This window comes from Salvelinus fontinalis, chromosome 2 (assembly GCF_029448725.1).
Source record: "Salvelinus fontinalis isolate EN_2023a chromosome 2, ASM2944872v1, whole genome shotgun sequence".
NCBI lineage: Eukaryota > Metazoa > Chordata > Actinopteri > Salmoniformes > Salmonidae > Salvelinus > Salvelinus fontinalis.
This window is the reverse complement of record NC_074666.1, coordinates 14,849,082-15,109,332: the sequence shown is the minus strand read 5'-3', so window position 1 is coordinate 15,109,332 and position 260,251 is coordinate 14,849,082. Positions and strand designations below refer to the sequence as shown.

At 43.4% G+C, this 260,251-nt stretch overlaps 7 protein-coding genes and 1 long non-coding RNA gene across 12 annotated transcripts in view; 5 read left to right on the top strand and 3 right to left on the bottom strand.

Annotated features, from left to right (window-relative positions):
• The window catches only part of stbd1 (starch binding domain 1), a 9,754-nt gene extending 1,398 nt beyond the window's left edge, over window positions 1-8,356 (bottom strand). Inside the window, exons 1-2 of the mRNA XM_055898329.1 lie at window positions 7,944-8,356; window positions 5-916 (exon numbers count right to left, since the gene is read on the bottom strand). Of these exons, the coding sequence (XP_055754304.1) occupies window positions 5-916; window positions 7,944-8,190 (1,159 nt within the window). The 5' untranslated portion in view covers window positions 8,191-8,356. The remainder of the gene's footprint in view (window positions 1-4; window positions 917-7,943) is intronic.
• Window positions 8,357-21,728: 13,372 nt separating this feature from the next.
• Window positions 21,729-65,015, top strand: scarb2c (scavenger receptor class B, member 2c). The gene is made up of 13 exons (XM_055864741.1): window positions 21,729-21,948; window positions 23,997-24,154; window positions 24,772-24,916; window positions 31,128-31,319; window positions 32,609-32,700; window positions 36,962-37,081; window positions 39,987-40,156; window positions 40,422-40,540; window positions 47,284-47,357; window positions 55,207-55,258; window positions 60,748-60,900; window positions 61,992-64,335; window positions 64,552-65,015. Exons 1-12 carry the CDS (start codon window positions 21,826-21,828, stop codon window positions 62,028-62,030), a joined length of 1,437 nt encoding a protein of 478 aa, XP_055720716.1. The 5' UTR covers window positions 21,729-21,825; the 3' UTR covers window positions 62,031-64,335; window positions 64,552-65,015.
• LOC129812847 (uncharacterized) lies at window positions 47,367-51,553 on the top strand. The gene is made up of 2 exons (XR_008753082.1): window positions 47,367-50,990; window positions 51,070-51,553. It is a non-coding gene; the product is annotated as an uncharacterized LOC129812847 (long non-coding RNA).
• LOC129812835 (liver-expressed antimicrobial peptide 2) lies at window positions 64,786-81,455 on the bottom strand. 2 transcript variants are annotated; one of them, XM_055864753.1, is made up of 4 exons: window positions 81,346-81,455; window positions 70,641-71,306; window positions 65,585-65,724; window positions 64,786-65,427 (listed from the first exon to the last, which is right to left on the bottom strand). In XM_055864753.1, exons 2-4 carry the CDS (start codon window positions 70,659-70,661, stop codon window positions 65,391-65,393), a joined length of 198 nt encoding a protein of 65 aa, XP_055720728.1. In that variant the 5' UTR covers window positions 70,662-71,306; window positions 81,346-81,455; the 3' UTR covers window positions 64,786-65,390. The 2 variants fall into 2 exon arrangements, with proteins under 2 accessions (XP_055720728.1, XP_055720736.1); XM_055864761.1 differs by lacking the exons at window positions 70,641-71,306; window positions 81,346-81,455 and adding an exon at window positions 66,142-66,335.
• A 122-nt stretch (window positions 81,456-81,577) lies between these two features.
• Window positions 81,578-140,221, top strand: LOC129812821 (lysosome membrane protein 2-like). Of its 3 annotated transcripts, none has more exons than XR_008753078.1 (13): window positions 81,578-82,114; window positions 102,044-102,201; window positions 108,744-108,891; window positions 108,992-109,183; window positions 109,597-109,688; window positions 115,879-115,998; window positions 119,772-119,950; window positions 131,403-131,521; window positions 132,070-132,143; window positions 132,877-132,928; window positions 133,049-133,201; window positions 135,452-136,340; window positions 136,419-140,221. XR_008753078.1 is itself a non-coding variant. In XM_055864719.1 (12 exons), exons 1-12 carry the CDS (start codon window positions 81,992-81,994, stop codon window positions 135,557-135,559), a joined length of 1,518 nt encoding a protein of 505 aa, XP_055720694.1. In that variant the 5' UTR covers window positions 81,578-81,991; the 3' UTR covers window positions 135,560-140,221. The 3 variants fall into 3 exon arrangements, 1 of the variants encoding a protein (XP_055720694.1); XR_008753079.1 differs by having other exon boundaries at window positions 135,452-136,691; window positions 136,852-140,221; XM_055864719.1 differs by having other exon boundaries at window positions 135,452-140,221.
• A 6,560-nt stretch (window positions 140,222-146,781) lies between these two features.
• Window positions 146,782-148,912, bottom strand: LOC129812813 (tubulin alpha chain-like). The gene is made up of 4 exons (XM_055864708.1): window positions 148,771-148,912; window positions 148,457-148,679; window positions 148,028-148,176; window positions 146,782-147,817 (listed from the first exon to the last, which is right to left on the bottom strand). The coding sequence occupies exons 1-4, from the start codon at window positions 148,771-148,773 to the stop codon at window positions 146,852-146,854; spliced, it is 1,341 nt and encodes a 446-aa protein (XP_055720683.1). The 5' UTR covers window positions 148,774-148,912; the 3' UTR covers window positions 146,782-146,851.
• Window positions 148,913-187,621: 38,709 nt separating this feature from the next.
• Window positions 187,622-204,496, top strand: sdad1 (SDA1 domain containing 1). Its single transcript, XM_055864695.1, has 19 exons — window positions 187,622-187,826; window positions 189,957-190,061; window positions 190,370-190,468; window positions 190,577-190,687; window positions 190,801-190,973; window positions 191,065-191,197; window positions 191,307-191,408; window positions 191,504-191,573; window positions 191,686-191,789; window positions 191,875-191,932; window positions 193,198-193,333; window positions 193,687-193,784; window positions 194,036-194,112; window positions 194,983-195,112; window positions 195,302-195,402; window positions 195,723-195,907; window positions 203,824-203,908; window positions 203,998-204,162; window positions 204,256-204,496. The coding sequence occupies exons 1-19, from the start codon at window positions 187,725-187,727 to the stop codon at window positions 204,301-204,303; spliced, it is 2,082 nt and encodes a 693-aa protein (XP_055720670.1). The 5' UTR covers window positions 187,622-187,724; the 3' UTR covers window positions 204,304-204,496.
• Window positions 204,497-235,243: 30,747 nt separating this feature from the next.
• On the top strand, window positions 235,244-259,572 carry LOC129812794 (kelch-like protein 8). Of its 2 annotated transcripts, XM_055864673.1 has the most exons (10): window positions 235,246-235,376; window positions 246,544-246,781; window positions 248,010-248,558; window positions 249,658-249,844; window positions 250,087-250,230; window positions 254,134-254,245; window positions 254,395-254,563; window positions 255,786-255,945; window positions 256,811-257,012; window positions 257,184-259,572. In XM_055864673.1, the coding sequence occupies exons 2-10, from the start codon at window positions 246,566-246,568 to the stop codon at window positions 257,305-257,307; spliced, it is 1,863 nt and encodes a 620-aa protein (XP_055720648.1). In that variant the 5' UTR covers window positions 235,246-235,376; window positions 246,544-246,565; the 3' UTR covers window positions 257,308-259,572. The 2 variants fall into 2 exon arrangements, with proteins under 2 accessions (XP_055720657.1, XP_055720648.1); XM_055864682.1 differs by lacking the exon at window positions 250,087-250,230 and having other exon boundaries at window positions 235,244-235,376.
• Window positions 259,573-260,251: the final 679 nt, after the last annotated feature.

The following is a 260,251-nucleotide window of genomic DNA, read 5'->3' as shown; positions in this document are numbered from 1 at the left end:
AAACCTGCTGAACGATCATCCACTTGCGGGAAGTGACTGTAGAGATCCTCAACCATCACTTCCATGTCATCCTCCATGGTTCTAGTCTTCTCATAGACCACCTCCACATGGCTGGTCATCATGACAGCACCTGGGCATTTTACTTCCTGGATCTCCGTAACAGACAGCTGGTCAGGTTCTTGAAGGTCTGTGTCGCGCAATGTCACATTTTCTGGGCTTAACTGGGTGTTGGCAAAAGCAACGTGGCTGTCTCCATCATCTGGACAACCTACTGCCTCCTCGCGCACACAGCCAGCCAGAGATTTGTTAACGTCAGAGTCAGTCAATATCATGTCAAGCCCCGTATAACACACATGGTCAGGTTCTTGTAGACCAGAGTCAGTCAAGGTATCAGGGAGAATTTCATTGACTTCTGGAGCTTCCTGAGGCTTGTTGGCAACGGTAAGTGGATGGCTAGCCACAGACTCCTCAGTACGCTGACAATAACTCAGTTCAACTTCCTTCAAACCCTCCTCTTCCGGGTTATACACGTCTGTAGCCTTCGTCTCACCAGATCGAATGTTTATGTCACCGAGGGACTGGTGACTGGTAGCCTGTTCCTCCTGATCCAGGGTATTGTCAGTCCGAGACCGTGTGTCATCCTGACACAAGCCTCCACAGACCTGACATAGGCCTTCATAATGATGACATAAGCCTCTGTGCTCTTCAGGTGGAGAGCAGAGGTGAAAGTCAGCATAAGGCCCGTCATTCTTCTTGGTCGTTCTTCGCCGTCTAATGGTTAGTAGATCCTCATTGGTTGTGATACCCACAATGGGTTCTAAATCCTCATCGATTGTCGGAATCCGTACCATGGGCTCCCTCGTCCATCCCTCTCCATCCCAGCTCTCCAGTGCCTCTGGAACCACCTCAGTATCCTCTAGAATAGAAGCAGATGTAGACTGATCACTCATTTTGCATCCTCACATTCTAAAAAAACAACCATCGAATTAGGAATAGTATAATGACATGAACCTTCAGAACAGTTTAAATGTTTCATTTATTTTTTAAGTCAACCATTTTGGTAAGGGAGTTGGTCAACCATGGTCAGCCAGTGATGTGATAAGATCACGCCGAACAACGAGTTGAAGATTATGTGCACCGTGTAAGCTAACCAACCAGTGAGGAATGATCATTTAAAAAAGTAACATTCCATTCCAAACAAAGCAGTCAAGCCAGTCACAGTGGTTGAAAATCAGTTGGATAAGACTTAGACAAGTTGTAAACGCAACAAGTACTGATATTGTATCTATACTGAACAAATAAACAATTTAAGATTCGAATTAGTTAGTTCATAAGGAAATCAAGTCAAATAAATGCATTAGGCCCTAATCTACAAAGTTCACATGCCTGGGAATACAGATATGCAGCCGTTGGTCAGATGCCTTTTTTTTTTTTTTTTTTTTTTTCCCCAAGGTAGGGGCGTGGATCAGAAAACTAGTCATTATCTGGTATAACCCGCATGCAGGGAGACATCCTTCAGAGTGGATCAGGCTGTTGATTGTGGCATGTGGAATGTTGTCCCACTCCTCAATGGCTGTGCAAAGTTGTGGGATATTAGCGGTAATTGGAACACGCGGTTGTCAATGTTCATCCAGAGCATCCCAAACATGCTCGATGAGTATGCAGGCCATGGAAGAACTAGGATATTGTTAGCTTCCAGGAATTGTGTATAGATCCTTGCGACCGTGCGTTATCATGCTGAAACATGACAGCAGTGGATGAATGGCATGACAACGGGCCTCTGGCTCTCGTCACAGTATCTCTGCATTCAAAATTGCATTCGAAAAAATTGAATTGTGTTGGTTGTCCATAACTTATGCCTCCCCATACCATAACCCCAGCATGGGGCACTGTTCACAACGTTGTCAAACCACACGACGCCAGTTGAACGTACTGCCAAATTCTCTAAAATGACGTTGGAGGCTTAAGGTAGAGAAATTAACATTAAGTTCTAGCAACAGCCCTGGTGGACATTCCTGCAGTTAGCATGCCAACCGCACACTCACTCAAATCTTGAGACGTGTGGCATTTCAGAGTGGCCTTTTGTCCCCAACACAAGGTGAATGTGTGTAATGACTTGTTGATATGCCACACCTGTCAGCTGGATGGATTATCTTGGCAAAGGAGAAATGATCACTAACATGGATGTGAACAAATGTGCGCAAAATTGAATTCAGCTCTGTGCATACGGAAAATCATATATACACACACACACATTTCAACTCATGAAACATGGGACCAACACTTTACATGTTGAATTTATACTTCAGTGTAAGAACTCAGCTTCCAAGAGACGTTTACGTTCTGAGAGATTGCCTCCAATATATTATACTGCAGAAGTGGAATAAAACAAACTTTATTATAAAAATACAATATTTCAGGCTGACAATTCTATTACACTTCTGATATATAACATGCCTTATTTTGTTTCTTATAGCACCTGTCCAGGGGTATTCAAAAATCAAAGTCTGGAGGGACATAGTCCCGCTTGGTTTTCTATTCTAACTGGTGTCCCAGGTCTGAATTAGTACCCCATTATAATGCTATTAAGAAAGCCAGCAATGAAACTGGCTACACGGGCCAGATTTCAATAGCCCTGACTACACCTCAACAGCCATTCCTTCCAATTAGACTGGTTTGGAGCATGCTGGGACCTAAAATAGGATGTATTCTAGTAGAACGGGAAAATCCTCAAATCAGCAAGAAACACCCCTTTTCAGGACCCTGTCTTGTAAAGACAATTCGTAAAAATACAAATCTCATTGTAAAGAGTTTAAACACTGTTTCCCATGCTTGTTCAATGAACCATAAACAATTAATGAACATGCACCTGTGGAACGGTCGTCAAGACACTAACAGCTTACAGACGGTAGGCAATTAAAGTCACAGTTATGAAAACGTAGGACACTAAAGAGGCCTTTCTACTGACTCGGAAAAACACTAAAAGATCCACAGGGTCCCTGCTCATCTGCGTGAACGTGCCTTAGACAAGCTGCAAGGAGGCATGAGGACGGCAGATGTGGCCAGGGCAATCAATTGCAATGTCCGTACTGAGAGACGCCTAAGACAGTGCTACAGGGAGACAGGACAGACAGCTGATCGTCCTCACAGTGGCAGACCACGTGTAACACCTGCACAGGATCGGTACATCCTAACATCACACCTGCAGGACAGGTACAGGATGGCAACAACTGCCCGAGTTACACCAGGAACACACAATCCCTCCATCAGTGCTCAGACTGTACGCGGTAGGCTGAGAGAGACTGGACTGAGGGCTTGTAGGCCTGTTGTAAGGCAGGTCCTCACCAGACATCACCGGCAACAACTTCACCTATGGGCACAAACCCACTGTTGCTGGACCACACAGGACTGACAAAAAGTGCTCTTCACTGACGAGTCGCAGTTGTCTCAACAGGGTGATGATCGGATTCGCGTTTATCGTCGAAGGAATGAGCATTACACCGAGGCCTGTACTCTGGAGTGGGATTGATTTGGAGGTGGATGGTCCGTCATGGTCTGGGGCGGTGTATCACAACATATCGGACTGAGCTTGTCATTACAGGTAATTTCAACGCTGTGCGTTACAGGGAAGACACCCTCCTCCCTCATGTGGTACCCTTCCTGCAGGCTCATCCTGGCATGACCCTCCAGCATGACAATGCCACCAGCCATACTGCTCGTTCTGTGCGTGATTTCCTGCAAGACAGGAATGTCAGTGTTCTGCCATGGCCAGCGAAGAGCACGGATCTCAATCCCATTGAGCACGTCTCAGACCTGTTGGAGCGGAGGGTGAGAACTTGCAGGTGCCTTGGTGGAAGAGTGGGGTACCATCTCACAACAATAACTGACAAATATGGTGTAGTCTATGAGGAGATGCACTACATTAGTTAATGCAGCTGGTGGCCACACCAGATACTGATTAAGTTTTGAATTTGACCCCCCTTTGTTCAGGGACACATTATTCAATTTCTGTTAGTCACATGTCTGTGGAACTTGTTCAGTTTGTGTCTCAGTTGTTGAATCTTCTTATGTTCATACCAATATTTACACATGTTAAGTTTCCTGAAAATAAAACGCAGTTGACAGGAAGAGGATGTTTTTTTGTCGCCGAGTTTAGTTGCGGGTCATTCTGGTGGCTGAACAGAAGCCTACACCGTAGTTTCCACTTCAAACAAAAAGTCAACAAATGCAAGTTTATATATAATCTCTAGGAACACTACTTGCCAGTCGTCAGGTAAAACGTGTCCATCGCTGTCAAATAAACGTTGGAATCCAACTTGTCCAAACCACAATCCTGCTGTTTCAGGCAGTGGAATGACATTAGGAAGTCTCTCCTGCGGTGCGTGGTCTACAACGTAATCTAGCACCAGCGACACAGCAAAAGGGGAAATCTATTTTAATTCAAATCACTGTTAGACAGCACCCCTTTTGACTTAACAAAACCTTCTATACATATTTGCCCATTTTAGAAGTGCTCAGGAAGTGACTTTGGACCTGAACGCCCAAACAGTCACGGGATAAAAAAAACGGCTCAAAGTTGACCTAACGTTTCGCATACTCCATACCACGAGTCACTGACCACTTCCACATACGGAAAGTTGTTTAAATCAAAAGGGAGTCACAGTGATTGAATTCATATGAATTTACCCAGGAATGCAATGTGGTTCAGAGAAAAAGTTTGAGTCAGACTTGTCCCTTTGCTTTCAAATAAACATTTGACAACCGATAGTGTTGAGATTATAGATATGCATTTGTTGGCAGGAAAAACTATTTACAGTTTAGGCAGACACTAATTCAGGGTTGTTTCATTCGCCAGCCACCAGAACCACCCGCAGCACTCAGCCGATTAGGTTTCCCATTGATGAAGACATGTCTCATCTCCATGTTGCATACCCAACCACACAGGTGCTCAAAGATCTAACGTTTTGGCATTCAGGTCCAATAAGTACGCAGTGATTTTTATTAATATGGATGGATGGTTTTGTTCAAATCTAGAAAGGGGTGCTGTAAAGTGCGAATGATTTCAAATATTTTTATTCCCCCAATTGAATGATCAAATTGATTTGAATTGGACTGTAGTCTATAATGTATTCATCTTCATCCAGTCATATTGGTTTTTAATTTGAAGCATATTTTTAACAATTGCAGACACTGGCAACTTTTTATTTGTAGTTAACTTCAGAACAAAGTTATCTGCAGTCAGAGACAGAAACATCTTGACTGTTTAGCTGGTGTATGTAAAGTGACGCAGAAGGCCAAAAAAAGGAACTACTCAATTAGCTGTTCACAAGTGGTCCGAGAAACTTTATTAACGATGGTTTGGGGAAACAGCGTGGAGATTTAACGATGCGCCTACAAACAGTCTAACGATGAACTTTCCCTTAAAGATGCTGTCGGGAATCCGTGCCCTGGTCAGTTTGCCAAATATTTAAAATAAAGTACAGGCTACATTTTATTTAACTAGGCAAGTAGGTTAAGAACAAATTCTCATTTTCAATGATGGCCTTGTTCAGGGGCAGAAGGACAGATATTTACCTTGTCAGCTCGGGGATTCGATCTTGCAACTTTTCGGTTACTAGTGCAACACTCTAACCACTAGGCTACCTGCCGCCCACATAAAATATCTAACCTCATTAGCGGTGCATAGGAAGGGTATATTACTGGTTACTTTTGAAGTTAACAGTAAATTTCCAGAATTTGTTCTCACGTTTTGTATTTTATCACAACATAGTTAACTGTGAACTTCAGATTATCAGTTGTCTTCATTCACTGGACCACTGGTTAAAACATGTAGAATGTGATTATTTTATATAAGATGATTTAGTAATATAAAATTCAATGACAAATCTGGAAAACATTCTCAAATGAATCAACTTAGTGAATACCATGTGTTAGATGTCAGGGTTTCAGCATGAAACACGTTTGTATACACACTAAACAAAAATTAAAACACAACATTTAAAGTGTTGTTCACATGTGCAGGAAATAAAATCCCAGAATTTTCACATATGCACATAAAGCAAACTCAAATGTCCACAAATGTTTTTACATCCATGTTAGTGGGCATTTCTCATTTGCCAAGATAAATCCATCCACCTGACAGGTGGCATAAAGACGCTGATTAAACAGCATCATTACAGGTGCACCTTGTGCTGGGGGACAATAAAAAGCCACTAAAATGTGCAGTTGTGTCACGCCACAGCCATCTTAAGTTGAGGGAGCGTGCAATTGGCATGCCGATTGCTGGAATGTCAACCAGAGCTGTTGGAGAATTTAATGTACACTTCCCCATCATAATCTGCCTCCAATATTTTTGAGAATTTGGCATTAGGTCCAACCGGCCTCAACCACATGAAACAACCTCCACATTCAGCGGGATTGCCTGAGACCACCTGGACAGCTGATGAAACAGAAGTATTTATGTTCGTAATAAAGCTTTTGTGGGGGACAACTCATTCTGATTGGCTGGGCCTGGCTCCACATTGGGTGGGCTAATGCCCTCCCAGGCCGACCCATGGCTGCCAGTCATGTGAAATTCATAGATTAAGGCCTAATGAATTCAATTATATGGAATCATTATATTAACTCACTATTTTTTTTACTTTACCATGTCTTTGTTGCAAATGTTTTACCAAACTAGTGGCAGTTGTGAAAACTTTGTTCAGCTTCCACCTCCGAAGAATGAAGCAGGCTACTAATACATAGTCAACAATTGGGGTGTGAAAGAACATCTTGGTGATTTCCATGTGGGTTGGAAAAACGTCAACAAACATGGCACCAGAGAGCTGTCAGTGTAGATAGCTAATGTTCTGTCGCAGTTGTATTTGTGGCAGCCGCAAATACACGATAGAAATAGTTAAGAATAAAAATAATTTCCGCTAATACGGATAACTATTGAAAAGTTTGGTAGAGATGCGTTTATACATTTTAATGGACATGGTACAACCTTTGGTAGGTAGGCTGCTGGCAGGCTTCGACACAGCGAAGTTAATCTTTTTTTTATTCTGATGGGGTACAAGATTTGATATGTTTAACTCCAAAAAGGTAAAGTTCACCCAGATTACACATTGGTTTACTTACCCTGTAAACGGTCAATGGACAGGGTATGACATTACTAAACGCTTTGGTTTAGTTTCCCGGACACCGTTTCCACATGCTAACATTGTAGTATTTGTAGAGAATTTTATTAGCACACATACACCTAACAATCACATGTGGCACAAAGACCATTCAAGTTATGACCATTAGCATTTTTCCCCACATGTCCAGTCCATCATACAAAAGTATCTGAAATTGATTGAAGCTCAAAGTCACTTATAGATGATTAGTAAATGATGCGAAAAATACTAGTAACCAACACAACATGAATGGGATTTATGCCACAAATGCTAAAAGTGCCAGGGACACTGAACCAAAGCATGGATCGCTATCACATCGTGTCCATGGACTCCTTACAAGGTAGCCTATTGGTTAAATCGTTGGCCTAGTAACCGAAAGGTTGCTAGATCAAATCCTCCCAGTTGACAAGGTAAAAATCTGTCGTTCTGCCCCTGAACAAGGCAATTTAACCCACTGTTCCTGGGCCGTCATTGTGAATAAGGATTTGTTTAACTGACTTGCCTGGTTAAATAAAATAAGACTAAAAATTAACCCATATGTAATTTGGGTGAACCAACCCTTTATTGCAGTCTCATGCGCACTCAGTTCAAGGAGACGTGCGCACACGTGTGTTTGTAGGCATGGCTGTAGCAGGAATCTAGCATCATGGAGGGTCTTTCAAAGAACCTACCGCAAAACATAACGAGCAAGATAATAATCTTACTACACGAATGGTTGCTTATTTGTCTTAATTCAACTCATAACCGATCAGTGACAATGGGGACATAAATAAAACGCTGATTTACCTGTTGACGCGACACAAGAGAGGGCTGCTTCTTCGTTTGTAGTCTCCTTTCCAGTTTCATCTTCAACCTTTCTTCTCGGACCTTTCAGTGTCTGTATAGATCTATATATGATCAGTGCAGCCCATACAGACATCATGGCAATCATAGCGAGAACCACTGCAATCATCCAATCACTCATACAATACAACGCAGTTAAATCTCCAGCACGGCTTTCAAACTCGACGGTTTTACTTTTCTTGATGGTCATTTCTGCAGCTTCGGTCAACGATAGGAGAGAGCCAGGTAAAAGCAACGTGATCGGATATAAACACGCGAATACCAACACGCGTGTGTGTTCTTCTCCAGGCGCGTTCCAAATGACCTCTTATTGCGGCACAACACGTCTCAGATCTGCAATCAGGTGAGCCCGCTGACAATTGGCTGATTCGAATCATGGGCTGCGTTTACACAGGCGGCCCAATTCTGATATTTTTTTGTTGAGTAATTTGACTTTTGACCAATAAGATCAGATCTGAAAATATCTGACGTGAAAATATCTAATGTGATTTGTCAAAAGACCAATTAGTGGAATTAAAAAAAAAATCTGAATTAGGCTGACAGCCTAGGGCACAGGTGTCAAACTCATTCCACGGAGGGCCGAGTGTCTGCGGGTTTTCGCTCCACCCTTGTACTTGATTGATGAATTAACATCACTAATTAGTTAGGAACTCCCCACACCTGGTTGTCTAGGGCTTTATTGAAAGGAAAGACCAAAAACCTGCAGACACAAGGCCCTCCGTGGAATGAGTTTGACACCCCTGGCCTAGGGCAAGGTTTCCCAAACTGGGTCCTGGGCGTTGATCAAGGGGAGGCAATCCAATCAAAATATTGTACATTTCTCTCACTCAAACACCTCCTCAATTAGCCTGTATTTTCAACCAAAATGATACAACATGAATCAACCAAACAACAATACAATTAATTGCAGACAGACACACCTTGAAAATAGTTAAAACAATATTTTTAATGATTGTGTGCTGCATTGGTCATGTTGTATGGAAATGTATGCTTTGTGGGACAAATGTATGCCTTTTTTTGTATTATAGTGGACTGGCTCACACTTAGGCCTCGGGCCCTAGGCTATGTAAATGTGCATTATTACATAATCCAGTATAATTGGGATCTTATTATTTGACATGGCAATTTATTTCAACACTCACAATTGAGAACTCGTTCCTTTGCAGCATGTGAACATTACTCATACTGTCAATTAAATGTACGAATCTTCTGCCATCTAGTGGAATAAAGGGGTAGGTCCCACTTTTCATGTATTTGGCCTTAATAGGTAACTGAACTGTAAAACAAATATATAAAAACTGTATCAAGGATAAATCATTGACCAGAAAAAGTGTCCACATTCATACGTGAATACGTAATTTGTTTAACTGTATTGCGTCAGTATCATCATGTGATTAAAAGCCCATCGTTTTTCTGTTTACCAGTAGCTTTGTGTTTGATATCGCTCTGGCATAATCCAAATTCATCTCGATGGGTCATTATTGACGTTTAGCGTCGGCAGGGACAGAGTCCTCTGTTTAAAAAAAAAACCCAGACTGTTGTTGTAATCGATATTCTCTTCAAATTAGGACACTTTGTTATTACTCTTGAGTAAATTAGCTAGTTTAAATCTAATCTTATTTTCCAGTCAATCGATGGTGGAGTCTGGGCATGCGTTACAGTTGTACATCTCGTTCAGAGAAGTATTATTTGCACCTGTGTCAAGCCAGCCACGATAGTTCAAACTGGGGGCCGACACCCATTAACATCAGTGATGTGGACACCAAGGAACTTGGAAGTTCTTGACCCTCTCCACCGCAGCCCCGTCGACGTGGATGGGGGCGTTCCCCCTCTCTTTTCCTGTACTCCACGGTCAGCTCCTTAGTCTTGCTGACGTTGAGGGAGAGGTTGTTGTCCTGACACCACACTGCAAGTTCTCTGAGCTCCTTGTAGGCTGTCTCACCGCCGTTGGTGATCCGTCCTACTACTGTCCTATCGCCAGCTAATTTGATGATGGATTGGAGTCGTGGGTGGCCTCACAGTGGTGGGTAAACAGGGTCCCACATTAAAACGGATCTAAAAGATACAAATATTGGAATAATGCCATATTTGGACTACATAAAGTTAAACAATGTTGGAATGATGTTACATCATTTATAAATACAATAATGTATTAATTTGATGATAAACAGTAAAATCCCAGGTCAGAGAGATAATATCAACATAATTATCAGTGCTGTCTACTTTCAGTATAATGAATCCTGTTTCTCTGTGATGTTTTCTGTCCTCATGGAAAGCTGTGAAAGTCTGTTTGCAGATGAAGATTGACATCCTAATGAATGTCCCAAGAGACTAAGGGGCAGATTCGCGGACACAGATTAAGCCTAATCCTAGACTAAATTGCACTTTTAAACTGGACTAATTGAAATTGCATTACTCAGACATGGTTTAAAATAGACTCTCAGATTTTCCCTTAGTCTAGATTTAAAAAGTCAGATTTCAGGACGAGTGCATTTACATCTTAGTGAAGGAGTAAATTAAACCTGTCCTGAGTCAGGTTTAACTTCAGATTAATAGATATAGGTCCCCAGGTTGACCTTGACAATGGAGGAAAATGGTTGACCTGAACTATTTCAATGACGATCAAAGAGCACCACCAAGGTCAGGCAGAAGGGCGGTTATAGACAGGCGCAACCCACTGAAAGATTTTGCTGAAATCAATTTCCGTGACCATTTCCATATGTACAAAGAAAATGCAGCTGATATTTGTTTGCTTGAGCCAAGGCTTTCATCTGACATCTTCGGGGAAGGCCCTTCCCTACTGATCACCTTGAGGTTTTTGGCATCTGGAACTTTCCATCGTGAAACAGATTTGTGTGGTGTAAGTGAACTGACTGTATGCAGAATAGTCCACAAGGTCTGCAATGCTATATGTATATATATACATATACTGTTGACTGGTACTGTCTGGTACTCATTCCAGGGTTTTTCTTTTTTACAATTTTCTACATTGTAGAATATTAGTGAAGACATCAGAACTATGAAATAACACAAATGGAATCATGTCATAACCAACAAAGTGTCTGTAACGGTCGTCATAGTCGTTCTCAGACGAGGAGGAGCATGGATCGGACCAACACGCAGAGTGGGTAGTGCTCATGATCATTTATTAAAACGAAACAAAATAACAAAAATGAGTACAACCGACAACAGTCTCGTGTGGCACGAATACAAACACGGAAACACACACCCACGCGAACCCCGGCTGCCTTAGTATGATTCTCAATCAGGGACAACGATTGACAGCTGCCTCTGATTGAGAATCATACCAGGCCGAACACAAAATCCCAACATAGAAAATCACACATAGACAAACCCACCCAACTCACGCCCTGACCAACTAAATAAATACAAGACAAAAGAAAACAGGTCAGGAACGTGACAGTGTTAAACAAATCAAAATATATTTTAGATTCTTCAAAGTAGCTACCCCTCTGCCTTGATGACATCTTTGCTGTTTTTTCACTGAAAAGTCACTGAAATTCTTTGAATGTTTTCTTTGACCTCCGTCCATTGTTTGGTTTAGGTGACTTGCTCCAATTCCACACAATGCTTATGTATTAGTGTCCCATCCCTGGTTTTGGGAGCATCCTCAGGTCAGCACCAAGTGCACAGTGTTAATATGAACTGGTTAGTCCTTATTTACCTTAGTCTGGGACTCCCTAGTCTAGAACTAATTCATCTGAAGTTAAGGAACGGCCTCAGAAAGTCATTTAAAATAAAAAAAATAAAAAATCTGGATTAATTGAAGTAGAATTAGACTCCCCCTCGTCCTGACTTGAATTAAACTCTGTCCGCGAAACCGCCCTGAAGGGTATACGTCATGGGTTATATGTGTAGGCCTACCTATGTTAGCAAATGTATACAAAAATACAGTTAAACGTCACGCACAATGTATAAACCTATTACAATTGGAGCGGGATAACCCTGCTGCAGGTCTTCTGGGTGTGCAGGGTTCTGTTTCAGCCCAGCATTAACACACCTGATTCAACTTATCAAATCTAATGAGTTAATAATCAAGTGTGCTATTGCTGGTCTGGAATAGAAGTCTCTTCGCCCAGTAGATCAGGGATCAGTGGAGTAACGTTGTCCACCGCTGTTATGGACTTTAATTTTGTTCACCTGAAATGTATGCTTTTGTAATAATAGCCTACTTTGTTACTACTCAAATTATCTATTGTTGTTTACACAAAGATGTCGCATCTTTACATACCAGTTAGCTTATTTGTAAAAAATAAAAAAAAATAAAAAAAATAATTGATGAAGTGTTAATTCATTGAAGTGAAGTGTTTAAACTGTTTTAATTGTTAAACTATTTTTAGAAATGAACTAGTGTGAATGTTGATTACATATCACAATCCTGCAATAAAGACGGGAAGGGGTTATTCTGTCTGTAATGTGTCTGTGTTTCTGTGTTGTATTCTCAAATCAATATTTCCTTTTTGTCTAGTTGTAAGATATTTTATTTGCTTGTCTCTCTCAGTATATCAGCTATGTGAATCCATTTTGCAGTTTATCATATGGCATACACTGCCAATGCAGCCATAGACCTACAGTATGATGGCATTACTGGCCTTGTGGGCATCTGTTACCTGAAGGGGAGAATAGCTAAGCTCACGCATTGTTTGTATGTTGAGATATACACTGAGTGTACAAAACCTTAAGAACACCTGCTCTTTACATGACAGACTGACCAGGTGAATCCAGGTGAAAGATATGATCCCTTATTGATGTCACTTGTTAAATCCACTTCAATCAGTGTAGATGAAGGGGAGGAGACAGGTTAAATAAGGATTTTAAAGGCTTGAGACAATTAAGACATGGATTGTGTATGTGTGCCATTCAGAGGGTGAATGGGCAAGACAAAAAAATCAAAGTGCCCTTGAACGGAGTATGGTAGTAGGTGCCAGGCGCACCGGTTTGAAATGCAACGCTGCTGGGTTTTTCACGGCCAACAGTTTCCCATGTGTATCAAGCATGGTCCAGCACCCAAAGGACATCCAGCCAACTTGACACAACTGTGGGAAGCATTGGAGTCAACATGGGCTAACATCCCTGTGGAACGCTTTTCGACACCTTGTAGAGTCCATGCACCGACAAATTGAGGCTGTTCCGAGGGCAAAAGTGGGTGCAACTCAATATTAGGGAGGTGTTCCTAATGTTTTGTACACTCCGTCTATGTTCTCTATTTAAAATGATACCAGTAAACAATGTATATGAGGCAATCCATTTACCAGATCTTGTACATGCCTGTTAAGTGTTGACATATCAAATTGTTTAATGCAAATCCAGCCCTTGTAATTTAGATACTGTATTTTATAAAACATTTTATTTCACCTTTATTTAACCAGGTGAGCTAGTTAAGAACAAGTTCTCATTTACAACTGCGACCTGGCCAAGATAAAGCAAAGCAGTGCGACACAAACAACAACACTATTACACATGGAATAAACAAGCGTACAGTCAATAACACAATAGAAAAAAAAGAATGTCTTTATACAGTGTGTGCAAATGGCATGAGGAGGTAAGGCAATAAATAGGCCATAGTAGCAAATTAATTACAATTTAGCAAATTAACACGGGAGTGATAGATGAGCAGATGGTGATGTGCAAGTAGAAATACTGGTGTGCAAAAGAGCGGAAAAGTAAATAAAAACAATATGGGGATGAGGTAGGTAGATTGGGTGGGCTATTGATAGATGGGCTATGAAAATAAGGAGATGACAATTAAGCTACAGGAGATGATCATTACATGTAACATTTTGAGGTTCATTTAATTTAATTCATTTTAGCAATGTTGCCTGCAAAATGATTTCAGTTTTTCCCATAGATAGACAGTACATGGTTGCTCTATGTACAGTATCACTGACCCTGGATAAGTTAGCGACTGAGCTAACACAGCTAACCTTTTTAGGTCAATAATATTCTGTTTTTATTTGTAAAAAATTGTTGGCTTTATAATCGTGAGAGAAAGTAAACTAGTTAGTATCTAGCTAATTTGTTATACCTAGGTAGCTTACAATGTTAGCTGACTTTTCTCAAAACAAACCTCATTGTGGCTAGCTACTTCTTGTCCCTCATGCTAGCCTTTACAGCCAAATATCACTTCAGAAACATCATCATTTAAAATATTGATATAGTCAGCATTGTAGACCATTTTCCCCCTCTTGCTGCAGCTTTACCTCATTTAGAAACAACAAAGAAATGGTTTGAAAACCAGCGTGTTGCAAACATTCTAAAATGGTTTGAAAACCAGCGTGCTGCAAACGTTCTAAAATGGTTTGAAAACCAGCGTGTTGGAAACGTTCTAAAATTGTGAAAACCAGCGTGTTGGAAACGTTCTAAAATGGTTTGAAAACCAGCGTGTTGCAAACGTTCTAAAAATGGTGTGAAAACCAGCGTGCTGCAAACGTTCTAAAATGGTTTGAAAACCAGCGTGTTGGAAACGTTCTAAAATGGTGTGAAAACCAGCGTGCTGCAAACGTTCTAAAAATGGTGTGAAAACCAGCGTGCTGCAAACGTTCTAAAATGGTTTGAAAACCAGCGTGTTGGAAACGTTCTAAAATGGTTTGAAAACCAGCGTGCTGCAAACGTTCCAAAATGGTTTGTCACCCGTGGTAGTTTTGTTTAGTCCTCTGTTGCTCCTATGGCACAAATCTGCTGAGCAATTTTGGAGCTCCGCCTAAGCAAGGCATTTCATTGGTTTGACGTGTTGCGAAGCGTCACTGATTTACACCAGGTTCCGACCCGTCTTTAGCTGATTTCTGCCATGGAACTTGTTCTTCTATGATATGCCACAACCTACTGTGCTGGAGTGTGTGATCAATTATGGTCTGCCTAATTCTGTACTACTAAGAAAATGGAATTTTAAAAAACTGGATAAATCCCTAACAGGACCAGCAGATGCACTACTAAACAAGACAGTTAACCCACTGGAGGCTGACAGTTAACCCACTGTTCCCCTGGAGGCTGACAGTTAACCCACTGTTCCCCAGTAGGCTGACAGTTAACCCACTGTTCCCCTGGAGGCTGACAGTTAACCCTCTGTTCCCCTGGAGACTGACAGTTAACCCACTGTTCCCCTGGAGGCTGACAGTTAACCCACTGTTCCCCTGGAGGCTGACAGTTAACCCACTGTTCCCCGGTAGGCTGACAGTTAACCCACTGTTCCCCGGTAGACTGACAGTTAACCCACTGTTCCCCGGTAGGCTGACAGTTAACCCACTGTTCCCCGGTAGGCTGACAGTTAACCCACTGTTCCCCGGTAAGACTGACAGTTAACCCACTGTTCCCCGGTAGGCTGACAGTTAACCCACTGTTCCCCGATAAGACTGACAGTTAACCCACTGTTCCCCTGGAGGCTGACAGTTAACCCACTGTTCCCCTGGAGGCTGACAGTTAACCCACTGTTTCCCTGGAGGCTGACAGTTAACCCACTGCCCACTGTTCCCCGGTAAGACTGACAGTTAACCCACTGTTCCCCGGTAGGCTGACAGTTAACCCACTGTTCCCCGGTAGACTGACAGTTAACCCACTGTTCCCCGGTAAGACTGACAGTTAACCCACTGTTCCCCTGGAGGCTGACAGTTAACCCACTGCCCACTGTTCCCCGGTAGGCTGACAGTTAACCCACTGTTCCTCGGTAGACTGACAGTTAACCCCCTGTTCCCTGGTAGACTGACAGTTAACCCACTGTTCCCCGGTAGGCCGACAGTTAACCCACTGTTCCCCGGTAAGACTGACAGTTAACCCACTGTTCCCCGGTAGACTGACAGTTAACCCACTGTTCCCCGGTAAGACTGACAGTTAACCCACTGTTCCCTGGTAGGCCGACAGTTAACCCACTGTTCCCTGGTAGACTGACAGTTAACCCACTGTTCCCTGGTAGACTGACAGTTAACCCACTGTTCCCTGGTAGGCTGACAGTTAGCCCAATGTTCACCGGTAGACTGACAGTTAACCCACTGTTCCCCGGTAGGCTGACAGTTAACCCACTGTTCCCCGGTAGGCTGGCAGTTAACCCACTGTTCCCCTGGAAGCTGACAGTTAACCCACTGTTCCCCGGTAGGCTGACAGTTAACCCACTGTTCCCCTGGAGGCTGACAGTTAACCCACTGTTCCCCAGTAGACTGACAGTTAACCCACTGTTCCCCGGTAAGACTGACAGTTAACCCACTGTTCCCTGGTAGGCTGACAGTTAACCCACTGTTCCCCGATAAGACTGACAGTTAACCCACTGTTCCCCAGTAGACTGACAGTTAACCCCCTGTTCCCCAGTAGACTGACAATTAACCCACTGTTCCCCTGGAGGCTGACAGTTAACCCACTGTTCCCCGGTAAGACTGACAGTTAACCCACTGTTCCCCGGTAGGCTGACAGTTAACCCACTGTTCCCCGGTAGGCTGACAGTTAACCCACTGTTCCCCTGGAGGCTGACAGTTAACCCACTGTTCCCCTGGAGGCTGACAGTTAACCCACTGTTCCCCAGTAGACTGACAGTTAACCCACTGTTCCCCGGTAGGCTGACAGTTAACCCACTGTTCCCCGGTAAGACTGACAGTTAACCCACTGTTCCCCTGGAGGCTGACAGTTAACCCACTGTTCCTCGGTAGACTGACAGTTAACCCCCTGTTCCCTGGTAGACTGACAGTTAACCCACTGTTCCCCGGTAGGCCGACAGTTAACCCACTGTTCCCCGGTAGGCTGACAGTTAACCCACTGTTCCCTGGTAGACTGACAGTTAACCCACTGTTCCCCGGTAGGCTGGCAGTTAACCCACTGTTCCCCTGGAAGCTGACAGTTAACCCACTGTTCCCCGGTAGGCTGACAGTTAACCCACTGTTCCCCGGTAGGCTGACAGTTAACCCACTGTTCCCCGGTAGCCTGGCAGTTAACCCACTGTTCCCCGGGAGGCTGACAGTTAACCCACTGTTCCCCTGGAGGCTGACAGTTAACCCACTGTTCCCCAGTAGACTGACAGTTAACCCACTGTTCCCCGGTAGGCTGACAGTTAACCCACTGTTTCCTGGTAGACTGACAGTTAACCCACTGTTCCCCGGTAGGCTGACAGTTAACCCACTGTTCCCCGGGAGGCTGGCAGTTAACCCACTGTTCCCCGGTAGACTGACAGTTAACCCACTGTTCCCCGGTAGCCTGGCAGTTAACCCACTGTTCCCCGATAGGCTGACAGTTAACCCACTGTTCCCTGATAGGCTGGCAGTTAACCCACTGTTCCCCGGTAGACTGACAGTTAACCCACTGTTCCCCGGTAGACTGACAGTTAACCCACTGTTCCCCAGTAGGCCATTATTGAAAATAAGAATTTGTTCTTAACTGACTTGCCTAGTTAAATAAAGGTGAAAAAGAAATAAAAATTAGTACAGGAGTAGCCATGGAAGCTCCATCAGTCTGCAAAGTAGTTTCCCCAATCAGTCTTACAGCCTCTACATATGATACATCATGACTGATCCTATATCCCTGAGCCTCTCTAGCCTCTCTTTGCACCTGGCATCTACCTAAATGTTGCACTATGTTCCCCCCGCCCCCACCCCCACCCACAATTACAAAACGTAACCTTCACAATGCACCAACATTCACCATAATGTTCCCCTCCACACTTGGCACATATTTTCTTTAATTTACATTGAACATGTCCTATTCTTTGGAATTTAAAACACCGCAATGGGGATTGGACAAATTCTCTGACATAGAAACTAAGGAATCCTATCTGTACTTTTTCAGACAAAACCTTCCCAAACTTCAGCAGCACTGATATGGCATTATTCCACTATTTGGATCCGTTTTAATGGGGGACTTTTATTTTGAAGGTGAACCGCAAATTCCACTGTTGTCGCTAATCCTTATTGTGGCTAACTTCACACAGGTATTCCTTAGAAGGAGTACTCAAAACAAAAAGTGACTGGCAGTGGTTAGCAAGTGCACCATCGTGTAGGAAGAAGATTCCTAGATGTGAGAAGTGTGCAGGATGGCACGAGACAAAGGAATGTGTAGAATCGGTGGGGAAGGTTGTGTTAAAGGCAATGAAGACAGTAGTAGAGGAAGATGGGTCCAGGGTGAGGGATCCTAAGAGGCTCCCTGTGACTAGGCTGAGGCCAATAGAGAGTGATAATGTGCTTCAGTAAGGTTGGTTTCGCAGCCATGGTTATCAACTGTATCGCACAAATGGAATGTAAATCACAGAAAATACATGTTGTGGTGGCAGCTGCAGAGAAGTACTTGGGTGTACAAGATTTTACTGCAGAAGAGTTACAAGGTGTGTTGAACAATAGTGTCCCGTCATCCCAGGATCAGATAGGGCCAAGTAGTGCAATAGTGGTGGGGTTTTAATTAATGGGTGTAGGGTTAGTTGGTATAGTGGTGAGTTTTTAATGGGTGTAGGGTTAGTTGGTATAGTGGGGAGGTTTTAATGGGTGTAGGGTTAGTTGGTATAGTGCTGAGGTTTTAATGGGTGTAGGGTTAGTTGGTATAGTGCTGAGGTTTTAATGGGTGTAGAGTTAGTTGGTGTAGTGGTGAGTTTTAATGGGTGTAGGGTTAGTTGGTATAGTGGGGAGGTTTTAATGGGTGTAGGGTTAGTTGGTATAGTGCTGAGGTTTTAATGGGTGTAGGGTTAGTTGGTATAGTGGTGAGTTTTTAATGGGTGTAGGATTAGTTGGTATAGTGCTGAGGTTTTAATGGGTGTAGGGTTAGTTGGTATAGTGCTGAGGTTTTAATGGGTGTAGGGTTAGTTGGTATAGTGCTGAGGTTTTAATGGGTGTAGGGTTAGATAGTATAGTGGTGTGGTTTTAATGGGTGTAGGGTTAGTTGGTATAGTGGTGAGGTTTTAATGGGTGTAGGGTTAGTTGGTATAGTGCTGAGGTTTTAATGGGTGTCGGGTTAGTTGGTATAGTGCTGAGGTTTTAATGGGTGTAGGGTTAGTTAGTATAGTGCTGAGGTTTTAATGGGTCAGGGTTAGTTGGTATAGTGCTGAGGTTTTAATGGGTGCAGGGTTAGTTGGTATAGAGGTTTTAATGGGTGTAGGGTTAGTTGGTATAGTGCTGAGGTTTTAATGGGTGTAGGGTTAGTTGGTATAGTGCTGAGGTTTTAATGGGTGTAGGGTTAGTTGGTATAGTGCTGAGGTTTTAATGGGTGTAGAGTTAGTTGGTGTAGTGGTGAGTTTTAATGGGTGTAGGGTTAGTTGGTATAGTGGGGAGGTTTTAATGGGTGTAGGGTTAGTTGGTATAGTGCTGAGGTTTTAATGGGTGTAGGGTTAGTTGGTATAGTGGTGAGTTTTTAATGGGTGTAGGATTAGTTGGTATAGTGCTGAGATTTTAATGGGTGTAGGGTTAGTTGGTATAGTGCTGAGGTTTTAATGGGTGTAGGGTTAGTTGGTATAGTGCTGAGGTTTTAATGGGTGTAGGGTTAGATAGTATAGTGGTGTGGTTTTAATGGGTGTAGGGTTAGTTGGTATAGTGGTGAGGTTTTAATGGGTGTAGGGTTAGTTGGTATAGTGCTGAGGTTTTAATGGGTGTAGGGTTAGTTGGTATAGTGCTGAGGTTTTAATGGGTCAGGGTTAGTTGGTATAGTGCTGAGGTTTTAATGGGTGCAGGGTTAGTTGGTATAGAGGTTTTAATGGGTGTAGGGTTAGTTGGTATAGTGCTGAGGTTTTAATGGGTGTAGGGTTAGATAGTATAGTGGTGTGGTTTTAATGGGTGTAGGGTTAGTTGGTATAGTGGTGAGGTTTTAATGGGTGTAGGGTTAGTTGGTATAGTGCTGAGGTTTTAATGGGTGTAGGGTTAGTTGGTATAGTGCTGAGGTTTTAATGGGTCAGGGTTAGTTGGTATAGTGCTGAGGTTTTAATGGGTGCAGGGTTAGTTGGTATAGAGGTTTTAATGGGTGTAGGGTTAGTTGGTATAGTGCTGAGGTTTTAATGGGTGTAGGGTTAGTTGGTATAGAGTTGAGGTTTTAATGGGTGTAGGGTTAGTTGGTATAGTGGTGAGTTTTAATGGGTACAGGGTTAGTTGGTATAGTGGTGAGGTTAATGGGTGCAGGGTTAGTTGGTATAGTGCTGAGGTTTTAATGGGTGTAGGGTTAGTTGGTATAGTGGTGAGTTTTAATGGGTGTAGGGTTAGTTGGTATAGTGGTGAGGTTTTAATGGGTGTAGGGTTAGTTGGTATAGTGCTGAGGTTTTAATGGGTGTAGGGTTAGTTGGTATAGTGCTGAGGTTTTAATGGGTACAGGGTTAGTTGGTATAGTGGTGAGGTTAATGGGTGCAGTGCTAGTTGGTATAGTGCTGAGGTTTTAATGGGTGTAGGGTTAGTTGGTATAGTGGTGAGTTTTAATGGGTGTAGGGTTAGTTGGGAGAGAAATGTTTCTTCCCTTTCCCTTTCCCCGTCCTCTGTCCCTTTCCTTTTTGTGTCAGTGTAATTTCGATTTTTAGATTTATTAGGATCCCCATGGCGACAGCTACTCTTTCCTGGGGTCCGACACATAACAAAAAAGAGTACATACACACAACAAGTAGGTCACATAGGGGAGAGGCGGTGTGCCACGAGATGTTGCTTTATTTGTTTTTTGATAGCAGGTTTGCGGTTCACTTGTGCTATATAAGATGGAAGGGAGTTCCATGCACTCATGACTCTGTATAATACTGTACATTTCCTGGAATTTGTTCTGGACCTGGGGACTGGGAAAAGAGTTGACTATGCAAAAAATGTTGAATTTCTAACACATTAATGTTTTTAAAAATAAAAAGAAGAAGTGACTCAGTCAGTCTCTCCTCAACTCTTAGCCAAGAGAGACTGGCATGCGTAGTATTAATGTCAGCCTTCTGATTACAACGAAGAGCAAGATGTGTCTCTCTCTTCTGGGCCAGGTGCAGCTTAACTAAGGCTTTCTTTGCAGCACTTCACCACATGACTGGACAATAATCAAGATAAGATCAAACTAGAGCCTGCAGGACTTGCTTTGTGGTGTGTGGTGTCAAAGAAGCAGAACATCTCTTTATTACAGACAGACCTCTCCTCATCTTTACAAACACTCAATCTACAGTACATAGCAACACCTCCCCCATAAACATTCCTGTCTCTTCTATAGATGTTATATCCTTGTATTGCTACTGATGTATCATCAAATGAATTATCTAAGTGAGTCTCAGAAATGGCTAGTATATGAATGTTATCTGATGTTAGCAAGTTGTAGATTTCATTAACCTTATTTCTAAGGCTACATATATTAATATGGGCTATTTTTAGCCATTTCCTGGGTAGCTTCTCAGAGATAGACATAATATAGAAAAGAGCAAACAAAGCAAGATAAAAAAAAAAATGTATGAGTTCAGCAGTCCTTTAATCAGCTGGTGTGTGTGTGATGTGGTGGTTAAAGCTACGAACCCATAGGCAGTGGTTCCAAGCATTTTTCGGTTACTTTACCACCAACTGAAGTTTTCTCTGCCTGGAGTACATGTGCATTTTACCAGTAGGCTTATGGACTCGTGTCTTCTCAAGTACCCCTGTTGATATGCCCGGCAACCCCAGTGGTCTGCGTACCCCTGGTTGGGAACTACTGGTGTAATGAATTCACACTCCAGAACGGTAGGCGGAAACACTGGACTAGATAAGAGAAATAGATGAAATGGGGGGCCTCACACTCCAGTACAGTAGGTGGTGGTGTAACCACCTTTCAGTTGGTTGCAATCCGCCATTACACAGTTAAAGAAGAAGAAGTGGTTAGTAAGGGAAAGATATCTGGCTAGCTTTGGACATATCGTAACACTTGAAGTTGATCAATCATGTCAGTGAAATCGTGTTGTATTTACAGTACGGGAGTGATTTCTATTCTAACTTTGATAGCAGGCATAGTGCTGGTGCTTTCGCAGGTGTTTCAAAATATCCTCAACGCGAAGATAAAAAAGGTAACGTTAATGCTAGCCAGCGGCAAGCTAGTTAGCAGGCCAACTTGGTTGTCCAACCAACTAGCTAAACAGAGGCGAATTGTATTTTTATTTTAACGTCCAGTAATCTAATCTAATCTAAATAGCGATCGCGTTAGAATGCAGCTAACTGTAACGTAGTTTGGCAGTTTAAGCTTGCTTGCTAGCTAACCCGTTGTAGCCTACTAACGTTAAAGTACTTTGTTTACAGTAAGCTTAGCCCGGTTGTTTTTTTGTTTTTTTAATCACTGTGAACTTGACAAGCTATTTTTGTCTGAATTGAATGCATTGACATACATAGCCAATCAAAATATGAATGTTGTTTCAATATACAGTACCAGTCAAAAGTTTGGACACACCTTTTCATTCCAGGGTTTTTCCTTTATTTGTATTATTTTCTACATTGTAGAATAATAGTGAAGACATCAAAACTATGAAATTACATATTGAATCATGTAGTAACCAACAGTGTTAAATAAATCAAAATATATTTTATATCTGAGATTCTTCACAGTAGCCACCCTTTGTCTTGACAGCTTTGCACACCCATGGCATTCTCTCAACCAGCTTCATGAGTCAGTCACTTGGAATGCATTTCAATTAACAGGTGTGCCATGTTAATTTGTGTAAATTCTTTACTCCTTAATACGTTTGAGCCAATCAGTTGTGTTGTGACAAGGTAGGGGTGGTATACAGAAGGTAGGGCTATTTGGTAAAATACCAAGTCGATATTATGTCAAGAACAGCTCAAATAAGCAAAGAAAAACGACAGTCCATCATTACTTTAAGACATGAAGGTCAGGCAATCCGGAAAATTTCGAGAACTTTGAAAGTGTCTTCAATTGCAGTCGCAAAACCCATCAGGCGCTATGATGAAACTGTCTCATGAGGATCGCTACAGAAATGGAAGACCCGGAGTTACCTCTGCTGCAGAGGATAAGTTCATTAGAGTTACCAGACTCAGAAATTACAGCCCAAATAAATGCTTCACAGAGTTCAAGTAACAGACACATCTCAACATCAACTGTTCAGGGGAGACTGTGTGAATCAGGCCTTCATGGTCGAATTGCTGCAAAGAAACCACTACTAAAAGGACACCAATAAGGAGAGACTTGCTTGGGCCAAGAAACACGAGCAACAGACATTAGATTGGTGGAAATTTGTCCTTTGCTCTGGAGTCCAAATTGGAGATTTTTGGTTCCAACTGCCGTGTCTTTGTGAGACACAGAGTAGGTGAATGGATGATGTGGTTCCTGCCGTGAAGCATGGAGGAGGAGGTGTGATGGTGACACTGTCTGATTTGTTTAGAATTCAATTCACACAGCATTCTGCAGTGATACGCCATCCTATCTGGTTTGCGCTTAGTGGGACTATCATTTGTTTTTCAACCGGACAATGACCCAACACACCTCCAGGCTGTGTATGGGCTATTTGACCAAGAAGGAGAGTGGTGGAGTTCTGCATCAGATGACCTGGCCTCCACAGTCACCCAACCTTAGCCGAAGTAAGATGGTTTGGGATGAGTTGGACCGCAGAGTGAAGGAAAAGCAGCCAACAAGTGGTCAGCATATGTGGCAACTCCTTTAAGACTGTTGTAAAAGTGTTTCAGGTGATGCTGGTTGAGAAAATACCAAAGAATGTGCAAAGCTGTCATCAAGGCAAAGGGTGGCAACTTTGAAGAATCTGACATTTAAAATATATTTTTGATTTAACTCTTAAAAATAAAAAATGTTTGGTTACTGCATTATTCCATATGTGTTATTTCATTATCTTCAATATTATACTGCAATGTAGAAAATAGTAAAAAATAAAGAAAAACCCTTGAATGAGTCCAAGCTTTTGACTGGTAATGTATGCTATGTTGTAGTTAGGCGGACAAACAAGTGTTTTAAGTTGGCTACTACTACTGTTCACGTTAGCTACCTGGTTCAATCATCTGTCATGGGATTCAAGCTTTCATATTGGCTTTTGTGGTCACAAGTTCTTGATCTAGCTATGCGTTTACTAACCAGTGCACGTTGAACCCTTAGGAGATTGTGCTTAGGAATGGCACACATGCGTTTGATGTGTGGGAGAACCCACCTCCTCCAGTCTACATGCAGTTCTACTTCTTTAATGTGACCAACCCGGCAGAGGTACTGAAGGGAGAGCGGCCTGCCGTTCTAGAGGTCGGACCTTACACATACAGGTGAGCTGTGGAGCAATTCATTGACAACGAGTAAAACTGTCACAGGTTATTAGATGAGATGCAGTCGGAGGAAAAGATGACCACATCCTAAGCCATTTCAAAATTTAAAAAAATCTGTTCCGACAGTTGTCATGTGATAGTCTTTGTCAATAAGTAGGAAGGAACTCAGCTGATGTCGCTGTAACTGGTGACATCATGTCCTAACTTAACAGGATCAGGAGATTTTGTGCTAAATGTGTTCCTCTATGAATGAACCCAGCTTAGGATAGGAGGCTTGTTGGCCTCTCTCTTGGCAGCATGAACCCTAGCCCCGATAAGACGGTTATCACTGAGGCGATCGAGTCAGGACTAGGCCTTGGTCTCTATGGCTGCGTTTACACAGGCAGCCCAATTCTGATCTATTACCCTATTATTTGTCTTTTTGACCAGTTAGATTAGATCTTTTGGCTACAACTGGCATGATAACACAAACAGATTTAGGACCAGGCTAAAGTTTCCTTACACTTTTATCATAACATCTTATCTGGCTTGCCCTCATCAGACATATTTTTGTCTTCAGCACATTCTTCATTGCTCTTGCCATCACTCACTGTGTTTTGTAATGTTTCCTTGCTCAGGGAGTTTCGTCCAATGGAGCAAGTGAATTTCCTGGAGAATGGAACCAAAGTGTCAGCTGTCAACACTAAGACCTATGTGTTTCAGTCTGACATGTCCAAAGGTCCAGAGAGTGACTTGATCAGAACAATCAACATCCCAGCTATGGTAGGGTACAACACAAACACACTTCCCTAATCAGAAAAGTTAAGGCCCTGGCGGTGGTAAGGTTAGCTACAATAAATCAAACTGCCTCTTTTGTGTATGAAACTTAGAGTGTTCTGATTTGAAGAGAGTTGTAGCAGAGGCACCACGACGAGATTTACATAGTACAGTATATACATCAACGTTTCAATTTACATTAGCAACGGAATGTCATGTGCTGAGAGAGGGTTCGTGGGTTTAGCTCAAATTTACTGTAAAGATTCCATTGTAGCCAGTAAAGCGCTCTGCAATGTCCACACAAACGGATCCACAACGGCTCGGACGGCGCTTCGTTTGCGTAGCTCTTTACGTACTTCTACATACTTTTGTGCGGCTTAATTTGTTTGGAACATGATACAAAGAGAGTTCCATTTGCGACGACTGTGAAATCACTATGGAGAGCCCTTAAACATGCTTTTAACAAACTATTCAACTATGCAGCAAATATTCATCCTAACCATATTATACTTTTGAATAATGCAACAATTCACAGGCATCTGCACACAATTAAAGGGTTTATTTTCTCCTCCGTACATTTCGGCGTAAATATAAAAGCACAAAGCTAGCTAAAACTAACTTGCTTCATCAAGTAACGTTAGCCTATCAAAAATTGACTATTACCCCTCTCACTTTTCCATAAGTGGTCAGCAGCCAGCCAGTTCCAGGCTAGGGGAGTCTGGGGAGTCTGGCTACCAGCCAGCCAGTTCCAGGCTAGGGGAGTCTGGGGCGTCTGGCTACCAGCCAGCCATTTCCAGGCTAGGGGAGTCTGGGGCGTCCAGCCACCAGCCAGCCAGTTCCAGGCTAGGGGAGTCTGGGGCGTCTGGCTACCAGCCAGCCATTTCCAGGCTAGGGGAGTCTGGGGCGTCCAGCCACCAGCCAGCCAGTTCCAGGCTAGGGGAGTCTGGGGCGTCTGGCTACCAGCCAGCCAGTTCCAGGCTAGGGCAGTCTGGGGCGTCTGGCTACCAGCCAGCCAGTTCCAGGCTAGGGGAGTCTGGGGCGTCTGGCTACCAGCCAGCCAGTTCCAGGCTAGGGGAGTCTGTGGCGTCTGGCTACCAGCCAGCCAGTTCCAGGCTAGGGGAGTCTGGGGCGTCTGGCTACCAGCCAGCCAGTTCCAGGCTAGGGGAGTCTGGGGCGTCTGGCTACCAGCCAGCCATTTCCAGGCTAGGGGAGTCTGGGGCGTCCAGCCACCAGCCAGCCAGTTCCAGGCTAGGGGAGTCTGGGGCGTCTGGCTACCAGCCAGCCATTTCCAGGCTAGGGGAGTCTGGGGCGTCCTGCCACCAGCCAGCCAGTTCCAGGCTAGGGGAGTCTGGGGCGTCTGGCTACCAGCCAGCCAGTTCCAGGCTAGGGCAGTCTGGGGCGTCTGGCTACCAGCCAGCCAGTTCCAGGCTAGGGGAGTCTGGGGCGTCTGGCTACCAGCCAGCCAGTTCCAGGCTAGGGGAGTCTGTGGCGTCTGGCTACCAGCCAGCCAGTTCCAGGCTAGGGGAGTCTGGGGCGTCTGGCTACCAGCCAGCCAGTTCCAGGCTAGGGGAGTCTGGGGCGTCCGGCCACCAGCCAGCCAGTTCCAGGCTAGGGGAGTCTGGGGCGTCTGGCCACCAGCCAGCCAGTTCTAGGCTAGGGGAGTCTGGGGCGTCTGGCTACCAGCCAGCCAGTTCCAGGCTAGGGGAGTCTGGGGCGTCTGGCCACCAGCCAGCCAGTTCCAGGCTAGGGGAGTCTGGGGCGTCTGGCTACCAGCCAGCTAGTTCCAGGCTAGGGGAGTCTGGGGCGTCCGGCCACCAGCCAGCCAGTTCCAGGCTAGGGGAGTCTGGGGCGTCCGGCTACCAGCCAGCCAGTTCCAGGCTAGGGGAGTCCTTTGGGGTCATGCCACCAGCCAGCCTGTTCCAGGCTAGGGGAGTCCTTTGGGGTCATGGTACTAATCAGAACGAGCTCTGTTTTGGTGGCCTCTGGTAAAGTCGACTGTCTTGATTTCATCTGAAATACACAGCTAAATGATTCAATACTTTACCTCCCAGATTGGTAAAATGAGTTGTGGTATTGAGTAGGAAGACATGACTTTACAAATACATTGACTGAAAATGTATGAATTCAGTGTGTTGTTTTGGATGTTATCTAGGCTTACACGGTCTGGACTATTTTCTAAGTAAGAACTGTTTTAAACATTAAACCAGGCTTCTTTTTAAAATGTGTATTATTTTTATTTAACCAGGTAGGCCAGTTGAGAACAAATTCTCATTTACAACTGCGACCTGGCCGAGATAAAGCAAAGCAGTGAGACACATACAACAACAGAGTTACACATAAACAAATGTACAGTCAATAACACAATGGAAAAATCTATATACAGTGTGTGCAAATGAAGTAAGGAGGTAAGGCAATAAATAGGCCAATAGTGGCGAAGTAATTACAATTTAGCAATTAACACTGGAGTGATATATGTGCAGATGAGGATGTGCATGTAGAAATACTGGTTTGCAAAAGAGCAGAAAAACAAAAACAGATATGGGGATGAGGTAGGTAGTTGGTTGGATGGGCTATTTACAGATGGGCTGTGTACAGCTACAGTGATCGGTAAGCTGCTCTGACAGCTGATGCTTAAAGTTAGTGAGGGAGATATGTCTCCAACTTCAGTGAATTAAAAAAATATTTACTTTTTATTTTTTGGCAGTTCATTCCAGTCATTGGCAGCAGAGAACTGGAAGGAAAGGCAGCTAAAGGAGGTGTTGGCTTTGTGGATGGCCAGTGAAATATACCTGCTTTAGCGTGTACTACGGGTTGGTGTCGCTATGGTGACCAGTGAGCTAGGATAAGGTGGAGCTTTACCTAGCAAAGACTTATAGATGACCTGGAGCCAGTGGGTTTGGCGAGGAATATGTAGCGAGGACCAGCCAACGAGAGCATACAGGTCGCAGTGGTGGGTAGTATATGGGGCTTTCGTGACAAAACAGATGGCACTGTGATAGACTACATCCAATTTGCTGAGTAGAGTGTTGGAGGCTATTTTGTAAATGACATCGCCGAAGTCAAGGATAGGTAGGATAGTCAGTTTTACGAGGGTATGTTTGGCAGCATGAGTGAAGGATGCTTTGTTGCGAAATAGGAAGCCAATTCTAGATTACGTTTTTGGATTGGAGATGCTTAATATGAGTCTGGAAAGAGAGTTTACAGTCTAGCCAGACACCTAGGTATTTATAGTTGTCCACATATTCTAGGTCGGAACCATCCAGGATGGTGATGCTAGTCGGGCGGGTGCGGGCAGCGATCGGTTGAAAAGCATGCATTTGGTTTTACTTGCATTTAAGAGCAGTTGGAGGCCACGGAAGGAGTGTTGTATGGCATTGAAGCTTGTTTGGAGGTTTGTTAACACAGTGTCCAAAGAAGGGCCAGATGTATACAGAATGGCGTCGTCTTTGTAGAGGTGGATCAAAGAATCACCCGCAGCAAGAGCGACATCATTGATATACAGAGAAAAGAGTTGGCCTGAGGTCCGGACAACAGGCCCTCCGATTTGACACACTGAACTCTATCTGAGAAGTAGTTGGTAAACCAGGCGAGGCAGTCATTAGAGAAGCCAAGGCTGTTGAGTCTGCCAATAAGAATACGGTGATTGACAGTCGAAAGCCTTGGCCAAGTCGATGAAGACGGCTCCACAGTACTGTCTTTTATCGATGGCGGTTATGATATCGTTTAGGACCTTGAGTGTGGCTGAGGTGCACCCGTGACCAGCTCGGAAACCAGATTGCATAGCGGAGAAGGTACGGTGGGATTCGAAATGGTCGGTGATCTGTTTGTTCACTTGGCTTTCAAAGATTTCAGAAAGGCAGGGCAGGATGGTTATAGGTCTGTAACAGTTTGGGTCTAGAATGTCTGGGGGATGACCGCGGCCGCTTTCCAATCTTTAGGAATATCAGACGATACGAAAGAGAGGTTGAACAGACTAGTAATATGGGTTGCGAAAATGGCGGCGGATAGTTTTAGGAAGAGAGGGTCCAGATTGTCTAGCCCAGCTGATTTGTAGGGATCCAGTTTTTGCAGCTCTATCAGAACATTAGCTGTCTGGATTTGGGTGAAGGAGAAGCTGGGGGGACTTGGGCCAGTTTCTGCGGGAGGTGCAGAGCTGTTGGCCGGGGATGGGGTAGCCAGGTGGAAAGCATGGCCAGCCGTAGAGAAATGATTATTGTGATTATCGTGGATTTATCGGGGGTGACAGTGTTTCCTAGCCTCAGTGCAGTGGGCAGCTGGGAGGAGGTGCTCTTATTCTCCATGGACTTTAGTCTCTCAACATTTTGGAATTAGTGCTACAGGAAGCAAATTTCTGTTTGAAAAAGCTAGCCTTTGCTTTCCTAACTGACTGTGTATATTGGTTCCTGACTTCCCTGAATAGTTGCATATCGCGGGGACTATTCGAAACTAGTGCAGTACGCCATAGGATGTTTTTGTGCTGGTCAAGGGGAGTAAAGTCTGGAGTGAACCTTGGGCTATATCTGTTCTTAGTTTAAATTTTTTTTTGTTTGTGCTTATTTAAGATGGTGAGGTAAGCACTTAAAGAATAACCAGGCATCCTCTATTGACGGGATGAGGTCAATATCCTTCCAGGATACCCGGGCCAGGTCGATTAGAAAGGCCTGCTCGCAGAAGTATTTTAGGGAGCGTTTGACAGTGATGAGGGGTGGTTGTTTGACTGTGGACCCATAACGGACGCAGGCAGTGATCGCTGAGATCCTGGTTGAAAACAGCAGGGGTGTATTCTCTTGAGATTAGTCATTTCCTGTTTTACTGCAAGATATTAAATGTTTTCAAATTATGTATTTTATTGGCCCTGCTGCTGTGGACACTTAGGGTTAGGAAGCCAATGTGTCATTATTTTATTTTATTTTTTTACTATCTCTTTAAGAGTTTGACCCGTCAATTAATCACTGTGGGTTGGATTGTCAGGGGAGGGGGCAGGATGTTTGAGTCACAGAGTTGGTAGGGTTTCAGACCTGTCAATCAATCACTGTCGGTGGGATTGTCAGGGGAGGGGGCAGGATGTTTGAGTCACAGAGTTGGTAGGGTTTCAGACCTGTCAATCTATCACTGTGGGTGGGATTGTCAGGGGAGGGGGCAGGATGTTTGAGTCACAGAGTTGGTAGGGTTTCAGACCTGTCAATCAATCACTGTCGGTGGGATTGTCAGGGGAGGGGGCAGGATGTTTGAGTCACAGAGTTGGTAGGGTTTCAGACCTGTCAATCTATCACTGTGGGTGGGATTGTCAGGGGAGGGGGCAGGATGTTTGAGTCACGGAGTTGGTAGGGTTTTAGACCTGTCAATCAATCACTGTGGGTGGGATTGTCAGGGGAGGGGGCAGGATGTTTGAGTCATGGAGTTGGTAGGGTTTCAGACCTGTCAATCAATCACTGTGGGTGGGATTGTCAGGGGAGGGGGCAGGATGTTTGAGTCACAGAGTTGGTAGTGTTTTCAGACCTGTCAATCAATCACTGTGGGTGGGATTGTCAGGGGAGGGGGCAGGATGTTTGAGTCACAGAGTTGGTAGCGTTTTCAGACTTCAAGTTGAAGTTTTGTCACATGCAGAAGTACAGTGAAATGCTTAACTTGCATGCGCTACCCAGTAGTCAATATAAACACCGTATAACCAGGGCTCTCAAGAGAGACAAAATATTTCACTGTGTGACCTGGAGTTTAATTTTGGGAGCACTGGGCGATTTATGAAAAATATCTTCTAGATAATAATTGTTGTAATGATAAGGCTGTACCATTGTTTTAGAGTGCCCTAGAGAAACAAGTGTGTGCAGATTAGTTATCGTCATGGTTGCACCATTACTACAGCGAAAACGTCTTCCATCCTTCATTCATGCATTTATCTGCCGAAGAAGCTATCCGTTTTAAATTGGTAGCACATGACATTTTTTTAATTTAGAGCCTAATGAAGTATAATGAAATTATTTAAAAAAATATATATACATACATACAGGGCTCCCGAGTGGCGCAGGGGTCTAAGGCACTGCATCTCAGTGCAAGAGGCGTCACTACAGTCCCTGGTTCGATTCCAGGCTGTATCACATCCGGCCGTGATTGGGAGTCCCATAGGGCGGTGCACAATTGGCCCAGCGCCGTCCGGGTTAGCTTGTGAATGACGAATCCTTCAGTTCTGAGTATTCTCTTTCTCTCTCTCTGTTCCCAGACGGTGATGGAAAAATTCAAGGATACGACAGTTATTGCCAATATCATCTCATCTTACATGAAGTCGGTCAATGAAGACCTATTCACTACACACAGTGTGGGAGAACTGCTTTGGGGCTATCAGGATGGCCTTCTCAAAGCTCTGAAAGTAGTGGAGCCTACATTAGATGATGTGTTTGGACTCTTCTACAAGGTTTGATACTCACTACACACTGTATGATTGGTTGTAATATGTTGATTGGAATTAGATATTAGTATTTGTGTGTTTTAAAAGTGGTTGGTTATTTAAGTGCTATGGTAATAATGTTTTGTAACTAGTCACTTCCATGAAGCAAGTACAGAATTAGATCTATGAAATCCTTGTCATGTAAATGTATATAGAGAACATTGTTTCAGATTCAACACACTGTTTTACAGGTCTAGAGGACAACATTGTTTCAGATTCAACACACTGTTTTACAGGTCTAGAGGACATTGTTTCAGATTCAACACACTGTTTTACAGGTCTAGAGGACATTGTTTCAGATTCAACACACTGTTTTACAGGTCTAGAGGACATTGTTTCAGATTCAACACACTGTTTTACAGGTCTAGAGGACATTGTTTCAGATTCAACACACTGTTTTACAGGTCTAGAGGACATTGTTTCAGATTCAACACACTGTTTTACAGGTCTAGGGGACATTGTTTCAGATTCAACACACTGTTTTACAGGTCTAGAGGACATTGTTTCAGATTCAACACACTGTTTTACAGGTCTAGAGGACATTGTTTCAGATTCAACACACTGTTTTACAGGTCTAGAGGACATTGTTTCAGATTCAACACACTGTTTTACAGGTCTAGAGGACATTGTTTCAGATTCAACACACTGTTTTACAGGTCTAGAGGACATTGTTTCAGATTCAACACACTGTTTTACAGGTCTAGAGGACATTGTTTCAGATTCAACACACTGTTTTACAGGTCTAGGGGACATTGTTTCAGATTCAACACACTGTTTTACAGGTCTAGAGGACATTGTTTCAGATTCAACACACTGTTTTACAGGTCTAGAGGACATTGTTTCAGATTCAACACACTGTTTTACAGGTCTAGAGGACATTGTTTCAGATTCAACACACTGTTTTACAGGTCTAGAGGACATTGTTTCAGATTCAACACACTGTTTTACAGGTCTAGAGGACAACATTGTTTCAGATTCAACACACTGTTTTACAGGTCTAGAGGACATTGTTTCAGATTCAACACACTGTTTTACAGGTCTAGAGGACATTGTTTCAGATTCAACACACTGTTTTACAGGTCTAGAGGACATTGTTTCAGATTCAACACACTGTTTTACAGGTCTAGAGGACATTGTTTCAGATTCAACACACTGTTTTCCAGGTCAATGATTTTGTTTCTCTCGGTCAGTGTTCTGTTTTGAGGAACTCGTGAAGGAGAGCGAGTTTCATGGTGGTCATGTTTTTTGTATTTCAGCAAAACGCTACAGATGATGGAGAGTATGTGTTTCTGACCGGTCAACAGAGTTATAAGGACTTTGCCGTTATAGATCAGTGGAAGGGCCAAAGGTAAGCCTTCTATAGAACATTCCACCACATACTATGTTATTAACATATCAATACGAAGGTATTAGGCCTCCTATTGTCAAGGAGGACCATAAACGCAAACTAATTTAATCTGTAATCTAATTGTTCAGTTTGTGTAACTGATATACAGTGCCTTCGGAAAGTGTACAGACCCCTTGACTACTTCCACATTTTGTTACGTTACAGCCTTATTCTAAAATGGATTAAATATGATTTTTTCCCCCTCAGCAATCTACACACAATACTCCATAATGACAGCACAAATAGGTTTTTGGATTTTTAAAAACAATTGATAAAAAAGAAAAATGATACCTTATTAAATAGCCACCTGTTAAATAGCCATCACTAGCACAGAGGGGCTGCTGCCTAAATATACACTACTGGTAAAACATTTTAGAACACCTACTCATTCAAGGGGTTTTCTTTTTGACTATTTTCTACATTGTAGAATAATAGTGAAGACATCAAAACTATGAAATAACACATGGAATCATGCATTAACCAAAAAAGTGTTAATCAAATCAAAATATTTTTGAGATTCTTCAAATAGCCACCCTTTGCCTTGATGACAGCTTTGCACACTCTTGGCATTCTCTCAACCAGCTTGACCTGGAATGCTTTTCACACACCTGCTGTGCACTTGTTGGCTGCTTTTCCTTCACTCTGCGGTCCAACTCATCCCAAACCATCTCAATTGAGTTGAGGTCGGGGGATTGTGGAGGCCAGGTCATCTGATGCAGCACTCCATCACTCTCCTTCTTGGTCAAATAGCCCTTAAACAGCCTGGAGGTGTTTTGGGTCATTGTCCTGTTGAACAACAAATGATAGTCCACTAAGCCCAAACCAGATGGGATGGCGTATCACTGCAGATTGCTGTGGTAGTCATGTTGGTTAAGTGTGCCATGAATTGTAAATATATCACAGACAGCGTCACCAGCAAACCACCCACACACCATAACACCACCACTTCCATGCTTCACGGTGGGAAATACACATGCGGAGATCCTCCGTTCACCCACACCGCGTCTCACAAATACATATCATAAGATCATAAGGTGAATGCACCAATTTGTAAGTCGCTCTGGATAAGAGCGTCTGCTAAATGACTTAAATGTAAATGGCGGTTGGGACCAAAAATATCAAATTTGGACTCCAGAGCAAAGGACAGATTTCCACTGGTCTAATGTCCATTGCTCGTGTTTCTTGGCCCAAGCAAGTCTCTTCTTATTGGTGTCCTTTTAGTAGTGGTTTCTTTTCAGCAATTCGACCATGAAGGCCTGATTCACACAGTCTCCTCTGAACAGTTGATGTTGAGATGTGTCTGTTACTTGAACTCTGTGAAGCATTTATTTGGGCTGAAATTTCTGAGTCTGGTAACTCTAATGAACTTATCCTCTGCAGCAGAGGTAACTCTGGGTCTTCCATTCCTCTGGTGGTCCTCATGAGAGACAGTTTCATCATAGCGCCTGATGGGTTTTTGCGACTGCAATTGAAGAAACTTTCAAAGTTCTCAAAATTTTCCGGATTGCCTGACCGTCATGTCTTAAAGTAATGATGGACTGTCGTTTCTCTTTGCTTATTTGAGCTGTTCTTGACTTAATATGGACTTGGTCTTTTACCAGATAGGGCGATCTTCTGTATTACCCCCCACCCCCCCACCCCACCTTGTCACAACACAACTGATTGGCTCAAACACCATTTAAGGAAAGAAATTCCACAAATATTTTTTTTAGAAGCATTCCAGGTGACTACCTCATGAAGCTAGCTGAGAGAATGCCAAAGAGTGTGCAAAGCTGTCATCAAGAAAAAGGGTGGCTATTTGAAGAATCTCAAATATAACAATTAGATTTAACATTTTTGGGGGGTTACTACATGATTCCATATGTGTTATTTCATTGTTTTGATGTTGATATGAGAATTATGTTCTCGATGTTCATAAACCAATTCAATTAAACTACTCAGTCTGCTAATCAGGATTTTTAAGATACTGGTTGAAATGAATCAGACGGAGGCCCAGCTACGATATAAAGTTTATTTACGAGAGCGCTCCTTAGTTCTTGCACACAATCAGAATTCATACGCACATACATTTGCACACAAACAGTAGGTATCCTCCTCCTCCTCCTGTATCCTCCTACTGATTAGGGAACCGTGAGAATCACTCCCTGTGCTTTCCCCAATCTCTGTGGTCCCTAGCCAAGGTCGGGACCGAGTCCTGCTCAGTGCTTAAGACACTTTAGAGACATATTGTACAGTTTTATATTGTTTTACCCTAATTCTGACTAAAACTACACACCTCATTTAATTATACTTTTACTGACTAAACCTAAATAACCCCATCAGATAATAAATTTATGATTTTAATCAATTTCATACCGTTTATAAGGTTTCAGAGTGGGAATTATTTCATCATTATCTTTCAACATTTAAATTACTTTAACAGATGTCTTCACTATTATTCCACAATGTGGAAAATAGTCAAAAAAAAAAAAAAAACCTTGAATGAGTAGGTGTTCTAAAACTATTGTCTGTGTATTTTATATATTCTTATTCCATTCTTTTACTTAGATTTGTGTGTATTAGGTATTTCTTGTGAAATTGTTAGATATTTCTGCGCTGTCGGAACTGGAAGCACAAGCATTTCACTACATCTGCTAAACACGTAAACACGTATGTAACCAATAACATTTGATTTGGGTGGCCAGACGGAAGCCACTCTTCAGTAAAAGGCACATGACAGCCCGCTTGGAGTTTGTCAAAAGGCTTCTAAAGGACTCTCAGACCATGAGAAACAAGATTCTCTGGTCTGATGAAACCAAGATTGAAGCCTTTGGCCTGAATGCCAAGCATCACATCTGTAGGAAACCTGGCACCATCCCTACGGTGAAGCATGGTGGTGGTAGCATCATGCTGTGGGGATGTTGTTCAGCGGCAGGGACTGGGAGACTAGTCAGGATCGAGGGGAAAGATGAATGGAGCAAAGAGAGAGGGATCCTTGATGAAAAGCTGCTCAGAACCTCAGACTGGGGCTAAGATTCACCTTCCAACAGGACAATGTGACCCTAAGCACACAGCCAAGACAACGCAGGAGTGGCTTCGGAACAAGTCTCTGAATGTCCTTGAGTGGCTCAGCCAGAGCCCAGACTTGAACCTATTCGAACATCTCTGAGAGACCTGAAAATAGCTGTGTAGCGACGCTCCCCATCAAATCTGTCGCTCTGGATAAGAGCGTCTGCTAAATGACTAAAATGTAAATGTAAATGTAAATCTGACAGAGCTTGAGAATCTGCAGAGAAGAATGGGAGAAGCTCCCCAAATACAGGTGTGCCAAGCTTGCAGCGTCATACCCAAGAAGACTCGAGGCTGTAATCGCTGTCAAATGTGCTTCAACAAAGTACTCAGTAAAGGGTCTGAATAGTTAAGTAAATGTGTTATATATATATTTTTTTTTTGCTTTGTCTTCATGGGGTGTTGTGTGTAGATTGAGTTAGGGAAAAAACGATGTAATCCATTTTGTTACGTAACAACATGTGGAATAAGTCAAGGGGTCTGAATTAGGAGTTACTCAATCAATCAATCAAGTTTATTTTATATAGCCCTTCGTACATCAGCTAATATCTCGAAGTGCTGTACAGAAACCCAGCCTAAAACCCCAAACAGCTAGTAATGCAGGTGTAGAAGCACGGTGGCTAGGAAAAACTCCCTAGAAAGGCCAAAACCTAGGAAGAAACCTAGAGAGGAACCAGGCTATGAGGGGTGGCCAGTCCTCTTCTGGCTGTGCCGGGTGGAGATTATAACAGAACTATGCCAAGATGTTCAAAAATGTTCATAAGTGACAAGCATGGTCAAATAATAATCATGAATAATTTTCAGTTGGCTTTTCATACGGCGCATCTCATTATGAATGAAGACAGGGTGCAGAACGTAAATCAAAAGGAATATTTAGTCTCTAGTCTATTGTACTGCACCTGTTATCCACAGCTTCTGGGGTTGCAGTAGAGATTGTCTGAGTGCACTGTAATTAACTAATAACTGTAATTTAGATGGGTGTTTGTTTTCTTAGCCTCGTTAAACCTGATCTCACAATCTCACGTTTTAGTTCTGGTGACACCAAATGTGAGTGTTCTGGTCAGTGTGGTTTCGCAAGGCTAAATATGATGTAGAGTTCACAGAAAGCGAATACAGTCAGAACCCATTTTGAAGTGATAACCGTGATAACAATGAGCGTTCTCTCTGCGTGCAGCTCTCTGAATTGGTGGACCACAGATGAGTGTAACATGATCAATGGGACCAATGGGGCCTCCTTTCATCCAATCATCACCAAGAACGAGACCCTCTACATGTTTTCCTCTGATCTCTGCAGGTTGGTTTGGGTCTGAACTCGCATGTCTCTGTCATGGGTGTAGGCCTGTTACGGGGTTTGTATTACCGCCACACCGGCGGTCATGAGTCATGGCCGCAGTCAAATTCCACGTGACCGTTTAGTAACTAGGCTTCTCCAAGCTCTGATGCTGCTGATGGTCATTAGTAGCCTACCAAACTAGCTAACTGCCTGGTAATCAGCACTCTATTGTCCCTCTTATCACTCGGACATCAATGCAAATGTAATCAGAAATCTAATCGAATACTTCATTAGCTCATGTTGCGCAACATTTCTATAGGCTATGCAATTGATTGAGAATCCAGTTTTGATGGCCTCTATTAAAAAGAAGAGGATTTTGTCAGCTTTCTACAGGCTAGGCCTACTACTTTTATTTCTCAACTTTCCTAATATTTAGCACATTGCTTCTCTTTACAACAGGAGTATAGCCTACCTGGCTGGCATTACGGGCTATTGAAGTGCATATTTGACATGTATTTTTTTGCCCCTGTTTTGAGAAAGGTACATGAAAATGGTCCATTCTAAATAAATACAAAGCCACACATATATTATTTAGTATATGTAAAGACAAGATGAAATCAAGAATCGTATGGTCGGTGACTATCACTTGTGAATGATATATTATCACTTTTGAACGATGCCCAGCTTGTGTGCAGTAAGGCAAGAAACAGCGCATGCCTGTTCCTCTAACATCTTCAATATGCGCCGCCGGAATTCAATAGGGACGCGCACAGTTGCGTCTCGGACATGTGTGTCTTCACTTGTAGCCTGTGAGAAAGACCTGATCACCTGAAGGGTATTGGCTAATATGAATTTCTGAGAGAGCCATGTGAGGTGAGCGGTCCGCCGGAGCATGCGGTCCCGTGTGTCTCAGTTGGTAGAGCATGGCACTTGCAACGCCAGTGTTGTGGGTTCAATTCCCACGGGGGACCAGTACGAAAACATATATGAATATGTATGCACGCACTACTGTAAGTTGCTCTGGATAAGACCGTCGGCTAAATGACTAAAATGTAAATGTGAAGGGAATTATAATTATATTCAGCCTAAGGCCACAACGACCACTGGCCGCAAAAGGAATTAATTGTTTTAGGGGGCATTACAGCCCCACACAAAGAGCATGCCGCCGGGAAATTCGAGGCATTATCAAGTGCTTGTCAAATTGTGAATGAGAGACTGAAGTGTGTACTTCATGCAACTTTTAAAAAATCATCATTAGTCGCATCATACAGCCTTAGAATGTATTATGGGTCTCCCGAGTGGCGCAGCGGTCTAAGGCACTGCAACGCAGTGCTAGAGGTGTCACTACAGACCTGGGTTCGATCCCGGGCTGTATCACAACCGGCCGTCATCGGGAATCCCATAGGGCGGCGCACAATTGGCCCAGCGTTGTCCGGGTTAGGGGAGGGTTTGGCCGGGGGGCTTTACTTAGCTCATCGCTCTCTAGCGATTCCTTGTGGTGGGCCGGGCGCCAGCAGGCCGAACTCGGTCGTCAGTTGAATGCGGTTTCCTCTGACACATTGGTGTGGCTGGCATCCAGGTTAAGTGGGCGGGTGTTAAGAAGTGCGGTTTGGGAGGACGCATGACTCGACCTTTCCCTCCCGAGCCTGTTGGGGAAGTGGCAGCGATGAGACAAGATCGAAATTGGGAGAAAAAATATTATCAAAACATAATAGCCCAACGTTTGTATCATAACTAAAGTTGCATAAATAACTCTAAATTAAGCATATAGGAGGACCTATTTCTTTGTTAACCGCTCAATACAGAATAGCCACATGTGCCCACTCCCTCAAATCATTTGGAGAAAATATCCTTTCTATCTTATTCAGTTTTGTTTATACTATAAAATAATATCACGGAATTCTAAGCAAGTCTTGTCTGTTAAATGAACTAGTGTGTCCCACATGAAAAAAAAGGAGAGCCGCAAACTCTAAGAGGTCAGATGCAGTAATAACCTAATAACCAACGTTTCAACAGACAAGCTGTCTTCATCAGGGTATAATGTAGCCCACAGCCATATGGCAGAGCCAGATCCGGGCCTAACATAAGGACAACTCAGAGTTTTCTGTTCTTCGGAAATAGACTAGATTTTCTTCATATCATGTTCCTTTAGACCTGTCTAAAATAAATAATGGATTTATTGTGATGGTGTAGGCTATATTACATGGATTTATTAGACTTTTTAAAATGTAGATGTTCTAAAGGTCTGCGTCAGTGGCATGTAAGCCAGGAGATGTTAAATGTGTTTTGTGTTATCGGTCAATTACCTTGAGACCGGCAGTTATTTGCTTGACAATCACCGGCTGACAACACAGCCCTAATTTGAGTATTCACAAGGATAAAAGTCATTGCAGAAATACAGAACAGTAGTTTAGAATATACAGGTTAATGGGGTGTGATGAAGTCAAACTGAATGCATGAGGCGGCAAGTAGCCTAGTGGTTAGAACGTTGGACTAGTAACCGAAAGGTTGCAAGATCGAATCCCCGAGCTGACAAGGTAAAAATCTGTCATTCTGCCCCTGAACAAGGCAGTTAACCCACTGTTCCCCGGTAGGCCATCATTGAAAATAAGAATTTGTTCTTAACTGACTTGCCTAGTTAAATAAAGGTTTATTTTCTATTTTTTTTACATGAAGTTACGGTTTTACACGACAGTCTGTACAGAGTTGTCCCAACAAAGTTACTTCTCTCAATAGCTTTCATGTTTCAGAATGCTTTTAAAGATGTTTACATTCCAAGATCCACTAAAACTCCTGTAATTACTGAACCCAGAAGGAGATCTTGCATGAGTTGGCTAGCTTGCTACTCCATGTGTTTGTAAACATTTATGTATCTCCTCTTTCACAGTAGATGAATCTATGCTCTGTTCATTGTCCTCTTTGTCAGATCTATCTATGCCATCTATGAGGAGGAGAGCAGTGTGATGGGTGTCCCAGGCTACAGGTTCTCTCCACCCAGCAAGGTGTTTGCCAACACAACAGACAACGCTGGTTTCTGTTCCCCACCAGGGAACTGTCTGGGCTCTGGCGTGCTCCAAGTCAGTGCCTGCAAACAAGGTAATAATATAGAATGTATTTTCTGTGCCACTTGGCACTCAATTTTATACAAACATTGAGTACATAAGTTTTTATGTGATCCCTACGGGGGTTGAACCCACAACCTTGTCGGTACTAGTCAATGCCACCCTCTTATCAACTGAGCCACTCCTAGTCAGGACTGTAACCATATGAATTCAAAACATCATCTGTCTGAGGTCCATTTATTAACTCAATGAGGTTGGAAAAACGTCATCTCAATGTTGTATCATATTTCACATCCTAGATGCTCCGATCGTCATGTCTTCTCCACACTTCTACCAGGCAGATGAGAAGTTTGTCAAAGACATCTTCGGGATGAAACCAGACAAGAAGCAACACGAGACCATCATAGATATCAACCCGGTATGTAAACTGAACAAAAATATAAATGCAACATGTAACAATTTCAAAGATTTTACTGGGTTACAGTTCATATAAGGAAATCAGTCAATTGAAATAAATAAATTAGTCCCTAATCTATGGATTTCACATGACTGGGATTACAGATATGCATCTGTTGGTCACAGATACCTTTAAAAAAAATAATAGGGTCGTGGATCAGAAAACCAGTCAGTATCTGGTGTGACCACCATTTGCTTCTTGCAGCGCGACACATCTCCTTCACATAGAGTTGATCAGGTTGTTGATTGCTGTGTGTGGAATGTTGTCTCACTCCTCTTCAATGGCTGTAAGAAGTTGCTGGACTTTGGCTGGAACTGGAACATGCTGTCGATCCAGAGCATCCCAAACATGCTCAATGGGTGACATGTGTGGTGAGTATGCAGGCCATGGACGAACTGGGACATTTTCAGCTTACAGGAATTGTGTACAGATCCTTACAACAGGGCTGTACATTATCAGGCTGAAACATGAGGTGGCGGATGAATGGCACGACAATCTCGTCACGATCAGGATCTCGTCACGGTATCTCTGTGCATTGAAATTGCCATCGTGTTCGTTGTCCGTAGCGTATGCCTGCCCATACCATAACCTCACCGCCAACATGGGGCACTCTGTTCACAACGTTGACATCAGCAAACCGCTCGCCCACACGTCTGTCATCTACCCGTACAGTTGAAACCTGGATTAATCCGTGAAGAGCACAGTTCTCCAGCGTGCCAGTGGCCAAGGGAATGTGAGCATTTGACGACTGAAGTCGGTTAAGACTCCATACTGCAGTCAGGTCAAGACCCTGGTGATGTCGACAAGCACACAGATGAGCTTCCCTGAGACGTTTTCTGTGCAGAAATTCTTTGCTTGTGCAAACCCACAGTTTCATCAGATGTCCGGATGGCTGGACTCAGACAATCCCGTGGGAGAAGAAGCCGGGTTGTGGAAGACCTGGGCTGACGTAGTTACACGTGATCTGTGTGTGAGGCCAGTTGGATGTGCTGCCAAATTGTCTAAAATAATGTTGGAGGCGGCTTATGGTAGAGAAATTAACGTTCTCTGGCAACAGCTCTGGTGGACATTCCTGCAGTCTGCATGCCAATTGCATGCTCCCTCAAAACTTGAGACATCAGTGGCATTGTGTTGTGACAAAACTGCACATTTTGGTGGCCTTTTATTGTCCCCAGCGCAAGGTGCACCTGTGTAATGATCATGCTGTTTAATCAGCTTCTTCATATGCCACACCTGTCAGGTGGATGGATTATCTTGGCAAAGGACAAATACTCACTAAAAGGGATGTAAACAAATTTGTGCACAGAATTTGAGAAAAATAAGCCTTTTGTGCGAATGGAACATTTCTGGGATCTTTTATTTCAGCTCACGTAACATGGGACCAACACTTTACCTATTGCGTTTTATGTTTTTGTTTTGTGTATAACCTTTTGCCAAGAGTACCTTACCTCTGGCGTCAGCATGTTTTCAGTTTGACCACTAGAGGGAACACTATTACCACTTTTTAGTAGAACGTCATGACTTTCACAGCATTTAATTCTGGGTGATACAAGGATCCTTTTTTTTTACTATAGAAGGATAATATCACTAATTCACACAAAGTGGACACACACACACATACTATGATGCTCAGTAGACAAATTACACTAACTACCTAAATCTAGCCAGTAAGAGGAGAGCGGTTTTCCATTGCAAAACATTCTTCAACGGTGTGCACTAAGGAACACGACCCAGTGCTGTTCCTGAGCCAAGGCCAGTCAGAAGCAGTGTGTATAAAGTCCTTACTGTTGATAAGCTGTTATTTATAAAGCTTTTTGTGGCGCAGTTGGAGTGGCTCAGTACCAGGCGTAGAGACACTAAAGATAAGAAACTAGGGATGTATCCCAAATGGCATCATATTCCCTATATAGTGCACTACTTTTAACCAGAGTCCTATGGAACACTATTCCCTATATAGTGCACTACTTTAGACCAGAGCCCTATGGAACCCTATTAACTATATACAGTGCACTACTTTAGACCAGAGCCCTATGGAACCCTATTACCTATATATAGTGCACTACTTTAGACCAGAGCCATATGGGCCCTATATAAGGAATGGGGTGCAATTTGAGATGCTGACTAACCTACCTGCAGGGCAGACTACAGTTAGAGATGCTGACTAACCTACCTGCAGGGCAGACTACAGTTAGAGATGCTGACTAACCTACCTGCAGGGCAGACTACAGTTAGAGATGCTGACTAACCTACCTGCAGGGCAGACTACAGTTAGAGATGCTGACTAACCTACCTGCAGGGCAGACTACAGTTAGAGATGCTGACTAACCTACCTGCAGGGCAGACTACAGTTAGAGATGCTGACTAACCTACCTGCAGGGCAGACTACAGTTAGAGATGCTGACTAACCTACCTGCAGGGCAGACTACAGTTAGAGATGCTGACTAACCTACCTGCAGGGCAGACTACAGTTTGAGATGCTGACTAACCTACCTGCAGGGCAGACTACAGTTAGAGATGCTGACTAACCTACCTGCAGGGCAGACTACAGTTAGAGATGCTGACTAACCTACCTGCAGGGCAGACTACAGTTTGAGATGCTGACTGACCTACCTGCAGGGCAGACTACAGTTAGAGATGCTGACTGACCTACCTGCAGGGCAGACTACAGTTAGAGATGCTGACTAACCTACCTGCAGGGCAGACTACATTTAGAGCTGCTGACTAACCTACCTGCAGGGCAGACTACAGTTAGAGCTGCTGACTAACCTACCTGCAGGGCAGACTACAGTTAGAGATGCTGACTAACCTACCTGCAGGGCAGACTACAGTTAGAGATGCTGACTAACCTACCTGCAGGGCAGACTACAGTTAGAGATGCTGACTAACCTACCTGCAGGGCAGACTACAGTTTGAGATGCTGACTGACCTACCTGCAGGGCAGACTACAGTTTGAGATGCTGACTGACCTACCTGCAGGGCAGACTACAGTTAGAGATGCTGACTAACCTACCTGCAGGGCAGACTACAGTTAGAGCTGCTGACTAACCTACCTGCAGGGCAGACTACAGTTAGAGCTGCTGACTAACCTACCTGCAGGGCAGACTACAGTTAGAGATGCTGACTAACCTACCTGCAGGGCAGACTACAGTTAGAGATGCTGACTAACCTACCTGCAGGGCAGACTACAGTTAGAGATGCTGACTAACCTACCTGCAGGGCAGACTACAGTTAGAGATGCTGACTAACCTACCTGCAGGGCAGACTACAGTTAGAGATGCTGACTAACCTACCTGCAGGGCAGACTACAGTTAGAGCTGCTGACTAACCTACCTGCAGGGCAGACTACAGTTAGAGCTGCTGACTAACCTACCTGCAGGGCAGACTACAGTTAGAGATGCTGACTAACCTACCTGCAGGGCAGACTACAGTTAGAGATGCTGACTAACCTACCTGCAGGGCAGACTACAGTTAGAGATGCTGACTAACCTACCTGCAGGGCAGACTACAGTTAGAGATGCTGACTAACCTACCTGCAGGGCAGACTACAGTTAGAGCTGCTGACTAACCTACCTGCAGGGCAGACTACAGTTAGAGATGCTGACTAACCTACCTGCAGGGCAGACTACAGTTAGAGATGCTGACTAACCTACCTGCAGGGCAGACTACAGTTAGAGATGCTGACTAACCTACCTGCAGGGCAGACTACAGTTAGAGATGCTGACTAACCTACCTGCAGGGCAGACTACAGTTTGAGCTGCTGACTAACCTACCTGCAGGGCAGACTACAGTTTGAGCTGCTGACTAACCTACCTGCAGGGCAGACTACAGTTAGAGATGCTGACTAACCTACCTGCAGGGCAGACTACAGTTTGAGCTGCTGACTAACCTACCTGCAGGGCAGACTACAGTTTGAGCTGCTGACTAACCTACCTGCAGGGCAGACTACAGTTAGAGATGCTGACTAACCTACCTGCAGGGCAGACTACAGTTAGAGCTGCTGACTAACCTACCTGCAGGGCAGACTACAGTTTGAGCTGCTGACTAACCTACCTGCAGGGCAGACTACAGTTAGAGATGCTGACTAACCTACCTGCAGGGCAGACTACAGTTTGAGCTGCTGACTAACCTACCTGCAGGGCAGACTACAGTTTGAGATGCTGACTAACCTACCTGCAGGGCAGACTACAGTTTGAGCTTGGTGGGTGTTTTTGGTTTCTTGTAATGTTCTGCTTGTGTCAGAAATGACAACCTGTCATTAGTTAAATAGTAAACAAACTGCCTTACTGTGTTTTGTGAACTGTACTAAAAGAAGAGCCTCTTGTTACGCTATGCCTTCTAGAACCCTCCTGTACTGTACATACACAAATACACTCACTATGTTAACACGAGGAGGAGTTGAGAGCTTTCTTGGTTTCCTGACGAGATGTCGACAAGACAATTTCCTTGCCTCTTCACAATCTATGAACACTCTGAATTGATCTTTAGGCCCTGTTTTCTTTATTAGGCCTATAAAATGTCAACGTGTGTGTGTACTACCTTTAACCAGAGCCCTATGTTTCTGGGAAACAGGCCCATAATGTATAAACACATTTTTGCCTAATATATCTTGATTTAAATAAAAAATATATTTTAACTAGGCAATCCAGTTAAGAACTTTCTTATTTACGATGACGGCCTACACCGGGACAAACCCGGACGACATTGGGCCAATTGTACGCCGCCCTATGGGACTCCCAATCACGGTCGGTTGTGATACAGTCTGGAATTGAACCAGGGTCTGTAGTGACACTGTGCCACTCGGGAGCCTAAGTTTTGATGCTTTGTTTTTAATGTAGGTTTTTTATTAGGCTGCTTCTATGGCAACCACTACAGGAACAAATATGTATTTTTCACGATGTCGCCTCGGTTACTGTCCCAACACTCTAACTGCTAGGCAACCAGCCACCCACATCATAAAAATATATAAAACAATACATCAATACATTGAATAAGGTACTAGCACTGACCTGTATATACTTGCCTTCTCCTGTTTCTTTAACTCTCATCGTAGTTCTTGTGATGGTTTTAATTCTTCATTTTATTTGTTATTCTATTATCATTATTATCATCATCACCGTATTGTTGGGAAAGAGCTCTCAAGGTAATAATTTCACTGATGTTTTACACCTGTTGTATCCTGTGTACGTGGCAAATAAACTTTGACACACACACACACACACACACACACAAATATTGTACATGTTATAGTGTACATGTGTAATGGAGCAGTGTACATTTGTATAGTACACAATGTGTTGTACTAAAGTGGTCGATGTGGGTTTATACATATAAAGTGATTGGTAGTAGGAATTTATAAATACTTATGGTAACATGTAACAGAAGTAATAGTGACCAGTAGCATTTTTTTTTTCAAATTGTATTTTACCTTTATTTTACTAGGTAAGTCAATTAAGAATAAATTCTTATTTACAATGACGACCTACACCGACCAAACCCCGACGACGCTGGGCCAATTGTGTGCCGTCCTATGGGACTCCCAATCACAAGCGGTTGTGATACGGCCTGGTATCGAACCAGGGTCTATAGTGACTCATCTAGCACTGAGATACAGTGCCTTAGACCGCTGCGCCACTCAGGAGCCCAGATTAATGGTAATGGTAATCAATAATCAATGGACAGCTGCGTGATGGAGTAATCAATGGATTATCAATGGATAATCAATCATTATTGTCTGAACAAGTTCCACAGTCATGTGACTAACAGAAATGGAATAATGTGTCCCTGAACAAAGGGGGGGTCAAAATCAAAAGTAACAGTCAGTATCTGGTGTGGCCACCAGCTGCATTAAGTACTGCAGTGCATCTCCTCCTCATGGACTGCACCAGATTTGGCAGTTATATCTGTGAGATGTTACCACACTCTTCCACCAAGGCACCTGCAAGTTCCTGGACATTTCTGGCGGTAATGGCCCTAGCCCTCACCCTCCGATCAAACAGGTCCCAGACGTGCTCAATGGGATTGAGATCCGGGCTCTTCGCTGGCTATGGCAGAACACTGACATTCCTGTCTTGCAGGAAATCACGCACAGAACGAGCAGTATGGCTGGTGGCATCGTCATGCTGGAGGGTCATGTCAGGATGAAGGGTACCACATGAGGGTGGAGGATGGTCCTCCCTGTAACGCACAGCGTTGAGATTGCCTGCAATGACAACAAGCTCAGTCCGATGATGCTGTGACACACCGCCCCAGACCATGATGGACCCTCCACCTCCAAATGAATCCCGCTCCAGAGTACAGGCCGGCTTTGGATCTTTGGTTTTCCTTCATATTGCTTCCATGTTATGATCACTAGATCTGATGGGTGTGGACACTGCTTTAGAGGAAATTCCTGCAGCATTAGTAAAGATGTGATCAATACATGTTGATGATTTCATTCATGTGTTGTTTGTAAATCCCATGGTAGGTTGACTGATAACCTGAACCAGATTGCAGGCACTGCTTACAGTTTGAAACTTTTTCTTGAGTGGGCAGCTTGATGAAAGCCAGTCAATATTTAGGTCACCCAGAAAATATACCTCTGTCGATATGACATACATTATCAAGCATTTCACACACATTATTTAGGTACTGTTAGCATTCAGTGGTCTATAGAATAGGCAACCTGAGAAGTAGTAATAATTCCTAACTCTGATTTGTTTCCACAGCTTACAGGCATCGTACTTCAGGCTGCTAAGAGACTTCAAGTGAATGTGTTTGTTGAGAAGATTCCTGTGTTTAGGTAAGCAAAGACTATCTCAAACCAAACCATTCCCTAACTGTTATATCTTCACATTTTACTCACACAGTTTTATTTGAACAAGTACAATCTACACCAAAATCATAAGTCTCACTTGGTAAAATATCTTTGTACCATATTTAGCCAACGGCTAATTTCCCTCTGCAGTCCCCAGGCAGCTGAACATATACAGTGCATTTGGAAAGTTTTCAGACCCTTTTACTTTTTCCACATTTTGTTACGTTGCAGCCTTATTCTAAAATAGATTTTTCCCCCCTAATCAATCTACACACAATAACCCATGATGACAAAGCAAAAACAGATTTGTATAAATGTTTGCAAATGTAAAAAAAACTGACATCACATTTACATAAGTATTCAGACCCTTTACTCAGTACCTTTTGGCAGCAATTACAGCCTCGAGTCTTCTGGGGTATGACGCTACAGCTTGCCGCACCTGTATTTGTGGAGTTTCCCCTCCCATTCTTCTCTGCAGATCATCTCAAGCTCTGTCCGGTTGGATGGGGAGTGTTGCTGCACAGCTATTTTCAGGTCTTTCCAGAGATGTTTGATCAGGTTCAAGTCCAGGCTCTGGCTGGGCCACTCAAGGACATTCAGAGACTTGTCCCGAAGCCAGTCCTGCGTTGTCTTGGCTGTGTGTTTAGGGTCTTTGTTCTGTTGGAAGGTGAACCTTCACCCCAGTTTTTTGGTCCTGAGCGCTCTGGAGCAGGTTTTCATCAAGGATCTCTCAGTGCTTTGCTCCGTTCCTCTTTCCCTCAATCCTGACTAGTCTCCCAGTTCCTGCCACTGAAAAATATACCCACAGCATGATACTGCCACCACCACCATGCTTCACCGTAGGGATGGTGCCAGGTTTCCTCCAGACGTGACACTAGGCATTCAGGCCTAAGAGTTCAATCTTGGTTTCATCAGACCAGAGAATCTTGTTTTTCATGGTCTGAGAGTCCTATAGGTGCCTTTTGGCAACACTTCAAGTGGGCTGTCATGTGCCTTTTTACTGAGGAGTGGCTTCCGTCTGGCCACTCTACCATAAAGGCCTGATTTGATGGAGTGCTACAGAGATGGTTGTCCTGGAAGATTCTCCCATCTCCACAGAGGAACTCTGGAGCTCTGTCAGAGTGAGCATTGGGTTCTTGGTCACCTCCCTGACCAAGGCCCTTCTTCCCCGATTGCTCAGTTTGGTCTGGTGGCCAGCTCTGGGAGTTTTGGTGGTTCCAAACTATTTCAATTTATGAATGATGGAGGCCACTGTGTTCTTGGGGACCTTCAATGCTGCAGACATTTTTTGGTACCCTTCCCCAGATCTGTGCCTCGAAACAATCCTGTCTCGGATCTCTACGTAAATTCCTTCGACCTCATGTCTAGGGTTTTGCTCTGATCTGCACAGTCAAATGTGGGACCTCATATAGACAGGTGTGTGCCTTTCCAAATAATGTCTAATAAGTAGAATTTACCACAGGTGGACTCAAAGATGTAGAAACATCTCAAGGATGATCAATGGAAAAAGGATGCACCTGAGCTCAATTTCATGTCTCATAGCAAAGGCTCTGAATACATTACATTTACATTTAAGTCATTTAAATACACAGGGGATAATGGGGAAGATGGGCGACACCTGGAGTGGGGGTGGAGACCGTCACAAAGACAGGTGAAACAGATCAGGGTGTGACAAATGCCACGGATATGCATTTTCAATGCTCTCATTGAAGAAGCTCAGTCAGAAGCGTTTTCCTGAGCTGGATAAGAAGAATGAGGCATCTCCACATCTCCTCTGTGCATCCCCAAATGGAACCCTATTCCCTATATAGTGCACTACTTTAGACCAGAGCCCTAGGCCCATTATCAGCAACCATCACTCCTGTGTTCCAATGGCACGTTGTGTTAGCTAATCCAAGATTGTAATTTTAAAAGGCTAATTGATCATTAGAAAACCCTTTTGCAATTATGTTAGCACAGCTGAAAACTGTCCTGATTTAAAGAAGCAATAAAACTGGCCTCCTTTAGACTAGTTGAGTATCTGGAGCATCAGCATTCGTGGGTTCGATTTACAAGCTCAAAACAGCCAGAAACAAAACCTTTCTTCTGAAACTCGTCAGTCTATTCTTGTTCTGAGAAATGAAGGCTATTCCACGCGAAAAATTGCCAAGAAACTGAAGGTCTCGTATAACGCTGTGTACTATTCCCTTCAAAGCGCAAATTGACTTGAACCAGAATAGAAAGAGGAGTGGGAGGCCCCCGTTGCACAACTGAGCAAGTGGACAAGTACATTAGTGTCTAGTTTGAGAATCAGACGCCTGAAGTGTTGCCACCACAAGTCCTCAACTGGCAGCTTCATTAAATAGTACCCACAAAACACCAGTCTCAACGTCAGCAGTGAAGAGGCGACTCCGGGATGCTGGCCTTCTAGGCAGAGTTGCAAAGAAAAGGCCATATCTCAGACTGGCCAATAAAAAGAAAATATGGGCAAAAGATCACAGACAGTGGACCGAGGAACTCTGCCTAGAAGGCCAGCATCCCGGAGTCGCCTCTTCACTGTTGACGTTGAGACTGGTGTTTTGTGGGTACTATTTAATGAAGCTGCCATCTCCCCTCTGCTTGAATGCAGAGGGGAGATTATGTTGTGTTGTTTCTTTGCATTTCTGTCTTCCTCTGGTAAACTGAGATGTTGGTGTAAATAAATTTGAGGTGTTGGCAGCTTCATAGGCTATTCTCGTTGACTTTGGCGACATACTGCTCACGTCTTATCCACAACTCTCTGTCCATCGCCGTTGTAATCCACTGGGGAGCCAACATTTCCCCAAACTGGATATTTTAAACGATGATGGAGAATCCTCCAATGTTTATCTGGTTTATCGACCCCACCACTTCCCATCTTACAGAACAGGGGGGGCCTGAACATAATTACAAATTTGTAGACAGCAAATTTACCGCAAGAAGCCCAAACAGATATATTTTACTAAAACATCATGTCAAACCTTGCTTACCTTTTTGTATACGATCACATACAGTATATCTCTCTCTCTCATGTGTGGGATTACTTTGGAACAGATTTGCAAAATGTAAAATCACTTGGAGCTGATTTGCTGGTGTTTTTACAGTCTTTTATATCCAACAATTTTTTGAATATATATATATATTTTTTTAATCACACACAGTCCGCCAGTTGGGGAATCCAGATGTAGTTGCTTTAACAGAATAGCTTAGAATGTGTTTTGAGCTCAGATTTACTCAAAAGGGAATAGGCACTCAATGCAGTGTAGGCATAGGGCTAGAGTTTTTATATTTTGTTCAACTTTTTTTTAATGTATTCAATGGGGTTCACAGTGAGGACGGAACAGAGGCCTCGTACCGAAACACCCCTGGAAGCCTGCTATCTCCCTAGAAGCCTGCTATCTCCTATCTCATTGTTCTGAACAGAGGCCTCGTACCGAACACCCCTGGAAGCCTGCTATCTCCTATCTCATTGTTCTGAACAGAGGTCTCGTACCGAACACCCCTGGAAGCCTGCTATCTCCCTAGAAGCCTGCTATCTCCTATCTCATTGTTCTGAACAGAGGCCTCGTACCGAACACCCCTGGAAGCCTGCTATCTCCTATCTCATTGTTCTGAACAGAGGTCTCGTACCGAAGCACCTCTAGAAGCCTGCTATCTCCCTAGAAGCCTGCTATCTCCTATCTCATTGTTCTGAACAGAGGCCTCGTACCGAACACCGCTAGAAGCCTGCTATCTCCCTGGAAGCCTGCTATCTCCTATCTCATTGTTCTGAACAGAGGCCTCATACCGAACACCCCTAGAAGCCTGCTATCTCCCTAGAAGCCTGCTATCTCCCTAGAATCCCGCTATCTCCCTAGAATCCCGCTATCTCCCTAGAAGCCCACTATCTCCCTAGAAGCCCGCTATCTCCCTAGAAGCCCGCTATCTCCCTGGAAGCCTGCTATCTCCCTAGAAGCCTGCTATCTCCCTAGAAGCCTGCTATCTCCCTAGAAGCCTGCTATCTCCCTGGAAGCCTGCTATCTCCCTAGAAGCCTGCTATCTCCTATCTCATTGTTCTGAACCAGCGTTTTGTGATCCCTCCTGTTTATCAGATATAATCGCCTGTAAGATAAACAGTTTGATGACAATGTCCGGTACTTTTGCGGAGTTTTATTGTTATTTTTTTTAAACATTTTTTAAACCTCCTGCTTTTGTCTGTATGTGTCTGTGTGTTTCATACGTGCATAATCTATGAGCAGAATTACTGGCTTTCCTTGATTAGCCACAAAATCCCTATTTTGAAAGCGCCTGTTTTCTTGAAGCTGTGCTGTATCATTTTCTCTACACGCCCACCCCACCCCGCCTCAACGTGGCCCAGCCCCCTAGCAAATTTGAGTTCTAGCCAATGAACTTCAGCCCCTTTAATTTGAGTGACAGCTAGCAAGAGGCCTGGCCAGCGTTATCCAATGAGGTTACAGGGCAGGCCCAACGGAGGGGGAGAGAGACACGTGACGTAGTAGGCAATTTTTCGGGGACCACTTTTGGCTACTTTCAGAAATAATGACTGAGAAGAATACAAAAGTAGCAGGGAATCTCTTTAATTATAAAGTATTTCTCAGCTTTTTTTCTTTTCTTTGTAGAGACAGAAGTGAAACTTGTCTGTCAGAGGTCCTCATCTGCTGTGGCCAAATTTAGTGATAAGTTACACTGTTTAAACACACACTAGTTACAGCAGATTCTGTATGTGAACAAGCATTGTGTGTATGTGTGCGAGCAGTGTGGTGTAGTGTGTGTTCTTGCCAAGTGCAGTTGCTGCAACAGATGGACTTTTGACAGAGGAGATGGGGGAGGAAGTAAATATATCCCACTAAATATATCCCAGATTACGGAACAGTGTTGGAAACTAATGACTCCAGCCCCCCAATTTACAAGAAACAACATGTAGGATATTATAAATTCCATATTAGTAGAGGAACAAAATGACCCCAATTTGACCCCAGAAAGACCTCAAAGGAACCTGCAAGTAAGCATTTCATTGGACGATGTATACCATGTGTATCCTGTACTTACTTGAATTTAACCATGAGTATTACTGGAAGATCTATGATTGAGATTGCACTAAGGGAATGTGAGTAAACCAGCAGTGAAACCGCCAAAGGACTAAAAAGGCAATTTTTGTTTACTCACATTCCCTTAGTGCAATCTCAATGAATAGTAGACCCTGGCTGAGGGGTAGTTTTATTCAAGCCTTTGAGATGTAGCATAAAATATTTCACACAAGTACAATATTTATATACATGTGTGAATTGGAAATGTTTATTTTATATATACCAAGTCCCCGTGAAACACCCTCGGAGAGTGGGGTCACGGCCAGGGTCAGTCAGTCATCAACGGCGACCTTGGAGCAGTTCCTTGCTTAAGGGCACATTGACAGATTTCTCATCTTACCGGCTCTGGGATTTGAAATCACGACCTTTCAGTTTACTGGCTCAACGCTCTAATCGCTAGGCCTCCCGGCATTACACGCCCGGCATGCTTACACAAGCTTCCTGTAGGTAGTCTCTTCCGACAAGTCTGACCTGTTTTTTGAAAAACTAAATTACTAATCAAAGTGATTTTTCTCCAACCACATAACATGCCGACAGTCATCAGGCTACAATGTATAGCCTTTAGTAGAGTCTGACTGTGCTGAGTCTTTCTGAAGAATTGTTAATTACGCTGTTATCATAACTCCATTGGTGACCTTCGGTCAGTCAAAACTCATCAACATCTGACATGGTCCCCAGGGTGTGAGCAACAGTATTTGTAAGTCTGAAGTGCACTCTGACTCTGCCCTGTACACCCTTACAGGTGCCCTTTCCTCACATCATTTATTGTGATGAGGATTTGATATGCACGTACTGGTTGTATCATCGTGTGGATCCTTGTTAGCGCCGATGTCCATCAGACCTGGGTTCAATTACATTTAAAAAAAAATCATATTTTAAATACATTTAGCTTTTGTTTTAGTCTGCCTGGAGTGCCAGGTGGGCATGGTTTGCGAACTATTCTATTGGTTTCATTGCACCAGACAAGCTCAATCAAGCCAAGCTAATAAAAGTATGTGAAAGGATTTCAAATAGTATTTGAACCAAGGACTGGTGTCCACCATGCACTCATCTGACCTCATCGTAACCCCTACTTTTATTTTTCTAATTTGTTCGTCACTAAATTAAGTAATTAGCTATAAAAAATAAAAATAAAATTTCCATGATGTTTTCTTATAAAACAAAACATCAGTTTGTTGTCTCCAGTTAGTCCTGCTGGTCTGACTACCACCAGATTTACAGGCTAGTTCAGCTTAAATTCATTTAGATGCATGAGAGAGAGTGTGTGTGTCCAGTACCATGGTACGACTTGGATCAGTTTCATTGGTGTAACATACATACATGCTACTTAACTACTGGTCGGCACATGAAAAATGGGAAAACAGGGTATGGAATGGCTTGCTGATGATTGTGATGTTGGCAGGCTTCATCTTGTTCAGAGCACTGACAAACACACCGTACTATAGTAGTGTATTAAGTGAGCGATTTTTAAAAATGTAAATGGCTAACAAGCAGGTTTGGGCAGTATTCAGATTTTCATATAGTCATACCGTCCATCTCTCATCCAGGGATTTACGATATTACCGGCATAGTACACAAGGGGGTGCTAAAAACACAAGAGAAGCCCACTGGGCCTCTATTACCAAAATTAGCACAAACGAATAATAGCGAAATCACATAGACACTGTTAGCTAAATGCTAACGAGTGAAAACGAACAAACTAATTGCAAAGACTGGTAAATCCAGCTCATAATGTTATACAAGCATAGCCAGTGGCTTCCAGATGTTATTTTCAGTGATATCTGTCAGAAGTCAAAGAGCTCTGGTTGAGTTATCTGTACAGCTGCCATTTGTTTGTCCCTACTAGTGTTCTTTTTCTTCCCTTTTTCTTCTCCACGTACACATGCTGCTCTTCCTTCAGAAAAGCATGCATCACTCCTTTGTTCATTTGCACAATTTACCTCGTTCACTTTCACTTGTCCACGGCCAAACATTTAGTAGTGAATTGCATATGTGTAACTTCCTCACCTCGTGTGCTGCACCACAGAGACTCTCCAATAGATATAGAACTCTATGGACTCACCAGCTCCCTCTTTCTACCGTTGTGCTATTTACTAACTAACACGTGACTGGCTCAACTTTTCTGGGGGAACTATGGTAAGCTTCATAATGTGACCTGGTGAAATGAGGAACGCAATCTGCTTTTTTTCCTAAGGTATTACACAAGTTGACTGCAGGTATTAACTTAAGTTGCTACAAATATTAAAATGTTTTGAGGGTATTGAAAAACCATCCTGTGGCTTTTCTCAAATACCACGGTATATACCGCCCAAACCTAGTAACAAGCAGGTTCTAATATTACAACACAGTAAATTCATTCTGAAAATAAATTTACATAGTGCGGAATACAAGTTAATTCTTAAGTGATTTCATGCAATGATCATACAGGGGAAAACTAAGGGGGCGTGACTGACTGGCAAACGAATGTTGAATTTCTCAATTGCTTAAAATTAGGTCAATGTTAGGGGTTAAAGGTCAGGTTGGGGTTAAGGTCAGGGTCAGTTTCAAATCAAATCCAATTTTATTGATCACTTACACATGTTTAGCAGATGTTATTGCGGGTGTAGCGAAATGCTTGTGTTCCAACAGTGCAGTTTAAGGTTTTGATGTCGGAATGTCTGTAAGTCACGTCCCTTTAGTCTCACCATGATCAAAACAATGGCTTTAGATTCTATAGTTGTTCTAACATTTGTCCTCCCTTCTCTTTGCAGCCAAACGGGTGATATCAGGACTCTGGTGTTTCCTGTACTCTATCTCAATGAGGTAAGCTGGGCGTGGTCATTATTTCACGCAATGTATCTGCTATTTACATGCATCTTCATTGTGCCTACTGGCAGATTGATAACACTTCTGATGGCCCAGCATATAGCTTCATTTAGTTCAGTTCCCCTTCTGCTGTTGTTTTCGAAGATGTTTTGGGGTGTCCACGTTCGTATAATTTATTGATGTTGTTGTTATTTTGGCATGGGATTTAACTAATTATCTGAATGAGCGATTGTTCCCCACTAGGTCAAAGTTAATAAAATCCTGATCCAAAAACATAAATAGAATGACACATGGCTCACAACAATGCTGAACATTTTCTAAGATGAGAAAACATGATACATGCTCAGCCAGGAATGTCCTTAAGTCTTATGCCAGTTATCTGGAGCAAAGGTAACTGAATAGCAGACCACTCCTGCGTCAGGCTTCATAACATTTGTTATGACCACCTTATGTAGGCCTTAGACACTCTATGTCACTTTAGGGACTAAGAAGGTTCACCATTAGTGCTGTCTCATCAATGCTAGTATGAACTGTAGAAGAAACATATTTGAACAGAGGTTTTTTTTTAGGAGGAAGCTTTGAATAGGTCAGTAGCCTACAGAGTAATATGAGAAGAGTGCAGTTGCTGAACTTATGTAGATACGCTAGATTACCAAAAGTATGCTCGTCGAACATCTCATTCTAAAATAATGGGCTCTAATATGGAGTTGGTTACCCCCTTTGCTGCTATAACAGCTTCTACTTTTCTGGGGAGGCTTTCAACTAGATGTTGGAACTTTTCTGCAGGGACTTGTGGGTGATTAAACCTGTCTCGCAGTTGGCGGTCCAATTCATCCCAAAGGTGTTCGATGGGGTTGAGATCAGGGCTCTGTTTGGCCAGTCAAGTTCTTCCACAACGATCTCGACAAACCATTTCTGCATGGACCTCGCTTGGTGCATTGTCATGCTGAAACAGGAAATGGCCTTCCCCAAACTGTTGCCACAAAGTTGGAAGCACAGAGTCGTCTAGAATGTCTTTGTATGCTGTAGTGTTAAGATTTCCCTTCACTGGAACACTTATGTTAGCACAGCTAAAAACTGTTGTTCTGGTTAAATAAGCAATAAAGCTGGCCTTCTTTAGACTAGTTGAGTATCTGGAACATCAGCATTTGTGGGTTCGATTTACAGGCTCAAAATGGCCAGAAACAAATAACTTTCTTCTGAAACTAGTCAGTCTATTCTTGTTCTGAGAAATGAAGGCAATTCCTTTCGAGAAATTGCCAAGAAACTGAAGATCTCGTACAACGCTGTGTACAACTCCCTTCACAGAACAGCGGAAACTTGCTCTAACCAGAATAGAAAGAGGAGTGGGAGGTGCACAACTGACCAGGAGGACAAGTACATTTGTTTCTCAAACTAGACACTGACGCCTCACAAGTCCTCAACTGGCAGCTTCATTAAATAGTACCCACAAACACCAGTCTCAACGTCAACAGTGAAGAGGTGACTCCGGGATGCTGACCTTCTAGGTAGAGTTGCAAAGAAAAAGCCATATCTCAGACTGGCCAATAAAATTAAAATATTAAGATGGGCAAAAGGACACAGACACTGGACAGAGGAACTCTGCCTAGAAGGCGAGCATTCCGGAGTCGCCTCTTCACTAGTTTTTTGCATAGTTACAATGTGTAATCATTGATGTCCCAGGAGCAGTGACTAAGTGTATAATTGTAATACATACATGCAGACATAGCATCATTCAAATAATGGAGTTTGATACTCCTGGTATTGAATAATGACTGAAAAAGAATGTCTCACAGAGATTCATACCTGAACCACACCTTTATTTGCCAAGGAAGAGTACATGATCAGTGAATATATTCAATGTTCAGGCTACAATGTGGGGATCTCATGCGTGGTAATAACTACAGTACATGTATATAGGACTTGTATCCTTAGCACAATTAAAGTTATTATATTCTACTCTATCCATAGGCTTCATTAATGCCATTAAGACTTGCAGTTGATACAAGAACTATGATAGCTGAAGTTTATAGATGGGGTCTGAACTAATATTCATACCAAACGTTTTTGGGTCCATACACAGATCGGCTACATACTGTAGCTAGCTACACATCCATAGGCATACAGTTATTTCTATCTTCCACTACACAATAAGCAAGTAAAAAAAAAAAAAAAAACGTAGGGTCTGGATTTTAGGCCGGTAGCAACCACCACAGGGTGTCCGTTCAGAGCACGAGGAAAACCAAAACATTTATGGGGTATTGGAAAGGAGATGAGCTGGCCGTTTTTACAGAGAGTGAGAGTCGGAAACCGCAGGACAAGGTAGCATGTCCGGTGAACAGGTCAGGGTTCCATAGCCGCAGGCAGAACAGTTGAAACTGGAGCAGCAGCACGACCAGGTGGACTGGGGACAGCAAGGAGCCATCAGGCCAGGTAGTCCTGAGGCATGGTCCTAGGGCTCAGATCCTCCAGGAGGGGAGTGAGAGAGAGAGAGAATTAAGGGAGCATACTTAAATTCACACAGGACACCAGATAAAACAGTGGAATTACACCAGATATAACAGACTGGGCATGATATAACACCACCCACTTTGCCAATGCACAGCCCCCACACCACTAGAGGGGATATCAACAGACCACCAACTTACTACCCTGAGACAATGCCGAGTATAGCCCACAACGATCTACTTCACCGCACAAGCCCGTGGGGGCACAAAACCGGACAGGAAGATCAAGTCAGTGACTCAACCCACTCAAATGACGCACCCCTCCTAGGGACACCATGGACGACCACTAGTAAGCCAGTGACTCAGCCGCCGTAATAGGGTCAAAGGCAGAGAATCTCAGTGGAGAGAGGGGAACAGGCTGGGAATAGACAGCAAGGGCGGTTTTTCGCTCCAGTGCCTTGCTGTTCACCATCGCACGCTTGGGCCAGACAACAATCAATCATAGGACCCACTGAAGAGATGAGTCTTAAATAAAGACTTAAAGCATCTCTGTTTAATTATTTTTTTTAAATACATTTTCAGGGTCAAGGAAAATGTTAAATATGTCAAGGTTTGGCTTTTTCAAGAGGCTTTATTACTGCCACTTTTAGTGAGTTTGGTACACATCCGGTGGATAGGGAGCCGTTTATTATGTTCAACATAGGAGGACCAAGCACAGGAAGCAGCTCTTTCAGTAGTTTAGTTGGAATAGGGTCTAGTAGGCAGCTTGACGGTTTAGAGGCCATGACTATTTTCATCAATGTGTCAATAAATACAGGATTATAAAACTTGAGTGTCTCCATTGATCCTAAGTGCTGGCAGTGTTGTGCAGACTCAGGACAACTGAGCTTTGGAGATATATGCAGATTCAAAGAAGAGTCGGTAATTTGCTTTATAATTATATTTTCGTCAAAGAAGTTCATGAATTCACTGCTGAAGTGAGTCATCCTCTCTTGGGGAATGCAGCTTTTTAGTTAGCTTTGTGACAGTATCAAAAAAACATTTTGGATTGTTCTTATTCTCCTTAATTAGGTTGGAAAAATACGATGATCGAGCATCAGTGAGGGCTCTTCGATATTACACGGTACTGTCTTTCCAATTTTCTGGAAGCTTGCTTCATGGCTCGTGCATTTTCTATATACCAGGGAGCTAATTTCTTGTGAAAAATGTGTTTTATTTTTAGGGGTGCGACTGCATCTAGGGTACTACGCAAGGTTAAATTTGGATCCTAGGTCGGATCAGATTATTTGTTGTGATTGCAAAAGTAATAAGATGGTGGTCCGATAGTCCAGGATTATGATGAGAAACACATAGATCCACAATATTTATTCAATGGGTTAAAACTAAATCCAGGGTATGACTGTGGCAATGACTTGGTCCGGAGACATGTTGGACAAAACCCACTGAGTCGATGATGGGTCTGTGGACTTTTCCATGTGAATATTGAAATCATCAAAAATTTGAATGATCTGCCATGACTACAAGGTCCGATAGGAATTCAGGGAACTCTGTGAGGAACGCTGTATATGGCCCAGGAGGCCTGTAAACTGTAGCTATAAAAAGTGATTGAGTAGGCTGCATAGATTTCATGACTAGAAGCTCAAAATATGAAAACGCAGTCATTTTGGAGGGGTGAAAATATAAATTTGCTATCGTAAATGTTAGCAGCACCGCAGCTTTTGCGGAATGCACGGGGGATATGGTAACTAGTGTAAACAGGAGGAGAGGCCTCATTTAACACAGTAAATTCATCAGGCTTGAGCCATGTTTCAGTCAGGCCAATCACATCAAGATTATGATCAGTGATTAGTTCATTGACTATAACTGCCTTTGAAGTGAGGGATCTAACATTAAGGGGCCCTTTTTTTGAGATGTGAGATCACAATCTCTTTCAATAATGACAGGAATGGAGGAGGTCTTTATTCCAGTGAGATTGCGAAGGCGAACAGTGCCATGTTTAGTTTTGCCCAACCTAGATTGAGGCACAGACACAGTCTCAATGGGGATAGCTGAGCTGACTACACTGACTGTGCTAGTGGCAGAATTCACTGGCTGTCTCATTGTGGCGCTAGAGGAATTTGAGCCCTGTCTATGTTGATAAGATGAGAGCACCACTCCAGCTAGGACGGAGTCTGTCACTCCTCAGCAGGCCAGGCTTGGTCTTGTTTGTGAGTGAGTCCCAGAAAGAGGGACAATTATCTGCAAGTGCTATATTGAGGGAGGGGCAGAAAAGCGACCAGCGATTGAGTTGTGAGACTGCTGTAGAGCTCATCACTCTCCTTAACTGGGGGGGGGAGGCAGAGACATTTACTCGATGTCGATACATCTTTCTAGCTGATTTACACACTGAAACTATGTTGCGCTTGGTGACCTCTGACTGTTTCATCCGAACAGCGTTGGTGCCGACGTGGATAACAATATCCCTATACTCTGTACACTCGCCAGTTTTATCTTTAGCCAGCACCCTCTTCAGATTAGCCTTAACGTCAGGTAGCTCTGCCCCCTGGTAAACAGTGTATGATAGATTTTTAAAAATGATCATCAGGCTAACACTGCGGGTAATAGAGTTGCCAATGACTAGGGTTTTCAATTTGTCAGAGCTAATAGTGGGAGACCCCGTAACGGGTGGAGGAAAGACCAGAGAAGGCTCGGCCTCCGACTCCGACTCGTTGCTTAATGAGGAGAACCGGTTGAAAGTTTCTGTCGGCTGAATGAACGTTACCGGTTGAGCATGCCGACAGCATTTGGTTCCAGAAGCCTTGAGAAAATTGTTATCTTGCACTTGATCATGTTGTTGTTAGCAAATCGCCTGACCAGTTATAACTCAACTCTGCCTCAATATAAGAGAACAGAGTTGAGCGTTCCTCAGCTATTTACCTCTTACCTCTTACGTGTTACATTTTAGCCTGCAGATATAATGCATTATGATCCAGTTATAATGCATGGTATGACTTGACATAAGCATGTATGACCCCCTTATGTCTTCTCTTCTCCCCACAGAGTGTTGTGATCGATGAGGTATCGGCCAAACAGCTGCAGGTGATCGTGGCGGAGGGCAACGTAGTGGTCAACATACCCTTTATGTTGATTGGCTTAGGCATCCTCCTGGGCGTTGTCTTTATGGTGGTCCAGTGTCGTCAACGGATCCCAGAGGTGAGAGGTCATAGCAGTAGGTCATTGGTCATTCATGTGTCGTAGGGCTCAGGTCCAAAGTAGTGCACTATTTTTTATTTATTTAACTAGGCAAGTCAGTTAAGAACAAATTCTTATTTATAATGACGGCCTACCGGGGAACAGTGTGTTAACTGCCCTGTTCAGGGGCAGAATGACAGATTTCACCTTGTCAGCTCGGGGATTTGATCTAGAAAACTTTCAGTTAGTAGTCCAACGCTCTAACCACTAGACTACATGCCACCCCTATATAGGGCAGGGTCTTCCAAACTCGGTCCTGGGCACCCCCCCGGGTGCATGTTTTGGTTTTGCCCTAGCACTACACAGCTGATTCCAGTAACCAACTCCTTATCAAGGTTCATTATTTGAATCAGCTGTGTAGTGCTATGGCAAAAACCAGAACGTGCACCCAGGAGGGGGGTCCCAGGACAGAGTTTGGGAAACCTAACGTAGCCTGTGACTTCATGAAGATGTCATCTGTTCCATTTGGAAGTTGCTATGTAAGTCATAAACAACTCCACCCTGTAGCTACATGTTAGTGTAATAATACCAGGAAACTGGGGGAAGAGAAGGTTCCCGACACATTATCAGGGGCTGTTCCCATAAAAACTGCATTCAGCCAATCAGAATCGAGTATTCAATAATGTTTTGGTATAAAAAAAAAAAAAGTAACCGTGGCAGCATCCTGAAAAGTCACACACAGCTTTCTATGATGGATACATGTTCCCCACTCAGGATGTTATCAAAACAATATGTGCTTAAAGAGAGTCCTGACTAGGTATAGTTGGCTGTTGGTCTGTTTTCTTATGTAACGATGTAGAGGGGCGAAATCAACCATCAAGAACACATGTAGGTCTCGTCAGGCAAACTTCTAAGTCAGAGTTGAGTCCCTAGACCCTTGTGTAAAACTCAGCCCTTCATACTCAAGTTCTTTTTTCTCAAGCCAAGTCCTTTTATGCTTTATGCTTGAGTTCTGGGATACACAACATGTAAAGGCTCGTTATCTGAAAACAACAGATCTGAAATCAGATCGGACTAAATATTGATATTTTTTCTTAAAATGTTCTCCTCAGAGCTCTTCTGCCGAACGCCAGCCCCTTCTGAAGTCCTAGTCCCACAAGAAGTAGAATTCGCTCCACAGGAAGTGGTATCCTGGGAGGACAGGATTAGGATTGCCATCCATGTTTTGTTAACAATATCAAGGGTTCTGACTGTGTACTATCTCCACTTTACCAGATTTAATCAGCTTCTACCCTGTAACCATAACCTCACTATTGACTCTACTGTAAGGCTAGATCAGGAACCGGATTGAGAATATTTAAAAATCTTTAAAAATGAATAGTTAAAATACTTTGTAAAGTCTGACATTTTAATCCGTTATTATTTTTGTTTTTATCCATAATTGTTTTTTGTTTTTTTAAAACATGAGTTACAAGGAGGCTGACTGTACTTTTTTATTTCATATTTTTTGTTGCTTTTAAATGTTGTGTTTTAGGGTCACACAGAGAGATTGAACACTGATAGTAGGGATTGAGAGAGGATAGAAGCTCGGGCAGATTGCCAAGATCATGTCAGATATTGAGAGGCTGTTGAAAAGAATTGCAATATTATTATCATCTATCGCTATCATCATTAGTATTCGGGAATGTTGTAAAACTTCAATTAATAGCCTGGGTGTTTATTTGCTGAAATCACTTAACACAGCTGATGTATATTAGAGACAGGCTTATATTTCCTTAATGCACACAGCTTTTGTTAATTTCCATAGTTAATTGTTTAATTCCAGCATTCACTTCCAGCATTCTAATCATTTACATACGGTCAAGTTTATTTTCTGTTAGTATGCCTCTATTTAGAAAAAAAAAAAAAGTTTCCTTGACAGAATAATGATTCTCTTCTTTGACTGTGCATTTTTGTAAGTTCTTATTTTCACCACTAACTAGAGGGCGATCTGACGGGGGTCTGTACTCCCGAAGTTGTTGACTGTTTTTGTGCTTGCCAGTTAGTTAGCAGTTCTCAGCTGTTAGCAGCCAATGGCTAGAGGTTTCTTAATGGTGATTAAAAATGGATGATTGCTATAATTTGAGTCATTACTGAATTGTTTAATGTAACAAGTCAAAACTCGTAAATAATTAATTTAGAGCCCAGGCGTTTATTTGAAATGGCCGTTTATTTGCTGAAATATGTGCCGTCGCCTGACTATTAAAAGGGACAGGTGGCTATTTGAGACATTTTAACTGACGTTTTACAGTGTATCAAAACATCCCCCATTTGGACTGCTGATGTTAGCGCAGGGAAGTTATTCTTATATTACACACCCCAGTGACATTGTTACTTTTATATATGTTTTTATACTGCTTGTCAGCCTTTGAGGAATGATCTGTCTGGTCGGCCTATGAGGAATGATCTGTCTGGTCGGCCTATGAGGAATGATCTGTCTGGTCGGCCTATGAGGAATGATCTGTCTGGTCGGCCTATGAGGAATGCTCTGTCTGGTCGGCCTATGAGGAATGATCTGTCTGGTTTGTGTGAAATAATAGGGGCTACAGAGTAGGGGTCAGTTCCATTTAAATTCAGGTGGTTAACTGAAATTTAAAAAAAATCCTGGATTGACTAAATTTAAATGGAATTGAACCAAACACCGGATGAGGTCATACTACTTTAATTTAAAAAGTTTTTCACCACTTCTGATTATAACTACGTACCTACATACATATAGGGGAAGTTATCAACATTTTATCAAACAGATCAGTGTATTTAGTCAGCAGGCATTGGAATCCACTGTTAAATATATCATTGCTAATTGATTCCTTGTCAAAACAGTACTAAGTAAGAGAAAATACTGGATATTTGCACGACAACAATTTTCTGCTGCTGGGCTTGTGATCACTGAGAGAAGTGGCAAATCATATGCTGCGTGATTTTCCTGCTTCCAGAATCTGCATTTTAAAACGTTGTTTCCAATTTCTTTATTTTTGTGATGAACCAGTTTCACAACAACAGACAGGCGTGTGTATTCTTGTCTATTTTAGAGTTATTTTTTATTTTTTTTACCTTTATTTTACCAGGTAAGTTGACTGAGAACACGTTCTCATTTGCAGCAACGACCTGGGGAATAGTTACAGGGGAGAGGTGGGGGATGAATGAGCCAATTGTAAACTGTGATAAGTGATAAGTGTATCAGTAACATTTCAACTAGCTATCTACTAACCCTAAACGTAACCCTTACCCTAAACGTAACCCTTACCCTAAACGTAACCCGTACCCTAAACGTAACCCTTACCCTAAACGTAACCCGTACCCTAAACGTAACCCTTACCCTAAACGTAACCCGTACCCTAACCCGTACCCTAAACGTAACCCTTACCCTAAACTCTTATTCTATACCTTAACACTAACGTTAACCTTAGCAAGCAGGTCTCACCTCACTTGCTCATATTGTATATAGACTTATTTTCACTGTATTATTGACTGTATGTTTGTTTTACTCCATGTGTAACTATGTGTTGTTGTATGTGTCGAACTGCTTTGCTTTATCTTGGCCAGGTCGCAATTGTAAATGAGAACGTGTTCTCAATTTGCCTACCTGGTTAAATAAAGGTGAAATTAAAAAAATATATATATTAAAAGCAGGTGCTGATCAACAGATGGTATATCAACAGGTAGTTTGTTGATAGTACGACCATCTGTAGAGCATCCAAGTAATGTTCACAACTCTGATATGCTCCGATCACTGATATGCATAGTTGCAGACTACTTTTTTCTTAATCGTTTTTCTGTCTGGCATCTGAACTAGAATGAATTATAATTGTTATTGGATATGTGTATTATTATTTTACTCTATGAGAGAGAGAACCTGCATGGCTTTTGTTGTTGTTGTTGTAAGAAACAATAAAATACTTTCACTACCATGTCACAAAAAAATACAATAATATATTTTAACATTATTTACATTGTGTGCGTGTGTGTGTACAATCTTGACAATATATACAAATAAATAATTTACAAATAAATAACGGCTCAATGGCATCGTCACAGTTTTAAACGTATCTTCCACAGACATTTGTTTTTTCTTGTCAATAAACTGCTTCATGTTGGTTGAGTGCATTGTCTGTATTTTGTTTTTGAAACATTTTGTTGATTGGATAAATGAAGTATCTCCAATGGGAAAGCTATTATCTGATTGTACATACTGAGACCGGGTTCACATAACTTTACAACATTTACAGCTTACTGTTAGACTGTACCTGGCACATTTTGTATCAGTTCGGAAGGGGTTATTGAGCTGTTCAAATTAGTTGGTTAGCTGTTTTTACCAAATATTTGGTGAGCCAAATGAAGTCCTGTGACATCACTTGGTACAGTTAGGCACTCCATTGACAGGCTCCATTGACAGGCTCCATTGATTGTTGCTTTTCCATTGATTGTTGTTCTGGCTGTGTCCAGAGTTCTAGAAGAGCTCACATTTCAGTTCAAGATGTAAAAACCTGGAATGAACACATCTTTTTCCTGCGAGAAATGGGACAAAAATATCCAAAGATTAAAAAAAAAAAAAATGTGTTACAAATAGAAAGAAATTGTTTTGAATAGGAGCATAGCACTGGAAATTAGTATAAGCTAGTGTTATGGTTTTGGATTTATAGCTCTCCCTTTTCAAATCCAGTACCTGCAGTATTTGGTCCCACACTCGTCGTGCTCTCTGCAGCTTGCGCCAACAGGCTTCAGAGTATTCCATCGCCAAAGGAGAGAGCGCTTGGCTCGGGTGATCAGGCCCGTCCAATCCTCAGGCACAGGAGCGGTCTGCACCTAAGGAAGGTGGAGGAAGGCGTAACGTCATTCTCCTTTATAAACAAATGCAGTGTGCAGGATTTTCTTTTAAGTCTCATTGAAACACGGCTCGTTGACTGAAACAGCATGACGGAAGTTCTTCTGTAGATAGTCTGTTACAACACAGACAGATCCTGAAGCTACAACCTGCAGCAATGCTAGCAAATTTCCCAATATAATTTTAGATATTGATCCAAAAAGGCAAAATCCCCCCCAACATTTCAGGGAGAGTGAATGAGGACTAAATAAACTTGATGTTAATGCCAAACTGATTTAGCATCAGATCAGATATAGGCTAACCTCTCCACCCCCCCCCCACCCCCCTCCCCCAGGCTCCATTGTATATTGCATAGAGTGAACTGGCTGGTGGACAAGATCAAAGACCTAGCATCCTACCTGTATTGGGCAGAGCAGAGCCAGGAACATGAAGAGGGCAATGTACTGTGCTGTCCTCATGTTGAAGAGAGCAGAGACTAGACTCCTGAATTCCGTGTAAATGAGACTAGAGGAGCCTCGACCGGCCACTTATATTAGAGGTGCTAATCTATATGATAAGGATTGCCAAGGGCAACGATCATCATGGTGGAAGGGGGGGGGGGGGGGGGCGTGTTCTAAGAACACATTACCCGGGGTCAAAATGAGGGCAACTCCACGTCTGCAGGGTAGGTCGCTGACACCTTTTTACCATGCTATGGCTCCTATCCTCTCAGAGCTGGGTGGGTCAGACTTGGGTTCAAATAGTATTTGAAGTTCTTGTTTTTCATCGAATTTGTTGCTTTATTGAGTCTGCCTGGAGTTCCAGATGGATGGTGTTTGTACTTTTGGGACTAAACTATTCCATTGCACCAGACAAACTCCGTCAATAGTAGCTAAATTATTTGTAACAAATCAATTACTCTTTGAAACCAGAACTGGTGTGGACCGAGAAGCACTCTCACGTATGCAGAGTTCAGGAGCACATTGGTCTCACGTATGCAGGGTTCAGGAGCACAGTGGTCTCACGTATGCAGAGTTCAGGAGCACATTGGCCTCACGTATGCAGGATTCAGGAGCACAGTGGTCTCACGTATGCAGAGTTCAGGAGCACATTGGTCTCACGTATGCAGAGTTCAGGAACACATTGATCTCACGTATGCAGAGTTCAGGAGCACATTGGTCTCACGTATGCAGGATTCAGGAGCACATTGGTCTCACGTATGCAGGATTCAGGAGCACATTGGTCTCACGTATGCAGAGTTCAGGAACACATTGATCTCACGTATGCAGAGTTCAGGAGCACATTGGTCTCACGTATGCAGGATTCAGGAGCACATTGGTCTCACGTATGCAAAGTTCAGGAGCACATTGGTCTCACGTATGCAGAGTTCAGGAGCACTTTGATCTCACGTATGCAGGGTTCAGGAGCACAGTGGTCTCACGTATGCAGAGTTCAGGAGCACATTGGTCTCACGTATGCAGGATTCAGGAGCACAGTGGTCTCACATATGCAGGGTTCAGGGTGTGTTAGTGGCCAAACCTGGGCCAATTGTGCGCCGCCTTATTGGACTCCCAATCACGTCCGGATTTGATACAGCCTGGAGTTGAAGAATTTAGAGGTTTCATTGTAACACAGAGAAAGGAAAAGTCCCTGAATCAACAAGCCCGTAAACACCTTCTGTTGCAGTATAATAGATAAGGGGTCAAGACAGGGGTCATGGTCTGGTGCAACAGCTCTAGTCCTCTCTCATCATCCCCATCCTGCTATTCACATACAGTACAGTAAACAACCATTTGCAGTCATCTAGCCTGGTCTTAAGCCTGATTGTGCTCTTTCCAACTCCTTCGCTGTCATTTGTCAAGCCAAACATGGCAGCCTGGTTAGTAGTTACCCTTGCCAGCCACAGAAGGTGAGCAAAGACTTAGAGCTTGGGGTCTGACTAACAATATGAACTAGTGAATGGAGCCTTCTCCAAGCTGCGGGAAAGCTACCCCCCCCCCCCCCCCCCCCCCCCCCCCCCCAACCTCATCTTTCGTTAATCACACCGTTTGTGACTTACAGTGCATTCGGAAAGTATTCAGTTCCCTAGACCTTTTTCACATTTTGTTATATTACAGCCTTATTCTAAAATTGATTAAATTGTCCCCCCCCCCAATCAATCTACACAATACCCCATAATGACAATGCAAAAACAGGTATTTAGACATTTTGCAAATTTATTAAAAAGATCACATTTACATAAGTATTCAGACCCTTTACTCAGTACTTTGTTGAAGCACCTTTGGCAGCGATTACAGTATCGAGTCTTCTTGGGTATGATGCTACAAGCTTGGCACTGCTGTATTTGGATAGTTTCTTCGTCAGAATGATGGGGAGCGTCGCTGCACAGCTATTATCAGGTCTATCTAGAGATGTTAAATCAGGTTCAAGTCTGGGCTCTGGCTGGGCCACTCGAGGACATTCAGAGACTTGTCCTAAAGCAACTCCTGTGTTGTCTTGGCTGTGTGCTTATAGTTGTTGATCTGTTGGAAGGTGAACCTTCGCCCCAGTCTGAGTTCCTGAGCGCTCTGGAGCAGGTTGTCATCAATCTCTCTGTACTTTGCTCTGTTCATCTTTGCCTCGATCCTGACTAGTCTCCCAGTCCCTTCCGCTGAAAAACCTCTCCACAGCATGATGCTGCCACCACCAAGCTTCCCTGTAGGGATGGTGCCAGGTTTCCTCTAGAAGTGACACTTGGCATTCAGGCCAAAGAGTTCAATCTTGGTTTCATCAGACCAGAGAATCTTGTTGCTCATGGTCTGAGAGTCTTTAGGTGACTTTTGGTAAACTCTAAATGGCCTGTCAAAAAATAAAATAAATGGTACCCTTCGCCAGATCTGTGCCTCGACACAATCCTGTCTCGGAGCTCCGCGGGCAAATTCCTTCGACCTCATGACTTGGTTTTTGCTCTGACATGCACTGTCAACTGTGGGACCTTATATAGACAGGTGTGTGCCTTTCCAAATCATGTCCATTCAATTGAATTTACATTTTACATTACATTTTAGTCATTTAGCAGACGCTCTTATCCAGAGCGACTTACAGTAGAGTGCATACATTTTTATTACATTTTACATACTGAGACAAGGATATCCCTACCGGCCAAACCCTCCCTAACCCGGACGACGCTATGCCAATTGTGCGTCGCCCCACGAACCTCCCGGTTGCGGCTGGCTGCGACAGAGCCTGGGCGCGAACCCAGAGACTCTGGTGGCGCAGCTAGCACTGCGATGCAGTGCCCTAGACCACTGCGCCACCCGGGAGGGTACCACAGGTGGACTCCAATCAAGTTGAAGAAATATCTCTAGGATGGTCAATGGAAACAGGATGCACCTGAGCTCAATTTCGAGTCTCATAGCAAATGGTCTGAATACTTATGTAAATAAGGTATTTCTGTTTTTTTATTCATTTTCAGACATTTCTAAAAATCTGTTTTCACTTTGTCGTTATGGGGTATTGTGTATAAATTGCTGAGGATAAAAAAAATTTTTTTTTTTAGAATAAGGCTGTGATGTAATAAAGTGTGTGACAGTCAAGGTGTCTGAAATACACTGTACAGTATGTGTGTTTGGAGTTCCATCGTTGTCGGGGGAGATAGGACAGTGGCTCTGTTCCAAATGACAACCTATTCCCCATGTGTTCCAAATGACAACCTATTCCCTATGTAGTGCACTACTTTCACTAGGGCCCACAGGGCTCTGGTCAAAAGTAGTGCACTATATAGGGAATAGGGTGCCATTTAGGATACTGTGAGTGGTTGTTGACAGAGATAGCAGGGTGGTGAGTGACCTGTAATAACAACAGCTCCAGACTTCTATAGGCCATGTTCCAAAAACCACATGAGGATGCATAAGTAGTCTACACGCCAATTAAAACAAAGGGTTTGGTCTTGACCTAGTGATTGTCCTTTTCATATTTTAGGTGTAAATGCTCTCTTTAGTCAAAATGTGCATGGAATTTGATGTCAATTGAGTACATTTAAAGAAATTATAATATTTTAACCAGGAAAGTCAGTTAAGAACAAATTCTTATTTACAATGACAGCCTACTGGGGAACAGTGGGTTAAACTGCCTTGTTCAGGGGCAGAACGACAGATTTTTACCTTGTCAGCTCTGGGATTCAATCCAGCAACCTTTTGGTTACTGGCCCAACGATCTAACCACTAGGCTTCCTGCCACCCCTACATACTTTGGTTGATTTGGTTATTGTCAGGATACAAATCAATCAATTTAAGAAATTGTGCAAAAATCTAAATCCGGAAAGAAAAGTCTGCAGCAGATATGTGGTGACACCAGGAGTTTCACACCTGCCCTGTTTTGATATACAGTAGGTATCACTGGCTACTGTCGTGTGTAACATGTACCTCTTTTTTTAGTCAGAAGACTGTCATGTGTTGTACAGTCCACTAGATGGCGATGACCTTGATACTGTCGTCTCACTGACCAGACGTGTTGCTCCGCACAGCAGCGGTGTGAAGAACGTATGTTATACTATTGGCCAGGACAGATCAGAGGCTCCTGTTAGCCGTGTTACGGGATGGGGTCCACATTGATTAACCCTTTGTGCTGATACTCTCACTAACCACTAGGCTAATATGACATTTATAAGAGTTCCCAGTTACAACCTTAAATTGCACCCATAGTTTGATCGTTAACAGTTCATTTTAAGACCTCCTTATTACAGTGTAATAATTTAGTGGAAACTTGCCCGTTGGTGACGAGCATGGTAACAAGCACATGTCGTCCAATTTAGTGTTTAGTTTCTTCTCAGCTGCATCCGATTTTGTAAGAACTGTCACAAGGTTGTAATCTCTTGTGGACAGATTTGCTGGGTGTCCGAGATTAAAGTTTGGAGGCTCAAAAGGGTCTAATTACTTACCCGTGAATGCCCACTCTTCATAATCTCCACTCAATGTTGTTGCTAGCACTTGTGCCCAAAAAGTCTTCCATCTGGGTTAACTTGGTTGAGTTTACAAAAACAGATCAGATATAGGTTAATAACCTCACCGACAGGGGTCTACCATACAGATGTCATCCTAGATTTATAATATATATTTTTAAACATAGGATTAATGTGTACGTTACCCATTAGGACAACCTGAACCTCCTTGCCATCCAAGTAAGAGGCTAAACCCACTAGTACATCACAGAGTACATGTAATGTCTATCAGCATAAGTATGTAGCGGGTTTCTTATGTACCACAGGAGAACCAAGAAATGAAGAGCGACACCACGGCTGCCTTTTAGGCTTTTATGTTGATCTGCAATAGTATGGTGAAAAGACAGGACAGGAACACATCAGTCTCCAATGCACCATCTGACAAGTTGTTCTTTCTCTCTCAGTGTTTTCTCGGACTCACACAAATCACATTCATATATAAAGCCATAATGTATACTATAAAATAATAACCAGTCCTTAATACAAAGAATGTATAATCTTAATTCTTAGACAATAGAACCATACCTGCAATAGTATTGTGAAAAGAAAGGACAGGAACACATCAGTCTCCAATGCACCATCTGACAAGTTGTTCTACACAGGAGCCTGAAGAAAGGCAAAACACATTTCCTGTCTCACATCCCCAATACATTGCTAGGTGCTTTCAGTCTTGACAGTACCAAAATACAACAACTCATGTACAAAAACACTGCAACATAAACAAGTTACACTGTGACATCGCCTATATTCCATTCAGACCGTAGAGGACCAAACTACATCTCCCATAATGCAACACCAGCACCAGTCGGAAGCTTAGCTAACTGTTTGCATCACAGAAAGGCATGCTAGCTAGCAACAGCAGCACTTTTAGCACTCTGTAAACTATATTAATAACAACAATTAAACTCTGAAAGTTACAGCATGACAATGATCCCCAACACACCGCCCGGGCAACGAAGGAGTGGCTTCGTAAGAAGCATTTCAAGGTCCTGGAGTGGCCTAGCCAGTCTCCAGATCTCAACCCCATAGAAAATCTTTGGAGGGAGTTGAAAGTCCGTGTTGCCCAGCAACAGCCTCAAAACATCACTGCTCTAGAGGAGATCTGCATGGAATAATGGGCCAAAATACCAGCAACAGTGTGAAAACCTTGTGAAGACTTACAGAAAACGTTTGACATCTGTCATTGCCAACAAAGGGTATATAACAAAGTATTGAGATAAACTTTTGTTATTGACCAAATACTTATTTTCCACCATAATTTGCCAATAAATTCATTAAAAATCCTACAATGTGATTTTCTGGATTTTTTTCCCTAATTTTGTCTGTCATAGTTGAAGTGTACCTATGATGAAAATTACAGGCCTCTCTCATCTTTTTAAGTGGGAGAACTTGCACAATTGGTGGCTGACTAAATACTTTTTTGCCCCACTGTACATGTTTCAATAGTCTCACACCCCCTTATAACAATATCTACAGCATTAACCTTGGGATGCTTTATTTATTTCACGTTATGGACTTCTACAAAGGACTAATCTGCAACACATACCTTTCTCTCAGACTGAGGAGAACGGGAGCTACGGGTAGTACCAGGGTGTTAGTAGGTGACACAAGCACCCGGATGAAATACAATACATTTAATGAAACAAAACCCGAAGATGTTAACATCATTCAGCTACTGTAGCTGCCTACCTAACATCAACAGGCAGCACCAGTAGCGCAACAATTAAAAATAGACACCAAAAGTAAAGTTCCTGGCGATCATAGCGATCTGACTCCCCCCCTCTGTCTGAACTTGGACTATTCCTGTTCGCGGGCTTTGGCCACTGACCCTCAACCTGGTTGTTCTGTTCTGCGTTGTGTACTATTCTAATCATTTGAAGTTTGATGGAATAACCATTTTAACTCTACTACAAGTACAATGTACTCACTTGGTGTTACACCAGTTAGAATGAAGTGTATCTTCAGGGCTACTTGTATTTAATTGTGTATTTAATGTGTATTTATATAGTACTGTAACGACCCGGTATTGTGTTCTGTGTTTGTGGGTGTGTTATGGTTCTCATGGCTACTAGCAGGGGTTGAATATGTCAGGACAGATGGAAAGGTTGGGGGGGTATGATGGGTAATACCGCGGGATTTGGAAATGCATAAATAGGGATTACTGTCTCATTGTTCTCTCTCTTTTGTTCGTGCCTTGATCTGTTCCTATGAGAGTGACTCTTGACCCGACAGGGTAACATTGTGTACGTTCGGCATTTAGCGGCGTGGGTTGTGGCCGGAACAATAGCCCAGTTTATGAATAAACCTGTGTTCTGACCTGCACACCTAGAGTCCGTCTCTTTTCCCATTATGACCCAGCCGGGTCATTACATTGGTGTCAGAAGTGCTTTCGAACTACGGGATCGTGACTAGGCGAGTTAGCTGTTCAGTATAGGCCGGGTTGGCTTTAGCGTGACTCGCATCTACGGTCATGTCGCTTGGGGCGAGGCGGAAAATTAAGGAAGAGTCGGACAAAGTGTCCGTTGTGGGCTCGGGGGTACCCGGTCGGGAGGGTCAGGCGGCGACTGCCGTAGGGAAGCTGGAGAGCCACATGGCGGGAGTTAAATTGTCAGTCAGCAAGATGGCAGAACTGGCGGGTTTTCCTTCGCATCGCTCGAGAGCTGACGTCACGGCGACGGGGATATCGACGTCACCGGGTGCGGAAATGGCTGGGCCTGCTAAGGTAAACAGAGATGGCGGCGACCTATTGCCATTAGCCACGGTAGCGGCTAAACTACCAAAGTTCAATGGACAAGGTAAATGGGAAGTTTTTTTCACTCAATTCGAGTTGTTGGCTAGAGCCGGGAGGTGGTCTGACGAGACGAAAGCGTTACAGCTTGCCCTGAGCCTGGCGGAGGAGGCGTCGGAATGCCTGCTAACGCTAGCCCCGGGCGATAGGGGCGACTACGGTGCGCTAGTGGAGGCATTGGGGGGCCGTTTCGGCAGCGACGCGCAGCCCAACATGCTGCGTATTGAACTGTGTAACAAAAAGAGACTTCAGGGGGAATCATTAAAGGCGTTGGCAAGTGGTATTCTGAGCCTGACCAGGCGGGCTTATGCAACTATGCCGATTGGGGTGCAAGACGAGCTGGCACGGGACAGTTTTATTAGAGCGCTCTCTTCCACCGAACTGGGTAAGCATGTTCAGATGGCGGACCCACCATCTCTGCAGGCTGCAGTGGAGATAGCCAGGAAGAGGGAGCTGATCTGGGGTGAGGGAGTGAGAGTGGAAGTCACCAGTCAACCAGAGGTGAGAGCAGCGGTGGCTGGGGTGCCAGGGGTCACAAAGCCAGAGTGGGTTGACGAGTTGGGCGGGCTGGTCAAGACTGCTTCGCTTGTCATGGAGAGGGGCTCCAGGCAACGTCGCAGTGTCAGCTCAACTCCTATTGTCTGCTGGGGTTGTGGCCAACCTGGCCACATTCAGCGGGAGTGTGGCAGATTCCCCCGTCACCAGGGAAACGACAACGGGTTCTCGCGCAGGGGGCAGCGCGGGCCCACCCCCCCGCCCCCGAACCCACTGTAAGCAAAGGAGGTACCCAGCAGCGCAGACAAGAGGGTGGGGTCCTGCTCCCCCAGGGTGTAGCTGCCGCCGTGTTTCCTAGTCCGGTAGTTGTGGTGGGACGTACCACCGTTGGGGACTTCTGCAATGTCGTCGTCAAGGTAGAGGGGGTGGAATGTTTGGCCCTGGTCGACACGGGCTCTACAGTAACCCTGGTGAGACCAGACATACTACCTGTTGGGGTGCGGGTGGAGCCGACCCATGTCCAGCTACGGACTGTCACGGGGGAGCTAGCCCCCATGTTAGGGAAGTGTCAGCTATCTGTGACTGTGGGGGGGAGAACTGTGGGGTGTCCGGTGTGGGTAGCAGCGGTGCAGGACCCCTGTATACTGGGAATGGACTTTTTGAAAAACTGTGGGGCTCAGTTGGACTTAGCGTCAGGTACTTTGAGGCTGTCGGGGGGGCCCACAGTGGGAATGTCGCCTTCGGGAGGGCCAGCAGGGGGCAGGGCTGTTCCTCCGTCTTCCTCCAAGCTTGCAGAAACTCCACCGGTCATCCCGGCTGCTCCCTTGGTCGTTGTGCCATCCCAGCAGCTGTCTCCGGCGGCGACGGCCTTCACTCCCCATCATGGTGCAAGCACAGGCAGCCCAGTAGCCCAAAACACACTGGCCCCTTCAACCCATCAGCCCGACGGGGGGAAGGAGGAAGCTATCGACGCCGTCGAGGCTGTGTGGCTGAAGAACTGTCAGGGTCTGGATGAGGGACAACAGAGACAGTTAAAGCAGCTGCTGTTGGACTTTAAAGATAGCTTCGCTTGGGGGGAAGATGAGGTAGGACAAACGCACCTAGTTCAGCACGAAATAGACACTGGGGACGCCCGACCCATTAAAATTCGGCCCCGTCGTATTCCCCTTGCCAGGAGGGAAGCAGCAGACACAGCTATTGTTGACATGTTGCGGGCTGATTTCATTGAGCCATCAGATAGCCCATGGTCCGCGCCGGTCGTCATGGTGCCTAAGAAAGGGGGTAAACTTAGGTTTTGTGTTGACTACAGGGGCCTAAATTCTGTCACCACTAAAGACTCTTATCCCCTACCGAGGATTGATGAGTCGCTAGACCACGTGAGAGGGTCCTCGTGGTTCTCCTCCCTTGATCTGCGCAGTGGCTACTGGCAGGTGCCCCTCTCGCCAGGGGCACGTGAAAAAACGGCCTTCTCCACAGATAGGGGCCATTGGCAGTTCAAGGTGCTGTGCTTCGGGCTCTGTAATGCTCCTGCCACCTTTGAGAGGCTCATGGACAGAGTGCTGGCGGGGGTTCCGAGAGACGAGTGTGTTGTGTACCTAGACGACATATTGGTGCACGGCACATCGTTTGAGGGGGCACTGGGGGCAATTAGGCGAGTGTTGGAGAGAATCTCGGGGGCGGGGCTAAAATTACATCCGGGAAAGTGCCATTTCATGCAAAGGGAGGTGGCGTTCCTGGGGCATCAGCTGGGTGGTGAGGGCATCAGCACGATGCCAGACAAAGTAGAGGCTGTGAGGGGGTGGCCAGTTCCAGGGGGAAAAAAAGAGGTTAAGAGCTTCCTGGGACTGGCATCCTACTATCGTAGGTTTGTGAAGGGGTTTGCGGGGGTAGCGGCTCCTTTGAACCAGCTACTCAAGGAGGACACTGTTTTTCAGTGGACCGAAGAGCACCAGCGGGCGTTTGAGGCCCTCAAACGGGCCCTGATGGAGGCCCCTGTCCTGGCCTCACCAGACCCGAACCGTCCGTTCATCCTGGACACCGACGCAAGCAATGAGGGGTTGGGGGCTGTGCTGGCTCAGCGGGGTCCTGATGGGGAACACGTAGTAGCTTATTACAGCAGGACTTTTGATAAGGCTGAAAAACGCTACTGCGTGACAAGGAGAGAGCTTTTGGCTGTCGTGGCAGCAGTACGCCATTTCAAGTACTACCTGGGGGGCCTGCCGTTTGTGGTCCGGACGGATCACTCCGCCCTGCAGTGGCTTCTCTCCTTCAAGGAGCCAGAGGGTCAGATTGCCCGCTGGCTGGAGGAGCTACAACCCTACGACTTCCAGGTGGAGCACAGAGCCGGCCTTCGCCACAGCAATGCAGACGCCTTGTCCCGCCGCCCGTGTGCTGAGGATGGCTGTGGGTACTGCGCCAAACGGGTGGAGCGAGAGAGAGAACTGTGCAGGGAGGAGGGAGTCACCGCCACGGTGAGTCAGCTGAGTGTGTCAGAGTGCCGGGAGCTTGAGGCTGTGGACGTTGGGGAGTGGAGGCGTCGCCAGGAGGAGGACGCGGAGCTGCGTCCTGTGCTGCGGTGGGTGGAAGAGAGAAGACGACCGCCGTGGGGGGAAGTAGCCCCTCTATCACCAGTCACCAAAGGACTGTGGGCTAAATTCACAGTCCTTAGAGTGGCTGAGGGAGTGCTCCAGAGGGGGTGGAAAAAGCCAGCGACTGGAGAAATTACGTGGCAGGTAGTGGTGCCCAAAAGGCTGCAGGGGAGCGTGTTACAGCAGCTTCATGGGGGAGTAGGCGCAGGGCATTTTGGGGTCTCCAAAACGTTAAAGCGCATGCGTAAAGGCTTCTATTGGGCAAGGCACAGGAGGGATGTTGAGGACTTTTGTAGGCAGTGCGACGAGTGTGCTGCTAAAAAAGGACCTCCAGGTCAGTCACACGCCCTCCTACAACAATTCCCAGTAGGGGAGCCCATGGAGAGACTGGGGGTAGACATAGTAGGGCCGTTTCCAACCACAGACAGCGGTAACAGGTGGATTCTAACCGCCATGGACTACTTCACCAAGTGGCCGGAGGCTTACGCTCTCCCAGACCAGGAGGCGGGGACAATAGCTGATGCGTTGGTGGGGGGAATAATCAGTCGGTTTGGGGTGCCACAGTCTATTCACAGCGACCAGGGAAGAAACTTCGAGTCACGGGTGTTCTCAGAGTTGTGTAGACGGTTAGGCGCGGAGAAGACGCGCACTACTCCGCTTCACCCGCAGAGCGATGGGCTGGTGGAAAGATTTAACAGAACATTAGCACAGCAGCTGGCCATCGTTACCTCAAAACACCAGAGAGATTGGGACACCCACTTACCGTTTATTCTTATGGCGTGTAGGTCGGCTGTTCAAGAATCGACTGCGTGCTCCCCAGCACTACTAATGTTAGGTCGTGAGTTGCGCACCCCAGCCGAACTGACGTTTGGCCACCCTCCTGATAATGACGACGGGGTTTTGCCTGGCCCGAACTATGTGTGTCGTCTGCAGAACCGGTTAGAAGCGGCTCACACCTTCGCAAGAGAGCAACTCGAAAACGCAGGGGTGCGCCAAAAGCGCCACTACGACTCGCGCGCTAGGGGGAGGCACTTTGGAGCGGGAGAATGTGTGTGGCTTCACAACCCCACGCACAAGAAGGGGCGGTGCCCAAAGCTGGACAGTGCATGGGTGGGGCCGTGTCTGGTGATAGAGAGAGTGGGGGAGGTGACGTACCGGGTGGAGGTTCCCCCACGGAGCAGGAAGGTGGTGGTCCACCGGGATCGATTGGCACCCTACAGAGGGAGGAAAACGGTAGGGAATGGGAGTGAGGGCTCTGATGTGAGCCCACGGGAACAGTCTAACGAGGAGACTCTAGCACAACCTGAGCCTGGGGAGGGGGCTGCTTCTTCGGAGGGCGCTGGAAATGACATTGGGGCAGAGGAGCGTTCTGGGGGGCCACCGCTGAGAGTCACGGGGAGGCCCAAGAGACTGATGCGACCTCCGGGTCGTTTTAAGGATTTTGTTGTGTAACCCTAGGGGCTAGGGTTTAGAAAGGGGGGGGCTATGTAACGACCCGGTATTGTGTTCTGTGTTTGTGGGTGTGTTATGGTTCTCATGGCTACTAGCAGGGGTTGAATATGTCAGGACAGATGGAAAGGTTGGGGGGGTATGATGGGTAATACCGCGGGATTTGGAAATGCATAAATAGGGATTACTGTCTCATTGTTCTCTCTCTTTTGTTCGTGCCTTGATCTGTTCCTATGAGAGTGACTCTTGACCCGACAGGGTAACATTGTGTACGTTCGGCATTTAGCGGCGTGGGTTGTGGCCGGAACAATAGCCCAGTTTATGAATAAACCTGTGTTCTGACCTGCACACCTAGAGTCCGTCTCTTTTCCCATTATGACCCAGCCGGGTCATTACAGTACATTACCCATCCTGACATCTTGGCCCTTTATTTATGGCTTCTGGAAGCGCCATCCAAGTGACAAAATACATCAGATTAGTACATCACAGAGTACATGTAATATCTGCATAAGTACAATGTAATTACTAGGTGTTACACAGGATTTAGCTAGTTAAAATTAAATGTATCTTGAGGTGTACTTACTTGTAATTATTGTGTACCTACAAAGTACGTTACCCATTCTGACAATCTAATCATCTGTTTTTAAAGGGGAAGTGGAAAGCCTAGTCTGTTGTACAACTGAATGCCTTGAAATGAAATGTGTCTTCCACATTTAACCCAACCCCTCTGAATCAGAGAGGTGGGGGGGGGGGGGGGGGGGCTGCCTTAATTGACATCCATGTCTTCAGTGCATGGGGAACAGTGGGTTAACTGCCTTGATCAGGGGCAGAACGACAGATTTTTTACCTTGTCAACTTTCGGTTACTGGCCCAACGCTCTAACCACTAGGCTACCTGCCGCCAAAAACAGAGCCATAAAGACAGTAATACACCACAGAGTACATATTTATAATATCTGCATAAGTACAAAGTTGTCACTACTTGTTACACAGGATTTATCTATTTAATATGAAGTGTAACTTTATAGTTTCCTGTGAGCAATTTCTATGCAACTACTTATTACTCATTATCAAGGGAAAATACCTACAAACAAAAGATGAGCTTCTACTCTAGTTAACTTTATTGCAACATGTAAAAAGACAAAATATATTAATAATTTGATTAAACAAAGACATAAAATAATCAATAACATAAAATAATAGTTACGTTTATTGAGTTGTTGAGTAAGGCTATATCTTTGTTTAAAATCAAATTATTAATATATTTTGTCTTTTTACATTGCAATAAAGTTGACTAGAGTAGAAGCTCATCTTTTGTTTATACCATCACTTTTATATGTTTCAAATTTTTAATTGATGGTTAAAGTAATTGACCCATTGTTAAATGCATCGTAAATGTATTTAACAATTTAAAGTATATTTTTTCATGTGAACAGTTTGTGAACACGTTCTTGCCATTGGGCATGGGCATCAAAATCCAGAGCTCTAGCTCTTTATTGCAAGGTCAGTGCTATCCGGAATCCTTGGGATGACCCTACCAGAAACCCTAACCTTAACCACAACCCTTACCTTAACCATTTTAAATTTCAACTTCAATGGGGTATGGACGTACGAATGATTCCGGATAGCACTGATCTTTATTGCAGAGCTGTGTCGCAGAGTTTCTAAACCCAGAGGTGCAACGTCGTGAGACTTCCGGGGAATGTTTGCGAAACAGACCAAACAGACCAGGCCGGGTTTTGGGGTTTGAAAAGTTATTGAGAGAAGTGAAAAATCGAAAGGCACAACCTAGATTGGAGCCAATGTCTTAAGTAGTTGAACATGTTATTTCTCCAACCTCGTGAAAGTGACAAGCTGACACATTTTAATTTTAGTCAAAAACAACCTTATATCAAAAGTAGTGCGTTTGTTTTGACGGCCTGCACATGAGCAATTCGGCGCTAGATGACAGTTAGACCCAATGACATGTTTCTACACATGAGCTTATCTAGCCAACGTCGCCATGACATCGCCTACAAGTGTCATCTGGGATTTCTATAGAGCTCACTAGCTTGTAGTCTGGTTCGTCCAGCCATCGATTTGCAAAACATTAATGGGGAAAGAATAAGGTTGTGGAATAAACGCAGAAAATAAGGTCTGGGGTTAACACAGGCTTAGGAGATCTTATAAGTTTTGTTCTATGAAATAATAGCACTCAGTTAACACAACCTTTATTTACATTTTACATTTGAGTCATTTAGCAGACGCTCTTATCCAGAGCGAGTGAGTTGATACATTCTCATTATGAAGTCTTTCTGTTTTTTATGTGATTTTATGACTCAAATTCTTCAAAATTCACAAAAGTTGATGAAAATTAACTCATAGAACAACCCAAAGTTTGTGAGTTTGAATCTCATCACTGACAATTTTAGCCAATTCGTTTTAAAAAACTTTATACTACTTTGTTTTAGCTACTTTGAGAATAGCTACTTAGCATGTTAGCTAAACCATGCCCTAACCCTAACATTAACCCTTTTAGCTAAACAATTTCCCTAACTTTAACCCTTTAACCTAACTCTTAAACTTAACCCTAACCCCTAGCCTAGCTAACATTAGCCACCTAAACACCTAGCTAGAATTCGTAACATATAGAATGTTTAGCAAATTTTTTACATATTGTAATGAAACAGGCAGGGAGCAGGTCTCGAACCCTCGACCTCCTAGCCCGAGGTCCGGCGCGCTATCGACTGTGCCGCAAAAGCATGCTCAAGCGGCAGAGTCGATTTCCGCGCTTATAAACCCAGGGTCGTTACACTACTCCCTCCTTTCAAAGAGCGCGTCCTCGCGCTAGCTTGCGATTTTACGTCTTACAGGAACGCGCTCACCGTCCAAGCACACGCACTGTCGTGGATGCGAGGTCCGATCATCCCACTTCTGACACCAGTGTAATGAAACAGGCAGGGAGCAGGTCTCGAACCCTCGACCTTCTAGCCCGAGGTCCGGCGCGCTATCGACTGTGCAGCAAAAGCATGCTCAAGCGGCAGAGTCGATTTCCGCGCTTATAAACCCAGGGTCGTTACACTTTTGTATGTTCTCTAATTCGTAACATATTATACGAAATGGGTGATGGACATCCACAAATTAATACATTCCATACAAAACGTAACATATACTAAATGGAGTGTCTTGGATTGACGTAGCCTACAGAATAATACGACCACGGCCTCAGTTTAGCAAATTCATGAAATATAATTAGGCTACCATTTGTATTATATATTACGTATTGCAGCCAAATTTGTAACATATTATATGAAATGGGTGATGGACATCCACAAAGTAATACATACCATAGTAAACGTAACATCATACTAAATGGAGTGTCTCGGATGTATGTACAGAATAATACGACATGCTCTGAGACCACAGCTTCAGTCTGTAACAGCAGTGACACACGTGTTGAGGGGGGACAACAGCCGTGAAGTTGTGACCAATCAACATTCGCTAACACACGGAGGGCACAAGTGTGACCTTGTAGGACGCTACAAATATCCACTGGCATGTTTTATACAGCTTACTACACCTTCACCACCCCGGACTGCAGCCGACCTCCTTTTGCTGTGAAATATCTTTTTCATTATTAACCAGAAAGCGGATAGCTAAAGTTAGCTTAATTCCCCTTTCTTGGACCGCCTATAAACTAAGAAGAATAAAGAAACGATTACCGTTATTATTCATTTGTCGACTAAAAAACGGTCGCTCCTGCAGAATAGAAGTTCTGATACATTTTGCAGAAACCATCGGAAAAACGGACCACAAAGATCAGTCAACAAGGTCAACTTTGAATAAGTTTCTTTGTTACTGTTTGCACAGTGAAGGGAACTTGCAGATAAAAACACAGCAGGCTCAGTAGCCACGTTTCAACGGCATCATCCTCCGCTTCTTCTACGCAGTGGTCGAACTTTTACACACTGTTGTCTCGGTGTCACCTTTATCATGACGCGAAGATCTTGTGCGATATATGGAGTCGGGATTGCCTGCGCCAGTCTACTGATCATCGGGATTGGCTTGATTGTGGCTCAAGTATTTCAAACTTTAATCCATAACCGGTTAAAAAAGGTAAATTATTTATTATACAAAAGTTAAGTAATTTGTATTTTATATTTTCAGTGTTATAACAAAATTGTAAGTCATGAGATGTTTTCATTCATAGGCCTACAGCTTCAGTGGAAATAATATTTTTAAAGACTGAAAATCCTCTGGTCAGAGTAAAAACATTGATGAAAGTGTTGCTGTTCACACAGCTTCTGCATGAACTAGGGTCTGCCTCTCTCTCATATATCAGCCCAGGCTAGCTATGGTATATCAGCTCCGTACTGAAGAGCGAAAATAGGCGTCAACATTTATCTCTGCAGGGAAGGAGCAGTAACCTATACTATTATTTACACAGATGATGTTGAAATTATACTGTATGTTGACAAATACTATGATTTTGGATATCGTGGAGGGCACCTTGTTGTTGAACAAGAGGGTAGCTAGGTGCATGCATGTGAATATGAATTATATACCCTTTATCATCATTACATTGTCCCAGTTGTCAGTCAATCTTGTCACAAAGGGTGTATAATTGGACACTCTAAACTATCCAGGAAGCTTAACAAGCAAAACATTGACTTGTCTAATTAAACTATCCAGGAAGCTTAACAAGCAAAACGTTGACTTGTCTAATTAAACTATCCAGGAAGCTTAACAAGCAAAACATTGACTTGTCTAATTAAACTATCCAGGAAGCTTAACAAGCAAAACATTGACTTGTCTAATTAAACTATCCAGGAAGCTTAACAAGCAAAACATTGACTTATCTAATTCAATAATACAGATTTGTGTCCTTTGTTTACAATAGCATTCAGTCCCTATTGATATGATAAACATTGTAAACCACTATAAGATTACATGATATATTATCACTTTGTTGTTATTGTTGTTGTTGTGATTGGTGCTACTGTTCAATGCTATCACGTTTCAAGACCCAGATGCAGACAATGTCAAAGTATTAACAGTTTATTAGTCCAACAGGGGCAAAAGACAGGTCAAGGGCAGGCAGGGGTCAGTAATGCAGATAGGTGGGGCAAAGGTACAGGACGGCAGGCAGGCTCAGGGTCAGAGCAGAAACGGTCAACACCGGGAAAACAGGAACAATCGAGAGACAGGAACAGAGGGAAAAACGCTGGTAGTCTTGACGAAACAAATCTAACTGGCAACAGACAAACAGAGAACACATGAATAAATACACAGGGGATAATGGGGAAGATGGGCGACACCTAGAGTGGGGGTGGAGACCGTCACAAAGACAGGTGAAACAGATCAGGGTGTGACAAATGCCACGGATATGCATTTTCAATGCTCTCATTGAAGAACCTCAGTCAGAAGCGTTTTCCTGAGCTGGATAAGAAAGATGCGGCATCTCCACATCTCCTCTGTGCATCCCCAAATGGAACCCTATTCCCTATATAGTGCACTACTTTAGACCAGAGCCCTATGGGGTCCTGTTTAAAAGTAGTACACTATGTAGGGAATTCAAACTCTTGTAGTTGAAGAACTATACAATGACAGCATTTCATATAACTTAGAATACGGTTACAGTAAGGCCTTTGATTAAAACCATTGTACAGTTTTTAGTACGGGATGTAGAGAATGAGAGTGGACAGTGCTGTGTTCCAAATATTTATGATTCTAAGGTGATTTTGTTTAAATCTGTTCATACAACTTTCCCCATGTGTCAGAGGAGGTTCCTTGCAGTTGTTTGCAGAGGATGGATTCCACAGCTAAGAATAACTAACCGTGCCTTAGCCCATGCAGACAACCCTCTGGTGCTCCAACCCAAAGCCAGGCCACCGCCCAAACAAATTACTTTTAGGCAGAGGAAGGCAGTGGGAGGCAGAGGGAGGCAGTGGGAGGCAGTGGGAGGTAGAGGGAGGCAGAGGGAGGCAGAGGGAGGCAGTGGGAGGCAGTGGGAGGCAGAGGGAGGCAGTGGGTGATTTTTCCACAAATAGACAGGTATTTTCCTTTCCATGGTAGCAAGATCTTATCTATTTTTGCTAACTTTATATAAAAGTTTATTGGAGTGAGATCATTTCTTTCTTTTGGGATTTATATACCGAGTATGTCCACATCTCCGTCAGACCATTTCATTGGTAAACTACATGGCAATGTAAAATGTGAATGTTTTATGGATCCAATACGTAATATGGTACATTTATCATCATTTGGTTTTAATCCAGAGAGGATAGCAAAGGTATCTAGATCCTCTATGAGGCCGTGGAGAGACTCTAATTGTGGGTTTTAAAAGAAAACATGAATCATCAGCGTACAATGATACCTTAGTTTAAGCTAAGCTGTTGATTTAATCAAGATGCTACACAGCCTTAGAGTTCAATGGCAGGAAGGACAGGATGCACAGTGTTACTGAAGCTAGGTTCATGGAAGTATGGGTGCATCTCAAATGGAAGCCTATTTCCTATATACTATAGTGCACTACTTTTGACCAGAGCCCAGCTGTGGTCAAAAGTAGTGCACTATATAGGGAATATGGCTCCATTTGGGACAGAACCTAGAGCATGCATAGTGTGACTGATGTTTTCAAATCCTCTCCATTTGGCTTCAGATGCCTTGTTTTGCATTTGGGGAATGGGGTGTGGGGGTTGGCAACTAGATTCAGCCACGGGCCGTGTTTTTTGCTGGAACAAATAGTCCGGGGGGCTGGAAAATAATTGTAATAATTTGTACACTGCAAATTGACCACAATTTAGATTGTATTTGAAAAAACCAATCATTTCAGACCTTGATTACATTGAGACACGATCGCAGCTCTTTTTTTATTTGTGGGAATAGTTTTTATTTCATTTGTATTTATTTAACTGGACATGTCAGTTAAAAGCAAATTCTTATTTACAATGACAGCCAAACCCGGACAATTGGTTTCCTAATTTTTTTAGATTTTTTTTGCTGAATCCCTAGTGATTTTATACTTTTTTGACCAAAAACTCGAATAAAAAAATAAAAAATAGATTACAAACTTTGGGGTAGGGGGCAAAAACAATCACTCGCGGGGCAGTTTTGGCCCACGCGCCCACATACTGCCAACCCCTGGTGTAGAGGATTTCTTGGCCTGGTTACAGTTAAGTCAGTCACAGATGTAAAACAGTGGATGTACAAGGTCAAATATAGCATTTAACTCTACATAAATACATATGAGTATAACCGTATGTGCTTTACTCACATACACAATGTCCTTCTCACTCCTTTAAGTGCCAAACCATCTGGATGTGACAAGTGATTTGTAACGGTTAGTAAGCAAGTGAGGAAAGATTCCTGGAAAATCTTTGGGTGAAAACTGGAGTGTAGGACGGGTTTAATAAATAATGGAATTCAGAGGTTAAATTGTAACATATTCCACTAATCTCTGCACACCTAATCTATTGAAATATACTGTACTGTATATATGGTACAGAAAGGTTTAGCATAAACCATTTAGTTGTTTACTGTACAGAGTACCTTCATAAACAACTGTCATCATCACAGTAAGATAAACACGGTAACCTTCTATCTTCAGGGCATCTCTGTTTGTTGGTGTTAGAAGCCCATGAAATTCTGTTTCCAGTAACGTTCTATCTTCAGGGCATCTCTGTTTGTTGGTGTTAGAAGCCCATGAAATTCTGTTTCCAGTAACGTTCTATCTTCAGGGCATCTCTGTTTGTTGGTGTTAGAAGCCCATGAAATTCTGTTTCCAGTGACGTTCTATCTTCAGGGCATCTCTGTTTGTTGGTGTTAGAAGCCCATGAAATTCTGTTTCCAGTAACGTTCTATCTTCAGGGCATCTCTGTTTGTTGGTGTTAGAAGCCCATGAAATTCTGTTTCCAGTAACGTTCTATCTTCAGGGCATCTCTGTTCACTGTAAAATATATCTAGTTGATTCAACTAATAATTATTTAGTAACTGGTTCCACAGCCTTTTTTAGTTTACTCAACTTTTTGGTCAGTGTTACCTGAACTTAACATTTTTAGGAGAACGCTACCTGCCCCAATCCATAGTGGCAACTGTAAAGTTTGGTGGAGGAGGAATAATGGTCTGGGGCTGTTTTTCGTGGTTCGGGCTAGGCCCCTTAGTTCCAGTGAAGGGAAATCTTAACGCTACAGCATGACAATTACATTCTAGATGATTCCAACTTTGTGGCAACATTTTGGGGAAGGCCCTTTCCTGTTTCAGCATGACAATTCCCTCGTGCACAAAGCGAGGTCCATACAGAAATGGTTTGTCGAGATCGATGTGGAAGAACTTGACTGGCCTGCACAGAGCCCTGACCTCAACCCCATTGAACACCTTTAGGATGAATTGGAACACCGACTGCGAGCCAGGCCTAATCGCCCAACATCAGTGCCCGACCTCACTTTATGCTCGTGGCTGAATGTAAGCAAGTTCCCGCAGCAATGTTCCAACATCTAGTGGAAAGCCTTCCCAGAAGAGTTGAGGCTGTTATAGCAGCAGAGGGGGGACCAACTCCATATTAATGCCCATGATTTTGGAATGAGATGTTCGACGAGCAGGTATCCACACACTTTTGGTTATCTTGTGTATGTAGTTTTAAAATATTGTATGTTAAAAGCAGTGTGTGGGTGCTACTCACAACATTTTTAACTACATTTTCTCAAGTTGGAGCTAAATTTGTACCAACTAAACATTTAAAACAAAAAAAATGCCTGTGGCACCCATTACTAAATAATACTTAGTTGAATCAACCAGATAATCTTTGACAGTGTTTGTTGGTGTGAGAATCCCGTGAGATTCCGTTTACAGTGGTGTTCTATCTTCATGGCACGGTTCTAACCTGCATCATAACATTACTACTTTGTTGCCTTTCTCACATTGAGATCACACTCAAGGTTGTGGTTCTGGTCACATGCAGTGTATAACAATTCACATTGTCACAGTTCCCACCGAATGGAATTTCATCCCATGCAAACTGTCTAGTACTGTGCCTTCCATATATCGAGAAAAAGTGAGAAAGAAAGGCAGAGAGGGGGAGAGATCCTGATAATTTAACACAATATGAATAGAATATACTGTATTAAAGGATTAAATACCGTTAGCTGTCCAGTAGGACTAAGTTCTTAGCTGTACAGTATGACTAAACTGTTAGCTGTCCAGAGGGACTAAGCTGTTAGCTGTCCAGTATGACTAAGCTGTTAGCTGTCCAGTATGACTAAACTGTTAGCTGTCCAGTATGACTAAACTGTTAGCTGTCCAGAGGGACTAAGCTGTTAGCTGTCCAGAGGGACTAAACTGTTAGCTGTCCAGAGGGACTAAACTGTTAGCTGTCCAGTATGACTAAACTGTTAGCTGTCCAGTAGGACTAAGCTGTTAGCTGTCCAGCAGGACTAAACTGTTAGCTGTCCAGTATGACTAAACTGTTGGCTGTCCAGAGGGACTAAGCTGTTAGCTGTCCAGAGGGACTAAGCTGTTAGCTGTCCAGTATGACTAAACTGCTAGCTGTCCAGCAGGACTAAGCTGTTAGCTGTCCAGAGGGACTAAGCTGTTAGCTGTCCAGTATGACTAAACTGTTAGCTGTCCAGAGGGACTAAGCTGTTAGCTGTCCAGCAGGACTAAACTGTTAGCTGTCCAGAGGGACTAAACTGTTAGCTGTCCGGCAGGACTAAACTGTTAGCTGTCCAGTATGACTAAACTGTTAGCTGTCCAGAGGGACTAAACTGTTAGCTGTCCAGCAGGACTAAACTGTTAGCTGTCCAGTATGACTAAGCTGTTAGCTGTCCAGAGGGACTAAACTGTTAGCTGTCCAGCAGGACTAAACTGTTAGCTGTCCAGTATGACTAAACTGTTAGCTGTCCAGAGGGACTAAACTGTTAGCTGTCCAGCAGGACTAAACTGTTAGCTGTCCAGTATGACTAAACTGTTAGCTGTCCAGCAGGACTAAGCTGTTAGCTGTCCAGAGGGACTAAGCTGTTAGCTGTCCAGAGGGACTAAGCTGTTAGCTGTCCAGTATGACTAAACTGTTAGCTGTCCAGTATGACTAAGCTGTTAGCTGTCCAGTATGACTAAACTGTTAGCTGTCCAGTATGACTAAACTGTTAGCTGTCCAGAGGGACTAAACTGTTAGCTGTCCAGAGGGACTAAACTGTTAGCTGTCCAGTATGACTAAGCTGTTAGCTGTCCAGTATGACTAAACTGTTAGCTGTCCAGTATGACTAAACTGTTAGCTGTCCAGTATGACTAAACTGTTAGCTGTCCAGAGGGACTAAGCTGTTAGCTGTCCAGAGGGACTAAACTGTTAGCTGTCCAGTATGACTAAACTGTTAGCTGTCCAGTATGACTAAACTGTTAGCTGTCCAGTATGACTAAACTGTTAGCTGTCCAGAGGGACTAGGCTGTTAGCTGTCCAGTATGACTAAACTGTTAGCTGTCCAGAGGGACTAAGCTGTTAGCTGTCCAGAGGGACTAAGCTGTTAGCTGTCCAGAGGGACTAAGCTGTTAGCTGTCCAGTATGACTAAACTGTTAGCTGTCCAGTATGACTAAACTGTTAGCTGTCCAGAGGGACTAAGCTGTTAGCTGTCCAGAGGGACTAAGCTGTTAGCTCTCCAGAGGGACTAAGCTGTTAGCTGTCCAGTATGACTAAACTGTTAGCTGTCCAGTATGACTAAACTGTTAGCTGTCCAGAGGGACTAAACTGTTAGCTGTCCAGAGGGACTAAACTGTTAGCTGTCCAGTATGACTAAACTGTTAGCTGTCCAGTATGACTAAACTGTTAGCTGTCCAGAGGGACTAAGCTGTTAGCTGTCCAGTATGACTAAGCTGTTAGCTGTCCAGTATGACTAAGCTGTTAGCTGTCCAGAGGGACTAAACTGTTAGCTGTCCAGTATGACTAAACTGTTAGCTGTCCAGAGGGACTAAGCTGTTAGCTGTCCAGAGGGACTAAGCTGTTAGCTGTCCAGTATGACTAAACTGTTAGCTGTCTAGTATGACTAAACTGTTAGCTGTCTAGTATGACTAAACTGTTAGCTGTCTAGTATGACTAAACTGTTAGCTGTCTAGTATGACTAAGCTGTTAGCTGTCAAGAGGGACTAAGCTTTTAGCTGTCTAGTATGACTAAACTGTTAGCTGTCTAGTATGACTAAACTGTTAGCTGTCTAGTATGACTAAGCTATTAGCTGTCCAGAGGGACTAAGCTGTTAGCTGTCTAGTATGACTAAACTGTTAGCTGTCTAGTATGACTAAACTGTTAGCTGTCTAGTATGACTAAACTGTTAGCTGTCCAGAGGGACTAAGCTGTTAGCTGTCTAGTATGACTAAACTGTTAGCTGTCTAGTATGACTAAGCTGTTAGCTGTCTAGTATGACTAAACTGTTAGCTGTCCAGAGGGACTAAGCTGTTAGCTGTCCAGAGGGACTAAACTGTTAGCTGTCCAGTATGACTAAGCTGTTAGCTGTCCAGAGGGACTAAGCTGTTAGCTGTCCAGAGGGACTAAGCTGTTAGCTGTCCAGCATGACTAAACTGTTAGCTGTCCAGTATGACTAAACTGTTAGCTGTCCAGAGGGACTAAGCTGTTAGCTGTCCAGAGGGACTAAGCTGTTAGCTGTCCAGAGGGACTAAGCTGTTAGCTGTCCAGTATGACTAAGCTGTTAGCTGTCCAGAGGGACTAAGCTGTTAGCTGTCCAGTATGACTAAACTGTTAGCTGTCCAGTATGACTAAACTGTTAGCTGTCCAGTATGACTAAACTGTTAGCTGTCCAGAGGGACTAGGCTGTTAGCTGTCCAGTATGACTAAACTGTTAGCTGTCCAGAGGGACTAAGCTGTTAGCTGTCCAGAGGGACTAAGCTGTTAGCTGTCCAGAGGGACTAAGCTGTTAGCTGTCCAGTATGACTAAACTGTTAGCTGTCCAGTATGACTAAACTGTTAGCTGTCCAGAGGGACTAAGCTGTTAGCTGTCCAGAGGGACTAAGCTGTTAGCTCTCCAGAGGGACTAAGCTGTTAGCTGTCCAGTATGACTAAACTGTTAGCTGTCCAGTATGACTAAACTGTTAGCTGTCCAGAGGGACTAAACTGTTAGCTGTCCAGAGGGACTAAACTGTTAGCTGTCCAGTATGACTAAACTGTTAGCTGTCCAGTATGACTAAACTGTTAGCTGTCCAGAGGGACTAAGCTGTTAGCTGTCCAGTATGACTAAGCTGTTAGCTGTCCAGTATGACTAAGCTGTTAGCTGTCCAGAGGGACTAAACTGTTAGCTGTCCAGTATGACTAAACTGTTAGCTGTCCAGAGGGACTAAGCTGTTAGCTGTCCAGAGGGACTAAGCTGTTAGCTGTCCAGTATGACTAAACTGTTAGCTGTCTAGTATGACTAAACTGTTAGCTGTCTAGTATGACTAAACTGTTAGCTGTCTAGTATGACTAAACTGTTAGCTGTCTAGTATGACTAAGCTGTTAGCTGTCCAGAGGGACTAAGCTTTTAGCTGTCTAGTATGACTAAACTGTTAGCTGTCTAGTATGACTAAACTGTTAGCTGTCTAGTATGACTAAGCTATTAGCTGTCCAGAGGGACTAAGCTGTTAGCTGTCTAGTATGACTAAACTGTTAGCTGTCTAGTATGACTAAACTGTTAGCTGTCTAGTATGACTAAACTGTTAGCTGTCCAGAGGGACTAAGCTGTTAGCTGTCTAGTATGACTAAACTGTTAGCTGTCTAGTATGACTAAGCTGTTAGCTGTCTAGTATGACTAAACTGTTAGCTGTCCAGAGGGACTAAGCTGTTAGCTGTCCAGAGGGACTAAACTGTTAGCTGTCCAGTATGACTAAGCTGTTAGCTGTCCAGAGGGACTAAGCTGTTAGCTGTCCAGAGGGACTAAGCTGTTAGCTGTCCAGCATGACTAAACTGTTAGCTGTCCAGTATGACTAAACTGTTAGCTGTCCAGAGGGACTAAGCTGTTAGCTGTCCAGAGGGACTAAGCTGTTAGCTGTCCAGAGGGACTAAGCTGTTAGCTGTCCAGTATGACTAAGCTGTTAGCTGTCCAGAGGGACTAAGCTGTTAGCTGTCCAGTATGACTAAACTGTTAGCTGTCCAGTATGACTAAACTGTTAGCTGTCCAGTATGACTAAACTGTTAGCTGTCCAGAGGGACTAAACTGTTAGCTGTCCAGTATGACTAAACTGTTAGCTGTCCAGAGGGACTAAGCTGTTAGCTGTCCAGAGGGACTAAGCTGTTAGCTGTCCAGAGGGACTAAGCTGTTAGCCGTCCAGAGGGACTAAGCTGTTAGCTGTCCAGCATGACTAAGCTGTTAGCTGTCCAGCAGGACTAAGCTGTTAGCTGTCCAGCAGGACTAAGCTGTTAGCTGTCCAGCAGGACTAAGCTGTTAGCTGTCCAGAGGGACTAAGCTGTTAGCTGTCCAGAGGGACTAAGCTGTTAGCTGTCCAGCAGGACTAAGCTGTTAGCTGTCCAGCAGGACTAAGCTGTTAGCTGTCCAGTAGGACTAAGCTGTTAGCTGTCCAGCAGGACTAAGCTGTTAGCTGTCCAGCAGGACTAAGCTGTTAGCTGTCCAGCAGGACTAATTTGTTAGCTGTCCAGGAGGACTAAGCTGTTAGCTGTCCAGCAGGACTAAGCTGTTAGCTGTCCAGTAGGACTAAGTTGTTAGCTGTCCAGCAGGAAGGACTAAGCTGTTAGCTGTCCAACAGGAGTAATTTGTTAGCTGTCCAGGAGGACTAATCTGTTAGCTATCCAGCAGTACTAAGCTGTTAGCTGTCTAAGAGGACTAATCTGTTAACTCCACCACCTCGACCTTGTTTATCAGCTCTGAATACATTATAACCCTCAATATCAGAGTGCAGAATGTCCAGATTCCTCTGCATAGCCTAGCTCTTGTAGTCCAGTTTAGGAAGTACGCTCCTAATATTCAGATACATCAACCCAAGTCCTTTACGATTTTTTAAGTCACATGGAGTGTCCATCTCAAACAATCTACGTTCAATATGCAGATGCTGGCCCTGTCTGATGGTTGATATTGATATACAGTTGAAGGCAGAAGTTTACATACACCTTAGCCAAATACATTTAAACTCAGTTTTTCACAATTCCTGACATTTAATCCTAGTAAAAAATTCATTGTCTTAGGTCAGTTAGGATCACCACTTTATTTTAAGAACGTGAAATGTCAGAATAATAGTAGAGATAATTATGTATTTCAGCTTTTATTTCTTACATCGCATTCCCAGTGGGTCAGAAGTTTACATACACTCAATTAGGATTTGGTAGCATTGCCTTTAAATTGTTTAACCTGGGTCAAACGTTTTGGGTAGCCTTCCACAAGCTTCCCACAATAAGTTGGGTGAATTTTGGCCTATTCCTCCTGACAGAGCTGGTGTAACTTGAGTCAGGTTTGTAGGCCTCCTTGCTTGCACACGCTTTTTCAGTTTTGCCCACACATTTTCTATAGGATTGAGGTCAGGGCTTTGGGATGGCCACTCCAATACATTGACTTTATTGTCCTTAAGCCATTTTGCCACAACTTTGGAAGTATGCTTTGGGTCAAAGTCCATTTGGAAGACCCATTTGCGACCAAGCTTTAACTTCCTGACTGATGTCTTGAGATGTTTCTTTAATATATCCACATAATATTCCGTCCTCATGATGCCATCTATTTTGTGAAGTGCACCAGTACCTCCTGCAGCAAAGCACCCCCACAACATGATGCTGCTACCCCAGTGCTTCACAGTTGGGATGGGGTTCTTTGGCTTGCAAGCCTCCCCCGTTTTCCTCTAAACATAACGATGGTCATTATGGCCAAACAGTTCTATTTTTGTTTCATCAGACCAGAGGACATTTCTCCAAAAAGTACGATCTTTGTCCCCATGTGCAGTTGCAAACCGTAGTCTGGCTTTTTTATGGCGGTTTTGGAGCAGTGGCTTCTTCCTTGTTGAGCGGCCTTTCGGGTTATGTTGATATAGGACTTGTTTTACTGTGGATATAGATACTTTTGTATATGTTTCCTCCAGCATCTTTACAAGGTCCTTTCATGTTCTGGGATTGATTTGCACTTTTCGCACCAAAGTAAGTTAATCTCTAGGAGACAGAACGCGTTTCCTTCCTGAGCGGTATGACGGCTGCGTGGTTCCATGGTGTTTATACTATACTATTGTTTGTACAGATGAACGTGATACCTTCAGGCGTTTGGAAAATGCTCCCAGGGATGAACCAGACTTGTGGAGGTTTACAAAAAAAAAATCTGAGGTCTTGGCTTATTTCTTTTGATTCTCCCATGATGTCAAGCAAAGAGGCACTGAGTTTGAAGGTAGGCCTTGAAATACATCCACAGGTACACCTCCAATTGACTCAAACGATGTCAATTAGCCTATCAGAAGCTTCTAAAGCCATGACATCATTTTCTGGAATAATCTAAGCTATTTAGAGGCACAGTCAACTTAGTGTATGTAAACTTCTGACACTGACTACAACTGATAACACTCCATGGCAGTATAGACAACAGTACGGCGATAAAGCTTAGAACGGATGGGAGGTATTACCTGAGCGGTGCTTGGTCTATCTTTGAGTGCATAATGGGTAATCTGTGTTTGGTATACTCCCACTGGACATGTGATTAAATGGTTTGTGGTTGCAAAGATCTCAGAAACAACAACTTTCTCTTGCTGTTTCCCTAACGGGTAATTAGTCCTTCTGTAATTAACCCTTATCAGCTTGTGCTTTCTGTCAAAATATTTGAAAATCTCCTCAACTATAAACCTATAGTGTGGGGAAAAACATTTTCCTAAGCTAGCATTGCGAGACCTTGGTGTTACTAGTGCCGAACTTGGTGTTGCTAGTGCCGAACTTGGTGTTCCTAGTGCCGACCTTGGTGTTGCAAGTGCCGACCTTGATGTTCCTAGTGCCGACCTTGGTGTTGCAAGTGCCGACCTTGGTGTTGCTAGTGCCGACCTTGGTGTTGCTAGTGCCGACCTTGGTGTTCCTAGTGCCGACCTTGGTGTTGCTAGTGCCGACCTTGGTGTTGCTAGTGCCGACCTTGGTGTTCCTAGTGCCGACCTTGGTGTTGCTAGTGCCGACCTTGGTGTTGCTAGTGCCGAACTTGGTGTTGCAAGTGCCGACCTTGGTGTTGCATGTGCCGACCTTGGTGTTCCTAGTGCCGACCTTGGTGTTGCTAGTGCCGACCTTGGTGTTGCTAGTGCCGTGTCAAGAAATATGTCACACGAGTCTGGCATGAGACATTGACCTTAAGAATGTCAAAGGTCACCTTTGAGATTGACCTTTTAGATTGACCATAAGGATTGCCTCATGCCAACTGAGCAGAGCCACATTGTGACATAATCAGCTAATACAGTCCAGAATACAGTCAGCTAATACAGTCCAGAATACAGTCCAGAATACAGTCAGATAATACAGTCCAGAATACAGTCAGCTAATACAGTCCAGAATACAATCAGCTAATACAGTCCAGAATACAGTCAGATAATACAGTCCAGAATACAGTCAGCTAATACAGTCCAGAATACAGTCAGCTAATACAGTCCAGAATACAGTCCAGAATACAGTCAGCTAATACAGTCCAGAATACAGTCAGTTAATACAGTCCAGAATACAGTCAGATAATACAGTCCAGAATACAGTCAGATAATACAGTCCAGAATACAATCAGCTAATACAGTCCAGAATACAGTCAGCTAATACAGTCCAGAATACAGTCAGATAATACAGTCCAGAATACAGTCAGATAATACAGTCCAGAATACAGTCAGCTAATACAGTCCAGAATACAGTCCAGAATACAGTCAGCTAATACAGTCCAGAATACAGTCAGATAATACAGTCCAGAATACAGTCCGGTGGCCTGACATGCTTCCACTCAAAGTAACCTGACCTCTCACCCCTTGTTCCACAAGCTCTTTCAACGACCTAGGCCAAGTTGCTCAAACAAACCGACCCATAACCCACATTATCTGGAGTGGTGATGAAGTAGTGCTCCCCAGGGTTCTGGATCTCAGGAGTCAGCCAATGAGGCCACAGACAAAGGTTCTAGAACTTAGGAGTCAGCCAATGGCGAGACAAGCATGAAATAAGCCAGATGTGACTTACTGGTAACGGTTGTGCCACCCTGACATCATGACATGCCATCCTAGGTGCATCTGTCTTTCCATAAACACACTAGTAGAACAGACTTGGGATCAGTGGTGTAAAGTACTTAAGTGAAAATACTTGAAAGTACTACTTAAGTAATTTTTTGAGGTATCTGTACTTTACTTTACTATTTATATTTTTTTTACTACTTTTACTTCACTACATTCCTAAAGAAAATATTGTACTTTTTACTCCATACATTTTCCTTGACACCCAAAAGTATTCGTTACATTTTGAATGCTTAGCAGGACAGAAAATAGTCAAATTCACGCACTTAATATAAGGAATTTGAAATGATTTATACTTTTACTTTTGATACTTAAGTAAATTTTAAACCAAATACTTTTACACTTTTACTCAAGTAGAATTTTACTGGGTGACTTTCACTTGAGTCATTTTCTATTAAAGTATCTTTACTTTTACTTAAGTATGAGTAAAAACTTTTTCCACCACTGCTTGGGATATTTCCCAAATGACACCCTATTCCCTATGGAGCCCTGGTCAAAAGTAGTGAACTATGTAGGGAATAGGGTGCCATAGGACCCTGGTCAAAAGTAGTGCACTATGTAGGGAATAGCGTGCCATTTGGGATGAACCCCCTTTAATAAGTAACCTAATTAAACAAATACTAAAACTAGGCTAAATAAAGATCAGTTGTTTCAACATCTATATTTTGTAAGATACTGTCATGAAATATAAGTCCTGATTTGTGTGTTCTATTTTTGGACCGGGTCAGTCACATCAGGATTGTGTGTGTGTGTGTGTGTGTTTGTCTGTGTGTGTCTCTGTGTATGTGTGTGTGTGCGCTTGTGTGTCTCACAGCAGGATAGTGAGTGAAGGACCTTTGTTTGCCTGCCTGGCAATTATTCTAGGTATCAATATTTATATAGTTACGAGCTAAAGCGTTTGTATAGGGAGCCATGAGAGAACATGTAACCCTGAGAAGACTAAACACTACTGTCTCGGTCTGCTCAGAAGACAGTATGGCAATACTGTTTCTCAAATGGCACCCTATTCCCTACATAGTTCACTACTTTTGACCAGGGCCCTATGGCACCCTATTCCCTACATAGTTTACTACTTTTGACCAGAGCCCTATGGCACCCTATTCCCTATATAGTACACTACTTTTGACCAGAGCCCTGTTAATGCACTATAGTGCACTATAAAGGGAATATGGTGCCATTTGGAATGCAAGCAGTGTATCTTGTAACTGTGTGGCCCCCTTGTCCCATTTGTTGGATATGTATTACCTAACATGGGTTTGAACTGATGAAAGACCATGAGTCAACTTGATTTGAATGAGTTGTCTGTCATTAAAGTGACATTCCTCGCATCAGGGTTAATGTGGCCATAAAGTGAAGCGGGCAATTCCATGGTAACAGAATGACAATGACTCATATCTCTCACTTTCAAATGTCTGTCAAACCAAAAAACAATTATCGCCAAAGTTAAACAAACCGTACAACTCTATGCACAATGACTAGTTTTAACTAGTTACACCGAAAATGTTATAAAGACACATTGACTTGAAGAAGAGTGGACATGCAAAGTTTAGTAAGAAAATGACGGCACAAACAGTTATTCTGTTACTAGACTTTGTTCTTCAAGTCAATGTGTTTTTGTTGCCATGGATTTGTCCAAGGAGTGCATCGTTCCCATTCACAACCTTATGTCAACGTACAATAAGTTAGCACTGAGTGATTAATCATTCTCTTGTTAGATATTGTCACGTTCCTGACCTGTTTTATGTTATTTTTGTTTGTCTTTAGTTTAGTTTTGTTGGGTTGGGCATTCTATGTTTTGTGTTTCTATGTTTAGGTCACTTGTAATTAGCCTTATATGGTTCTCAATCAGGGACAGGTGTTTGACGTTTTCCTCTGATTGAGAACCATATATAGGTTGGCTGTTCACACTGTTTGTTTGTGGGTGATTGTCTTCCGTGTCTGTGTCTATGCACCACACGGGACTGTTTCGGTTTGTTCATTCGTTAGTTGTAGTCTGTACGTTCTTCATGTTATATGTAAGTTCTCATGTTTTAGGTCAGTCTACGTCGTTTTGTTGTTTTGTAATTTTCCAAGTGTTTTTCGTGTTCGTCTTCGTCTTTCAATAAATTCATTATGTATTCACAACCCGCTGCATTTTGGTCCTCCGATCCTTCTTTCCTCGTCCGAGGAGGAAGAACTAGACGCCCGTTACAGATATCTTTTTTTTACCTTTGTATTTAAATAGGCAAGTCAGTTAAGAACAAATTATTATTTTCAAAGACAGCCTAGGAACAGCGGGTTAACTTCTTCGTTCAGGGGCAGAACGACAGATTTTTACCTTGTCAGCTCGGGGATTCGATCTTACAACCTTTCGGTTACTAGTTCAGACGGTCTAACCACTGGGCTACCTGCCACCCATTATATAGAGATTGAGATATAGATAGAGATATAGATATATATACACTACCGTTCAAAAGTTTGGGGTCACTTAGAAATGTCCTTGTTTTTGAAAGAAAAGCACATTTTTTGTCCATTAAAATAACATCAAATTGATCAGAAATACAGTGTAGACATTGTTAATGTTGTAAATGACTGTAGCTGGAAACGGCAGATTTTTTATGGAATATCTACATAGGCGTACAGAGGCCCATTATCAGCAACCATCACTCCTGTGCTCCAATGGCACGTTGTGTTAGTTAATTCAAGTTTATCATTTTAAAAGGCTAATTGATCATTAGAAACCCTTATGCAATTATGTTAGCACTGCTGAAAACTGTTGTCCTGATTAAAGAAGCAATAAAACTGGCCTTTTTTAGACTAGTTGAGTATCTGGAGCATCAGCATTTGTGGGTTTGATTACAGGCTCAAAATGGCCAGAAACAAATAACTTTCTTCTGAAACTCATCAGTCTATTCTTGTTCTGAGAAATGAAGGCTATTCCATGTGAGAAATTGCCAAGAAACTGAAGATCTGGTACAACGCTGTGTACTACTGCCTTCACAGAACAGAGCAAACTGGGAGTAGTACACAGTGTACACAGATAGATATATAGATACCGTAGATAGTTAGATATCGATACTGTAGATTTAAATATATAGATATAGATAGATATATAGACATATATATATATATATATATATATACACAGTTTAAGTCAGATGTTTACATACACTTAGGTTGGAGTCATTAAAACTCGTTTTTCAACCACTCTACACATTTCTTGAAACTATAGTTTTGGCAAGTCGGTTAGGACATCTACTTTGTGCATGACACAAGTAATTTTTCCAACAATTGTTTACAGACAGATTATTTCACTTATAATTCACGGTATCACAATTCCAGTGGGTCAGAAGTTTACATACACTAAGTTGACTGTGTTATTAAACACCTTGGAAAATTCCACAAAATAATTTAGAAGCTTCTGATAGGCTAATTGACATCATTTGATTCAATTGGAGGTGTACCTGTGGATGTATTTCAAGGCCTACCTTCAAACTCAGTGCCTCTTTGCTTGACATTATGGGAAAACCAAAAGAAATCAGCCAAGACCTCAGAAAAAAGTGGTAGACCTCTACAAGTCTGGTTCATCATTTTGAGCAATTTCCAAACCCCTGAAGGTACCACATTCATCTGTACAAACAATAGTACGCAAGTATAAACACCATGGGACCACGCAGCCGTCATACTGCTCAGGAAGGAGACGCGTTCTGTCTCCTAGAGATGAGCGTACTTTGGTGCGAAAAGTGCAAATCAATCCCAGAACAGCAAAGGACCTTGTAAAGATGCTGGAGGAAACATATACAAAAGTATCTATATCCACAGTAAAACGAGTCCTATATCGACATAACCTGAAAGGCCGCTCAGCAAGGAAGAAGCCACTGCTCCAAAACCGTCATAAAAAAAGCCAGACTACGGTTTGCAACTTCACATGGGGACAAAGATCGTACTTTTTGGAGAAATGTCCTCTGGTCTGATGAAACAAAAATATAACTATTTGGCCATAATGACCATCGTTGTGTTTGGAGGAAAACGGGGGAGGCTTGCAAGCCGAAGAACACCATCCCAACCGTGAAGCACAGGGGTGGCAGCATCATGTTGTGGGGGTGCTTTGCTGCAGGAGGTGCTGGTGCACTTCACAAAATAGATGGCATCATGAGGACGGAAAATTATGTGGATGGAAAATTATGTGGATATATTGAAGCAACATTTCAAGACATCAGTCAGGAAGTTAAGCTTGGTCGCAAATGGGTCTTCCAAATGGACATTGACCCCAAGCATACTTCCAAAGTTGTGGCAAAATGGCTTAAGGACAACAAAGTAAAGATATTGGAGTGGCCATCACAAAGCCCTGACCTCAATCCTATAGAAAATGTGTGGGCAGAACTGAAAAAGCGTGTGCGAGCATGGAGGCCTACAATCTGACTCAGTTACACCAGCTCTGTCAGGAGGAATGGGCCAAAATTCACCCAACTTATTGTGGGAAGTTTGTGGAAGGCTACCCGAAACGTTTGATCCAAATTCAACAATTTAAAGGCAATGTTACCAAATCCTAATTGAGTGTATGTAAACTTCTGACCCACTGGGAATGTGATGAAAGAAATAAAAGCTGAAATAAATCATTCTCTCTACTATTATTCTGACATTTCACATTCTGAAAATAAAGTGGTGATCCTAACTGACCTAAGACTGGTTAAATAAAGGTTAAATAAATGTAAAAAATGTACAAATAAGACAGGGAATTGTTACTAGGATTAAATGCCAGGAATTGTGAAAAACTGAGTTTAAATGTAACCAGTAGTAACCAGTAGTAACCAAGTAGTAACCAGGTAGTAACCAGCAAAAACCAGTAGTAACCAGAGAGTAACCAGGAAGGAACCAGTAGTAACCAGGTAGTAACCAGGTAGTAACCAGGTAGTAACCAGGTAGTAACCAGTAATAACCAGGTAGTAACCAGGTAGTAACCAGTAGTAGCCAGTAGTAACCAGGTAGTAACCAGGAAGTAACCAGGAAGTAACTTGGTTGTAATTCCGATGACGCCATCTCATCCTCTTTATCTGTGGGTGAAGATAATGGTGAGTAAGAGCCATGACAACATGCTGGAAAACATTCAACAGGTGCACAGACACACACACACGCACACATGTACACACACACACACACACACACACACACACACACACACACACACACACACACACTTTTGTTATTGTCTCTGACCTCTCGGCATAGCGGAGTCAGACCATTCCTCACATGACCTCATGGCAGGACAGAGGGTTGTCTCTCAAATGGCATCCTATCCCCTATACTGTATAGTGTACTACATTTGACCAGAGCCCACTGTGAAGGAAAAAGGTTGCCATTTGGGATAGATTCAAGCTCATTACTGAAACCACAGAACTCAGCAGCAGGCCCTCTTTGTGTGGTAAGCCTCAGAGCATGGCAGGCAGGCTTATTGGGTAACAGTGAGAGCTGGCCTGCATTCCAAATGGAACCCTATTCCCTATGTAGTACATTACTTTTGACCGGCGCTCATAGGGACCAGTGGCCCATAGGGCATCTGGTCAAAAGTAGTGTACTATATAGAGAATAGGGTTCCATTTGGAACACAGGCCTGAAGTGTTTTGCAACTCCACAGCTTCTATCTGGGTCACTGTAGTAAAGGGTCACCAGAGGTGACCTTAGCCAGACCAGAACAATGCCTTCCAACACTTTAGAGACGACTGTGTAGCAGCAGGACTGGCGTATGGTAGGAACAACTTTGGTTTCAACCTCTAGCAACATGCCTGTGTAGAATAAGTATGTCCTCACTAATGAAAACATCAAAGCCTAAATGTTTCCTCTGTCCCAGCAAATACTGTGTCTTTGTCGTAGTGGAAAGTGGCTTAGAAAGAGCAACACTGTAAGCATACTGGTATGCTATAGGTGGATAGTTAACTTCTCATCTTCCATGCTGGAAGACTCCATTCTTTGTTCTCCTTCTATTTAAGATGACAGGCACATTGTCCCGAGCTACTCAGCTGGACATTTTGTTGTTGGAGAGGCTGAGAGACTGATCTCTTAACCCCTCACATACCACCCCTTCCTCAGGTCCCCTGGTGGCTTGGGTCTTTGTCCCTCTTTCTCCCTCTCCCCCTCTCGCTCTCTTGCTTTCTCTCTCTCTCTCTCTCTCTCTCTCTCTCTCTCTCTCCCCCTCTCTCTCTCTCCCTCTCCCCCTCTCTCTCTCTCTCGCTCTCTCTATGTGCTCAGACCTGAGGAATGTGTTCTGATCATGAAGATCCGTGCCATGAATAACGGGTGGCCAATAAACTCACTAATCAATCACATGATCAGTCTCCACGCACACACACACACGCACGCACGCACGCACGCACGCACGCACGCACACACACACACACACACACACACACACACACACACACAGTTATTGTCTCAACAGGGTTGGAGAGCCCTGCCATAGACAAAGAGAGGGTCTTTCCTATTCATCTACGCCTTGTGGTAGCGCCCCCCCCCCCGTTCTTCCCTCTCCCTCTATCCACCCCCCCCCCTCCATCCCACATCCCCAACTCCCCAGGCAGGCATGTTGTTGTTCTCCTGTGAGAATTAATTGCATGCAATCCTAAACCCTCATTCACTATTTTCAATAGTATTCTTTTTTGAGTGAATGTCTCGTGACAGATTTTTTTTTTTTTTAAATGCAGAGTGGAATTTAGAAATGGAATTTAGAACAGAAACCTGATCAACCAAACAGTTCTAATCAATCTGAATGATGTCATAAAGAATACTAATGTCGTCCACCAGCCGGCTCTGTCCAGCATCTGTCTATAGATTGGGGGGGACAAGGTGAAGAGAATACTAACTGATGTGGTTCTGTTTCTAGGAGATAACTTTGACAGAGGGTAGTCGTGTGTTTGAGACATGGAAAAACCCTCCTCCTCCCGTCTTCATGCAATACTTCTTCTTCAACGTCACCAACCCAGATGCGTTCCTGGATGGAGCCAAGCCTATCGTCTCTCAGGTCGGCCCTTACACATACAGGTAGGACTACGCACCTAACAGGTACTTCCTGGATGGAGCCAAGCCTGTCCTCTCAGGTCAAAGTTTACATAAACTTGGAAATTACTTATAAATGGACAAACAATGATAATAAAACCAGAACAAAAAAGAAACATGATTAACATTCACAATGAGGTTTACAAACTCAGAGACTTATGTCCTCTGTTCTATAATCACACCCAATGCACACTCTTATTCCCATTTATCATAGATCACTGATAATAACGTGTCCCCTGGAGCCGTCGACTTCTTCCGTTTCAACTTTCTCTTTTCTGGTTCCTAGGAGAGTGATAGCACAAGACTTGAAAAGCAAAGAGAAACACAAAACATAGCAATACTGTGTTAATAAGCTATGCATAATTATATATGCAAAGAACAACCAAAGTTTGATAACATGACAATTCCTACTATCTCTCTTCACCTGACTATGCTTTCAGGATAGTTTCCTGCTGGATTCCACAAAAATGAAGTCCCTAAAAAAAACTCATGCTTTCACCCAGTCTTCTCCTTTTCGGCCATAGGCTCCGAGAGGTGTTCGCAAGCCATGTCATTGTCACTTTGCGCCCCTTCTCCTTCATAGCCACTAGATATACATTTATGTTGCCCTATAGCAACTTTACCTCATTTTGAGGTAACTCAATACGTTTCAACATCAATGCCCTCATAAAATGATATCCCAATAATGCTACTAAAGGAACCCCTGCTACTACTGACACTGCCCATGAGGCATACCTCAAAATCCCTCATTTGCGCCGTAGTCCAATTCCATGCTGTTACTATAGCCTCTTTCAGTTACTGTCCCTACAGCGACTACCGTGATAATAACTACTGCCTGAAATCTTGTTTCCTGCTCTTCTACTGTTCGTGGTTCACTGATAGATCTAGGAATGACCCTTTCAGATACTCTCTACCTGTCTCCCAACTCATACCCGGTCCCCTAGCCACCAACATCTCCAATGACCTCCTGTGTTCTGCTACAGTCGGTACCTGTGGATAATACTCTCTTGTGTGCTCAGGTTAGAAATGGGGGAGAGATTAGTGCCGCTGGAAGAGTATCCAATCTAACAGTCACAGGTTTCTTGAAAGTTAACAATAGTGTCTGCTATGCCAACCCTAATCTCTGCTACTCTCACCATGATCTGGTTCTGTGTAACGTTCAGCGTAACTTCATAATAGTCTCTATATTGTGCACAGTTAGCTGTCCTCCCTCCCCTACGAGCTATCTCCTGTAACAATATACATAGAGGAATGATATCATCAAATCAAATGGTATTGGTCACTTACACGTGGTTAGCAGATGTTATTGGTCACTTACACATGGTTAGCAGATGTTATTGGTCACTTACACATGGTTAGCAGATGTTATTGGTCACTTACACATGGTTAGCAGATGTTATTGGTCACTTACACATGGTTAGCAGATGTTATTGGTCACTTACACATGGTTAGCAGATGTTATTGGTCACTTACACATGGTTAGCTGTAACGGTAGCCTTCCTACGAAGAGGAGGTGTAGCAGGGATCGGACCAAGACGCAGCGTAGCTCGTGTTCAACATGTTTTAATAAACAAGACGAAAACGTGAACACTTACAAAATACAAAAATAACAAACGTGGCAAACCGAAACAGTCCTCTCTGGTGAAACGAACACAAAGACAGGAAACAACCACCCACAAAATCCCAACACAAAACAAGCCAACTAAATATGATTCCCAATCAGAGACAACACAAAACACCTGCCTCTGATTGAGAACCATATTAGGCCAAACCTAGAAACAGACAAACTAGACACACAACATAGAATGCCCACCCAGCTCACGTCCTGACCAACACTAAAACAAGTAAAACAGACAAGAATTATGGTCAGAACGTGACATTAGCAGATGTTATTGGTCACATACACATGGTTAGCAGATGTTATTGTGAGTGTAGTGAAATGCTTCTAGTTCCAACAATGCAGCAATATCTAACAAGTAATGTCTAACAAATCTACAACAAAACCTAATACACACAATCTAGTGAAGGAATGCGATAAGAATATATAAATATAAAAATATATGGATGAGCAGGGACAGAGCGGCTAAGATGCAATAGATAGTATAGAATAGATAGTGTAGGATGCAGTATACAGTATATACATATGAGATGAGTAATGTGAGATATGTAAACATACTTAAAGTGGCGTTATTAAAGTGACTAGTGTTCCATTTATTAAAGTGGCCGATGATTTCAAGTCTGTAGGTAGGCAGCCGCCTCTCTGTGCTAGTGATGGCTGTTTAACAATCTGATGGCCTTGAGAGAGAAGCTGTTTTGCAATCTCTCTGTCCCAGCTTTGATGCACCTGTACTGACCTTGCCTTCTGGATGAAAGAGGGGTGAACAGGTAGTGGCTCGGGTGGTTATTTATCTTTTTGCCTACCTGTGACATCGGGTGTTGTAGGTGTCCCCCAGAGAGGTCCCCCAGAGGTATCATCCCCCAGAGACTATCACCCCAACCTTAATTTATGAACCTTATGTAAACATTCTGTCTCAAACACAGGCCTCGTATATACCTCGCCTCCTGCTACAAATACATTTGCACATGTAGCATTCCATCTAACCCATAACACAATAGTCACTATTTAGTCCATTTTTTAAAAGTAGATCGTCATTTCATCGTCAATGATGAGAGAAGTGGGTTATCGCTGTTAATGCACCAAAGGACGCTCTCTAAAACAAATATCAACGTCCATAGCTAGAGCAACAAACATAAGTTTTACAGCAGGCACACTTGATGTCAGAATAATCTGGTTTCTTGACCTAACCTAATTACCTAGTCTGGATAATCTGGTTTCTTGACCTAACCTAAGTACCTAGTCAGGATAATCTGGGTTCTTAACCTAACCTTATTACCTAGTCAGGATATTCTGGGTTCTTAACCTAACCTAATTACCTAGTCAGGATAATCTGGGTTCTTATCCTAACCTAATTACCTAGTCAGGATAATCTAGTTTCTTAACCTAACCTAATTACCTGGTCAGGATAATCTGGCTTCTTAACCTAACCTAATTACCTAGTCAGGATAATCTGGGTTCTTATCCTAACCTAATTACCTAGTCAGGATAATCTGGCTGCTTAACCTAACCTAATTACCTAGTCAGGATAATCTGGTTTCTTAACCTAACCTAATTACATAGTCAGGATAATCTGGGTTCTTAACCTAACCTAATTACCTAGTCAGGATAATCTAGTTTCTTAACCTAACCTAATTACCTGGTCAGGATTAGCTGTCTTCTTAACCTAACCTAATTACCTAGTCAGGATAATCTAGTTTCTTAACCGAACCTTATTACCTGGTCAGGATTATCTGTCTTCTTAACCTAACCTTATTACCTAGTCAGGATAATCTGGGTTCTTAATCTAACCTAATTACATTTACATTTAAGTCATTTAGCAGACGCTCTTATCCAGAGCGATTTACAAATTACCTAGTCAGTATAATCTGTGTTCTTACCCGAACCTAATTACCTAGTCAAGATAATCTGGCTTCTTAACCTAACCTAATTACCTAGTCAGGATAATCTAGTTTCTTAACCTAACCTAATTACCTAGTCAGGATAATCTGGGTTCTTAACCTAACCTAATTACCTAGTCAGGATAATCTAGTTTCTTAACCTAACCTAAGTACCTAGTCAGGATAATCTGGGTTCTTAACCTAACCTAATTACCTAGTCAGGATAATCTAGTTTCTTAACCTAACCTAATTACCTGGTCAGGATTATCTGTCTTCTTAACCTAACCGTATTACCTAGTCAGGATAATCTGGGTTCTTAACCTAACCTAATTACCTAGTCAGGATAATCTGGCTTCTTAACCGAACTTTATTACCTAGTCAGGATAATCTGGTTTCTTAACCTAACCGAATTACCTAGTCAGGATAATCTGGCTTCTTAACCTAACCTAATTACATAGTCAGGATAATCTGGGTTCTTAACCTAACCTAATTACCTAGTCAGGATAATCTGGGTTCTTAACCTAACCTAATTACATAGTCAGGATAATCTGGGTTCTTAACCTAACCTAATTACCTAGTCAGGATAATCTGGGTTCTTAACCTAACCTAATTACCTAGTCAGGATAATCTGGCTTCTTAACCAAACTTTATTACCTAGTCAGGATAATCTGGTTTCTTAACCTAACCGAATTACCTAGTCAGGATAATCTGGCTTCTTAACCTAACCTAATTACCTAGTCAGGATAATCTAGTTTCTTAACCTAACCTAATTACCTAGTCAGGATAATCTGGCTGCTTAACCTAACCTAATTACCTAGTCAGGATAATCTGGTTTCTTAACATAACCTAATTACATAGTCAGGATAATCTGGGTTCTTAACCTAACCTAATTACCTAGTCAGGATAATCTAGTTTCTTAACCTAACCTAATTACCTGGTCAGGATTAGCTGTCTTCTTAACCTAACCTAATTACCTAGTCAGGATAATCTAGTTTCTTAACCGAACCTTATTACCTGGTCAGGATTATCTGTCTTCTTAACCTAACCTTATTACCTAGTCAGGATAATCTGGGTTCTTAATCTAACCTAATTACATTTACATTTAAGTCATTTAGCAGACGCTCTTATCCAGAGCGATTTACAAATTACCTAGTCAGTATAATCTGTGTTCTTACCCGAACCTAATTACCTAGTCAAGATAATCTGGCTTCTTAACCTAACCTAATTACCTAGTCAGGATAATCTAGTTTCTTAACCTAACCTAATTACCTAGTCAGGATAATCTGGGTTCTTAACCTAACCTAATTACCTAGTCAGGATAATCTAGTTTCTTAACCTAACCTAAGTACCTAGTCAGGATAATCTGGGTTCTTAACCTAACCTAATTACCTAGTCAGGATAATCTAGTTTCTTAACCTAACCTAATTACCTGGTCAGGATTATCTGTCTTCTTAACCTAACCGTATTACCTAGTCAGGATAATCTGGGTTCTTAACCTAACCTAATTACCTAGTCAGGATAATCTGGTTTCTTAACCTAACCGAATTACCTAGTCAGGATAATCTGGCTTCTTAACCTAACCTAATTACATAGTCAGGATAATCTGGGTTCTTAACCTAACCTAATTACCTAGTCAGGATAATCTGGGTTCTTAACCTAACCTAATTACCTAGTCAGGATAATCTGGCTTCTTAACCAAACTTTATTACCTAGTCAGGATAATCTGGTTTCTTAACCTAACCGAATTACCTAGTCAGGATAATCTGGCTTCTTAACCTAACCTAATTACCTAGTCAGGATAATCTAGTTTCTTAACCTAACCTAATTACCTAGTCAGGATAATCTAGTTTCTTAACCTAACCTAATTACCTGGTCAGGATTATCTGTCTTCTTAACCTAACCTTATTACCTAGTCAGGATAATCTGGGTTCTTAACCTAACCTAATTGCCTAGTCAGTATAATCTGGGTTCTTAACCAAACCTTATTACCTAGTCAAGATAATCTGTCTTCTTAACCTAACCTAATTGCCTAGTCAGTATAATCTGGCTTCTTAACCTAACCTAGTTACATAGTCAGGATAATCTGGGTTCTTAACCTAACCTAATTACCTAGTCAGGATAATCTAGTTTCTTAACCTAACCTAATTACCTAGTCAGGATAATCTGGGTTCTTAACCTAACCTAATTACCTAGTCAGGATAATCTAGTTTCTTAACCTAACCTAATTACCTGGTCAGGATTATCTGTCTTCTTAACCTAACCTTATTACCTAGTCAGGATAATCTGGGTTCTTAACCTAACCTAATTGCCTAGTCAGTATAATCTGGGTTCTTAACCGAACCTAATTACCTGGTCAAGATAATCTGTCTTCTTAACCTAACCTAATTACCTAGTCAGGATAATTTAGTTTCTTAACCTAACCTTATTACCTAGTCAGGATAATCTGGGTTCTTAACCTAACCTAATTACCTAGTCAGGATAATCTAGTTTCTTAACCTAACCTAATTACCTAGTCAGGATAATCTGGCTTCTTAACCTAACCTAATTACCTAGTCAGGATAATCTGGCTTCTTAACCGAACTTTATTATCTAATCAGGATAATCTGGTTTCTTAACCTAACCTAATTACCTAGTCAGGATAATCTGGCTTCTTAACCTAACCTAATTACATAGTCAGGATAATCTGGGTTCTTAACCTAACCTAATTACCTAGTCAGGATAATCTAGTTTCTTAACCTAACCTAATTACCTGGTCAGGATTATCTGTCTTCTTAACCTAACCTAATTACCTAGTCAGGATAATCTGGGTTCTTAACCTAACCTAATTGCCTAGTCAGGATAATCTGGGTTCTTAACCTAATTACCTAGTCTGTTTTTTTCGATTTGTAATGGAATATGTTGAAATAGTTATGCATTATATTGCAAAAAGTGTATGTTGGGTAAGTTTGGCAGTTGCTTTGTCAAGTTGTACAGGCCCAAGGAAAATGTGATGTTTGCCGAGACTGACTTTCCCCTTGTCTGCTCTGTTCCAGGGAGTACAGGCCCAAGGATAATGTGACTTTTGTAGACAATGGGACCAGAGTGTCTGCCTACCAACCCAAGACATTTGTGTTCCTGCCAGAGCGCTCTGTAGGTGATCCTGATTATGACATGATCACAACCATCAATATCCCAGCTGTGGTGAGTAACCGGGTTTTCAGTGTTTTCAGGTTGTGCTGAGTAAACAGGTTTTTCAGGTTCAAATCCCCCCCCCCCCCCCCCTCCCCTCCCCCTTCCTCAGGCGGTGATGAACAAGGTGAAGGATAGTTTCTGGAAGAGTTCGATGGTATCCGTCTGGATGAACTCCCTGCGTGTGGGCATTTTCATGACGCGCTCTGTCAACGAGCTGCTGTGGGGCTTCAAGGACCCTCTGTTGTCCCGCATCCATCCCATTAACCCAGAGATCGATGAGTACTTTGGCCTAATGTACAAGGTAGGTGTCCACGGAGTCAATACAAAATGAAGAATTTGACCTACTCAGTTCCTCGCTAAGTTCTGTAAATAACTATTTGGGTACTGTAGCCTAGGACATTTACATTTAAGTCATTTAGCAGACGCTCTTATCCAGAGCGACTTACAAATTGGAAAGTTCATACATATTCACCCTGGTCCCCCCGTGGGAATTGAACCCTGGGCCCCCCGTGGGAATTGAACCCACAACCCTGGCGTTGCAAGCTGGCGTTGCAAGTTGGACTTGACATGATATATTGTCAATGGTCGCTGCCACCTGTTGTGTCTGCTGGGGGTTGCCATGGCCACCTAAAGTCCTGTGTGGTGCTCAAATAATAAGAAAAGAAAAGAAAATATGCACTTTAAAATGATTTTCATTCTTTTCCCACTCTGTAGAAAAATGGAAGCAATGATGGTGAATTTGTTTATCATACCGGGGAGGCGGACTTCATGGACTACGGCAGGGTAGCCACGTTTAAAGGAGAAAGGTACCAAAACATATAAACATATATACATCATCTAACTGTCTGCTACATTACATACTGTACCTGCACATCCTCTGTCTGCTACATTACATACTGTACCTGCACATCCTCTGTCTGCTACATTACATACTGTACCTGCACATCCTCTAACTGTCTGCTACATTACATACTGTACCTGCACGTCCTCTGTCTGCTACATTACATACTGTACCTGCACATCCTCTGTCTGCTACATTACATACTGTACCTGCACATCCTCTGTCTGCTACATTACATACTGTACCTGCACGTCCTCTGTCTGCTACATTACATACTGTACCTGCACATCCTCTGTCTGCTACATTACATACTGTACCTGCCCATCCTCTGTCTGCTACATTACATACTGTACCTGCACATCCTCTAACTGTCTGCTACATTACATACTGTACCTGCACGCCATCTAACTGTCTGCTACATTACATACTGTACCTGCACATCCTCTGTCTGTGTCACGATCGTGTGGCGGATTGATGGACCAAAACGCAGCTTTTGGAAAGTAAGCCATCTTCTTTTATTTTAAAAGATGACGAAAAATAAACACGACACGAAACACTTTAACAAAACGAACAAAACAACAAACGACCGTGAAGCTAAATAACGTTGTGCACTTACACACACAGGCTACAAACGTTCTGACATAGACAATTACTCACAACCAATGAGAGCCTATGGCTACCCTAAATAAGGCTCCCAATCAGAGACAACCGAAATCAGCTGTCTCTAATTGGGAACTCATTCAGGTAACCATAGACTCTCCTAGACAACTAAACATACATAGACAACACTAGACACATGTACTCCACACAAACCCATATCCTATACCCAACAACCCCTTTACCATAAAAACACCCAAAACCAACAAAACACAAACATTCCCCATGTCACACCCTGACCTAACTAAAATAATAAAGAAAACAAAGAATACTAAGGCCAGGGCGTGACAGTCTGCTACATTACATACTGTACCTGCACATCCTCTGTCTGCTACATTACATACTGTACCTGCACGTCATCAAACTGTCTGCTACATTACATACTGTACCTGCACGTCATCAAACTGTCTGCTACATTACATACTGTACCTGCACATCCTCTGTCTGCTACATTACATACTGTACCTGCACGCCATCTAACTATCTGCTACATTACATACTGTACCTGCACATCATCTAACTGTCTGCTACATTACATACTGTACCTGCACATCCTCTGTCTGCTACATTACATACTGTACCTGCACATCCTCTGTCTGCTACATTACATACTGTACCTGCACATCCTCTGTCTGCTACATTACATACTGTACCTGCACGTCATCTAACTGTCTGCTACATTACATACTGTACCTGCACATCCTCTGTCTGCTACATTACATACTGTACCTGCACATCCTCTGTCTGCTACATTACATACTGTACCTGCACATCCTCTGTCTGCTACATTACATACTGTACCTGCACGTCCTCTGTCTGCTACATTACATACTGTACCTGCACGCCATCTAACTGTCTGCTACATTACATACTGTACCTGCACATCCTCTGTCTGCTACATTACATACTGTACCTGCACGCCATCTAACTGTCTGCTACATTACATACTGTACCTGCACATCCTCTGTCTGCTACATTACATACTGTACCTGCACGCCATCTAACTGTCTGCTACATTACATACTGTACCTGCACATCCTCTGTCTGCTACATTACATACTGTACCTGCACGTCCTCTGTCTGCTACATTACATACTGTACCTGCACATCCTCTAACTGTCTGCTACATTACATACTGTACCTGCACATCCTCTGTCTGCTACATTACATACTGTACCTGCACGTCCTCTGTCTGCTACATTACATACTGTACCTGCACGCCATCTAACTGTCTGCTACATTACATACTGTACCTGCACGTCCTCTGTCTGCTACATTACATACTGTACCTGCACGCCATCTAACTGTCTGCTACATTACATACTGTACCTGCACATCCTCTGTCTGCTACATTACATACTGTACCTGCACGTCCTCTGTCTGCTACATTACATACTGTACCTGCACATCCTCTGTCTGCTACATTACATACTCTACCTGCACATCCTCTGTCTGCTACATTACATACTGTACCTGCACATCCTCTGTCTGCTACATTACATACTGTACCTGCACATCCTCTGTCTGTTACATTACATACTGTACCTGCACGCCATCTAACTGTCTGCTACATTACATACTGTACCTGCACGTCCTCTGTCTGCTACATTACATACTGTACCTGCACGCCATCTAACTGTCTGCTACATTACATACTGTACCTGCACATCCTCTGTCTGCTACATTACATACTGTACCTGCACGCCATCTAACTGTCTGCTACATTACATACTGTACCTGCACGTCATCTAACTGTCTGCTACATTACATACTGTACCTGCACGTCCTCTGTCTGCTACATTACATACTGTACCTGCACGTCATCTAACTGTCTGCTACATTACATACTGTACCTGCACGTCATCTAACTGTCTGCTACATTACATACTGTACCTGCACATCATCTAACTGTCTGCTACATTACATACTTTACCTGCACGTCCTCTGTCTGCTACATTACATACTGTACCTGCACGTCATCTAACTGTCTGCTACATTACATACTGTACCTGCACATCCTCTGTCTGCTACATTACATACTGTACCTGCACGCCATTTAACTGTCTGCTACATTACATACTGTACCTGCACATCCTCTGTCTGCTACATTACATACTGTACCTGCACGCCATCTCCTCAGAACACACCCTAGATCAACACTTGTATTTGATGATGAGAAACCCATCATTGAGTAACTCTCTTGTGTAAACGACTGGAACGAAACAGCCGGTTTCCTAAGACCTTCTACATACTGCGAGAGAGTAACAGAGGACAGGGCTTGCATCCCAAATTGCTCACTATTATCTATGTAGTGCACTACTTTTGACCAGAGCCCCTATTGGCGGCCCTGGTCCAAAGTAGTGCTCTGTATTAGGAAATAGGGTTCCATTTGGAATGTGGATCAGGGGTCTGCAGCACCAGAGAGATAGAGAATCTCCCCAGAGGCCCCTAGCCTAGCCAGAACACAGAGCTGTGTGATTGTCACATTCTGGTATTTGGCCCTGTTAGAAAAGACTCAATGAGAACTTCCCGTTAGCTATCTTCTCACGTCCTGCTAGAGTGTCCGTATGTACGCAGGCAGCATCTTTTCCTTCTTCGCCTTTGATTAGATTGATGGCTTCAGACTTCTAAACTTGAAATTGAGAAATATCCTTGTTGATGGTACTGAGGGAGAGAGGGGAATGCAGAACTTTTACGTTCTGTCAGAACATGTTATTGTTAGATATCAGGTATCCTATGGAAAGGAGAAGGACCACAGTCTGGTTTCTACACCAGAAGTTAATGGTTATCTGTAGGAGGTTTGTATATCGTGAGGTCAATTCAGGTTGGATATGAACCAGGGGAATGTTACTGAGTAAAGGAAAGGCCATCACATGGGTGTGGTTACTGATAAGGGTGGAGAGATGTGCAGTAGTGAGGAATGGGGCCCGAGGTTAGGTCAGGTCACAAACCCGGATCCGGGATCCCCCCCAATCAAAAAAGCTGACTAGCCTAGCCTAAAGCCACAGGGATATCATATAATAAAATGTTCATGAAATCACAAGTCCAAGACACCAAATGAAAGATACACATCTTGTGAATCCAGCCATGATTTCGGATTTTTAAAATGTTTTACAGGGAAGACACAATATGTATTTCTATTAGCTAACCACCATAGCAAAAGACACAACTTTTTTTTCCCACCATTTTTTTCCTGCATAGGTAGCTATCACAAATTCGACCAAATAAAGATATAAATAGTCACTAACCAAGAAACAACTTAATCAGATGACAGTCTGATAACATATTTATTGTATAGCATATGTGTTGTTCGAAAAATGTGCCTATTTCAGGTATAAATCATAGTTTTACATTGCAGCCACCATCACAACTCTCACCAAAGCAACTAGAATAACTACAGAGAGCAACGTGAATTACCTAAATACTCATCATAAAACATTTATGATAAATACACAGCGTACAGCAAATGAAAGACAAAGATCTTGTGAATCCAGACAATATTTCAGATTCTTTAAGTGTTTTACAGCGAAAACACAATTTAGCATTATATTAGCTTACTACAATAGCCAACCACACAGCAGCATTGATTCATGCACGTTAGCGATAGCGAATAAACCAGCAAAAGATATTACATTTTTCACTAACCTTCTCAAAACTTCATCAGATGACAGTCCTATAACATCATATTACACAATACATATATTGTTTGTTCGAAAATGTGCATATTTAGCGGCACAAATCGTGGTTATACAATGAGAATAGTAGCCAAGCTGCAAAGAAAATGTCGGGAGAAATCTTGGGAGAGGCACCTAATCTAATCAATAACTAATCATTAACTTGACTAAAAAATACAGGTTGGACAGCAAATGAAAGATACATTAGTTCTTAATGCAACCGCTGTGTTAGATTTTTTAAATTAACGTTACTACGACATACAGCGTGCGTTAAAGCGAGACCGCACCGAAATTAATGGCGAAATAGTAGTTTTACATTTTTCAACAGAACAACGAATTAACATCATAAATAGTTCTTACTTTTTGATGAGCTTCCATCAGAATCTTGGGCAAGTTGTCCTTTGTCCAGAAGAATCGTTGCTCGGTTGTAGATTGTCGCCTTCAACTTTGGAATTAGCAGTAAACATTAGCCATGTGGCGAAGACGTGTCCAACTCACTATAACGCAGCACTAAGAAAATTCAGAAAATCGCAAAATACTGATATAAACTGATATAACTCGGTTTAAAATAACTACATTGTGACGTTTTTAACACCTATATCGAATAAAATCAGAGCCGGATATATCTAAGGCCTATAACGAGAGCTTTCCAGAATGCCATCCTGAGGTCTGTCTCGCGTCATGGCGAACGTTGAAAAGAGTGCCCCCCGGTTCCAAGAGCCCTTATATGGCCTCAGATCTGCCTAGCAACTCCATTCCAATTCTCACTGCTTGCTGACATCTAGGGGAAGGCGTATGAAGTGCATGTCGACCAATAGAATACATGCAAATTAATAAACTGACCCTAGAACAGAGTGCCCGATTTCAGATTTCTCACTTCCTGACAGGAAGTTTGCTCCAACTTGAGTTCTGTTTTACTCACAGATATAATTCAAACGGTTTTAGAAACTAGAGAGTGTTTCTAAAACACTATCCAATAGTAATAATAATATGCATATTGTACGAGCAAGAATTGAGTATGAGGCAGTTTAATTTGGGAACACATTTTTACAAAGTGAAAACAGCGCCCCATATTGACAAGAAGATTAAGGGAGAAGGAACAGTTCACATCACTTAACTTCCTGCCCCACCTAAAGTGGGGTGTGCTGGTAGAAACATGTCTTTGTCTGTTCAGCTGTCAGCTGTCTGACCCATTGGGTGAATAAACTTGGTTCGAGCTTTTCCCCTAGTCGTCCGTTAGTTTTTTTTACTCTGTTCTAGAACCTGACAAGATAAAGCACAAACGTGTGTTAACATTCTATCTCAAGGCCATCAGACTGTTCAATAGTCATCACTAGCCGACTACCACCCAGCTACTCAGAGGCTGCTGCCTTATATAGACATGGAATTACTGGTCACTTTAATAATGAAACACTAGTCACTTTAATAATGTGTATATACTGCTTTACTCATCTCATATGTATATGCTGTATTATCTACTACTGTATTTTAGTCAACGCCACTCCAACATTGCTCGTCTTAATATTTATATATTTATTATATTTCATTCTTTTACTTTTAGATTTGTGTGTATTGTTGTGATTTGTTAGATACTATTGTGCTGTTGGAGCTAGAAACACAAGCATTTCGCTACACCCGTAATAACATCTGCTAAACATGTGTACGTGACCAATTGATTTGATTTGATTTGATGTAATACAGTATTTGATGAGTCATATAAACCTAAACAATCAAACATTGGGCTAGACGGTGCTTTTTGTATTTCATAGGTATTAGATTCTTCCTTTAATTGAGTTACATTTAGAAATAAATATTGTGTTTCAGTAAACTGAGCCTGTGGACGTCTGAACAGAGTAATATGATCAACGGTACGGACGGCAGTGCCTTCCACCCCCTGCTGTCCAAGACGGAGAGACTGTACATCTTCAGTCCTGACCTGTGCAGGTAGGCTACAGCGCAGAAAACTGAGTACGCGTCATGTCACAACGAAACAGATGAAACAGTATGTGAAAGGTCACTAAAAACGCACCATTTTTAAAACAGGAGGTTTGGGAGTCGATTCCATTTCAATTCAAGTCAATACAGGAAGTATTGCTTTTATATAAGGAAATAGAATTGCCCCCCCCCCCCCCCAACCCTGCTAAATAATATCATAGGTCACTGGAACTTCCACGACACACAGTCTCCCTGTGGTAGAAGGATCCCACGAGAATGTTGTCTCTCAGTCTCTCACCAATGGCCTGATAGAGCTCTCCTCATTGTTGACTTTTCAGCTGGTTAGGATGTGAGTGCTGATGAGGTAGTGGGACATCAGCCTTCCATCTCCTGCTGTTCAAGAAGGAACGAGTCTTCACCACTTACCTGTGCAGGAACAGTACAAAGTACAGAATTCAGATTATGCCTGAACAGAACAGATCATTTAATAAATGGTAGGATTTGGATCAATTAAATTTCCCGATTTAATAAAAACAATCAAAAGCTTAGACATACTTCATTCATTGAAATGTTATTGACCCCAAAACAACCTTGCTAAACTGTATATCAAAGTTCCACTGAAAACAAATGTACCCCTTTTAAGTTTACTGTTCAATACAGTTTCCCTGTGTTAAAAGGATCTCACTAGAACAGCGATGTTTCATATTGAGCAATGGCCTGTGTTCTTCTGACCTTTCACACGGTTAGGATGTGAGTGCTGATGAGGTAGTGGGTTATTCTGGGCCCTACAACCTCGCCTCAGCAGAAGGGGAAGTAATATTTTATTAGTGTCAGGGGAATAATGTGTTCACATGACAGGGATCTTGTGAGATGGTTATCATCATAACATCCTGGTAATTTACACACTGCTACAGCTAGCTTTACCTCCCTACGGCCCTCGTCCAGCTAGCTTTACCTCCCTATGGCCCTCGTCCAGCTAGCTTTACCTCCCTGAGCCCTCGTCAAGCTAGCTTTACCTCCCTATGGCCCTCGTCCAGCTAGCTGTACCTCCCTATGGCCCTCGTCCAGCTAGCTTTACCTCCCTATGGCCCTCGTCCAGCTAGCTTTACCTTCCTACGGCCCTCGTTCAGCTAGCTTTACCTCCCTATGGCCCTCGTCCAGCTAGCTTTACCTCCCTATGGCCCTCGTCCAGCTAGCTTTACCTCCCTATGGCCCTCGTCCAGCTAGCTGTACCTCCCTATGGCCCTCGTCCAGCTAGCTTTACCTCCCTATGGCCCTCGTCCAGCTAGCTGTACCTCCCTACGGCCCTCGGCCCTCGTCCAGCTAGCTGTACCTCCCTATGGCCCTCGTCCAGCTAGCTGTACCTCCCTCTGGCCCTCGTCCAGCTAGCTTTACCTCCCTACGGCCCTCGTCCAGCTAGCTTTACCTCCCTACGGCCCTCGTCCAGCTAGCTTTACCTTCCTACGGGCCTCGTCCAGCTAGCTTTACCTCCCTATGGCCCTCGTCCAGCTAGCTTTACCTCCCTACGGACCTCGTCCAGCTAGCTTTACCTCCCTACGGACCTCGTCGAGCTAGCTTTACCTTCCTATGGCCCTCGTCCAGCTAGCTTTACCTCCCTATGGCCCTCGTCCAGCTAGCTGTACCTCCCTATGGCCCTCGTCCAGCTAGCTTTACCTCCCTATGGCCCTCGTCCAGCTAGCTGTACCTCCCTACGGCCCTCGGCCCTCGTCCAGCTAGCTGTACCTCCCTATGGCCCTCGTCCAGCTAGCTGTACCTCCCTCTGGCCCTCGTCCAGCTAGCTTTACCTCCCTACGGCCCTCATCCAGCTAGCTTTACCTCCCTACGGCCCTCGTCCAGCTAGCTTTACCTTCCTATGGGCCTCGTCCAGCTAGCTTTACCTCCCTATGGCCCTCGTCCAGCTAGCTGTACCTCCCTACGGACCTCGTCCAGCTAGCTTTACCTCCCTACGGACCTCGTCGAGCTAGCTTTACCTCCCTACGGCCCTCGTCCAGCTAGCTTTACCTCCCTACGGCCCTCGTCCAGTTAGCTGTACCTCCCTACGGACCTCGTCGAGCTAGCTTTACCTCCCTATGGTCTAATATAAATGTGTAGGATGAGTATTATTCTAGTGAGCTCCGCCCCGAACCAATACCCAGTGTTCTTTGCAGTTAATTTGTCATGTTCCATTTCACATCTACATTTTGGCCATTTAGTAGACATTCTTATCCAAAGTGACTTGCTCAACTAAGGTATTAAACAACAACATATCACAGTCATAGCAAGTAAAATGTTTTTGTAACTGTTACTGAGAATGCTGTTGGTGTTTGGGCCAGCTACTTACAAATGTATTTGTATTTGTAAATGTATTTTTACAAAATACGTGTATTTTAAAATACAAAATACGTGTATTTTAATTAAATACATTTCAAAATACAAGTATTTTGTGGTTTATTGAAGTATTTTGTGGTTTATTTCATTGTTCTTTATGGTATTTTTTAATCTGTATTTAGTCATTTTTACCCATCCCTGCGTGTATTTTGACACGCCCAATTAACCTCTTTGTATATCTACATGACTTTTCACCTAAATATATGAGACTCCCCCCTTGTTGTTGATTGGTGGAGTGTGTGGGTGGGGGGTCGGTCTATTTTAGTTGGGAACCTTGACCTAAAAAACAGGGACACGTCGACTACTGCGAACTTCCTCCCCCCTTTGTTCAGGACGGGCGGAAATGATCTGCTGGATTGGCGTGTGCATCTGCCATTTTCATCAGGAGCACATTTTTAACTCGTCACACCCTCCAATGGATGTTTGGAAAAACCCTATCACCTTCTTACACACATAAGTAGCAGCGACTGGTCATCTGTGTTATTGTGGCTGAAGGGGACATCCCACCTTCCACTGGTAACATCCCAAATGCCATCCTATTTCCTACATAGTGCACTATTTGACATTTGGGAAGCAGCCAGTGGCTCCCAGCCCACTTCCTGTTCTTTGTATCATATTTATAAAAGGAAGTTGTTGTTCCAGTCATTATTCATGTCCAACAACCTTTATATACACATTGTTTATACACACATTGTTTTGAGTATTACAGAAGAGCTGATGCACACCAGCAGATAGACTATTTGGCAATGATCCAAGGGGCAAGTCAACTGGAGGTACCAGTTTTGGGGTTAATTCCTGTTGCAATTTCACTTAACTTCCAAAGTTTATGCACTATGTTACACTGGGAGAATGTTACTCTCATGAAAAAAAGGTGTAAACATATGTCAATTTAGTTAAATAGCTAGCTAGTGCACAATTTGAGATGGTGGGTGGTGAGATTAGGGGATTCTGGGTTGTGAGATTAGGGGATTCTGGGTTGTGAGAAGTGGGGATTCTGGGTTGTGAGAATAGGGGATTCTGGGTTGTGAGATTAGGGGATTCTGGGTTGTGAGAATAGGGGATTCTGGGTTGTGAGATTAGGGGATTCTGGGTTGTGAGAATAGGGCATTCTGGGTTGTGAGATTAGGGGATTCTGGGTTGTGAGATTAGGGGAATGACATAATGATCAACTGGAGTTACCAGCAGGGTTTGGGTCAGTTCGATTCAGAATTTCAGTTTCCTTCCTGAATTGAAATGCAACGTAGTAGGAACTGTATAAAGTATGAACTGTGAAATATGAATCAAAAAACGGTAATATTTCTCAGTTCTCAGTTTCTTTTCAGACAGTAACGTCATGGTTTGGTTATTTGGTTGGTTGGTGGATTATTTAATTGATTGTTTGTTGTGATCCTCAGGTCCATCTTCATGGAGTTTGAGAAAGATGTGAAGGTGAAGGGGCTCCCAGCGTATCGTTTCACCCCTCCTCGTGATGTCCTGGCAAGCAAGGAAGAGAACCCAGCCAACGAAGGATTCTGTGTCTCCCCCAAAGAGTGCCTGGGCACCGGCTTGCTCAAAGTCAGCGTATGCCGAAAAGGTAGGTGCACCTCCACCCTACCTGTCTACCTGTCTACCTGTCTACCTGTCTACCTCCAGGTGTAGTAGGATCTACCTCCTGCTCTCTCCTCTCCTCTCCTCCAGGCGTAGTAGGGTCTACCTCCTCCTCTCTCCTCTCCTCTCCTCCAGGTGTAGTAGGGTCTACCTCCTCCTCTCTCCTCTCCTCTCCTCCAGGTGTAGTAGGGTCTACCTCCTCCTCTCCTCTCCTCCAGGTGTAGTAGGGTCTACCTCCTCCTCTCTCCTCTCCTCTCCTCCAGGTGTAGTAGGGTCTACCTCCTCCTCTCCTCTCCTCCAGGTGTAGTAGGGTCTACCTCATCCCCTCTCCTCTCCTCCAGGTGTAGTAGGGTCTACCTCCTCTCCTCTCCTCTCGGTGTAGTAGGGTCTACCTCCTCCCCTCTCCTCTCCTCCAGGTGTAGTAGGGTCTACCTCCTCTCCTCTCCTCCAGGTGTAGTAGGGTCTACCTCCTCTCCTCTCAGTGTAGTAGGGTCTACCTCCTCCCCTCTCCTCTCCTCCAGGTGTAGTAGGGTCTACCTCCTCTCCTCTCCTCCAGGTGTAGTAGGGTCTACCTCCTCTCCTCTCGGTGTAGTAGGGTCTACCTCCTCCCCTCTCCTCTCCTCCAGGTGTAGTAGGGTCTACCTCCTCTCCTCTCCTCCAGGTGTAGTAGGGTCTACCTCCTCTCCTCTCAGTGTAGTAGGGTCTACCTCCTCCCCTCTCCTCTCCTCCAGGTGTAGTAGGGTCTACCTCCTCTCCTCTCCTCCAGGTGTAGTAGGGTCTACCTCCTCTCCTCCAGGTGTAGTAGGGTCTACCTCCTCTCCTCTCCTCCAGGTGTAGTAGGGTCTACCTCCTCTCCTCCAGGTGTAGTAGGGTCTACCTCCTCTCCTCTCCTACAGGTGTAGTAGGGTCTACCTCCTCTCCTCTCGGTGTAGTAGGGTCTACCTCCTTCTCTCTTCTCTCCTCTCCTCCAGGTGTAGTAGGGTCTACCTCCTCTCCTCTCCTCCAGGTGTAGTAGGGTCCTGCTCCTCCTCTCTCCTCTCCTCCAGGTGTAGTAGGGTCTACCTCCTCTCCTCTCCTCTCCTCCAGGTGTAGTAAGGTCTACCTCCTCTCTCCTCTCCTCCAGGTGTATTTGTATTTATTATGGATCCCCATTAGATGCTGTCAAAGCAGCAGCTATTCTTCCTGGCGTCCATCAAAATTAAGGCCGTTTATACAATTTAAAAAATATTACAATACATTCACAGATTTCACAATACACTGTTTGCCCTCAGGCCCTTACTCCACCACTACAACATATCCACAGTACTAAATCCATGTGAATGTATAGTGCGTATGTTATCGTGTGTGTGTGTGTGTGTGTGTGTGTGTGTGCCAATGTTTGTGTTGCTTCACAGTCCCCACTTTTCCATAAGGTTTTTTTAAATCTGTTTTTTAAATGTAATTTTACTGCTTGCCTCAGTCACTTAATGTGGATTAGAATTCCATTTAGTCATGGCTCTATGAAGTACTGTGTGCATCCCATAGTCTGTTCTGGACTTGGGGACTGTGAAGAGACCTCTTGCGGCATGTCTTGTGGGGTATGCATGGGTGTCCGAGCTGTGTGCCAGTAGTTTAGACAGACTGCTCGGTACATTCAACATGTCAATACCTCTCACAAATAAAAGTACAGATGAAGTCAATCTCTCCTTCACTTTGAGCCAGGAGACATTGCCATAAATATTATTAATATTAGCTCTCTGTGTACTTCCAAGGGCTAGCCATGCTGCCCTGTTCTGAGCCAATTACAATTTTCCTAAGTCCTTTTCTGTGGCACCTGACCACACAACTGAACAGTAGTCAAGGTGCGACAAAACTAAGGCCTGTAGGACCTGCCTTGTTGTTAGTGTTGTTAAGAAGGCAGAGCATCGCTTTATTATAGACAGACTTCTCCCCATCTTAGCTACTGTTGCATCAATATGTTTTGACCATGACAGTTTACAATCTAGGGTTACTCCAAGCAGTTTAGTCATATCAACTTGCTCAATTTCCACATTATTTTTTACAAAATTTAGTTGAGGTTTAAGGTTTAGTGAGTGTTTTGTTGCAAGTACAATGCTTTTAGTTTTAGAAATATTTAGGGCTAACTTATTCCTTGCCACCCACTCTGAAACTAACTTGCAGCTCTTTGTTATGTGTTGCAGTCATTTCAGTCGCTGTAGTAGCTGACATGTATAGTGTTGAGTCATCCGCATACATAGAAACTCTGGCTTTACTCAAAGTCAGTGGCATGACCTTAGTAAAAATTGAATAAGCAAGGGGCCTAAACAGCTACCCTGGGGAATTCCTGATTCTAACTGGATTATATGTGTAACTCTGTGTTGTTGTCTGTTCACACTGCTATGCTTTATCTTGGCCAGGTCGCAGTTGCAAATGAGAACTTGTTCTCAACTAGCCTACCTGGTTAAATAAAGGTGAAATAAAAAAAAAATAAAAAAAATATTTGAGAGGCTTCCATTAAAGAACACCCTCTGTGTTCTGTTAGGCAGGTAACTCTTTATCAACATTTTAGCAGGGGGTGTAAAGCCATAACACATACGTTTTTCCAGCAGCAGACTATGATCAATAATGTCAAAAGCTGCACTGAAGTCTAACAAGACAGCCACCACAATCATTTTATCATCAATTTCTCTCAGCCAATAGGGTCTACCTCCTCCTCTCTCCTCTCCTCTCCTCCAAGTGTAGTAAGGTCTACCTCCTCTCCTCTCCACCAGGTGTGGTAGGGCCTTTTCATTTTACTCCAGGTCAGTTCAGGAGACAAATTGAAATATGATCAATATATGGATTGGTTCAATATTTCATACGTATAAATATGATGTAACATTAAAATCTCACTCATATCTCCCCCAATGTCTTCTGTTGTCCTCCCAAACCCCAGAATACACACACACACATGTGATTCAGCTCCCCTCTGACTCTACCTCCCCAAAACCACCTGACCAGGCCTGACCCACTAACTGAGTAGGCTGGTTGCCGGGCGGGACGGCGGTAAGCCCTGTCACCTGACTGTGGTCCGGGGAGGAGCAGTTAGTTCTTCTAATCTCCTAGGGTGCACTACTTTAGACCAGAGCCCTATGGAACACTATTCCCTATGTAGTGCACTACTTTAGACCAGAGCCCTATGGCACCCTTATCCCTATATAGTACACTACTTTAGACCAGAGCCCTATGGAACCCTATTCCCTATATAGTACACTACTTTAGACCAGGGCCCATAGTAGTGCACTATGTAGGGAATAGGATGCCATTTCAGACGCAACCCTCGTGTCCACGGTTGTGTCTGCCCAGTAAGTGTCTCACAGGTGATTGACTGGATGCATTAGTGGGTTTGCCAAGGTTAACATGCCAAAGGAAACAAACACACTCACTCACTCACTCATTCACTCACTCACTCACTCACTCACTCACCCACGTTTAGAAGAGAGCAAACCCTTTAATTGACCCGTGTGTGGATCGGCGTCGTTCACCATCAGGCCTGGTTTCAAATAATTCCAAATACTTTATCTGAGCTTGATTGAGCTTGCCTGGCTTAAAGGGATACCTCAGATTTGATCTACTTCCCCAGAGTCAGATGAACTCATGGATACAATTTTTATGTCACTGCATGCAATATGAAGGAAGTTAAAAGGTAGTTTCGCGAGCCAATGCTAACTAGCGTTAGCGCACTGACTGGAAGTCTATGGAATTTGCTAGCAACTTCCTTCAAACTGCACACAGAGACATGAAAAGGGTATCTACAATGTCATCTGACTCTGGGGAAGTAGATAATGGGCCTCGTTGGCAAAATCCCAAAGTATCCCTTTAAATTGGACCAATAGAATAGTCTCAATGGCTGATCAGGCAAGCTAGAGCGAACGGTCAGGTTTTTGAACCCAGGTCTGTCCATCGTCTTTTTTATTTATTTTTTTATTTCACCTTTATTTAACCAGGTAGGCCAGTTGAGAACAAGTTCTCATTTGCAACTGCGACCTGGTCTGTCAGCCTTCCCCCTACTTCTGTTTAGTTCACATCATGATGACCGGGCAAGGACAGGGGAAGTGAGAGGGACATAGGTATTTGACCTTGTCTGCGTCCCATATGGCACCCTATTCTGTATGTAGTGCACTACTTTTGACCACTGCCATAGGGCTCTGGTACAATGTAGTGCACTATAATAGAGAATAGGGTGTGATTTGGGTCGCAGTTGGTATTATGAAGTTGAATGTGTGTTGCTATGCTAACGCCATCTCCATCAGGTGACTGTTGCCACAGCTTACCAAAACATGACCTCTGTTCTACTTACCCCACACGTACTGTAACGTAATAGGGAATAGGGTGCCATTTGGGAGGCAGTCCTATAGTACCACACAGTGGACTCATTGGAGGGAAAGTAGACTAGAGGGACTAGCTGTCCCCTGAGGGGAGAGGGACTAGCTGTCTTCTGAGGGGAGAGGGACTAGCTGTCTTCTGAGCGTGGGAGGGATTAGCTGTCCTCTGAGGAGAGAGGGACTAGCTGTCCTCTGAGGGGAGAGGGACTAGCTGTCCTCTGAGGGGAGAGGGACTAGCTGTCTTCTGAGCGTGGGAGGGACTAGCTGTCTTCTGAGCGTGGGAGGGACTAGCTGTCTTCTGAGCGTGGGAGGGACTAGCTGTCTTCTGAGCGTGGGAGGGACTAGCTGTCTTCTGAGGTGAGAGGGACTAGCTGTCCTCTGAGGGGAGAGGGACTAGCTGTCCTCTGAGGGGAGAGGGACTAGCTGTCCTCTGAGGGGAGAGGGACTGGCTGTCCTCTGAGGGGAGAGGGACTAGCTGTCTTCTGAGTGGAGAGGGACTAGCTGTCTTCTGAGGGGAGAGGGACTAGCTGTCCTCTGAGGGGAGAGGGACTGGCTGTCCTCTGAGGGGAGAGGGACTAGCTGTCTTCTGAGTGGAGAGGGACTAGCTGTCTTCTGAGGGGAGAGGGACTAGCTGTCCTCTGAGGGGAGAGGGACTAGCTGTCTTCTGAGGGGAGAGGGACTAGCTGTCTTCTGAGGGGAGAGGGACTAGCTGTATTCTGAGGTGAGAGGGACTAGCTGTATTCTGAGGTGAGAGGGACTAGCTGTCCTCTGAGGGGAGACGGACTAGCTGTCCTTTGAGGGGAGAGGGACTAGCTGTCTTCTGAGGGGAGAGGGACTAGCTGTCCTCTGAGGGGAGAGGGACTAGCTGTCTTCTGAGGGGAGAGGGACTAGCTGTCCTCTGAGGGGATAGGGACTAGCTGTCTTCTGAGGGGAGAGGGACTAGCTGTCTTCTGAGCGTGGGAGGGATTAGCTGTCCTCTGAGGAGAGAGGGACTAGCTGTCCTCTGAGGGGAGAGGGACTAGCTGTCCTCTGAGGGGAGAGGGACTAGCTGTCTTCTGAGCGTGGGAGGGACTAGCTGTCTTCTGAGCGTGGGAGGGACTAGCTGTCTTCTGAGCGTGGGAGGGACTAGCTGTCTTCTGAGGTGAGAGGGACTAGCTGTCCTCTGAGGGGAGAGGGACTAGCTGTCCTCTGAGGGGAGAGGGACTAGCTGTCCTCTGAGGGGAGAGGGACTAGCTGTCCTCTGAGGGGAGAGGGACTAGCTGTCTTCTGAGTGGAGAGGGACTAGCTGTCTTCTGAGGGGAGAGGGACTAGCTGTCTTCTGAGGGGAGAGGGACTAGTTGTCTTCCGAGGGGAGAGGGACTAGCTGTCCTCCGAGGGGAGAGGGACTAGCTGTCTTCTGAGGGGAGAGGGACTAGCTGTCTTCTGAGGGGAGAGGGACTAGCTGTATTCTGAGGTGAGAGGGACTAGCTGTATTCTAAGGTGAGAGGGACTAGCTGTCCTCTGAGGGGAGAGGGACTAGCTGTCTTCTGAGGGGAGACGGACTAGCTGTCCTCTGAGGGGAGAGGGACTAGCTGTCTTCTGAGGGGAGAGGGACTAGCTGTCTTCTGAGGGGAGAGGGACTAGCTGTCCTCTGAGGGGAGACGGACTAGCTGTCCTCTGAGGGGAGAGGGACTAGCTGTCTTCTGAGGGGAGAGGGACTAGCTGTCCTCTGAGGGGAGAGGGACTAGCTGTCTTCTGAGGGGAGAGGGACTAGCTGTCCTCTGAGGGGAGAGGGACTAGCTGTCCTCTGAGGGGAGAGGGACTAGCTGTCCTCTGAGGGGAGAGGGACTAGCTGTCCTCTGAGGGGAGAGGGACTAGCTGTCTTCTGAGGGGAGAGGGACTAGCTGTCCTCTGAGGGGAGAGGGACTAGCTGTCCTCTGAGGGGAGAGGGACTAGCTGTCCTCTGAGGGGAGAGGGACTAGCTGTCCTCTGAGGGGAGAGGGACTAGCTGTCTTCTGAGGGGAGAGGGACTAGCTGTCTTCTGAGGGGAGAGGGACTAGCTGTCTTCTGAGGGGAGAGGGACTAGCTGTCTTCTGAGGGGAGAGGGACTAGCTGTCCTCTGAGGGGAGAGGGACTAGCTGTCTTCTGAGGGGAGAGCGACTAGCTGTCCTCTGAGGGGAGAGGGACTAGCTGTCCTCTGAGGGGAGAGGGACTAGCTGTCCTCTGAGGGGAGAGGGACTAGCTGTCCTCTGAGGGGAGAGGGACTAGCTGTCCTCTGAGAGGAGAGGGACTAGCTGTCTTCTGAGGGGAGAGGGACTAGCTGTCCTCTGAGGGGAGAGGTACTAGCTGTCCTCTGAGGGGAGAGGGACTAGCTGTCCTCTGAGGGGAGAGGGACTAGCTGTCTTCTGAGGGGCGAGGGACTAGCTCTCTTCTGAGGGGAGAGGGACTAGCTGTCCTCTGAGGGGAGAGGGACTAGCTGTCCTCTGAGGGGATAGGGACTAGCTGTCTTCTGAGGGGAGAGGGACTAGCTGTCCTATGAGGGGAGAGGGACTAGCTGTCTTCTGAGGGGAGAGGGACTAGCTGTCCTCTGAGGGGAGAGGGACTAGCTGTCTTCTGAGGGGAGAGCGACTAGCTGTCCTCTGAGGGGAGAGGGACTAGCTGTCCTCTGAGGGGAGAGGGACTAGCTGTCCTCTGAGGGGAGAGGGACTAGCTGTCCTCTGAGGGGAGAGGGACTAGCTGTCCTCTGAGAGGAGAGGGACTAGCTGTCTTCTGAGGGGAGAGGGACTAGCTGTCCTCTGAGGGGAGAGGTACTAGCTGTCCTCTGAGGGGAGAGGTACTAGCTGTCCTCTGAGGGGAGAGGGACTAGCTGTCCTCTGAGGGGAGAGGGACTAGCTGTCTTCTGAGGGGCGAGGGACTAGCTGTCTTCTGAGGGGAGAGGGACTAGCTGTCCTCTGAGGGGAGAGGGACTAGCTGTCCTCTGAGGGGAGAGGGACTAGCTGTCTTCTGAGGGGAGAGGGACTAGCTGTCCTATGAGGGGAGAGGGACTAGCTGTCTTCTGAGGGGAGAGGGACTAGCTGTCTTCTGAGGGGAGAGGGACTAGCTGTCTTCTGAGGGGAGAGGGACTAGCTGTCCTCTGAGGGGCGAGGTACTAGCTGTCCTCTGAGGGGAGAGGGACTAGCTGTCTTCTGAGGTGAGAGGGACTAGCTGTCCTCTGAGGGGCGAGGGACTAGCTGTCCTCTGAGGGGAGAGGGACTAGCTGTCCTCTGAGGGGAGAGGGACTAGCTGTCTTCTGAGGGGAGAGGGACTAGCTGTCCTCTGAGGGGCGAGGGACTAGCTGTCCTCTGAGGGGAGAGGGACTAGCTGTCTTCTGAGGGGCGAGGGACTAGCTGTCTTCTGAGGAGAGGGACTAGCTGTCCTCTGAGGGGCGAGGGACTAGCTGTCCTCTGAGGGGTGAAGGACAGATCCTATCACAACACCAGGAAACAGGTATCTTCTTAGTAGGAGAGGGAAGTTAGAGAAACAGGTCTCTTAGTAGGGGAGGGAAGTTAGAGAAACAGGTCTCTTAGTAGTGGAGGGAAGTTAGAGAAACAGGTATCTTCTTAGTAGGGGAGGGAAGTTAGAGAAGCAGGTCTCTTAGTAGGGGAGGGAAGTTAGAGAAACAGGTATCTTCTTAGTAGGGGAGGGAAGTTAGAGGAACAGGTATCTTAGTAGTGGAGGGAAGTTAGAGAAACAGGTCTCTTAGTAGGGGAGGGAAGTTAGATAAACAGGTCTCTTAGTAGTGGAGGGAAGTTAGAGAAACAGGTCTCTTCTAGTAGGGGAGGGAAGTTAGAGAAGCAGGTCTCTTAGTAGGGGAGGGAAGTTAGAGAAACAGGTCTCTTCTAGTAGGGGAGGGAAGTTAGAGAAACAGGTCTCTTAGTAGGGGAGGGAAGTTAGAGAAACAGGTCTCTTCTAGTAGGGGAGGGAAGTTAGAGAAACAGGTCTCTTAGTAGGGGAGGGAAGTTAGAGAAACAGGTATCTTAGTAGGGAAGGGAAGTTAGAGAAACAGGTCTCTTCTAGTAGGGGAGGGAAGTTAGAGAAACAGGTCTCTTGGTAGGGGAGGGAAGTTAGAGAAACAGGTCTCTTCTAGTAGGAGAGGGAAGTTAGAGAAACAGGTCTCTTCTAGTAGGGGAGGGAAGTTAGAGAAACAGGTCTCTTGGTAGGGGAGGGAAGTTAGAGAAACAGGTCTCTTCTAGTAGGGGAGGGAAGTTAGAGGAACAGGTCTCTTAGTAGGGGAGGGAAGTTAGAGAAACAGGTCTCTTAGTAGTGGAGGGAAGTTAGAGAAACAGGTCTCTTAGTAGGGGAGGGAAGTTAGAGAAACAGGTATCTTCTTAGTAGTGGAGGGAAGTTAGAGGCCTACAGATGTTTTATATTAAACCTTTTGTTGCTCTGAGTAATGTACCTTTAGTGAATCAACATGGCTGTGAGTACCTCTAGTGAAACAACATGGCTGTGTGTACCTCTAGTGAATCAACACTGCTGTGAGTACCTCTAGTGAATCAACACTGCTGCGAGTACCTCTAGTGAATCAACACTGCTGTGAGTACCTCTAGTGAATCAACACTGCTGTGAGTACCTCTAGTGAATCAACACTGCTGTGAGTACCTCTAGTGAATCAACACTGCTGTGAGTACCTCTAGTGAAACAACATGGCTGTGTGTACCTCTAGTGAATCAACACTGCTGTGAGTACCTCTAGTGAATCAACACTGCTGTGAGTACCTCTAGTGAATCAACACTGCTGTGAGTACCTCTAGTGAATCAACACTGCTGTGGGTACCTCTAATGAATCAACACTGCTGTGGGTACCTCTAGTGAATCAACACTGCTGTGGGTACCTCTAGTGAATCAACATGGCTGTGAGTACCTCTAGTGAATCAACACTGCTGTGGGTACCTCTAGTGAATCAACACTGCTGTGAGTACCTCTAGTGAAACAACATGGCTGTGTGTACCTCTAGTGAATCAACACTGCTGTGAGTACCTCTTGTGAATCAACACTGCTGTGAGTACCTCTAGTGAAACAACATGGCTGTGTGTACCTCTAGTGAATCAACACTGCTGTGAGTACCTCTAGTGAATCAACACTGCTGTGTGTACCTCTAGTGAATCAACACTGCTGTGAGTACCTCTAGTGAATCAACACTGCTGTGAGTACCTCTAGTGAATCAACACTGCTGTGAGTACCTCTAGTGAATCAACACTGCTGTGAGTACCTCTAGTGAATCAACACTGCTGTGAGTACCTCTAGTGAATCAACATTGCTGTGGGTACCTCTAGTGAATCAACATGGCTGTGGGTACCTCTAGTGAATCAACATGGCTGTGGGTACCTCTAGTGAATCAACACTGCTGTGAGTACCTCTAGTGAATCAACACTGTTGTGGGTACCTCTAGTGAATCAACACTGTTGTGGGTACCTCTAGTGAATCAACACTGCTGTGGGTACCTCTAGTGAATCAACATGGCTGTGAGTACCTCTAGTGAATCAACACTGCTGTGAGTACCTCTAGTGAATCAACACTGCTGTGAGTACCTCTAGTGAATCAACACTGCTGTGAGTACCTCTAGTGAAACAACATGGCTGTGTGTACCTCTAGTGAATCAACACTGCTGTGAGTACCTCTAGTGAATCAACACTGCTGTGAGTACCTCTAGTGAATCAACACTGCTGTGAGTACCTCTAGTGAATCAACACTGCTGTGGGTACCTCTAATGAATCAACACTGCTGTGGGTACCTCTAGTGAATCAACACTGCTGTGGGTACCTCTAGTGAATCAACATGGCTGTGAGTACCTCTAGTGAATCAACACTGCTGTGGGTACCTCTAGTGAATCAACACTGCTGTGGGTACCTCTAGTGAATCAACACTGCTGTGAGTACCTCTAGTGAAACAACATGGCTGTGTGTACCTCTAGTGAATCAACACTGCTGTGAGTACCTCTTGTGAATCAACACTGCTGTGAGTACCTCTAGTGAAACAACATGGCTGTGTGTACCTCTAGTGAATCAACACTGCTGTGAGTACCTCTAGTGAATCAACACTGCTGTGTGTACCTCTAGTGAATCAACACTGCTGTGAGTACCTCTAGTGAATCAACACTGCTGTGTGTACCTCTAGTGAATCAACACTGCTGTGAGTACCTCTAGTGAATCAACACTGCTGTGAGTACTTCTAGTGAATCAACACTGCTGTGAGTACCTCTAGTGAATCAACACTGCTGTGAGTACCTCTAGTGAATCAACACTGCTGTGAGTACCTCTAGTGAATCAACACTGCTGTGAGTACCTCTAGTGAATCAACACTGCTGTGAGTACCTCTAGTGAATCAACATTGCTGTGGGTACCTCTAGTGAATCAACATGGCTGTGGGTACCTCTAGTGAATCAACATGGCTGTGGGTACCTCTAGTGAATCAACACTGCTGTGAGTACCTCTAGTGAATCAACACTGTTGTGGGTACCTCTAGTGAATCAACACTGCTGTGGGTACCTCTAGTGAATCAACATGGCTGTGAGTACCTCTAGTGAATCAACACTGCTGTGAGTACCTCTAGTGAATCAACACTGCTGTGAATACTTCTAGTGAATCAACATTGCTGTGAGTACCTCTAGTGAATCAACACTGCTGTGAGTACCTCTAGTGAATCAACACTGCTGTGTGTACCTCTTGTGAAGACTTACAGAAAACGTTTGACATTTGTCATTGCCATCAAAGGCTATATAACAAAGTATGAGATAAACTTTTGTTATTGACCAAATACTTATTTTCCACCATAATTTGCAAATAAATTCATTAAAAATCCTACAATGTGATTTTCAGGATTTCTTTTTCTCATTTTGTCTGTCATAGTTGAAGTGTACCTATGATGAAAATTACAGGCCTCTCATCTTTTTAAGTGGGAGAACTTGCACAATTGGTGGCTGACTAAATACTTTTTTGCCCACTGTACATTGCAAACAAGATGATCCTATCACATTCTATTTCTTCCTCTCTTAGCTTGAACAGAGTTCAAAGGCTCTCGTCTTTCCCCGTCTTCACAGAGTTCCAAGTCACTTAACTTCTCCTCCCTGTCTCTCCAGGTGCTCCAGTCGTGACGTCCTTTCCTCATTTCTACCTGGGAGATGAGAAGTACTCTAACGCCATTGAAGGACTGGATCCTGTCAGAGAGCATCACCAGACCTACCTGGACCTGAACCCGGTACACAATCCTGTAGTGTTCACTTCTCCGGCGGTCCAATATATCATCCACTTTAATATTCCAATAGTGTTACATTTGTGTTATAATTATTCATGTTTAACCTAGATGTTAAAAGGTTATAATTATTGATGTTTAACCTAGATATTACCAGGTTATAATTATTAATGTTTAACCTAGATATACCATGTTATAATTATTAATGTTTAACCTAGATGTTAAAAGGTTATAATTATTAATGTTTAACCTAGATGTTAAAAGGTTATAATTATTGATGTTTAACCTAGATATACCATGTTATAATTATTCATGTTTAACCTAGATATTACCAGGTTATAATTATTCATGTTTAACCTAGATATTACCAGGTTATAATTATTCATGTTTAACCTAGATGTTAAAAGGTTATAATTATTAATGTTTAACCTAGATATACCATGTTATAATTATTAATGTTTAACCTAGACATTAATCAAGTATCCAGTACATTGAGCGTTACACCTGCAGTTCACATGGCTCATCAATACTGCGTCTGTGTTCTCCACTTCCAGACCACTGGTGTTCCTATCCGTGCCAGTAAGAGAGCTCAGATCAACATCCTCATCAACAGAATCTCTGGCTTCCCGTGAGTACATATAGTCTCTTGTTTCTGAGTGATTTCCACCTCACAACCACCACACAGGTTCAGCTAGCTAAAGACACATAGTTTCTGAATGATTTCCTTCTTTTGTTTAAGGATTTCCATCTCACAACCACCACCCAAGTTCAAGAAGCAATAATAAAGCTCATAATCTTTATGATATCTATATGATTTCCTTCCATTTGTAACGGGCTTCCTCCTTCTCCTCATCCGAAGAGGAGTAGCAGGGATTTGACCAAAATGCAGCGGGTTGTGAATACATAATGATTTAATAAACAAAAACAGAAGAACACGACGAACACTTGAATAATTACAAAACAAATAAACGAATGTAGACAGACCTGGACACGAACTTACATACAACGTGAAGAATGCATGAACCAGGAAAACAGACTACATAAAACCAACAAACTAACAAAAACCGGAACAGTCCCGTGTGGCGTAACATACAGACACTGACACAGGAGACAATCACCCACAAACAAACAGTGAGAACAACCTACCTTAATATGACTCTCAATTAGAGGAAAACGCAAAACACCTGCCTCTAATTAAGAGCCATACCAGGCAACCCAAAACCAACATAGAAACAGAAAACATAGACTGCCCACCCAAAACTCACGCCCTGACCAATAAACACAACCAAACAACAGAAAACAGGTCAGGAACGTGACACCATTGTTCAATGATTTTTTTTACAATCTATTTTCCATCACAGGAAAACCAAATCCCTGAACGAGACTATCTTCCCTGTCATGTTTATCAATGAGGTGAGATAATCACATTTCATTGACTCCACAAAAATATACAACTTTTGTAGAATATGACATTTAAATTCAGAAAATGTTCATTTTAATCCGAGCGTTAATCGCATTGAGTGTTTTCTTCAGACGGTAGTGATCGACGACGTGTCGGCGGCGAAGCTCCACAAGCTGTTGCTGACGGTGACGCTGGTGTCCAACTTCCCTCTCGTCCTGGTTGGTCTGGGGGCCATCCTGCTGCTGGTGTTCATCGGCCTCATCGTCTGCGAATTCAAACAGAAGGTATGACACAACCATGTTACTTCCCTTTTTTATCTTACCTTTATTTAACTAGGCAAGTCAGTTAAGAACAAATTCTTATTTACAATTACAGCCTAGGAACAGTGGGTTAACTGCCTTGTTCAGGGGCAGAACGACAGATTTTTACCTTGTCAGCTCGGGGATTCAATCCAGTAACCTTTCGACGCCCTAACCTTAGTTCCCCTTGCTTTTGTATATATATATATATATTTTTTTTATATAGAACAGTGGGAAAGTTCGGCGGGGAGGGGAGCGGGTGTGTTAGAATAACAGTGGGACTGAATCAAACCCACGCTCATACAGGCAGATATATTCTGTTGGCAGCGGATTAGACCACCCCAGGATACTGACCTGTGTTTCTCTGGGAAGGTAGAGTGTTGAGGGCCTGTGTCAGGGAGGAGCAAGACAACAGTGTTCTTCTCTAATCAATAAACTATAGTTAGAGGCCAGAGCTGTTCCCGGTTGAAGTCACGTAGTCAAGAATAAGTCCTGGCCCTCAACTATAAAGTACTTTAAAAAGGCAGCAGGAAATGCCACAGAGGGGAACGTGAAAGTCATATTGTAGACAGAATAGGTACGCCGACTAAATGTATAGAGATCCTATTAAAAGAAGAAGAAGGTAGGTCGTGAACCCTAAAAGATGGCTGTTACTAGGTAACCCGATGTCCATTCCACTGTTCCTATATCTGATTCCTATGAGGAGACACAGAAGAATAGACAATACTGTAGAACTTAAGGCCGTGGTTTGGTTGGTCACAAGACACTTCTTCTCTCAACGTGATGTGGCTACTTTGTACTTTACTGTAATATTTCGAACCAGTTGTTAACATCTGTCTTTCACACACACGTTTTTGTAAAAGGTCTTAATGTAGTCTGCATCATAACATTAAACTCAAATCTAATATTTGAAAATAAAATAGGTCTCAAATTGACTTCAAGGTACTAACATGTTTGTGTAACTTAACTCTTTTCTTAACTATGATACCACCATGATTTAGTGACTGTATTAACCAGTGCATTTTAACCCATTCTAACAGTACGGTATGCACGGCTTCCTTTATGTTTCTGTTCAGAATTAAGTTTAACGTATTCTTTAAGCCTAGTCCTGAAGAAAAAAAAACATGCTCAATGGAAATTCTCCAGGACTAAACTTAATCTGTGTCCAACTGTTCCTTTATACAGTCCAACATGTCCCTGCTGATAGGACATTCATGGCTATACAACAAACACTGCATCTGAAAGATTATGATCCTGACAAGCTATTTTGTTCAATGTTTTGTTCGCTAGATTGGTACTATAACTAACCACTCTCTACCTCTCTCCCATCTGTCTCCCTCCCCTGTCTCCATCCCTCTCTCCGTCCACTCTCTACCTCCCTCCACTCTCTCCCTCACTCTCTACCTCCCTCCATTGTCTCCATCCCTCTCTCACTCCACTGTCTCCCTCCACTCTCTTCCTCTCTCTACTATCCCCTATCTCTCTCTCTACTATCTCCCTCCACTCCATCATATCTCTCTCTCACTCCACCATCTCTCCCCTCTCTCTTTCTCTACTCTCTCCCTCCACTACCTCTCCCCTCTCTCTACTCTCTCCCTTCACTCCCTCCCTCTACTCTCTCCACTGTCTCCCTCCCGCTACTCTCTCTCCACTCTCTCTGTCCCTCCACTCTCTCCCTCCACTCTCTCTCTCCTCTCTTTCCCTCAATTCTATCTCTCCTCTCTCTCTTTCTCCCTCTACTCTCTCCATCCCTCCACTGTCTCCATCCCTCTACTCTCTCTCTCTCCACTCTCTCTGTCCCTCCACTCTCTCTGTCCCTCCATTCTTTCTCCCTCCCTCCACTATCTCTCTCCTCTCTCTCTCCACTCTCTCTTTCTCCCTCCACTCTCTCTCTCCCTCCACTCTCTCTCTCTCTCTCCACTCTCTCCCTCCAATATCGCTCTTCCTTTCTCTCTCCACTCTCTCTCTTTTGCCATTATCTCTCTTTCTCTCCCTCCACTCTCTCTCACTCCACCCTCTCTCTCTCTCCACTCTCTCTCTTTCTCACTCCATTCTCTCCTCTCTCTCGCTCTCTCACTCCACCTTCTCTCTCTCTCCACTCTCTCTCTCACTCTACTCTCTCTCTCCACTCTCTCTCTCACTCTACTCTCTCTCTCTCACTACTCTCTCTCACTCCACTCTTGCTCTCTACTCCATCCTCCATTCTCTCCATCTCTCCGCTATCTTCATCTATAGAAGTCAACAAAGGAAGACACATCTTATTCCCCCGTGAGCAACAAGGAGGCTGACGAAAAAAATGGCAGCAGCTACGTTGCCTTGACTCCCGTTACTGACAAGTCTTGAGGAGGGAATGGGAAGGGTTTATGGAGAGACAGATGTAGGATCTTAATATGAACCAGTTTGCTACAGCAGCAAAATAATCCTGCTGCAACAGGAAATGTGAATTATGTGGATTATAATTAATGGACATTTTTGTAGGGGTTTTAAAAGTCAAAAACACTGCAAGTTTGCAATTCTCAGAAACAAAAGCGTGATCAAATTACGATCCTACATCTGTATATCATATATATCAGTGTGAGTTGCTGTTCAGGGTTGGATCGTTGTAAATCATTGTGGCACTAGTTAGACTACTGTGATATGTCTCCGTTTTTTTGTTTTGTTACTTTGTTTATTTGGATCTGGTTCAACCCACAAAATGGGGCTAATCTTCCCAAAGTCCCTGGTAACCCACAAGGTGAGGCTAATCTTCCCAAAGTCCCTGTTAACCCACAAGGTGAGGCTAATCTTCCCAAAGTCCCTGTTAACTCACAAGGTGAGGCTAATCTTCCCAAAGTCCCTGTTAACTCACAAGGTGAGGCTAATCTTCCCAAAGTCCCTGTTAACCCACAAGGTGAGGCTAATCTTCCCAAAGTCCCTGTTAACTCACAAGGTGAGGCTAATCTTCCCAAAGTCCCTGTTAACTCACAAGGTGAGGCTAATCTTCCCAAAGTCCCTGTTAACTCACAAGGTGAGGCTAATCTTCCCAAAGTCCCTGTTAACTCACAAGGTGAGGCTAATCTTCCCAAAGTCCCTGTTAACTCACAAGGTGAGGCTAATCTTCCCAAAGTCCCTGTTAACTCACAAGGTGGGGCTAATCTTCCGAAAATCCCTGTTAACCCACAAGGTGGGGCTAATCTTCCCAAAGTCCCTGTTAACCCACAAGGTGGGGCTAATCTTCCCAAAGTCCCTGTTAACTCACAAGGTGGGGCTAATCTTCCCAAAATCCCTGTTATCTCACAAGGTGGGGATAATCTTCCCAAAGTCCCTGTTAACTCACAAGGTGGGGCTAATCTTCCCAAAGTCCCTGTTAACCCACAAGGTGGGGCTAATCTTCCCAAAGTCCCTGTTAACTCACAAGGTGGGGCTAATCTTCCCAAAATCCCTGTTAACTCACAAGGTGGGGCTAATCTTCCCAAAGTCCCTGTTAACTCACAAGGTGGGGCTAATCTTCCCGAAGTCCCTGTTAACATTTACATTTTACATTTAAGTCATTTAGCAGACGCTCTTATCCAGAGCGACTTACAAATTGGTGCATTCACCTTATGACTTCCAGTGGAACAGCCACTTTACAACACTTTACAATGTTAACTCACAAGGTGGGGCTAATCTTCCCAAAATCCCTGTTAACTCACAAGGTGGGGCTAATCTTCCCAAAATCCCTGTTAACTCACAAGGTGGGGCTAATCTTCCCAAAATCCCTGTTAACCCACAAGGTGGGGCTAATCTTCCCAAAGTCCCTGTTAACTCACAAGGTGGGGCTAATCTTCCCAAAGTCCCTGTTAACCCACAAGGTGGGGCTAACCAGCCCTAGGTGTGTGTCCTAAAGATGTGCTCTAAAGATGTGCCCTAATATGTGTCCTAAAGATGTGTCCTAAAGATATGTCCTTAAGATGTGTCCTAAAGATGTGCTCTAAAGATGTGCCCTAATATGTGTCCTAAAGATATGTCCTAAAGATGTGTCCTAAAGATGTGTCCTTAAGATGTGTCCTAAAGATGTTCCCCAAAGATGTGTGTACATTATTCAGGTATCATTCCATTCTCAGGGGCACTATGCTAGAAACTATGCACCTTGTGCATCATGAGATGGCTTCAAAAGTGATTATTATTATAAAACCGTAAAGTGTCAAAGAAGGTCAAGGAAGTGGTGAGATGCTCTACTGAGCAACGAAGGCTAAATATTTAATGTAATGAGTGTGTCTTCTTAATGAATTTGAATTCATATTAAAACTAACAAAAAATATATATTTGTAACGTTAGCTATAATTGTTAAATTTCTACGTATTTTATTTGTTCATGCACTGTTTAAATTTAGTTTCAAACTTGGTTGGTTGAATATGTTCAAATCAGTGAACAAAAAAGCCATCTGACTATGTTTATGTTATTGAACATATCCACAATACCATCCATACCTAATTCATGGATCACCTTCACTTTCAACTTGCATGTGGTGATATTTTGCACGTGAGCATTTTTAAGTGTTACTTATCTGATATTCCAAATGTGACATCTGCCTACATTCCTTAGGTGAGACACCTGTGCCCAGTTGGTACATTCATTAGGTGAGACACCTGTGCCCAGTTGGTACATTCATTAGGTGAGACACCTGTGCCCAGTTGGTACATTCATTAGGTGAGACACCTGTGCCTAGTTGGTACATTCATTAGGTGAGACACCTGTGCCCAGTTGGTACATTCATTAGGTGAGACACCTGTGCCCAGTTGGTACATTCATTAGGTGAGACACCTGTGCCCAGTTGGTACATTCATTAGGTGAGACACCTGTGCCCAGTTGGTACATTCCTTAGGTGAGACACCTGTGCCCAGTTGGTACATTCATTAGGTGAGACACCTGTGCCCAGTTGGTACATTCATTAGGTGAGACACCTGTGCCCAGTTGGTACATTCATTAGGTGAGTGTTGATCTGTATCGGGCAGATCTATTATAAAAAATACCACATCATTGGCTTATTGCTGCCATTGTGAACAAGCCAACAAACCTATGGCACTCCGTATACTGCGTAAAACAAGGACAGGATTTTTTTGACTGAATTGTTACTGAGGCTTTTTGACACGTCAGACAATTCTCCTGTGCCCTGTAGTGCGGGGGGGCCTTCTTGTCTGAAACAAAAGAATGAAGGCAATGAAAATGTGTAATTTGAAGATCAGATCCCTTTAGAATGTATTTACGGAATAGTGTTTTTGTTTTTACTAATAGAATAGAGTGCGTACTAATGTGCATTTCTGTTATACAGGGAAGTCCATACGTCGTAGTTTTTTTTTGGGTTGATATTTTTTGACAGAAAAATGGACTGAAACTTTTAACTCACGTATCAGGTTCTGGATTATCTAAATGTATTATCATCACTACATTCTCTCTACATTATCTCTGCATTACCATAGCTGCTGATGAAACCATAACTTTACGTTTTGATGCAAGGTTGTCATCCTAATGGCAAACATGTTTTTGGGATCAAAGATAAACATTTATATCATATACCAAACTACTGGAATTGTAGACATTTTGTAGTGATGTTAAAAAGCCAAATTGTGTGTTGCTTTCTATTGTGAACCATTAACAGGAGCACATTAGCAGACTGTCTCTCGAGAAAATGTATTGAGAGAAAGGGCTCCGTGGATATCTACATATGTTTATTTACTATGGCATCTCCTATTGACATTATATTCATTTTTGTCATGACTATAATAGCATTTGTACAACTGCTTAACTGCTATAGTCCTACGACGTAGTAATGCTTTGTTAAATTGTTGAAATTGGAAAATTCTACAGGATTTGCGTGAATGATTATTGTACCGTAATGACTGTCTGAACATAGCCTCCTGAGTGCCTGAGTGTGTTTGTGTTCTTGCACTGACAAGCATGATAGTACAAACAAACATGGCAATCGGGCTAGCATGACACCTCAATGTTGAAATCAACGCATCAGATCACAAATCAGTGCTCTGAGCTTAATAACTATCGATGCGTTATTTTGTAACCCAGCTGACTTGTATTAATACTACTCTCTTTTGTTTATGATATGCCAAACAAAAGTAGGGGAACTTTTGCTTTCTTAAGATTACTTGTTGTGAATTTATTAGATACTGTTTGACTCGTCGCTCACTTGTTTATGAGATGCCATGCACTTACGTACTCAGTATTAGTTATTCTTGTTGAAAAATAGAAAAGCAGCAATAGAAATGTATAATTTGAAAAATGAGTAAATGTTAGCGTTTTCTTCTCTATTATAAGTCTAATCAGTCATTTCATATTTTGATATTAATTTGTCTTTGGACTCTGTATTTACTCTGTAGCAACCATGTGCCTTGGTCTGTAATGGAATTACAGGACATTGAAGGAAGAGGGCCTCGTTCACAGGAGGTTGGTGGCATCTTAATTGGGGAGAACGAGCTCGTGTTAAAGGCTGGAGCGGAATCAGTGGAATGATATCAAATACGTCAAACACATGGTTTCCATGGTTTCCATGGTGTTTGATGTCATTCCATTTGCTCCGTTCCGGCCGTTATTACGAGCCGTTGTCCCCTCAGCAGCCTCCGCTGGTTTAATTTCACCCTCAGACCCCATTGTGCATTTTGTAAAACAGTCATTAGAAACAGGACAAAATTGGAATACAACAACTATGAGAAGAATTGTATATTGTAAATTATGCACCATAAAATCAAAAGCATTTTACATGTACAGCCATAGACATCAGTGTACACACACAGCACTACTTGTTTTGTGCTTGAGCACCATAGTATTTTAAACCACTTTCCTCAGTCCCAAAGTCCTGTTTTCTGTAAAACGGCTAAATGCTTTTCATTGCAGCAGTCAAACATAATCCTTGCATTTATCATAGTTATCTTTATTTTTGGAATATAGACTGCAAAAAAAGTTACTACAATATTTGTTTGTAAAAAATAACAATGTTAAACTTATTTACAATTAAATAAAAGCAACCATTTTTGATTGATTTGTCATTCTTCGGTTTTCTATTGTTATCAGTCAGCATGCTTTAAAATGGCAAATAAATCATCTTCAACTATAGCCTACACATTTATATTTTGGCAACACTGGAGGGAGAAGAACAACTTGAAGAGGGTCAAAACTGTTGCAATTAACAAGATTTTGCTTAAAGAGTAAATGCTGCTGAAAAGCAACTAATCCCTTTGATGTGGTATCGATATGAGTCAGAAACATGCATTCTAGGGTCAAAATTCACTACAAAGCGTAAATAGGACAATTTTAGTCTCGTCTAAAACAAAGTTTGGAACCTCAGTGCATTACAATGAGTAAATTAAAGTAAGGCTTGGAATACAATTATGTTAACAAATCATATTGCCAAACTCCATCTTCAAATCGCCCCTCCGCCCACTTTGCTTCCCTTCATTGAATGGGGCTCTGTTGTGTCATTCCCCCCAATGCATTCAAAGGAAGGCAGACCTATATTGATTGACCAAATCGAATCAAATCTAATTTTATTGGTCACATACACATGGTTAGCAGATGTTAATGCGAGTGTAGCGAAATGCTTGTGCTTCTAGTTCCGACCATGCAGTAATATCTAACAAGTAATCTAACAATTTCACAACAACAAAGGAATGAATAAGAATATGTACATATAAATATATGGATGAGTGATGGCCGAACGGCATAGGCAAGATGCAGTAGATGGTATAGAGTACAGTATATACACATATGAGATGAGTAATGTAGGGTATGTAAACATTATATAAAGTGGCATTGTTTAAAGTGACTAGTGATACATTTATTACATCCAATTTTTAATTATTAAAGTGGCTAGAGATTTGAGTCAGTATGTTGGCAGCAGCCACTCAATGTTAGTGATGGCTGTTTAACAGTCTGATGGCCTTGAGATAGAAGCTGTTTTTCAGTCTCTCGGTCCCTGCTTTGATGCACCTGTACTGACCTCGCCTTCTGGATGATAGCGGGGTGAACAGGCAGTGGCTCGGGTGGTTGTTGTCTTTGATTATCTTTTTGGCCTTCCTGTGACATCGGGTGGTGTAGGTGTCCTGGAGGGCAGGTAGTTTGCCCCCGGTGATGCGTTGTGCAGACCTCACTACCCTCTGGAGAGCCTTACGGTTGTGGGCGGAGCAGTTGCCATACCAGGCGGTGTTATAGCCCGACAGGATGCTCTCGATTGTGCATCTGTAAAAGTTTGTGACTGTTTTTGGTGAAAAGCCAAATTTCTTCAGCCTCCTGAGGTTGAAGAGGCGCTGTTGCGACCATGTCGCCACAACCAAAGTTATATGGTTTGAATGTCCTGCTGAAACCTTAGTTTGTGGAATACGTGGTTGGAGTTTGTTGGTCCCAAAGTCTGCACCAGTAATGCTAGCTTGGTGTGCAATGGCTGGTGGTGGGTAGAACCAGAGATACTGGAATATAATGACCTCTCTTGTGTAATTTAGCTAACGACACTAGATAACATTTTGCTGGTTATGTGGGTAGCTATCTTTTGGTAAAGCAAGGCAGGTTAGCTAATTTTAGCTAGCGAGGCAGGCTAGATAACATTTTTAGCAAAGACAGTACAGCTTAGCTAGCCTGCCTCGCTAGCTAACGTTAGCTAGCCTGCTTCGCTAGCCAGTAGTGTAAAGTACTTAAGTATATTTTAGCGATTACATTTACTTTTGATACTTAAGTATATTTAAAACCAAATACTTTCAGACTTTAACTCAAGTAACGTTAGCATTTTACTGGGTGACTTTCACTTTTATTTTATATTAAGTTATCTTTACTTTTACTAAATTATGACAATTGGGTACTTTTCCGACCACTGTCGTTAGCTAAGTCTAGCTAGCTACCTCATTACAACTTAGTTAAGTCATAGCTTATACAAGTTTATTGTGTATTGTCTAGATACCTCTGGTTATGTAATGTTGTCATTTGAAAATGCTAGTGAGGCAAGCTAGCTAGCTGCAGGCTAGCTAACCGTAGCTAGGTATCTAACGTTACTAGCCAAAGTTACAACTCGGATTTGCTAATTATAATTATTTTTTTTATTTTTTTCACCTTTATTTAACTAGGTAGGCAAGTTGAGAAGAAGTTCTCATTTACAATTGCGCCCTGGCCAAGATAAAGCAAAGCAGTTCGACACATACAACAACACAGAGTTACACATGGAGTAAAACAAACATACACTCAATAATACAGTAGAAAAATAAGTCTATATACAATGTGAGCAAATGAGGTGAGATAAGGGAGGTAAAGGCAAAAAAAAGGCCATGGTGGCGAAGTAAATACAATATAGCAAGTAAAACACTGGAATGGTAGATTTGCAGTGGAAGAATGTGCAAAGTAGAGATAGAAATAATGGGGTGCAAAGGAGCAAAATAAATAAATACAGTAGTGGGAGAGGTAGTTGTTTGGGCTAAATTATAGATGGGCTATGTAGAGGTGCAGTAATCTGTGAGCTGCTCTGACAGCTGGTGCTTAAAGCTAGTGAGGGAGATAAGTGTTTCCACTTGTATGAAGTGTAATGTGTATTGTCTAAGACAGGGGTATTCAACTCTTACCCTATGAGGTCCGGAGCCTGCTGTTTCTTTGTTCTACCTGATAATTAATTGCACTCACCTCGTGTCCCAGGTCTAAACCAGTCAATGATAACACCGTCACCAGTCCACACCTGTAAAGCATTGAATTAGGGGTTTCACTAGTTACCACAGCCACAAAGTCTAAATGGCTTTACTGTAAAAATGTATAAAAACACATTTTTTATTTTGGTTTAATTTAAGGTTAGGAATAAGGTTAGCAGTGTGGTTAGGGTTAGGTTTTAAATCACATTTTAAGAATAGAAATTGTAGAAATAGGCAGGGTTTTGAGACTTTGAGGCTGTGGTAACTAGTGACGACCTAAAATTAGCTTGATGCGAGTTACTGCCCTGACGGCTTCATCAACGGTAATGTCTTATGTTTAAAGCTGTATTCAAAAATATCCGGTTTGATAAAGTAGTAGGTTAAGTACCCAGCTAAGCAAAACAAATGAATACAAATGTTATATGTCACAAGGCAGTTAACCCACTGTTTAAAGGCCGTCCTTGAAAATAAGAATTTGTTCTTAAAACTTCTTGTCAATAGGGAAGCGCTGTTTTCACTTTGGAAAAAATCGTGCCCAAATGAAACGGCCTCGTACTCTGTTCTAGATCATACTATATGCATATTATTATTACTATTGGATAGAAAACACTCTCAAGTTTCTAAAACTGTTTGAATTATATCTGTGAGTAAAACAGAACTCATTTGGCAGCAAACTTCCATACAGGAAGTGAAAAATCTGAAAACGAGGTTCTGTTTCAGGGCCTGCCTATTCAACTGGCTTTTATTTATCGATATGCATGCACTTCATACGCCTTCCACTAGATGTCAACAGGCAGTGGAAGGTGGAATGGGGTGTCTAGCTTGATCTGAGGCCGAACAAGAGCTTTTGGAGTGACAGGTCCGGTATTTTCTTTGTCTTCGACGGCGCGCGAGGGACCTCGACGTTGTCTTCTGAAAAGCGTTCGGTATACACGACGAATATCTCCGGCTCTGATTTTATTTGATACATATGATAATAACATCATAAAGTAGTTTTTTTCAACCGAGTTTTATCAGTTTATTCAATGTTTATTGGGACTTTTGGAGTTTTCCGTTCTTTGCGCCAAGAGAGGATGGGAATGTTAGCAATCTTGGCTAGCATTGTGGCGCGAATTCGACAGAAGAAATGGACATTCTAAAACCAAACAACGATTTATTCTGGAAATAGGACTCCTTGTACAACATTCTGATGGAAGCTCAGCAAAAGTAAGACAACATTTATGATGTTATTTCGTATTTCTGTGTAATATGTTGATGTCTATTCTCCGCCGTGTTGGTGAGCACTGTCTCACATCAACCCAAGCTGTATGTTGTGGTAAAGTTATTTTAAAAAATCTAACACAGCAGTTGCATTAAGAACCAGTGTATCTTTCATTTGCCATACAACAAGTATTTTTATGTAAAGTTTATGATGAGTTCTTTGGTCAGATTAGGTGAGTGTCCAAAATATCTCAGAACATTCTGGGGAAATGTTGCTACGTATTCACAATGTATAACCACGATTTGCAGCTCTAAATATGCACATTTTCGAACAAAACATAAATGTATTGTATAACATTGTTATAAGACTGTCATCTGATGAAGTTGTCCAAATGTTAGTGATTCATTTTATATCTATTGCTGTTTTTTGCGAAAGCTACCTTTGCGGTGAATAAATGCGTTTGTGTGTTTGGCTATTGTGGTAAGCTAATATAATTCTATATTGTGTTTTCGCTGTAAAACACTTAAAAAATCGGAAATATTGGCTGGATTCACAAGATGTTTATCTTTAATTTGCTGTACACCATGTATTTTTCATAAATGTTTTATGATGAGTATTTATGTATTTCACCTTGCTCTCTGTAATTATTCTGGCTGCTTTGGTGCTATTTTTGATGGTGGCTGCAATGTAAAACTATGATTTATACCTCAAATATGCCCATTTTCGAACAAAACATAAATGTATTGTATAACATGTTATAAGACTGTCATCTGATGAAGTTGTTTCTTGGTTAGTGACTAATTTTATCTCTATTTGGTCGGTTTTGTGAAAGCTACCTATGTGGTGGAAACATGGTGAAAATATGCGGTTGTGTGTTTGGCTATTGTGGTTAGCTAATAGAAAAACATATTGTTTTCGCTGAAAAACATTTAAAAAATTCCTTAATGATGGCTGAATTCACAAGATCTTTATCTTTCATTTGCTGTATTGGACTTGTGATTTTATGAAAATTATATTATATGATATCCCTGTCCCGTTAGGCTAGGCTATGCTAGTCAGCTTTTTTGATGAGGAGGATCCCGGATCCGGGAGGGTGATGAAGTAGAGGTTTTAACTGACTTTCCTAGTTAAATAAAGGTAAAATAAAATCAAAAAATGTGCCGAATACAACAGGTAGACCTTACAGTGAAATGCTTACTTACAAGCCCTTAACCAACAATGCAGTTTAAGAAATAGAGTTAAGAAAATATTTACTAAATAAACTAAAGTAAAAATAAAAAGTAACACAATATAATTACATACAATAATGAAGCTATATACAGGGGGTACCAGTACCGAGTCAATGTTAGTCGAGGTAGTTTGTACAGTAGGGGTGAAGTGACTATGCATAGATAAACCGCAAGTAACAGCAGTGTAAAAAAAAGGGGGGGGGGGGAGGGGGGTGTCAATGTAAATAGTCTAGGTGGCCATTTGATTAATTGTTCAGCAGTCTTATAGCTTGGGGTAGAATCTGTTAAGGAGCCTTTTGGACCTAGACTTGGCACTCCGGTACCGCTTGACTGGAGTCTTTGACAATTTTTGTGCCTTGCTCTGACACTGCCTAGTATAGAGGTCCTGGATGTTAGGAAGCTTGGCTCAAGCGATGTACTGGGCCATACGCACTACCCTCTGGAGCGCCTTACGGTCAGATGCCGAGCAGTTGCCATACCAGGCAGTGATGCAACCGGTCAGGATGCTCTCGATGGTGCAGCTGTAGAACCTTTTCAAGGATCTGGGGACCCTTGCCAAGTCTTTTCAGTCTCCCGAGGGGGAAAAGGTGTTGTCGTGCCCTTTTCACAACTGTCTTGGTGTGTTTGTACCATGATAGTTTGTACCATGATAGTTTGTTAGTGATGTGGACACCAAGGAACTTGAAACTCTCGGGCCGCTCCACTACAGCCCCGTCGATGTTAAAGGAGGCCTGTTCGGCCCTCCTTTTCCTGTAGTCTACGATCAACTCCTTTGTCTTGCTCACATTGAGGGAGAGGTTGTCCTGGCAACATACTGCCAGGTCTCTGTCCTTGCCCGCAGCACTTTAAGACAGATTTGAAATTAGCTAAAACTCAAACTAGCGAAGAATTTCAACATGTGCACAGGTGGCTACATGCAGCTCTTGATCTGATACCAAGCATATCTACACAACCGCTTATGCTGTAAAAACAGTCCAGTGCAAAGTGAATGGTACAGAGCCATATGGCAATTTGCATATAGGCCTACTGCAGCTTAGCTTATGGTGCACTGGGCTGTAGAGTACTGCAATAGAATCCGTCGCCAATGCCTTGAAGCTAGGAAGACTTAGTGTACAATGTTCATTTTGTGTCTGTATGTTACATTGACAATGGTTAATATGGATTTGAGCACAATTCCCACAGCAGAGAAAAACATTGATAGTTTTAAGGGGGAAACTAGAAAGTTGAGTGAAGTGCTGTCTCGTGCGTGCTGATATTTATCAGTGCGGCAGTCTGGGGAGCAGCATGCCTGCTCACAGCTTGGAGGGAGCATTGGTAATGGTCAGCAAGGGAAAACAAAATGAGGACCAAGCAGCAGGTGAAGTTTCCCCCCTTTAAATAATTTGCTCTAGAACACCATCTCCCACAAAGCTTAGCTAAACCATCATGTGACCCTTCAACCTGGTTACAACCACATGCCAACCAGCCATCTTTAAAAAAACTTAATAAATGACACAGCAATCTGTGAATAGTACATCTCAAAACAATTGTTTTTATTAGGTGTTACTGTAGACCAAAAAGGACTGTCAAACATTTATTATTCATCCTCACAGGCATCCCCAGAGTCTGCCCCCACCTCCTCATAGTCCTTCTCCAGAGCAGCCATATCCTCTCTGGCCTCAGAGAACTCCCCCTCCTCCATGCCCTCACCTACATACCAGTGCACGAAGGCTCTCTTGGCATACATCAGGTCAAACTTGTGGTCCAGACGACTCCAAGCCTCAGCGATGGCTGTGGTATTACTCAGCATACACACAGCCCTCTGGACCTTGGCCTGGTCTCCTCCAGGAACCACCGTAGGGGGCTGGTAGTTGATCCCCACCTTGAACCCAGTGGGACACCAATCCACAAACTCGATGTTGCGCCGGGTCTTGATGCTGGCAATGGCTGCGTTGACGTCTTTGGGAACCACGTCGCCACGGTACAGCAAGCAGCAGGCCATGTACTTGCCGCGTCTGGGATCACACTTCACCATCTGGTTAGCCGGCTCAAAGCAGGCGTTGGTGATCTCAGGGACAGAGAGCTGCTCGTGGTAGGCCTTTTCTGCTGAGATGATGGGAGCGTAGGTGACCAGGGGAAAGTGGATACGGGGGTAAGGCACAAGGTTAGTCTGGAACTCTGTCAGGTCTACGTTGAGAGCTCCATCGAAGCGCAGGGAGGCTGTGATGGAGGAGACAATCTGGGCGATGAGGCGGTTCAGGTTGGTGTAAGATGGCCGCTCCACTCCCAGGTTACGCTTGCAGATGTCAAAGATGGCCTCGTTGTCCACCATGAAAGAGCAGTCAGAGTGCTCCAGGGTGGTGTGGGTGGTCAGGATGGAGTTGTAGGGCTCCACCACTGCTGTGGACACCTGGGGAGCAGGGTAGACTGAGAACTCTAGTTTAGACTTCTTGCCGTAATCCACAGACAGGCATTCCATCAACAGGGCCCCAAAGCCAGAGCCGGTCCCACCTCCAAAACTATGGAAGATGAGGAACCCTTGTAGTCCAGTGCATTGGTCAGCCTGAAGACAGAAGACATGGGATCATTAGTAATTCACCCAATGTTGGAACTTGAGAGATTTTAAACAAAACATTAAGCAGTAAAACAATCTTGTTTTTTGGGGTTATGATAAAGTTGAGCCAAGCTAACCAGTCAATGGGTATATCAATATAAATGATCTAAAATGGATGGTAAACAGCAGTGGCCCTTTAAACGTTCAGCAGCAGCTCACCATTTTGCGCATCCTGTCCATGACAGAGTCCACAATCTCCTTGCCGATGGTGTAATGGCCCCGAGCGTAGTTATTGGCAGCGTCTTCCTTGCCACTGATGAGTTGTTCAGGGTGATACAGCTGACGGTAGTGGCCGTTCCTAATCTCATCTACAACAAAATCAATGACATACATATGAACACAATATAAAGGCAATGTTCTACCACAGAACAGCATCAAATGCTACAAACACTGAATCATTACAAAATGCATACCATGAATTGTTTGCCATTTGGGGCAGACAGAGCCTGCTCCCAGATCTGTTTGTGCAGTCTTAACTCTTTAAGGTCATTCAATGACAATGAACATAGGAGTAAGCAAAACCACAAAACAGATCTGAGACCAGGTTAAGGCAGACCACCACTATACATGCAGCTTGCACTTCCTCACCAATGACCGTAGGCTCCAAATCTAAGAAGATGGCCCTGGGAACATATTTCCCAGCCCCAGTCTCACTGAAGAAAGTGCCAAACGATGAGTCAGTCAATTGAGGAGCAGTGTTCTCGTGAATGGTTCCATCTGGCTGGAAACCATGCTCCAAACAATACAACTCCCAGCATGCATTGCCCATCTGGACTCCTGCTTGGCCAATGTGGACAGAAATGCACTCCCTCTGTCAAGAAAAAAAACACTCCTTAGGCTACTCCTTAGGCCACAGTACAATGCCGAAGAAAAACCCAATCAACTAATGAAAAAGTACTTACCATTTTTTTTGCAGTCGTGGAATAGGTGTCTTTTTTGAGGAGTTAATTAAAGCTGTTAAACAGTTTCACACATCGTTAATGTAAGTCACAAGAGGGTTTACCTGCATTTCCCACATCAACTTAACCTACACACTCACCTTTGAACACATTCAATGGCAAGTGCTCTCATGTGCTCAGTTTATATAGCATCAGGTATAATAGGTGTGGCTTTCAATTGACCTTTGAAAGGGGAAGTGTCTCTTTTATAACGGTCTCGGCCTAGTAGTTTTCAAATCATTCTAAAATGTAGAAATTACAATGTTGTGTTGCGTTGCTGTCAGAGTTTTTACATGAAGCCCATAAATACACTTTGTCGTCATGTTAACAGAACGTGACGACACTATAGAATCAATCAAACATTTTTTCTCCACGGACCCAATTTACCTTGAACAGGAGCGATGATCCGCTTTGGCAAATATTACCTATAATATTGACAAGATAGCCGAGTTGTCACTCTAACAATGGAAATACAAGTCCTCGATGAGTGAAGGCATGTGAGATCATGTGGGACCATTCTAGCCAATGAGAGGGCAGATAGCTGTGTGAACAACAATGTTTACGGAATGCCACGTGCATCCACTTATATCAGTACATTTGTAACCGCCTAAATATTACAAAACTTCTATTGGATCAAATAAGCCTCACGTAATTCGACAGTCTCTCAAAGACCTCCGTACAAAAAGGTCTTATCTCACACGGACAGATTTTGGACGAGTAAAACCTCTCGCTTCCCCTCTTCCTCTCTGACTTTGGTCGTTGCTATCAGTTGTGACCAATGATTTATATATACACTAAATGACTGCTCTTGACACTCCCCCACCATTGTAACAAATATTCTGGAAGCTAATAGAAATCAATTTATTGATTTTTACATTCGTTTTTGCCACGTGTATTATATTACAGACACATTAATGGATGTGTATTGTTGTCTCTACCTTCTTGCCCTTTGTGCTGTTGTCTGTGCCCAATAATGTTTGTACCATGTTTTGTGCTGCTACCATGTTGTGTTGCTACCGTGCTGTGTTGTCATGTGTTGCTGCCTTTGCTATGTTGTTGTCTTAGGTGTCTCTTTATGTAGTGTTGTGTTGTGTCTCTCTTGTTGTGATGTGTGTTTTTTACTATATTTATATTGTATTTATTTAACTTTTTTAGTCCCAAGCCCCCGTCCCCGCAGGAGGCCTTTTGCCTTTTGGTAGGCCGTTATTGTTAATAACAATTTGTTCTTAACTGACTTGCTTAGTTAAATAAAGGTTAAATAAATACAAATGGAGACTTTTAAATTATATTATGTGAGCTAAACATAAAAATGAAAATGTAAAAATATAAAAACATTTTCCTTAAAGTATATATTTTTTGGATTACTAATGTCAATGTCCCCACTTTAATAAAAAGTACTTAAACACATGCAATTTTGTCCTTGAATAATTTTATTGAAATTCTGTAGAATTCCATTAATTCCTATGGAGGACTGTTCCTATTGGGGAGTGCCAATATGGCCAACCGGTGGCTTCAAAGCCTCTCAATGGCCATTACATGGCATCAGCAATCCAGTATTTTTATAAATCATTGGTTGTGACCTGTGTGACGCACAGTATATTGACGCATTCAAAACAACTGGGAACTCGGAATTCTCCGACTTTAGTGCGTTCAAGACAACTGGGAACTCGGAAAAAGATGAGCTCTGACTGGGAAAAATAGTTTTGAACTGTCATCCAACTCGCAATACCAACTCGGGAACACGGGCCTTTTTTCTAGAGCACCGACTCTCCGATCTGAAGATCACTGAGAGTCATGATTTGTTCTCGTATTTTTCGGAGTTCCCAGTTGTCTTGAACGCACCAAAAAAACAAAAAAAGATTGTGGTTGAGACCAGTGATGTATATAAACCCTGGATTGCTGATGCAATGTATTGCCAATCAGAGTATGTGAACATAGTTGAGTGGTGTGAAATCTCGGTAATCACCACTCCAGCCGCTCCACATCCTTTACAACCGCTCTGCTCCAAGCTCGCAGGAAGAAAAAAAAATTGCTCCATTCATTAAAATCACAATCTCTTGTCACAACACCCATCTATTTTTGTGACTACATGGACCTACTATTTGGTTATGAAGTATTGAAACCAAACCAAACCACCACATGAAATGGTGAATGTAAGAAGCGCTCATCATTTCAAGTAGGCTACATTTCATATTAAACAGCATATCAACACTCTAAATAGGTCAGGAGCCAGACAGGGAGACTAAGGAACGGAAATGAATTATTCAGGCTATATTATTCCAATTATTTCAAGGCTAGAGCCTACAAAGAAATACATTGTGAAGCATTTGCGAGTCCGGGAAAATGGCTGGTAGGGACATAAAGTGCTCAGCATTTAAACAACATTTTGTTGTATTAAATCATTATAGTCTATAAATTGTTCATATAAGCTGTGACTTACTTAGAATTAAATACAAATTAAAAGAAAAATACCATATAAGCCTCAGTCTACAATGCCTTTGCATTCCTTTTTAGAAGCACGAGTTTGGCCAGAGTCTGTGGCTTCAGGCTCATGCGATGGTGCTTGGTTAGCAGGCCAGCAGTGGAGAATATCCTCTCCGCCTTGCAGAGCCACTGGGGATGCTAAACACACTTTGGGGCCACTCTTGCCAGAACGGGCAGAGATGCAGAGTTGTTTTTGAATTTTTCTATAGGTAGGCCTAAAGATTTTTAGGCAAAGTCTCCTAACCTGCTATGTTAAGTATCCTAACCCGCTGAGTAAATTCTCCTAACCTACTACAAAAAAGTAACTTCCAGTCGTAGCTGTACTCCTCTAATCAGAACCCTTGCTATCTGGGATCCTATCTGGGATCCCCATTGAAGTAGAAATGTAAAATGGTAAAGGTAAGGGTTATAGGTAAGGGAAGGGGAAGAGTTAAGGTTAGGGTTTTGGGTAAGGATGTCCCAAGGATACCGGCTAGCACTAACCGATTAACCTTTGGGGTAGTCATTAGTTACCAGAGCCACAAAGTTAAAATGGTCTATATTGTAAAAATGTATGGGGGGAAAAAAGTGCTTTTTGGTCTTAATTTAAGGTTAGGGTTAGCATAAGGTTAGCAGTGTGGCTAGGGTTAAGGTTAGGGTTAGGTTTATAATCAGATATCAAGAAGAGAAATTGTAGAGCCATAATTATGACTTTGTGGCTATGGTAACTACTGACAACCCAACTTAGGCAGTCTAATTGTGCTTTCAAGACAACTCTGAACTCTGAACTCTGAAGAAAAAAAACTAGGTAAAATCATGACGTCAGCGATTTCAGGTCAGAAAGTCGGAGCTCTACGACCATTCCCGAGTTTCCGACTTGGAATTCCGAGTTGGATGACAGTTCAAAGCGAGTTTCAGAGTCTGAGTTTTTTTTAACTTCAGTCATGGGTAGGAGATTTCTGAGTTCTGAGCTGTTTTGAACACGGTATAACCTTAATCAAAGATGGTGGATAAATGAAGATAGTTCACTCAGGCCGTTTACTACTGAAAAAAAATAGGTCAGTTCTGGTCTACTTAACAAGACACCAATGCAATAGTTGCTGGTTCTGGCCTACTTAGTTAATTGGGAGACTCTCAATTGCATACTCCTTGCATTCTCTCTCCTCGCCTCCTTCTGAAAACCCATTGGAGGAGAAGGTCAGAGGGGAGGGACCTCTGGTTTAGAGAAGAAGGTGAGGAGAGAGGACACAAGGATTATGCAATTGAAATTCTCACATTGACTTTCATTGATCCCCCCCCCAAAAAATGTAAAACATGAGTGAGTGGGGCGTCTCGCTTCCTCTTCTGTCTCTGCCTTATGTCACGTTCACATCATGTTGGAAACTCTGAAATGTCCAACTTGCTAACCTAGGCGGAAGAGTCAGATTCCAAATTTTCCACTTGGGAGGTACCAGAATCAACCAATAGGAAGCTCTAGGTCAATAACTTAGATTAATTTTAATTCAGAGGTCTCGAGACATGGCATTAACCCTTTTTTTCAAACCGTTTTTAAATCTCACTTCAATGGGGTGATGTCAGATTTGGGACGTCCCAAGGTTGCTGTTTAGACTTTTCCCTGCTGATTTTGTGCTCAGATAGAACAATGAGCCAAATGTTTCCTCGGATGCAGAAGCGCAATTTTCACGGGGGGGGTGGGGGGGGGGGGGGGGGGGGGGGGCATGTCCCTCCACATTCTGAAATTGTCTCCACGTGATAAAACACGTCAACGGTGTGCTTTAGAACCATGTGGATGCCCCCAAGCGGTCGGGTTGGCTGTTTGGAGGGTTTATCCAACTGAATTTAAAGAATTTCAAACAAAAAAATACAAAACTATATGTCCCCCCTACTTTGAAAACCAAAGTTGTGCCTGTGACCGTATGTACAAATCTGAAGCATCCAGTTGCCATTTCCACTCTCCACCAAATATAGACTAGTGGTTAGAGCGTTGGACTGGTAACCGAAAGGGTGCAAGATTGAATCCCTGAGCTGACAAGGTAAAAATCTGTTGTTCTGCCCCTGAACAAGGCAGTTAACCCACTGTTCCTAGGCTGTCATTGTAAATAAGAATTAGTTCTTAACTGACCTGCCTAGTTAAATGAAGGTAAAAAAATATATATTAAAAAAGAATATGGTGATGAGAGGTAGTCCAGTGGCCCGAAGTGGAAGAAGACAGAGCGAGATGGATTTTGGCCGACATTCTGCACATTTTCTCATCAATGAAACATTTGATCTCAAAACAGTGTTCTGTTCCCAAAACTAAAATCTGTTACGAACAGAGTGGACAAAATTTTGTAGACTTCACCCTTTGCCAAAATTTTAGAAAATGTCATTGTTTAGAAGAAGTGCAAGTGCGAATTGAGTTATTCCACACGCGCTTCACAGAGTTGGCGTTCCCTAACAAAAATATGCTAGAATGCGCCAATAGGATCTTGCTAGCTTGTGCTTGGCTCTTCTCCCATTGGAAACAACAGGCTGTGGGGAGGATGTCCAACAATTGAGAATGAAGATAGAAGTCAGCTGTTTGTTTATTGTGTGGATGCATGTTGGCTATTTTACCTTTATTTAACTAAGCAAGTTAGTTAAGAACAAATTCTTATTTACAATGACGGCCTACACCGGCCGATCTCGGACAACGCTGTGCCAATTGTGCACCGCCCTATGGGACTCCCAATCACGGCTGGCTGTAATACAGTCTGGATTTGAACCAGGTTGTCTGTAGTGACATCTCTAGCACTGAGATGCAGTGTCTTAAACCACTGCGCCACTTGGGAGCCCGGAGAAGGAGTGGGCTACCGTGGCAAAGAAGAAGAGAAACAAGAGAAGTCAAGTTGTGGTGGGAACTTGGAAACCCCGAGACTCTTTTTTTTGTGTCAGAATGAGGGTTTTGAACCAATGCTACCTGGGAAATTTGTTTAATGTCTCGAGGAAAATCTATGGAAATGGTGGAGTCGGTGAGAGTTACAAGAAGTGGTCTTATTTAGATTTTGTGTGCGTGTCTGCGGAGCAGAAGAAGTGTGTTTTAAGCCTCGAAAAGATGTCAAAGCAGAATGTTTCCTGTATGGATTTTCAAAGCAAAAGGGGGTTATTTCTGGGGTGGCACAAGAAGTAAAGGCAGATGATATAGCTGAAGACATAGATGGAGTGGTTGGCTCACGTCGACTGACCTGTATGGTGGATGGAGGAAAAATAACATTCACATCATCCATACTATTGTTCTTTGATAAAGAGTCTCTCCCTGCTCACATCAAGTTAGGATTCATGAGTTACCCTGTAAGAGCTTATGTGCACAAACCCCTGCAGTGTCATAAATGCAAAAGCTTTGTACATGTGTCCCAGTGTGTGCAGGCGGGAAGAGTATCATATGCCAGATGAAGTGAAAATGCTGCAGTTGTGTAAGTGAACACGCGCCTGATTTCCTGGAGTACCGTGTTAGGGTGAAGGATGGAGTGCCGTGTTAGGGTGAAGGACAGGAGTGCCGTGTTAGGGTGAAGGATGGAGTGCCGTGTTAAGGTGAAGGATGGAGTACCGTGTTAGGGTGAAGGACTGGAGTGCCGTGTTAGGGTGAAGGACTGGAGTGCCGTGTTAGGGTGAAGAACTGGAGTGCCGTGTTAGGGTGAAGGACTGGAGTGCCGTGTTAGGGTGAAGGACTGGAGTGCCGTGTTAGGGTGAAGGACTGGAGTGCCGTGTTAGGGTGAAGGACTGGAGTGCCGTGTTAGGGTGAAGGACTGGAGTGCCGTGTTAGGGTGAAGGACTGGAGTGCCGTGTTAGGGTGAAGGACTGGAGTGCCGTGTTAGGGTGAAGGACTGGAGTGCCGTGTTAGGGTGAAGGGATGGAGTGCCGTGTTAGGGTGAAGGGATGGAGTGCCGTGTTAGGGTGAAGGACTGGAGTGCCGTGTTAGGGTGAAGGACTGGAGTGCCGTGTTAGGGTGAAGGACTGGAGTGCCGTGTTAGGGTGAAGGACTGGAGTGCCGTGTTAGGGTGAAGGACTGGAGTGCCGTGTTAGGGTGAAGGACTGGAGTGCCGTGTTAGGGTGAAGGACTGGAGTGCCGTGTTAGGGTGAAGGACTGGAGTGCCGTGTTAGGGTGAAGGACGGAGTGCCGTGTTAGGGTGAAGAACTGGAGTGCCGTGTTAGGGTGAAGGATGGCCAGTGTGTCTCCTATCTGGAGACGATGAGAAGAGTGGCAGAGTAGTAGAGCAGTGAAGGTTTCTCAGCAATCGAGGAGTTGATGAAATGTTACATGTTAAAAAATGTGAACTTTTGTATTATTTATTGCAATGGTCATAAATTGTACAACACAAGCGGAGAAGAGGTCTGAGAAACTTGGAATCATGTGAATGCAGCTGAAAGTTTTGGGGGTTTCGTCATTTCACAGCTGTGGCCTTGAAAGGAATTGTGGCAGTAAATGTTCCGCCCTCACAGTCCCTTGAGCCTGTGTAGGGATGTATTTTAGAATGGCCTGTGATTAAGGCAATGGAATGGGTTTTGTTTGTTGACATGTCTATTTTGTATATTGTTTTATGTTGTTTCCCCCCCCCCTTTCCCGCAATTTATTTTATTTCTTCTCCCGTACAATACCCCGTCCAGTTGGTGGTGGCAATGCAACCATTAACATTGGACGCAAACCGCCATTAAACCCCATCGAAGAAGAAGACAGGCTGTGGTCTATCTTGGGTTAGTTATAAATAAATCTTTGGTACTGTCTTTTCTGCTACCATTGGTGCACCCGATTGGACTACAATCATCCCATTTAAAAAAAAAGATGGAAATAACTTACCAATCACAACATTCATATGGTAATATGTGGCGCGGGTTTCAAAAAAGGCAAACAATCAAAGTTGACTTGGTTCGGCATTGGCATGCTGCGACTGGGTCAGCGATGGTAGGAGATAGAGATAGCGATGGTAGGAGATAGAGATAGCGATGGTAGGAGATAGAGATAGCGATGGTAGGAGATAGAGATAGCGATGGTAGGAGATAGAGATAGCGATGGTAGGAGATAGAGATAGCGATGGTAGGAGATAGAGATAGCGATGGTAGGAGATAGAGATAGCGATGGTAGGAGATAGAGATAGCGATGGTAGGAGATAGAGATAGCGATGGTAGGAGATAGAGATAGCGATGGTAGGAGATAGAGATAGCGATGGTAGGAGATAGAGATAGCGATGGTAGGAGATAGAGATAGCGATGGTAGGAGATAGAGATAGCGATGGTAGGAGAAAGTGAGAAGCGGTACAAATAAAGAAGGGGGAAAGCGGGAGACAAAAGGGAGCAGGGGTTTGAAGAGGACGGAGAGGTTTATGGAGGTAGAGAAGAAGAAAATACAGCTTGAGGAGAGCAACGTAGTTTCCATCGCCAGCTCAGAGCTAGGAGGAGGAAGGAGGAGGAAGGAGGAGGAAGGAGGAGGAAGGAGGAGGAAGGAGGAGGAAGGCCGGTGGTGTAAAGTACTCAAGTAAAAATACTTTAAAGTACTACTTTGGTAGTTTTTTGGGGGGGGGGGGGGGGGTTACTATCTATTTTGTCAACTTTTACTTTGCTTTACATTCCTAAAGAAAATGATGTACTTTTTAATCCTTACATTTCCCCTGAAAGAAAAAAATGTACACGTCACATTTTGAATGCGTAGCAGGTCAGGAAAAGTGTTGAAGTGGCTATCAATACATTTTAAAAACAAGAAAATGGCGCCATCTGGTTTGCATAATATATGGCATTTCAAAGGATTATACTTATACTTTTAATTGTTAAATATATTTTAGCAATTACATTTACTTTTGATAATTAAGTATATTTAAAGCCAAATACTTTTTTAGAAGATGTCAATTCTAAAGTGTTAAGATATGGGAGCTTGACTAAGATACAGTAGAAGAGAATACAGTATATAGACACCAAATACAATTAAACTCAGTTTCACAATTCCTGATATTTAATCCTTGTAAAAATGCCCTGTCTTAGATCAGTTAAGATCACCACTTTACTTTAAGAATGTGAAATGTCAGAATAATAGTAGAGAGAATGATTTATTTCATATTTTATTTCTTTCATCACATTCCCAGTGGGTCAGAAGTTTACATACACTCAATTAGGATTTGGTAGCATTGCCTTTAAATTGTTTAACTTGGGTCAAACGTTTCAGGTGGCCTTCCACAAGCTTCCCACAATAAGTTGAGTGAATTTTGTCCCATTCCTCCTGACAGAGCTGGTGTAACTGAGTCAGGTTTGTAGGCCTCCTTGCTCGCACACGCTTTTTCAGTTCTGACCACACATTTTCTATAGGATTGAGGTCAGGGCTTTGTGATGGCCACTCCAATACCTTGACTTTGTTGTCCTTAAGCCATTTTGCCACAACTTTGGAAGTATGCTTGGGGTCATTGTCCATTTGGAAGACCCATTTGCGACCAAGTTTTACCTTCCTGACTCATGTCTTGAGATGTTGCTTCAATATATCCACATAATATTCCGCCCTCATGATGCCGTCTATTTTGTGAAGTGCACCAGTCCCTCCTGCAGCAAAGCACCCCCACAACATGATGCTGCCACCCCCGTGCTTCACGGTTGGGATGGTGTTCTTCGGCTTGCAAGCATCCCCCTTTTTCCTCCAAACATAACGATGGTCATTACGGCCAAACAGTTCTATTTTTGTATTTTCTCCAAAAAGTACGATCTTTGTCCCAATGTGCAGTTGCAAACCGTAGTCTGGCTTTTGTATGGCGGTTTTGGAGCAGTGGCTTCTTCCTTGCGGATCGGCCTTTCAGGTTATGTTGATATAGGACTTGTTTAACGTGGATATAGATACTTTTGTATGGCGGTTTTGGAGCAGTGGCTTCTTCCTTGCGGATCGGCCTTTCAGGTTATGTCGATATAGGACTTGTTTAACGTGGATATAGATACTTTTGTATCTGTTTCCTCCAACATCTTCACAAGGTCCTTTGCTGTTGTTCTTGGATTGATTTGCACTTTTCGCACCAAAGTGCGTTCATCTCTAGGAGACAGAGAGCGTCTCCTTCCTGAGCTGTGTGACAGCTGCGTGGTCCCATGGTGTTTATACTTGCGTACTATTGTTTGTACAGATGAAAGTGTTACCTTCAGGCGTTTGGAAATTGCTCCCAAGGATGAACCAGATTTGTGGAGGTCTACAATTATCTTTCTGAGGTCTTTGCTGATTTCTTTTGATTTTCCCATAATGTCAAGCAAAGAGGCACTGAGTTTGCAGTTAGGCCTTGAAATACATCCACAGGTACACCTCCAATTGACTCAAATGATGTCAATTAGCCTATCAGAAGCTTCTAAATCCATGACATAATTTTCTGGAATTTTCCAAGCTGTTTAAAGGCACAGTCAACTTAGTGTATGTAAACTTCTGACCCACTGGAATTGTGATACAGTGAATCATAAGTGAAATAATCTGTCTGTAAACAATAGTTGGAAAAATTACTTGTGTCATGCACAAAGTAGATGTCCTAACCGACTTGCCAAAACTACAGTTTGTTAACAAGAAATTTGTGGAGTGGTTGAAAAACAAGTTTTAATGACCCCAACCTAAGTGTATGTAAACTTCCGACTTCAACTGTATGCGATGAGTAATGCAAAAAATGTAAACATTAGAGGACATTATTCTGTATTCTGCCAAATGAACAACAGGATGTATAAGTTATTATCTGAGGGCTTATGTACCAAAGCCTTTAAGATGTTATAACTGCCAGAGGTTTGGGAATGTGACAACAGCCTGTAAAGACTTAAAGAGGTAACGGAGTGCTTGAAGCCTGTTGGCCAATTGGCAGTAGTTCAAGCAGTTGATTGTGGATATGCCAGCAACATGGCTCAAACCGACCTTGGCGTTTATCATACAGGGATGTGTAGGGGTTCATAGGGACAGAGATGTAGCGGGCGGTGAAGGGTGGTGACACTTTCATAAAGAAAGGACTTCGTTACAGGGTGCTAGGCAAAGGTGTTGAACAGGAATATGTGCTAGTGGAGCAGTGGGTGAGAGGGGAGGTGGAAGTGAACTACTATTATCCCTGTCAGAGACTGGAGTTGGATGTACTGGAGAGGCTGTGGGGGTGAGGTGGGGTGCACAGTAGGCCGGAGGGAGGAGGGGGAGTCAGTGGATGGAGTAAGCGGGTGGGTGTTTGGAAGGGCAAAGTGGGATCAGTTCCAGGAGCTGAGTGATCAGGTGATGGCTTAGGTGGATATGAGAGGGGATGTGCATAGTGTGAATAACTGCGTGAGAACAATGTCAGTGTTAAGGGAGGTGAAGAGCAGTCCCATATTGGACGGAGGAGTGTGGCGTATCGGTGAGCAGTAGGAACGGGGCAATCAGAGTACTGGATATGTACAGTACATGGCAGTAACAGATGATAGCCAAAACATTTGTCCAAGTTCCTTCGTCCTCTGTTCTGTCTCCCTCTCCGGTGGCTTCTACCTCAGGTTCAGATCTTCAGAGCTGCCCCCCTCATCGGACCGTGAGGGTATCTAAGACGCCAGCCCCTTTCATCAGCCATAATGGATTCTACAGGCTGGCTCTCGTCCATCGGGCCCCACCTCTCATCGGTTCCTCGAAGGGGTCTTCTAAACCACCCGAGGTGAAAGAACGGCCGGACCTCCTCAGCCGTTTCATCAGCTGTTGTCATCGGCAGCTCTATGGTGAGAAACGTCTATGTTCTATGACAGATGACGGGGGCTGGTTGTCATCGGTAGCTCTATGGTGAGAAACGTCTATGTTCTATGACAGATGACGGGGGCTGGTTGTCATCGGTAGCTCTATGGTGAGAAACGTCTATGTTCTATGACAGATGACGGGGGCTGGTTGTCATCGGTAGCTCTATGGTGAGAAACGTCTATGTTCTATGACAGATGACGAGGGCTGGTTGTCATCGGTAGCTCTATGGTGAGAAACGTCTATGTTCTATGACAGATGACGAGGGCTGGTTGTCATCGGTAGCTCTATGGTGAGAAACGTCTATGTTCTATGACAGATGACGGGGGCTGGTTGTCATCGGTAGCTCTATGGTGAGAAACGTCTATGTTCTATGACAGATGACGGGGGCTGGTTGTCATCGGTAGCTCTATGGTGAGAAACGTCTATGTTCTATGACAGATGACGGGGGCTGGTTGTCATCGGCAGCTCTATGGTGAGAAACGTCTATGTTCTATGACAGATGACGGGGGCTGGTTGTCATCGGCAGCTCTATGGTGAGAAACGTCTATGTTCTATGACAGATGACGGGGGCTGGTTGTCATCGGTAGCTCTATGGTGAGAAACGTCTATGTTCTATGACAGATGACGGGGGCTGGTTGTCATCGGTAGCTCTATGGTGAGAAACGTCTATGTTCTATGACAGATGACGAGGGCTGACGCTGTCGTAGTCCATGTGGGGTCAAACGACATTGTGAGGGCTAGCTCGGAACGGCTGAAAGTTGATTTTAAAGAACTGATTCTAGCTCTGAAAGATTCCAAAAAGCGGACGAATATTTCAGGCCCGATAGCATCGTTGGGCTGCGGCTGTCAGAGATTCAGCAGGCTACTGGCATTACAAACTTGGATAAAAGATTACTGTAGCTCTGTTGGAATCACTTTTATAGATAACTTTGATACCTTCTGGAAACAGAAGATGCTCTACAGGAATGACAGAGACCATCCAAATCATCTTGTTTCCTGGACTCCACGCATTTCAAGGCTGCGTTGAGACAGTGACTTCTCAATGACACAAGCACTGCTCAGATAATCCCTATTATTGTGTTGCTGAGTTGTCGTAGCGCTGCTGCAAATGTACATTGTCCCAGGGGCGTTGGCAGTCATCATCAGGGGCGTTGGCAGTCATCATCAGGGGCATTGGCAGTCATCATCAGGGGCGTTGGCAGTCATCATCAGGGGCGTTGGCAGTCATCATCAGGGGCGTTGGCAGTCATCATCAGGGGCGTTGTCAGTCATCATCAGGGGCGTTGGCAGTCATCATCAGGGGCGTTGACAGTCATCATCAGGGGCGTTGGCAGTCATCATCAGGGGCGTTGGCAGTCATCATCAGGGGCGTTGGCAGTCATCATCAGAGGTGTTGTCAGTCATCATCAGGGGTGTTGTCAGTCATCATCAGGTGCGTTGTCAGTCATCATCAGGGGTGTTGGCAGTCATCATCAGGGGCGTTGGCAGTCATCATCAGGGGTGTTGGCAGTCATCATCAGTTGCGTTGTCAGTCATCATCAGGGGTGTTGGCAGTCATCATCAGGTGCGTTGGCAGTCATCATCAGGGGTGTTGTCAGTCATCATCAGGGGTGTTGTCAGTCATCATCAGGGGCGTTGGCAGTCATCATCAGGGGCGTTGGCAGTCATCATCAGGGGCGTTGGCAGTCATCATCAGGGGCGTTGACAGTCATCATCAGGGGCGTTGGCAGTCATCATCAGGGGCGTTGGCAGTCATCATCAGGGGTGTTGTCAGTCATCATCAGGGGCGTTGGCAGTCATCACCAGGGGCGTTGGCAGTCATCACCAGGGGCGTTGGCAGTCATCATCAGGGGCGTTGACAGTCATCATCAGGGGCGTTGGCAGTCATCATCAGGGGCGTTGGCAGTCATCATCAGGGGCGTTGGCAGTCATCATCAGGGGCGTTGGCAGTCATCATCAGGGGTGTTGTCAGTCATCATCAGGTGCGTTGGCAGTCATCACCAGGGGCGTTGGCAGTCATCACCAGGGGCGTTGGCAGTCATCATCAGGGGCGTTGGCAGTCATCATCAGGGGCGTTGGCAGTCATAATCAGGGGCGCAACTTTGGTTTTAGAAGTGGGGGGGGGGTTAGATCAGATTTAATATTGAAGATTGATTGAGGCCTCCGTCAATGTAATTCTCTGCATCATTTCCAGTCCCCAAAATAATTTTCGGTAAATATATACACTGCTCAAAAAAATAATGAATGAATGAAATATTCTTATTAAATACTTTTTTCTTTACATAGTTGAATGTGCTGACAACAAAGTCACACAAAAATTATCAATGGAAATCAAATTTATCAACCCATGGAGGTCTGGATTTGGAGTCACACTCAAAATTAAAGTGGAAAACCACACTACAAGCTGATCCAACTTTGATGTAATGTCCTTAAAACAAGTCAAAATGAGGCCACGTGCCTGTATGACCTCCCTACAACGCCTGGGAATGCTCCTGATGAGGTGGCGGATGGTCTCCTGAGGGATCTCCTCCCAGACCTGGACTAAAGCATCCGCCAACTCCTGGACAGTCTGTGGTGCAACGTGGCGTTGGTGGATGGGGCGAGACATGATGTCCCAGATGTGCTCAATTGGATTCAGGTCTGGGGAACGGGCGGGCCAGTCCATAGCGTCAATGCCTTCCTCTTGCAGGAACTGCTGACACACTCCAGCCACATGAGGTCTAGCATTGTCTTGCATTAGGAGGAACCCAGGGCCAACCGCACCAGCATATGGTCTCACAAGGGGTCTGAGGATCTCATCTCGGTACCTAATGGCAGTCAGGCTACCTCTGGCGAGCACATGGAGGTCTGTGCGGCCCCCCAAAGAAATGCCACCCCACACCATGACTGACCCACCGCCAAACCGGTCATGCTGGAGGATGTTGCAGGCAGCAGAACGTTCTCCACGCCGTCTCCAGACTCTGTCACGTCTGTCACATGTGCTCATGTGCTCAGTGTGAACCTGCTTTCATCTGTGAAGAGCACAGGGCGCCAGTGGCGAATTTGCCAATCTTGGTGTTCTCTGGCAAATGCCAAACGTCCTGCACGGTGTTGGGCTGTAAGCACAACCCCCACCTGTGCACGTCGGGCCCTCATACCACCCTCATGGAGTCTGTTTCTGACCGTTTGAGCAGACACATGCACATTTGTGGCCTGCTAGAGGTCATTTTGCAGGGCTCTGGCAGTGCTCCTCCTTGCACAAAGGCGGAGGTAGTGGTCCTGCTGCTGGGTTGTTGCCCTCCTACGGCCTCCTCCACGTCTCCTGATGTACTGGCCTGTCTCCTGGTAGCGCCTCCATGCTCTGGACACTACGCTGACAGACACAGCAAACCTTCTTGCCACAGCTCGCATTGATGTGCCATCCTGGATGAGCTGCACTACCTGAGCCACTTGTGTGGGTTGTAGACTCCGTCTCATGCTACCACTAGAGTGAAAGCACCGCCAGCATTCAAAAGTAACCAAAACATCAGCCAGGAAGCATAGGAACTGAGAAGTGGTCTGTGGTCACCACCTGCAGAACCACTCCTTTATTGGGGGTGTCTTGCTAATTGCCTATAATTTCCACCTGTTGTCTATTCCATTTGCACAACAGCATGTGAAATGTATTGTCAATCAGTGTTGCTTCCTAAGTGGACAGTTTGGTTTCACAGAAGTGTGATTGACTTGGAGTTACATTGTGTTGTTTAAGTGTTCCCTTTATTTTTTGAGCAGTGTATATTTACCCTAACCCTACCATCCCTCCCCTAATTGGAGTAAACTAATGGACAACAACATTTAGTCCTCTACCTCCAGCTTATACAGTGGCAAGTCATCTTTGCAGTGGCCGTCCTGCAAAGATGACTGCAAGAGCACAGCGCAGAATGCTCAATGAGGTTAAGAAGAATCCTAGTGTCAGCTGAAGACTTAAAGAAATCTCTGGAAGATGCTAACATCTCTGTTGACTAAAGTTGCGTTGTTTGGAAGGAACACACAACACTATGTGTGGAGAGAAAAGGGCACAGCACACCAACATCAAAACCTCATTCCAACTGTAAAATATGGTGATGGGAGCATCATGGTTTGGGGCTGCTTTGCTGCCTCAGGGCCTGGACAGCTTGCTATCATTGACAGAAAAAGGAATTCCCAAGTTTATCAAGACATTTTGCAGGAAAATGTAAGGCTATCTGTTCGCCAATTGAAGCTCAGAAGTTAGGTGATGCAACAGGACAACAACCCAAAACACAGAAGTAAATCAACAACAGAATGGCTTCAACAGAAGAAAATACGCCTTCTGGAGTGGCCCAGTCAGAGTCCTGACCTCCACCTGATTGAGATGCTGTGGCATGACCTCAAGAGAGCGGTTCACACCAGACATCCCAAGAATATTGCTGAACTGAAACAGTTTTGTAAAGAGGAATGGTCCAAAATTCCTCCTGACCGTTGTGCAGGTCTGATCCACAACTGCAGAAAACATTTGGTTGAGGTTATTACTGACAAAGGAGGGTCAACCAGTTATTAAATCCAATGGTTCTCATACTTTTCCCACCCTGCACTGTGAATGTTTACACGGTGTGTTCAATAAAGACATGAAAAATTATAATTGTTTGTGTGTTATTAGTTTAAGCTGTCAGGGGTGCGTAACTGGTGGTATGGAAGTCAAACGCAGGAGAGCAGTAATTGGTAAATAGCCGGAGCTGTTTAATGTACATAACTACCGGTATACAAAAATAACAAAACACCTGGGCACAACACCCATATCGCACCAGTCACATAAATCACACGTACTTACAATAAACAATTCCCGACAAGGAAATGGGGGGAAACAGGGGGAACTTAAACAACATGTAATTAGGGAATTGAAACCAGGTGAGTGCGACAACCAGAAAAAACAAATGGAACATGAAAAATAGATCAATGATGGCTAGAAGACCGGTGACGTCGACTGCGGAACGCCGCCCGAACAAGGAGAGGAACCGACTTGGGCAGAAGTCGTGACATAAGCAGAGTGTGTTTGTGTATTGTTGTGACTTAGATGAAGATCAGATCAAATTTGATGACCAATTCATGCAGAAATCCAGGTAATTATAAAGGGTTCGCATACTTTTTCTTCCCACTGTACATACCATATACATTTTACGGACACAGTATATTTTTACATTAGTTCTCTTTTGTTTGTTTTTAGTCCCATTCTTCAGCTCCATTCAACCCCTCCCATTGATCTCTGAAAACCATCCAGTTTTGATTTGCCATATATTTTTCAACTGTGCTGTGATGTTTCATAAAAGTTCTGAACATTTCTGTTCTCATAGATTCTACATATTGTAAATTAAAAATATATTTTTTTAGCTTAGAGTATTATTATATAAATGATTGATTGTCTATGACTTTTTAAATCATCCAGCAGTGTTATTTGCACTGGGGGACGTAACTTGGCAGGGGGTCTGGGGGCCCTCCAATTTTTGGGGGCATCCAAAGCACATTTTCAATAAGTGTGGATTACCTAATGTATTTGTCTCTGCCTGCAAATCGTCCCCCTAAAAGATAGGCTATATCATATAGGACTATGCAAAACGTAGCAAGTGTTGCTGTCATCATTCTTGCTGCTTCCAGTTCAGTAGCCATACCTGTGAGATCAGGTGTGTGTGTGGTCTCAATCAAATAGAGTAGACTATGGCCTATGTATGCATAGGCGGAGAAGCACGGGGCAGTTATCTTTCCAAGGGAATTAACTTCCTAAATAGGCCTATGATGAGGCTATAGATTACTACATTGCCCAGAAATAGGCCTAAATATTGATCACCCATATTTCTCCGTCTGTAAATCTTCCCACTCCTAAAAGGTAGGCTATAAAAATAGCTCAAGAGAAAGTGCAAGTCTCTCCAACTCTGCTCTCTTCAATCTACATCTAGCATATTGGCTGATATAGCCCAGTAATACAATGTAAGGGCCATGTGAGAATCTCTACAAATTGAACCTATTATTTTTACGCATTTGATATTGCCTATAGGGGCGCAAAATTGCTGTGACCATGGCTGGCAAGTGAACTGTGTCACATATGCCTAAAATAACATTGCGGGACTGCGGTTGGGTTTGGGACCAGTTCTTGCAGTAGTGGGTGGGAGTCGGACAGAAAGCCAACAGGTGCTGGCAGGAGTGGGATGAATAAATCGGTCCTGCGCAGACCTCTACTGTGGACCATGACAGTGACGCCTGTAACGTCAGAGCAGTTTATTGCTGTGTCAGTGTGAAAAGTAGGGAATTAGCTAGGGAAACTGACAGATCAATAACGTTACATTGCCATACTGACTAATACAACTCACATTGCACTGAAAAAAAAAACGTCCGAATATCAATCTTCAATCGTTTGGCCGATAGTTTCATCTTTTGATTCAGGTCTAGTTTGATTGAGGCAAAGATAATAGCTAATGTAAGCCAACTTTTGGTCAGCTCTCTCTCTAACGGAACATCAACTGGTGAAAGCTTGCCAAGTTCATTGACTTCTGAAACATAAAAAAAAACAAAGGCTACAAAACATGTCCATACAAACAACTGCTGTTAGATAGTAATAATAGCCGCCTCATATCGCTGTCTGACAGATAACTAGAGGCTAGAGCTGACCTGGCTGTGGTAGCTACTCACTAACAGAGCTTATTCATTCACCTCAGTCGCGAGGGGATGAAACATTAGCTAACGTTACACGTCAGTTACAATACTAGTTCAGCACTGCGAATAAACACTTGTTTTTTTCTTCTGTTAAGTGAAACAGCAGTTAGCTTGCCAGCTACATCAGTCAAATAAAGAGTAGCCAGTTCCTGTTCTGCTTTCTTTTACAACTCGGTGAAAGAGTGTAACACATCCACACTATGCTCAACTCTCCCATGCTGGTCCAGTTAGCATTCCAGAAGCTTTGCCTTCACAAAGCCTGTCAGCCCGCTCTGTGGCGTCCGTGTGATCCTAAATCCAGTCGGATAAACACTCCAAACAGCCTATCCGACCGCTCGGAGGCGTCCGCATGGTCCTGAAGCACACAGTTGCCGTGTTTTGTATCACATTCCAATGATAAAATTGGGGAGGCCAAACATGCAATTTCAGAATGCCCCTGGTCAGAATGTAATTTATGTCCTCTAACTACCCTGAATGCCTCTGTCGATCCTACAGCTATTGTACGCAGTGTTCATGTGCCTATGAACCTGACTTATGCTGTTAGCACTGAGGCAGTTTTCCCTAGAAGGAAGTCCACTGTGTGCAGCTCACCCTGCACTATCAGCTCCAATATAAATAACATGAGCGTGTCTACTTCTGATGAGCCTCCCAGTAAAGCACTAAAAACAATAAAGAATCACAGAAAAGTGCTAAAAATAGCCCACATTAACATATGTATTCTAAGGTTCATGAAATCGATAACTTACTAATAACAGAACATTCACAAACTGACTATCTCTGAAACTCACTTAGACATGATACAGTGGTAGCAATACATGGTTTCAACATCTTCAGGAGAGACAGGAATGCCAATGGTGGAGGTGTTGCTGTTTATTTTTTAGAGTCATATTCCTTTAAAGCTTAGAGAGGATCTCATGTCAAATGCTGTTAAAGTAATATGGCTAAAGGCTCACCTGGCTCACTCACCTGAAGCCCATTCTTGTAGGAAGCTGCTATAGACCACCATGTGCTAACAGTCAGTACATGGATAAGAAGGGTGAAATGCTTGATAATGTAGTTGATATTAACAGAGAGGTATATTTTCTGGATGAACTAAAAATTACCTGGTTTTCATCAAGCAGCACACTGAAAAAAAAAGCTTCAAACCGTCAACCGACCAGTGTTTTTACAAACAGCACAGGAATGAAATCATCCACGTGTATTGATCACATCTTTACTAATGAAATCTGAAATCTGCTGTAAAGCAGTATCCCAAATCCATCAGATGTAGTGATCACAATATAGTAGCCATATCTAGGAAAACCAAAGTTCCAAAGGCTGGGCCTAATATAGTGTATGAGGTCACACAATAAGTTTTTTAGTGATTCCTATGTTGAAGATGTAAAGAATATTTGCTGGTCTGTGGTGTGTAATGAAGAGCAACCAGACGCTGCACTTGACACATATATGACATTGCATATTCCAGTTACTAATAAGCATGCATTCATTAAGAAAATGACTATAAAAATGGTTAAATCCCAATCGCAGTGCTGAGGCACCACTACAGCCTCGGGTTTGATCCCGGGCTGTGTCACAGCCGGCTGTGACTGGGAGCCCCATGGGGTAGCGCACAATTGTTCCAGCGTCGTCCGGGTTAGGGGAGGGGTTGGCCGGGGGGGGGATTTCCTTGGCTTATCGTGCTCTAGCGGCTCCTTGTGGCTGGCCAGGCGCATGCAAGCTGACTTCAGTCATCAGTTGAACAGTGTTTCCTCCGACACATTGGCTGGCTTCCTGGTGAAGTGAGCAGTGTGTTAAGTAGCAGCGTGGCTTGGCAGGTCATGTTTCGGAGGATGCATGACTCTCGACCTTCGCCTCTCCCGAGTTTGTTGGGGAGGCGAAGTCAATTGGATATCACAAAATTGGGGAGAAAAAGGGGGTGAAAAAAGTATAAATAAAAGTTAAATCCCTGTGGATTGATTAGGAATTGAAAAAAATGTATGGTTAAGAGGGATGAGGGAAAAGGAATGGCAAATAATTCTGGCTACACAGCCATTTGGCAAACATACTGTAAATTGAGAAATCATGTGACTGAACTGAAAGAAAATAAGAAGAAACTATATTATGAAACAAAGATACATTATAACTTTTGGGCAAAAAAGCAAACTCAGATCCATCATGCATTGAATCAGATAGCTTATTCATCACAAACCCATTGCCATTGCCAACTACTTTAACGTGTTTTCATTGGCAAGATTAGCAAACTTTGGCATGACATGCCAAGAACAAATTCTGAACCTACACCTCCATGCATAACTGACCAAATTATGAAAGCATTGTAATTTTAAATTCCGTAAAGTGACTGTGGAAGAGGTAAAAAAAAATGTTTTGCTGTATATCGACAATGACAAGTCACCTGGGTCTGACAACTTGGATGGAAAATTACTGAGGACTATATTGCCACTCCTATTTGCCATCTCTTTAATCTAAGCCTACAGAAAAGTGTGTTCCCTCAGGCCTGGAAAGAAGTAAAAGTAATTCCGCTACCCAAGAATAGCAGAGTACCCTTTACGGGCTCAAACAACCGACCAATCAGCCTGTTCTCTTTCCAACCCTTAGAATGCTTTTTCATAGTAAACAAGTTAACAACAGATTTTCAGCAGGCTTATAGTGGCCTGAGGGCACACTTAATGTGTTGTGAAATCTGTTGTGAAATGTATTGTAATGTTTTTCAAATTGTATAAACAGTACAAATAATTCAGCTAATCTGTCAGAGGAGGAACAGAGGGGGAGAGAGAGAATGAGAAAGGAGCAACCTGGAGTGGTGCCAATCCAGAAGCCAGGGTTAGGACCAAACGAGGCCAATAAGCTATTGGCCAATAGCCCTAACATCTCATGTATGTAAGATTATGGAACGTTTGATCACGGAGAGACTAACCTACTTCCTGGATAGCAGGGGGTTAGTATCGCCACATCAGAGTGGGTTCAGGAAGGGGAGAGGAACTATAGACCCAGTGCCCAGTGTAGAAGAAGAGGTCAGGAAGGCCCTGGTGAACAAGGAGACGGTTGTGGCTGTCTTTTTTTATGTGGACAAGGTGTACGATATGATTTGGACGGAGGGGTTGCTAATCAAGCTTGATGTTTTGGGGGTAGGAGGAAGAATGTACAACTGGATAAAGGACTTCCTGTTTGGAAGGTCTTTCCAAGTGAGGGTGGGGAAGTCTATTAGGCAGTTACTTGGTGGATAACGGTACACCGCAGGGGAGCGTGATTAGTCCTCTTTTGTTCTCAATCGTGATCAATGATGTTTACTCTCAGGTACGGACGTAAATTGAAAGATCTCCATTTGCAGACAATGGTGTCTTATGGAAGAGGAGAAGAAATGTACCATTAATGTCGTTATGTGTTCATGTCCAGAGGCTGTCCTGTTCCATGTCTTTTTCCTATTAAATGTTCACTCCCTGTACTTGCTTCTCGTCTACCAGCGTCAATCCTTACATAACTAAGGTGTACATCATTTTTTATGATCTAAAACCAGTCAGGATATTGACATAAGCATGTGTGTTTTTGACATTCATGATCATTTAGAAACTACTTATATTTTGCGTTGGCGGCTAGCTAACGTTTGATGTGCATTTCTCTGTTTCAAAATCAAATCAAATTAAATGTTATTGGTCACATACACATGGTTAGCAGATGTTATTTCGAGTGTAGCGAAATGCTTGTGCTTCTAGTTCCGACAGTGCAGCAATATCAGCAAGTAATCTAACAATTCCACAACAACTACCTAATACACACAAATCTACAGGGATGGAATAAGAATATGTACAGATAAACATATGGATGAGCAATGACCGAGCGGCATAGGCAAGATGCAATAGATGGTATAAAATACAGTATATACATATGGGATGAGTAATCCAAGATATGTCAACATCATTATTAAAGTGGCATTAATAAAGTGACTAGTGATCCATTTTTTGCTAATGATTTCAAGTCTGTATGTAGTCAGCAGCCTCTCTTTGTTAGTGATGGCTGTTTACCAGTCAGATGGCCTTGAGATAGAAGCTATTCATCTCTCGGTCCCAGCTTTGATGCACTTAACGCGGTGAACAGGCAGGTGGTTGAACAGGCACCTGGCTCAGGTGGTTGTTGTCCTTGATGATATTTTTGGCCTTCCTGGGACATCAGGTGCTGTAGGTGTCCTGGAGTAGTTTGCCCCCGGTGATGCGGTGTGCAGGCAGTGATACATCCCGACAGGATGCTCTCAGTTGTGCATCTGTAAAAGTTTGTAAGGGTTTTAGGTGACAAGCCAAATTTCGTCAGCCTCTTGAGGTTGAAGAGGCGCTATTGCACCTTCTTCACCACACTGTCTGTGTGGGTGGACCATTTCAGTTTGTCCGTGATGTGTATGCAGAGGAACTTAACTTTCCACCTTCTCCACTGCAGTCCCTTATATGTGGAAAGGGGCTTGCTCCCTCTGCTGTTTCTGGAAGTCCACGATCATCTCTTTTGTTTTGTTGTTTGAGAGTGAAAGAACTGTAATGGCGCTCGGTAGTACACTGCGTGCATAATTATTAGGCAAATTATATTCCTCAGGATTCATTTTATTGTTGAACAAACACAATGCTCTCAGTCAATCCAAAATGTCATTGAACCTCAAACCTGAATGTTTAACAAAGGAAAAGTGAGTTTTGTCTTTCTCAGGGGAATATATAAGTGTGCACAATTATTAGGCAACTAAATTACAAAAATAATTTCTCCCAACTCACTTGTTTATTCTCAATTTTTAGAGTAAGTGTAACAAATAAGTAACACAAAATGACAATTAAATAACATTTTTGGCCTTTCAAAAATATTCAGGGACCAAAATAGCCACCCTTTTTTTCAATAACTGCCATGCCGTCTGTCAGTTTCTTGATCTGTTCATAATCAACTTTTGCTGAAGAGGAAACCACAGCCTCCCAAATGCTGTTTAAAGAAGTGTATTGTCTTCCCTCACTGTAAATCTCACATTTGAGAAGAACCCACAAGTTCTCAAAAGGATTTAAGTCAGGTGAGGAAGCGGGCCAGGTCATTATTCGGGCATCTTTGAGGCCCTTGCTGGCTAGCCAAGCAGTGGAGTACTTGGATGCATGTGATGGAGTATTGTCCTGCATTTTTTATTTTTTATTTTTTATTTTACCTTTATTTAACTAGGCAAGTCAGTTAAGAACAAATTCTTATTTTCAATGACGGCCTAGGAACAGTGGGTTAACTGCCTGTTCAGGGGCAGAATGACAGATTTGTACCTTGTCAGCTCGGGGATTTGAACTTGCAACCTTTTGGTTACTAGTCCAACGCTCTAACCACTAGGCTACCCTGCCGCCCTGCATAAACATCATAGCCTTCTTGAATGCTGAGGACTTCTTCCTGTACCACTGCTTGAAGAAAGAATGTTCCAGAAACTGGCAGTAGGTTTGGGATTTGAGTGTCACTCCATCTTCAACCCGAAAAGGTCCAACTACCTCATCCTTAGTGATAGCAGCCCATACCAGTACCCCCTCCTCCACCTTGCTTGTGCCTGACTCGAAGTGGTGCCCTGTGTCCCTTACTGATCCAGCCACGGGCCCATCCATCTGGTCCATCAAGAGTCACTCTCATTTCATCTGTCCATAAAACCTTTGAAAAATCTGTCTTCAGGTATTTCTTCTTGACGCTTCGACTTGTGAATCTTATTCAGTGGTGGTCGTGTTTCAGCCTTCTTGACCTTGGCCACATCTCTGAGCTTTTGATACCTTGTAATTCTGGACACTCCAAGTAGGTTGCAGTAATGGAATATGGTGGCACTGGAGGATAATGGGTTCCTGGTAGCTTAAAGTTTAATTATTCTTAAGTCTTTTGCAGTTAATTTGTGCCTTTTCTTCTCCAAGCATTTTTTTGCGCCCCAGTTGACTATTCACAACAAAACGTTTGATTGTCCGGTGGTCCGGTGGCATCAATAGTTTGGCTATTTTAAGAGCATTGCATCCGTCTAAAAGGCATTTAGCAATTTCAGTGTCAGTTACATCTCTTTTTTGGCCCATTTTACCTGAGGTAATGAAGCTGCCTAGTAATGATGAACTCCTTGATATAAGGTGATATTCACTTTCACCACACCCTCCCTGTCACGACTTCCGAAGTCGGTCCCTCTCCTTGTTCGGGCTGCGTTCGGCGGTGGACGTCACCGGCCTTCTAGCCAACGCTTTACACACCTGCTTTACACACCTGGTTTCAATTCCCCAATTACATGTTCATTATTTAACTTGTTATGGCTGGGGGCAGTATTGAGTAGCTTGGATGAATAAGGTGCACAGAGTAAACTGCCTGCTACTCAGGCCCAGTTGCTAATATATGCATATTATTTGTAGATTTGGATAGAAAACACTCTGAAGTTTCTAAAACAGTTTGAATGATGTCTGTGAGTATAACAAAAATCCAACCAGGAAGTGGGAAATCTGAGGTTTGTAGTTTTTCAACTCTTTGCCTATTGAATATACAGTGTCTATGGGGTCAAATTGTACTTCCCAAGGCTTCCACTAGATGTCAACAGTCTTTAGCACCTTGTTTGATGCTTCTACTGTGAAGGAGGGGGGAATGAGAGGGGATTGAGTCAGTGGTCTGCCAGAGGTGCATGAGCTGACCATGCGCGTTCACGTGAGAGTTAGCTTGAGTTCCATTGCATTTCTGAAGACAAAGGAATTCTCCGGTTGGAACATTATTGGAGATTTATGATAAAAACATCCTAATGATTGATTCTATACATCGTTTGACATGTTTCTACGAACTGTAATATAACTTTTTTGACTTTTCGTCTGAACTAAGAGATCGCACATTGAGCATTTGGATTACTGGACTAAGCCGCCAAACAAAAAGGAGGTATTTGGACATAAATTATGGACTTTAACGAACAAATCAAACATTTATTGTGGAACTGTGATTCCTGGGAGTGCATTCTGATGAAGATCATCAAAGGTAATTGAATATTTATAATGTTATTTCTGACTTCTGTTGACTCCACAACATGGCGGATATGTGTATGGCTTGAGTTGTTGTCTGAGCGCTGTACTCAGATTATTGCATGGTGTGCTTTTTCGGTAAAGCTTTTTTGAAATCTGACACAGCGGTTGCATTAAGGAGATGTGTATCTATTTTTCCATGCATAATAGTTGTATCTTTTATCAATGTTTATTATGAATATTTCTGTAAATTGATGTGGCACTCTGCAAAATCACCGGATGTTTTGGAACTACTGAACGCCAATGTATACTCAGATTTTTGTATATAAAGATGAACTTTATCGAGCAAAGCATACATGTATTGTGTAACATGAAGTCCTATGAGTGTCATCTGATGAAGATCATCAAAGGTTAGTGATTAATTTTATCTCTATTTCTGCTTTTTGTGACTCCTCTCTTTGTCTGGGAAAATGCCTGTGTTTTTCTGTGACTAGGTGCAGACCTAACACAATCCTTTGGTGTGCTTTCGTTGTAAAGCCTTTTTGAAATCGGACACTGTGGTGGGATTAACAACAAGTGTATCTTTAAAATGATGTAAAATACTTCTATGTTTGATGAATTTTAACTATGAGATTTCTGTTGTTTTGAATTTGGCGCCCTGCACTTTCACTGGCTGTTGTCATGTCGATCCCGTTAGCGGGATTCAAGCCATAAGAAGTTCCCTCTGGTTTCCCCATGGTTTTTGTGCGTGATTGTTTTATGTATGTTCGGTTCGTTATTGTGGGCTTCGTTATTGTGGGAATATTTGAGTAAAGTTACTTGTGTTACTCATCTCTGCTGTCCTGCGCCTGACTCCTCCGCACCAGCTACATCCAGACCACTACACTCCCTCATTACACAAATACCTATCACCTGAAAATGATTAAATCCAATAAGCAATCAAGTGTATATGGTTTGGAGTTGGAAAATGTGCATATAAATAATGATAAGATCCGAATACTCACTTGCCTAATAATTGTGCACGCAGTGTATAGTTGCCTCGCCTTTTTGAGACTTCCAAGTGACTAATGTTATTACAGAACATTACTGGAACAATGTTAGCTAGCTTGCTAACATTATGTAGCTTTGTAGAGAGCTGAAAAGGAAGCTCACTAGCTAGGTTTTGTGTGACATTCAGTACCAGTCAAAGGTTTGGACATACCTACTCATTCAAGGGTTTTTCTTTTTTTGTACTATTTTCTACATTGTAGAATAATAGTGAAGACATCAAAACTATGAAATAACACATTAGGGTGCATTAGGATAATGGTTGGGGAACAGTGCATTAGGGTGATGGTTAGGAACACCCTGCATCAGGGTGATGTTTGACATGCACACAGCCAAAGAAGGATTTATTTAGTTGATTTCATGACTCATTCATTATGACTTGTCTGTGTTTTTTTTTTTTACAGATCAACAGCTGATCTTGAGTCCTAGCAGAACCATATTCTGATGTACACCAGCAAGCGTTTTTTCCTTTTCACCACCAGTCTATGAGGCCAGAACACTGCTGGCACCACTAGATTACAACTTCCACAAGGACAGATCAGCCAGGCAGAACACAGACGGAACCAAGATGTAAGCCCCCCCCCCCCCCCCCCCCCCACTCTATTTGAAGTAAATAGGCTAGAGAAGGAAGTTTTGAACAACAGAACCCCAAGTCTGCCTCACACATCTGTTTTTTTAACTCACACATTGACCAAACACATGGTCTTTCTAAGTGAATATTTCCTGAGTTGCTTACAGTCTCTCTCCTTGCCTCCTTTTCAAAAAAACCTATTGGAGAAGAGGGTCAGAAGGGGAGGGACTCTGGACCTTCTTCTACCATAGGATTGACCAGTAGGCAAGGACGTGTGATGCAATAAATATTTAGTCATTGAATATAAACAGGAACTTCTATGTGTATTTGCAGTGTACAGTATTGTAAACCATCCAATCTCCTTTCTCTAAATCATTGAGGGAGATGATGCACTACCTTATTTTGTTCTGTTGTACTCAGATTGTAAGATCTGTGACGTTACAAATTGTCCTTGAATGTACTTTTTTTTTTTTTTTTTATAACACAATGCATACTCTCAAATGTTGTTTGTTTATAGCTATAAAAGACTGTATAAATAAATTTAAAAAAGCTAAATGTTTGAGTATCTACTCACTAAAGACAAAGAAGACATCCGGACCTCCAACGCAAGATTTTGAGGAAGCGGTTGACACCTGGTGGCGGGATGCCAAGGAGAAGAACCCTAAGGCCTGAAGACCTTAGAAGACTTGGACTCCTTACCCCCTATTCCTCCACCAACAACTGAGAAACTTGGGCAATCACAAGTGAGAAGAGGCCTAGGTAAGTAAAAAACGGATGGCAGGAATATCAGGTAGAATTGCATCCGACCTCAGAGTGAGTTATAACAAAGTCTGTAGGAGATGGATCCTATGCAGTCAGAGTGAGTTATAACAAAGTCTGTAGGAGATGGATCCTATGCAGTCAGAGTGAGTTATAACAAAGTCTGTAGGAGATGGATCCTATGCAGTCAGAGTGAGTTATAACAAAGTCTGTAGGAGATGGATCCTATGAAGTCAGAGTGAGTTATAACAAAGTCTGTAGGAGATGGATCCTATGCAGTCAGAGTGAGTTATAACAAAGTCTGTAGGAGATGGATCCTATGCAGTCAGAGTGAGTTATAACAAAGTCTGTAGGAGATGGATCCTATGCAGTCAGAGTGAGTTATAACAAAGTCTGTAGGAGATGGATCCTATGCAGTCAATGAATAGTTGTCTTTTTATAATTTCATGGTATTGGTACACTAAACCTCCACATTCCTCATTCCTTCCCTCCCCCTAGCGTTGTGTGAACCTCGAGACCATGCAGGAGCTCCAGAAACCTCCCTCAGCTCAGCAACCTTGTGAGAAACCCAGGTAACGACCCACATACATACAAACCGCTTTACACCAAGTACATTACAACGACAGAATTTGAAAGAAACAGTTTCATTTAGTTTTTGCACGACATAATTCTTTGCCCCTCATAGTAACAATTATATTTATCTGTCGAAATACATCTTAAGATTGACAGTAAAAAGCCCTGATGGACCAAGACCTTTCAATGTAAATAGTCTGGGTAACCAGTTGATTAGCTGTTCAGGAGTCTTATGGCTTTGGGGGGTAGAAGCTGTTAAGGAGCCTTTTGGACGTAGACTTGGCACTCCAGCTCCGCTTGCCGTGCGGTAGCAGAGAGAACAGTCAATGACTTTTTTGGGCCTTCCTCTGACACCGTCTAATAGTCCTGGATAGCAGGAAGCTTTGCCCTAGTGAGGTACTTTGTTATGAAGTATATGACCGTGATGTTATATTGCAGTTTGTCTTCTTTTTAGAAGAACGTTAATTGTCAACTAGAAGGTCATTTTCCACGAAGATAAATTGTGATACAGTGATTTTGTCTTTTTGCTTTATCCAAACCCCTCCGAGACACACACGCAGAGAGTTTGGAGCAACACGGTCAGGTGTCTGGGATTTGAACTAGCAACCCACCTCTCTAACCTTCTAGGCTACCTGCGACCCCTTGGTGGTTTGGTTTGTTGTATACTTTTGTGATGTCATCTTGCAGTTTGACTCTCTATGTCGTGTTGAGAAGGGATCCTATGACGGTGTCTTCTACACCTGCATTGCTTGCTGTTTGGGGTTTTAGGCTGGGTTTCTGTACAGCACTTTGAGATATTAGCTGATGTACGAAGGGCTATATGAATAAATTTGATTTGATTTGATTCCTGGCAAAAGACGATGATGTCATCTTTCGTCAAATATTTGTCCATACAAAAACCAATCATGTAATTATTCTCTCCGTTTCTAGAACATATCTTTTAAATGTTTAATTGTTAAGCTGCTGAATGGCGTAGTGGTCTAGGCACTGCATCACACTGCTAGAGGTGTCACTACAGACCCTTGTTCGATCCCTGGCTGTAGCACAACCTGCCGTGATCGGGAGTCCCATTGGGCGGCGCACAATTGGTCCAGCATCATCCGGGTTAGGGGAGGATTTGGTCAGGGTGGGCAGTCCTTGTAAATAAGAATTTGTTCTTAAACTGACTTGCCTAGTTAAATAAAGGTTAAATAAATGTCACCTTGTTTCTTTTAAATTAATCTCTGCACTTCACTGTGATCGTCATGTTGTAGACGCCAGGCAAGGGAGTGTGTGGCACGTCAGAGTGGACAGCGGCCAAAGAGACGTCAGGCAAATCATCTGTCAAAGTAGACGAGGAGGGCTTTGAGATAACAGTTAGCCGACATGGCGTGCTCCTCAAGGCCCTCAACATGTACAGAGACCAGATATATGCCGAAGCAACGTACTTGCAGAAGGAGCTGTCTTCTGCTGGCACGGTGGTCTATTTCTGCTGTGATGTTGCGTGCAAATACTGGCCATATTTGCAGAAAGTTGTGCAGACGTGCCCAGAGTTGGAGGAGCTTCTAAAAATGCACCCCTCTCTTCTCCGTTATACAGAAAGGATATTGTAATGCTTTTTAAAAATAATACAATGAATACATTCTAAAAATATATATAATTCATTATGGCATTATAACTCAAATGGGGAGGCCGCAATCAGCCTGGTGTCGGCAATACAACCGGAGAGGAAGTCCAGCAGGTGACTAGTTTTATATCCAGAGCTGCTGTCATGACAAGGTACATGTCCAAGGCTGTGCATTATGATAACATCACTAACGCTCAAGAAGGTTGAGGATTGGAACCTAATTCCCTTAATAATGTTGAACTATTAAGTGGTCCTTAATATTTGAGCTCCAACACACTTCCGTTAATAAGATAAACCCAATTACTCTTCTCCTGGACTGTCACCTTGCCACGGTGGAGAGGCTTGCAACCAAGCCGGCCAGGTCAAAGGGTAGGAGGCAGACAAAGCAGTCCATGGTCCTCCATGTTGGGCGTGGGGCTAACTACCCTACCCTGAAAAAAAAAACAGAAACATTGACGAATGGAAACCAAGTGAATTGCCCCAAAGCAGGACATTTTCTTGGACACACGTTAGCGCTGAAGGGAGAAGCTGACGGTGAGGACATTTACTGGGCTTAACTGATGGGCTGGGCTTACTGGGCTTAACTGATGGGCTGGGCTTACTGGGCTTAACTGATGATGTTATGTTAATGATTTTATTGTTGTTTTTTAAAATCTTACACATGACTGTAATTGCAGTCTTTATGTTGATTGGTTAGACACACAGCAGAAAGTTATTAGTATCACGTATACGCAGGGAGTCAGGAAGCAGGTGCAGAAGGTCAGTTTAATAATGAAAAATGCAGATTAACAAACCATGAGCATCGTATAGAAAGTGAACAAACACAAACCAATACTACCTGATGACTGAGGCTACTGAGGGCTAAATAAAGGGAAGGGAATCAAAGTGATGATTGAAGTCCAGGTGTGTCCGTAATGATTAGGAGCAGATGTGTGTAATAATGGTTGCCAAGGACGGTGGTAGCAGACCTGCGACGGCAAGCGCTGAAGAGGGGGAGTGGGAGTAAGTGTGACAAATAGCTGACTGAATATGTTTCCCCTAACAGTACTGACAGACATTATCACACTACTGGCAATGGGCTGGAATCAGAGAAGCTTTCCAAAATGTATTGTATGTTGGCAAAGAGATATGTGAAGGCATTTTTGGGGGAGGGGGGCTTTCATAATATATATATATTTTTTTAAACCTGTATCTGCTTTATCATTTTTCTTTATCTATTTCTACATGTTTGATCGTCTGTCTGCAATCCTGGCTCAGCTTTCTTATTATTTTTACTAGTCATCTTGATGTAGGAAAACATCAAGATGACTGTATACATTAAAGTCAATCTTTTAGTGTGATTCACTGGAAAATGTTTAACCTTCACCTATGTTATTCCTTTAATTGAATTGTATTTTTTCAGAATGTCAAAAGACTGGAGGAGACCAGCCTCCTTGAAGAAAAGCGGCACAGCTGGACATCAACGACGCTGTGCTTCAGCAGTGAGTTGCTGAGGTCCAGGAGTGCCCTGAAGGTATGTTAGGTTCAGGAGTGGGTTGCTGAGGTCCAGGAGTGGCCTGAAGGTATGTTAGGTTCAGCAGTGGGTTGCTGAGGTCCAGCAGTGGCCTGAAGGTATGTTAGGTTCAGCAGTGGCCTCAAGGTATGTTAGGTTCTGAACAAATAGAGCAAAAACTCCAAACGGACAATCAGAAAAAGCTAAAAATAAGTTTTCAACCCACAAGCATATATTTATGTATTCCGACTAGGCAGAGTCACCGCCTTGTATGTCTAAGATAAACAATCCTCCTCTGTTGTTAGGCAGAAACACAGTATGTTCCTCTCACTGGTATTGTCATGGCCTGCCTAAGTCTAGGAACTTCATGGGCCTGGACGTGTGTGTATGGGATAGGTCTGTAGTCAGATGGTTTTCGGGGTGGGCCCCTATGACCCCCCCCCCCCTCCCAGCAGTGTCTTCTCTCCTCATTGACTAATCCTGAGTTGATTTCCACATCCCTCATTGTCTTAGTTCCACAGCAACTGACCTGCCTTATCAGGAACTGAAACCAAACTGCTACATTTTTCCTTCCTTAATAAGACATATGAATATTAAGCAATAACATGTTCCAACAGTGTTAACTTTCTTCACTTCCCCTTGTCTCACTCAGTAACATTCCACGCACAAAGTTCCTACACACCCTTTACTGACCCCTAACATATATATTTCTTATACGTGTCAATTAATCAATAGGTTCCAATAGGATGACAGGAATAAGTATATTTCAAGCCAGAATCCAACAGGTAGGAAAGTAAATGTTTCTCTGTCTCTCAACTTCATAATTGCATTGATGTCAGCGGAGTCATGTTTATAACTTGCCCTATGTTTGACAGCCACATTTCAGGCTAGTCAGACAGAGTAGACGTGGGCATCTCCAGAAGAAGACTGAGGGTCTTTGCCTCAGTGTAGGAGGAAACACTACCTCTATCGTTTGACAGGTAAGGCCCCAACAACAATCTCAAACACCTTATTAATCAAGCAGTAAAACTGATTTGTGAAAGGAAAATGCACGAGTCAAACACACCAGATCATGTTTATGATCAAATGTAGGCATGACCTATGTTATTAATTGACCTAATGTAATACTGTCACGATCGTCTTGAGGTGAAAGAGTGGACCAACGCGCAGCGTGATAATGATACATCTTCTTTAATAAAATGAAGACGAAACAAATACTTATACAAACTAACAAAACAACAAACGTGAAGCTATACAGACTAAGTGCTAACATGCAACATAGACATAGACAATTACCCACAACCTGCCTAATGCCTATGGCTGGCTTAAATATGGCTCCCAATCAGAGACAACGATAGACAGCTGTCTCTGATTGAGAACCACTCAGGCAACCATAGACATACCTAAACACCTACACTGAACACAACCCCATAAACTCTACCAAAACCCCCTAGACAATACAAACACCCTCGACTAGAGAAAAACACACCAACATCCCCCATGTCACACCCTGACCTAACTAAAATAATGAAGAAAACAAAGATAACTAAGGCCAGGGCGTGACAAATACATTAGATTAAACTGAGAAATGACTTGACTTTAAACAGCAGAGTATCTGTGAGCCACAACTCTGCATACCTTGTATAATGTTATAACCGCATGACAACAAAGTAATTTACATTACATTTAAGTCATTTAGCAGACGCTCTTATCCAGAGCGACTTACAAGTACATACATTCATACTTTTTTTTGTACTTTTTCAAGATTTGTACTCTCTTTGTTTGTGCCTCTATAGTAGCTCTAACTTATAGTCATGTAATATATCTGAATCTACAGTCCGTCTATTCGCCCATTTTTATTCAGAGCAACGAGAAGAGGCATCAGATTTAGAAAAATTGTTGAGGACGAGGAAGCCTTGACAGCTGCCGTTGTTCAATTTCACGAGCAGCAGGCAGAGTTCAGGCTCCCCCCACTGTGGATGAGCTGATCAATACTGACAACTTTGTGTGTCCATAGGAGAGACTTGGGTTAATCTGTGGTGGGGAAACTGGCTCCACACCATATATTATAATTCAGAAATGTTCACAAGTTCTTCACTGGTTTCACAAGAAACAAACTGACACACATTTTCTGTTTTGACTGTTTAAAGGAAAGTTAAGGTTTGGTTTACTGTGTTAAGCTCACGCAGGTATGAATAAATAGATGACAGTATTATGGTAATCATTGTTTTGACATGATTTAATGACATAAGTAAGTAAGTAAATGATTGCAGAAGGTGTCTATTGTGAATTTTTCTACCTTCAGTGTAGGCTGCAATCATTGCTGTTCTGTTATATACCTCTGAGTTTACATCAGAGGTATATAACAGCCAGCTTACCATCAAAAAAGCCAGCCAGCTTACCATCAAAAAAGGTGATCTTAAACAGCCTGACGTTGGCGAACAGATTGCAGGAGGAAGAGAGGATCCTGGTGCAGGAGGTGAAGAGGCACTGGGGGGAGTCTACAAAGAGCAATGTGAACTCTGGAGTCACTGTCCCTACAGCTGCAACATCAGAGTAAGTTGAGGTTTATTCTATTTTTGGACTGAACATTTTGTCTTGCTTTACAAATACCCTCTACACTATTTTGTGTAGTGGAATTGTAAATAATAGACTGCTTTACATATGACTTTTAGGCATTGCAGTGGAGTTGTCAGAGGGAGGGAGGGAGGAATGGCCTTTTCTGCCACCTGAAGAGAAGATTGAGTGAACTGACACAAGACCAAGTCAACAAGCTGATTCTGGGAGGAGGGGTTATTTTTGATGACTCTGATGAAGATGAGAACTCAGATGAAGATAGAAGTCCTATTGCTGAGAGCTCAGATGACGACTGCTATTACTTTATGAAATCATACAACACCCCTGCCTCTTTCTCTCGCTCTCTCCAGCAGGAGAGGGAAAAGGCCGCCACCACCTCCCTCAGGAACAGCCTGGTCTCCCGACGTTGACCCCTGACCCCTCACCTTCTGAACACATCCAGGGAATGGTAATTTGCCTGATGACATGCTAGTGGAAAAGGAAGGTCTCATTTCAGCGCATTTGTTGCCATATTTCCACTCCTCACCGCCACTCTCCTCCGTTTCTTCTGGTCCTAGACTATGGCGACATCATTATCAACTCAGAATGTTGGTTGAGGACCTCTTTACTGAGGAATGTGGTTGTTGCAGTTATAGGTTTTTTGTATTTTCATGGAGTATTTTTCTATGCTGCCGCGTTTGTGGTTATTGTGATTTGCAACAGAGTCCTTGGCCTCAATGGGACTGCTAATGTAAACAAAGTTCTTATTAAATAAATGCGTTAAGCACTAACAGCTCTGTGTGTGTTTCAATCGATTACATAGTATGAATGAATTGTTTGTATATGTAATAGCGTTGGTGCAGCACGCTATAAGCGTGCACGCTATAATACTACTGTATCATATTGACATGCTGCTTGGGTTCTGTAGACTACTACTGTATCATATTGACATGCTGCTTGGGTCCTGTAGACTACTACTGTATCATATTGACATGCTGCTTGGGTTCTGTAGGCTACTACTGTATCATATTGACATGCTGCTTGGGTTCTGTAGGCTACTACTGTATCATATTGACATGCTGCTTGGGTTCTGTAGGCTACTACTGTATCATATTGACATGCTGCTTGGGTTCTGTAGGCTACTACTGTATCATATTGACATGCTGCTTGGGTTCTGTAGACTACTACTGTATCATATTGACATGCTGCTTGGGTTCTGTAGACTACTACTGTATCATATTGACATGCTGCTTGGGTTCTGTAGGCTACTACTGTATCATATTGACATGCTGCTTGGGTTCTGTAGGCTACTACTGTATCATATTGACATTCTGCTTGGGTTCTGTAGACTACTAATGTATCATATTGACATGCTGCTTGGGTTCTGTAGACTACTACTGTATCATATTGACATGCTGCTTGGGTTCTGTAGGCTACTACTGTATCATATTGACATGCTGCTTGGGTTCTGTAGGCTACTACTGTATCATATTGACATGCTGCTTGGGTTCTGTAGACTACTAATGTATCATATTGACATGCTGCTTGGGTTCTGTAGGCTACTACTGTATCATATTGACATGCTGCTTGGGTTCTGTAGACTACTACTGTATCATATTGACATGCTGGCTACTACTGTATCATATTGACATGCTGCTTGGGTTCTGTAGGCTACTAATGTATCATATTGACATGCTGCTTGGGTTCTGTAGGCTACTACTGTATCATATTGACATGCTGCTTGGGTTCTGTAGGCTACTACTGTATCATATTGACATGCTGCTTGGGTCCTGTAGACTACTACTGTATCATGTATCATTGTTTTGAGACAGGTGTGTTTATCTGCCCTGGGTTCTGCGGGCTACTTAAAAGAGGGATGTATTGTCTGAAGGTGGAAGCTACTCTGTTTGGATCGGCAGAGAGAATTCAGTACATAATTATCTTATCAGAAATATGCAAATGTAAAAGAGGTGCGGTTATGTCCATTATGCGAATAATGGGTATAGGGGTTACGTGGCCATATAACGCGTTTAGAATGTTTAAATAGTATATTTACGAGGTTCCCAATGCTCCAATATCAATATAAAACAGTTTTTATAAACATTTATATACATACACTTGTTTCTGCCTTGAAGCTCTATACACCCTTAGAAAACCTTCTATTTTGACAAGCCATGTCTCTTCATGGAATCCAAAATAATATATATATATATATATTTTTTTTTATAGCTGAACTTCTGGCTTGGCACAAAATATACTTGGGATGAATCAGACGTTTTACGATCCCATACCCCTTGTGGCCATTGGGTGGTCAGTAGCGCCCTCCAAAGGTACAATTTTTCCAAACTTTAATGATTTGTAAGTCAAGAACAGATGAACATATTCGAACATTATTTGACAAGGGACCCTAATTAAACCATGAGGCTCCCACATTTCAAGCTTCAATATTACGGACTAAAAAACAAATTTTAAAAGTGCAACACTTTAAGCAGTGCTTCTACACCTGCATTGCTTGCTGTCTGGGGTTTTAGGCTGGGTTTCTGTACAGCACTTTGTGACATCAGCTGATGTAAGAAGGGCTATATAAATACATTTGATTTGATTGATTGAGTTGGCATGTGCTGATGCAGCACAGCGTAATGTAGGCTCTATTGATCATAACCTGTAAAACGTACAATTTATTTCCTCTAATTTTAATAATAAGACAAGCAATTGCGAGCTTTACTAGCAAACGTCCCTGTTGCCAAAAATACGGTACATGTTCAGCAGGGCTCAACGTTACAGAACGGTCACGTAGAAATGCTTTGTGTAGAGGCAATGGTGTCAGCGGTACAATCAAACTATAACACTTCATAATTAACCAGAAACATACCAATTTAATTTTGAATTTTGAATTTTATTGCCAACTAATGAATGTATCCTCTGTACATATTGTAGCAGTTTATTGACCTGAGAATTGTTCATGTTACGGGACAAAAATCTTAATATCTTAATTTAACTCTGGAGATCCCTTTGGTCTCCACAGAATTGGGGAAATCTGGCTAGTTTTCTTTGCCCCTTATGTGTGGAACAATAAACAGTATTACTTGCAGTTCGATATTCTGGTGCCTTTCAGGCATTTAACATTATTGATTGGAGACTTTTATAATACAGAATGCGATTGCTTTTCTTAAATATGTTTAATGTTGTGTATTTATTCTCCGTTATGCAGAAAGGATCATGTAATTCTAAGCATTCAAAATGTAATGAGTACTTTTGGGTGTCAGGGAAAATGTATGGAGTAAAAAAGTACATCATTTTCTTTGGGAATGTAGTGAAGTAACAGTTGTTAAAAATATAAATAGTAAAGTAAAGATACCCAAATAAAGTACTACTTAAGTAGTACTTTAAAGTATTTTTACTTAAGTACTTTACACCACTGCACACACACTAGACTCAATGTAAATAAATGTTAATAACTAGTTTATTTTATGTATGCTCCATTTTCTTTGAGGATTGTGTGAAATACAGTACATTCACAGATAAAGCAACGTCTTTGGTTTATTGGATATTTCTCTGATTAAAATTAGTGACCAAAAGGAAGTCGGCAGACCTGCAACCCTCTGGGCGTGTGTGCAGGTTTGGTCATCTAGAGCTGAAACAAGGCCCCAACAGCCTTCACATATTTACAGGGTTCCCAGGAGTGGCAGGCAAATATGTTTATTGTCCTGCAAAAATATTTTTTATGTACCAAGGCCTTTCCCTGGCTACCCATCCACATTGCTCCAGCCAAACGGGGACGTTTCTTCCCCACAATTAATTTATGTAGCGATTGATAGAGCAGAGGTATTCAATTCAGGGTGAGTTTTCAGGCAACCAAGGCCAATGAATGGAGAGAGGGATGACCTGGAGGGAATTCCAGGCCTCAGCTTTTTGTGAAGCAGAAAAGCAGAGATGGGTGTCCGACGAGGAAAAATAAAACAACACGCACACACACAATATGTAACTAAATTGTAATTGTTTATTTTATGTATGCTTTTAGGATTGTAGATATCTAGGCCTACAACGCTAGAGTGAAAATAAACATGAATAAACGGACAATTCAATAATGAATACATATTAGAATAATAATCCATAATAGTGACCAATAGTTATTGTATTGTGATTGTTTAGAGTTTTAATCAGTCAAGAAGTAGTGCCCCGAGGTTGCGATTGAACCATGTCTCAAAAGCAGCAGAAAAGGTCAAATAGGGTTACAAAATTTTCCATGATGTCTATACACGTCTGGCTCGCGCAAGGAGCTGGACAAAAGCAACACTTAAGTGTGTATTTTGATGTGATATGAGAGTAGAGGGCTGTATGTTTCTAGGACCATATTGCAATTGAGAATTGATTCCCTTACCTACATGTACAAATTACCACAACTAACCTGTAACCCTGCACATTGACTCTGTACCGGTACCCCCAGTATATAGCCTCGTTATTGTTATTTTCTACTTTAGTTTATTTAGTAAAGATTTTCTTAACTATTTCTTGAACTGGTTGGTTAAGGGCTTGTAAGTAATGTTAGCAATTTATGTTATTATTCAATAAAACAAAATCCAAAGCAAATCAGGGGGAGAAAAATAGGTTTATCTGAGATGGACAAATCAAGATGTTATGCTGGCAGGTAGATGTTCAGTCACCCCTGTCCTCAGCTTTTCTCCACCGAACAAAGGAACAGGATTCCATTTAACCCCCCACCCTAGCCTGGGGTTGACCAATCACAAGTCCTTGCAGTACAACTGGCCAATGGCCAAATAACAAGTATCCTGCTCCCGACTCAATGTACAGAGCATAGCACACATCGCTCTGAGTTCAGGAGTGACATTCCACAGACTCTAAACAGATGTTGAACTAAAACCTAACACCTATTTACAATTCCCTATTGACCATTAAGACTCTAGTTTTCAGTCCTCTCATCCTCTCAGTTGTGTATTCATCGTCTAAATATTCTTATAGTAAGCATTTCACGGTTGTATTCGGCGCATATGACAAATAAAATTAGATTAGATCAACCTATTCATATGACCTCACGTGTACACCACTGACCACAATCCAAATCTAAATAAGGTTCAGGTGTGCAGCAGGGGGGTTTGGGGAGGGGGGGGGGTCTGCTCTGTCTGTTTCAATAGGCTAGAATGTGATGTATGCCATCTGCAATCGGTTGTCAATTTGATTTGGCCGTGGCTTATGATGATTTCCTATCTAGATGTTCAAAACAGTACTGTATTGCATATGGTTCTATATCATAATGTAACATTTTTTAAGTGGGTTATGTAAGGACCTTGATTTCAATATTATTCTTTGCGCAACACTAGTGTCTAGTGTAGGGAATATTTGATTTCCTCCGAATTCACTGGGGTTTGGCAACGCGTTTCACTGCCATCTCGTTTGTTCCTCGGTACTTTCCGTCGTGAGTCTGGATTAAATGGCGATCCAGCAGTGAGCCACGTTGGTATTTTGATAACATATGTACAATAAAGATATTCCTTTTAACACCGAAAATGAATAAAATAATGTCGGGTCGACACAACAACAAATTGCCAAACAATCTGCCGCAATTGCAGAACCTGATCAAGAGAGATCCACAGTCGTACACGGAAGAAGTGAGTATATAAAACGTAGCTAGGTAACGCATGCCGACTAGCTAACGTTAGTTTGACTAGTAAACAAACTAGTTGGCTAACTTGCTAGTTATCAGCTTTACATTTAACAAACATTAGAAAGCAAGCTATGTTGTGGGATCAATTAATGATGTCATGAATCATATAACTATATTGTTCACGTTAATTAGCTAGATTACTATATTTGAGTGCATTACTAGATAGCTAACGCTAGCTAGCCAGCTATCTAAACTAGCTAACTAGTTATATCTTAGGTCAATTTTAGACACCATTTATTCATTATCTAATGTATTAATAAACTGTGTCTAATGGCAGTCAATAGCGACACAGCTTGTGGGATATCGCCCGACCCGTTGTTGTACATCTTTTAGCAGCACGTGTCCCGCGTTGGACCGTATGTTTTCCGTAGACGGTTTTGATGTGGCCTCTAGATCTGCATGTCTTTGATTGATGTGCATTCCGGATAATACACTCGTGTCCCCCATGGACCGGCTCGTACATAACGCATCCTCCATTCAGGCTGTAATGGCGAGCCGGCGGGGGGCGGGGGGCAGGGAAATGTGTACTATCATAATAAAACACAATTTTCCATCACATTTTCGGAAAACTTAAGTTGCACACCCGTGGCTGAATGCGGCAATAGTGTGCAATTGCAGTCCGCAATTCGGGGTGTTCCTACATATGGACATTCCAGGAACGCCTCCTCAAAAGACACTGTAACATGCCCTCCGTTTTTAACCGAACAGTTCCCTACAGGCGGGCAGAGGACACTGTCTACCGGTCGCCCCCGCTAGCACACCAGGCCAGGGCAACACCGTGTACTAGCTAGGTTGATAGTTGGGCTCCACTTGGGCTCCCAAGTGGCGCAGTGGTCTAAGACAATGCATGTCCCTGCAGTACCAGGTTCGAATCCAGGCTACATCACATCCAGCCGTGAATAGAAGTCCCATAAGGCGGCGCACAATTGGCCCAGCGTCGTCCGGGTTACAAATAAGAATTTGTTCTTAACTGACTTGCCTAGTTAAATAAAGGTTAATTCAATTAAAATGTAATTAATTAAATAGTTAGCTAGCACACTGTGTCTCTCCCGTACCAGAGTCCTTTGTGCTAGCTTAGCCAGCTAGTTCTCAGTCCCTCGCTGCCGCCTGCCGAACACGCACAGTGCCCGACAGGCGGGGGCGAAGGACACTGTCTACTGGTGTAAGGCTACTGTTGTCGCCCCTGCCCCTCCTTCTGTGGTGGTTGTAACATGTAGGCTCATGTAGGCTCCCCGAACATCCCTCTGCTGATTTTTGTTGTTGTCATTTGCATCACCAAGCAGTGCCCAAGACAGTATTAAATCCAATTATTTAATGCTACCACCCCCTCCAAATCAAAACAAACATAGATTCTAATCACACACCTGTCTGTGTTTCACACCTGTATGTCTAGCTAATTAGCCTCACAATACATTCAGCAAGCATGCTGCTGCAGACAGGAAGTAGAATGGAGCGTGTGAGCGCAAACAGTGACATCCATGTTTGGTTTTGATTTGGAGGGGTGGTGGTGGCATCAAACAATTGGATTTAATACGGTCTTGGGAACTGGTCGGCGACGCAAACGACAATGTTTCCATCAGAACTATCTACCAATTAGGGTTACCATCCAACGTGGGACACGTGCTGACAAAACAGGTACAGCAACGAGTCGGGCAATATCTCACAAGCTATCGCTATGGAATGAGCGAAGACTGAAAATTACTGTTAAAATACCTGAATTTACTATTTAACTGTATATGTGACGAAGAGCTTTGTAGGCCTGGCTACATATTTTATACAGTCAGTGACTATTTAACTATGTCATTGCTTAGTAGTAATACATCAGACTGTAATATCTCGCTGGTTATAAGGACAAAATCAGCGAACAACAGGTGGAGTAAATTCAGATTAAGTTTATTCAACGTTCTTCTGATTTATAAATGGACTGTTCAGAATTTTGGACCCTATAAATTAGAGACGAGAGTGGACGCTTATCCAGTCCAAACTCTGAATCGGGAGAGGCTAGCTATATAAATTCCTGCTGACTTGATTACGTATTTTTTCACGAAGATCGTCTTAATTTTCTAATCTACAGTTCCTGCAACAATATCGACACTACCAGTCCAATGTCCAGATCTTCAAACTCCAGCCTGACAAACCCAACAAGGAGCTGGCAGATCTGGTCATGTTCCTTGCTCAGGTACGATCATCACTCACAAATCTAGTCTTATAAATAGTATGCCAAATTAATTATATTACTAATATTTGGGATATAAATAAATAATAAATAAAACAAACGTGAATATAAATGTCACGTGAGTACCCTAGTTGGGGGGTCGAAGCTATCTCAAATCAGGAAATGTCTGTAGGCCTGCTGTATTTGTGGATCTTATTGGAAACCATAAACTGTCCATTATTTATAGATCGCCAACTGTAGACACAAGTACACTGCTGATGTTAATCCTGATGGGAAGCTATCGAGCTAAATCCACTATTGTCCTGTTCCAGGTTGGACACTGCTATCTGCAGCAACTTGCCTCTTTCCCTCAGGAGTTGACTGATCTTCTTATGAATCATCATACAGTCCTCGAGCCTGATCTACGGATGGTAAGAGAATAAATCAGCAGCAGATATTTTCTCACCCGTGTCAGCTGTTAAAAATAGGTGGATTTAATGTTTTTTGTTGTTGTTGTTGCGTGTTTCTCAATCGCTTAGACATTCTGCAAAGCCCTGATTCTGCTGAGGAACAAAGATCTGATTAACCCCACCGGTCTTCTGGAGCTGTTCTTTGAGTTGCTGCGCTGTCACGACAAGCTCCTCAGGAAGGTGAGCCGGCAGTGTCTCTCTGCACACCGGTATTGTTATTCCATTTGTATGGTCTGTCTCCAGTGTCAGTCACGGTCTGCCTCTCGCTTAGTCTCCTGTTCGTCTCTTCCCAGACGCTGTACTCGCACATTGTGCATGACATAAAAAACATCAACTCCAAACACAAGAACAACAAAGTCAACACAACATTACAGAACTTCATGTACACCATGCTGAGAGACAGCAATCCTCTAGCAGCCAAGATCTCGCTAGATGTCATGATTGAGTTGTACAAGAGGAACATCTGGTAAGTAACATGCCTTGGCTCTGTGCTAAGTATCTTCAAAAACACGTCACGTCATACATCTTTTTTTTATTTCCTTGTTTTCCGTTTACAGGAATGACGCCAAAACTGTTAACGTGATCACGACAGCATGTTTCTCCAAAGTCACAAAGATCCTCGTGGCAGGCATGAAGTTCTTCCTGGGCAAAGATGAAGATGAGAAGAGGGAGAGTGATTCAGAATCTGAGGCATGTGTACACCACACCACATAGGGGAGGAGGGGGGGTGAACATTTTGATTTGATTGGAGGAGAGACTTCCTTGCTCCGTTAGGTCTAAGCCAATCTCTTATCTCCAGGAGGAGGGTCCGTCGGCTAGAGACCTGATGGTGAGGTACTCTACAGGGAAGAAGTCATCCAAGAACAAGAAGAAGATGGAGAAGGCCATGAAGGTCCTTAAGGTACGCTGAGAGTCCTGTGTTTTTTTTATTTTACTGAAGATGCACTTTAGCTGGTTGGTTGTTAGTTAATGAATCTTTAACTTGATGATTCACAGAAACATAAGAAGAAGAAGAAGGTAGAGGTTTTCAATTTCTCTGCCATCCACTTGATTCATGATCCTCAAGGTATGTATGGTTACCCTCAAAAGCACACGCCTTTAAACTAAACTACATCTGGAACTTATTTTATGTCGCCCTATTCTGGTTTTCCTAAGAAATATTACATTTTTTTGCACAGAATTTTCAGAGAAGCTACTAAAAAAGTTGGAAGACTCCAATGAGCGTTTTGAGGTGAAGATCATGATGATGGAACTAATATCCCGACTGGTTGGGATTCATGAGGTAAGAAAATGATATGAACAGTGCAATTATTCTACAATGTAAAAAAAAATAGACATTCACGTTGTTATTTCTATTCTTCCCACAGCTCTTTCTCTTCAACTACTATCCGTTCGTACAGCGGTTCATTCAGCCCCATCAAAGAGGTAAGCTCTAAGCGAGGGCTCCTCTTGTAATTAAAACCTACAAATCAAATGATGTCACATGCGCCGAATACAACCGCTGTAGGCCATACAGTGAAATGCTTACTTACAAGCCCTTAACCAACAATGCAGTTAAGAAAACAGAGTTTAGAAAATAAAATACTTTATATATATATTTTTTAACACAATAAAATAACAATAATGAGGCTATATACAAGAGGTACTGGTGCTGAGTCAATGTGGGGGGGTACAGGTTAGTCGAGGCAATTTGTAAAGTGACTGCATGGATAATAAACAGCGAATAGCAGCAGTGTAAAACAATGGGGGGGGGAAATGCAAATAGTTTGGGTGGCCACCAAGGAACTTGTAACTGTTCAGCCCTCCTTTCCCAGTAGTCCACGATCATCTTCTTTGTTTATGTTGAGGGGGAGGTTGTTGTCCTGGCAACACACTGCCAGGTCTCTGACCTCCTCCCTATAGGCTGTCTCATTGCTCTTGGTGATCAGGCCTACCACCGTTGGGTCGTCGGCAAACTTAATGGTGGTGTTGGAGTCGTGCTTGGCCACGCAGTTGTAGGTGAACAGGGAGTACAGGAGGGGACTACGCACACACCCCTGAGGGGCCCCTGTGTTGATGATCAGCATGGCGACTGTGTTGTTACCTACCTTCACCACCTGGGGGCGGCCCTTCAGGAAGTCCAGAATCCAGTTGTAGAGGGAGGTGTTTAGTCCCAGGATCCTTAACTTAGTGATGAGCTTTGAGGTCACTATGGTGTTGAACGCTGAGCTGTAGTCAATGAACAGCATTCTCACGTAGGTGTTCCTTTTGTCCAGGTGGGAAATGGCAGTGTGGAGTGAGATTGAGTGCGATTCATCCTTGGATCTGTTGCGGCGGTATGCGAATTGGAGTGGGCCTAGTGTTTCCGGGATGATGGTGTTGTGAGCCATGACCAGCCTATCAAAACACTTCATGGCTACCGATGTGAGTGCTACTGGGCAGTAGTCATTTAGGCAGGTTACCTTCGTTTTCTTGGGCACAAGGACTATGGTGGTCTGCTTGAAACATGTAGCTCATACAGACTCGGTCAGGGAGAGGTTGAAAATGTCAGTGAAGACTGTACAGCGTTTTTCCCCCAGCCCCATCAAAGAGGTATGTTCTAAGAAAGGGCTCAGCTTGTCATTCAAAACAAGCGTGCAACTAGTCATGTTGCGTTTTTAATAGAACTTGAGTTGAAAATAATATTTATGTAATACTTCTTTCTTCTCCAGAGGTCACCAAGATACTCCTGTGTGCTGCCCAGTCCTCCCATCAACTAGTTCCACCTGAGATCATCCAGCCTGTCATCATGACCATAGCCAATAACTTTGTGACAGACAGAAACTCGGGAGAGGTGATGTGTGTTGGGTAAGGGAGTCACTCACACCTATGATTCCCCTGTAACCTGGTTGGATGGCCATTGTAAAGTCACTCACACCTATGATTCCTCTGTAACCTGGTTGGGTGGCCATTGTAAAGTCACTCACACCTATGATTCCTCTGTAACCTGGTTGGGTGGCCATTGTAAAGTCACTCACACCTATGATTCCTCTGTAACCTGGTTGGATGGCCATTGTAAAGTCATTCACCTTCTGCATGTGATTGTTACCATGGATACTGTATATAACACTGTTATATACAGTTGAGATTTGTACAGCATCAGTTATTGGTTAATAACATGGATATATAGAGTAACAGAGTGTGGGACTTGCTTTGTACAGCATCAATGCCATCAAGGAGGTGGCAGCGCGTTGTCCCCTGGCCATCACAGAAGAGCTGCTCCAGGACCTGGCTCAGTACAAGATGCACAAAGACAAGAGTAAGTAGTCTGTCCTTACAGGAAGTAGTCTGTCCTTACAGGAAGTAGTCTGTCCTTACAGGAAGTAGTCTGTCCTTACAGGAAGTAGTCTGTCCTTACAGGAAGTAGTCTGTCCTTACAGTTGTAGGCTAACATGTCTGTTTTGAATCTTTTTCTCTTTAACCATGTGGCTACAAGAGATTATTCATCACGTGTCACAATTAAAACAATTCAAAGGGTTTCAATGAGGGTTATTTCAATGTCATTTTTAGATGTGATGATGTCTGCCAGAGGACTCATTCAGCTCTTCAGAAGCCTGGATCCAAAGATGCTGCATAAGAGAGACAGGGTATGTTGCTGAGACCAATGTCATGTTTTTCCCTCCCTCGTTCTAAGGCCCGTATACTAGGTGGTTTCTCTGTGGAAGTCCCCTCAGGGCTGAGGTATGCTAGGCTCCTCCTCCTCTATGTGGAAGTCCCCTCAGGGCTGAGGTATGCTAGGCTCCTCCTCCTCTATGTGGAAGTCCACTCAGGGCTGAGGTATGCTAGGCTCCTCCTCCTCTATGTGGAAGTCCCCTCAGGGCTGAGGTATGCTAGGCTCCTCCTCCTCTATGTGGAAGTCCCCTCAGGGCTGAGGTATGCTAGGCTCCTCCTCCTCTATGTGGAAGTCCCCTCAGGGCTGAGGTATGCTAGGCTCCTCCTCCTCTATGTGGAAGTCCCCTCAGGGCTGAGGTATGCTAGGCTCCTCCTCCTCCTCTATGTGGAAGTCCCCTCAGGGCTGAGGTATGCTAGGCTCCTCCTCCTCTATGTGGAAGTCCCCTCAGGGCTGAGGTATGCTAGGCTCCTCCTCCTCTATGTGGAAGTCCCCTCAGGGCTGCGGTATGCTAGGCTCCTCCTCCTCTATGTGGAAGTCCCCTCAGGGCTGAGGTATGCTAGGCTCCTCCTCCTCTATGTGGAAGTCCCCTCAGGGCTGAGGTATGCTAGGCTCCTCCTCCTCTATGTGGAAGTCCCCTCAGGGCTGAGGTATGCTAGGCTCCTCCTCTATGTGAAAGTCCCCTCAGGGCTGAGGTATGCTAGGCTCCTCCTCTGTTTGGAAGTCCTCTCAGGGCTGAGGTATGCTAGGCTCCTCCTCTGTGTGGAAGTCCTCTCAGGGCTGATGTGCTGTGAAATGTCATGGAGGCTGTGCTAACTGATAACTTAACCATTGCGTTGTTTACTAGGGTCGACCCACAGAGTTGTCTACCGACGCTAAGATCCAGGACTATGGCGAGATGGGGGCCAAGACCTACATCCCTGGAGCAGAGGTTCTGGAGGTGGAGGAGAAAGAGGAGGGAGAAGAGGGGGACGGTGGTAAGGATTGGATTGTGTATTATACAACTGGAAACTTCTACCTTCTACCGGTTTTTGCTGCAAGGACTCATTTTTTTCTTTGCAAGGACTGTATATCCAAGATGGAATAGATGATGTTCTGTGTGGAAAAAATAGGTTGAAAAATAGATTATTTGATCATTTCTTCCTCTGCGTTTCCTCTTCATCTAGATGGCTGGGAGAGTGCCAGCAGTATCAGCGGTGGTGATGATGATGAGGACGGAGAATGGATCAATGTTCACCACTCCTCTGATGAAGACACCGCAGAAATGGTATGGTTCTTCATCAACCCCATTGTCCGTTAGGTGTTCTGGGTTGGTGACCTGATTTTGAAAAGCTGGGCTGGCTCGCGTTCAATTGAGCACACCGTAGCAAAACAATTTGTATCAGAAAACTAAAATGAGCACTTCTTATTGGACAGGTTAAGGTTGTCCCTCCCTGTTTCTGTCCGTTTTCTGCCATTTGGTGCGGAATGAACACTACCCTGGTGATTAGTGTTCTGATTGGTGAATAACGTGTTTTTATTGGTAAAAAACATGTTCTTATTGGTGAATAATGTCTTCTCATTGGCCATTGTATGTGTCTCGCCCAGGCTGAGAAGCTGAAGATTATGGATCCAGAGGAGAGGAAGGCCAAGGCAGCAGCGGTCAGCTCCAGTCGACTCCTCACTCAGGACGACTTCAAGAAGATCCGTCTGGCTCAGCTGGCTAAAGAGGTCAACGCTGCCCCGGGCAAGGGACAGAAGAGGAAGATGGTGGAAGATGAAGATGGTGAAAGGTCAGTCTTGTTTTCTTGTTATTTTACCACCGCTCCTATGATTAATATAATTCAAAACAGGGCCGACTTTTTGTTACAATGATGATTGTGGATCCATATTTTACCTGATGGGAATATCTTATTTAAAATGCTTTGATGCTGCGTTTAGACCAAGGACGCAAAAACCGTCACACCAGTTGGCATAACGGGACAAGAAAGCAAGGAAGAGGGTGACGACAAAAGCACAGCAGCGCGACGGTGTGCGTTGCTACGGTGATATCCGTAAACAAACAGTGCAAATGAACATCCGGGTAGAAAACAACGCTACGGCGAAAGTTGTAATATTGTAACTCTGGCGGCAAGTCCCGTATACCGTGGGGGCTAGGGCTAACCCCATTTAGTCGACCGGGGCGATTTGTTTGGTCGATAGTTGGTCGACCCAAGATTTCTTGAGTCGAGCAGTAGCAAAAACGCGGTGTTCAAGACACCTGTCTGATCGGCTCCTGTCTGAGTGGACTGATCCAGGCCGTGGGGATGGCACTGTCCATCACTCTAAGACATTTGCTACTGAAATTGTACATGGTTATATTACATAAGATCAATGGGGTGCAACAGTAATAAAAAATAATATTATTTTATAGCAAATGAGCTTTCTCTCGCGTTGGATAGCGGTTGCTGTCCGCGGTTCTGAGACATCAGTAGGCTGTGGATTTGGAGCCTTTTTCTTAGACCCATGTTGCTATGTGCATGATAGCAAAGTTACCCAGCATATTGGTGTTGAGAACAATGTGGCGGAGGCAGCAGCGGAGATAGGAGACGAGAAAACAGCCTTTGCCTTAATTGTCTAAGACACAGGTGTCAAACTCATTCCACGGAGGGCCGAGTGTCTGCGGGTTTTCGCTCCTCCCTTGTACTTGATTGATGAATTAACATCACTAATTAGTTAGGAACTCCCCACACCTGGTTGTCTAGGGCTTTATTGAAAGGAAAAACCAAAAACCTGCAGACACTAGGCCCTCCGTGGAATGAGTTTGACACCCCTGGTCTAAGAAAAGAGAGGAGAGGGGAAACCCCAACGTAATTAGGTCTATAATCAATAGCTGAACTGTTAGGTGTGCCTGGCTTTATAAATCATCCACATATACAGCGTATTCTGGAAGTATTCAGACCACTTCACTTTTTCCACATTTTGTTACGTAAACAACCTTATTCTAACATTGATCAAATAAATGTCTTATCAGTCTACACACAATACCCCATAATAACAAAGCAAAAACAGGTTTTTAGAAATGTTTGCAAATGTATTAAAAATAAATTACATATCATATTTACATAAGTATTTAGTCCCTTTTGGCAGCGATTACAGCCTTGGGTATGATGCTACAAGCTTGGCACACCTGTATTTGGCGAGTTTCTACCATTCTTCTCTGCAGATCCTCTCAAGCTCTGTCAGGTTGGATGGGGAGCGTCGCTGCACAGCTATTTTCAGGTCTCTCCAGACATGTCCGATCAGGTTCAAGTCCGGGCTCTGGCTGGGCAACTTGAGGACGTTCAGAAACTTGTCCCGAAGCCACTCCTGCGTTGTCTTGGCTGTGTGCTTAGGGTTGTTGTCCTGTTGGAAGGTAAAGCTCCTGAGGTCCTGAGCACTCTGGAGCCGTTTTTCATCAAGGATCGCTGCTCTGTTCATCTTTCCGTCAATCCTGACTACTCTCCCTGCCGATGAAAAACATCCCCACAGCAGGATGCTGCCACCACTATGCTTCACTGTATGGATGGTGGTCAGGTGATGAGCGGTGCCTGGTTTCCTCCAGACGTAACGAGTTAAATCTTGGTTTTATCAGACCAGAGAATCTTGTTTCTCATGGTCAGAGTCCTTTAGCTGGGTTTTGCCAAACTCTAAGCGGGCTGTCATGTGCCTTTTACTGAGGAGTGGCTTCTACCATAAATGCCTGATTGGTGGAGTGCTGCAGAGATGGTTGTCCTTCTGTAAGGTTCTCCCATCTCCACAGAGGAACTCTGGAGCTCTGACGGAGTGACCATCGGGTTCTTGGTCACCTCCCTGACCAAGGCCCTTCTCCCCCGATTGCTCAGTTTGACCGGGCAGCCAGCTCCAGGAAGAGTCTTGGTTGTTCCAAACTTCTTCCATTTAAGAATGATGGAGGCCACTGTGTTCTTGAATACTGCAAACATTTCTTGGTACCTTTCCCCGGATCTGCACCTTGACGCACAGTCATGTCTCAGAGCTCTATGGACAATTCCTTTGACCTCATGGTTTGGTTTTTGCTCTGACATGCACTGTAATCTGTGAGACCTTATGGTGTGTGTCTTTCCAAATCATGTCCAATCAATTGAATTTACCACAGGGGGACTCCCAAGTTGTAGAAACATCTTAAGGATGATACATGGAAACAAGATGCACCTGAGCTCAATTTTGAGTCTCATAGCAAAAGGTCTGAATAGTTATGTAAATAAGGTATTTGTTTACATAACATTTACAACCATTTCTAAAAACCCAGTTTTTGCTTTGTTATTATGGGGTATTGTGTGTAGATTGAGACATTTATTTTATCCATTTTTAGAACAACGTTGTAACGTAACAAAATGTGTTAAAAGTGAAGGGGTCTGAATACTTTCCCAATGCACTGTATCTACAGAAATAAGACTGATCCTGCTTGTGTTGCCGGTGAGTGTTTGTTTAATAGCCTACTGATTCTGTGAGCACCAAGCCTCACACAACATGTCAGATAAACAATTCCACAAATTTGTCTGTCTGTAGTCTTTGCTATGCTGTAAAAAAAAATGTTTTAACTTTTTTTTGTTTTTGTTGGAACAGCCTCTCTGGAATGACTTATTTATTTAGTGTTGTTTACACTGTTCAAATTGTCAGAAATGATATTTATAATAATAACCTTCTTGATCTCCTTGTTATTATTATTATTATAATAAGTAAAGTCATTATCGTTAGTAGGCTTAGTAGAGCAGTCTTGTTATAACCACTATCGAGGTGTAGGCCTTAGAGCACATCCTGTTTAGTCTTAATACCGTAACTTACTGAGGCCTAAATTTCAAGGCTTGTGAATCAATCATTCATTCGTTCATGTCGTTACACAGCATAGAAGTCATTAATGAGTTGAAATGCAATCAAGCGTTTTAGTCTTAAAATAAAATAAGTGACCTTCAAATAATTAGCGTAAACAATAGCATTCACAAATGCGTGCTTTCCAAACTGTTTTACTTACGACAGTCTCTGGTACGCTTCATTTATTTAGTGTTTACATTATTCCAAACGTTCAGAAAAGTAATATTGTAATCGAACAGGACCTGTTACATTTATTCCACACATTTGACTTCCCCTTTATCTCCTGAGCAACCAGTAAACATTACCCTTTATCTCCTGAGCAACCAGTAAACATTACCCTTTATCTCCTGAGCAACCAGTAAACATTACCCTTTATCTCCTGGGCAACCAGTAAACATTCCCCCGTTCTGAGTTTGGCACGTCATCTGCATCTATTTTGCTGTCACCTTTTTCTGTGTTCAGAGTTTGTTCGCATATCATAACCACATGAATACATTTCTGGTAAGGGTCAGGACCTATTGCAGGGGTACGCCACTACTATTTTGAGAAGGTCCAGTGACACAAATTTCCCAGGTGACAAAGGTCCGGATGGTTATCGTCCTTTATCGGCGCTGTGGTACAGCGTAGTAACAAACACAGTCGTCTACGACTTAGGAAACATGTGGTTATAGAAAATGTACATTAAATGAAACTACCTTCTTTTTTTATTAATTACAACTTATTTTGAATGTGAACATGTGCAACATTGCATCAACATTGCATCAACATTTGCTGAAGAACAAAAACTGGTTGCATAATTGTCTGTGCAAAAAGTACACTGTGAATCATTTGTACACGGACCCAAGGAATACAAAAAATATATATTTAAATAAAATAAAGTGCATGTTTTCTGGAGAACGAAAAGAAGGGTCAAAGAACGTCACTTTGGGTCATGCAATATTTGACCAATATATGGCCAATATAACACAGCTAAGGGCTGTTCTTAGCCACGACGCAATGCAGAGTGCCTGGATACAGTCCTTAGCCGTGGTATATTGGCAATATACCAAAAACCCCTGAGGTGTCTTATTGCTATTATAAACTGGTTACCAACGTAATTAGAGCAGGGGAAATAAATGTTTTGTCATACCCGTGGTATACGGTCTGATATACCACAGCTGTCAGCCAATCAGAATTCAGGGCTCGAACCACTCAGAGTATAATCATGTGTAAGTCATTCTGGGCCCTGCATTAATGAGAGAAATTACACTTTCTGTCTCCTGCCAAGTCTTTGAACTTTGGCACAAATGGTGTGAGAACAACGTTTTAGATATTTGGAACTCACGCTGGGGAGACCGTTTTAGATATTTGGAACTCACGCTGGGGAGACCGTTTTAGATATTTGGAACTCACGCTGGGGAGACCGTTAGAGATATTTGGAACTCACGCTGGGGAGACCGTTAGAGATATTTGGAACTCACGCTGGGGAGACCGTTAGAGATATTTGGAACTCACGCTGGGGAGACCGTTTTAGATATTTGGAACTCACGCTGGGGAGACTGTTAGAGATATTTGGAACTCACGCTGGGGAGACCGTTAGAGATATTTGGAACTCACGCTGGGGAGACCGTTAGAGATATTTGGAACTCACGCTGGGGAGACCGTTAGAGATATTTGGAACTCACGCTGGGGAGACCGTTAGAGATATTTGGAACTCACGCTGGGGAGACCGTTAGAGATATTTGGAACTCACGCTGGGGAGACCGTTAGAGATATTTGGAACTCACGCTGGGGAGACCGTTTTAGATATTTGGAACTCACGCTGGGGAGACCGTTAGAGATATTTGGAACTCACGCTGGGGAGACCGTTTTAGATATTTGGAACTCACGCTGGGGAGACCGTTAGAGATATTTGGAACTCACGCTGGGGAGACCGTTTTAGATATTTGGAACTCACGCTGGGGAGACCGTTAGAGATATTTGGAACTCACGTGTGAAACGGTTAATAAAGTTAATTGTGGAGAAGGCGGCTTCACAGCTGTATGTGGAGCGAAACAGGGTCAGGATGTCTAGTAAACGGTCTCTTGAGAACAGAGACATCAGCTACAGGCAGCATCTTTTCCCCAGAAAGTGACCAGGTCACAATCACCAGCCTGCTCCTTCACACACATTTGAATCAACTCCATTTGCAGTGATGGAACATCACCGTGTGGCTCAGTTGGTAGAGCATGGCACTTGCAACGCCAGGGTTGTGGGTTCAATTCCCACTGGGGGACCAGGGTGAATATGTATGAAATTTCCAATTTGTAAGTCGCTCTGGATAAGAGCGTCTTCTAAATGACTTAAATGTAAATGTAAATCTACCCCATCTGAAGATCTGTTTTGGCTCTTCTGACAACTTTGCCACATTTGTGACCATGAAGGGGTTCTGGATGAGCACCAGCAGTTCTCTACCAACAGTGAAGTCATCAAAGTGAGCCTTGAAGTTGATCTATCAGATTCTGGATGAAATCAATATGGTTGGGAACATGCGTGCCTCTGAGTTTGTCCCCAAAATATTGGGGAAGAGGACAAGTTCTCCCTGTAGATCATTCTTGAAAAGGCCAGATTTCTTCTGGAAAGCCCGGACTGCTGTTATCATATGACACACGGTTGTCCCTTACCTGTAGCTTAACATTCAGTTGATTACGGTGTGATGTAATGTCGGTCAAAAAATGCAACTATTTGCATCTTCATCTTCTGAAACTTAAACTGAGTTGCCTTGTCACTCTTTTTTTGCTCTGATAAGGAAGTTTTGATTTCCTACTGAATGGCCTAAAAGCATTCCCAAACTCAGCCTTTGCTGAGTCATCTGACATTGTTGTGCAGTAGTAGGTCATCAACTGGCATTGGCCTCTCAAAAAGTCTATCCGTTTCATCATCGGTGACCTCAGAATAGTCTTTTCCCAGACTGGCACACAGGACAGATTGATGGATGTCGGGTTAGGGTGGTCCTCTTTCAAATGTGCAACCAGTCCCCTCCTTCCTGTCATGGCTGGAGCTCCATCGGTGGTGATGGAGACCACTGACTTCAGATCTCTCCCCCTTTTTGTCAGCATCTCTTTGATGGCATCATGGATTTCCTCTCCCTGTTTGTGTGCTTCTAGATGTTTTAAGCCCAACAGCTCCTCACAGAATTCCTTCTTTGTTTCGTTATAAAAATCTGGCAAACATCAGAAGCTGGGCATTATCAGTGTGATCTGTACGATTCATCCACAGCTAATGAAATGCATTCTGAATGGCCTCTTTAAGTTGTGAAGTTAAATCTTTGGCTAATATTTCAGTTCTCCTCAATGCTGTGGAGTCTGACAGTGGGATCTGTTTGATATTTTTGTTTACCTTCAAGCAGTGGTGTCAAGCAACTTCACACACGCATTCTTGTACCATCTCAGCGTCTGAAAAAATGTTGTGTTTTCCCAAAACCCAAGGTATCCTCAGTGAGAACACTCCATCGCACGTTGTTGGTCTGTCGGGGGGGATTGACAAGGACTTTGGTGCATCTCTCGTGTTGGGATTTGAGTTGGTTAAACTTGTTTGTTCTGACCTCCATGTTCAGGGGATACATCTGATCCAATTTACTCTGCCTGGTGTCTTAATGGCGCTTAACATTTGGCACTTTCACCAGAGCTACAGACTCACTGCAATTTACTCTGCCTGGTGTCTTAATGGCGCTTAACATTTGGCACTTTCACCAGAGCTACAGACTCACTGCAATTTACTCTGCCTGGTGTCTTAATGGCGCTTAACATTTGGCACTTTCACCAGAGCTACAGACTCACTGCAATTTACTATGCCTGGTGTCTTAATGGCGCTTAACATTTGGCACTTTCACCAGAGCTACTGACTCACTGCATATCAGGCACATTAGTTTTGTGCTAGTTGAAGAAATACTGTTCGGCCCACTCGTCTTTGAATATACGGTTTTCAGAGTCAACTTTTTTGTTTTTTGTTGAACAAGCTATGTTAACAAAGATACTGGTAACGAAGCTCCTATCTGTGATATTTACAGTTGAACCGTGGTCAAATCTTTGATTCTTTCTGCCTGCTTGTACCAAGTTTCCACAAAGGATATTTGGATCAATGTGATTGGGTAAAACGCAGCCTCTTGTATTTGCATATAGTCACGCAATTGGATTAGCTGGGGCACTAGTAGAGGTAAAGAGAGCAAGGTTTTAGGGAGTGTTTTTTTCCCTAAACAAATGAGGGATTTCGCTAACAACTTTTCAGTCAGCTTCAGCAACACGGACAGCACGATAAACACTGTTGATGTTCTGTGGTGGTCGTTGCAGCAGGGAGGAGAGACGGACAACGGGTGCTAGTTACACAGTCACTCGCTGTCTTTTTTTTTAGTTCTTTTTTTCTTACACAGCAAGTCTGAGCCCAGCCTGGCACAAATCAATTAAGGTCGGACTCCCTTTAGTCTTCTGTGTGTCTTAATTATTTCATCAAACAGTGTGCTTAAAGCATCAGACAAGCTCAGTGCATATAGTTGATTTGATTAAAACACAGGATGTGTCAATTATATGGAAAAATACACGTTTTAGAATTTCGTCGAAAGACGAGAACAGACGATTCTCGGTCGACCAAGATTTTTTAAATTTAGTCGAGGACAGCCCTAGTGGAGGCAGACGGCATTCACTGCCAGCCGCAATGGCATTTACCGTTGTGCTCTCATTGAAAACAATGACATCCGGTTCGCTGTCTACCTCGTACCATCTAAGCGCAGCATAAGTGTGATAAACACTCATGCAAACTGTTGGAAATAGTTTAACTGACATTTTATGTGTGTGTGTGTGTGTGTGTGTGCATCTTAACTAATAACATGTCAAACTGTTTTCAGAGGGGAAATCCTTACCTTGAGAGACATTGAAAAGCTGCACAAGAAACCCAAGGAAGACAAGGAATCAAGACTTGCCACTGCACAGGTGACAATCTCAATCAAGAACATGTGCTGAATTCTAATGATCGTATTCTTAGGATTTCAGGAGATCATGTGGTTTTGTTTTGACGGTAGGCTGGCCGCTCAGACAGGAAGGAGTTTGTGAAGAAGAGGAAGGAGAAGCTAAACCCGTTCGCTTCCACCAGCAACAAGGACAAGAAGAGGAACAAAGACTTCAGGATGATGAGACACAGTCGAAACGTACGGACCAAGAACAAGAGATCCTTCAGAGATAAACAGGTACATTAAATTTCTTTAATAATTGGAAAATGTGTATTTTTGTCGGTATTATTTATCTCGATGTTGCATTTATTTCTCTCTTTCTCCATACAGATTGCTCTAAGAGATGCACTCATTAAGAGAAAGAAGCAATACAAATAGCAATGTCACTGTATGCCGTGGACTCTGGTTCCTAAGGAAATTATGGCTTCCGTGAACTTGGGCTGTTAAATGAAGATGGGGAATGGTTCATTTTAACGTGGTCTGTTAAATCGCTGTGTTTTTTTTTTTTTTTCTACGGTAGTAGGCTGTAATCACACTGCCTTCTATTAAAAGATTTACCGTCAATCGTTTACTCCTTCTCCTATTTGCATTTTCCTATTTTGCATTTCCATACACCTTTTGATGTGAAGATTATGTTCCTGCCAACAAATGAAATGTAATTCCTCTAGATAGACAATAAATAAATGCAGACAGGATTTAAATGTCAAGATTTCCAGGACAAACACACATATATAATATAGGGACAGATCAGTCCACTTCATTACGATGCCACCTTCAACCCCTACAAGTAAAGACAGTTTTGAGTTGTTGTAATGCTTCTCTCAGCTGGAATTCATTCACACTTAACTGGTATTTAGAAATCAATCAAACATTCCTGTTCGTCTATTATGATGCACTTTTCTTTTAGACTCGTAGATGTCACCCAGTTGGGCAGATGAGTTTCTTGCCAACTTCAGGACAGATCAATATTACAGCAATATCCCAGGAGATGGATTTGTGTTTTGGATCATTGTCTTGCTGCGTGACCCAGCTGCGCTTCAGCTCACAGACAGATGGCCTGACATTCTCCTGTAGAACTCTCTGATACAGAGCAGAATTCATGGTTCCTTCTATTAAGGCTAGTCGCACAGGTCCTGAGGCAGCAAAGCATCCCCAAACCATCACACTACCACCACCACCATGCTTGACCGTTGGTATGAAGATTTTACTGTGGAATGCAGTGTTTGGTTTTCAACAGACATAATTGGATCCATCTTGTCCAAAAAGTTGGCTCAAGTTTGCCAAAAAGCACCTGGAAGATCAAGGCTCTTTGAAGAATGTTCTATGGACAGATGGGTCTTGCTGACCCAGGTAGTCTTGCCTCTGGGCTGCACTGTCGAGGCCATGGGCTATCCTGGTAGGGCTGCTGTACCAGTTTGGCTTCATGCCCCCTCACGGCCTACCTGCTGGTTCTGGGCTTCTCTGTACAGGCGGTGGCTATAATCATCACCGCTGTCTTGGAGGAGTCATTACCAATGTCATCAAACACTGGATAGATGGGGACATGGACCTCCTGTGGTTGGGTTTACTTAGTCTGCGTCCAAAATGGCACACTATTCCCTACATAGTGCACTACTTTTGACTAGGGCCCATAGGTCTCTGGTCAAAATGTAGTACACTATGAGACATACTTTACATGGACCCCAAACCGGCTGCGTGCGTGCGCTATCGTGCATAAATGCATTATGTCCCCCTACACCAAATGCGATCACGACACACAGGTTAAAATATCAAAACAAACTCTGAACCAATGACATTAATTTGGGGACAGGTTGAAAACCATTAAACATGTATGGCAATTTAGCTAGTTAGCTTGACCTTGCTAGCTAATTTGTCTTATTTAGATAGCTTGCTGTCGCTAGCTAATTTGTCCTGGGATATAAACATTGAGTTATTTTACCTGAAATGCACAAGGTCCCCTACTCCAACAATTATTCCACACATAAAACGGTCAACCGAATCGTTTCTAGTCATCTCTCCTCCTCCCAGGCTTTTTCATCTTTGAACTTATATGGTGATTGGCATCTAAACTTTCATAGTATTACCACGACTACTGGCAAAACAGTTTGTCTTTTAATCACCCACGTGGGTATAACCAATGAGGAGATGGCACGTGGGTACCTGCTTCTATAAACCAATGAGGAGATGGGAGAGGCAGGACTTGCAGCGCGATCTGCGTCAGAAATAGAAAGAGTTCTATTTTAGCCCTTGGCATCGCAGACGCTCGTTGGCACGCGTGAGCAGTGTGGGTGCAATAATTGAATAACATGGATTTAAAAATTTATTTTGCGAGGTGTCTGGTCTGGTCAGCATGTTAGTATAGTATAAATAGCTTATTAGAATAGATTAGATTCCAGCTATTTACTCATTTTGGTGGATAATGACTCAAAACAGTGCAGACAAAACGGTCCAGTGTAAAGATTAATCCAGATGACGCTGATGGAGTCGTCACATGATCATGATCCTCTAGTTCTCTGTGAACGTGTCTCGTCATTACAGGTTCATGGGCCGGTCATCCTGCTAGGCTAATCCGTCCGTTTGTTGTTTTGGGTCTTGTTTTGGGTGTGTTGTCTGTAGCATCACCATTACGAGTATCTACACAGTGCTTGGTATGGGCATGATATCTCTGTGTCAGTACGTCTACACACATGCCCGGGGTGGAGGCAGGCACCATTTTATTTATTTATTTCACCTTTATTTAACCAGGTAGGCAAATTGAGAACACGTTCTCATTTACAATTGCGACCTGGCCAAGATAAAGCAAAGCAGTTCGACACATACAACAACACATAGTTACACATGGAGTAAAACAAACATACAGTCAATAATACAGTGAAAAATAAGTCTATACAATATGAGCAAGTGAGGTGAGATAAGGGAGGTGAAGGCAAACAAAATATATATATAAATAAATAAAAATATAAAAAGGCCATGGTGGCGAAGTAAATACAATATAGCAAGTAAAAAAAGTAGAGATAGTAGAGATAGAAAAAAGTAGAGATAGAAATAATGGGGTGCAAATGAGCTAAATAAATAAATAAATACAGTAGGTAAAGAGGTAGTTGTTTGGGCTAAATTATAGATGGGCTATGTACAGGTGCAGTAATCTATGAGCTGCTCTGACAGCTGGTGCTTAAAGCTAGTGAGGGAGATAAGTGTTTCCAGTTTCAGAGATTTTTGTAGTTCGTTCCAGTCATTGGCAGCAGAGAACTGGAAGGAGAGGCGGCCAAAGGAAGAATTGGTTTTGGGGGTGACCAGAGAGATATACCTGCTGGAGCGCGTGCTACAGGTAGGTGCTGCTATGGTGACCAGCGAGCTGAGATAAGGGGGGACTTTACCTAGCAGGGTCTTGTAGATGACCTGGAGCCAGTGGGTTTGACGACGAGTATGAAGTGAGGGCCAGCCAACGAGAGTGTACAGGTCGCAGTGGTGGGTAGTATATGGGGCTTTGGTGACAAAACGGATGGCACTGTGATAGACTGCATCCAATTTATTGAGTAGGGTTTTGGAGGCTATTTTGTAAATGACATCACCGAAGTCGAGGATTGGTAGGATGGTCAGTTTTACAAGGGTATGTTTGGCAGCATGAGTGAAGGATGCTTTGTTGCGGAATAGGAAGCCAATTCTAGATTTAACTTTGGATTGGAGATGTTTGATGTGAGTCTGGAAGGAGAGTTTACAGTCTAACCAGACACCTAGGTATTTGTAGTTGTCCACATATTCTAAGTCAGAGCCGTCCAGAGTAGTGATGTTGGACAGGCGGGCAGGTGCAGGCAGCGATCGGTTGAAGAGCATGCATTTAGTTTTACTTGTATTTAAGAGCAAATGGAGGCCACGGAAGGAGAGTTGTATGGGATTGAAGCTCGCCTGGAGGGTTGTTAACACAGTGTCAAAAGAAGGGCCAGAAGTATACAGAATAGTGTCGTCTGCGTAGAGATGGATCAGGGAATCACCAGCAGCAAGAGCGACATCATTGATGTATACAGAGAAGAGAGTCGGTCCAAGAATTGAACCCTGTGGCACCCCCATAGAGACTGCCAGAGGCCCGGACAACAGACCCTCCGATTTGACACACTGAACTCGATCAGAGAAGTAGTTGGTGAACCAGGCGAGGCAATCATTAGAGAAACCAAGGCTGTCGAGTCTGCCGATGAGGATGTGGTGATTGACAGAGTCAAAAGCCTTGGCCAGGTCAATGAATACGGCTGCACAGTATTGTTTCCTATCGATGGCGGTTAAGATATCGTTTATGACCTTGAGCGTGGCTGAGGTGCACCCATGGCCAGCTCTGAAACCAGATTGCATAGTGGAGAAGGTATGGTGGGATTCGAAATGGTCGGTAATCTGTTTGTTGACTTGGCTTTCGAAGACCTTAGAAAGGCAGGGTAGGATAGATATAGGTCTGTAGCTGTTAGGGTCAAGAGTGTCCCCCCCTTTGAAGAGGGGGATAACCGCAGCTGCTTTCCAATCTTTGGGAATCTCAGACGACACGAAAGAGAGGTTGAAAAGGCTAGTAATAGGGGTGGCAACAATTTCAGCAGATAGTTTTAGAAAGAAAGGGTCCAGATTATCTAGCCCGGCTGATTTGTAAGGGTCCAGATTTTGCAGCTCTTTCAGAACATCAGCTGACTGTATTTGGGAGAAAGAGAAATGGGGAAGGCTTGGGCGAGTAGCAGAGGGGAGGGCAGTGCTGTTGACCGGGGTAGGGGCAGCCAGGTGGAAAGCATGGCCAGCCGTAGAAAAATGCTTATTGAAATTCTCGATTATAGTGGATTTGTCGGTGGTGACAGTGTTTCCTATCTTCAGTGCAGTTGGAAGCTGGGAGGAGGTGTTCTTATTCTCCATGGACTTTACAGTGTCCCAGAACTTTTTTGAATTTGTGTTGCAGGAAGCAAATTTCTGCTTGAAAAAGCTAGCCTTGGCTTTTCTAACTGCCTGTGTATATTGGTTTCTAGCTTCCCTGAAAAGTCCATCACAACCATCACACCATACTTTAATATAGGTAATGACCGTTTGTTTTCCATTCTGTTTCTTGATGTTTTGAATCTTCTCTGTCTTCGGTCTCACTCGCTCCCTTTTGCCTCTCTCTGACTACTCAACCTCTTCCCATGGAGAGAGTTGTTTGATAAATTCTGTAGGTCAGAGACTGTAATAAGAATCTTCAAATGCACTGGAATGGAATAAAAGTTTTACCAGTAGTCTAGGAGGAAAATAACCTCTCCCTCAACGTCAACAAAACGAAGGAGCTGATGGTGGACGACAGGAGACAGTAGCGAGAGCACACTCCCATCCACATTGACAGGGTAGCAGTGGAGAGGGTGAAAAGCTTCAAGTTCCTCAGTGTGCACATCACTGACAACCTGAAATGGCCCATCCACACAGACAGTGTGGTGAAGAAGGTGCAACAGCACCTCTTCAACCTCAGGAGTCTGAATAAATTTGGCCTGGCCCTTAACACCCTCACAAACTTTTACAGATGCACCATTAAGAGCATCCTGTCGGGCTGTATCACCGCCTGGTACTGCAACTGCACCGTCTGTGAACGCAGGGCTCTATAAAGGGTGGTGCGTTTTGCACAACACATAATTGAGGGCACACTGCCTGCCCTCCAGGAAATCTACAGCACCCGGTGTCACAGGAAGGCCAAGAAGATCATCAAGGACCTCAGCCCCCCGAACCACAGACTGCTCACCCCGCTACCATCTAGAAGGCAGAGACTGTACAGGTGCATCAAAGCTGGGACCGAGAGACTGAAAACCCGTTATCTTCAGGCCATAATAGTCACCATGAGCCGGCCTCTACCCAGTACCCTGCCCTGAACTTTAGTCAATGTCCATAGCCGGCTACCACCTGGTACTCTACCCTGCACATTAGAGACTGCTGCCGTATGTACATAGTAACATAGTGAACACGAGTCACTTTAATAATGTTTCCATACTGTTTTTAACCACTTCATATGTATAAACGGTATTCTAGTCAAGGCTCATCCTATATAACTGCTGCTGTACACACCTTTCCTAATCATACACTGTCCGTACCTACCATTATATACTGTACATGTGTATATACTGTAATGACCCTGGGTTTATAAGCGCGGAAATCGACGGCATAAACCCAGGGTCGTTACAATACATTTATATTTCGAACTGACATTGCTCGTTATGACATTTATTTAATTTCTTGATCAAATAGCACAACAACAACAACAACAAAAAGAGATTAATTTGCTTTTGCTCACTTTAATAAATTGTACAGAATGCAAAAAGGAACATGACATTTCGACGTCAAGCTGTCGTCTACACTATTCCTGACCATTGCACTCAGATTTATAGCCTAGTGGCCCAATGAGCCACAACAATGTAAAAACTATTATAATGATATAATGTTTCAATGTAAATGATCGCTCAAAAATAAAAGCCATAGTGTGTCTCGTTAATCAATAGGCCATGTCAAAATATACATAGGTGATATTTCGGTGTCTGTGAATCCGGAAGACAGAGACCTAAAACAATCAAGGCAATAACATAGGAATGAGGATAGTGAAAAATCATCCTTTTAGACCCTTTGGGTCCACAGTGTCTGCAGAAGGCCTCTTTTTGTTTTGGTTTACGTACGATGTCACCTCTTGGTGAAATGTGGCCGTGTTATATGGCTACAAAGCGCAGGGAGGAAGGTGAGCTACGGTTGACTTAATGCAGTAGCATAGTCAGTGTTTTTATTAGGCTACAAATAGCAGCCTTATGTTCTGCGATGCTAAATTTCAATGCTCGTTTAGATTGACCAATATAAGCTGCCCCGCAGATGCATTTGAGCATGTATATGACACTTGTGGTGCTACAATTATTGAAGATTTGAATGTTGTATTATTTAACTGTTCTCGGGTGGTAAACAACGTTAGTATTGGTCGTATTGTCGCAATGTACACAGTGGCCAGACTTCGTAATTTCCATTGGGCGGGCCTGGGAGCCAAGTGTCACGCTTCTTGGGTAGCTGCTTGCTGACGTTCAGTCTCGCAACGTTTGTTTTTCCACGGAGTAGAGCCCATGTGCGGGTCGCGTCAAATTTATTGTATTGAAAACACTGGAACATCCTCAAAGCTGGTCAAAATCTACTAGAGTTCCCAACATTGCCCCCTAGCGTCTAGCCGATTCCGTTACACACAGCAAGCAGCTACCCGAGAAGCGTGACACTTGGCTCCCAGGCCCGCCCAATGGAAATTACAAAGTCTGGCCACTGTGTACATTGCGACAATACGACCAATACTAACGTTGTTTACCACCCGAGAACAGTTAAATAATACAACATTCAAATCTTCAATAATTGTAGCACCACAAGTGTCATATACATGCTCAAATGCATCTGCGGGGCAGCTTATATTGGTCAATCTAAACGAGCATTGAAATGTAGCATGTTAAATGACAATCTGACTCTTATCATACCCGCGTTGCAGGAACCTGGTGTACTAAATCTATGTCTGTTCTACAGTTCCGTCAGTTTTAGGAATTTACCCATCGGTATGTTCTGCTTGAAGGTGTACGAGGTGGTTACTGTCTGCGCCTGAACGTGTATTCCTACTCTGCGGCTTGCGGAAGATAGTTGACTCGTACTTCGTTTTCTTTATTTTTGTGGATTGTAAGATCCAATAAGTCTATTTTCTCCCAAATCAAATTGTATTGGTCACATACACATGGTTAGCGGATGTTAATGAGAGTGTAGCGAAATGCTTGTGGTTCTAGTTCCGACAGTGCTGTAATATCTAACCTAACAATTCCACAACTACTACCTTATACACACAAATCTAAATGGATGGAAGAAGAATATGTACATATAAATATATTTACTAGCAATGGCCCGAGCAGCATAGGCAAGATGCAATAGATGGTATAAGATACAGTATATACATATTAGATGAGTAATGTTAGATATGTAAACATTATTAAAGTGGCATTGTTTAAAGTGACTAGTGATCAATTTATTAAAGTGGCCAATGATTTGAGTCTCTATGTAGGCAGCAGCCTCTCTGAGTTAGTGATTGCTGTTTAGAAGTCTGATGGCCTTGAGATAGAAGCTGTTTTTCAGTCTCTAACTCCCAGCTTTGATGCACCTGTACTGACCTCGCCTTCTGGATGATAGCGGGGTGAACAGGCAGTGGCTCGGGTGGTTGTTGTCGTTGATGATCTTTTTGGCCTTCCTGTGACATCGGATGCTGTAGGTGTCCTGGAGGGCAGGTAGTCCCCCCCCCCCCCCCCCCCCTCGGTGATGCGTTGTGCAGACTGCACCACCCTCTGGAGAGCCTTGCGGTTCAGGGCGGTGCAGTTGCCGTACCAGGCGGTGATACCTCCTCTCTGCTGTGAATTTGAGATTGGGGTCAGATAAATTAATATAAAAAAGGAACTAGTACCATTCCATACCAGCAGGATGTAGTCTATGTAGCTTTTCCAAAGGGCTACATTCTGGAAAAATCCTCAGTTTCCACCTCATTTTGTGGGTAGCGTGCACATAGTCTGTCTTGTCTTGAGAGCCAGGTCTGCCTACAGCGGCCTTTCTCAATAGCAAGGCTATGCTCACTGAGTCTGTACATAGTCAAAGCTTTCCTTAAGTTTGGGTCAGTCACAGTGGTCAGGTATTCTGCCACTGTGTACTCTCTGTTTAGGGCCAAATAGCATTCTAGTTTGCTCTGTTTTTTTTGTTGGTATTTCTTTCCAATGTGTCAAATAATGATCTTTTTGTTTTCTCATGATTTGGTTGGGTCTAATTGTGTTGCTGTCCTGGGCTCTATGGGGTCTGTTTGTGTTTGTGAACAGAGCCCCAGGACCAGCTTGCTTAAGGGACTCTTCTCCAGGTTCATATCTCTGTGGTTGATGGCTTTGTTATGGAAGGTTTGGGAATCACTTCCTTTTAGGTGGTTGTAGAATTGAACACGCTTTTTTCTGGATTTTGATCATTAGCGGGTATCTGCCTAATTCTGCTCTGCGTGCATTATTTGGTGTTTCATGTTGTACACAGAGGATATTTTCGCACAATTCTGCATGCAGTCTCAATTTGGTGTTTGTCCCATTTTGTGAATTATTGGTTGGTGAGCGGACCCCAGACCCCACAACCATAAAGGGTAATTGGTTTAAAAACCCCATTTAAAAATCTCTCTCTCTAGGTGGGTGGCTACTGTGGTGGGAGGGCTTTTCTTGTCGGGAATAGGGGTTGCCATTGCTGTTCTCTACCAAGGTTCCTGGCACAGTGCTGTTCTCTACCGAGGTTCCTGGCACATAGACAGCTCTATCATGGACATCATAGGAGCCATTGAAGGTATCAGGGTAATCAATAATGAAGAGAGATTAGGATGTCTTCCAGAGTATGAGATGTTTTATTGACAAAGACGAGCAGAGACATGACAGGAGCCCGGGAGAAAACTCTCGTACAGCTCTCAAGTACATTTTCTCAAAGCCTTACTTCCTTGTTCATCTCTGTTTATACCTGGTTTTGCATCATAATGTGTCTTGTAATAATCAAATTCAACATATCACAACAGCTTGAGTTTCAATAAACCGGTAGACCATATTTGGCTAATCTTTCCGGTGACAAACTTAACCATTACATATTTTTTTTACCCTTATTTTACCAGGTAAGTTGACTGAGAACACATTCTGATTTACAGAAACAACCTGGGGAATAGTTACAGGGGAGAGGAGATGAATGAGCCAATTGTAAGCTGGGGATGATTAGATGGCCATGATGGTACAGTATGAAGACCAGATTGGGAATTTATCCAGAACACCAGGGGTTAACACCCCTACTCTTACAATAAGTGCCATGGGATCTTTAGTGACCACAGAGTCAGGACACCCATTTAACATCCCATCCAAAAGACTACACCCTACACCAGGCAATGTCCCAAATCACTGTCCTGGGGCTAATGGGATATTTTCTTTAGACCAGAGGAAAGGGTGCCTTCTACTGGCCCTCCCAACACCACTTCCAGCAGCATCTGGTCTCCCATCCTGGGACTGACCAGGACCAACCCTGCTTAGCTTCAGAAGCAAGCCAGGTGTGGTCTGCTGCTGATATCAGTGTTGTTGACATGAAACCACAGATAAAAGTAGCTTGTTAGCAGCTGGAGTCTACAACAGGGCCTTCTCTCTCGACCTTGGGAGGAACCACTCCCTAACATAATCTACAGCTTTCAACACTTTATTGTTATGATTGATTCTCTCTCTCTCCCTCTCTCTCTCTCTCTCTCTCTCTCTCTCTCTCTCTCTCTCTCTCTCTCTCTCTCTCTCTCTTTCTCTCCCTCTCTCTCTCTGTCTCTCTCTCTCTCTCTCTCTGTCTCTCTCTCTCTGTCTCTCTCTGTCTCTCTCTCCCTCAGTCTCTCTCTCTCTGTCTCTCTCTCTCTCTCTCTCTCTCTCTGTCTCTCTCTCTCTCTCTCTCTCTGTCTCTCTCTCTGTCTCTCTCTCTCTGTCTCTCTCTCTCTGTCTCTCTCTCTCTCTCTCTCTCTCTCTGTCTCTCTCTGTCTCTCTCTCACTGTGTCGCTCTCTCTCTCTCTGTCTCTCTCTCCGTTTCAGAAACCACCTGCAGGTTGACCACATATGCTGTGATAAGTCAGAGAAAGTATTTTGTTTTTTTCGAAGGCCCGTTGGGCATCACTGCTCACTGTCAATTTGAGCTTACAAACAAAACACAATGAGGCATATTTCTAGTTGTTGAGAATGACAAATCATTATGGTCTATTGCTATATGTCTAGTGCAAGTCACTATAACCCTGCCTCTATGTCTAAGCCTTTATTATATTCAGTGGCACGGGGCACCAAACTCTGACCTTTGACTTTTCCAGAGCCTTCACCATCTTCCCCCTGATAGGCTACAGCGCCCGGGTTCATCACCGCTGTCATGGTCAGGCGGCCATGGCAGAAATCAGAATATCACCAAACACCCCGTCGTCTTTCTCACGAAGATGATGAGTTATTCGATAATGGTGACGTAACAGCAGCCATGACAAGACGTCAGAAAATATTCATCCTGTCGTTGTATTTGAATGACTCTGATATGGCCAACTCTTCTCATTATCCCTAAGGCAGTGAAAACTATGACAAGGCCCCATGTCAAAAGGACCTGAAAACAACAACAAATCAGCTTCTCCTTTACCTCTCCTGCCAGGTTGAGAATGTGTAGCATGGCCATGGGGTGCAGGCAGGGAGCAGCTCTTCTGGGTGTATGTAATCTTCCTCCCACGGGGCAAAAACTGGTTGAATCAAGGTTGTTTCCACGTCATTTCAACTAATAACAAACAAAGAAATCTACATGATGACGTTGAATCAACATAGAAAACGGATTCGATTTGAAAACAGGGAATTTCGTCTTTTTTTCACCCAACTTTTAAACTAAATACAATGAAGGTGACATTTAAAAAATATTATTTTTCACATTTAATTCACGTTAGTTTACAACTCAACCAAATGTAAATCAAAACATAGACGTTGAATTGACGTCTGTGACCAGTGGACTTCCTGTTGGGACCTAAGATGAACTATTTAATGAACCAATTAATACATAATATTACTACTAAACTATTTTGCATTCACTGCGTGATACAGATGACCAATGGTTCCATTTGCAAAAGACACCAAAACATCACATACCGTTATGAGGCTGCAGTTGCTGACTTCTTGGCTATATGATTTGGATGTTGACGTATGGCCGACCTTGCACTTTGCTGTCAGAACTCAAAACACACAATTCTGTTTCTCTCTTTTAGTGCACTTTCTCATTCTAAGTAAGTTTATAAATTTACAATGGCTGTATTTTTCCCATTACAGTGTATCAAAGCTATAAATGGACATGCCTACAGACGCTATATGATGTCCCCTCTGGAGAGGACCTGCAGAACTTGCCCAGTGTCAACGGTGGAAATTGGGGAAGTCAATGTGGCATTTGAGAATGAACAAACTATCCCAACGACCATACAAACTAATGGAGCCATACTGGGGATACCCGATTCGAGGATGAAAGTGAAGTGTGGAATGAACAAAGCCATTTATACAGTCACCTCCAAAATATTGGCACCCTTGATAAAGATGAGAAGAAAAGACTATATCAGATAAATTATACAAATACTGAGCTATATTGTCTTCAAATAATTTTTGGGGAAATTGTGTAATTTTATACTAATACAATTACTGAGAAAAAGAGAAAATTATTATTTTTGTCAAAATTATTGGCACCCCTGTTATTAATACTCTGGCAAAACTCCCCTTGTGAGGATAAGGAATGATCCCTCACAATGAAGAAGACATTGGGAGGGATCATTCCTCCATACAGAATCTTTCCAGATCCTTGATACCGTTCAGTCTGCGCTTAGAGGACTGGCCCACTTTTATTCAAACCACAGCTTTTCAATGGAGTTCTAGTCCATTGAAAGTAATTAGCAAAAACTTTTTTTTTTCATTTTATCAATATATTTTAGAAGTACAGACATACCTAACTGTGATGTTTTTAATACACTGATTCTACTAATATTACTGTTGCATTTGAACGTTTTTTTTCTTCAGAAAAATAAAGATTAAGAAAAAAAAAACTTCAACAGCCTTTTTATACCTTGATTGAAATAGAAGTATCAAAGCATTGTTTTTATAATATTATATAATGGACATGAGGTCTACCGTTGCCCATGTGAGCCCTGATAAGAGGTCACTTTACTCCCCTTTTGGATCAACCTTGTTCCTACGGCAGAACAGATGCTTTGTCAATTGGAGGTTTACCCGTGGATGTATTTCAAGACCTACCTTCAAACTCGGTGCCTCTCTTTGCTTGACATCATGGGAAAATCAAAAGAAATCAGCCAAGACTTCCAAATGGATAATGACCCCAAGCATACTTCCAAAGTTGTGGCAAAATGGCTTAAGGACAACGAAGTCAAGGTATTGGAGTGGCCATCACAAAGCCCTGACCTCAATTCTATAGAAAATGTTGTGGGCAGAACTGAAAAAGCGTGTGCGAGTAAGGAGGCCTACAAACCTGACTCGGCTACACCAGCTCTGTCAGCAGGAATGGGCCAGAATTCACCCAACTTATTGTGGGAAGCTTGTGGAAAGCTACCCGAAACATTTGACCCAAGTTAAACAATATAAAGGCAATGCTACCAAACACTAATTGAGTATATGTAAACTTCTGACCCACTGGGAATGTGATGAAAGAAATAAAAGCTGAAATAAATCATTCTCTCTACTATTATTCTGACATTTCACATTCTTAAAATAAAGTGGTGATCCTAACTTACCTAAGACAGGGAATTCTTTTACTCGGATTAAATGTCAGGAATTGTGAAAAATTGAGTTTAAATGTATTTGGCTAAGGTGTATGTAAACTTCCGACTTCAACTGTATTGTATGTGTCAGAGACCAAACATTCATATGAAAATATAACATCAACATAGAGGGCAGACCTTTTTTTCATCTACCCTACAGAGATAAGATGATCATAATTTGTTGCACGATTTTATTGGCTTAGATAGTTAAACTGAATGGCTTTCATATGACCCTATAAAGTATATCTTTAATTGCCTACATCGCACATTTTTCTGTAATGGGCCTCAGAGTAGATTGTATAACACTATATTTTATACTTTTAACTGATGCACAACACTCTGTTATACAACTACTGTGCAATAAACAGACATGAGCATCACTGATCGTAATGGCTTCCCTAACATTTGATTGACTCAGCATAAGCAGTTTGTAGGTGGACACATAAGATCATATATTTTATTGATCCCCTAAGGGGACATGCGATTGTGACGCATGTGCATAAGACGACATCAACCGGTCAACATATTACCAATGAATACTAATGTAGTCTGATGAGTCTATGGGTAACTACTCTGGTCTCCAGAACAACTCCACAGAAACTGGGCTTCACCTCTCTGGGACTGTCCGTCATCGGCTTCGGCACCTCTCTGTGTCCCATCAAACACAACTGCTTATTACGTTTATGAGTTCGAGCGTATCTAGCGTGCACTTTGAAAACATCACAGGCACATCTCAGTACCTCACGTTTAACTGTTTAGTTTGAGTTAATTTGTCAACATCCTGGAGTATTTTGAACAAGTGTGAGCAGATTCACACTGCATCTGTGTGTTATTATTCTGTGTCCCATGTCTGCCGTTATAGATTGCTTTCTGTGTGTGTTTCTGTGTTTTCTAAGGCGTGGTCTTTCAGTTGGTGTTCACCAACACTCTCCAGCTAGGCTCTCTGATGGTCTATATGACCCAGGGCTGCCCGACCATCTGGACGCTCAGCTTTGCTTGGCCGATTCCTGTTCAGCGCAGGTGCGAGACCAGACCAGGGGGTCATTTAATAAGTGAACAATAACACTACAAACACATAACAAAAGCAGTGTGTGTCATGTGACAGGCCTACTTCTAACCTGATTCTGTGATTACGTGTTTTGTAGAGAATCTCACCACTATACCGATCATAAAAACGATCGGACTTGGTATGGGATTCCTCATTCATATTTTATTTTATTTATTTATTTTACCGTTATTTTACCAGGTAAGTTGACTGAGAACACGTTCTCATTTGCAGCAACGACCTGGGGAATAGTTACAGGGGAGAGGAGGGGGATGAATGAGCCAATTGTAAACTGGGGATTATTAGGTGACCATGATGGTTTGAGGGCCAGATTGGGAATTTAGCCAGGACACCGGGGTTAACACCCCTACTCTTACGATAAGTGCCATGGGATCTTTAATGACCTCAGAGAGTCAGGACACCCGTTTAACGTCCCATCCGAAAGACGGCACCCTACACAGGGCAGTGTCCCCAATCACTGCCCTGGGGCATTGGGATATTTTTTAGACCAGAGGAAAGAGTGCCTCCTACTGGCCCTCCAACACCACTTCCGGCAGCATCTGGCATGTGCCACCGCAAGGTGATGTGTTTTTCAGTAATAGATACTTCATTACAAATCTGGGGTAAAAATACAGGTAATTGAGGTCTGATTTGTTTAATTTGACCCCATCAATCACATGGTAAATCACATCAATGTTTTATGTGTTTAAAATTAGTTTTTATAATACAATATGTATCGAGTTCTTTGACTACAGTTATAACTGCAGTTGACTGCCAACTGCAGTTATTTTATTCTTATGATTACTGTAGGATGGTTACATAATTCTTGACACATTAACATTATTTTATGGGATTCTAATGTTTTTCTTCACATCAGACTTGGTTCTGACTGGATCAGCAAGATGTACCAAGCCCCACAGTGAATTACATTGGAACTGGGCTTGCTACTGTGAGGTACTTGCTTTATGATGCAGTAAATGTTGAAGAGGGTGAAACCTCTGATATTTATTACTGGTGTAATGGAGATTGTGCTCTTGATGGTAGATTTAACATAAATGTCAAGCTTCTGTGCCATCATTAATCTGTAATTATCCAAATGTGGTGTGTCCATACACCGTGGTCTGAAAGTTAAACAATAAAATAGAATTGCAACATCTTGACATCTTAGAATAAAGGATATATTCATTAGCAAATAACAAATCGGACAAACAGTTGTCATTTGCTATAACAGTGCCTCAAAAAAACGAGATACAATTTAGCTAGCGAACCAGCCAATATTTTGACAGGCAACGTGGTTAAAGGGACAGGCTTTCTTACAGTAAAACTTACATTAAACGTTGAGCCTCAAACAGCCGCCTGTCTCATTTAAATGCACAGGGACACATTTTGGCAAATAAAAGCCTGTTTCAAATAAACGCTGGTTCTAAATTAATTGTTTACTTGCTTACCATGGACATAGATCCGAAGTTTGAAATCTGCGGTGTATGATAGGCGGCCTAGTCTTTGCAAGTCTGATCTGTGATGGATTTGTCACAAGTAGGCCGTCATTTTAAATAAGAATTTGTTCTTAACTGACTTGCCTCGTTAAATAAAGGTTAAATAAAAAAATGACACCATTATTTAACATCACTGCATGTCAGCTGCATAAAAAATGTGCGAATTGACTGGAAACCGGGTGGTATATGCTCCAAATTGAGATGCTACTGGACAACCGTAGAGATGAGTGGCCGAGACCGAGGCGCCCATGGACAACTGTGGATAAATCAATTCAGGCTTCAAGTTTAGGCCTACTGACAGTCGCAGAATGTCATTACAATACACCTAGCTGTTTTATAACAGATTTCTCTTTCTATTCATTACATTTCGGGTGCACTGTTGGGGTTTGGATGCTGAAATGATTTTGTGAGTGAACTAATGTTTCTTTAAGTGGCTGCTCACTTGCTGCATTTGCAGGGCTAGTGTATGGATGTTCCTACACCACAATCATCTACATAAATAACATGAGTAATGGTACAGAATTTCCAGGAGCCAGCCAGTACATTACGGTACGGTACGATTGTCAGCGACTGCATAACAATTATATGAAATAAAACAAATGAAAACATTCAGACTGAAAAAGGTATCAATGCTAGTAATATCTTCATCACACTTACATGAATCGTTGACCATTTGACACAAGTTGTGATTGTTTATTTGTTGTTTCCCCTCCAGATTTGGACTTCCTTTTCCCTTTCATGACAGGGATTAATGTTACCACCTCCATGGTATTCCTTTTGGTATTGTACACTGATGAAGAACAGGTCCGTTTCTCCCATCAAAGTGTGTATTAACCAGCCACATCCTTATTCCAACGTCCTTAATAGCCCACGGCTAAACCACTCCACCAAGAGAAACCTTCAATGTGTGTTTCTCAGGGGTGTGTGTAGAAAGCAGAAAATACAGATGTGTGATCTGAAAATTAAAATGGAGAAATAATTATTCTTCTGTAGCTTTTATATCAGCAGGTATGCAGTTTGTCAGTGAGTGTGGCTTCTTCATCGCTTGTTATTATCTTGGAACAGTTATAACGTACCCCATAGGATCAGCAGTGAGGATCACCAGAGAACGTGATATTTTTTCTCATATTGTCACAGATAAAGATAGATAAGAATAACAGCTGACTGCCCTATATTCTCCATTATACCATACTGAATGTTTCCACAGGGGCCTGCATTAGTCTCTTTGATATGGAGCTTATTTTACTACACAAAAATATATGGGTAACTAGGAAAAGCCATTGATAACAAGATGAACATAATGAAGAATGTCCCCATATGAACTGATCACATTGTGTTTGCTCTTTTGTTTAAGGGGACTAAAAACATTGTCCTACTGGCTGATGTGCTGGGTGATGTTTTGAGTGGTGACTCTTGTCACTCTGTCAAAGATAGAATGCATGTATTGAAATGTTATTATGAGACTATGTTTGATATACCGTAGCTACAATATTTTGAGTTTGTTATATATTGTGTTTTGTGTTTGTATCGTTAATGTGTTTTGGCCTGTGTTAATGGACTGTGGTGTGATTCATTGATAAAGTTCTTCAAATGATAACATGATATGATGAGTTTTAATATTTTTTTTTATTTTATTCATTTAATTTCTAATATTTTTTTTACGTGATAATAGATAAATCACGTACAATAGTTTGTGTACATTGTCAACATCTTTCATATGATGAGTGATAATACCCATAAAACCTAGCAGTCAAACATGGAAATGAATCCAATCGTTTTTCCCATAGGGGATTTTTAAAACATTTAAAACAAGAGCTGTGTTACTTGTAGGCTTACCCTGGCATGACGTTTTGATGACCGTATACATCTCTCTGACAAGGTGACTCTTATAAATATATTTGCCTGTATTTACCCCTCAAAATAGCATTCTAATTAGCTGCTAATGTAGCGTGGTTCGTTCTGCGTTGTGTAATTCTTAATGAAGACGCTGCCACAACTGATGGTCTGCTCGTTGAAATCTTTTTATTTGCCCTGCACACGAAGAGACAACACACACGTTACCCTTGGTGCAGTCACAGCTCTCCGGCACCTTGCTAGCCGAGGGTCAGGCAAAAGAGCGCCAAAAGGAATTAACAGGTGCTGCGTGCACACTCGCTGCACAACAGCATATACAAGTAAAACTATACAGAACATAATTCTGACAAAATAAAAGACATACCTGCACACGAAGAGACAACACACACGTTACCCTTGGTGCAGTCACAGCTCTCCGGCACCTGCGCGAGCACATGGACACTCACTCAACCACTGTCACAAGTACTTAGAAGTTACAACAGATACCCCAGTCAGTGAGCTCTGTGAAACTAGTTAACATAAATTCCTACACTGTCCACACTATAACAAACGTATGGTTGCAAAACAGTACATTGTATAACCTTATGACGGTTCCATATTAAACAGTTTCGGAGCCAAGGACAACATACCTTGCTAGCCGAGGGTCAGGCAAAAGAGAACGATAAAGTGGTATGGGGATACAGATAACCCGCGATGGGCCAAACCAAAATATACAAAACTTTTACAATCACTTGTATGTACAATATTGGTATGAAAAAGTGTTTGTACACCAAATAAAAACATTAGCTATGCAGCTGTAATTAAATAAAAAAATACACTGAATTATTATTATTATTATCAGATTATTAACATCCCCTCTTGACCTGGCCTATTTGAATTGGTCCTTGTGTGCAATTTGGTGCGTAATCTAGGGGAACAACATCACACTGCTACATTCACCCCCACTGTTTTACACTAGATTATAGACCCAAAACAAAACACATTACCTCAAAGGTAACAAAGCAAAGAAAGAAAAAAAAATTCACACCCACAGGGCGACAGAGTAACCCAGTGTAGTCCCTTAATTCTAGACCCACAAATGGTCGATCAGCTGAAAAGCTATCCCGCGAAGGATTAGGAAAAATAAGGGGTAGCTAATCCCTTATTCAACCGTATACGAAAAATGCCATATACATTTTATGCCGATGGACTACACACAAAGTTACATGAATTGTCAAATATATTAGACAAACCCACAAATCATTCTAAGACATGCTTAGATTTCCTACATTCCTACAAAAGAAAAGGTAGGCAATATCCTACCGTCACTGAGAAACCAAGAACTGTTTCATTTCCTGTGTAGACATAGTTTGGATTAACCTATCCACTGGCTTAATAAGTCTACCCAGTCTAGTCCGAACACCCTCACCCACAAACCTAGCAGGAATGTCACAGACAGCACTAACCCTGCTCAGAGGTCTAACCTCAGGATGGGGAGTACTACAGATCCGCATCTCCGGAGCCAGCACACTTTCAGTTACCGACTCAACACTAGTAGTGTCAGACGACTGATCAGAATCCTGGTAGATTGTCACAGACCACACTGACGAAGCATCTTCAACCAAGGTAACATCATCCACACTGAATGGAGTTTCGCAATCAGAATTCTTGTAGGCTTCGGGGATATCTCTCTGGTCCACTTCTGCTGAGCACACCTCACTTAAGGGGACTTCATACGGTTGTTCCACCTCACTTCCATCAGCCGGGACTTCACCATCCTCTTGGAGTATCCTCCCAGAAGACTCAGGAAGGCCTGCTACCCAGTGGACAGTCCTGGCGTCACTCCCATCCATTTGGCTGGACATTGCAGACATCTCAGAGATCACGTCACCACTCGATAGAGATCCGTGACCCTCAGGTTCCTCCCACGAAGGTAAAGGCAGAAAGTTGACTGGCATAATCAGGTTCCTATGCACAGTTTTGATGCGTCCAGTGGTAGGGTGTTGGATACGATATGTGTTCAGTGAGCTGTTCTTTGCAACCACTATGTACACCACACTCTCCCAGCGATCAGCCAGTTTCTTCTTGCCCCTCTCCCCCTTGTTAGCAAGTAGAACTCTATCTCCCTTCTGCACCGAGTGACCCTTAGACCGTCTGTTGTAGACCTCGGCTTGTCTCTTTTGTTGCTTACTGGCATGCTGCTGGGCCAATGTCATGGCCTCTCTCAGATCCTCACCCAGAGACTGGACATACTTATCCACATCTACTGTGTCCCCATCCAACCGCACACTTTCAAACATAACATCTACCGGCAACCTAGGGGTGCGTCCGAACATCAAGAAGAAGGGTGGAAACCCAGTAGTCTCATGAACAGTGCAGTTATAGGAGAATGTCAATGTGTTCAACATCTGAGGCCATTTAGCCTTAGACCTAGCTGGCAGAGCTCTAATCATCCCACCCAGTGTGCGATTCAGACGTTCTGCTTGACCGTTACCCATGGGATGATAAGGTGTGGTGTGGGACTTTTCAACACCAGATAACTGAAGTAATTCTGCAATAAGTAAACTCTCGAAGTTTGCACCCCTGTCAGAATGGATGCAATCAGCGAACCCATAAATGCAGAAGAAATTATTCCAGAGAACACGAGCAACAGTCTTAGCAGACTGGTTTGGACATGGATACGCACAGGCCAGCTTAGTAAAGTGATCAGTCACTACTAACACATCAATAGACTTGTTGTTTGAATCTTCGGCAGTCCAGAAATCAATACACACAAGTTCTAAAGGTGCCGTTGTCACAATGGAGACAAGTGGAGCTCTTGCTTCAGGCTCAGGTGCTTTACTCAACACACATCTCTTACAGTGGGCCACATATTCCTTGACATCCTTCTCCATAGATTCCCAGTAAAACCGCTGTCTCGTGAGCCACAATGTGCGCTGCTGACCCTGATGACCAGCATCATCATGAACTCCCTTCAACACAAGGCCTCTCAAAGACACAGGTACGACATACTGGAATATTTTCTTCTTACTCACTGGGTGTTTTGAGACACGATACAGAATCCCTAACCGCGTGGTGAGTTTCCCCCACTGTCTTAGAGTATAAACTGTTTCTTTAGCTTCAAAGACTCGCTCTCTCCTAGATGGGCGCCGGCCTCTATCTACAAAGAACATTACTCTGCTGATGATAGGATCCAGTGACTGGTTATCATACAGCTCCTTGTGTGTAAGGACAGGTAAAGGGCTCTGACCCATGGACATCAACTTCTCAAGGTGCTGCACATGTGAAACGGACCTCACTGTGGCACCATCATCCCATCGGCGATGGGCTTGGAGGACAGCAGACACCTCTTCACAGGAAACCAACCCACTGACATCGTCTCCAGCTCTACTCAACTCACTCCCAGGAGCCATAGACGTTCCACAGCCAGCCTCGGGCTGCTCACAGGAGAGACGGAACATGTCTTGTACATCATCCAGTCGAAGACCTCTGGCTTCCTCCAGCAGGACATCATATGGAATTCTTGTCAGTCGGTGCAGAACTTTGGGGCGGACAAATGGCTCTCTGCTCAAAGCATCAGCAACGACATTCTTGGGCCCTGGTATGTACTGGATATCAAAATCAAAAGGTGCCAGCTTTGCAACCCATCTCTGCTCACATGCATCAAGTCTCGGCTTTGTAAGAATATATTTGAGTGGATTGTTGTCGGTCCACACCGTAAACTTATGCCCTCGCAGCCAATGGCTGAACTTATCATGAATGGCCCATTTCATGGCTAGAAATTCCAGCCGGTGAGCAGGATACTTGGATTGTGCATGATTAAGAGATTTACTAGCAAAAGCTATTGGCCTGGCTATGGCCTTCCCATCTTGCACTTGGGATAGTACAGCTCCCAAACCACTAGTAGATGCATCAACAGAAAGCAAAAATGGCTGAGAAAAATCTGGATGAGCCAGCAGTGCCTGGTCAACTAGTGCTGCTTTCAAAGCTTCAAAAGCGAGTTGACACTCGGCAGTCCAGTCTGCAGCAGTGAGCCTGCGAGAGGGACCAGGCCTCTTTCTGCCCTTGCCTCTCCTAGGCTTCTTCTGACCTGTAGTCAGCTGAAACAATGGCCTAGCAACCATGGAACAATTCTCAATGTAGTGTTGATAGTATACTACCATACCAAGGAAAGAACGGATTTTGCTAGGAGACGGAGTGACACCATCAGCTTCCATCATCTCACTCTCAGTCACATTCAAAATGGTTTGAATCTTAGCAGGATCAGTGGCTACGCCCTCCTGAGAAATGATGTGGCCCAAAAACTTAACAGACCTCCTCAAAAACTTGCACTTAGACGGAGACAGTTTAAGATTGTGCTCCTGCAACCGCTGGAAAACCATCTCAAGTCTCTGCAGACTCTCTTCCTCCGTCTTAGCAAAAACCATCAGATCATCCAAATAGCAAAGGAGACTTAGAAAGTTTTGGTCCCCAAAGATGGTCAGCATCATTCTCATAAACGTAGCCGGGCTGTTGCAAAGGCCCTGAGGCAAACGATTGTACTCGTGCAGACCTAAAGGAGAGGAAAAGGCAGTGTATTTCTTATCCTCTTCATGCAGTGGCACATTGTAGTACCCTGATGTCAAGTCCATTGTGCTGAAGAAGGCATTACCTCCCAGCGCCGCCAGTACATCAGCCTGATGAGGCAGGGGATGAGCATCCTTCACTGTGCGGGCGTTTAACCACCTAAAGTCAGTACATAGACGCAAGTCCCCATTCTTTTTCCATACCAGCACCAATGGTGAGGCATACTCACTGCTGGATTTTCTGACGATTTCCTTTTCCTCCATATCATCCAGTGTTTCCCTGAGTTTTTGGTAATCAGCTGGAGAAAGCCTACGATAAGGTAATCGAAATGGGCGGTCATCAGTCAGCCGTATGCGATGGCAGAACTCTTTTGCCTCTCCACAATCCAGGCTATGTCTAGAGAACACCGTGTCATACTTCTCAATTAAACCGACAAGTTTGTCTTTCCAGAACTGTGAGACTGGACAGTCCTCAACAGACAGGCCTTGAAGTCCAAGATTGCTCAGTGTACTGTTTCCATTAACTACACTGCCATCAACTGAACTCTTGGCTGTAAGACTGCCATGTGAGCTGTCACATTGTGCTTTTGCCACGTTCTGGTAAGCAGCTTTCTGCTTGACATCATCAAAATCCTCCAATGCAATACAAGGGTACACATCTGCCACTTTAGCATTTCGTCTCAGGGTAACTGGCGAAGTTGTTGGATTCACAATCTTCACAGGGAGCCATCCATCCCCCCACAGAGGCGTAACTACTCTCCCTACTAGTATGTGTCGATTCACACAACGAGACGTGCTGGGTTCGACAACAACAGTACTGCCCACAGAGAGTTTTGTCTTTGGGGGTAAGCGGCCCCACACAAGATGCTCACTCATGGGTTGGAGCGTTACTGCCCTCTTCAACTTAATGGTGCCCACTTTATCTGGGATGGAGTCTCCTCTCCATCTCTCCAGATTTGATAGGAGACGCAGGAACTGGCTGTCCTCACACTGTCCAGAGGGACCTGGCGTACCCACCACCTGCCAGTAGCTGTCATTTGATTTGAACTGTCTAATCAGAGACTTCAACACGTTAGTGCCAACAATGAGTTCATCAACCTGCCCATCTACAATCAGCACTGGGACTACATAACTGAAGCCATAAAGCTGTAGTTTCAAGTCACACATGCCCACTGGGCTAGTTTGCGTCCCACCACAACCCACCAGTATGATGTCTGAAGGAGCTAGAAAGTTCCCCTCTACCACTCCTGCCTCCCTCAACCGAGGTACAATATCTGCGCGCAGAGTAGTAGCCATGGACCCACTATCTAACATCCCCTTCAGCTCAACTTTATCCTGTACTAGCACGGTGGTGTAAAACAAACTGTCATTCTGAGAAATTCTCATTGTGTTCTGAAAAATTACTGTGTTGTTCTTGGGTACTGACTCACAAAAATAAGAATAAACAGATTGGATATCATCATCAGTGGAGGAAAAATTAGACTGCCTCACATTGCCCTCCTCAGAATGGAGACTTTCTAGTTTTCCTGAGACCTGCCAGTCTGCCCACATACAGGGCTCTTTCGCTTCCCAGTCTCACTACAGTCAAAGCTCATGTGGCCAGGAGAGAAGCACTTGAAACACAGCTGGTGCATCTGACAGTGAGCTTTGGTCCAGTGATTAGTGCTTCCACAGACAGCGCACTCACGCTCACGTTTGGGGAACTGTTTACGGGGCCCTCTGTTCACAGACTGAGTATTGCTGACAAGAGCCTTCCCTAGCATACTCAAAACCTTCTCTAATGTCCCACCCTCAGATACAGATTGGGCCTGTTCTGGTTCACGGCCACATCGAGAAAAAGATGACACATTAGGTCTGCTCTCAGGATCCACTTCCTCCTGGGGGGAGTCGAAGACAGCAGCCACCTGCTGTGAAAGTTGTATTCTACATGCTTTACGCTCCCTTAACAGTTCATCCAAACGATCCTGTACCTCACTGGCTGTCCAGTCACGAAGGGGTTTGCATTTGAACACTTGGGCCAACTCTTTATCAGGACAGTTACGTACAAACATGACTGCCAACTCTGAGCACTGATTGGGCAAGGTTCTACCCTCACTTACAAGGTACTGTTCAGCTGCCTCTGTTAAGCCTAATCCAGAAATCTAGTGGACCCTCATTAGCATATGGTCTCATTGAATAGAAGTCAGCTAATGGCATACCTGAGTAGGCAGTATCCCCAAAGTGTTGCTTGAGAACACTGAACACTGCCTTAACATCTGTGACAACAGGGTTGTTACGCATCCAGACTTTGGTCACATCCCGTGCCCTCCCCATGAGCCTAGACATCACCTCCCCAACATTCTCAGACCCAGTGTAACCCCCCTTCTCTAGGTAGACTCCCATTAGCTCCTCCCACTCCAGGACAGAGTACTTATCTGAGCCATCACCCCTGAAGAAAGGTGGAGCACTAACCTCTGACTTCCCAACCAGATTCAGCTTGGACGCATCAATTAAAGTTGACCCACATTGTTCAGGCAGGGGAAACTGCTGGGATTGGTCAGGGGAATGGACAGGAGAAAGACTTGAAGCCCCAGGCTGCAGTAAACTCGCTCTGATAGATTCTCCTATCTCTGAACCAATCTGCTTAATAAGGTCACTAAGCTGACTCGGTGTCCCATTATTACTGAGGACTGGGGACAATGGTACATCAAGAGACAGAGGTGGGATACCCTGGTCAGGTGGAGTAAACAGCCTACCCCTCCCAGTGCTTGTAAACTCAGGACTAGCAGCCACTCTACTCCCAGGAGGTGACTGTACCAATGGTGTAAATGCATGGACACCCCTCCCTCTACCCACACTAACCACACCAAAATCCCCAGCATAACTCATTTTATGGACTTGAGAGTCTTCCATGGCTCAATAGAGAACTAAACTACAATGTAATTTACTGCATACAAATACAAAAAAAAATGCAATAAACAAATTCCCTCAAAACATGCAAATAAACGCCAATACAATTATCTAGTGAATATGCTACATTCACCTTCACTATTTACAGTATACATTCACTTATAGCAAACCATCAACAAGTGCGCATGCGCGGGTCGCGCATCTCCTCCACATGCACAGCTCCGGTGGTCAGCTTGAGCTAACCAGTCGGCAGGTCGCGGCACCAGTTTGTAGCGTGGTTCGTTCTGCGTTGTGTAATTCTTAATGAAGACGCTGCCACAACTGATGGTCTGCTCGTTGAAATCTTTTTATTTGCCCTGCACACGAAGAGACAACACACACGTTACCCTTGGTGCAGTCACAGCTCTCCGGTACCTTGCTAGCCGAGGGTCAGGCAAAAGAGCGCCAAAAGGAATTAACAGGTGCTGCGTGCACACTCGCTGCACAACAGCATATACAAGTAAAACTATACAGAACATAATTCTGACAAAATAAAAGACATACCTGCACACGAAGAGACAACACACACGTTACCCTTGGTGCAGTCACAGCTCTCCGGCACCTGCGCGAGCACATGGACACTCACTCAACCACTGTCACAAGTACTTAGAAGTTACAACAGATACCCCAGTCAGTGAGCTCTGTGAAACTTGTTAACATAAATTCCTACACTGTCCACACTATAACAAACGTATGGTTGCAAAACAGTACATTGTATAACCTTATGACGGTTCCATATTAAACAGTTTCGGAGCCAAGGACAACATACCTTGCTAGCCGAGGGTCAGGCAAAAGAGAACGATAAAGTGGTATGGGGATACAGATAACCCGCGATGGGCCAAACCAAAATATACAAAACTTTTACAATCACTTGTATGTACAATATTGGTATGAAAAAGTGTTTGTACACCAAATAAAAACATTAGCTATGCAGCTGTAATTAAATAAAAAAATACACTGAATTATTATTATTATTATCAGATTATTAACATCCCCTCTTGACCTGGCCTATTTGAATTGGTCCTTGTGTGCAATTTGGTGCGTAATCTAGGGGAACAACATCACACTGCTACACTAACGTGGCTATCATACAGAACTACAAATGAACTACAAATGTCTCAAGCTTCATGTCACTCACCAGGGCCATGATGATTTGAAAGAGACTGCCCAATCGAGGGAAAAAGTATTAACTATCTAGTGTTAGCTAAATTCAATAATGAATACATTGGCTACATTTGTTTAAATTGACAATTCTGTGAAATGTCTTCAGCAAGTTAAAAATCGACACAGTACTTGTTATCTTGCGATCGAGCTTGCTCATGGTTAGCTAGCTAGTTAGCAACATTAGCCTGGCTACATGGCTATATTAGCGATCTAACGTTATTTGTCTAGCCATTTAAATGCATGAGAAATTCATAAAAACTATTTAAGCTTTCTTTGGCTTTTATAAACCAACAGTCTATCTTGCTAAGTAACTATCTAGCTAACTTAGATGGTAAAGCTAGGCGTTCTTGATCATGTTTGTTTGTGTCTGTGGGTAGTCTACTTCAAGTAGCCTACTACTCGACGTGCAGCTACCTTAGCTAGCTGTATTATTTCGGTCTGGCTTTTTGAGAGGTTTCAGAGATGGACTGATTAGCATCTCTTGAGTCAACAGTGTGCTTACTTTACCGCAGAAGACATTGATCTGTTTGCTGGTGCCCTCTGGACAGCAGATCATTAGTATAGCTATTAGGCAAGGTTATGTAACCTTATTTAGTCCTACCTGCTATAGTGTGTTTTAAATGAATTGATATTCACATGTTTGTTTTTTTGAGGGAGAACTACTGTCATGTTATTGACGCCAAATTGCAAACCTTATTTGCACCTTCTCTATTCCAGAACCAATGGGTGTAACTGAGTCTTAGCGCCACTCAACTAGGTCAGCTGTTTGAACCTGGAACACAATTCTACTGCTTTGTTATCTTTCAGTCATTGTAGGAAGTCCTGAAGAGCAGGAGTGTGTGAAGGGTTTTGTCCCAGTCCAGCTCTTAACACCCGACTTAAGTAATAAAAAAAACAAATCACCACCATAGGCTATGATTTGTAATCAGGTATGGGCTGGAACAAACGCTTATACATACTCAGATTTCGAGATTTTCACCCGTGTAAGTAATTATTCTGTAATATGGGTACAAGTGTGTGTGTGGGGAGGGGGGGGGGGTACAGTTGAAGTCGAAAGTTTACATACACTTAGGTTGGAGTCATTAAAACTCATTTTTCAACCACTCCACACATTTCTTGTTAACAAACTATAGTTTTGGCAAGTCGGTTAGGATATCTACTTTGTGCATGACGCAAGTCATTTTTCCAACAATTATTTACAGACAGATTATTTCACTTATAATTCACTGTATCACAATTCCAGTGGGTCAGAAGTTTACATACACTAAGTTGACTGTGCCTTTAAACAGCTTGGAAAATTCCAGAAAATGATGTTGTGGCTTTAGAAGCTTCTGATATGCTAATTCACATCATTTGAGTGAATTGGAGGTGTACCTGTGGATGTATTTCAAGGCCTACCTTCCAACTCAGTGCCGCTTTGCTTGACATTATGGGAAAATCAAAAGAAATCAGCCAAGACCTCAGAAAAAACATTGTAGACCTCCACAAGTCTGGTTCATCCCTGGGAGCAATTTCCAATTGCCTGAAGGCACCACGTTCATCTGTACAAACAATAGTACGCAAGTATAAACACCATGGGACCACGCAGCCGCCATAACGCTCAGGAAGAAGACACGTTCTGTCTCCTAGAGATGAGCGTACTTTGGTGCGAAAAGTGGAAATCAATCCCAGAACAACAGCAAAGGACCTTGTGAAGATGCTGGAGGAAACAGGTAGAAAAGTATCTATATCCACAGTAAAACGAGTCCTATATCGACATAACCTGAAAGGTCGCTCACCAAGGAAGAAACCACTGCTCCAAAACTGCCATACAAAAGCCATACTACAGTTTGCAACTGCACATGGTGACAAAGATCGTACTTTTTGGAGAACTTTCCTCTGGTCTGATGAAACAGAAATAGAACTGTTTGGCCATAATGACCATTGTTATGTTTGGAGGAAAAAGGGGGAGGCTTGCAAGCCGAAGAACACCATCCCAACCGTGAAGCACGGGGGTGGCAGCATGTTGTGGGGGTGCTTTGCTGCAGGAGGGACTGGTGCACTTCGCAAAATAGATAGCATCATGAGGCAGGACAAATTATGTGGATATATTGAAGCAACATCTCAAGACATCAGTCAGGAAGTTAAAGCTTAAAGCTTGGTCGCAAATGGGTCTTCCAAATTGACAATGACCCCAAGCATACTTCCAAAATTGTGGCAAAATGGCTTAAGGACAACAAAGTCCTATAGAAATGTTGTGGGCAGAACTGAAAAAGTGTGTGTGAGCAAGGAGGCCTACAAACCTGACTCAGCTACACCAGCTCTGTCAGGAGGAATGGGCCAAAATTCACCCAACTTATTGTGGGAAGCTTGTGGAAGGCTACCCAAATGTTTGACCCAAGTTAAACAATTTAAAAGCAATGCTACCAAATACTAATTGAGTGTATGTAAACTTCTGACCCACTGGGAATGTGATGAAAGAATAAAAGCTGAAATAAATCCTTCTCTCTACTATTTTTCTGACAGTTCACATTCTTAAAATAAAGTGGTGATCCTAACTGACCTAAGCAAGGGAATGTTTACTAGGATTAAATGTCAGGGATTGTGAAAAACTGAGTTTAAATGTATTTAGCTAAGGTGTATGTAAACTTCCGACTTCAACTGTATATGGTATTGATAAAATGCATGATCCACTCTCAAGTTGAAGTTTGTTGACTGATGTCAAGGCGGTGGCTGCTAATTAGAAGGGAGCAGCAGCTGACCAGAAGACTGCAGACAAGGCAGCACCTTGTCCACACCTTCCCTGTCTGTCGGGTGAGTAGTATTGGTTGGTACTGTTCCTCTCCACGTGTAGGCTATTGTACTGGCCTGTGTGGTACCATCTTTCATATGTATAGTAGCTTCAACTGCTGCTCCAAGTTGAATGCTGCAACTGAGATGGAATGACATCGTGGGACACACGCTGAGACCCCGAGTATAACTGAACATGTGCAGGATATTTGTGACAACGACCTAAAAGGTGTGTGGAAGAACACCGGCATCCCATAATATATGAATTCCATATGTACCCCTCATTCCACACTATACCTTTTATGCCCCCATGGTTCCTCTACTTTGGACACTTTGGAACACTCCCATCTTATCTCTATAAACCCACCCTCACCTTCACCCATTTTCCATATGCTACCTTCTTCACTTGCTGTTCTCCTGATTTGATAACATCTGCACTCAGTAACATGTTTAAAAGTGTTGTGGTGTACTGTTTTTGCTACCTTTTTTGTTACCCTGTGTAATGCTGTCCTCTTGCTTATTCTGCGGTTCAGACTGAATGCAGTGTTAAATGTGTTGCTCACAACTGACCTGAATGTAGTGTTAAATTTGTTGCTCACAACTGACCTGAATGCAGTGTTAAATGTGTTGCTCACTACAGACAGCAGCAACATGACAAGAACGGTTGCTATAGCTGCTTTTAGGCATAGCTTCCTTGTTCTGAGTTCGTTAGGTGTGTTTCTCATTCTGTTGGAGTTGACCTAGTATTTTATATTAAATGTACCTGACACATACAGTTGTTTCTCAGTTTGTAACTCACCCACCAAAAAGCACAATATGCTGTTTGACCTTTTGTGCTGTTCTAATTCCTAAAATTGAAAGCGGAAGAATCTGTGCTCTCTCTGATAGTAATAACAGTTCATATGGTGCTCTTCGATGTCCCAGGTTTGTGACATTGATTAATAAATCATTTCTGACTCTATAAATAATAGAGTCAGATGGTTATATGTTATGTATGAAAGGCATATGTATTCATTGTTTACTATTTAGATTTCTTTAAAACAATGTGATTTTTGGAGTTCAGGTGATTGATGGGTGACTAGGTGCATTCTTGTCAAATATGCTTATTCGTTGATGAATATAGATACATTCTACAATAAATGTATCTGGGTTTTGAATCTGCAATAGAACATGTCAACAAGTTAGTTCTGAATTGATTTAATACAGCAGTACATTCTGACACCATGAAATTAAATAGATCTCACCTCCTTAATATATAAATTATAAGTGATTAAATATAGACCTCCGCTGGTACAGACAGGGATGGTAGCAGTTGTTCTGGCTCTGGTTCAAGGAGGTATGCCATTCCACTGAATCTGCCCGGGAGATGGTTCCTTAGCCACTGAAGATTCTACTCTGCGGGCTCTAGGTCCAGAGGCTTGTACTGCCCGTCCAGGTACAAGTCCTCCACTGACTGAACCTGGTTGGCCACAGCTGGCTTCCTCCACTCACACTGGTAGAGTCTTTGTTAGAAGTTAGTAGGGATGTATTTGTTTATTTGTTATTATATATATATATATATATATATAAACACACACACATATACAAAATGTGCAGTACAGAATTTGGCAAACCATAATGATCGCACACTCCAGCACAATAGGTGGGGGCATGCACCTGAGCCGTTTGTTTGCGGACCGCCATTATAATATAAAAGACAAAGAAGAAGAAATTGCAACATCTGTGCCAGAGCGAGAAGTGTGTAATTGCAAACCGCAATTAGGGCCGTTTTCTGTTATCGGCGTTTCTTGATATGAATTTACACCCATTGATACTCGCCATTAGTCCGTGGCCGTTTCTTTCGCTCGGGGAAAACTGTAGCTACGCCTAACCTTCACCCTATTCTCCTAACTTTGTTTTGTTAGTTAGTTATCCTAACTTGCTATTTAAACTGTAGTTATACTTTTTTTCTATTGTTTTATTGACTGTATGTTTGTTTATTCCATGTGTACCTCTGTGTGGTTGTTTGTGTCACACTGCTTTGCTTTATCTTGGCCAGGTCGCAGTTGTAAATGAGAACTTGTTCTCAACTGGCCTACCTGGTTAAAAAAAGGTGAAATAAAATAAAAACAAATAATCTGTCGAGAGAACATTAGTCTCATAACACCGGAACTGACCAATGGCAGGCACCAATGGTTATTTCCTGATATCAAGGAACGACCACATCAATAAACGCCCCGAATTGATGTCTGCGCATACACCATATCGTCCAGAGCGAGTCGAATGGTTTAAATTCTGTGTCTGTAAATGAAAGTGGGATTGGATTTTTACAAGATGAGGTAACAGAAAAATAAATTTGTCTAATGTAGATTGGCTCAACGTGTTCCATGTAGTAAATGTATACCGAGTGTAACAGTAATTCGTTTCCTCCAACATCTTGCATGAGTTCAGTAACGTTAGTAGCTAATTTTCAGCTAGCTAGTTAACGTTCGTTAGCTTCTTGCTAACCAATGAATTTGATCAGATTGCCTGTTTAACTAGCAAAAAATATAACTACACCAGTAAATATATTACTTATGATTGTTCATACTCCTACCGACACTTATACTCTAAGTTATAGTATCGCAAAGATATGAGACGTATGAATACCGCTAACTCTAGCTAGCTATTTACCCAGCTAACAGTCATTAGCAAGTGAGCTAGCATAACAACCATGCATCAAATTGTATTTGTCACATGCGCCAAATTCAACAGGTGTAGACGTTACAGTGAAATGCTTACTTACAAGCCCTTAACCAACAATGCAGTTTTAAGAAAATACAAAAATAAGTAAGAGAAAAGAATAACACATATTTAAAGAGTAGCAGTAAATAACAATAGCGGGGCTATATTCAGGGGTACCGGTGTCGAGGTAATTGAGGTAATATGTATGTAGAGTTCTTAAAGTGACTACGCATAGATAATAACAGAGAGTAGTAGGGGTGGGCGGCAATGCAAATAGTCTGGGTAGCTATTTGATTAGGTGAGAAAGGGCAGTGTGGAGTGCAATAGAAAAAAAGAGACGTCAAATACAAATAAGCTTGTTGACCAATCAGGAACTGAATATGACTGCACGTCACATAATCATTTAACGCTTTCATGAATGTTTTACGTAGTTATTAAACATTGATTACACTATCACTCGTATTTCATATGTCACAATGATTCATCGATAGGTATGCTATGATGCTGGTAAAGTTGTCTCGCCCACCTACAGTGCTGGTCATAAAAATAAAAGCTAGCTTCTTCCCCAAAAACATAGCAAAATGACATCATCTGTTTCAGTAGCTATAGTTAGCGTGCTAACTATATAGCGCTAGTTGTCATCTAAAATAACCCTCATTTATAAGACAGTTCTTATTTGATTAATGGTGGTCGGACCCATCTATGTGAAGCTAGCCACCATAAGGATTAGCCACAATAGTGGACTTTGCGGTTAGCCTTCAAAATAAAAGTATGTAATTGACAGTGAGGCAAATGAATGCCATAATTGAATAGATCATGCTAAACGAGGTTGTAATGTTGATATATAAAATTAACAACAGACTGCACCGCCCACAACCGCAGGGCTCTCCAGAGGGTGGTGCGGTCTGCACAACGCATCACCGGGGGCAAACTACCTGCCCTCCAGGACACCTACAGCACCCAATGTCACAAACTTTATGATCGAGTTGGAGGCGTGCATGGCCACAAAGTCATGGGAGAACAGGGAGTACAGGAGGGGGCTGAGCAGTCACCCTTGTGGGGCCCCAGGACACGGCTAGGGATGCTGTCTGGGCCGGCAGCCTTGCGAGGGTTAACACGTTTAAATGTCGTACTCATGTCGGCTATCGGAGAAGGAGAGCCCACAGTCCTTGGTAGCAGGCCGAGTCGGTGGCACTGTATTATCCTCAAAGCGGGCAAAGAAGGTGTTTAGCTTGTCGGTGTCCGCAATATGGCTGGTTTTCCTTTTGTAGTCCGTGATTGTCTGTAGACTCTACCACGTACATCTTGTGTCTGGGCTGTTGAATTGCGAATCCACTTTCTCTATACTGACATTTTGCTTGTTTGATTGCCTTGCAGAGGGAATGATTACTCTGTATTCTGCCATATTCTCTCTCAAGACGAATCAATACTTATCTATACTAAACAAAAATATAAAAAAAACAATTTAAAAATCTGAAAAATCATTGAAATCAGTCAATTGAAATAAATCTATTAGGCCCGAATCTATGGATTTCACATGACTGGGAATACAGATATGCATCTATTGTTCAGAGAAAAAAAGTAGGGGTGTGGATCAGAAAACCAGTCAGTATCTGGTGTGACCACAATTTGCATGCAGGGTGGCACATCTCCTTCACATAAAGTTGATCAGGCTGTTGATTGTGGCATGTTGAATGTTGTCTCATTCAATGGCTGTGCAAAGTTGTTGGATATTGGCGGGAACTGGAACACCGTGTCGTACACGTCGATCCAGAGCATCCCAAAAATGCTCAATGGGTGACATGTGCAGGCCATGAAAGAACTGGGACATTTTCAGCTTCCAGGAATTGTGTACAGATCTCTGCGACACGGGGCTGTGCATTATCATGCTGGAACATGAGATGGTGGATGAATGGCATGACAAAGGGCCTCAGGATCTCGTCACGGTATCTCTGTGCATTAAAATTGCCATTGTGTTCATTGTCCGTATCTTATGCCAGCCCATACCATACATAACCCCACCCCCACCATGGGGCACTCTGTTCACAACGTTGAGATCAGCAAATCCGCTTTCCCACACGACGCCATACACGTGGTCTGCGGTTGTGAGGTCGATTGGATGTACTGCCAAATTCTCTAAAGCGATGGCTTATGGTAGAGAAGTGAACATTCAATTCTTTGGCAACAGCTCTGGTTGACATTCCTGCAGTCAGTATGCCAATTCCATACTTCCTCAACTTGAGACAGCTGTGGCATTGTGTGACAAAACTGCACATTTTAGAGTGGCCTTTTATTGTCCCCAGCACAAGGGGCACCTGTGTAATGATCATGCTGTTTAATCAGCTTCTTGATATGCCACACCTGTCAGATGGATGGATTATCTTGCTTACTAACAGGGATGTAAACAAATTTGTGCACATCATTTTTGAGAAATAATCTTTTTGTGATATATGGAACATTTTTGCGATCTTTATTTCAGCTCATGAAACACGGGACCAACACTTTACATGTTGCGTTTATATTTTTGCTCAGTGTAGATACATGGGTTCTGATACTATACAGGAATGCTACATTTTGGTTTGAAACAATTAGGTTTGGTTTAATTAGTGAACAAAATGCACTAAACCTTTGTTGTATCAACATTCATGTTCCATTCGAAATTAAAATCTGCTGCTGATAGCGCTCAATAGCTGGGCCTCTCTGGGCTGGGTGTTTGTGTGAATGATGCATGTCTAACGTGTATACTATGTAGGTACCTGATCTGAGCCATAAAGGAGACTAGGCATCTACCACCCCACTACCACTATCAGATTAGAGCCATAAGGGAGACTAGACATTTACCACCCCACTATCAGATTAGAGCCATAAAGGATACTAGGCATCTACCCCCCCACTACCACTATCAGATTACAGACATAAGGGAGACTAGACATCTACCACTCCACTACCACTATCAGATCTGAGCCATAAAGGAGACTAGACATCTACCACCCCACTACCACTATCAGATTAGAGCCATAAAGGAGACTAGACATCTACCACCCCACTACCACTATCAGATTAGAGCCATAAAGGAGACTAGACATCTACCACCCCACTACCACTATCAGATTAGAGCCATAAAGGATACTAGGCATCTACCACCCCACTATCAGATCTGAGCCATAAAGGAGACTAGGCATCTACCACCCCACTACCACTATCAGATTAGAGCCATAAAGGAGACTAGACATCTACCACCCCATTACCACTATCAGATTAGAGCCATAAAGGAGACTAGGCATCTACCACCCCACTATCACATTAGAGCCATAAAGGAGACTAGGCATCTACCACCCCATTACCACAATCAGATTAGAGCCATAAAGGAGACTAGGCATCTACCACCCCACTATCACATTAGAGCCATAAAGGAGACTAGACATCTACCACCCCATTACCACTATCAGATTAGCGCCATAAAGGAGACTAGGCATCTACCACCCCACTATCACATTAGAGCCATAAAGGAGACTAGACATCTACCACCCCATTACCACTATCTGATTAGAGCCATAAAGGAGACTAGACATCTACCACCCCACTACCACTATCAGATTAGAGCCATAAAGGAGACTAGGCATCTACCACCCCACTACCACTATCAGATTAGAGCCATAAAGGAGACTAGACATCTACCACCCCACTACCACTATCAGATTAGAGTAATAAGGGAGACTAGACATCTCCTACCCCACTACCACTATCAGATTACAGACATAAGGGAGACTAGACATCTACCACTATCAGATTAGAGCCATAAAGGAGACTAGGCATCTACCACCCCACTACCACTATCAGATTAGAGCCATAAAGGAGACTAGGCATCTACCACCCCACTACCACTATCTGATTAGAGCCATAAAGGAGACTAGGCATCTACCACCCCACTACCACTATCAGATTAGAGTAATAAGGGAGACTAGACATCTCCTACCCCACTACCACTATCAGATTAGAGCCATAAAGGAGACTAGGCATCTACCACCCCACTATCACATTAGAGCCATAAAGGAGACTAGACATCTACCACCCCATTACCACTATCAGATTAGCGCCATAAAGGAGACTAGGCATCTACCACCCCACAATCACATTAGAGCCATAAAGGAGACTAGACATCTACCACCCCATTACCACTATCTGATTAGAGCCATAAAGGAGACTAGACATCTACCACCCCACTACCACTATCAGATTAGAGCCATAAAGGAGACTAGGCATCTACCACCCCACTACCACTATCAGATTAGAGCCATAAAGGAGACTAGACATCTACCACCCCACTACCACTATCAGATTAGAGTAATAAGGGAGACTAGACATCTCCTACCCCACTACCACTATCAGATTACAGACATAAGGGAGACTAGACATCTACCACCCCACTACCACTATCAGATTAGAGTAATAAGGGAGACTAGACATCTCCTACCCCACTACCACTATCAGATTACAGACATAAGGGAGACTAGACATCTACCACTATCAGATTAGAGCCATAAAGGAGACTAGGCATCTACCACCCCACTACCACTATCAGATTAGAGCCATAAAGGAGACTAGGCATCTACCACCCCACTACCACTATCTGATTAGAGCCATAAAGGAGACTAGGCATCTACCACCCCACTACCACTATCAGATTAGAGTAATAAGGGAGACTAGACATCTCCTACCCCACTACCACTATCAGATTAGAGCCATAAAGGAGACTAGGCATCTACCACCCCACTATCACATTAGAGCCATAAAGGAGACTAGACATCTACCACCCCATTACCACTATCAGATTAGCGCCATAAAGGAGACTAGGCATCTACCACCCCACAATCACATTAGAGCCATAAAGGAGACTAGACATCTACCACCCCATTACCACTATCTGATTAGAGCCATAAAGGAGACTAGACATCTACCACCCCACTACCACTATCAGATTAGAGCCATAAAGGAGACTAGGCATCTACCACCCCACTACCACTATCAGATTAGAGCCATAAAGGAGACTAGACATCTACCACCCCACTACCACTATCAGATTAGAGTAATAAGGGAGACTAGACATCTCCTACCCCACTACCACTATCAGATTACAGACATAAGGGAGACTAGACATCTACCACTCCACTACCACTATCAGATTAGAGCCATAAAGGAGACTAGGCATCTACCACCCCACTACCACTATCAGATTAGAGCCATAAAGGAGACTAGGCATCTACCACCCCACTACCACTATCTGATTAGAGCCATAAAGGAGACTAGGCATCTACCACCCCACTATCACATTAGAGCCATAAAGGAGACTAGACATCTATCACCCCATTACCACTATCTGATTAGAGCCATAAAGGAGACTAGGCATCTACCACCCCACTACCACTATCTGATTAGAGCCATAAAGGAGACTAGGCATCTACCACCCCACTACCACTATCAGATTAGAGCCATAAAGGAGACTAGACATCTATCACCCCATTACCACTATCTGATTAGAGCCATAAAGGAGACTAGGCATCTACCACCCCACTACCACTATCTGATTAGAGCCATAAAGGAGACTAGGCATCTACCACCCCACTACCACTATCAGATTAGAGCCATAAAGGAGACTAGGCATCTACCACCCCACAACCACTATCAGATTAGAGCCATAAAGGATACTAGGCATCTACCACCCCACTACCACTATCAGATTAGAGCCATAAAGGATACTAGGCATCTACCACCCCACTACCACTATCAGATTAGAGCCATAAAGGAGACTAGACATCTACCACCCCACTACCACTATCAGATTAGAGCCATAAAGGAGACTAGACATCTACCACCCCACTACCACTATCAGATTAGAGCCATAATGGATACTAGGCATCTACCACCCCACTACCACTATCAGATTAGAGCCATAAAGGAGACTAGACATCTACCACCCCACTATCAGATCTGAGCCATAAAGGAGACTAGGCATCTTACACCCCATTACCACTATCAGATTAGAGCCATAAAGGAGACTAGGCATCTACCACCCCACTACCACTATCAGATTAGAGACATAAAGGAGACTAGGCATCTACCACCCCACTACCACTATCAGATTAGAGCCATAAAGGAGACTAGGCATCTACCACCCCACTACCACTATCAGATTAGAGTAATAAGGGAGACTAGACATCTATCACCCCACTACCACTATCAGATTAGAGCCATAAAGGAGACTAGACATCTACCACCCCACTACCACTATCAGATTAGAGCCATAAAGGAGACTAGGCATCTACCACCCCACTACCACTATCAGATTAGAGCCATAAAGGAGACTAGGCATCTACCACCCCACTACCACTATCAGATTAGAGCCATAAAGGAGACTAGACATCTACCACCCCACTACCACTATCAGATTAGAGCCATAAAGGAGACTAGACATCTACCACCCCACTACCACTATCAGATTAGAGTAATAAGGGAGACTAGACATCTCCTACCCCACTACCACTATCAGATTACAGACATAAGGGAGACTAGACATCTACCACCCCACTACCACTATCAGATTAGAGTAATAAGGGAGACTAGACATCTCCTACCCCACTACCACTATCAGATTACAGACATAAGGGAGACTAGACATCTACCACTATCAGATTAGAGCCATAAAGGAGACTAGGCATCTACCACCCCACTACCACTATCAGATTAGAGCCATAAAGGAGACTAGGCATCTACCACCCCACTACCACTATCTGATTAGAGCCATAAAGGAGACTAGGCATCTACCACCCCACTACCACTATCAGATTAGAGTAATAAGGGAGACTAGACATCTCCTACCCCACTACCACTATCAGATTAGAGCCATAAAGGAGACTAGGCATCTACCACCCCACTATCACATTAGAGCCATAAAGGAGACTAGACATCTACCACCCCATTACCACTATCAGATTAGCGCCATAAAGGAGACTAGGCATCTACCACCCCACAATCACATTAGAGCCATAAAGGAGACTAGACATCTACCACCCCATTACCACTATCTGATTAGAGCCATAAAGGAGACTAGACATCTACCACCCCACTACCACTATCAGATTAGAGCCATAAAGGAGACTAGGCATCTACCACCCCACTACCACTATCAGATTAGAGCCATAAAGGAGACTAGACATCTACCACCCCACTACCACTATCAGATTAGAGTAATAAGGGAGACTAGACATCTCCTACCCCACTACCACTATCAGATTACAGACATAAGGGAGACTAGACATCTACCACTCCACTACCACTATCAGATTAGAGCCATAAAGGAGACTAGGCATCTACCACCCCACTACCACTATCAGATTAGAGCCATAAAGGAGACTAGGCATCTACCACCCCACTACCACTATCTGATTAGAGCCATAAAGGAGACTAGGCATCTACCACCCCACTATCACATTAGAGCCATAAAGGAGACTAGACATCTATCACCCCATTACCACTATCTGATTAGAGCCATAAAGGAGACTAGGCATCTACCACCCCACTACCACTATCTGATTAGAGCCATAAAGGAGACTAGGCATCTACCACCCCACTACCACTATCAGATTAGAGCCATAAAGGAGACTAGACATCTATCACCCCATTACCACTATCTGATTAGAGCCATAAAGGAGACTAGGCATCTACCACCCCACTACCACTATCTGATTAGAGCCATAAAGGAGACTAGGCATCTACCACCCCACTACCACTATCAGATTAGAGCCATAAAGGAGACTAGGCATCTACCACCCCACAACCACTATCAGATTAGAGCCATAAAGGATACTAGGCATCTACCACCCCACTACCACTATCAGATTAGAGCCATAAAGGATACTAGGCATCTACCACCCCACTACCACTATCAGATTAGAGCCATAAAGGAGACTAGACATCTACCACCCCACTACCACTATCAGATTAGAGCCATAAAGGAGACTAGACATCTACCACCCCACTACCACTATCAGATTAGAGCCATAATGGATACTAGGCATCTACCACCCCACTACCACTATCAGATTAGAGCCATAAAGGAGACTAGACATCTACCACCCCACTACCACTATCAGATTAGAGCCATAAAGGAGACTAGGCATCTACCACCCCACTACCACTATCAGATTAGAGTAATAAGGGAGACTAGACATCTATCACCCCACTACCACTATCAGATTAGAGCCATAAAGGAGACTAGACATCTACCACCCCACTACCACTATCAGATTAGAGCCATAAAGGAGACTAGGCATCTACCACCCCACTACCACTATCAGATTAGAGCCATAAAGGAGACTAGGCATCTACCACCCCACTACCACTATCAGATTAGAGCCATAAAGGAGACTAGACATCTACCACCCCACTACCACTATCAGATTAGAGTAATAAGGGAGACTAGACATCTCCTACCCCACTACCACTATCAGATTACAGACATAAAGGAGACTAGACATCTACCACTCCACTACCACTATCAGATTAGAGCCATAAAGGAGACTAGGCATCTATCACCCCATTACCACTATCAGATTAGAGCCATAAAGGAGACTAGGCATCTACCACCCCACTATCACATTAGAGCCATAAAGGAGACTAGACATCTATCACCCCATTACCACTATCTGATTAGAGCCATAAAGGAGACTAGGCATCTACCACCCCACTACCACTATCAGATTTAGTTTTTTTTGTCCCCCCACTGGTTCTGAAATCACCATCACCCACTCATTAACTTGTCATTTTTAACAGATGAAGTGTTTCAGCTGGTAATGTATCAATACTTATTTACAAATGAGCTATGACCTAGCCAATGAATATATAGCACAACTTTGGATTTTACCCCTCATCTCAAAATCAAATGGTTTTGACTGTTTGGAAGCTTTGTGAGCTCATTTTGTCCTCCAGCTTTGGCCATGCAGTGCACCTCGCAAAAAGTGATTCCTCATTATGAAAATATGACTTTACCCTGTATATCTTAAAAAAAATAAAAAATACCTTTTTATACACTGAACTACTAAAAAATATTGCTCATGGTGAACCTGAACAATCAAAATAAAAATCTATTGTCAGCCTCGTTCAGCAGCTATAGACAGATGAGTTGTGTCTCCGGTAGCTTACTTTTATTCTGGAAAAACGCAATTTTCAACAATGCGTGGATAACTGTAACCTAGCAAATTACACACGGTTGTCACTCAACGTCTAAAGCCTAATATTGCGAGCAAACCTGGGCACAGTGTGCAGTTTGACTAGGCTACTCCCTAGAGTTGTTCTGCGTGCTCAATGACTGTCAATGCAGTTAAATGCTTAGTTTCGACACAAAATGTCACAAAATGAGGTATTTTCGGAAGGTAGAAACTAATATGAGCAACAACAACAAAAGAGTGACTCGGCGATTCATAATGTTTTAATTGATTTTCTGACCGATGCTATATCATGGATTGGTTTGTGGTCTGATGCAGTCGTATCTTAAACATTTGAATCTTAAACATTTGAATCAAGGACTGTTGTGTCATGGTGAATGTTACACCCCTACAATAAATGTCTTCTGTCCTTGAGAATAGTGACGAGGGGGCGGTGAAGACTTTGGCCACATTATCTCTGCAAAATGTCTTCTGTCCTTGAGAATAGTGACGAGGGGGCGGTGAAGACTTTGGCCACATTATCTCTGCAAAATGTCTTCTGTCCTTGAGAATAGTGACGAGGGGGCGGTGAAGCCTTTGGCCACATTATCTCTGCAAAATGTCTTCTGCCCTTTAGAATAGTGACGAGGGGGCGGTGAAGCCTTTGGCCACATTATCTCTGCAAAATGTCTTCTGTCCTTGAGAATAGTGACGAGGGGGCGGTGAAGACTTTGGCCACATTATCTCTGCAAAATGTCTTCTGTCCTTGAGAATAGTGACGAGGGGGCGGTGAAGACTTTGGCCACATTATCTCTGCAAAATGTCTTCTGTCCTTTAGAATAGTGACGAGGGGGCGGTGAAGACTTTGGCCACATTATCTCTGCAAAATGTCTTCTGTCCTTTAGAATAGTGACGAGGGGGCGGTGAAGCCTTTGGCCACATTATCTCTGCAAAATGTCTTCTGTCCTTGAGAATAGTGACGAGGGGGCGGTGAAGCCTTTGGCCACATTATCTCTGCAAAATGTCTTCTGCCCTTGAGAATAGTGACGAGGGGGCGGTGAAGCCTTTGGCCACATTATCTCTGCAAAATGTCTTCTGCCCTTGAGAATAGTGACGAGGGGGCGGTGAAGCCTTTGGCCACATTATCTCTGCAAAATGTCTTCTGTCCTTGAGAATAGTGACGAGGGGGCGGTGAAGCCTTTGGCCACATTGTCTCAGGGAGTCTATTCAGCAGCAGAAAGCTCACCGGAGAAGCCACATAATCTGTCGAATGTGGGTGGAAATGTGCTTTGCGATGCTCTGTTTTATAGGCTGTGCCATATCAGTTTGACAGCGAGAGAGAGAGACCTCACACAGAGGCTCAATGGCGTCTCTAGTCTACAGCTCTCTACTCCCAACCGTGTCATCATACATTTAGCCTCCTGTGAGAATTAACTTGACCTCTTTTTCCACTGAGTGTGGGACAGAGGGAACATTTGGTTGGCTGTAAATGTACAGGACTAGGCTAACCCCCCTCCCCCCTTTCTTCTAACAAGCTCTCTGAATTTTCTCCCCTTCATCTTGCCCCTCTCTCTCCTCCCAGGTCTGACTCCCTGTAGACTGTGATGGCTCCAGGCGACATGGTGCCGGAGCATGCCAAGCAGCATAAGCTCAAGCAGGAGAAGGAGAACCGTCAGAGCACCACCACCACCACCAGGCCTGATGGAGACTCTGAGCCAGACGGATGCTTTGTCTTTGAGGCCCATGAGGCATGGAAGGACTTCCACGACTCCCTGAGGCAGTTCTACGAAGTGGGGGAGCTCTGTGATGTCACACTGAAGGTAGGTCTGGACATAGACGTGAGGGACAGGCAGAGTGAGGTTTTATAGTGTTCACAATGCTCAGCCACTAGCTCTTTGGCTACTAGCTATTTGTGAAATGGGTATGCCAAACAATGGGTAAAGCATAGAGATGCTATTAAATTACTAGAGGGGCTGAGATGTCATTAACACTCAAAGTTCCAGAATGGAGTGAAAATGGCAGCCATATTGGTCAGGGAGAAATCCAAACCAGTCTAATTAGAATTTGTATTAAAAAAAAATATATTTTATCTTTATTTACCTAGGCAAGTCAGTTAAGAACACATTCTTATTTTCAATGACGGCCTAGGAACAGTGGGTTAACTGCCTTGTTCAGGGGCAAAATGACAGATTTTTACCTTGTCAGCTCGGGGATTCGATACAGCAACCTTTCGGTTACTGGCCCAATGCTCCAACCACTAGGCTACCTGCCGCAGGTAGCCAATGGCAGTAGAGGCTTAATCTTGATTTGATTTATGCAGGAAAATAAAAGTAAGGCATGTGATATCATAAATTATGTAGTAATTATTGTCAACCTAAAATAGTCATAATTATAAATAGTTTATTTGGGTTTTATACACTTTCTGTATAAATAGCCTCTAAAATATATGTACATGTCTACTTGTTAGTTTTCTTGGAAAGCTGTGAGTACTATTATGATAAAATATTAGTACTTGCGTTTACAACTTGTCTAAGTCCTATCATCAACTGATGACAGCCAGTGTATGACTGTGGATTGACTGCATTTTTTGAATGGAATGTTGGCATATTGGCATTTTAATTTGATTAATTTATGGAATCATTCCTCCAAAACTGTCTGGCCAGCTAACAAACATACAGTGCAGAAAAATGATTCAAAATGCATTATTTTACACTATCTTATCAAAGTGCTGGCAAACCATGGTTGACCAACTCCCTGACCAAAATGGCTGCACTTTACCCCATCATAAGAAGGTCCATGTCCATTCTGGTATTCTAATTCCTAATTCTATTTGTCGCCAAGGCAAAAAATAATAGCCTTATGTCTGTTTTTGTGAAGTTTGGTGGGAACCAGTTAGGCCTATTTAAAATAATAATAATAATAAAAAATACAAAAAAGAGACTCAAATTAACCAACAAAACCTTTTGTGGACCGAATAGTTCAGGGAATGAATAATGTGTGAGCTTGCATTAACTCTCTCTCTCTCTCCTTTTCTCTCCTTGTGTTCAGGTGGGCAGCAGGCTGATACCATGCCACAAGCTGGTGCTGGCCTGTGTCATCCCTTATTTCAGGGCCATGTTCCTGTCTGAGATGTCCGAGGCCAAACAGGACCTGATTGAGATCAAGGACTTTGACGGAGACGCCATCCACGACCTGGTGCGTTTCGCCTACTCCTCTCGTCTGACCCTGACAGTGGACAACGTACAGCCCCTCCTCTACGCAGCCTGTATACTGCAGGTAGAGTTGGTAGCCAGAGCCTGCTGTGAGTACATGAAGGCCCACTTCCACCCCTCCAACTGCCTGGCTGTCCGCACCTTTGCCGAGAGCCACAACCGCGTCGACCTGATGGACATGGCGGATCGCTACGCTTGCGAACACTTCCGGGAAGTGGTGGACTGTGAGGACTTCCCGTGCGTGTCGCCTCCTCACCTGAGAACCCTGTTGTCCTCCAGTGATCTGAACATTCACTCTGAGACTCAGGTGTACACCGCTGCTGTCAAGTGGCTGAAGAATAACCCTCAACACCACGAGGCCTGGCTGCAGCAGATCATGACTCAGGTAGGTCTGAAAGATTGCGTTTACACAGGCAGACCAATTAAAATTTAAAAAATCCACTATTTGGTCTTTTGTCCAATTGCATTAGATTTTTACACATCTGATTGGTCATAACATCATGTAGTGAAACAAATATCAGAATTGGACTGCCTGTGTAAACGCAGCCTTAGTCACACAGCTTGGGCTGGTTGGGGAGCTTTGGTATTTTGTTTAATTTTTAATTTATGCTTGTAGGTGTTGTATGTTGTGTTTGTGGAACATTTTCCTCATCAATACTTAGTTGTAGTTGGGTGTAGTGTTTGACACTGTGTGTGTAGTGTTTGTGTGTGTGTGTAGTGTTTGACTGTGTGTGTGTGTGTGTGTGTGTGTAGTGTGTGACTGTGTGTGTGTAGTGTTTGACTCTGTGCTGTGTTTGTGTCCGGCTGCCCTGCAGGACAGATGCTTCTGTGTTAATGTTTATGACCCCCTGTGTGCTGTGTGTGTTGACTGTGTGCTGTGCTGTGTGTGTTGACTGTGTGCAGTGCGTGTTGACTGTGTGCAGTGCGTGTTGACTGTGTGCAGTGCTTGTTGACTGTGTGCTGTGCAGTGCTTGTTGACTGTGTGCTGTGCTGTGCGTGTTGACTGTGTGCTGTGCAGTGCTTGTTGACTGTGTGCTGTGCAGTGCTTGTTGACTGTGTGCTGTGCAGTGCTTGTTGACTGTGTGCTGTGCAGTGCTTGTTGACTGTGTGCAGTGCGTGTTGACTGTGTGCAGTGCGTGTTGACTGTGTGCAGTGCGTGTTGACTGTGCTGTGCAGTGCGTGTTGACTGTGCTGTGCAGTGCGTGTTGACTGTGTGCTGTGCAGTGCGTGTTGACTGTGTGCTGTGCAGTGCGTGTTGACTGTGTGCTGTGCAGTGCGTGTTGACTGTGTGCTGTGCAGTGCGTGTTGACTGTGTGCTGTGCAGTGCGTGTTGACTGTGTGCTGTGCAGTGCGTGTTGACTGTGTGCTGTGCAGTGCTTGTTGACTGTGTGCTGTGCAGTGCGTGTTGACTGTGTGCAGTGCGTGTTGACTGTGTGCAGTGCGTGTTGACTGTGTGCTGTGCTGTGTATCCATACCTCCTGTAGGTGCGTCTCCCCCTGCTCCCAGTAGACTTCCTGACGGCCACGGTGGCCAAAGAGGAGATGATCAGAGGGAACCTGAGCTGCAGAGATCTGCTGGATGAGGCCAGGAACTATCACCTGCACCTTAGCAACAAGGTTGTCCCGGACTTTGAGTATTCTGTCAGAACAACACCTAGGAAACACACTGCAGGTAACAGACTGGCAGCTTGTCCAACTAATTGTCAATCAGCTATGTGATAGCGTTGAGGACATTGCAGAACAATGATAAAGGAAAAATCTTAATTTTATATATTTTATATATTTATGACCTAAACCCTAAATCGTTGATTGATTCCTCAGGGTGGATATTCATGTGTTGAGCTTGGTGTTTTATTTTTACCTGCTCTGAACTACTACATAACTTCTAACCTTCGACCTCTGCCTCATCTTCAGGTGTGTTGTTCTGTGTGGGTGGGCGGGGTGGTTCTGGTGACCCGTTCCGCAGCATCGAGTGTTACTCCATCAGCAAGAACAGCTGGTTCTTTGGACCTGAGATGAACAGTAGGAGACGGCATGTTGGAGTCATCTCTGTAGGAGGTGAGAGATGGAGGGAGAGAGAGAGGTGGGGGAGGGAGGGAGAGAGAGGTGGAAGAGGGAGGGGAGAGGGAGGGAGGGGGAGAGAGAGAGAGGTGAGGGAGGGAGGTGGATGATGGAGAGGGAGGTGGATGATGGAGAGGGAGGTGGATGATGGAGAGGGAGGGTGGAGGGAGGGAGAGAGGTGGAGGATGGAGAGGGAGGGAGGGAGGGAGGGAGAGGTGGAGGATGGAGAGGGAGGTGGAGAGGGAGGGAGGGAGAGAGGTGGAGGGAGGGTGGAGAGGGAGGGAGGGAGGGCGAGAGAGAGGAGGAGAGAGGTAGATGGAGGGGGAGGGAGGGAGGGTGAGAGAGAGAGAGGAGGAGAGAGGTAGAGGGAGGGGGAGGGAGGGATAGAAAATGGATAGAGAGCCAGAACTCCAAAACTGGTCTTAGGTGCTGTTTCCCCCTGTACTCACTGAATGCTTTGCAGATTAAGGATGGAGAATAGATGTGTGTTGGGAGAGCAGCCATCATAATAATTATGTTTATGTTACGAGGGCTGTGTGGAATCTCTCAGGGATGGTCAGAGCACAGAGTCTGAGATTATTAGTATTTATTATGGATCCCCATTTTGTTTCTGTCAAGGCAGCAGCTACTCTTCCTGGGGTTTATTATGGATCCCCATTAGTTCCTGCCAATGCAGCAGCTATTATACTCTTCCTGGGGTTTATTATGGATCGCCATTAGTTCCTGCCAATGCAGCAGCTACTCTTCCTGGGGTTTATTATGGATCCCCATTAGTTCCTGCCAATGCAGCAGCTATAGTACTCTTCCTGGGGTTTATTATGGATCCCCATTAGTTCCTGCCAATGCAGCAGCTATTATACTCTTCCTGGGGTTTATTATGGATCCCCATTAGTTCCTGCCAATGCAGCAGCTACTCTTCCTGGGGTTTATTATGGATCCCCATTAATTCCTGCCAATGCAGCAGCTATAGTACTCTTCCTGGGGCCCAACAAAATTAAGGCCATTACACAATTTTTAAAACATTACAATACCTTTCACACCACATTAAGTTTGTACCTTCAGGCCACTACTCTACTACCACATATCTACAACACAAAGTCCACAAAATGTACATGTTAGTGCTGACCCTGTTTAGTCGACTGATTGATTGTTTGGTTGATATGCTGTTGGTCGACCCAATTTTTTTACTTTTTGTCGAGTAGTTGCAAATACATTTAAAAAATCTATGGCGCATAAGACGCCTGTCTGATTCACACCTGTCTGAGTGGACTAATCCATTGTAGAGGCCTGTCTGAGTGTACTAATCCATTGTAGAGGCCTGTCTGAGTGTACTAATCCATTGCGGAGGCCTGTCTGAGTGGACTAATCCATTGCGGAGGCCTGTCTGAGTGGACTAATCCATTGCGGAGGCCTGTTGAGTGTACTAATCCATTGCGGAGGCCTGTCTGAGTGGACTAATCCATTGCGGAGGCCTGTCTGAGTGTACTAATCCATTGCGGAGGCCTGTTGAGTGTACTAATCCATTGCGGAGGCCTGTCTGAGTGGACTAATCCATTGCGGAGGCCTGTCTGAGTGGACTAATCCATTGTGGAGGCCTGTCTGAGTTCCATTGTGGAGGCCTGTCTGAGTGGACTAATCCATTGTGGAGGCCTGTCTGAGTGGACTAATTCATTGTGGAGGCCTGTCTGAGTGGACTAATCCATTGTGGAGGCCTGTCTGAGTGGACTAATCCATTGTGGAGGCCTGTCTGAGTGGACTAATCCATTGTGGAGGCCTGTCTGAGTGGACTAATCCATTGTGGAGGCCTGTCTGAGTGGACTAATCCATTGTGGAGGCCTGTCTGAGTGGACTAATCCATTGTGGAGGCCTGTCTGAGTGGACTAATCCATTGTGGAGGCCTGTCTGAGTGGACTAATCCATTGTGGAGGCCTGTCTGAGTGGACTAATCCATTGTAGAGGCCTGTCTGAGTGGACTAATCCATTGTAGAGGCCTGTCTGAGTGGACTAATCCATTGTAGAGGCCTGTCTGAGTGGACTAATCCATTGTAGAGGCCTGTCTGAGTGGACTAATCCATTGCGAAGGCCTGTCTGAGTGGACTAATCCATTGTCATTGTCTGATTGGACACATTTCCTGCAGAGCGCACAACCTAGGTTACACTTGTGAGAAAAACGTTTGTGTTAATTTCATTCCATTTATGAGGTGTCAATTTATTCATTGTCTTTTGTTTGTGGCGCTCCTGTCAATGTGGAGTAAGGACGTGCACCTGATTACGCATAGAAGCAGGCTTAGGCTACCTGGCCTGCGCTCAAATGTAGGCTTACAGATCACCTGATTTATAAATCTGCCCATTTGGGGATCTGATACTGTTTCTGATTGGCTTAACTCACCATCACTGTGGAACTTTTCAAAGTAATTTTTTCTTCACCTCCAACAGCAAGTAAACAAAGTCTGTTTTTACATCCATTGAGAATGACAATAGTTCCTCAACGTAGTCTATTTAAAAAAAATCTTTCCAGCTCTCTCCATTTCGATAACCACTTGGCATGAAGGGGGGAAAAATGTCATGCTCTGATCCAGTGGAAACATCATAAAATAGGCCTACCTGAAATAAACAAATAGCCTACAGCTGTGTCTGTATGTCTGGACCTCAACTTGAGCAGGAAACTCTGAGGGAAGGAAATGTTTTATACTATGTTGCAAGTTTGCTACCATTGGGCCAGACCGAGTTAATAGTTGATACGATGTTTCCAGTTCCTTGTAAGACAGGCCATGTGTAGCCAATGGGATTTATAGGATATTTATTTTTTTCTGGATATTTTCTTCCTGCAGGCTGCAATTGTTTTTTATTTTGTTGGCTTTAAGTAGGCTATTTTTACGTAATGGCAATAGAAGTTACTTTTAGATTTGTATTATTTTCATAGAATTGTGATTAAAACCACGTAACATCTGATTTTGAGATATGAAGACTTTTATCAGTAAAAATGGTACGATAACTTGGCACTCCACGTGGAAAAAGGTTGCCGACCGCTGGTGTAGCCCATTACCCGGCAACTTCGGGAGTGTAATGGCTGCTACGAAGGCCAGCAGCAACGGGAGAAGGGTCTGGAACAGGTTGTCTTCTTCTGGTTAGACTATATGGATCTGTTAAGGCCATATTGATCTCTGGCTCCCTCTTTAGTCATTTGTGTCTTCCTTTTTAATCGCGGTGCTTAAAGCATCAGACAAGCTCAGTGGCCTACATATATAGTTGATTTTATTCAACATCTATATATATGGAAAAAATATACGTTTTAAAATGTCGACCAATCGTTTGGAACAGATGACTCGGGTCTACAAAGATTTTTTTGTTTGGGGACAGCCCTTGTCGTGGACAGCCTTAGTATAGTGCGTATATTATCGTGTGTGTAAATGCATTTGTCTCTCGCACAGTCCCGCTGGTCCATATGTTTTTTTTATCAGTTTTTTTTATATCAGATTTTACTGCTGGCATGAGTTACTTGATGTGGAATAGAGCTCCATGTAGTCATGGCTCTGTGTACTACTGTGCGCCTCCCATAGTCTGTTCTGGAATGTGAAGAGACCTTTTGTGGCATGTCTTGTGGGGTATCCATGGGTGTCTGAGCTGTGTGCTAGTTGTTTAAACAGACAGCTCGGTGCATTCATCATGTCAATACTTCTTACAGTAGTGATGAAGTCAATCCTCTATTTTGAGCTAGAAGAGATGGACATATTCATGTTAGCTCTCCACGTACATTTAAGGGCCAGACGTGCTGCCCTGTACAAGGCTAATTTTAATTTGACTAATTCCCTCTTTGTTGTCTCAGGACCATATTTAGTATATGTCAGGTTGTGAGTTGTCTATGGTCTCGTAGTCCTATCGTTGCTCTGGTGTCCTCAGGTAAAGTGTATGCAGTAGGGGGGCATGATGGCAGTGAACACCTGGGGAACATGGAGATGTTTGATCCTCTCACTAACAAGTGGATGATGAAGGCTTCCATGAACACTAAGAGGTATGTCATGTCTGGGGAGGGGGGAAAAAAAGGCAATTCTCTAATGTGAGTTTTGTTTTAGAAATGTTTTACAGCCGTCCATAAAGATTCCTAATTATACTCACTCTGATATACTGCCCTATTGTCAATGCTGTCTTGTATGTGTGTAGAAGGGGCATAGCTCTGGCAGCTCTGGGAGGTCCTATCTACGCCATCGGAGGTCTAGATGACAACTCGTGCTTCAACGACGTGGAGAGATACGATATCGAGAGCGACCGCTGGACTGCTGTGGCGTCCATGAACACACCCAGAGGAGGGGTGGGCTCTGTGGCCTTAGGGGTAAGAACAGCATGGATACATGAACACACCCAGAGGAGGGGTGGGCTCTGTGGCCTTAGGGGTAAGAACAGCATGGATACATGAACACACCCAGAGGAGGGGTGGGCTCTGTGGCCTTAGGGGTAAGAACAGTATGGATACATGAACACACCCAGAGGAGGGGTGGGCTCTGTGGCCTTAGGGGTAAGAACAGCATGGATACATGAACACACCCAGAGGAGGGGTGGGCTCTGTGGCCTTAGGGGTAAGAACAGCATGGATACATGAACACACCCAGAGGAGGGGTGGGCTCTGTGGCCTTAGGGGTAAGAACAGCATGGATACATGAACACACCCAGAGGAGGGGTGGGCTCTGTGGCCTTAGGGGTAAGAACAGCATGGATACATGAACACACCCAGAGGAGGGGTGGGCTCTGTGGCCTTAGGGGTAAGAACAGCATGGATACATGGCTGCGCTGAACATACAGTATTATACAGAGCCTTCTGAAAGTATTCACACCCCTTGACTTTTCCCACATTTCGTTGTGTTACAGCCTGAATTTGAGATGGTGTGTCACTGGCCTGCACACAAACACCCCATAATGTCAAAGTGGATTTATGTTTTGAGATTTTTTTTCTTCAAATTAATGAAAAATTAAAAGTTTAAATGTCTTGAGTCAATAAGTATTCAACCCCTTTGTTATGGTAAGCCTAAATAAGTTCAGGAGTAAACATTTGCTTAAGAAGTCACATAATAAGTTGCATGGACTCACTCTGGGAATCTCACTGGGACCAGGGAGGTTTTACCCCCCCCCCCCCCCCCCCCCCCTCCCCCGCAAAGACCAGGGAGGTTTTCCAATGTCTCTCAAAGAAGGGCACTGTATTGGTAGACATTGAAACAGTTAAGAGTTTTTAATGGCTGTAAATGGAGAAACTTAATTTTAACACTCAACAGGTGACATTACCCTCCTTACAGAAGATACAACCATTTATACCATTCAGTAAAGAGATTTTATTCCCTGTGCTGTTTGTGTGATTGAAGTCCGACCATGTCCGTGGGCAATAATCATCAGACCTTTCCTGTCGGTAACAGGAACACACCTCAAATGTTGTACTTCTTGAATTGCTGAGCCTCTTTTTATATCGGCTTAGTTCCAACACCCCCAAAAATGAGTAGCAGCACCTAATCCAGTCCACTTCGAGCCCGGAGAATCACTTGTTTAACCCTCTCCTGTCCTGTCAGAGTCACGTGTACGCTGTGGGAGGTAACGACGGTGTGGCCTCTCTGTCCAGTGTGGAGAGGTTTGACCCCCACCTCAACAAGTGGACAGAGGTCAGGGAGATGGGCCAGAGACGAGCAGGGAACGGAGTCAGTGAGCTGAACGGATGCCTCTATGTCGTGGGTAAGAACACAGCACAATACTACTGTTAATCATTTACAACAGCGTTTCCCAAACCAGGTCCCGGGGACCCCAGGGGGTACACGTTGTGATTTTTTGCTCCAGCACTACACAGCTGATTCAAATAATCAACGCTTGATGATGAGTTGATTATTTGAATTGGCTGTGTAGTGCTGGGGCCAAACCCAAAACGTGTACCCCTTGGTGTCCCCGGGACCTGGTTTGGGAAACACTGATTTAGAAGATGTGAGTGACTTACAGTAAGTGAATTCAACTAAACGAGGTGAGACAACCACATATCACTGTCACGTTGTATTTCCAATCAGTGTTTACCACCCATTCTACTGGCTGCTATTTAACGTGGGTCACATGCTTTTCACACACAAGGGGTTGGCTTGTAAACATGAGACAGAAAAGAGAAAAGTTCATGTTTTGTCAAGTTGGTTACTGATTAAAAGGGATCCGTAAGGGTAGGGTGATGTTATCGGCTGAATTTGTAGAGTCCTCTAAGGCTGTTTCACAGCTCTGGCCTGACTTTTAGCTGATCCTAGTTGACGTGAGTCAGCATTGCTGTGTTTGTGGAGGAGGTTAAGCTACTGATTATCTTAGCTACTAGCTACTGTCTATCATAAGCATTGACCTTGCTGGGCAGAGGTGTGGATCTTTATTGCCTGCTGCGTGCTGCTTCACTGACCGGGGTTATGCTATTCATATCACGTCTTGTACTGAGCCGTTATCCTACAGTATGTACACAACTTACTGTATTCGCGACACGATGTGTACAAGCCTTCAACTCTGAAATTGCTGATTCATAGTTTGTTAGTCGTGGCTCCACCGAAGGTGTTACTGAACTCCCATCTTCCGTCAGGCGGTTTTGATGACAACTCTCCGCTGAGTTCTGTGGAACGTTTGGACCCCCGTCTTTCCCGATGGAACTACGTCTCTGAGCTGACCACGCCCCGAGGTGGAGTGGGCGTGGCCACGGTCATGGGTCGAGTGTTCGCAGTCGGTGGTCACAACGGGAACATTTATCTTAACACAGTGGAGGCCTTCGACCCCCGTATGAACAGGTGAGACACGGAGAGAGAGAGCAGGGTTACTGTTCAGGTTCAAGGAAGAGGTTGTACTGTGTAAGTTTAAACAAGCACACAGGTCTAGTCTTTTTTTAGTTTTAGGTCTGGTGAGTTAACTGACACTTTATCATAATACATAACCACCTGGTCTGACTGTGTGTTCCTCAGATGGGAGCTGGTGGGGTCTGTCTCTCACTGCCGGGCCGGTGCAGGAGTGGCCGTCTGTTCCACTCACATCAGCCAGATCAGAGACGTGGGCCAGGGCTCCAGCAACGTGGTCGACTGCATGTGACCGCTGTCTGACCACAGGCTGACCCGGAAAACTGCACAAGATCAGACGTGCACAGAACAGCACCCGTCCCCCACGCACAGCCACAAGCACTGAATCCCACTGCACGGTCACTGACTAGGAGCAGCTGTCCTTAAAGCACCACTTCCCTTTAGCACTGACTGTCATGTAACCGATCTCACTATGTAGGGTGGTGTGCATTGTTATTATTCAGCTGAAGACACTTCTCTGACTGAACCTTATCAGTGGAAAACTGATCTTCAAACAATCAATATATTTTCTCTTTTTGTGATGTTTGCAAATGCATTTCAGTGATTGGTGTATTTTGAAAAAAATGATTTGATTTTCTTTGCGTTTTGACTGCTTTGGAACTTTATCAAAAGGAAAATAGCTGACTGATAGTTGAGCTGTAGATGTCTCATTAGACAGGCCTTGCATATCGACTTGTATTTTTTAAGAGATAACCGGTTAGTACCTTTGCTCTGTCAGACCTCACTTTCACAATCATCACTGTCTGAACTGAGAGATCTTCCTAGGGTTCCCAGCAGTCTCTCACATATATAAAACAGTATGAGAGAGAGCACTGTGAAGTATGGACAGTATCTGGAGGATGGAAAGCTGTGAAGTAAAGACTCTGTGAACAGATCAGTGTTTAGGATGTTTAAAAATCTGTTGACATTCTATTGACTCACACATAGACAATGTTTATTTTTTCCTTGTTTATTTTATTTTTAGGAATTCACGGCTTTCATTCAGATCTATCCGCTGTAGGCTTCGTGATGCTGAAACCGCTTTCGTGTTAGCATTAGCTAGCTGTAGCCTGTATTTGCGTTTTGAACAATCATTCCTAACAGACTGATTCTAATTGAGATTAAACTATGGCGGTCTTTGGCAGAGTTGGACTAAATTTGTGAAGCAATAAGAGGTTGCTGCATGTCTTTGTTAGCAGACTGCACGTGTGCCGTTTTGAAATGACTGAGGGGACTAGTGATAACTCTCAGGACAGACAGTCTAGGGTCTTAGCAGAATGCTAACCCTCATACTCTCTGTGTTCTACTCAAAGATAGCTGGGCTGTCAGTAAACAATTGTGCTTTCAGACGTCTGAAGTGATGAATCCTCTATCTGCCAAATAGTTCTGATTTTTTATATTTTTATATTTGTGAGTTTTTATGAAATCAGTGCTTATCTTTGGTGTTGTTCTTTATGTGTCTTGTCTTGGACTTGTTGTTGTGCACTATCTTCCTGGCGTCGTCAGGGCTTTCACTATATTTTGTCCTATGGAAATGTTTTATGCTATTTTCAAAATGTTTTGCCAGTGAGTGTCTGCTCTTTGACAGTGAGTGTCTGTGTTTTGAAGATTTTTCCTCAACCTTATTTTCTTGTGACTCCTCCTGGTCAATTCAAGGCCTTTCAGGTAATTCTGGATTTGATTGTAAGACTGTTGTTGGGCAACAGATTGACCCAAGACTTTGATTTAGAAATACACATGTTTGAAGAGATGATATGCATTAGGAAAACATGCTCTTTCCATGACATAGACCAACCAGGTGAATCCAGGTTAAAGCTATGATCCCTTATTGATGTCAATTGTTAAATCCACTTCAATCAGTGTAGATGAAGGGGAGGAGACGGGTTAAAGAAAGATTTTTGAGACTTGGATTGTGTATGGGTGCCATTCAGAGGGTGAATGGGCAAGACAAAAGATTTAATGGGGCAAGCCGGGAAGTGCCTTTGAACGGGGTATGGTAGTAGGTACCAGGTACACCGGTTTGAGTGTCAAGAACTGCAACGCTGCTGGGTTTTTCACGCTCAACATGTGTGTATCAAGCATGGTCCACCACCCAAAGGACATCCAGCCAACTTGACACAACTTTAGGAAGCATTGGGAGTCAACATGGGCCAGCATCCCTGTGGAACACTTTGGACACCTTGTAGAGTCCATGCCCTGACGAATTGAGGCCGTTCTGATGGTCCTTAATGTTCTGTACACTCCATTATATGCATATTTGCTCTTGTACCCTCCATTAAGTGAATATTGAATTGTTGCACCATTGGTTTGTTGTATTCTACAATAGAACTGTAATACCTCTGGTGTGTCATACTGTACTCCAGGGGTGTGTACTGACTTGCCAACTGTAATATAGAACGTGTCAGTTCAAGCTTTTGTAAATTTGTTGCTATTGGTTGCTGTGTCTTACATTGTATTTCATACAGCTAAAATCTTCATTTAGTTGATGTTACTATAATATATCTGTCATTATTCATGATATGGCTCCAATATGTCATTATTTGTTTTACTCTTTTTTGAATTGCATATTGAAGTTAACATGTTCTTATGGTCTGTATTAGCAGTGGTGTAAAAGTACTTAGTAGTACTTTCAAGTACTTTTACTTAAGTAGTTTTTTGGGGTATCTATACTTTCTATTTTTACTTTTACTTCACTATATTCCTAAAGAAAATGTATGTACTTTTTACTCCATACATTTTCACTGACACTCAAAAGTACTCGTTACATTTTGAAAGCTTAGCAGGACAGGAACATTTTGTAATTTATTTTATTTCACCTTTATTTAACCAGGTAGGCCAGTTGAGAACAAGTTCTCATTTACAACTGCGACCTGGCCAAGATGAAGCAAAGCATTGCGACAAAAACAACACAGAGTTACACATAAACAAACGTACAGTCAATAACACAAAATAAAAGAAAAATCTATGTACAGTGTGTGCAAATGAAGAAGAGTAGGGAGATAGGCAATAAATAGGCCATAGAGGCATAAATTATTACAATTTAGCATTAGTACTGGAGTGATATATGTGCAGATAATGATGATCAAGTAGAGATACTGGGGTGCAAAAGAGCAAGAGGGTAAGTAGTACTATGGGGATGAGGTACAGGTACAGTGATCGGTAAGCTGATGCTTAAAGTTAGAGAGGGAGATAAGACT

Coding starts and splice junctions, on each gene's coding strand:
- scarb2c (XM_055864741.1), top strand. CDS start 21,826: ATGTCAGTGAAATCGTGTTGTATTTACAGTACGGGAGTGATTTCTATT. Junction 32,701..36,961: donor GATCAGTGGAAGGGCCAAAG/GTAAGCCTTCTA, acceptor CTCTGCGTGCAG/CTCTCTGAATTGGTGGACCA. Junction 40,541..47,283: donor CCATCATAGATATCAACCCG/GTATGTAAACTG, acceptor TTGTTTCCACAG/CTTACAGGCATCGTACTTCA.
- LOC129812835 (XM_055864761.1), bottom strand. CDS start 66,201: ATGAGGACAGCACAGTACATTGCCCTCTTCATGTTCCTGGCTCTGCTC. Junction 65,725..66,141: donor CTCTGCTCTGCCCAATACAG/GTAGGATGCTAG, acceptor CACCTTCCTTAG/GTGCAGACCGCTCCTGTGCC. Junction 65,428..65,584: donor TGTGGGACCAAATACTGCAG/GTACTGGATTTG, acceptor CATTTCTCGCAG/GAAAAAGATGTGTTCATTCC.
- LOC129812821 (XM_055864719.1), top strand. CDS start 81,992: ATGACGCGAAGATCTTGTGCGATATATGGAGTCGGGATTGCCTGCGCC. Junction 115,999..119,771: donor TTCAGTCCTGACCTGTGCAG/GTAGGCTACAGC, acceptor TGTGATCCTCAG/GTCCATCTTCATGGAGTTTG. Junction 132,929..133,048: donor CTGTCATGTTTATCAATGAG/GTGAGATAATCA, acceptor TGTTTTCTTCAG/ACGGTAGTGATCGACGACGT.
- LOC129812813 (XM_055864708.1), bottom strand. Junction 148,177..148,456: donor TTTGGAGCCTACGGTCATTG/GTGAGGAAGTGC, acceptor ATTTTGTTGTAG/ATGAGATTAGGAACGGCCAC. Junction 147,818..148,027: donor TGGACAGGATGCGCAAAATG/GTGAGCTGCTGC, acceptor TTCTGTCTTCAG/GCTGACCAATGCACTGGACT.
- sdad1 (XM_055864695.1), top strand. CDS start 187,725: ATGAATAAAATAATGTCGGGTCGACACAACAACAAATTGCCAAACAAT. Junction 190,469..190,576: donor TCGAGCCTGATCTACGGATG/GTAAGAGAATAA, acceptor TCAATCGCTTAG/ACATTCTGCAAAGCCCTGAT. Junction 193,785..194,035: donor CAAGATGCACAAAGACAAGA/GTAAGTAGTCTG, acceptor TGTCATTTTTAG/ATGTGATGATGTCTGCCAGA.
- LOC129812794 (XM_055864673.1), top strand. CDS start 246,566: ATGGCTCCAGGCGACATGGTGCCGGAGCATGCCAAGCAGCATAAGCTC. Junction 254,564..255,785: donor TGGGCTCTGTGGCCTTAGGG/GTAAGAACAGCA, acceptor CTGTCCTGTCAG/AGTCACGTGTACGCTGTGGG. Junction 255,946..256,810: donor CGGATGCCTCTATGTCGTGG/GTAAGAACACAG, acceptor ATCTTCCGTCAG/GCGGTTTTGATGACAACTCT.